General features: G+C 38.2%; 1 protein-coding gene, 1 long non-coding RNA gene and 1 pseudogene across 8 annotated transcripts; 2 read left to right on the plus strand and 1 right to left on the minus strand.

Moving 5' to 3' along the window:
* Positions 1 to 52,776: 52,776 nt before the first annotated feature.
* AGTPBP1 (ATP/GTP binding carboxypeptidase 1) lies at positions 52,777 to 228,710 on the minus strand. 6 transcript variants are annotated; one of them, XM_039475079.2, is made up of 27 exons: positions 228,508 to 228,598; positions 205,699 to 205,763; positions 183,759 to 183,883; positions 171,954 to 172,021; positions 169,695 to 169,758; positions 168,809 to 168,955; positions 164,728 to 164,859; positions 162,916 to 163,009; positions 153,872 to 153,909; positions 150,082 to 150,290; positions 148,393 to 148,570; positions 140,046 to 140,143; positions 136,557 to 136,673; positions 127,975 to 128,212; positions 127,500 to 127,875; positions 122,619 to 122,702; positions 120,564 to 120,650; positions 120,331 to 120,479; positions 98,496 to 98,583; positions 94,236 to 94,380; positions 91,378 to 91,531; positions 90,149 to 90,329; positions 88,757 to 88,886; positions 87,238 to 87,369; positions 80,382 to 80,558; positions 76,216 to 76,376; positions 52,777 to 58,054 (listed from the first exon to the last, which is right to left on the minus strand). In XM_039475079.2, exons 2-27 carry the CDS (start codon positions 205,728 to 205,730, stop codon positions 57,877 to 57,879), a joined length of 3,582 nt encoding a protein of 1,193 aa, XP_039331013.1. In that variant the 5' UTR covers positions 205,731 to 205,763; positions 228,508 to 228,598; the 3' UTR covers positions 52,777 to 57,876. The 6 variants fall into 6 exon arrangements, with proteins under 6 accessions (XP_039331013.1, XP_039331012.1, XP_074251589.1 ...); XM_039475078.2 differs by having other exon boundaries at positions 127,500 to 128,212; XM_074395488.1 differs by lacking the exon at positions 228,508 to 228,598 and adding an exon at positions 222,263 to 227,960 and having other exon boundaries at positions 127,500 to 128,212.
* On the plus strand, positions 227,957 to 235,418 carry LOC141583793 (uncharacterized). 2 transcript variants are annotated; one of them, XR_012516688.1, is made up of 3 exons: positions 227,957 to 228,379; positions 231,148 to 231,209; positions 235,345 to 235,418. It is a non-coding gene; the product is annotated as an uncharacterized LOC141583793 (long non-coding RNA). The 2 variants fall into 2 exon arrangements; XR_012516689.1 differs by lacking the exon at positions 227,957 to 228,379 and adding an exon at positions 228,925 to 229,022.
* A 38,107-nt stretch (positions 235,419 to 273,525) lies between these two features.
* On the plus strand, positions 273,526 to 274,343 carry LOC101054352 (prohibitin 1 pseudogene; annotated as a pseudogene).
* The last annotated feature ends 14,015 nt before the right edge of the window (positions 274,344 to 288,358 follow it).

Consider the following 288,358-nt stretch of genomic DNA (forward strand, 5'->3'; position numbering starts at 1 on the left):
CTGCATTACGTGGACGTGTTATTGATAGGCACTGTACAGCCTGTGAATATTGAGTGTTTGGGGAAGAATTTTAAACTATTGTGTAAAAGCAAAAGAAAATTTTCAAAAATACATCTATTTCAAAAATAGATGTACAAGACAGGGGACATAATATCAGTACACTAGTTGGCTCAGCAGTGAACAACAGTTCAGCAATCACTTAGAGGCAAACAGGGAATACTAGCTCAACCTAAAACTGAGTTACGATTTTAGGATAGGGAAAGGATACAGGAAAGAGCAAGGACTCCCCATGGCAGAGACAATGGTATGTGTTCACCAAACTCTGTTTCCTTCCTCAGGGGACACACAGCTAAATGTCCAGATCCTCAGCAAATAGCTTGGCATCTTGTGGTTGAGCGCTGAACGATGGAAAGTGGACAGAAGAGATGAGGCACCACTCCTCAGCCATAACATCTCTCACATTTAATCTTCAGTTCACTCTTCCTGTTCCAGAGAAAACCTGGAGGTCACTTGTTGAAGATGGTGGCATCAAAGGATGGCAAGAGCCTGAGTCCCTGAATGTGTGGAGAACAATTTTGAACCCCCTCCCTCAATGACCTTCCATGAGAAAGAAAGAAAACTTTATCATACTAAGCTACCACTATGGGAAGCTTATTATAGCAGCTAGCATGACTTATCCTGAATAATATGCTCAACCACTTATAATAGGGAGGCAATGAAAAATCTGAAATTGACAAATCAAGAAATAGATGTTGTGCAAATCATTTAGAAATATGTATGTATGTTTGTATATATGTATGTACAGACACCCACACATACACACATGAAACAAAAATATGTATGTATGTATGTTTGTTTATATGTATGTATGACACACACAGACACACATATGAAAAGAGTTCAAAGCAGTGCATTTGAGAAGTGGAACTGCGAGAATAGAGTGGGATGAGGTGGTTGACTGTTTTTCCTTATAAGCCTAATGGCAACACTTAACTTTCAATTATATATTGCATAATTTAAATAAAAATATAAATTATTGATTTAAAAGAGACTTATAGGCTTCTAGGAAATGCAAATATAAACATAGATAATTATAGGACACATAATATAAACACCTAAAGTGAAGCATGATGTTGTATGATGAGTGAACCACAGATGAAGTTCTTCAATCAGATCAAACACATTGGAGTACAATAAAAGTTGTATTCAATTTGCTTCCATTGTTCCATGGTAGATTTTGGGTATGATGGCTGATAGAATAGAAATCATGGGAACGTATTCTTTCCTTCCTTTCTTTGACATTTTTTTTTTCATTTCTTTTCTGTTTTGTTTTGTTTTTTTTTTGTTTTTTTTTGTGTTTTTTTTGCTGTTGTTGTTGTTTGGTTTTTTTTGTGGGAGGGGATATAAGAGGAAGATGTTTTAAATAGTAAATGGAAAAAGGCCAAAAATCAGAGCTCGCTAGCACATACCCTTCCTTTGTGTGAATTTTTTTAAAGCACCGTCCCTCGAGATACTTTAATCCATTGGAATATGTCTTTAATATACTTATCTTGTTAGAATAAGACCCTTTGCTGACATCTGGTGGATATTCAAGTGCAAATATTCATACCTGCAAGGTGACTCACCCTCTTGATGTGCTACTTGTTTCATCCACAACTCACATTTTAGGCATCAACATTCCTAAAATGTCTGCTGACAGCACTGACCCTTGTAGATTTTAGCCCTCAATTTACTCTGTGTTGCCAGCTCTTCTCTTGCACCGTCTCCTTCATCTCCTTTCCTTTCTCTTTAGCCTTCCTAAGAGTGCCTCTCCTCTCGAAAAAATTCTCCCCTTCTTGTGACAAGCAAAAGCCTGTTTCAGTAGACACCTAAATCCTAAGAGCTTCGCCTTCTACCCAGAGTTCTATCCAAAACTCAGACTTAATTGCAGAGCCTGTCATTAATTTTAAAAAACTACTTTCCACCTCAATCTAAATGCAGGACACAATTCGGCATGCCTTTTAGTGTAAGGTCTACACTACACAACAGGTGAGTGGTACCCTGAGAGGTGCTCAAAAGAGAACCTTGCCCTGAGACTGTGGCTCCACCGCGAGGACCCCACCTGGAATGAACTCTGCTTGCTTGGAGCTGATACTTGCCATACCCATGAAGATGATGTTCAAGCCCTTGACTCAATCAGGTGCCAGCAAATCACGGAGCGTCCTTTCATCATCCTTTCTCTAGGGAATCTGGGCTTCTTTCGCTGACGGTTGTTCAGAGCCCCTGATTCAGCTGAGTTGATTAAAAGGGAAGCCTTACCTTTTTTCCTCTGCCCTTTCCTGCTCTGATTTACTTAAAGGATTGCCTGATATACGTCTGAAAAAGGGGGGAAAAAACATAAGTCAATACTTTATTCTCTCTACACCTAACTCTTTCCTCCCTTGCTCTTTGTGGGAAATTGAATGAAGCAGCCTATGATTTCAGAATTTGATCCCCTTTGCCTTACATGCGTGATTTGACACCACCAGTTCTCTGGATTACTTTCTAAAACCCATAATCCTGGGCTGGATTAAAAGATTTATCTTCAATGAATCCCTGTCTTTCCATCCACCTCTCCTAACACTACTAAAGGGAAATGAGGTGCTTTCAAGGAGGCAACCCACTGTCAATGACCAGCCTCTGAATCATTTTGACTCTTACACATGCTAGACCATAAGACAAGATAACTCTAGGAAACTTTTTTTTAAAAACCACGTGCTGTATAAATTCAAATGTCTTTAGCCAGTTTCATCATATTCTATTGGGTTTGAGTCCCGGGAAAATTTTAAGAAATTGGGATAATTTAATCCAGGAAGAAGCTCAGGAAGGTAGGAATGTGTTAAAATACAAGAGGACTATTACAAGGGTCATGCCATAATTTATATCCAATAAAATTAGTTTAACCTACAGTTATATAACATTTAGTGAAAGATTTTAAATGTATAGATGAATAAACTTTGGAAGGTCATCCTCACTCACACTAAGGAATGTTTTTACTTTGTTGCAAGAATGCTAGAGGCAAGAGAATGAAGACATAGCCTGCTGATCTCCCTAGAGCCGAAAGATTCCACACTACTAATTCAACAAGCACTAATTGGGCTTCCCTACTTGTCAGACACCTCTGAGATATTAAGAGAACTAATATCAACTAGAATCCTTGCCCCTAAGGAGCTCACCATCTGCCAGGGGAATCCAGGTTGTGCAATGCATTGCTGCCATAGTTGAGTTTCTCCGACAGGTAAGAGAAAGTCAGTCCCTTAAGCTAAATTCCTGCTTATCTGAGATTCTCTCAGACTCACCTGCCAATATGAGTGGCAGGTGAATTTAGCTCAAATCAGTGAACACCAGAAATCTGTCCTTCCCGAGAAGACCCATTGGCTCTCTGTTAACCAGCCAGAGTGGGAGGAAGGAGGATTTTTTTTAAGTGCCCTAGAAATACCTTCAATTACGTTGTACACTAGGGATGATTTAGGAATAACGTAGAAAAGAAATTCCAACCTCACACCGGAAAATGCAGTGCTGATCTCTCTTCTGCAGCTCCAGTGGAGAGTATGTGTGACTGTTCAGCAACACAAGATTTGTAAGAAATCAGAGACTACTGATTCTGAAAATCCGGACTGCACACATTAAAACGTGGAAATCCATCATATATTATCTGTCCTCCTTTGTTCTCTTAGAATTAGAAGTATGTTGTTAGTATCACAATTAATTAATGATAATTTTTTAGAATCTGTCTGTACCAGTCAGGGTTTCAGCAGGAAAGAGACAACACACTCAGGATAATTCAAGAAATATAAGTAAAAGAACCATCTAAAATTGCATGGGGAGACCACAAGAAATTGCGTGGTCCCTGGGGCTAGTGTCATTGACACTAGACACTGGGACTCAGAGGACAGGAAGGAGTGCTCATGACGGTCACATTCAACTTTTTAGCTTCCTAAAAAGGAAGGTCCTGGTAGCAGGAACATGGTTTCTGTTAGGTTATTTCTATTTCTTGCATGTTTCCTTCAGTTTTGCTTCAGCTTCCTTTTCTAATGATTTCAAATAATATTAAATTCCATAATATAATCCTCTTCTTCTGAAATTATTTCTGTAGGTATGTGTGTGCTGAAATGTGTCTGTTTTAATGTTCAGAAAATATTAACACAGGTGTTTTTCAGTGTAATTAGATTTAGTACAGTTTGTTCCCTTCTTTTTGTGCTTTAAAAAAATCATGTCTGCTGGGCGTGGTGGCTCACGCCTGTAATCCCAACACTGTGGGAGGCCAAGGTGGACGGATCACTTGAGTTCAGGCACTGGAGACCAGCCTGTCCAAAGTGGCGAAACCCCTCCTCTACTAAAAATACAAAAATTAGCTGGATGTGGTGGTGCGTGCCTATAATCCTAGCTACTTGGGAGGCTGAGGCAGGAGAATTGCTTGAACCCTGGAGGCGGAGGTTGCAGTGAGCCGATATCGCGCCATTGCACTCCAGCCTGGGCAACAGAGCAAGACTCTGTCTCAAACAAAACAAAACAAAAATACACACGTTAATTTTTTTAAATGAGCATGTATCACCTGTAGAAAATAATAGATATTAAATCTATGGAACTGAAATCCTGGAGACCTGGACCACTTTCCCTAGAAGGGAAGGATTATATGTTTTTGCATGTGTGTATGTATGTGTGTGTGTGTTTGTGTAAAGGAAGGATTGCACGTATATTTACAGCTATGTATCTTTGTATATATTCCCACACATCTTTATTTGTGTGTCTCTGATTTGCTAACTCAGCCCTTATTCAAATTTTTCATAATACATATCCCATCAGCAATTGTTGCCTCTTTCTAACAATTGCTCCTTCATCCCACAATGGATTATAATCTCCATGAAGGCAGGAAGCTGGGCCACACCGGAATGGAAGCAAACACATGCCAGAGAGCTCCGGAGACGAACAGCCATGTCCCAGGGAAGAAGATACTGGGCCTTGAGTCACTGAAAATGAGGGAGGGAGCTGTGAGACCCTGAAAGAAAGCCAGGACACCCAAAGTGGCTACATACCTTTCAATAAGAAAGGGTGGATGGGTATGAAATCAGCCAGAATCAAAAAGGACCCACAAGGAAACCTGCCTCTCCCTGAGACTCTGTAATTTTAGGCCCATTCACACAAGCAGCTGAGAAACAAATCCACACCAGCTTTGGTGGCTTTGCAGTACGTCCACTCGGCTTGGCTGAACCACACATCCCAGGATTCCCTTCCTTCTGTATTTCCTGTTAGACTGGGCAACAAGTGACACACTTGTGGAACTTTGAAGGGCAAAAAGCAGCAGCAGCCATGTTGCAGCTCCCATGCCTTTTATTTACCAGCTTGGTAACGTCTATCACCTGCTACTGCTCCATCCGCCTCTGGACCCTCCTTCAGCTTCTCTGAATCCTGGGCGAGGGGTGTGTGTTTAGCTTCAAGAAGAACGGCCCATGCCGCTAAGATCAAAGGCAAAGATAACACACACAGGCTCCCGTCTGTCCTCGTGGTCTCCCATTTCTGCTGGGGTCGGGAGGGGTGGTTCCAGCTTGTCCTTGGTCTGCCGCGCTACATAGTCATCTTTCCTTCCCAACCACCTGCTGGATTCGAAGCCCCGCATCAGATGCAAAGACAGCAACCATACAGAGCCTGACTGAACAGCAGCCGCCACTGCATAAGGTCAGAACCAGGAACAAATATGTGCATGTACATGTCCTAGTGATCCTGCTTCTCTAGTTGAACCTCTTTTCCAGTTGCATTTGTCTCAGACTTAAGCAAATGACTGATAGTGGCTTGGTTAGAAGATTCACAACCTGCCCCAAGTGTCACTAAAGCTTATGAAAATGGGATTTATGTTCTTATAAAACAAGAGTGTTTGTTTTGAGACAGAGTCTTGCTGTGTTGCTAGGCTGGAGGGCAGTGGCATGATCTCGGGTCACTGCAGCCTCTGCCTCCCGGGTCCAAGCAATTCTCCTGCCTCAGCCTCCTAAGTAGCTAGGATTACAGGTGTGCACCACCACACCCGACTAATTTTTGTGGCTTTAGTAGAGATGGGGTTTTGCCATGTTGGCCAGGCTGGTCTCAAACTCCTGACCTCAGGTGATCCGCCTGCCTCGGCCTCCCAAAGTGCTGGGATTACAGGTGTGAGCCACCGCGTCCAACCAAAACAAGAGTTTCTGATAAACTGCAGTACATCCAGACAATGGATTATTACTCAGTGCTAAAAACAAATGAGCTATCAAGTCATTGAAAGGTATAAAGAAAACTTAAATGGGTATTACTAAATGAGAGAAGCCAATGTGAGAAAGCTACAGGTTCTATGATCGCACCCACATGAACACTATGTAAACAGCAAAGTTACGCACTCAGTAAAAATGTTCTGTAGTTCCCAGGGGTGGGGGAAAAGGCAGGGACGAATACAGGCCTTTCAGGGCAGGGAACGCACTCTGTGATACTACTGATACGGGAGGGGGCCGGGAAATGCTGCGTAGAGAAGGGCTGGTTTCTGGCTGGGGCTCCATGCTTGGGCCTGTGCCCACGGACCTAGGTGAGGACAGGCATTTCTGGTTTTGCACCAGAATGTTACGTTTTCTAAGACCACCCTGGCCCACTACACCCTCATCCTGTGCCTGTAAAAACCCCGAGACCCTAGCGGGCACGCACGCAAGCAGCTGGACAGGGAGAGGAACACACCAGCGGAAGGACACCCCACAGGCACCGGCAGACACCAGCAAGGCAGCGACTGGAGGAATGACGTGGGCACCAAGGGGACTCTGGCGGGGAGGTCGGAGGTGAGTCCAGCCGCTCAGCGGCCTGACGCCAGAGGAAAGCCACCTCCCGCTCCATCTTTCTGGCCCCCATCCATCTGCTGAGAGCTACTTCCACCATTCAATAAAACCTTCCACTCATTTTCCACGCCCACCTGGGATATGATTTTTTTGGCTACACGAAAGCAAGAACCCTGGGATACAGAAAGCCCTGTGTCGTTGCGATAAGGCAGAGGGCCAAGTTGAGCTGACGAACACAAGCCGTCTGCAGACGGCACCACTGAAAGAGCGCACAGCAACACGTGCGCACTGGGGCTTCGGCGGTAAACATTCACCCCCAGACACTGCCATGGGTGGCAGCCCTGCAGCCTGCCCCTCTGCACGCTCACCCTAGGGGTCTGAGCTGCAGGGCACAGAGGAAGCGAGCCACATCCCCATCGCGTGCCCTGCGAGGGGCACAAGGGAACTTGTACCGTGTCACTGAAACGGCGGCTGCACATCATTACACATTCATTCAAACCTATAGAAGGCGCCACGCCAGGAGTGAAGTCTAATGTTATCTGTGGACTCCGGGTGATCATGGTGAATCCATGCAGGTTCATCAGCTGTAACGATTGTATACTTTGGTGGTGGGGGTGTAAAAGGGGGAGGCTGTGCATATGTGGGGTCAGGAAGGATTTGGGAAATCCAAGCCTTAAAAAAAGACAAGTCTTTCTTCCATTTCAGGAGAGGAAAGGTCTGAAACATCATGCATTGCTGCCTCAGAAGTTATTTCACCAGAGGGAGAAAAAAAGAAAGAAAGAAAGAAAGAAAGAAAGAAAGAAAGAAAGAAAGAAAGAAAACAGTTACTAGCAGAGATGCTGTCTCTGGGAAATATTTGTTAAATATCAAAGATTCTAGTCTTGACACAAGCTGACATCCCATCCCTAACTTCACGCACATCCTATGGGACTTTGTCAGCTAATGTCCTATCCTCTCACCAATCAAAGGAAGCACTTCTTCCTCACAGAAGTGCCCCCAGAAACCTCAAATGCACAGAAAAACATCTCAACAATGGTTTTAGAGGAAATTTACAGAGGAAAAGTTTAAGAAAAAATCCACTTTCGTTAAGGATCTTTGTGTTTTTTTTAAAATAGATAAAACTCAAACTTCAAACATATGCTATATTATGGGAAAATATACTCTCAAGATACAGAGAAATCTCATTGGAATTATAGTTGTGTTTGTCAGATACTTCTAAATTCTAAGCTATTTAAGGTTAAGACAATTTGAAAATATTATATTTACTTTTCATTGGTATTACTTTTTTTTTAGTCATAAAAAATAAAAATACAGCATTTCAAAAATTGAGAACAGGCTTGGTATGGTGGCTCAAACCTATAATCCCAGTACTTTGGGAGACCAAGATGAGCAGATCACTTGAGGTCAGGAGTTCAAGACCGGCCTGGCCAGCATGGTGAAACCCCATCTCTACCAAAAATACAAAAATTAGCCAGGCCTGGTGGTGGGTGCTTGTGATCCCAGCTACTCAGGAGGCTGAGGCAGGAGACTTGCTTGACCCTGGGAGGCAGACCGTTGCAGTGAGCCAAGATTGCACCACTGCACTCCAGCCTGGGCAACAGAGTGAGTCATTCTCAAAAAAATAAATAAATAAACTCCATCTCTACTAAAAATACGAAAATTATCCAAGCCTGGTGGTGGGTGCCTGTGATCGCAGCTACTTGGGAAGCTAAGGCAGGAGAATAATTAAACTCAGGAGGCAGAGGCTGCGGTGAGCCAAGATCACGCCACTGCACTCCAGCTTGTGTGACAGAGTGAGATCCTGTCTCAAAAATAGAAAAAGAGAGAGAGAACAATGCATGCTATATTTCAAAATAGTATTTTTTTATATTCCTCCAAACATAAAAACAAAAAAAGTATTTGTATTTACTTATAAAAAAAAAATAAGACAAGCAATGGAGCTGCTCTTCAGAAATCTGTACCTTTGGAAGAACACTGGGACAAAGGATCATTCAAATGCTCCCCAAGGCTGCAGAGAAGGAAACAGAAACCAGTGGGCAAATAAAGATAAGGCCGGAAGCTCCGCTATGAAGTTACTTGGACAGGAGTTGGACTTGCTAAAAAAAATGGAAAATGTGAACACATCACACATCTGGAGCAAGTGTTTGAGACCCCTAAGTGAATGTACCTTGTGATGGGGCTTTGTGAACAGGGAGAATTCGAAGAAATTCTGAATAGGAGAGGGCACATCCAGAGAATGAGTCAAGATAGGTCATCCTGAGCCTCACATCTGCTGTAGCGTGTCTTCACAATAAAGTACATAGAAATCTGAAACTGGAGAGCATAATGGTTCAAAGCAGCTTTATTGATGCTAACAACAAACTGAACTTCAACATAAAGGTAATGCTGGCTTAGCAGGGAGGAAGCCATGCTGGGCACCACATGTGGGGCTCCCGTCTACACGACCCCTGAAGTTATCAATGCCCATAGCTATAGCCAGTAATGTGACATTGGGGCCATCAGGTTACAAGGACATATCATTATGTGGGAACCCCCTTCATGGCAAGTTCAGAAGAGACATTTTTGAATTAACAAAAAGAGAGAACTACATTTTGAAGGTCCACTTTGGGATTCTGTAAGTGATTGCACTAAAAGCATTTTGAAACAACTTATCAAAGTGGATCCTGCTCCCAAAATCACAGCTAAGGAACTGCTTGATGCCCAACGGCTAGCAGGCCATACACTTCCCTTGGCAAGATCAACCAATGTGGTAGAAATGATTTAAGAATGGAAAGACAACCCAGAAACTGATGAGGAAAGCACAGCAGGTCAAAAGAAGAGCAATGGCTTCATTCAAAGATAGTTGAGAAGTTACCAACCGGGGGAAATGCCACCGATGTCCTCACACTTCCATTGAAGAAGACGAAAACCAGCCCTCTTGTGAAAAGATATCTTCTCTGGCCAGTAAAAAGGCAGATATGGACAGTTTGGACACGTCTCAAGGTCCACATGCAGCAACCACTTTCTGCTGGGCTCAACGGAGACATAGAGAAACCCTCTGTGACTTCAAGACAGAGAATAACAATCAAATGCGTTACTAAATCAAATGCAATGCCCTGCGTAGAACCAAATAAGGAAAAGTCAAAGTTTCCTCCAAGGCTGAACAGTATAAGGACAAGCTATTCTTCCTTGTGCTAAAATGAGAGGATAGGAGGCAAAAAAGGAGAGGAATATGCTGAGACTGTCAGCTCCACTGAGCCTCATAGCTGCTTGCATCAATTTAAAATGGAAGCTATTTATTTCCAACCAGCGTGAACTGCATGAGTTGTTGTAACACAGCCACCAACGGGCTTGATAGCAGGCTGCAGCCACCACCAAAGCAGGACCTTTCACAGGCCAGCGTTATCTGATGGACAGATGCCTTCAAAGCACTAGGACCAGTTGAGAAGGCTTTGAGTTATACTTGCTCAGTTTTCCTGATTGTGATGGTTAAGTTTAGGCATCAACTTGGATGGTCATTGACCATGGAGTGTTCAGATGAAACACTATTTCTGAGTGTGCCTGTGAGAGTACTAAATTCCTTATATGTATCCAATTAAAAACAGATAAATACCCTGTCCTTCATTCCCTGACTCCCCCTGCCCCCGCCCCCACCCCCCACACACAAAATGAATCCTACAAAAGTGTGAGATTCACTACTCATGGTAATGCAAATCAGAACAAATTTTCTTAAAAGTAATGCAGTACATAGCAAAAGCCTTTAAGATGCAGTCATCCTTAGCCTCAGTCTTCTCATCTCTAAAATGAGGACAATGACGCCTCCCTCCTCAGATTGCTGTGACAACTGAAATTCTGTATTCAGGCCAGCTGAAAGCTGTCTAATAAATGCCACTTTCATTTCTCTCTTTCCTCTGGTAAAACCCCATCTCGTTCACTATCCAAACAACAACATGGTTAATACCATGGTTACCTACATTATTATTTAGAGCTCTTATCTTGCAAAATGCACTTCCGGATGACTTTTAAACAAGGATGATAAGCAGGGTAACTCAGACCAAGAAGCAATTGCAATCGCTTTCTCAGACATTAAATTCATGGTTTTTACACGGTTTGATTTGTGTTCTGACCAAAGAAGCTAAGCAGGAGACAGAAAATGTACCATGGCCATTTGTTGTAGACCCAGGACTGTCACATGTGTGACTTTCCTTAATCTATACCACAATTGGCTAAAATAAAGCATGATTAACTCCACTGGGTAGATGAAGAAACTGCAGCTCAAAGAAAATAAGTGGCTCGTGCAAGGGATCAGAGGTAGAGCCAGCATTTAAACCAAGACCTTCTGGCTCTAAGGTCTTCTTCCAACATGCTACCCCAGGGGATGGCTCCATCTCTGACCCAAGTACTCTCTGGCCAAAATTAAGTAAAGCCTACAGATGTCTTCTGTGTGGCTTCACAGAAAGGGCAGTATCTTCTTTTCATTCATTTTTCAACAGGTATTCATTGAGCATCTTCGATGTTCAGGCCCCATGATAGGGTCTAGGAATGCAGAGATCAACAAGCACAACCCCTGCTCATGACACTGACTTATGTTTTAGTCAAGAAGCCCACTTGAGGTGGATAAGTGAGCACAGGGATTGGAAGGCCAGAAGATCCAAGGACATCATATTTGAAATAAGACTTAGTAGTGCCAACCCTGCAAAGAACTCAGGGTTGGGAGTGAGAGGGTCTAGGCAGAAAAGCAGACAGATAAAAGAGCAGCGAATGACATCACGATAGTGAAGTAGGAAGCTCGGGAGCCTCCTTCCTCTACTAACACACTGACTAAACAAAATTCACAAACAAGTTCCCTTCATGAGAAACCCAGAAACTAACTGAAAGACAAAAGAACTACAAGACAGAAAACAAATCACAAAATGGCAATAGTAAATTCATCCTTATCAATAATTACTTTAAATCTAAATGGATTGAACTCTTCAATCAAATGATATAGTGGCTGAATGAATTTTTTTAAAGACCAAACTACTTGTTGTCTACAAGAAATTCACTTTGGATATAAGGACACACAGGCTGAATGTGAAGGGATAAAAAAGATATTCTATGCTGTAGATAAACAAAACAGAGCATGAGTAGCTATATTTATGTCGAACACAACAGACTTAAGTCAAAAATTGTCACAACAGATAATGACGAACATTATACAATGATAAAAGAATTAATCCACCAGGAAGATATAACAGTTATAAATACATATGCATCCAACATCAGAAGACATAATATATAAAGCAAACACAGACAGAACCGAAGGGAGAAATAGATACAATAATAGTAGGAGATTTAAATATCCTACTTTCAATGATATTTTTGGTAGAACATCAAGTCAGAAAATCAATAAGAAAACAGCAGACCTGAACACTATAGACAAAATGGACCCAATAAACATCCAGAATATTCCACCCAAAAAACAGCAGAATATACATTCTTCCAGCTCATGCAGAAGTTTCTCCAGGATAGATCACATGGTAAGTAGGTCACAAAACAAATATTCACAAATTTAAGAAGATTGAGGCCAGGCATGGTGGTTCATACCTGTAATCTCAGCAATCCCAGCACTTTGGGAGGCCAAGGCAGGAAAATCACTTGAGGCCAGGAGTTTGAGACCAGCATGGACAACATAGTGAGACCCCCATCTCAATGAAAGAAAGAAGAAAGAAAGAAAGAGAAGAGAAGGAGGAGGAAGAGGAAGGAGGAGGAGGAAGAAAGAAGAGGAAGAGAGAGGGGGAAGAGGAGTTGGGGAGGAGGAGAGGGAGAAGGAAGGGGAGGAGGAGGGGTAAGATAGGGAGGAGGAGAAAAAGAAGAAGATGCAGGAAGAGGAGAAGGGGAGAGGGAGGAGGAGAAGGGGAGAGGGAGGAAAGGGAGAAGAACAAGAGGAAGAACAAGAAGGAGGGGAAGAGGGAGGAGAGGAAGAAGGAGAAGACTGAAATTATACCACCTATCTTTACTGAGCATAATGGAGAAAACCAGAAATCAACAGCAGAAAGAAAACTGAAAAATCTATAAATACATAGAAATCAAACAAACCACTAATAACCATTGGGTCAATGAAGAAATCGAAAAGGAAATTAGAAAATATCTTGAGAAAAATGAAGACAAAAACGCAAAATACCTAGGAAACAGCAAAAGCAGTACTAAGTGGCAAGTTTATTGGAATAAATGACTGCATTAAAAGAGAATATCTCAAATAAGTATCCTAATTTTATCTCTTAAAGAACTACAAAAAAGACTGGAATAAACAAAATAGAAAACAAACAATAAATAAAAAGATGAATACAACTGAGTTGGTTTTTTGAAAAAATAAAACTGACCAACCCTTAGCTAAACTAATTCAGGAAAATAGAAATAAATAAAATTAGAAATGAAAGAGGAGACATTACAACAAATACAACAGAAATAAAAAGAATAATAAAATACTTCTGTGAACAAATATACACCAACAAACTGGATAACCTAGAAGAAATGAATAAATTTTTAAAAACATACTACCCACCAAGACTAAACCATGAAGAAATAGTGAACAGAAAGTGTGAAGAGAACTATGTCTAATATGAAGATTGAATCAATAATAAAAAATCTCTCAACAAAGAAAAACCCCAACCAGATACCTTCACTAGTTAATGCTATCAAACATTTAAAGAAGAATTGATGCCAATTTTTCTCAAACCCTTTCAAATAATTGAAGAGGAAGGAACACTCCCAACCTCATTTTATGAAGTCAGCTTTACCCTAAAATCAAAGCCAGGAAAGATACCAAAAGAAAAGAAAACTACAAACCAATATCTCTGAAGAACATACATGCAAAAATGCTCAACAAAATACTAACAAACCAAATCCAGCAACACATTAAAAAGTTCACGCATCAAGCAGAAATTTCCCCTGAGATGAAAGGGTGGTTTAACATATGAAAATCACTTACATGATACACCACACTAACAGAATAATGACAAAAATTTGCATTATCATCTCAATAGATGCAGAAAAAGTATTTGATGTTATTCAACACTTTTTCATAATAAATTCTCTCAACAAATTAAGAATAGAAGGAAGGTATATCAACATAATAAAAACCGTATTTGAAAATTCCATAACTAATATCATATTCAATGATGAAAAACTGGAAGTTTTTATTTAAGATAAGGAAAAAAGCAAAAATGCTTAGTCTCCACTACTTCTATTTAACATAATACTGGAAGTTCTAGACAGAGCAATTAGGTAAGAAAAAGAAATAAAAAGCTTCCAAATCAGAAAGGAAGAAGTAAAATTATTCCCATTTGCAGATGACAGGATTTTATGTATAGAAAACCCTCAAGACTTCATTAAAAAACTGTTAGAACTCATATATAAATTAAGTAAAGTTGCAGGTATAAAATCAACATACACAAATCAGTTCTATTTCTATACACTAACAAACTACCTGAAAAGGAAATTCGGAAAACAATACAATTTAAAATACCAACAAAAAGAATAAAATATTTTATTTTTATTAAAATAAAATATTTTAATGAAATAAACTTCATTAAAAAGATGAAAGACTTACACTAGAAACTATAAAACATTGATGAAAAAGATTAAAGAAGACACAAACAAATGGAAATACATCTTGTGTTTAAAGATTGGAAGGCTTACTATTGTCAAAATGTCCATACTACCCAAAGCAACTTACAGATTCAATGCAATCCCTATCATAATCTCAATGGCATTGTTTTACAAAAATGGAGAAAACAATTTACAATTTATATGGAGAAAGGAAAGATCACAAATAGCCAAATCAATCTTGAGAAAGAAGAACAAAACTGGAGGCATCACACTTCCTGATTCCAAACTATATTACAAAGCTATAGTAATCAAAACAGCATGATACTACTATAAGACAGACATAAACCAGTATAACAGAATAAACAGTCCAGAAATAACTCCATGCATATATAGTCAACTAACCTTTAGATAAATACCCTTTAGCAAGGGTACCAATATTAGAAAATGGGAAAAGAATAGTCTCTTCAACAAAACTGGATGTCCAATGCAAAAAAAAAATGAAATTGTACCATACACAAAGACCTTACAAAGATCAGGCCAGTCATGATTGCTCATGCCTATAATCCCAGAGCTTTTGGGAAGCTGAAGCAGGAGGATCATTTGAGCCCAGGAATTTCAAGTCCACCCTAGACAACATAGCAAGACCCCATCTCTACAAAATATTTAAAATTTATCCTGGCATGATGATGCACACCTATAGTCCTAGCTACTTGGGAGGCTGAGTTGGGAGGATTGCTCAAGCCCAGAAGTTGAGACTACAGTAAGCTATGATCATGCCGCTGCATGTCAGGCTGGGTAACAGAGCTTGTTTATTCAAGGAAAAAAAGAGATCAATTCAAAATGGATTAAAGACATAAACATAAGAAGTGAAACTGTAGAATTCCTATGAAAAAACTTAGTGGGGAAGCTTTATGACATTGGTCTTGGCAATGATTTTATGAATATGAAACCAGAAGCACAGGCAACGAAAACAAATGGGACCACATCAAACTGCTATGCAACATTGCACCTGTAGGCAATAAGGTATTGTACACTTAAGACTGTGTTAAGAGGACAGATATCACACTGAATATTCTTACCATAATAATGTTTTAATTTATAAAGGAAAGAGGTTTATTTGACTTATGATTCTGCAGGCTGTACAATGGCACCAGCATCTGCTCAGCTTCTAGGGAGAAGGAAGTCTTTACTCATGGATGATGGTGGAGGGGAGGCAGGCATCTCACAGGGTAAGAAGGAGGAAGAGAGCAGTAAAATTAAGAGCAAAGGGCGTTAGGGTTGGCCAGGAGTGAACAAGGGGATACGGAGCAGAAGAACAATTGCTGGGGTGACATAAGGGGCGCAGGAGGTAAGCAGTGCATCCTCATCCATCAGGGTCGCGCGGGCCCAGGTGGGATTGTATTCTAAAAGATGGTGGGGAAAGTCATAGGGAAAGTGACATCACCTGATTTATATGTTTTAAAGTCTCCCATGACTTTGGAGAATGGATTGAAAGCAGTAAGTCCAACTCGAGGACTCCAGCTGTACTCCCACAGCAAGAGAATGGTAGCCCAGTGATGGGCAGAAGTGACAAGCATTCAGAAAAGCGGGGTTCTGAGTCACCTTGCTGATGAATTGGGCATGTGACTATGAGCATGAGGGTAGGATTAAAGGAAAGAAATAAATCATGAGTGTGCTCTGGGATGTTTACTTGAACAAGTGCCATTAACCGATGTGAGGAGGCCAAAGGAGAAACAGACGGAAGGACGTGATGTTGGCTGAGGTCAGTTTGAGCTGCTGCTGGTGAGATATGCAAATGAATATAAGAAGTAGGTGGTTGAACTTGAAGCCTTTGGTTCCTTGCAGTGTTTGGGATTGGACTAGACTAACAAGGAAGTGAGGTCTAGAGAAGAGAAGGGGCCTAGAGACAGTCTGGCTCCTCATTTAGAAAGTTAGAGCAATGATTCCCACCTAGTCTACCTTGTAGGATCTCCACTAGGATTCGATGAGGAGAGGGCAGAGCTGTTTCCCAATTTCAAAAATTCTAAGTTTCAAACACCACCAGCTATTCCTTCTTCTCAGAGGTAAAGAGGCTGATGAGGAATTTCCAATGTGGGAAAGCTCTCCAATGAGACCAGAAAGGATGCTGGAGCCTCCACCCCCACCTCTAGGACAGGCGGGTTCTCGCAAACCTTAGCCTCATTTCAATGACCCTGGGATAACTAAAAATAACCTGATCTTCTTCCCCATCCTGCCCATTGTTATTATGAAGCCCATCATCATTTCATCCAAATACATAGCACAGAAGAGCCCATTCTGTGGTTGAGATGCTCGTGAAGCCCTTGGGCAGTTGGCCTGAGAAGTTTGAGAAACACCAGTGCTTCCTTTTCTCAAAGTGTCCAGGCACATTTTTCTTCATGCAGAATTTCACATATGGAAGATTTCACTTTATAGTTCCCAGATGTTCTTCTGTTATCTGAGTAAGATAAATTCTTTTTTCTTTTCTGCATGTTAAACACACACACACACAATCATCCTCCCATCTAGCTGCAAAACAGAAAACATGCTTTCATTGAATTGTATATTCCCCTCCTTTTGAATGCAGAACAAACATGGAAAATTTTCAAGGGAATAATCCCTCCCAAGGCTGTGATGCAAATAAGGAGGGGGTGATGATGCTGTCCCCTGGACGCAATGCTGACCGCTCCTCTCTACCACCCACGGGGCAGATGCCACCAGCGCAAGGCCAGCCACCTGCACTTCATCCACACCTCCACAACTTGTCCAGCCTTTCAGCTGCCTTGGCCTTCACCTCCCATCTTCCCAGAGAAGAAGATGAAAGCATTCATTCCCTCCCTAAGGATGCTGTGGAAAGAGTATGTAAGAATCCACTGTATGGGGCTGTGTGGTCTGAGTCACTCTAAAATGGAAAATGTAAGAATGGAAGTATAGAAAATATGAAATCCTTGCTTTAGGAAAGAGGCTCCTTTGATCTCACTTGATGATTAAATAAATCAGTATCATTGACACATAATAAGTGTTTTCTACTCCCTCAAAAATATTATCTTAAATATATTGCATGAGCCTATGTACATCGATTTACATAGACACACACACATACTTCTATACAATTACACATAAGAAGGCTGTAGGTTGCACGTATAGTAAACATGTTTAAATCTTCTCAGAACTCCTCCTCTGTACCGACATGTATGCTAAGTGCTATGGATGTGAAAAATGAATAAGGCTCAAAATACCTTTCTTTGTGGAGCTTACTGGCCAGTAGTGGACACAGACTTCTAGACAATCTCAGCCTGCCTATCAGGTACAACAACAGGCATTTCCTCAGATTTAGAGAATGTTCAGAGAAGTGGCAGAGCATCACTTTCTGGCAGAAAGTATAGGAGGCTGGACACTGGTCCTCAAAGATGTCCATGTCACAATCCCAAAGCTTGTGGCTATGTCATCTTGCGTGGCAAAGAGACTGTGAAGATGGGATTAAATTAAGGTCCTTGACAAAGGAAGGTTATCCTGGATGATCTAGGTGATCCCAAGGCAATCACAGGGATCCTAGAAGGAAAAGGCAAAGGACACAAGCCAGAAAAAGGAAACGTGATGATGGAAGCAGAGGTTTGAGTGATGTGTTTTGAGGATGGAGGAAGGGGCCACAAGCCAAGAATGCAGGAGGACCGCAGGAGCTGGAAAAGGCCAGGAGATGATTCTCCCCTAGAGCCTAGAAAAAGGTCCTGCCAACACCCTCAGGTTACGCCTGATCTCCAGAGCTGGAAGAGAACACAATTGCGTTGTTTAAGCCACTAAACTTGTGGGAAGCTGCTACAGCAACAAGAGGAAATTCACCCAGGTTAAGAAAAGATGACTGGGAGACCTCAGACATAGGCTTTGAAAACTAAGTAGAAAGTTTCCGGAGGCCAACACAGGGGTGACGGGCAGGAGCACCCCGGCGTGGAGGCCATGCAAGCAGCGGACAGAGAGTAGATATGCCGCAGCGTCGCGGAGGCTCTGCTTGTCTCTGTCTTTTGTTCAGACGGTAGAGGGTAACGGAGAGGAGGAGGACATGATACTGAGTGGACTGTGGAAGGCCTTGAATGGGAAATACCAGTTACAGCCACAATAATGCTGTGCAACAAACCGTCCCCAAACCTGTGGCTTTCAACATCAACCCCTGTCACTTCTCACAAACCGATGGTCGGTTGGGTGGTTCTGCTGATCTGAGCAGACCCACCAGTGTGGCTGTGCACACACATCTGCGGTCAGGAGAGTGTGGACTGGTTGGTCTGGGACGGCCTCAACTGGGAGGCCCGTGGCTCTCTTCCCGTCTCTCGCATATCCTTTTAATGGGCCGCCCTGGGTTTGATCTCTTGGTGGTAGCAGGGATGGAAAGAGAAGAGGCAGAAATTCACAAGCATTTTTTTTCAATCTTCTTGCATAAAGTTTGCCGCACTCTCACTGGCGAAAGCAAGTAACATAATGTATCGGTTTGCTAGAGCTGTCAGAACAAAGTGCCACAGACGGTGGCTAAAACAACAGACATTTATTTTCTCACCCTCTGGAGGCTGAAAGTCTGAGATCAAGGTGTCAACAGAACTGGTTTCTTCTGAGGCCTCTCTTCTTGGCTTGTAGATGGCTGTCATCTTTCTGTGTCTTCAAATGGCCTTTTTCTCCATCTGTCTGTGTCCTCACTTCTCTGTCTGAGGACACTGGTCATATGAGATTAGGACCCACCCTAAAGACTTCATTTTAACTTAGCTACCTCTTTAAAAACCCTGTCACCAAATTCAGTCACACTATGGGGTACCTGGGGTTACAACTTCAACATGAATTTGGGGGAGGAAGGACACAGTTCAGCCCTCAGCCCATGGCCAAGTTCAGAGTCATTAAGGGAGAGGAGCGCCAAGGGGCATGGAGCCTGAGAGAAATGAAAAGTTGGCACCAGTAAGGCATCAATGTGCTACATGAAGAATTAAGAATTTTGATTTAGGTTCATTAAACAATGGGAAGCCTGCAGATGTTTAGCTGAGGAATATAACAATGAAAATTGCATTTAAGGAAATCACAGTTCCAGAGCAGTGTCTTGTGACGCAGAACATGGATTTAAAGAAGATTAACAGGAGTGGATTCTAAATATCATGACTGTGACCCAGCATACTGATTTCAGTTATCCATTGCAAAGTGCCTCAAAACTTAGTGGCTTAAACAACCGTTTTATTAGATCTCACAATGTCGGGGTCTGGAATTTGGGCTGGACTAAGCTAGGCACTAGGGACTTCTCTAAGAGCAAGAATGTGGAAACTTGCAGTCTTCTTCTTCTTCTTTTTTTTAAGCGACACAGGATCTCTGCATGTTGCCCAGACCAAAGTTCAGTGGCTATTCACAGGTACAAGCATGGCGCATTGCAACGTCAAACTCCTGGGCTCAAGCCATCCTTCTGCCTCAGCTTCCTGAGTAGCTGGCGCTAAACGCATGCACCACCACACCTGGATCAACTTGCGGTCTCTTAAGGACTGGACCCAGAAACAGAGTTAATTCAACTGGATTGTGTTGGTCAAAATACTAACAAGCCAGCTATTCACATCTAAAAGCCATGCTTCCTTAGGAAGGCAGGGAGTGAGTAGCTGAATTTACGTGTTATTTTTTCTTCACATATTTACAAAGGGCTTTGAAAGAACAGGAGCAGCATTTCAAAGCTGGGTGATAACTTTCCACCAACAGCATCTGATGTGGAAGCAGGTTTGGTCGCCCATGCTGTCTTGCTGTAGACTCACATTCTACAGCCAAAATGCCCATGGCTGCACCCGGCCAAGGGTCTCCCAGCATGCATTTCTGTGCTTTTGGGTGATAGTGAGGAAGGAGACCCTTAATCACCTTAATCCTCTTAAGCGTCTAAGCCCACTTCCCCCTAGCCTTCTGCATTGCATTCCAATAGGAGAGGGAAAAGCTGGCAGACCACAGACCACCCTTAATCGCACCCCTATAGATAGCAGGCATGGAATGGAGGAATCTTTCCAGAAGGCATTGTTTGTGCTTAACATGATCAAACCCCCACCTAGTCATGTACCCGACACCTACTTCATGGATCAAGACCCTTTCACTGTAATTTCTAGAATTGTAAGCCCAGGACCCTTTCACATGTAATTTCTAGAATTGTAAGCCTTTAAAAGGGCAAGGATTTTTTTTTTTTTTTTTTTTTTTTTTTTTTTTTTTTTTTTTGTCGAGGAGTTTGGTTATTAGGGCATTCAGGCCCTCTGCAGCTCCTGGCGGAATAAATCTCCCAGCCCGCGGCTGAATAAACCACCACTTCCTTCCCAGTTCGGTGTTGGAGAGGTTTGTTTGCGGCCCTTCCTGCTGCACTACCAGCACCAGTCGATTCTAGACCCTCCCAGGAGTGGAAAGAATGAAAGGGGACTGACTTCGGGCCCTTTTCTCTTGTGCTGTCATTCTCCTGGTCCCCTCCCACAAAGAAGTGAGGGAAACAGAAGTGCACTGTGCCAGCCCCTCCAGGCAGTGAATGAGAAAGAATTGCGACCTGTTCCAAGCGAGTCTGTGTATGAAACACCAGTAGTGGAATGGTGAAGTGAGACCGGGAAGGAAAGGATGCCAAGAGGTTGTGCTAGTGAGCAGATTGCCTCTGTGAGCACTGAGGCTCACTCTGGCTGGGGGTCTCTTTTGGGGCACTGTAGAGCACAGCGCCAACTTGGCCCATCCATAGAGCGGAAGTGGGGATCTTTGCCTCGCAGCCCGGTTCCATCGTGGCTGAGGGTTCTTCCCAGGGCATGGACTGCCTTGCACATTGGACCTGCTCCATGCATGGTTCTAGCAGCCAGAGAAAGCGCAGGCAGAGAATTGCAGATGCTCGTAGTAGAAGGGCAGGAATAGCAGGTATTCAGGGGATAAAGACGGGCCCCAATCGTGTCTGCCAGAAACTCATATCAGGGCACCCACCTTGGATCTCACTTCATAGCTGTTTTTACCAATTACACCGTTGAGAAATTTTTATCAAATAATCAAAACATCCGATCTTGAATGTAGCATGGATGCTCAGCAAAATAAAACAGAATGAAATAAATTCGAACAATACAGAAATGTGTGCAGTCAGGGCACAGTGGTTCATGCCTATAATCCCGGCACTTTGAGAGGCCCAGGTAGAAGGATCACTTGAGCCCAGAAGTCTAAGAACAGCCTGAGCAACAAAGTGAGACTCCATCTGTACAAAAAAAAAAAAAAAAAAAAAAACAAAAAACAACCACATACATGCACAAAAATTAGCCAGGCATGGTGGCACACATCTACAATCCCAGCTAGTCAAGAGGCTGAGGTGAGATCACTTGAGCCTAGGAGGTGGAGGTCTCAATGAGCCGAACACTCCAGCCTGGGCAACAGAGCAAGACTCTGTCTCAATAAATAAATAAATAAAAAGTATCTTCATGTCTTCCTCCCTCTACTCATTCCACAGAGGTGTCCACCCTTGTAACTGTTTCTGTTTTAAACTGTTAGTTACAGTCATCCTTCTAAATAATATACTTCAGAGAGTAGGTCCTCATTATCCAAGAACAATTGGCAATGAAAAAAAAAAGCCACTTAAAGTGAATCCATTTAAAACAGAGATAAAAATTTCACAGTTAATGATGATTAGGAGATTATCTTGAAAACTGAAACTAAAATCATAAAAATAAATGTATTTTTATTCAATAAAACTTACATTATAATGGCAACTGTGCATTAATTCTTAGAAGGAGTAAAGAATAAATCAAGCATTTAAAGAGTGTGGGAAGTAATTTTTATGCAAAATTGTACAATGGCAGGATGCATCAAGAGGGAAGGAGGAGAAGAGAGGGAATTGACATTCCACACACACCTTTCTCACACACTCACTGATTGCTGCACCAAGCTCTACATATATTATCCCCTATCATCCTTACAGCACCATCAAGCGTGAGTATTCCCATTTTACAAATACTAATACTGAAGTCCAAAGAGATAAACCAGATTATCCAGGTCTTAGCTTACAAATGGTAAAACCAAGATTTGAATGCATGCAACGTGAGTCAACAAGACCATTTCTGGGCACAAGCTTGGAGAAGAGAGTGTTATGAGTTAAACTGTGTCCTCTTCCAAAAATGTGTGTATTATCACCCCCACCACCACCCCATGTGCCTAGAATCTAACTGTGTTTATAGAAAGGATCTTTAAAGAGGTAATTTAAGTGAAATGAGATCATGTGGGTGGGCCGTAACACAATTTGAGTGGAATCCTCCCAGGAAGAAGAAATTTGGACACAGAGACCCCAGAGCTGTACAGGCATGTGAGCACAGAGCGAGAAGGCGGCCGTGTGCAAGGCGGGGAAGACAGCCCTCATCAGCAGTCAAATATGCGGCTCCCTGATTGTGGCCTTCCAGCCTCCAGAAGCACGATGGAAGTCATTTGTGTCGTTCAAGCCACCCAGCCTGCACTGCTCTGTTACGGCAGCCATCAGAAACTAACACACAGGGGAAGGGAAAAAGAAAGGAGGCCGGGGAGGGAAAGAAAATAAGAGGAGAAGGAAGAGGTGAGAAGTATTCAACCTCGATTTACCTTGGGATGTGGGGAGGAGCTCGCCTATAGGAATCAGTGAAAAAGATGCAACGGTGAGCAAAACGTTGAGGAAAAACGTCTCAGAGCCGTTGTCAGGAATGCCTCTCGAATGAGCTGCGCATAGACACACACCCACCATCACCCCTCCAGGGCAGCCGCTGACTCCCAACAGGAACAACCTTTGTGTTACCAGCGCCCCCATTCTTACTGTGACATGTTACCCCCTTAAGGGAAGTGTCCAAAGGAAGTCCTATTAGACTCCTACTAAATGGTTGGATTCCATTTTTAAAAAGGGTTTCCAGATGAATAGTGAGGGGCTGGTTCTGATCTGCATGTTTTTCCAGACCTTGGAGCTTTTCCACCCTCGCTGCTTCCAGTTCTGCCTTCAAAAGGCCAGGGAGGTGAACTGAAGGGAAAATAAGCTCCTTTGTCTCCATCAGAAGCAGATGCCACAAAGCAGGGAGCAGCACTCCCCACAGGGCCTGTCAATTGCTCAGTGTTTTACCGTTTTCCTCGCAGTTAAAGGCATGTCAACTGGGGAGGGGTCCACACTAGGGGGCAGAGGCACCTGCCAAGGTGTGTTTATAGCAGATGCTTAGATCTTGTTTTAATGTCATCTGATCTTCAGAGGGAGCAGAGCTTGAAAGCATTTCTGTCCAAGGATGCAAAGAACTGAGAACCTCACACTAGTGGCTAAGAAAGCAATGTTTTGAAAGATCGGATAAACTGGTGACCACAGAGGAATGTTGTTAGAGCTGGGGAGGGGCAGATATTTTTAGCCTTTCATTAGTGATTCTGAAATAACAGATGGAACAGGGCCATCTACTGCATTCTTAGTTTGTTTTGTTTTCGTTGTATTTTTCACCCTCTAAGAACCATGAAAACAGCAAAGCTTTTTCTTGGACTTTGACTTCAGAGAAAGGCTGACATCAGGGACTACCTGTATGCCATTTGTTCTTGGCTACCTGAAACATGGCATCCTTGAAGAGGTGTCTCTGAGTTTGGGAACCTCCAAAACAGCTTCCTGGACAAGGATGTCAGTGCATAGTGTTTATTTGGGGGGTGAAGTCAGGAGGCACCGTGGCAAGTAGGGAAGTGAAGGAAGATGAGGAAAGGTCTGACTAGAGGGAGACGGCAGGTTGTCAGTGTGAGCAACTGGGGCTCAAGTCTGTTGGGACCCACTGGAGACAGTGTAAACAATGCCACTGAGTGATCGCAATCAAGAAGCAAAGGATCTGGGGTATTTATCCACCAAATCCTATGTAGCATTTGTTGAGACTGCTCCTGGCAGGACATCAACTACCCCGTCCTTCGGGCTGGCTGCGGGCAGGCCAGAGGAAGGCAGAGAGCCCACGTGGCCTTGCAGGCGGACATGGGCTTCCAGTGGGCTTTGAGTCAATGGGCTTGGGAAGGATGAGGTTTGAAAAGACGTAGGCGGGGCACCATAGTCTCTGCCACAGCACTTATGCTAAGAGAAGGGAGGGGGAAATGCCTTCTAGGACCATGAGAAAAAGGAAGAGAATTCTAAAAATGAAAGGGTGATGAAGAGCTCACACGTTTTGCAACTAGGATTGTTGAGACCTAAAACTCATGACTTCTGTGAACTCTGTGGAGGTGACAAGACTGGATTGGCCACCTAGTGTTTGCTTCCACACTTGGGGCTGACGAATTACTCCTGGAGCTGGAGTCTAGCCTCCTTACCTGCACTTCACAACTGCAAATCAGAACAAATGCCCAGCCAATTATAGTAGACATTCAACCTATCAGAATAGATGCCCGACAAGTTACAACTGATCCTCAGCCAATCAGAACCAACACTGGCCATTAGCAATGGGTTCTGCTGGTGTAGTAGCCAAACAGCTCTAGCTGGGGGTAAACTCAGACCTAAGCACAGACTTGCAGTCAGTGAGCTTGGACTTCAGCTCACAGCCTCCACATCTGCATCCTTTTCTCTTCTGCCTGTTATATTTATTTCAGCAACCCAAAGCCTTCATGTGGCCCAGGCCTCTTGGCTTCAGAATTCTCACAAAGGAAAGGCTCATGTATCAGTCATTTGCATCATAAATTCAAAACCCTAAAGCATCTAAAGAGTAAACTTCATATCTGACTGTGGGGGGAAAAAGGCAGAAGCCCCATGAGAAGACACATCCACAACAGGGATGCGTCTTTGCCCTTGAAATAACTCCACAGTAGCAGCCCACATGGGTAGGTATAAAGCTGCCCATCTCACTTCAGTGCTTTAGGTAGACTGCTGCCTTCCTCTCCTCCCAGATCCATCACAGCAGTTGGTCCTGGGGTCCTTCGCATATCAAAGTCTGATGACTACCTGTGTTACTCACTCAGCTGCTCCTGAGGCTCCATCCACTCACACACACATAACCTAATTGTCTGTGAGGAACGACAGTCCTAAATGAAGCAGAAAGGCCTGGTTTTTGCAGACCGTGCCAGCCAGGTTCCAAAGAACATCACGTGGTTTGGGTTACGTGGGATTTGGGCAGGGGGAGTTGCAGAGGTGAGGAGGAAACCCTGCCGTTTTTGTACAGCAGCATCTCTTGCATTGGCCCTTCCTTTCCCCGCCTGTGGCCACAGCTCACCTGAGATCGCTTCTCAGGAAAGCAGCCCCAAACGTTCTTCATCAGTCTCCTGGTCCCTCCCTCCCGCTGCTCTGTCCTGGATTTTGCTGCTGATTCCTCTTCTGAAAGCAAAGCCCAAAGCAAGCCATTTCCTCGGGCAGACCTTCTAATGGGTCTCCGCTGCTGGAGTCTCCTGGGCTGGGAGGGTGACTAGGCCTAGGACTGCCCTCCAAAGCCCCACATGTAGCTGCTCCTCAGTGTGGCTTCCCCAGGGCCCGGCTGGCGCAGGTGGTGGGATTCTCACGTGGGGACTCAGGGCTCTGTGTGCCAGAATTCCCACTCTCAGAGCGGAAACGACAACTCCTTTACTCCCCCAGCCTTGCAAGTCCTGCCACAGCGTCACTTCCGCGGAACTCCAGTGGCAGCATGCAAGTCACCAGCTCACAATTCAGAGGGAGGGGAATTCAGCGCTACCTCTTGATGGGGAGAAGAGTGTGTGGCATGGCAGATGTTGTTGGAATCATATAGGAAAATAGGATCTGCCCATAGCGCAAAGCCAAACAAAACACTAGCTCTAGCCAAGCTAGAGCTCTCCCAGGGCATGTTCATTACCCCCTGGTGTCCTTCACAATTGTGGTGAGCCCTGCGACCTCTCCTTCAGGGCTCACCACAATTGCCACCTCCTCCAGGAGGCCAGCATCCCAGCCAAAAACACGCTCTTCCTCCACCGCTCACTCACCAGCTGTTCTTCCCAGTACCTATTCTCTTCCCTCTTGCATCCTAGGGTATCTGGCCTGCCCTGACTCCTGCCAGTCATGAGAACACACGCCTCAAACCTCCCTGTGGCCTCTTCGTGTCTTCAAACTTCCCTGCCCCGTAACATACTCAAACCCCACACGTTTTCCCACAGCACACCATGAGAGGCCAGCAGAATCGCGACAGCATGTGCTGGGGATGTTTCTGTCCGTGAAATGTGTCTCTGAAAAGTTTATCGGCCTTTGAACATGGCCCTGGCCCTGGCCCTGGCACAGCCCTAACTGGCAAGCTTGGAGGATGAGCTGGATGAGCTGGCATTGTACTAATACCGTCCAAGCCCATATTTCTACCACGGCTTCTTAAATATGATGCCCTGAAACAAGGTTCTCCAGCCTTCCAGTCCAGACAGACATTGCCTGCGGGGCTGTGTGGGGCTGACGGACAGGCTGGCACACACAGTTCTTGGCTGTACAAATTCTGCCTTGGGGTCCTGTGGAGTCCAGGTCTGTGTAAGACAACTTTTCCCTGTGGGCAATGGCATTCACGTGCCAAATGTGGCTGTTCCACCTTCTTGACCCAGGTCAACAAATGACAGCTCAGGGAACGCAATCCAGCCCCTGCCTGTCTTGATAAAGTTTGATTGGAACACAACGTTGCCCATTCATTACGTCTTGTCTATGGCTGCTTTCACTCTGTCACACTACTGAACTCTGTGACAGAGAAATTGTACCGCCTGCAAAGCCTAAAGCGTTTGCCATCTGGCCCCTCCCATAAAAGATTGCCCACCCCTGTCCTTCACACTTGTAAATGACCTCACTGTTCCCTGGTCCAGAGATGGGTGTTCGGGAAGAAAGACATTCCCCAGGACATTCCCAGCTGGCATGTCCCACCTCGTGCCCGTTCAGCCTGAGGTAGCCCAGGAAGACAAGCAAGGGAGGAAAGAGCTCCAGAAGGACTGGAGGAAAGAGGTCCATGTCACAATGGGTCAAAGGCACATCCAGAAGGAAGCAAGACCGCTCCTGGGCCCAGCAGGCCACCCCAGCCTCTGCTTCTCTAGTCTCCTCCTGGGCAAGGTCCTTTCTCCTGCATCCACTAAGAGCTGGGATTGGTATCGTATTCAAGGAAGGCCCGGAGAAACAAAAGAGAGAGGACATCAAGAAGCTCAGGAATGGCCTTGTTTCCACACCAAGAGCCACGCCGCTGCTGCTGTAAGGAAAGTCCAGCCCCGGTTAGCCCACTAGAACTGCCCCGGGCTCACAGCCTGCAGCCTCCGTTTAGCTAGGCTGGGGCACAGTCACTGGCTGGCCCAAAAGCTGGGTCCCAGCATGAGATTCAGGGCCACCATACAAAGTTTAGCTCTCTGGGGTCCTTTCTCACCCCAGATCACTGCTGACATCCTTGACAGGGGTGGGAACCTGTCAACTCATTCCCCACAGTGAACCACCTGCTAGGTGTCTCTACAAAGGGATAACTCTATTCTTACTCATCTTCAGGAGAGAAATGTGAACCCTACTCCAAGCATAGAAAAGCACAGATGCTTTTCCTTCTCAAGCGACCCATGTATAACCCTGTCCTTAAGGGAAGAAGTTCGCAGAATTCTAATCCATAAGACTTTCAACATGATGAGTTCCAAGAATGAATCTGTCACTTGCCAGCTTTGTAATCTCGAGCAAATTAAGAAATCCTCTAAGCCTTAGTTTTCTTTTTTTATTTTTGTTTTTGTTTATTTGTTTATTTTTTGAGACAGGCTGTCCCTCTGTTGCCCAGACTGGAGTACAGTGGCATGATCATGGCTCACTTCAGCCTCGACCTCCTGGGCTCAAGCAGTCCTGCTGCCTCAGCCTCTCAAGTAGCTGGGAGGCACTCACCACCATGCCCAGCTAATTTTTGTATTTTTTGTAGAGATGGGGTTTTGCCATGTTGCCCAGGTTGGGCTCAAGGGATACTGCCTCAGCCTTTCAAAGTGCTGGGATTGCAGGTGTGAGACACCGCATCTGGCCCAGTTTTCCAGTTTTCTTTTTTTTAAATGGGATAATAACACCAACCTCACATTGTTAAAAGATATATAGATATGAGGCCCTACTGGTGACTGAAGCATAGGGCTAATGAGGGCTTTAAACAAATGAACAATGATCACACATGCAGCAAGGGAAGTCTCATTCTCTCATGGAATCCCTTGAGAATAGACCTATTTTTCTCCCTTTTATCCAATCTCACTCAATTTACCCTTATTTATCTTCATATAAATTTCTTCCCCCTTTCTATTCCATTCTCAAGGCAATAAAGAATAAGCAGGCATACTTGTAAACTGAGCTTGCATTTACTTATTTTGAAATACAAAGTTTGGCAGGACAATCCCATATCCCTTTCTGTCTCTCTTACCTCAGACCAAAATCAGCGTCCATCTACAGATCCAATTTTATATATGCCCCATAAGTGTATCTGTGTGCACCTGGTTTTCATAAGGAGGTAACAAAATCAAAATGTTTAAATGCTGGGACTCAGTAGCTAACAACCAGGTTCAAGTCTTTGCTTTGCCACAAATACTTTGTGTAAGCCCCAGAGGCATGTGACCTCTGTGGGTCTCAGTTTTCCCATCTGCAACAATAAGGGATTTGGACTCGGTTTTATTATGTCTGGCCATATTATGGGATATATGATATGAGAAAAGGGTTGAAGCAGAAGGATCTAAAGGATCTTTTTAGTTGGAGTCAATTAGTCATTGGTGACTCAAAGCTGGCAGGCTCCCAGACATCAGAAACCAATTTTTAATCTGATTTATTTGTATGTCAGTTCTCCTCCTTACTGCTCTACCCACTAACCATGTGTAATTCCCTACAAATTCACTCTCAGCCATCCTTCCAACAAAGAGAAAGTTTTAAATAATCTGAAAAGAAAATCACTGATTATCTGAATTCGTTCATCCGTGGGCATCAGGTTTCTTTGCAACATGCTCCAAGGATTGGGTCTCTCAGGGATGGTCTCCTGTCTGCCATAGAGCCAATTTTTTCTGTGGCTAATTAATATGTGTCAGTGCATTTGGTTTGCATAAGGAAGCATCCAAATAAATAGGTATTATTCCCATGGCATCCTAAAAGTCATTTATGGAAATTTCCAGAAATCACTGGAGTAGGCAGGGTTAGGCCCCAGTCACCAATCAGTGGGTCCAGGCCAAGAGCCTGAAGGTCCATCCAAGAGCACCACTGACTCTTCAGAGCAGTATCAGGCCACAGACTACAGGCCTGCCCAGTCACCCCTCCAGCAGGTCACAGGAGCAGGAGAGCCCTGCCAGGGCGGTGAGCAGCCTCGTGGCCTTCCAGGGCTTCTGCTGCCCTCCTACTGCATGGCTCCTGCTGTATGGGACAGGCCAGACTGGAACCTGAATGCTAAGCTTGGGACTCAAGGCCCCACCCTTTCTAGTCACTGTTTTCAAGACTGCAGCTGGCTCCCTGCCAAGAGGCCAAGGCTAAACCTCCATGACCCTCTCCTCTCAGGCCTCCCTGCAGCCCTTCCCTGCTCCCATCTGCCTCCCACACTGCTCAGTGGTGAATGCCGTTGTGCAGTAGACTGAATTTCAAGTGACCAGCAGGGATTTTTAAATAGGGTGACCAGATAATTTATGCAATTCAAAGACTCAGCCCGAACTTCCCAGCATCACTTCTATGGCACAGATGCTTTCCCTGCCACACATACACACACACACACACACACACACACACAAACACACATACTCATATACATACAACACACACAAACACAGTTACATACACTCATACCTACACATGTAACACACAAACACAAAACCCACACATTAACTACAAAGTCACAAACTCATACACACCCACTCATAAATACACATAACACAAATATTCAGTCACAAACTCATACACAAACACACACCCACTCATACACACACACAACACAAACACAGCCACAAACTCATACGCAAACACACACCCACTCATACACAACACAAACACACAGCCACAAACTCATACACAAACACACACCCACTCATACATACACACAACACAAACACAGCCACAAACTCATACACAAACACATATACTCTTACACATACACACAAAACATGCAAATACAACACACACATAAACACAGATGTGAAATAGACATTTAGCAAATGAACTTGAACCCAAGAAGAGGGGCTTCCAGCCATCTCAGCAGCACATAGAGCCTTTGAATGAAGACACAAGTTGGGAAGAAACCAAGAACTAATAATGTCTCTTGAGCCTCTGGATCAAGCCACACCTGAAGTTAGCTTTACCCCATGGACATTTCATTATGTCAGCCAATAAATTCCCTTTTTTATTGTGGTTCTTTCATTGAGGTTTAGCCAAATTGGGTTTTCATCACTTGCCAACTAAAAATCCAGAGTGATCAGATACCCAGGAATCAAGCACCTGACATTCGGAAACAACCTCATTGAAACAGTCATACTCTGCCTCAAGGGCTCCGTTGAGTTTCTTTAAAAACTAAGGCCTGGGCCAGCCACAGTGGCTTACGTCTGTAATCCTAGCACTTTGGGAGGCTGAGGTGGATGGATCACAAGATCAGGAGTTTATGTCCAGCCTGACCAAAATGGTAAAACCCCATCTCTACTAAAAATACATAAATTAGCAGGGCATGGTGGCACATGGCTGTAATTCCAGCTACTCAGGAGGCTGAGGCAGGAGAATCACTTGAACCCAGGAGGTGGCTGCAGTGAGCGAGAATGCGCCATTGCACTCCAGCCTGAGTGACAGAGTGAGACTTTGTCTCAAAAAATAAATAAATAGGCTTAGCCTTCTTTCATTTGCATTCATCTGATGGCACCCACCACTGTGCTTTGCACATAAAAACCTGGCCTGCAAATAAAACTTCTTGCTGCTGATGTAGCATTCTGAATAACGAAGAATCAGGGCAGAGTCTTTTATCTCATATTTTAATTCTTTCTCCCACACAAAGACTTACACAAGTATGGCCATAGCTACACTAGTCTTAATAACGCACAACTGAAAGCAACGCAAATCTCCATCAGCTGGTGAGTAGGTGGTATATTTGTGCAATGGCATAGTAGTCCACGGTGAAAGGAAACAGACTGCAGATATGTAAAACCATGTATCTACAAAACTTCATGTGTAAAACTACCATGAGACATGGATGAACCACAAAGACATTTACTAAATAAGAGAAGCAGATACAAGAGACTGCATATTGTATGATTCCATTTACATAAAATATCCAGTGGAGGTAAATCTATGAAGACAAAGTAGATTAGTGGTTGTCTGGGTGCAGAGAGGGAGAACTAGGGATTAAGAGTAAATGTGCATGAGAGATGTTATCAGGCGATAGAAATGTTTGAAAGCTGATTTATGGTTATGGTTGCACAATTTGATAGATTTACTTTAAAAATCATTGAATTATACACTTGAAATTGGTGAATTATATGATATGTAGTATATATCTGAATAAAGTATTTTTCAGTTCTACAAATTCAGAAGCCTGTATTTTAAGACCATTTTGTTTTGGCATGACTGTCTCCTGCCAGTCAGGTGAACCACAAGCATCTTCATCCAATGATTGCCTAGGGTTTTATACTAGAGATGCAGAAGCTTCAAATGCAGAGCTGAAACTGTAAATCCCAGGAGACCTACCCAGAAAGCTTATTTTAACAATTGGCAGTCTCCAGTTTTGACCAACCTACAGGATGTTCATATTTCTGTATATTCGGTTCTGATTTGATCAGAATTTTATCCGACTCTCTTTCATCTTCTTCCAGAATCTCCTGGGGGCTGGGAGTGGAGCAGGGTGGAAAGAGAATGAGAATCAGGCATTCAAGGCAACCCCAGACAGACAGCCTATCAGTTTCAGCCCTCCCCATCACCAAGCGCATAGTAGGAGCTCAATATGTGCAGGGCTGAACGGAAGCCAGGGCATTTGTATTTCATCTGGGAAACATGCATGGCCCACTGCCGAGCACCTCCAAGTGGAGCAGCTGGCTAAACACAGCACCAGTGAGTCAAATTTTTGTTTGCAGGGGGAAACAAACAATTAAAGCAGATCAAAGGCTTGATGTGGTAATTAGAAACATGCTCATTGCTGCTCAGATGCTGCCGAGGCTCTCCACGCTCCAAGATGGAGAAAAAGCAGCAGGCACCATTTTAAATCCATCCTCACCCTCTACCAGCAACTCTTGGATTTACTTTAGTTTTTCTGCTGAGAGGGGTTGACATTTCTGCTTGCCATATTTGCAACCAAAGGATCAGTCCCCTTCTATTCTCAGTCTGTTAGCCTCCCTACATCCGTTAAGACAACTCAAAGTCCATGTCCCGTGGAAAACTCCCGGCCCCCCACCGCGATGCTCACAGTTAGTTGTTAGAGCACATTCTCCATTCTGCTTTGTTCTCATTGCTGGGGGTGAGGCTGCCTGCCTCCCTGCCAGACTGTCAGCTCCATGAGGGCAAAATGCAACTCGGCACACGCTCAATAAGATGAAACACACGCCTTTGCCTGCGTGCTGTGTGCCCCTCTTCACAGGGCCCTCAACATGCCCTGCACTGCTGTCTTACACCTTCAGCCTCCACTAGCCCCTTGATTCACAGAGGAAAGAGAAACATTCAGTTCCAATATTCCCTCCACCTCTAAATTGTTCACCTGTGGCAGCTCTCGCCTCCTCTTTTCAGTGCGAGAACCCAATAAGCGGGTGGATGGAGGTGTGGATTCTAGATCGGCCGGCTTGTTTTCAAAGCACACTCCCCAGAGGAGGCCACAAGGGAGGCAGGAGGCCCAGGCAAGGTGACTCAGGAGTATTAGTGGGTTATCCAGAACGAGGTGTGCACTGCGTAGGAATGCAAGGCAGATGGGACAGCATCAAGTTTACAGAAGCAGGAGGCACGGTTAATACAGTAGATACTGGCCAGGCGCGGTGGCTCACTTCTATAAGCCCAGCACTTTGGGAGGCCAAGGTAGGCAGACAACCAGAAGTCAGGAGTTCAAGACCAGCCTAGCCAACATGATGAAACCTTGTCTTTGCTAAAAATACAAAAAATTAGCTGGGCGTGGTGGCACATGCCTGTAGTCTCAGCTACTTGGGAGGCTGAGGCAGGAGAATTGCTTGAGCCCAAAAGACAGAGGTTGCGGTGAACTGAGATTATGCCACTGCACTCCAGCCTAGGGGACAGAGTGAGATTCTGTCTCAAAAAAAAAAAAGAAAAGAAAAGAAAAATACAGTAGATGCTTACAATAGCATGTGAGCTGTCTGTCCATCCAACCATTGATCTGTCCATCCATTTATTCAAATGAAGTTGAAAGAATGACTAAACGGATGGATGGATGGATGGATGGATGGACCGACAGCTCATATGCTAGTAGTTTCAGATCATCTATAGAGATGCTGAAGCACTTCAATTTTCCATGCCTTAGTTTTTCACATATTCCAAATATGGGAGAATTGGGATTTGTCCATAAGACAACTATCAGGCAAACCTGAAAAATAACAAGTTTTTTCCCATAGCCTGGCTATGGTAGATATATTTTACAGGTTCCATTTATTCATAGTGTTTCCTTCTAATTAGGGTTAAACACAAAACTCAGATTATAGTTCTAAGTGGGGATTATGGAATTTGCATTGACCATCCCAGCAAATCCAATAAAAAAAGGCAATATTCTGATTTTGAAGAGCTCATTTGTGCTGATGGAGTCCCAGGTCTGGAGCAAGATGTTCAAGGTTAGAAAAAAGTAGAGGATTTGAAGGAGCCGAGCCTCAGAGTGGGTGGCTTCAGAAATAGCTAAACTGAGACTGATACCCCAAGATCCTGACACCTGACACCTACCTCACCTCTCTCTCTCTTTCTCCCTCTCTCTTCTCTCTGCTACAAATACCAAATTTTACCAACTGATTAACAAATGACTGATGACTTCAAACCAAAGGCAAAGGCATTTCAAAAGGAAGCCACACTTTGGAAACTAAGCAAAAATCAAACACATCCCCCATCTCTCTGTGAGTTCTCTCCTACCTTTCTCCAAGTTATATGTGATAACCAGGGGGATTTTAACTCTTTTAGGTGTGGCGTCACCAATCTCATTAAAAACACCCTGCCAGCTTATATAATCTAAATTAATATACATCCAAAAAGATATCAAAAAATAAGATTGCATTCTACAATGGAAGACAGCAAACCACCGCCACAATGGAAATCTCATTTTCAATAATTTTCTCTCTACGATTGAACAGAGGTGGAAGACATTTGCAGAGCTCAGAAGGTGAATGAGCAGCCAAGTTCCACCATTCCCAAAAAGAAAGCCATGGGGGGCTCATGTAGCTTGGTCTTTAGCTGGAAGCTAATAAACAGTGGGAAAATAAAACACATGACTGAAGTCAGCACAAGAGAGACAATACTCAGTTAGCAGGCCAGGAAGTTTATTGCCTATTTTGCAGGCCCCAGTTCATTAAGCGTCCTATTGAAAACCGTGGTGGTTCCAGTTTCTAAATGAAGTGAACTCTCCTGGCAATGCATGATTCAGGTAACTTCAGACTAAACTGCCATTGTTTTTCCCTGAGGGCATCAGAAACAAGACTGAGCCTTGGAAACATCAGCTTCAGGGCACAGGGAATAGATGAGCATGCACAGGCCCTGATTACAGGAAACGTGTGACAATCCTGTGCTCATGAGAAGGCTTTGTTCAGAGCCTGTGGGACTTGGGCACCACCGCTGCCCTCTCTCCAGTCCCCAATACCCAAATTGCATCTCCTGGAATGCCGTTAGCCCACTACTCACTTTCCTTGTGCTGGACAAATTGCGGCAACAGCGCCATGCTGGAAGTCACCAACCTGCCTTATTTCTGCCCTGCCACTGCTCGTGTACCAGGGACCCCTTAGTAGTCTGTCACTCCATAAGTTTGCTAACTTGCAGGGAAATTTCCCATTTAAAAATGCTACGCCCTCCCTGACTCCCCCACCTCCCTGCTTTCTGTAGGATCCTACACACAGTAAAGGCTGGGCTGAGCCAGCACGTCAACCTTCTCAGTCCTGGGAGGGGCATCAAAATCTCACCCTCCCCCCATGCCTCTCCTCTCCTCTGACCCTAGGAAACAGTGGGCATCAGAGAGAGGGCTAGGGTCTTCACTCTCCCTCTCTTCTGGGATGCATGGCTTATCCCTGGGTCTCATGACACAAATGCTTGTGACAAAAGTCTCTCCTCAGTCATCTTTCCCCACATGGTCAGTCCCTGAAGCAATATGGCCTCTGCTTTGGCCCAGTTTTGCCATTAAGCTGATCCTATAGTCCCCAAATCCTAATTTCCACCTCCAGGAAGACCTGGGATCTATGACCTCCCCATCAGAAGAACTTTTTCTTTATTGGTTTCCTTGAAGAATTTTGATTTCAATCTCCAGCACTGGTTAAAAATATAGTCCCAGATGGTTCTGTTGCATAAACCAAGATTGAGACCCCTGAATAGAATCTCCACATCTTCTGTAGTAGCTGTTCCATGGAAATACTATTTTACATATACTGGGTCAGTTTGACTATGCACTAGACATTAGATGACATTATACAATTGTTGATAAATTTTGTTAGGTGTGATCAAAGTGTTGTGAGAGTTCCGAAAATTTAAATACATAGAATAGCTAAATCATATATAGCAAAATGTAAATAATTGATCTAGATGGAGGGTATAGGGATGTTTATTGTACTATTATTTCAACTTTCTTCAAAGTTTAAACACTGTCATAATGAAAAGCTGAAATAAGAAAGCAAGCCAGGCATGGTGGCTCACGCCTGTAATCCTGGCACTTTGGGAGGTCAAGGCAGGTGGATCACCTAAGGTCAGAAGTTAGAGATCTGCCTGGCCAACATGGTGAAACCCTGTCTCTACTAAAAACACAAAAATTAGCCGGGTATGGTGGCACATGTGTGTAATCCCAGCTATTCAGGAGGCTGAGGCAGAAGAATTGCTTGAGCCCAAGAGACAGAGGTTGCAGTGAACCGAGATCATAGCGTTGCACTCCAGCCTGGGCAACAGGGTGAGAGTCTGTCTCAATAAGTAAATAAATAAATAAATAATAAAAGAAAAAAATAAAAGAAAGCAGACAACGAGTAAAATATTTCTTATAACTACAATTTATGTTAATAAGAAACAAAACCTTTATTATATGAAGTTTTTCCATGTCAAAATATGCTAATCTTTCAGAAATCTAAGAGAAAATCACTCCAGAAAGTGACAATGATTTGTGCCCTGAGGCGATCATGAGGGTGTGAAGCTGGGGACAGCCTCATAAGCGGTGGGGGTGGTGTCATTCACACAGACTTTGGGGAGGGTAGTTCAAGAATGTTAATCAAATGCATTTCTCCAGCAATTCCACTGCTAGAAGTTTATCCAAAACAAACAGGAAAACAAAGCGAATAAGACATACACATAAGAATGTTCAGCATAGTATAGTTTTTAAAAGGAAGAAACAACTGGTAACCAACCATCTCTCAATAGGGGGCTGACATAACTACCTGGTGGAATAACATTTAGACATAAAATTAAGGTATTGATCTCTATGTGTCCTTGGAGAGAAGCCCATAGTTGCAAAAGGCAGGTCAGTGACAGGCAGGCAGACAGATTAAAAAAACAAGAAGAAATTATAGTCCTCTTGGAGCTCTTTTTTGTTTGCTGTGTTGTTTAGTCTTTAGTCTTTTTATTCTTAGAAATAATTTAAATGACCATTTATTATTTTTGTAATTAGAAAAAAATCCTAGCCACTTCCACTTGGGAATTCAAAGGACACAACCCCTTCCACCCCGAGTGAATCAATGTGGCACAGCACATGCCATGAGGCCCCGCCTGTCCCCAGGGAGAGGAAAGACAGCTTTGACAGAGTTCCCCTCCTGGTTAGCCATGGCTGATGGAGCACATCCACCACGAGGCCTTCCAGGGGCTGATGAGTTAACCACGTGTGCAGTCCTCGGCTTCTCAGAAAGAAGAGTACACACTGTTATGATCTTTCTCTCCAGGCATGCCAGCCTGCATTTCATAGTTTGATTGAAATTGTGCCATCCAGTCTGTCTCTTCACAAACAAATGGAATATTCTGAGCTGCCAGCATTTGGAGGCGCACAGCTTGCATCTTTTTATGAAGAAAAATAAACACTGTGTATCGTAACAACCAAGTCATGATGGATAAAACATGCCTGCGATGGAGAACCACTTGCACGGCCCACGCCACAGACTCGAGGCAGGTGGGGAACGGCTGGACAGTGATGGAGAACAGGCTGCGGGCGGCTGGCCGAGAGAGATGAGTGGGAGCCGCTTGTGGACGGTGCCATCAAGGAGAACTCTCTTTTCTGGTTGCAGCCCTGCCATTCTTGAAGAACACAGGCACGTGTTCTTGACTCCACTGGTGACAATCAGTGGTGGCGTCCAGTTCCCTTTGTGCTCAAGTCATTATTCTAATGCTTCAGACTTGTCCCATCTCCTGGACATCCTTAGGTTGTTTTGCGGACTGGAAAGAATCTCATACCACTCACATGTGATTTGCCAACTCATTCCTTTGGACAACTGCTTTTCACAGCCCCAAAGTCCTGGAGCGGTGGCTCTCAAGATGTGGTTCCTGAAGCATCAGCATCAGTCAGGGAACTTAAGGAAAAAACAAAAAGGCTTAGGCCCAGCCCCAGGGCTGCTGAAGGGGGTTGGGCAATGGGCAAAGAGCTCACGTCAAGTGAATTTATACCTGTTTACACACCTTCTAGAAGTTTCATTCAGTGAGCTCTACTTACGTCTCTTTGGCCAGAACGGTGTCATATGGCCACTACTCACTGCGACAAAGACTAGGGAATGGGGCTTTTGAGTTGGGCCTGTTAGCATCCCACCAGCCCTCTGGGGACACACACACACACACACACACACACACACACACACACACGGGCTTTTGAGTTTGGCCTGTTAGCATCCCACCAGCCCTCTGGGGACACACACACACACACACGCACACACAATATCAGCGAGGGTCCGGTCAGCAAGCAAGAAAGGCAGGCAGGCTGCTGAGTAGGGACTGGCAGGGCCGGCCGCGGGTCCCTTCCGCCCCCACTTCATCCTTCCTCTCTCTCCCCCTTACAGCAAAGGACTAAGGAGAGCGCGTTCAGCGCCTGCGCGGCCAGGCCCCGGGTGCGGGGCGGCGGCTTCCTGCGGGTAAACCCTGTGGGTCCCCGATCCACTTCCGCCGAAGGCCCGGAGAAGGCCGTTCCGCCTCTCGCGTCCTGCCGCTTCCGGCATCTGTGGATAACTCTCCCGGCATCTGTGGATAACTCTCCCCGCATCGGCCTCCCTCGGCTGACGTTAGGAGGACGTCCCTAACCCGAGGCGAGCTTCCTTTGCCCCCGAGAACACTCACTTTCTGTGTACAGGAAACGCCCCCGACTCCGCGCGATCGACCGCCGCCCTGTGCGCGCAGGGATGACGGGCGCCCCGGGTCGCCCTCTCCAGCCTTTGGCAGAGCCGAGGCCCCTGACCCGACCTGAGGGACGGGCGGGATGTACTTACAGAGAAGTGATGCTTAGTAAGCTCCGAAGCCCCAGAAAGGAGCTGTATACAAACCTTCGTGACCCAGTCAGTTGTCGCTGCCTAACAAACCACCCCAGAACCGGTGAGTTGAAACAATCACGTATTCTCTCCTATATGGTTCAGGGTTTTTCTGGCCTTCGCTGGAGGTTCTCACGGGGTCTCCCACGAGGTTGCGGTGGTCAGGTGGGTTGCATCCCCTGAAGGTTCAGATGCCTCGGGTGCCAGATGGCTCCCTCCTAGGGCAGGTATGGGTGCTGGCTGGTGGCTAAAAGCTCCAGGGCTGGAGGCTGAGTGTCCGTCTGCACATGGCTGCTTCATATGGCTTGGGGTTTCTTAGCATGGTGGTTGGGTCGTGAGAGCCAACCATATTCCAGGAGGCCCACACGGAAGCTGGAAGGCTGCTTAGGAGCTTGCCTCTGAAGTCCAGCCACTCTATGTGGGTTAAGCAAGTTACTTAAGCTAGCCCAGTTTCAGGAGGAGTAGAGTTAGATGCCCCCCACCCCGTCAATGGGAATTTGTGGCCAGAATTTGTGGCCATCCTCGATCTACCACACTTTTGTTTCGTAAATAAGGAGACTGATGCCCAGGAAGGTCTTATCCACAGTCATTCACGCTGTTAGCGGCAGGACCGATACCTATGCCCACCCACCCCTACCCCAGCCCTGCAATCTTCACCATTGTTGATAAAAGTGTACGGTAGTTTTTTGCTGATAAGCACAAATATTATCATAATTAGAAGGGGGAAACCCTCCATTAGGTCGAAATTCCAGGCTTTGTTTTAGGGACTACTCATCAAATATAGAATTTTTCACAACATTTCATAAGATCCCTCCCTATTTCAAATATGATAGGGATATGTGGCTTTCTATATAGATACAAAATTCATTCATCACAAATTAAAGCAGCAATAACCTCCCGCGGCCACTCAACTCAAAACTACATCCTGGGGAAATTCTCAAATTATCTGTAACAAGTATTTGCCGAGCCTCTGTATTTTGAATATTTTACAAAATACACCATAAAGAAGGTCTCCCCCTGTGGAATTTTGTACTTTAAGGCCAGAAACAGACTAGAATGGGTAGTGATGTCTTAGAAAGCCAACTACCCCCAAAAGATGCCCTCACCACACCCTTCCCAGATACTCCACTATCAACCCAAAGCAATAGAATTTCTGCCAGAGTGTCTTCCTCATCATCTGTGTGACAGAGACTTTAAGATATCCAAACATCTATCCTCCGGTTTTTCCCTCAAGTTTTATCTGACCATATGGCTGTTTGCATAAGAACTCTAATTCCCAGCTGCTCATGCACCACATTCGGACCAATGGGAGATGTACTGAGGTAATGTGTGCAGTGACTGGACTAGGAACTTAAAGGGAAGGAATATGCCCTCCACCTCTCTTCTGCTTTTATGCTGGCTGGAACACAGATATCCCATTCGGAGCTAGAACAGTCCTGTCAGACCCACAAGATGGAAGCCTGCTGTAAATGACAGAGTGTGACAGTCACTGGTGCTGCTTGCCATGTTCAGTTCTCATTGCTCTGTGAGAACACCTGTGGAAGATTTCTGGCCACCAAATTGCATGTGTCACTTCCAGGCTGAACATTCCATTGCTGATGTGAGGTGTTTGCTGTGGCTCCAGAAATGTTACACATAGTGGCAGTTCCTTCAGTGTGAGTCTCAGATAAGGACAACACTCCTTTCATGATCTGCAATGAACAGGCAGCACAAGGGAGAAATCAAACCTTGCTGTTTTCAGCTGCTTAGATGTTTAGAACTGTTGGCCAGGTGTGGTGGCTCACACCTGTAATCCCAGTGCTTTGAGAGCCCAAGAGATGGAGACCATCCTGGCCAACATGGTGAAACCCTGTCTCTACTAAAACTACAAAAATTAGCTGGGCATGGTGGTGTACGCCTGTAGTCCCAGCTACTCAAGAGGCTGAGGCAGGAGAATCTCTTGAACCCAGGAGGCAGAGGTTGCAGTGAGCCCAGATCGAGCCACTGTACTCCAGCCTAGCAACAGAGCGAGACTCTGTCTCGGGGTGGGGGGGGGTGGGGAAGATGTTTAGTATTGTTTGTTTCTGAGGCATAGCCTAGGCTTTCCTCACTAATATACGAGGCAAAAAGATAGAAGAGTCTTGGGTCCCTAAAATTATAGCACCACGATCACTTCTGCACTGATGGTTCTTTAGCAACCAATCCCTTTGCTAATATAATCATCTTTAAGGGATCCAATTTGGAAGGTGTTCTGGCTCCTGGTGATTAAAAGGGCACCAGAAAGCTGCACTTTGAGTGCTGAGCATATCTGAATGTTCAAGTTTGAACAAATGGAGTTTAATCTCACAAGGGAAACTCTGAAGCCACTGACAAACCCACACTCCAGTTATCCCACCCAGCATGGTAAGGTAGCTGGGGTCTTTATTCATCAACTTCTGAGAGTCATTGGTTGAGTGTGGCTTCTAATTTTTTAACATTTCCAGCCTGATGTGTTGGCAACAGAAAGTCAGTTTGGAAGATAGAGTGTTCAGGTGAAGCAATGTACGTGCTGGCAGTGTTGAAAATTGGCCTGTGTGCACCAGGAGGTACTATGTTCTCCTAGTTTCTCACCCCTATCCTGAGCAGGAGCCTCTGTGTGTATGTGCCAACAGGAAAAGCATCTACAATCCAGCAAGCACAGCCACATCTGAGTAAAAGCCCAGCACAGCCCAGATCCTCTCCCCTCTCTAGCCTTCTTGCTTATCCTTTACATATTCTGCACTAACCAGACTCAACATCTGTAGCTCATCCAGTATTTGTGCCTGTCACTCTCTAGCCTTTTGCATATCCTGTTCCAACTACTCAGAAGTCTCTTCTCTGGCTTCAGAGGCTGAAATTGACACAACTTCCCCCAGAAAGACGTCCCTAGCCACTCAAATCCAGGTGAGATGCCCAACCTCTAAGCTCCCTTTGCCCAGGTCTCCCAGGGTCCACCTGGCCTCCTTGTCCCCTTGTCCCCTAAACCAATGACCCGAGACAAAAACTTGACTAGCAGATGAAGAAAGCAGGTCTGAATACCAACACTGCAGTAGGCAAGAGTCTCATTCCTGCCAGAGGTGGACACTCCTCCCATGCTCACACAGCACCTTCTGTGAAATAACTGTCCCCAAGCACCTTGACCCTTGATTACTGGAGTGGCCATTTTTGAGACTCTTTCAAAAAAAAAGTCCCAGGGTGATAGTTGCTACATGAACAATGAGCGGAAAAGGACAGCAAGCTGGTCAATCTACAGGTTTTGTACAATGATAAAGAAATTACCATCCACCCTTTTACACCTACCCCAACCCAAAGCTGACCCAATGCTCCCTCTGAATGGAAGCGAAAGCTGTGGCTTCCTGTGCCATGTTCTAGAGCAGCATCTTGTCTCTCCCACTCAGTGCCTCTTGTCTTCCTTCTGTCTCAGGAACTTCCTGGGAAAGCATCATTTTCCCCCTAAAATGATAATCAACTGTGTCTAGCCTCCCTATCATAAACAAATAAAAAAGAAACACAGATAAAGGAGCAAACATGAAATAAAATGTTAAAGAATACAATTCTCACCCAGAGCCCTGTGGACTCCCTAGAGCTTCCTAGGTTGCAGTGGGTTGAATGATGGCATCCACTCCAAAATTCCTGTTGAAACTTAATATCCAGCTTAGTGGTATATTAAGTTATGAGAGCTCTGCCCTCATGAATGGAATTAATACCCTTATAAAAGAGCTTGAGGGAGTGCTCTCTTGCCCTTCTGACCCTTCTGCTGTGAGAGGACACAGCGTTCATTCCCTCTGGAGGATGCAGCAACGGGATGCCATCTTAGAAGCAGAGCATAGCCCTAACCAGAAATCCAACATGCCCGCAGCTTGATTTTGGACTTCCCAGCCTCCAGAACCATGAGAAATAAATTTCTATTATTTATAAATTACCCATTCTGTGGTATTTTGTTATAGCAGCACAGACAAAGATACCTTTTGTCTGGAAATCTAAATTCTAAAAGTAGGCCTGGGTTATTCTGGGAGTATTGGCCAAAGAAGGTTGGACCTGCTTCTATTAGACTATTTACAATCCCAAATGAAAAACCCAATCCCCTGAGTTCCCCTCCAGTGAATGGAATACATCAGTGTCTGACTCATCTGCAAATAGAACCATCATTTTCTGAAGAGAAAGAACTCCCATTTTCAAAGGGAACAGAAAAAAAAAAAAAATCACAACCATACTCTTTCTGCTGGTTTTTGTTGTTGTTGTTGTTGTTGTTGTTGTTGTTGTTGTTTGAAACAGAGTTTCACTCTTATTGCCCAGGTTGGAATGCAATGGCATGATCTCAGCTCACCGCAACCTCTGTCTCCCAGGTTCAAGCGATTCTTCTGCCTCAGCCTCCCAAGTAGCTGGGATTACAGGCATGTGCCACCACACCAGGCTAATTTTTGTATTTTTAGTCGAGACAGGGTTCTCCATGTTGGTCAGGCTGGTCTCAAACTCCTGACCTCAGGTGATCCGCCCACCTCAGCCTCCCAAAGTACTGGGATTATACACGTGAGCCACTGTGCTTTCTGCTTCTTGACCACACATTCCTGTGACTTACTTTCTTCTTTGTGCTTTTCCTTACTTGAAAGAAGTAGGGCAGAATTCGTTTGGGGGAATCCTTGTAACGTTTCTTCTCTAGTAAAAAATAGGGAAAAATAAAATCTGGTCACATAAAAAAACAAAGTCAAAGGAAAGGAGAGAAGGGAATTAATACTTGTTTAACACCTAACATGTGGCACTGTAATAGCTGTTTTTAGCCGTTATTTTATCAATACTCACAATCTTCTGAGGTAGGTATGACCCCACTTTACAGATGAAAGAATGAAAATCAGACAGGTTCAGAGTCCAAGATCCACAGCAGAGGTAGAAATCTAGTATGATCACTCTTCTTTTTTGTCACTTTAACATGCTAGCCATCTGGCTCTCTGCAATGCCAAATCCATCTGCTCTCAGGAGGCCTCACCTCCCCTACCACAAGCTCAGCCAGGTTGATCCAGGCACCTAGTTTGCAGAAGTTTTCATGTCTGTTTGACAAAATGCGGGAAAGAAAGGCACTCTAGGCACAGTTTGAGCTGCAGAGCTTTCTGGAACAAAGGGTTTTAAACTCATCTTTTTCTGAATGATCTCAATTCTGAGAGAAACAAATAAAAACAAGAATCTTTTAGCTCTGGTCTGTTAGAATAGCTGGACACTTTTCCCGGCATGTGACATCATTTTCCTTCCAGACTTCCATGATAAAAATAGCCCGGCAGACCCTTTGAACCATTGTCTTCCTGAAACACAATGTGGATTGTGTGTGTGTTTACCGCTTTGAAGAAACTCTCTGTGACATGAGCCATGCTGACAAGCTGTTCCAGGGGCCTGACTGACGCACAGCAGGATCTGTACACTTGTTAGGCTTACGCTGAGCAGACATACACACACGTGCACTGCTCTTATGTTGTCCCGCCATTCCACACGCAGCGTGAGGCCCCCATTCTCAATCTCCTGTGCAGGTAGATCAGGAAGATGCCTGATCAGAAGTGTGAGAAGCTGCCGTCTGAAATTTTTATCTGCTTTCTTGTCTGGGTGGACTCGGCACATTCCGTCTGTGGACTCTGTCACTTAGGTGACCTCTCTGGGCTCTGGAAAGGTGAGGTGAGTAGGCCTCCTGTGTCCTGGGGCCTTGACAAGAGCATCCCTTCTCATAGTACTTTAGATGGAGAGCTGGTTGCTGGAGAGGAAGTAAGGACACTTGCTATGCAGCATATTTTGGAAGCGCAGGGAAAGGAAACTGACCTGTGTCGGTGAGATTCACAGTATTAGAGCCTCTCAGTTAGACTGAAACATTCTGGCCAAGCCCAGCTATTCCACCATCCCTCAAAATTTTCAAATCAGTAGTTACTAGGGCATGAAGCCGCTTGACTAAGTCTCACAGTCACTGGCCCCCACACCCAAGGGCTCCACACCCAAGCCCTTCCCACATCTGGATGTCCATGGCTACCCACAGGAGAGATGGCAAGACCAAAAGGGAGGAGTCATGACTGGCCCTCCCACCACAGCAGAAGCAGAGTGGCCTAAAGGTCTCCAATAAAAGTGAATCCAGATGTTCAAGACATGTACCCTGTGGGAGGCAGTCACTCCTGCGCTCCCCATCAGAGCGCTTGGTCAGACCCAATGTGCCAGCTAGTTCAACTTTCTCTAAGCATCATCAGGCCCATGACCAGCAAGAAGTGGTGACCAGCAGATGAGCCTGCCTTTAGTCTGGTGCAAGGGCAAGTGGACACCCCAGCCAGGGGAGTTCAGCCCCACCACGACCTCTACCTTCATGCGCAGGCAGGCCCCAGGGCCATCAATCAAAAGGTAGCATGGCTGCAGACCACCACCAGCCTGCTGTATCCTCCTAGGCCACCTCCATACCCCATGTCTCCCAAGGGTCCCAGGAGAGAAAAAGGAGCCGCAGGTTTGAAGTGACTTTAAGGAGTATCTGTCTGCTGCAACCTCAGCAATCTCTGCCTGCAACCTTGCATAGATGGGGAACTCACTCTTCTCGGTCAGCTTATTCCACCTCCAGCCATTTCCTTACTTCAACCTCATGCTTTCAGCCAGAATCTCCAGGGCCCTCTGGAGCCACTGCAATCCTTCAAACAACTACAAATCGAGCTGCTCTCAACTTGATATGGGTATGAGCATGAAACAGTTTTCTCTTTCTCCAATGATTATTTTCAGTCCTACCTTGTCAGATCTCCCATTTCCTTCCCTTGATGATATATTGCAGATTTAAGCTCAAATTCTTCTTAAGCTTCATCTTCTTTCCTCTAATACTTGCTTCAGAGAGATCTTGAATGTGTACAGGGAGAGAGTCATGGTCTATCTCTGAGTCCTTCTTTTTCAGGGCAGCACTCTTCAGTTAATGTCAGGGTGAGAGGCTGACAGACGAAAACACACCAGTGTTTCTTTAGTTCCTTGGGTCCCAACACAATCCTCTCCCTGTTGGTTGCCTCTGCTTCCGAGGCTAAGAGCTGGGGACTAGATTTGGCCCAGCTGCAAACCTCCCTGTTGGCTGGCACAGCTGTTGGCACCCTCTGGGACAGGTGTTTCAGGAGCTGTGTGTCTGAGTCTTAGAGCCCTTCAGATGGCACAATTCCTTGCAGTCTCTCTGGTGCCCTCAGCTGGAGTCACCTGCACGTATCCCATGGCCTTGCAGGAGTGTTTACCTATCCATTGGGCAGTAACTCAAGTGGGACAGTGGAGAAAACCAACTCAATGCCAGCTGCCTTCCACAAGATGCCCTCCCTGGACCCAGGGAAACTCATGCATTCCTGCCTGCCTCACCTTTGCTTTAGGGCCCATCAGTTCGGGGCATTTTGTTAATCAGTAATCCCATATGCACTAAAGATGCAGGTGAGAACACAATGGGTAAAAACAGCCTGAAATCCAGGCCTACGGGGCATGCGCACATTCTTCCGAATCCCCTACTGGTGAAGAAGCTCTCACATCTCAGCAGAAACCAGATGTGCTCCCGCTGGTACCGATGAGCCAGGAGGAGGCCCAGCAGGTGCTGACCCAAGCAGAGGGGGCCAGAGGCCAAGTCCCTCATCTGTCCTCTTGGTGGGACAGAAAGGAGGCCTGGCTTACAGATGTCCCAGAGGTGAGCAGGATGTGGACTCTGGTCTGAAAAGATAATGGTAGATTGGTAAATACAAACAATGAGAGCCCCTCGAACCTGACTATCCTTCCCTCTCTCCTTTTCCTCTCTCTCTCTTTCCCTTCTCAAACACTGACTGTAAGGCCTCACTGATCCCTTCTAACCAATCCATGTATATTGATCCAACATTTCTTTTCCCATCCCACTAGGAGGCTTCTAGAACTTTGGTTTGGTTATGAGGGAGAGTGAGCGAAGTTCAATGTGAGATTGATCATAGTAACAGTTACTGTAGTAATAAGCCGAAGTCCTGCTTAACACACTTTACATACTTCATACTTCAGTGAATCCTCACTTCCACATAAGGAGGTGGGTACTCCAGTTTTCTGCCAGGGCAGGAATCTGTCAGCTGCCGCCTGGACAAAGCTGTGTAACAAACTGCGCCAAAACTCCTTGGCTCTCAGCGAGTGCTTGTGCTCATGTTGACAGGTCTGCAGGTCGACTCTGGTCCAACGTATCTAGCCTGAGCTCAGCTAGAGCTGAATATCTCTGCCAGACTGACTCTGCTTGGGGAGGAACGACTCAGCAAATTCATTAACTGGGAATTTGTTTGCAGTTCTGTTGAGAAAGAAAATTAATTGTCAATGTATAGAAGATCTGCTAACTACCCTCCAAAAACGGTGATTCTGTGACAATACTGATCCAGCCTTGATTCCTTAGTTGACATGTCAAGATTTATCATTTGCATATGCTTGTTAAATTCAAGCATGTGATGTCTTAAAAGCAGTGGTAACCTTAGTTTGCCAAATAATTATAGCTGTCTGCCTTCCTCTGGGCTTCAGGAACCGGTTGCGACAGGCTCCGGCCCCACAAGAGGCTGCTCCTGTTTCTGCCAGCTCCTGGTGGGTGTGTGGCCCAGGGGCAGCTATCAGCCAGAGGGAGATGGGGGATAGATACAAACTTGTCCCCAAGGAGGGGAGCTGAGAGGCAAACCTAAGAAACCCAACTGGTTGTTGAATCAGAAGTAAAATTAGAGGTTTCTACCACTCCAATCCATTTCCTGTTTCTCTACAACATAAATGTAATCCCATGACTTAACTTAGCTTTAGACTCACCTGCAGCCCCCCACTGACCTATGGACACAACACCATAGTATGGCTTCCAAGTCCCTTCATAAAGGGGCCCCATTTACCTCTCCTCGCCTACCAGCCTCCACCCTCTGCTCAGCATGTTCCCTTGGCCTGGAATCCCTGCCCCTCTTCTATTCTCTCTCTGCCCACAACTGCCCACCTGCCACCCCTTCCCTATGTGTTATAATTGCCATGTTCTTTAAGATCCAGCCTAGCCTCCCAGCATCATGACACCTTTCCCACAGGCCCATTTTGGGACTAGTCATTCCTTTGTACCTGCCTTGGCACTTTGTCCCTCCTGACACATCATGTTCTGTCTTGCAGCATTGTTTATGGAAACCAGGCCTCTCTCCCCCACAGGGCTCTGAATTCCTCGAGGATAAGTACTACATCTTCCTCACTTTTGCATTCCTTTCCCCCTCTTGGTGGCTTGCACGTCAGTACACATAAAGGTTTTAAAAATGAATAAGTCAATGAATGCCCTGAATTAAGAGCTGCCAAGCTAACAGGCAGGTCTTCTCAATGGCCCAGTCTAAGGGTAGCTGGTGTTTCTACTCCAAGAACTAAACAAACAAATTATTTAGGCAACAGGAAAAAAAATTACAATTTTTTAAATAGGCCTACAAATAATAGAAAGTGCAACTTCTAAACAAAGGACAGGAACATTGAACAGAAAATTTTGGGAGCAGAACATCAATCCTGAGGTACTATGCTACAATTCTGCAAAATCAAAATCAACGAATATTTGGGCAATGGCCTGACATTTTCTGTCTTTCAAAATACAAAATGTACCGAGATAACCACAGATCAGCTATCAGACAACTCGTGTCACTGCAAAGTCCATTACTAAATCCCATTTGCTCCAATTTCTCATTTCACATGAGCTATCATCTTGCTGCTCTCCTGTGCCACCACTTAAGAGCCTCATTATTAGTCATGGGGAGTACACATTTGGATGGGTAGAGTGTTTGCAATTATATTTTAAGGTGCTTCCCAAAGCTATAAAGTCAGAGCTCTAAATGGCATGATGGACAATGTAATTGTCAACAGACTATGAAACACGTCAGAAATTAGAGTCAGCACTGCTCAGCCTAGAAGGATGGGCTAGTAGAGCAGACACATCAAAAAGGTCTGATGCAGGGTTTGAGGAGCAGGGTCAGAAAGCTGAGTGGCCTCTAGCAAGTCACTTAAGCTCCTTGGACTGAATTTCTTTATCTAACACAGACAGTGGGACTTGACCTCTGAGGGTCCTTTCAGCACTGAAAGTTTCCAGGGAGGGACAGAAAAGTTCTGAGTTTTTTTGAGTTGGAGTCTGGCTCTGTCACCCAGGCTGGAGTGCAGTGGTGCAATCTCAGCTCACTCCAGACTTCACCTCCCAGGTTCAAGTGATTCTCTTGTGTGAGCCTCCCAAGTAGCTATAGCTACTGGGAGGTTCCACATAAACATCATCAGGATTACAGGCCTGGCTAATTTTTGTATTTCTTTTAGTAGAGACGGGGTTGCCCCATGTTGGCCATGCTGGTCTTAAACTCCTGGCCTCAGGTGATCCACCCACCTCAGCCTCTCAGAGTGCTGGGATTATAGGTGTCAGCCACAGCACCCAGCCAAAAATATTAAATAGAATAAATGAGACAGCCAAATGGGCTACCAGCCACAGAGATACACTATCTATTGAGCTGTTATTTTGTGCTGGGCTTTGTGCCTGACATCCTACAATTGCAATTAAATCCACACACAATCCAAAACAGCACCATTATTGCCATTTTACAGGTGTGGAAATTCAGGCTCAGGGAGATGCAGTGTCTTGCTGGAGATCACCCAGCTGGCTAAGTAACAGGGGAGTGGGAGATGAACTTAGGTCAGATCAATCCAACCCCCAGGCTCTTTCAACTAAGCGCCATGCCCTTTTGTCTTGTGTTGTTTTGTAAGGCACCGGTATTCACTATGTAAAAGTCTCACATATTCCACTCATGTGACAACATCGTTGCAGCTTTTCAACGCTGCTCCCATAGTCTCCACTTACACAACAGTGTGACTTTCCTGGCCCCACAGGGCCAGGCCCTGTGCCCCTCTTGGTGATTTCCCTGATGAAGGGAAACACTCATTTTCTCAAGCATATGAGGACCCAGTTTCACCAGTGAAGATCACCAAGTAAGGACAAGGGACTGATAAAGACCCAAAGGCTGAATGAGTCAGGTCCAGGGGGTCTCGAGAGGTTGTCCTTCTGGTAGCTTATTGACTAAAATATCTACACTTTCAATGAAGTTTTAGGGATATTATTGATTGAAAATGAAGGAGAAATTCCTAGGTAATATTAATGAAGATGCTGTAGAACATCTCTTGCTCTCCTTCCTCTCCTTGTTATAAGCGCACATTGTGGGAATACAACAGACTAAACTCCTGCGTTTACCATTTTCCTGCAGCCAATAGGTTGCTGCTGTTCACTGGGGTCTCAATAACCTTACAAGCTGCGACTGTAATATTTGGTGATTTAATTAAATGGACTTTGAATGCTTTACCCAATGCAAAATAATCCCACACTAGAAAGTGGGCCTATGAAAAAGCATGCTCCGTCTGTTTGAACAGTTAGATAATTTGAAAGAATCAACATTTAATAAGATTCCAGGATTCCTCCTGCTGGGACAACAAAATAAACCTACTGTGGAAGCTGGAGAACACATGGGTGGTGCTGACAAGGGGGGAGGTTAGAGACTAAAACAATCATTTGAAAGACCTGTGATGAATATCCACCTTTGGGTGTCAACATCTGTCCCTTACATATTCCCAGGCAGGTAGTTTTGATGTGAAATGAGGGATAAATATTAAAGAACCAAAGGTAAAATCTTGGTCTATTACGTCTGCCTTCTACCCATTTGTCTTCCTATGCAGACCTCTAAAATGACATAATTTTAGACAAAATATACTTTAGGTAAGTATGTTAGACAATATTATTTTCCCTCACCAGCACAGAAAGAGAAACCAGGAAGACAGATGAAGAAAGGCTTGTTAAACCATTACCTATTTTGTTAAACATAAAATAAAAAAGACCCAAGGGTCTCTTTTCTTCGAAAAAAATAAAACAAAATGGTTAGAAACACAAACTGGATGTACTGCGTTCTTCCCAACCACCCATAAAATAGTGATTTGGAAAATATGCGAATCTTCCCATGAGCTAAAAAAAAAAATGTTTCCATTGAGATTGTTTTCATAAGACACCCAGGAGAGTGCTTAACCCACACTAGATATTTTGCCAGTTTTAGCTCTCTCCACTCTCCTTTGGAACACTATGGCTTGTAGTGCTGAAATAGTTGCCATATTTTTCCAATATAATCAAACTATTGATACAAGGTTGACAAGGCTGGCCCAGGCCACCAGCTAGCTGACTGTGGGAAGAAGCACTCGGTCATCGGCAGCCCTGGCGAGGCTCAGGTCTGAGTTCCCACCCTGCTCTACAAGTCCAGGTAAGTCACATGCCTCTCCCACCCCCAGTTTCCTCACACATAAAGTGGAAGCGCTAATGCTATCTCTTCAATAGCATTTTCGTGAGACTGAAATGAGGTACCTTTTAGGAAAGCACTTCCTAAACTTTAAAGTGATGTTCAAATGCTTTTTACGGATCCTGTATAATGAAAAGGCAAAGGGTTGCAGTTCCACTCAGTGAGTGGATGGAAATAGCTTTGAAATTAATAATGCTAAGACTTTGTCCCATTATTTGTTCATGCCAGAAATTTCCAGCTTTGACTCTCAGTCACTGCATACTTGGTCTAATTGATGTGATCCAGCAAAGGGATCTCTGATCTTTCTCAGCTTGCCCTCCAGGTCCGTCTTGTTATCACGATGCACCATTAAAGAGGTACTCAATTTCAATATGAATATTCAACAATATTGGTGTCCTTCATTACTACTAAAGAGAACTTTGAAGATGCTGAAAAGCCAGCTCCTAGGGCAATATTATATCTGAAGAAAACAATGCCAAGTCTCACCACTGGAGGAAATAATCCCTGAGTTTAGAGCAGCAATGACAAAAAAGTAGCTCATTTCTGGCCCAGTATTTTGTTCTGGTAGACACAACATAAAAATTAGCCAGTTGGGTATGTTTGAGTGGACGTCTGCTGTTTTTGCCTGCCCAGGGTCCCGTAGAACTCATCTCTTCATTTTAACTTCTCTGAGGACATTAGCTTTGGGTGGAGCCATGCCTCTGGAATGGACACTAGAAGGTGGCTGCAGTAGGACTGCCATCAGCTCAGTCCCTGTGGCCAGCAGTGGAATGTGCCAGACGGCTCGGTTCAGTTCATGTTTTCCACTCCTGAAGATGCAGGGTAAACTAGTGAGAGATCTAAAACACTGGTGAAGCAAAGGGGAGAATGGATATTTGGTAGGTAACCACACAAGGGTCAACTCCATCAGATAAAATACTTTTATTTATTTTTTTGAGACGCAGTCTCACTCTGTCACCCAGGCTGGCGTGCAGTTGCGCAATCTCGGCTCATTGCAACCTCCACCTCCTGGATTCAAGCCGTTCTCCTGCCTCAGCCTCCCGAGTAGCTGGGATTACAGATGCGTGCCACCACACCCGGCTAACTTTTTGCATTTTTAGTAGAGACAGGTTCACCATATTGGCCAGGCTGGTCTCGAACTCCTGATGATTCATCTGGCTGGGCCTCCCAAAGTGCTGGAATTAGGGCATGAGCCACCCCGCCCGGCCAAAAGATTTTAATTTTAACATTTAATAGTGAGGATGGTTTAGTTTTTCCTATTTTTTCATTTTTTATGGCTCTTCAGAAGTCTACAATGGACATTCCCATCTGCATTAAACAAAAATTAGATTCCTTTAAAGGGGATGTTCTCAGATTTTGGAATTTATCTTCTTATATGAAGTTATACAATTCATCCACTCTAGTTCAAGTACCCCACATTCTGACAGAAAAAAAAGTAGATGAAATGTCAAACATTTCTAGAAAGATGAGGAAAATAGAAGAAAGAACAATCATACAGATGATGTAAGATAAAAATGGGATAGTATAAATAATTTAAGTCACGACACTGTAAATGTGTATGTGATTTGACTTTAGTAAATATTTACCGCTGAACATGAAAACAAATTTCTAGTCATAAAACCCTCTACTTGATTACACTTTCAGCTAGAGAAAAATCTACAGAGAAGCCAAGCTCCTTTCAAAGGTACAGACATTATTTTATTAAACACTAGTCTTTTCTATTGTAATTTTCAATAACAAACACTTTTGCCTTTTACAATGTCTTCACATTTGCCATTTATCAAAGATCTTTATGTGGTTTAAAAGCACATCACGAACATTTGGGAGATCATGCATCTTCATGACTCTGACCAGATGTTTGCTATTGCCTGCCTCACTCTTCTCAATTATGTCTTTGAGGGAGACAGTCCTACATTGGGTATTATAAAGGTAGATCTTTCTAAATAATCAGAGCAAAATCTCTTTAGCCATTTAAGGTTATCTGGGTTTGCAAACAGAAGAATACCACAAATCCATTTTCACTTCACAGGGTCTGAGTATGCATGCAAATGCGCACACATGAAGACTGCTGTAGGACTCGAGTGTCAGCCACATCTTAGACTCCAAACATTGCATGACTGGCCTGTGTGGGGCTTATATTCCACTGGAAAAGGGCCATTCACATGAATTTTGGCACTGCAAAGTTAGCAAACTCAAACAGAAAATGTATAATTATTCGAGGCCCCCAATAACTAGCCAAGCTGGAAGAAATCGTAGGATTTGATAGAGGGCACCGAATTCCGTAAACAAGGCTTGTGAGGCAGGGTGGGAAGGAATGGCCATAGGCCAAGTCATTGTTCACATCCTAGAAAGAGGAGTATAAATAAGAGACTTCCATCTGCCCAGTGTCAGCCCAATATAGGTAAGTAAAAATGCTTTGTAAATATTATTAATAGTGGGAAACAACTGATGTGATGCTCAAGGATTAAACCTTCAAAATACTCATTTTCACAAAGGAAACTCTCTTCTAGGTTTCCTTTTATGTCACAGGAATTTGAATATAGTTTAATCAGATAAATACTTAATACTAACATCCTATTGTAAAAGTAGAATAGCATTCTAATTAAAACACTGCTTCAATGAGATTTTCCTAATAGAACTAGAGTTTACATACAGCTAAACTTTCACCAACATAAAAGAAAAATTCACCAATTTTCAATAAACATTTTGTAAAGTATGTATAGGAAAACAAGGATTTATAAGGATACACTTATAGTTCCATTACTATCATGTATTTCTGTATCATGCACAAAAACAATTCCATTAATACATTGATTGTTTTATCCATTTCAGTACTTATACGGTCATTTTAATTTGGACATTTAAAATGTATAAATAGATTCATTGCTGTTAGTGCACTATCTGAAGCAGAACTCTAGGTTACTTATTTGTAATTAGGATTCAGACAAATGCCCATGTTTCTAAACACCACACAAAAAAACTAGCAAAAGTGGCAGAGACTGATTATTCTTCCTGTCTCCAAAAGACAATGATCACACAAAAGTCAATGTGAACCATAGGTTTTTGCTTTTTATCTTGCCTGAACAAATTTCATAAATTCAAGAAAGATCCTCGAGCTTTTAACAGTCTCACTCTTTGAAGAAAGGCAAAGGATAGCAGCTCCTTTGTTGTCAGGAGACCCGGGCTAAACCCTGCCTCTGCCCAAGTGCCCCTGTGACCTTACTTGACCTCCTTGATTCTACAAATTAGTTTGATCTAAATTCTCCCCAATGCTAATTTGCAGTTCACAAGTCCTGTGATTCTCAGGAAGCTGTGATGCTGGAAGAGCATACTGGATGATACTAGTAATTCTCGAAGTGTGGTTCTGCAGCATCACCACCTGGGAATTTGCAAAAAATGCAGATTCTTGGACCCCTAACCCAGATCTACATAATCAGAAAACTGTCTTCAGAAGACCTGCAGAAGACTCTGATGCACATTACAACATGAGAACCAGTGTACAAGACCAAAACTGTATTTAAGAGATTCAAAGTTCCAGATGCAAAGTAAATAAATCTAAGCTCCATCATCAGACTCAGTTTCTCAGACCCCATCACTGCTGCACAACGTAGAACACTGATTGTCAGAACTATGCCATTGAAGACATCTTAATCATAATTTAAACACTGAATAATCTGAGGGAAAAAAAATGAGGCCACAGTAGTAAAAATCAGGGCAACTTTAACTACTAATACCCAATAAAACTTAATTATATTTCTAACTAGGAAAGTTAGGAATTCGATTATTATTATTTTTTGAGACAGTCAAGCTCTGTCACCCCAGCTGGAGTGCAGTGGCTCCATCTTGGCTCACTGCTGCAACCTCCGCCTCCCAGGTTCAAGGGATTCTCATGCCTCAGACACCTGAGTAGCTAGGATTACAGATGCATGCCACCACGCCTGGCTAGTGTTTGCATTTTTCATGGAGATGGAGTTTTGCCATGCTGGCCACACTGATCTGGAACTCCTGACCTCACCTGCCTTGGCCTCTCAAAGTGCTGGGATTACAGGTGTGAGCCACCGCACCTAGCCCTAAATTTTTAAAAATATTTTCAAAGCTATTTATATGAAAAAATCATTTCCTAACTATAAAGAATTTATCTTTGATTTTGTGAATATTTAATAAAAAGCTTTATTCAGGCTCATAGTATATGCTAAAGTACTTCGTTAATGTAAAATATCATAACAGTATGTGGTTAATTTTTATACTGCTAACATAATAAACTGAAATTTTTGAGTCATTCTGCACATTCTAGTAACTGTAGTTTCTTTTTGCACATGATTATCTTGGCTTTTAATTTCCAATTTTGTAAAAGCCAAAAATTCATACACAGCTAGCCCTCTATATCTATAGGTTCAATATTCACAGATTAAGCCAATCTCAGACAGAAGACATTCAATAAACAATGACACGATTTTTTAAAATGCAAATTCACAAAACTGCCAGACACAGTGGTGAGTACCTGCAGCCCTAGCTACTTGGGACGCTGAGGTGGGAGGACTGTGTAAGTCCAGGAGTCGGAGACCAGCCTGGTCAAAACATCCCATTATGAGTCCTCATCTCTTAAGAAACACACACAAACACATTATACAGTATAACAACTATTTACATACCATTTATATTGTGTTAGGTATTGTAAGTAATTTAGAGATGATTGAAAGTATACGGGAGGATGTCTATAGGTTAAATGCAAATACTACTCCATTTTATATCAGAGACTTCAGCAACTGTGGATTTGGATATCTGTGGGGTCCTGGAACCAATCCGAGAATACTAAGGGACAACCGTATGGACATGGCGGCTCCAAAATTTACTCTCTGAAAAAGTATAATTATAATAAAATATGCAATTGCTTTATATATAAAATATACAAATCATAAAATTATTTATAATTATAAATATTAAAGTGATTAAATACTTTCCTTGCAAAATTATCCTTTCTTTCCTAAATTTGGTTACCCACACTAAGAGGACCAGTTCAGCTTCAAGGTCTATTTGACGTTTGTCTTCTGAGATTACTAAGAATTAGGCTAGTGAAAAAGACCCGTTTCAATTGCTCCATACTACGTTTTTAAATGTGGCTCCCGAAACACCAAAAAGAACCTACACTGTTAATGAAATACATTAAATATTACAAAGAAAAATCACTGATTTAGAAAATGCAAAAATCTGAACTACATCTTTTTTTTTTTTTTTTCGATAACAGGTTAAAAACACTGTAATCTAGGAAAAAGTAAGGAAAACATGCCAAAACTGAAGCACCTGAATCCTGGCAACAATCTGCAATGAGGTATCTTTTGGAGGTTGTTTTATTGTATCAGAAACATAGTTCTTAAAACACTTTTCCAAAATCAATGGATTTGCTTTGTTTAAAAATAAAGTCATTCCTGCAGCAAGAGGGCTAAAACCCAGGTAGGTATCACTACAAGAAAGGGTTTAGATGTACTGCAGTCATCTAGGATTCTGATACCAGTGTCAGCATGCCCTAAGTCAATTGACTTCACTAACTCTAATAACACAGCACAGCTCAGGAGACGCTGAATAAGCTCAGTAGACAAATGCACATTTAACATCAGATCATCTTCTCACTGCATTTTTTAAGCTTCTTGACAAATTGTTCAACTGCAGTAATTAGGTGTATCCACGAGGCACAATATTAAAAGAGCTGTTTAGATATATCTTTTATGATAGGTATGGGCAGATGTCTATCATAACAAAACTTAAGACTAGAATATTCTACTTCCTTTTTTTTTTTTTTTTTTTTATTATTGAGACAAAGTCTTATTCTGTCGCCCAGGCTGGAGTGCAGTGGCGCAATCTAGGCTCTCTGCAACCTCCACTTACTGGGTTCAGGCCATTCTCTTGTCTCAGCCTCCCTAGTAGCTGGAATTACAGGTGTGTGCCACCACGTCCAGCTAATTTTTGTATTTTTAGTAGAGACAGTGTTTCACCATGTTGACCAGGCTGGTATCGAACCCCTGACCTCAAGTGACCCACCCACCTCAGCCTCCCAAAGTGCTGGGAATACAGGCATGAGCCACCATGCCCAGCCAACTTTCTAAAAACAACTTTTTATAATTTTTTTATGGGTTTTTATCATATTCTCACAAAGTTCTATACGTCAAATAATTTGGTTAAAGAAGATGACGAAATGAATGCAACATTTAATACAGTTTTTATTTGTTTAATTTGGTAAATCTAGAATGTAATGGTCTCAAGGCAAACCCTGGAGTACTTCAGTCACAGCCCAACAGTTAACATGATTCTGAAGAACAGTCTTATATTCAATATCTACCCACCTCTAAACAAACACATCTATAGAAATCCATGTACATATATATTAGTTTTCAACAACTCAGGATTTTCAACAACTCTAAAATTTCAATTTTATATTCTGAACACACTTCAAAATTACCCATTTGATGCAGCATATAACCATAAGGAGATAAAAATTCATGCAATGATACTCGGGGTTTTTGTTTTTTTTTTTTTTTTAAGTAAATCCAGTATTTGATCATTCAGTGCTACATAAAGTGCACTGAATATCTAAAATAAAACAAGTGCCAATTTTATCATTAATTAATAACATGTTTATTGTCTTGAAACCAAACTGGCCCAAGTTACTTTTTGTCTTTTTGAGTCAGCTCTGTATAAACTCATTTCTCTCACATTTCCTGTGTAATAAAAACCAAGATATTTCATTTCTTCTTTGTGGTTAACAAGAGACGGCAGTTGGCTCAGGGTAGGTATGTTCTTGATAATTCAGAGTCAGAAAGTACTTCTTCTTGAGCAGAAGGTTCATAATCTCCCACATTTTCAGCCAACTCAATATCTAACTCATCATTACTTTCTGCACTGTAATCAACTTCTTCAAGGAATCGAGGTTCATCTTCATCCAAAACGTAAGTGGTAGGGCTGTAGCCAAAACACATGGAACATACAAGACTTTGTTAGGTTTTAAGGTCCTAATACAAGATTATTTCACCATACTGAATTTTGATTCCAATATAATATAAGCTGCATTCACTTTAAAAATCTTATCCAAATGAACAAGTTAAGATTTATAATAGGTGAAAGTTCCTTGTATTGACAATAAGCAGTGAAATGTGAATTATTAATTACAAGAGTATCAATACATTTCCTAAAATTAGATAGCTTTAAAAAATGAACTCTCTCCTCAGGTTATTTCTTTGAAAGATTTCATCAATTTACAGGCTAAGATTTATTTTTAAATTCTACCTTGTCACTGTAAAGCAGGCAACCTATGATTTGAATAGTCCTTACAAGAAACTGCGAGCATTTAATTGGCTTCTTGAGTAAGACACTAAAACTACTCACTCTAATTCTATAAAGTGATCAGCTGCCATAAAAAAACAGCCCATATACCCACCCTCCCAGTTTCCGTAGGTCGAGAATAAAAATGAAAAACAAGTGAACGCTTCATACCCAGATTAATTACTTTCCCTAAGGACACAGAATAAGACATTTGCTTAAAAGCACTAAGTGCTTCTAAATATTTCATGAAGCAGGTTGTTTGGGACTGAGACAATGTTTCTACTAGGTTCTGTAACATATTCTTTCCTAGAAAAATATCACATTAACGAAAAGAACAAAAAAAGAACAACAAAAAAAGAAAAATATCACATTATTCTGATTTCTCCCCATTTGTGAGATTTCTATACAACACACAACATCAAAGAAACACTACAGAAACATTTCAAAATCTCTAAGGTAGTGACCAAATCTACCTTAATTTCATATAGCTGTATGTTTATTTCCCACCTGTTTCCAAAAAGGATTTCCTATCACTGATGCAATTAAAACCTATTAAAGTCAGACAATAAAAAGGGTACAAGAATCTGTTAAAATTAAGAGAAGCAGATGTCACTAGGCACCTAAAATGAGAGCATTCCTGCAACTGAGTATTAAATTCAGTTCAGGTATCTGGAAGTTAAAGTGGGATGGGAAAGTTAATAGGTTATATGGTTGTAATTTTCTGAGAAGAGAATGCAAGACTCATCTGGCAAGAATACCTTTTTCCTATAATTGCTTTAATCTTGTTCATTAAAGAGAAAAATGCATTGCAAAACCACCTTGCTCTAATGTAGCAAACTTCCTCTTAGAAGTTCAGAGCTTGCAATATGATAGAGTAGTCCAAATAAATCAAGCTGAGTGGCTTGGAGGATTATGTGAGACTTCACAACATACTTAACACTCACAAGAACAATTTCACAGTTTTTAATTTGCAACTAAAATATTTAGTATGAATCTGTTAGGTCTTTAGAGAAACAAGTTAGATTAAAGCAAATGATTATTTGGCTTTTTTTTTTTTTTTTTTTTTTTTTTTTGAGACAGAGTCTTTCTGTTGCCCAGGCTGGAGTACAGTGGCATGATCTCGACTCACCGCAACCTCTGCCTCCAGGTTCAAGCGATTCTCCCACCTCAGTCCCCTGAGTAGCTGGGACTACAGGACCCTGCCACCATGCCTGGCTAATTTTTGTATTTTTAATAGAGATGAGGTTTCACCATGTTGGCCAGGCTGGTCTCGAACTCCTGATCTAAAATGATCCGCCTGCTTCAGCCTCCCAAAGTGCTGGGATTACAGGCATGAGCCAACGTGCTCAACCTTATTTGACCTTTTAAAATGACTTATCATGTTTCCTTTGAAATGTAGTAATTCATTCTTCCTTCCTGAGTTTGTATTTCAAATTCTCAGAGGTGTCCCAGGTGATTCTGAGAATAAATGGAAAACTAACTGAAGCAAAGAAGGGGGAAAGAGGGAAGTAAGAAAAGGCAAATCTTCTCCTGCCACATACTTTCTTCCTGGAGACAATCATAACAAGAAGAAATGACGATGGAAATGTGAGGCAGAGACAGGTACTAAAAAGTTATGCACTGTGCCAGCACAGGGGCTGGGAAAACCACCCAGAACTACAGAGGCTGCTTCCAGACAGACAAGAAGTGGCCAGTGTCTCCCAACAGGTAGGAAGAACACAAAATCCATATGTTGGGTAGGTGGTCAGGGAAGTACGCATTGTTCAAGAGATCCATGGACAGCAGAATTCTAGCCCACCTTTCCCCCAGTCTGAAAACAGACTTGGCAGAAGTGAATCTGGTTGCTGGGAGCTCAGCCACTGCACTGGGACCAGAGTAAGGATCTAGTTCTACATGGGAAACTGAATATTAGAGAGTTAATCAATTTAAACAAAAGGAAAGAGTTTACAGAAAAAACCTAGTCCTATAAGCTGAAGTCAGTGAGGAAACAGAATGAGAGAAGTATGATTTAGGAGCAAGAAGGATGCCCAGGATGGAGCTAAATAAGCTCCTTGACAGTAAGAAATCTTAGAGCAATGTTGGTGTCAGGTGTTGAGGTGCACTTTTAAGACAAAAGGCAAGTAACTGGAAAATTAAAGGAAGCATCTTCACAAGGAATGCTCAGGAATATGTCAGTTCTTGATCTTGGTTCATTGATCATGTTGACTATGAAAAGAACTCCATTTGCATCCTGAAATCACCCATTCTGATAAAAGTGTGGAATAAGAGTATGAAACTGGTCCACTCCTCTGATGCCACTCCTGTAACCCACACTGGCCCTAACATTTGACTCTTGCTTCTCCAGGTCCTAATAAAATCATGTTCCTAGGCACAGCTTCTTTAAGGTCTACATTAGAGTTGAAGTATACGGAGCACATCAAGCCCTTGTGAGGAGCACACCAGTGCCAGCTCAGGCACTGAGCTGAGTGTGCAAAGAGGTGGAAGTTATCGAGGGAAATAAGTATGCACAAGTGTGTGCGTGTGTGTGTGTGTGAACATATACACACACACACACAGAGAGAAAGAATTATATATATATATATAGAGAGAGAGAGAGAAGACAGAAAAGAGAGAAGTTATCAGGGGATCTGGACGGAGCTAGGGGAATAAATACTGAGATGGGGAAAGAGAAAAACAAAAAATTACAATCCCCAACATTCCACTAAAACCAGACTCCTATTCCAATCACCATTTTCCAGTCCATTTTTACGAGCTCTCCCCACCGCACTTCACGGTGGTGAAGATTCTGACACCCTTCTCTTCTAGTTTGCCTGATTCCTTTCTGTCCCTTCTCAATGGTGACCATGTGCTCCTCATCCTCTATGTAATCCTCAGACCTAGGCACTGTATTTATAAAAATGCTTTCCTAGCCAACAGCTCTTATAAGCATGCCCTCTTTGAACAAGTTCATCTGTTTTAATCTGTATTCTGATTATTTCCAAATCCAAATTTCTGGTCCCAATTTCTCTACTGAACTTATGTACATGCATGGACTTGCCAGATACAGTCCCATGACTGTCTCACATGCACCTCAAATGTAGCATCTGGAGAGCTCACTGTTACCCCACCAAGCCCAATCCTCTTCCAGTATGCTAGGTATCACTCACCAAAGTTCTCTACAAGCAAGTCCTGCCGCTCAACATCCTGACCACTCCACGCCTCACATTTCATATTGCAAGGCTTCGCCAGCACTGTTTCCTTTGCATAAGGTACTGGTATGGTTTGGATGTGTGTCCCCTCCAAATCTCATGTTGAAATGTAATACCCAATGTCAGAAGTGGGGCCAGGGGGTGGGGTGTTTGGGTGATGAATGGCTTCGTGCCTCTCCTTATGGTAATGAGTGCATTCTCACTGTGTTCATGCAAGATCTGGTTATTTAAAAGAGTATAGCACTTCTCCCCTCGCCATGTGGCATGTCTGCTCCTGCTCTGCCTTCTACCATGAGTAAAAGCACCCTGAGGCTTCCCAAAAGCCAAGCAGACAGTGGCACCATGCTTCCTGTACAGCCTGCAGAACCATCAGCCAATTAAACCTCTTTTCTTTATAAATAACCCAGTCTCAATTTATAAGTATCCAGTCGCTATAAAGGAATACCTCTATAAAGGACAAATGCAGGTATACTTCACATCTTTCTTCCCCTAAATACTCTTTTTGCAAAACACACCTCAGTCTCATCTTCAGATGTTTGTCCTTAAAGCCCATCTTAGGATATATGTCCTTTCTCTATATTCCCTTTGTACCTGTACATTCTATTAGATCACTTTTTGTATGCAATTGAAACCACTCATTTGTGTGCGTATCTTCTCAGTACTAAATCACAAGCACCTTTAAGATCAAGAACTGTGACTTCCCCATCTGAGTACCTCCTGTCAGCTTCCAGAAGGCCATGACACATTGCAGACACCTCAATAAATGTTTGCTAAACTACGAAAAGCCTTGAGGTTGATGAAATCCTCAAGTTTTCTATCACCCCATCCCACTGATTTTACTTTAGTGAACAAACTTTGAGGCACAAGACCAATCACAGCAATTCATCTTTGCTTTTATTAATAATTGCAACAAATGTTTTAAGCACTTTACAACTTAGGAAATGCTTTCACAGACATTATTTCCTATGATTTCACAAAACCTTCACTTAAAAAAAAGACTTCAAGGACACTTGCCCTATAGTTATAAAATAATCGCTTTACATAAGCAGTTAAGAGTCCAAAAATTCTTACACTCATAAGAAAAAGAAAGTCTAACCAGTACTTAATGATTTCCCGTTATGATTACTTTGTTTTAATGCCGCCATTTCCTTGCTTCCCCCATTTCTTTCGCATAAGTTTACTCCTCCTGCCTGGTTCTGCTTCCTCCTCTGACAGCTGCCCTACGTACACCTGCCTTAACGTTTCTCCTTCTACTCTGAATAGACTAAGCCAAAAGCAATTCAGAAATATTTCATTCTAAAGAAAACAGTATTTTAGCCCAAAACCAAATCCTGTTCATGCTGCTTAAAGAAAAACATCAAAACTGTCACCCAAAGAGCCTTTCTCACAGGATGAATGCATTGAAATTCTCTGCTGTATGGTGTCATTATGATGCAGAAAAGGTTTATAATTCCAAATGATCTCTAAAAAGAACAGAAAAAATTTTTTGCTTTATGCAGATTCAGAAAGTTTTCTGGCTACCCTCATGTTAAGCTATTACGCATAAAATAAAACTAAACCTAAAAAATTCACCCTCTCCCTCAAATACAGGCTCTCTCTTTCCATAAGAGCTGATTTGCCATCCAAGACACCAGAATGTAGATCTTCAGCTCCATGACCTATGACAGGCACAATGAAAGCAAACCACAGCCCATGGAGTTGGAATATCATGGGGGAAAACTTTTTGAAAATTATGCACAGAAAAATACGCCATTGTCTAAATTATCAGCAATTTGTGAATTGCTAATTGTATCTTATTTTCTTGTATTGAAATGTCAGATTTAGGGTGAAAGAAAATCTTTCTATTTGTACAAATACCAGAGGTATTTCATTTATATAATGTATAAAATTTGATTCCTATCTTGTGAGAGATAAATATAACATCTCCTAAATATCACAAAGTAAACAAAGTTATCCATAGAAAATGCAAGTAACGATTTTTGTCAGGCTTAAATGGCTACAGCACATAGACATACATGCATACACACAAAGAACCAGCATATAGAATATCCAACGAGAATATTTTTCTATTTGAAAAAAATGCTAATTTATTTATACTTTTGTTTTAAAAAATATATATGGACAGTCCCTGACTTGTAATAGTTCCACTTACAATTTTTTAACTTGACAGTGCTACAAAACCATTCTGTTTTTTTACTTTCAGTATAATACTCAATAAATTACTGGAGATATCCAACAGTTTATTTATAAAACAGGCTTTGCCTTAGATGATTTTGCCCAACTACAGGCTACTGTTTAAGTGTTCTGAGTATGTTTAATGTAGGCCAGACTAAGCTATGATGTTTGGTAATTAGGTGTAGGAAATAGGTTTTTAACTTATAGTATTTTCAACTTATGGTGGGTTTATTGGGACATAATCCCACTGTAAGTCAAGGAGCAGTTGTATGACTAAGCTGGCTTTGGGAAGCAGCAATTAACTATGTCACTAAGCACCAACTTATCTTGTCATTGATCTAAAACATTACTTACACATAATGAAAGTGTTAAATGATTAAATTATCCAAATTATACAAGCGCATTTCAAAAATTGAAACCATTATCTTTTAGTAATTTTGGTTATATACTTGGGGGATACAAGATACAATAAAGGAATGGGAATTTTAGAGTTAGACCTCAATCCAATTCCTGATTCTGACAGGAATTTCTAGATGGATGGCCTCAAGTAAATTTCTCCCTCTGAGCCTCAGCTGCACACATCCATAAAAGGATCACAGTACCATCTGTCTCTGATCATTCTCAGTAGAACATGAGAATCTCTGGGATAACCAACCTTAACAGAAATTCAGAATGAACTTGCTTATTGTGGTCCCAAGACCACTGTAGGGAGTGACTTGCTGGGAAGACTCACAGGACTCAGCACACAGTCAAATTCAGTTACAACTTATTACAGTGAAAGGATACAAAGCAAAATCAGCAAGGAAAGAAAGGTACGTGGAGCAAAGTCCAGTGGAACCCAGGCCAAGCAAGGGCAGCTGCTAGAGGCAGAGAAGTCATCAGAGCTGTCAGCAATTTCAAAGGATTGGAGGCAAAAACTGAAGTTCAGAGCTGCCAAGGTTCCTGAAAGAAGGGAGTTGCAAAGATGTGACCTCAACACTTGACAGTTTTCCCTTAAAGACATTTGACAATGTTTTAAATTACATAGTACAAGAAGCTAAAAAGCAAAGCATAAAGCAGCAAAATAACCAAAACAAAAAATAAACAAGTGAGCAGCAGGAATTTCTGGTAGTCCTGTGGTGCTGAGGAGAGGAGGAGCCTAGGCCTTCAGTTGTGACCTCTGGAGGGCTACAGCTTAGAAAGCGAGGAGGGGTGAACCAAGAGTTAAAAGAGATTTCACACATTTTCCAACCCTACCTTAAGGCAACTCAGTGGCTCTCTGGACTGGGGCAATCTGCCCTACCCTAAAAGCCTATCAGAGGATAAAATGAATCTTCCATGAAGGAAGATAACCTAGAGCTTCTGCAAGTTTTTATACACAATACCCGGCATTTGAACAAATATTACCAGACATATCAAGAAATAGAAACAGGGACAGACCCAAAGTAGTTCAGTATGGGAGTTACCAGGCATGAACTTTAAAATAACTGTAATTAATATGTCCAAACAGATGATGAAATGAGTAATTTCACTGTCTGTGATCTATTTAAAGATAATCAAATGGAAAAGCCTAGAAGTGAAATATAAATGAATGAAATTAAAACCTCAAAAACAGGTTTAAAACTGTCTTTTGGACAGAGATGGAAAGAGAATTAGTGAAGCAGAGATAGTTAAGTAGAAAATGTCGAAACTGAAGGGACAAAAGCAAAAAAGGACAGACAACTTAAATCTCCACGTAAATTAAACCTGCTGAGGAGAAACGAAGAACGTGGCAGATGCAACATTTGAAGAGCTAAGGACTGGAAATTTTCCAAAAGCAATGAAAGACTCAAATCACAAATTTAAGAGGGGCTACAAATGCCAAGTAGGATAAATACAAAGAAAACCAGCTCTCAGCACTCAGAGCAAAATTGCTAAAAACCAGAAACAGAAAAACATAAGGGCACCCAGACAAGGCACATTACCTTCAAAGGAGTAAAAAATAAGACAGTAGGCTGGGCGAGGTGGCTCACACCTGTAATCCCAGCACTTTGGGAGGCTGAGGTGGGCGGATCACAAGGTCAGGAGTTTGAGACCAGCCTGACCAACATGGTGAAACTCCATTTCTACTAAAAATACAAAAAAATTTAGCCAGGCATGGTGGTACGTGCCTATAGTCCCAGTTACTCAGGAGGCTGAGGCAGGAGAATGGCTTGAACCCAGGATGCAGAGGTTGCAGTGAGCCAAGATCCCGCCATTGCACTCCAGCCTGGGCAACAGAGTGAGACTGTGTCTCAGAGAAAGAAAAAAAAAAAAGGAGTTCATTTCAACAAATCCTAGGGTCTACTTTAGTGTGGAAGGTGGGAGGAGAAAAAGGATCAGAAAGAGATAACTATTGGAAACTAGTCTTAGAAGCCAGGTGAGGCTCTGTACAACAACCCCCCGTGACCTGAGTTTACCTATGTAACAAACCTGCATATGTACTGATGAACCTAAAAGTTTAAGAAATACTACTAATAAAAAGAAATATATGGAGTTTAATTAAAATATATGACAATAACACAAAATGTCAAACGGTGAGTAAAATACAAACATTAGGATGTATTTTAAATACAATCCTAGCATTGTCTGTGAAAAGGCAAAAAAAGTAATTTTTATTATACTCTAATAAACCAAATATCCATGTGATCACCTCTAGAGTACCAGTAAAAGAGTAGTAAAAGAGAATGGAACAAGCTTTTAGAGAAACAAAAATAGAATAACAAAAAATTTTTTAATTAATCTCAAAGGTGAGAGAAAAACATAAAACAAGTGAAATCAATAGAAAACAAATATAGTAACTTACAAACTCAATTGTATTCGTAATTCCTTAAATGAAAATGGAGCAAATACTCCAATTAAAAGACAAAGATGACTAACTGGATTATAAAATACAATTACATGGTACATACAAGATTCTTATCTTAAATACAAAGAGAAAAACCGGGACTATAAAAGGATGGAAAAGGTGTATTATGCAAAAACTAACCAACAAAAGCTAAGGCAGCTACACTAACGTAAAACAAAGCAGACTTTAAAGCAAGAAGCATTACCAAAGAAAGAGACATTTCATGATAAAGGGATCAATCCACCAGAAGGACGTAACCACTCAAAAGTTCTACATACTTACTATAATAATGCATAAAGCAAAAATTGACAGAACTAACAGGAGAAGTGGACACATTCACAATGATGGGGGAAACTTGAAAACACCTCTCTTAGTACCTAATAGAACAAACAGACCCCAAAACCATTACAATGTGAAAAATATGAACAATAGATTTTAAAACCTGATCTTATCAGGACTATATGGAATGCTACAATCAGCAATTAAATGCTACAATCAGCAATTAAAGAATATACATTCTTTTATAAGATGAATGTAACACTAAATATGTATTCTTCCTTATGCTGATATTATATTCTTATTTTGAAGTCTCAGACACTTACTGTGAGAGAAATAACTTCTCCCAAGAGGCTACCAAAAATATAAATATCCATAAATATATACAATCATCAAAATCCCTATATAGCTAAGTCTTACAGACTAATAATTACTAATTAGATACCTATCTGCATCGCAGTTATAAGGATCATCTACTTAGGTAAGCCTTAAAGCTTCTGTTATAATCAACTCTGGTCTGGGATCCTGAGGTGTTCACATCAGTCTCAAACTTATTTTTCTGGATGATTTCAATCTCTGTATTTGTGGGCACAACAGCATTTCATCTACTAAGCACAAATATAAATAGTGGACTTTTAGTTATAAGTAACTATGATTTCCAAGGGATGAGAAGGTATGATATGATCTCCAATTACATGACTTGATCTGCCTAGAAAATATCCCAATAGTACTTACAGCTCCGAGACTTTTCTATGTAGTAGCAATAAATGATTTCCAGAAATGCAAACCAGACTCAAGTTATGTGTACCACAGCTATTAGAAAGGAAATCTATTTTTTTAATTAGCTTAATAAAATGGTAAATGATACATTAAATATAAGGCACATTAATACCAGTAAACTTTACCACATAGCTAAGTATTAGACACTACTGCTAACATTAAGCCAAGAATTACCTGTATTATTTTAATTTTCTCAAAAGACAAAGTTCCTATATATGTATAAACAAACAAATACTAGCTTCACATAACGAAAATACAGATAACAGAGGTTAACATTTCATTCTACTGTTAACAGTCTATGGCAACTAATATCTTTGTACTGTTTTACCAATAGCTTCCACTCAGTCTCTCCCACAACACTGGGGACATGTCTAGAGACTTTAACTGAGAAACACTGTGATGGTAACTGGTCCACAGACTCACAGTATTCCCTATACCTTATTAAGAAATGTATCAAAACATACAAAATTAGGTTTTTTAAAAGTATTAAAACAAAATATAACTAATGCTAAGTACTTTAAAGGCTTTCTCTGGCTTGTTGTATTTATCAGTTGCATTAGAAATAATTTCTCATCAAATTTTCTAATGTCCATGCTGTATACATAAAAAGGAATTAAGTAGTGACACATGCTACAATATGGATGAACCTTAAAAACATGCTAAGTGAATAAAGTCTGACACAAAAAGGTCACATATTGTACGATTCCATTTCTATGAAATATCCAGAACAGGTAAATCTACAGGACAGAAAGCAGATCGGTGGTTGCTGTGGTCTAGGAGTAACTGCTTAATTGGTTTGAGAGTCTCCTTTGAAAGTGATAAAAAGGTTTTGGAACAAGGTGGGGTGACTGATGGCTGCACACCATTGTCAACATACTAAATGCCACTGAATTGTTCACTTTAAAATGGTTAATTTTATGCTCTGTGAATTTCACCTCCATTAAAAACTAGATCCAAATAGTATTTTGATTATATGGCAGTAATTAGGCTTCTATTAACATGGGTATATTTTTTATTATGATTAAACACTGTGTAAATATTGGTATCTTTCAATTTCACTTTCAGTCTCTGGGGCTAACTAGAAGTTAGCCAGGCAAAGTATGAGTGAAAGACTTCCCTTAAAAGTTGGTATAGAAGCCAGGCACAGTAACTGTTGCCTGTAGTCCCAGCACTTGGGGAGGCTGGGGTGGGAAGACTGCTTGAGCCCAGGAGTTCAAAAGCAGCCTGGGCAACATAGGGAGGCTCCCTCTCTACTTAACAACAACAAAAAAAAAATTAGCTGGATGTGGGGGCATGTGCCTGTAGTCCCAGCTACTCAGGAGGCTGAGATGGGAGGATTGCTTGAGCCCAGAAGGTTAAGGCTGCAGTGAACTATGATCATGCCACTGCATTCCAGCTTGAGCAACAGAGCAGGACTCTGTCTCGAAAAAAAAAAAAAGGACACACTTTCAGGTTCCTATTATCCCTGCCCCAAAGACAGAGCAACAATTAGATCAAATACAAAACAGAAAGACAAAAAAGATACATATGCATATAGAAATAAGATATATATCTCCTTGGACCAGAAAAAGAACAAAATCATGAGGTCAGTTCATGGGTATGCTGCCAGGTCCAAAAGCAGGCAGCAAGTGGTTCCTTCAAGGCAACGGAGAGACTGACAAAGTGCCTTAGAGGCAGGGATCTAAATTCAGACTTGTGAATGGAGCAGCTGGAGTAAGCCTTCCCACTTTAGAAAGGAGGCTGAGACTTCTGCCTAAAGCTAAAGATGTTACAGCATTGCAATTATGAAGTCAGAAAGAAAGATACAAGGAATCACAGCCAGAACTTTCATGAACTCAGTGACTTGTCCTGCAAAATCCCCGATCACTGAAGGATGGGAAGTCTGAAATGCTAATATCATGCTACCATAAGCTTGGGCTGAAGCTCTGAGAGAGCCAGGTAGAAGTAATCACAAAATCATTAAGAGGTGAAGGGGAGAGACTTGAAAGGGCTGGGAGTGGGGGGACTCTTACTCAAAATGAGCCTGCAAACTATATGATCAGGAGAAACAGTGGATGAATTTACCAACACAATAAAAATCAATAGCGCAATCTACAAATGGCTTTAAAAGTGTTTAGGGTCTCCAAAGAAGGAAAGAATAATAGCCATAAGATAAACAAGAAAATGGAGGGCTGGGTGTGGTGGCTCATGCCTGTAATCCCAGCACACTGAGAGGCCAAAGTGGGTGAATCATTTGAGGTCAGGATTTCAAGACAGCTGGCCAACACAGTGAAGCCCCATCTCTACTAAAAATACAAAAATTATCCAGGCGGTAGTGGCCCATGTCTGTAATCCCAGCTACTCAGGAGTTTGAGGCAGAAGAATCGCTTGAGCCTAGAAGAGAGAGGTTGCAGTGAGCCGAGATCACACCACTGAATTCCAGACTGGATGACAGAGTGAGACCGTCTCGTCATTAAAACAAAAATCTCCCAGGAGACAAATTCTGGGAATAGTTGGTGAATTACAAAATGCTACTGAAGAATTTACCTAGGCTGTAGCAGGAAACATGAAAAAGCGGTTAAGAGACATGCATGGAGAACAGACTGAGAAATTCCAATACAGGAATTCTAGAAGAACAAAATAAAGGGAATGATAAAAGAAGCAATTTTCAAAGAGAAAGTGGTTGTGAACTTCAAAACTGAAGACAAGAGTCTTCAAATTAAAAGTACCTATTAAGTGTCAAGCAAGGTATACTAAAAATAAGTCTACTCCTAAACACAATGTCCTGAAACTGAACCACGTTGAGGATAATAATAAAATCTTAAAGAAGTGGAAGCATAGACATTTTGGTAGAGGGAAGCAAAAATGCAAAGACCCTGGGATGACAAAGAGATTGATCTGTTCTAAAATAAGGCTACTCAAGGTGTGGTCCATTGACCGGTGTGGTTCACAAACTCTTTGTTATTGGCCCATCATGACAAAAGTACAGAGACTGAAGTGAAGGGTTCAGAAACCTTTACAACAATTTGACACAGAAATTAAAGGTCTTGTGAATCTAGTAATAAGAAATTAGAGCTTATATTTTTATTCTTTGGGATCTTTTCTTCCATTTTCATAGTATGTCATTCTTATCATATTTTTATTCAAGTATCAGTCCAGAAAAAGTTGGAAAATAGAAACTGGTCCTTTTCCACAGCTGGTTTAGAAGCACTGTTCTAAAAACTCAAAGATAGTCAGTGCAGTTAGAATGATAAGTATACAGAGTGAGAGTAGGACAAGCTGAAAGAGGAAAGGAAAGTATAGGTGGCTTATGCTGACCTCAGAGACTCTAGTAATGGATATATTCCATTACGTGCCTGGGACATAGCTAACGGTTTCTAGCAAGAGAATGACCAGAGCATGCAAAGAAGCTGGAGGATACCAGCAGTATACAAAGCAAGACCAGTCAGAAGGTTGCTGGAGCCATCCATGCAAGGGGTGATGGCAGCCTGGACTGGTGTAACAGTAAAGATGATGGGGAGAAATGAAAGCTCTGGGAAATGTTTTAGAAGAGAAATCAAAAAGTTCTCTTTTTGATGGATTGGGTTAAGGGTAAGAGAGAGAGGAAAATGCCAATAAGAAGAATGAGTATGTAGGTGGACAGGGTGGCTAAGAATAAGCAGGTTTGCTATGAGAGAGGTAGGGGAACAGCAGTCACAAGCTGAGTTCTAGACCAGTTAATTTTGTGTCTAGGCATACATAAGCAAGTTGGAAGATGGATCCACAGATCTGGGAGATTACAGGTATTTTGGAGTTGTCAACATACAGACAGAATGTGAAGTCACAGGAACAAGTATCACCCACAGAAAGCAGGTAAGTTGAGAAGTGGGAGAGGAGAAAAAGCAAAAGAAGATGAAGAAAAAAAATCCTCAAAGGAAAGTTTATGATCACACCACCCTTTTTCCCCATCAACAAATAAACCCAAGTGACCTGTGTTAATTAACTATGGCTCTTATTAGCAAAGTGACTTTTATTAGTGATTACCAATGCAGAGCACAACTAAAGGATGAATATCAACAGCTAAGAAAAGGAGGCAAAGATAAAAAATATGTACAACATCCCCCATGCCACATTACCAATAATGCAAATAATGACAAGAATTTGCACTTATTCCTGAAAGGTTTCCAAGAGCAAGAAAAAGAATAGCTAAATGAATAAGCAATTACTATAAAATGAGATATTAAAATAATAAAAAGCAGTAACAAAGGAAAAAAGCTTTGGCAATCTGTATTAGGTGAGGGAAGTAGGCTTAAAAGCAACAAGTATATACCAATGACCTGATCAGAAACTGTAAAGCTGTCTAGTTTTATCTTCAGTCCACAATCAGAACCTCCCTCATCCCCCTTATTTACTCAATCCGTATTATATGAAAAACAAAACAATAACCACAAATTTACATTTAAGAAGCAGCATCCTGAGTAACTGTAGTGTGTCATATTACACTGGAAGTATCCACCTCAAAAAACGACTCCAGGTCGCTCTGCAGCCACCACTCTCCTCAGAGCACCACATTAGCTGTTGCTTACGTGATAGCAGTACCAGGCTACTACAAGCTTCTAAATGTTTTCAATTAATATGTTTTTCATATAGGATGGATCATTTATCATTCCATACTTAAAGACATATACAATTACTATTTCCTCTTCTACAAAATCTACACTCACTAGCAAATAACTGCTCCCTTGATGTTTTCTCCAGCCTTAAGTTTTCTAAGCTCCAGATGAGCCTTTCCAGTTTACAGTAGTCCCCTATTACCTGCAGAAGATTAGACCAAGACTCCTCTGTTCATGCCTGAAACTATGGACGGTAACAAACTACACATATCTGGGTTTTTTCCACCTGATAACTGAGACAGCTATTAAGTGACTAAGGAGTGCAGAGGGTGGGCAGAGAGTGTCTATAGTGTGGCTATGCTGGACAAAAACAATGACTCATGTCACTGGTGGAATGGAGTGGGATGGCAGGAGACATCACCACAACACTGAGAATACCACGCAATTTAAAACTTATGAATTCTTTATTTCTAGAATTTTCCATTTAATATTTTTGGACCACAGTTGACCACAGGTAACTGAAACCATGTAAAGTGAAACCAAGGATAAGGGGGCTACTGTGTTTTCCATTACTAACTTTGTTTTCTTCACATCCAGCTGCTATTTCTTTACCAAACCTCATCTATTATTATCTTTCAAGCTCTACCCTAAAACTTAATGACTTGGGAAAACTCTCCCAGATAAACCCAGCCTTCACTCAGTTACTCTTTTTCTCCAAATGTCTATGTAATTTTTAACTGTTATTTCTGCACTGTTTTATAACACCATTATACCACTTCACAAACATAAACTATGCTTTCTCCATGATCCTATCGGCTCCCCTCAGGACATGAGCTCTCATTTCCCATTTCGCCTACTCTTGCTGGGATTCTAGCACAACACTCTACCCATAATAGATCTGCAACAAATACCTAAACATAATGACTCATTAATAGAACATATCTGGTCAGTGAATAGCTACTGCATGCCAGGCACTGAGATTACAAAACTTTATTTTTAAAAAGCTCCCTCTCTTTGGATTGTTGGAGCCTAAGCAGAGTGAGGAAGGCATCCAAGAGAGGGCAGTGAGATAGAAGACTAGTTACACACAGGCAGGCTGATCAAATAAGAAAAAATATTCAAGATAATGACAGCTGTGTTTCTCACTGTTAAGGGAATTAGACATTTAAAATTTGAAAACTAGACTTAACCCTTAGGTGTACAATCAGAATTGAACATATCACTGCTGTGAACTCCAAATTTTCAAGTTATATCTGTGTTCATTTGAGCATGCATGTATACACATGTATGTACATATATATAAATTCATGTATATAAATAGTTAAATATATTCTATATCTGTCCACTGAGAGAACTTGGGAGCAGTAACATCACAAAAGCAATAAGTAACAACTAGCACCTAGGCTTACACATAAATACCGTTTTCCACCAAAAGGAATCAGGAAGCATTGAAGAAATGACTGATTCCAACCCCGAGATAAAGAACATGCAATGACGACCTGGGAAATCCTGTTCTGCCAAAAAGCAAGGAAGTCCTCAAAGAATGATGGGGACATGCAAAAACATAAAGAAGTTTGAAGGGGCCAAATTAGGAAAATCTGAGCATCAAAATAAACAATGACAGTAATAGATTAAAACTCATTGAAGTAAAATTAAGTCATAAGCCTAATACATAAAAATTAAAGGATGAATAAATTAAAAGTTGGATGATAGAATACTGATAGTTTCCAAGTATGCCCATAAAAATATGATTACAAAAGAGGAAAAAATCTAACTTAATAATGGAGAAGTTTGGCAGATATCATCTTAATTAAATCATCAAAGGGAATGTCTTGAGTAATGAGACAAATTAAAACTGTGCTCTACAATAAGATACAATGAGAAGCAAATAGTATCTGTGATAGTCTTGCCAAAGATGCATAATCTGAATATAATCATGCAACACAGACAGACTCAGATTGAGGATCTTTAATCCTCAAAAGTGTCAGGATACAGAAGTCAAGGAAATGTCAGAACTATGTAGAAAATTCAGTTAAGATAGACAAAGAAGAATGACTGCATGGAAGAAGAAGTGACTGGTTTGCTTACATCAACAAACAGGAGAAAGAACTACAGTAAAATTTCAAAAGAAAATGAATTTGTAATTGGCTATTATTACTTTTTTTTTAAGGCACAGTTTCCCTCTGTTCCCCAGGCTGGAGTACAGTGGCATGATCTTGGCTCACTGCAACCTCCACCTCCTGAGTTCAAGCCATTCACCTGCCTCAGCCTCCTGAGTAGCTGGGACTACAAGCAAACACCACCTTGTCCGGCTAATTTTTGTATTTTTCGTAGAGACAGCGTTTCACCATGTTGGCCAGGCTGGTCTGGAACTCTTGACCTGACCTCAAATGATCCGCCCACTTCCCAAAGTGCTGAGATTATAGGCGTGAGCACTGCAGGTGGCTTGGTTTGTATTTTTACATTTATGCAATGATAAGGATGAGGAGTTCTTAACCTTTTCTGTGCCACAGTCCCCTTAAAGAGTCTGATGAGGCCTATGAACTCCTCATAATACTTTTAAATATATAAAACAAAATAAATGTGACTACAAAGAAAATCAATTATATGGAAATAAATTATTAAAATGTTAAAAACATTTGTGATATAGCAGTATATGCGATTTCTTTAAAATATGTGCTTTTCAGTATATATATATATATATGGAGATATATCTCCATATATATATATATACTTCTTTTAAAAGAGTGAGATCAGTGAAGGGTCTAATCATAACCACCAGTAAGTATAAACGATATTTCAGTATATCTAAAGCAAGAGTAATGTGTCTGTTGATGACATGCTAAGAATACATGAATTAAAACTGAAAAGGAGGCCTAAATATCAGTGAGATTTCACAATCTTTCTATTCATTTCCATTCTTGATTGCTTTGAAGGGTAGAAATGCAGGTGATTATTACCACGTTTATGAAGAATGGAGTTCCAAGTAATGTTTGCCACACCTAAAACCGCTATACTGATATATACAACAGTATATAGCAATAAACTAAAAAATTTGGTGACACATTAATGCCTAACAACAAAAATCATGAAGGTTCTATAAAATGAGACTATTCTTACCCATATACAAAAAACTATAAAATGCTAATCTCTGGCATTATAATTAAGAATTCTGATTCTAAATTATTCTCTGATCCTCTAAGTTATCAAATTTGTATATAATAAATTTTAGGAGAAAAAGACCACCTATTTAGAAGTATATTTGGCAAATGAAGTTACATTTTCAGAGGAATGCTAAATTAGCTGTTTCTAATCTATATAACAAGAACACTGAACAACCATCAGTTGTGTAGACATCAACAAAATCTTTTGGAATATTCCTGACTCTGAGCCCTTTTTTTTTGGTTGTTGTTGAGATAGAGTCTCCCTCTGTTGCCCAGGCTGAAGTGCAATGGCAAAATCTCGGCTCACTGCAACCTCCACCTCCCAGGTTCAAGCGTTTCTTCTGCCTCAGTCTCCCGAGTAGCTAGGATTATAAGTGCCCTGTACAATGCCCAGCTAATTCTTGCATTTTTAGGAGGATGGGCTTTCACTATGTTGGCCAGGCTGTTCTCGAACTCCTGAACTAAGGTGATCCACCCCACTCAGCTGTCTAAGCCCTCTTAACTTAGATAATAGCTAAGTACGATATTTCTCACACTGTTCATTTTGGAGCTAAAAGTAAACCATTACAACCACTAAAAATATTTGAAATACATTTTTACTAAAATCTCATGCAAATATTAACATTAAAAGAATCAGCAATACAATAATTTGGAACAAATATTAAATGTATTAACGTAATTATAATAATTCTAAACATGGTCTTGCCTATCAAAATTTCCGTGTTCTTTCTATGATAAGCTATTTTAATGAAGTCTAATACTACACTACAATGTAATAAAAGAATAAACAAGTTTGTCCTACCTAGTTACTTTGCAGCTTGATTCAATTAAATCATTTTCAAAGTCAAGCAGGCTGGAAGGCAGATTGTACTCTAGTGGAGATGTCAGTCTTTTCAAACGTAAAAGACCAACACAAAATTTCGCTCCCATCTCTTCCAATTCTCGGGTACCAATCTGTAAACCCTTGAAATAAAGAAATATTATGCATACAATTACAAAGTTTGCTATCTTCTGGCTACATCTCAATGAAATTACATAAAAGAATGTATAACTATATTAATAAAATTAAAAGGCTGGTACTTTGGAACTAGGACTCAACAAGCTTAACATCTCAACAATACAAGTATTCTAAGTCACAAAGGAAACTAAACTAAAACACAATTCCTAAAATGTCTATTCCCTTTCACTATAATGCAAACAATTTTCAGCATCACACTAGAGGGAAAAAAATACATTAACACTTTGTGGTTAATGTTACTTCTAGAATTCATGTAAATTTAAACTATTTAAACCAAAAAATTGAAAAACAAAAAAATTTTAAAAAAAGAATGTAGAATTCATATGAATTCTACAAGTAACATTACTTGTAGAATGTTAAAATACAGTCTTACTGCATTTTAACAAGAGCTTATTAGTACTTCTTGTAATCCACTGCTTTATATGCTAATGTTGAAATATTACAGTATTAAAATCAAGGCTCCAATATGAATACTTGAACATTACTTTATAGATACTTCTTCTGTATAAGAGACTCTAATCAATAAAAAACAAATAAAAGGTAACTGTCAAAAAAAAAAAGAATCAAATCTAAGCCAATGAAGTAGTAAAATAAATTCCTATGAACCACATCAATTCAAAATGCCCATTTTGAATTTTGTCTACTAAAGAAAAAAGAGTATTTTACCTCAATTTCCCTATCTTTAAAAAAAAAAATGGTTTCTCAATAAGCAATGTAAGGTTTACCAAAAGTTAAATGTTATCACATAAAACCATAAAAATGGTCTGCCAATTAATACACTCCTTATCATTTATTTTTCAGATACAAATAAATCCCTAAAAAAAGCAATATTCTTGTACCTATAAAAGTTGTAGGTGTAGATGACAGTTGATATCAATTCAAGAGAAAGCATTTTAAAAAAACTTTTTAGTGACCAGACTAAGTGAGTTCCTATGGCACACGGTAACTGAAGAAAATGAAATGTAACAACTGTTACTTAACTCTACATGAATCACATAACTTTACAGTAATTTTTTTATTTTTCAACTTTTTGGTTTAAATAGTTTGGCCATCTCCCAAATATTCTAGGAAGCAGTACCTAGCTGACTTCATTAGAACATTAATTTGACCTTTTAATTTGTAAGTTTTAGAAAGGTAATACTTGTTTCTGAATTAGTTCACAGACAATGAAAATAAAGAATACTTACAGCCTAAAACTCAGTAGGATAAAAATATTGTTGGTGAAAAAGACTGTTACCTAAAATATTACCACACTCACACACTTATCAGTTACCAAGTTTAAGAGATGTTAAGTGTGTGTGAGGAGGATGGGAATATATGGGGGAGTCTGTATACTTTCCACTCAATTTTGCTGTGAACCCAAAACTAAAAAATAAAGTCTATTAGGTTTTTTAAAAGCATATGTTAAGATCAAAACCTTGCATTTTAGATATTAAAGGAAATCTCTAGCTTAGTAAGACACTTCCTTCAGTAAGAGTTTTAAATCAATGTATACATTATTAACTAAACAGTATCAAAGAAAAATGAGTATTTATTAGGTATCTTTTTATTTGGTAGAAGTTTTTATATTTATATATTTAAAAAATAACTTTAAAAATGAGTATTTGTTAGGTATCCATTTTATTTGTAAAGTTTATATATTTATATATCAAAAAAACTTTAAAAATGAGTATTTATTAGGTATCCATTTTATTTGTAAAAGTTTATATGTTTACATATTTTTTAAAACTCCAAAAATGGTGGCCAGGTGCGGTGGCTCAAGCCTGTAATCCCAGCACTTCGGGAGGCCGAGGCGGTTGGATCACAAGGTCGAGAGATCGAGACCGTCCTGGTCAACATGGTGAAACCCCATCTCTACTAAAAATACAAAAAATTAGCTGGGCATGGTGGCACGTGCCTATAATCCCAGCTACTCAGGAGACTGAGGCAGGAGAATTGCCTGAACCCAGGAGGCGGAGGTTGCAGTGAGCCGAGATCGCGCCATTGCACTCCAGCCTGGATAACAAGAGCGAAACTCCGTTTCAAAAAAAAAAAAAAAAAACTCCAGAAATGGTTTAACAGTTTATGTTTCAAAATATATCTTAGCTTTTTAAAAATCTTTTTTTAAATGACCAAATTTATCAAAATAGAAATAAAAAAAAATTTAATTCAATGAAAGTCTATCAGTGGAATCCAAATATAGTGACAAGGCACTACTATTGTATACTATGGATGATTTCAGGGGTATCCAAGTCATCAGTGTCCCGAAAGCTTCTTTCCCCACTGCCCAGTAGCTAGTTTTAGAGACAGTGATGCTCTGAGTCACCTTCTGCAGCCTAACACATAAATCATCTCTTTAAGAAGTCATAGTGTGTTTCCATAAATCACAAAGCCCAAGGTTTTTTCCTAGAAATCACCTATATTCTTATAAAAAAAGTGATTCTCAAGTTTTTTTCACATCCCACACACTTACTCAATGAGACGCTTAACAACAGTTGTCCACTGAAGCAATGATCAGGGGACAGGGTTTGGAAGATGGAGTGGTGCTAATGCCACATTTTATCTCTCAGCACCACCATTCCCATCATAAACTAAATGGACTGACTAGAAGTCACTGTTTTTACAATATTCAGGGAGATCTCATATTACACTTTGGAAGAAGAAGAATAGTATATTGTGATCAACCTAAAATTGAGGGAAGAGTCAGATCTCATATTCCACTTTGGAAGAAAAATAATAGCATATTGTAATCAACCTAAAATTGAGGGAAGAGTCGCTGAACAGAAAGTACTGGAATTTCATAAGTTCTACTTTACTACTACTATACTTATTTCAGTAAGTTCTACTTTACTTTATTATCACTTACAAAATCAATGTAATTTTCTTCCAGTTTGTTACAAACTGAAAAAGTCATTATTGAAGCTCTCCTAAAATATTTCATGTCAACTATGTTTACTTTTTAAATGCTAACAAGTTAGATGCTTCTTTTCAAACAGAAAGTTATAACCATGTTTATGTGAGGTATATAAAAATCATTCTCAGATTCAGTATCCTCTTTCCCCATAACAAAACAAACAAAATGGAAGGGGTGAAATAATTAGCATGACACCTGAAAATCTACCTGTGCCAAAGCAAGAAATAGAAATACTCAGTTTTGCTCATTGCTTATCTAAAGTCCAATTTATTGCACATTATGTCTTCAATCTCTAAAATTAATAAATCCAAAATCACCTAACATTTTACAATATTTAATTTCAAAAGTAAAGTTTAAATTCTAATTATGTCCATTAAAAGTCTACAATACCACAAATGAGTAGTCTTAGTGAACAAAAAAGTTTACTAAAGGGATATACATTTAAAAGTCACACATAAGGCTGGGTGTGGTGGCTCATGCCTATAATCACCGCACTTTGAGAGGCCAAGGCAGGAGGACTGCCTGAGGCCAGGAGTTGGAGACCAGTCTGCGCAATACTGTGAGACCCTGTCTCTATTTTTATTTTTCAAGATATAAACAAACACATAAATAAAAGCGACACATACAAAAGTCTAAATATAACAGATCAGCTGCTTTATAAATATGTGTTTATTTTAAATGCATAAAAATATACTTATACCCAATAAATTAAAATAGAAAGTTTTTGTTAATAATGTACCAGTTGTACAGGCTATTAAAAATTACTAATGAGTGTGTACTCTAATGTGCTTTCTTAAAAATTATGACTATAAACACACTCAAATAATCAAGAATTTCTTAAGGATCCAAGCAAGCTATTTAGTTCAGAGAAGTAAAGCAACCAAAAAAACAAAAAAATAAAAACCTATTCTTAAGATTATATATGATTCCATTATTACAAATTACATGTAACTCAATAAAACAAATATCATTTAATATATACTTTAAAACCACAAGATACAAATGAAAGGGAAGTCTTCAAATATCTTTCATAGTTAGAAAACCTGAGATGTTTTACCTTGTATTTTCCCTGATCACAGCCACATAAAGTACTCTCCATGGTATAACTTCTTTGTACTCCTATTTCCCTCCAAACTACAACACGTGCTGTGGATTCTTTAGATTTTTCCACTACAAAGCTACAGCTGCTCATGCAAAATGCTGGGGCAATATGGCTCAGTATCTTAGGCAATGTCTGTTAAAAACAAGAATGATGATGATAAAATAAACCAAGAGGTAGTTTTTAATTTTAAATGTTTTTCGTCTTTAAAAGTTTTGATGAAAACACAGTAATTAGAGCAAAGCCATGTGGATGTTCTATTATATATCCTTTGCCATTGAAACAGCAAAACATGCCTCTTAACTAATTTTGAATTTTCTGCTTTTCTAAACAAACATAGTATCCAGTTAGAAAACACAATGGAGGAATCATATTCACAGTATAAAAAATAAGCAAAATAAAATCATTTGAGAAAACCATGTCTAACAATATGAAAAAAATGTTTAAAATGTGAAATTTAGTCATAAAAGACTTGAGATATTTAACACTGTAAATGCCAGTCATTCCTACATTAATTAATAAAGCTAGACAATCACAATCAAAACTACCCCCAAGTTTTCTGCAACTGAAATTATTCTCAATTTCACCTGAAAGCATAAATATAGAAGTACACCCTGAGAAATTGGAGTGTGGGGGGGAGGCTATAACTGGAGAAATAATCCAACATATCAAACTAGCTTATAGATGTAAACTAAGTTAAATTGTGATACTGATAAAGGAACAGATAAATCTCTAGAAAGAAAGCGCTCAGAATTAGAACCAAATGCATTAAACTTATTATCATCATTATTATTAGTGGAGAAAAGATTGACCATTCATTAAATATTGACACAACTGGATAGCCATTAAGAAAAAAAGCTGTTCTTTATCAAACCATCTAAGCAATAAATGCTATATTTTAAAAGCAGCAAAAAAAAAAAAGAAAAGAAAAACAATCTAAATTCATTCTTCATTAAATTCTAGCTGGATTGAGAATATAAACTTAAAATTAATAAATATTTTAAAATGAAACTAGAAATAGTAAAACACGGAACTGTACTTTTTAAACTGTAGAATGGAAAAAATCTTTCTAAAGCCTCAAAACCCCAAAAAACAATTTATGAAATTAACAAATATGATAAAACTTTAAATTACTACACATCATAAAAAATTACAAAACATATTTGTAATATATAGAGAGAGTTCTTTTTTGGGAGACGAAGTTTCGCTCTTGTTGTCCAGGCTGGAGTGCAATGGCACAATCTCGGCTCACCACAATCTCTGCCTCTCAGGTTCAAGCAATTCTCCTGCCTCAGCCTCCCGAATAGCTGGGACTACAGAAATGCACCACCACACCCGGCTAATTTTGTATTTTTAGTAGAGACAGGGTTTCTCCATGTTGGTCAGGCTGGTCTCAAACTCCCAACCTCAGGTGATCCACCCACCTTGACCTCCCAAAGTGTTGTGATTACAGGTGTGAGCCACCGCACCTGGCCTACAGAGTTCTTATTTACAAAACACTAACAATTATATGACCTGCACAAAAGTAAGTAGAAAATATGAGAAAAGGCCATTTTAAAAGACAGAGATCATAACTGGCCAAAACATAGGAAAACTCAACCTTATTTATAATTATAGGTATGATGGTTAACAATCAGATATTATTTTCACCTGGCAAAGATGACAGTATAATGTAATAAGGGTGTGGAAAAACAGTACTAGTATTCATGGTATTTGGTAGTATCAATTTGTACAATCTTTATGAAAGATAATTTGGTAATACTTATTAAATGACTACCAACACGGACTAAGTAAGTAAATTTTGGTACAGTCTACAAAAATAGCAAAAATACACAATGGAAATCTTTGCCTGACTGTTTAAAAGACTAAGACAGATTCAGACAGGATGATCTGAAAAGATGATCAATAAATATTATTACAGGAAAAAGCAAGTTGCTGTGTAGTGTTTAAAAAATAAAAAGACAAAAACTGCATATACTACATGCATATCTATATGGATGTGCTCAGAGGCAAGTCTTACAATATACATGGTAAAACTGTCTACTGTTAAGATAATGACTAGGAAAAGATGACTTTCACTTACTACTTTATATCTGGAATGTTTCCATTTTCTGTATAATTCGAATCATTTTATTTATTTGGGAAAAGGGAAGGAAAAAGCAGGCACCCAAAAAGAAAATGTGCTTTGAAGCTCTGCTAAAAGCAGCAGTAGGTTACCAAAAACGTCTTTTGGAAAATAACCTACGGCGCTTGTTTAGGCATAACTGTAGGAATAGAGAGAGGCACTGTGACAGAATGGAAAGCACCAAGGACTTAAAGCAACACAGCTCATTTCAGTCCTAGGCACATCATATTTTGGCCAAGGCCTCAAGCATGTCAACTGACTCAGATGTCTTAGTGGACTTATTTGTACAGTAGCAATGATAATCCCTATCTACATCACAGAGCATTGTGAAGCTCAAACAGAAAATTCCTATGAAACTATACTAAAAGTTATAATCACAATATTAATAAAGTAACATAATTGTTAGATGTTTGTCTATATTTATAATTAATTCATCCATCCATTCAACAAATATTTACTTAATGCCCAAGAAGAATCAGGGATACTTAGTCAAAGAAATAAACAAAAGTCCTAATTTACATTATTGTTAGCCATCTCATTCAGGAATGATGATCTACTATCCATAATATTTAGCAATATTAAAAGGTACTGAAAAAGCTAATGGTTTTATTGAAGCTAAATCACACATTTCTGTAGCATCACATGATATGATGTTCACCTTACTGGAAGGATGCTATGATGTTTCCTTTACTGGAAGCAAATATATGATTTAACTTCCATTTTTGGTGGCTCAAGCCTGTAATCCCAAGCACTTTGGGAGGCCAGGGCGGGTGGATCACGAGGTCAAGAGATCGGGACCATCCTGGTCAACATGGTGAAACCCCTTCTCTACTAAAAATACAAAAAATTAGCTGGGCATGGTGGCACGTGCCTGCAATCCCAGCTACTCAGGAGGCTGAGGCAGGAGAATTGCCTGAACCCAGGAGGCGGAGGTTGCGGTGAGCCGAGATCGTGCCATTGCACTTCAGCCTGGGTAACGAGAGTGAAACTCCGTCTCAAAAAAAAAAAAAAAAAAAATCCATTATGTTTCAAAATCAAAACTTTCTGAATGTCAACATGATGCTTAAAGGAAATGCTAAGTGGAGCATCTTGGATTTCCGATTTTGGAATTAGGAATGCTCAAACCAGCAAGTATGATACAAATATTCCAAGAAAAAAACAAAAAATCTGAAATCTGAAACACTTCTAGTCCCAAGCATTTTAGATAAGGGACACTCAACCTGCAATAATCAAGATTTTTGTTAACCTTTTATTTTAAGCTAATTTTAAACTTAGAGAGAAGTTGCAAAAACAGTACAAAGAATTTTCCTTTTTCTATCAACCTGAATGTTAATATCTTAACCACAGTTCAGTATCAGAACAAAAAATTAGAATTGATGCAATACTATTGATAGACCTCGTTCAAATAGGTCTATCAATAGTCATCAGTTTTTCTAATGCCATGTGTTTCAGGATCCCATCCAGAATCTCACATTGTACCTAGTTATTGTTTCTCTTTAGTCTCCTGCAGTCTGTAACAGTTCCTTTGTTCTTCCATAACTTTAAGAATCTTCATACTTTTGAAGAATATTGATTAGTTATGTTTTCAAATGACACTCAATTTAGGCCAGGCGCCATGGTTCATGCCTGTAATCCCAGAACTTTGGGAGGCCAAGGCAGGCGGATCATTTGACGTCAGGAGTTCAAGACAAGCCTGGCCAAAATGGTAAAACCCCATCTCTACTAAAAATACAAAAAAAATTAGCTGGGGGTGGTGGCAGGTGCCAGTAATCCCAGCTACTCGGGAGGCTAAAGCAGGACAATCACTTGAACCCAGGAGATGAAGGCTGCAGTGAGCCAAGATCAATTGTGCCACTGCACTCCAGCCTGGGTGATGGAGTGAGACTCTGTCTCAAAAAAAAAAAAAAAAAGACACTCCATTTATATGCCGTAATTTTTTTGTATTTTCCCCTAAGACACAAACATTTGCACTAAGTAGTACTATGACTTATCAGCAGAAACATAGCATTTATGTGTATTAGTCCATCCCTTCCCAACCTATCTGCAAAAAAAGGGTTCTATGGTATGGCAGTCACCATCAAAAATGTCTCAATCCCCAGAATCTAGGAATATGTTATTTTATATGGCAAAAGGGGCTGTCTAGATGTGATTCAGTTAAGATTCTGAGATAGTAAGATTATCCTGGATTACCTTAGTGGCCCTTGCCATCACAGGGGCTCTCCTAAGGGGAAGAGGAAGGCAGCAGCAGGAGAGAAGGAGATGTGACAATGGACAGAGGTCAGATTTGACTCCTGGGTGAACGGGACCATGATGCAAGGAACACAGACATACTAGGGGTATGGAGAAGAACAAAGAAACAATTCTACCAGAGCCTCAAAAAATAGTGTAGTCCTGATGACATTCTGACTTAAACTCAGTGAACCCTGCATTGGACTTCTGATGGGCAAAACTGTAGTTTTGCTATGTTTCTGGTAGTTTGCTATATAACAGCAATAGAAACTAATACGATTATAAAATTAAGGGAAATACTCCACTTTCACACACACGCACACCGCACACCACACACACACACACACACATACACACACCCCTGGAAATGTAAGATGCTTATTAGCATGTGAAGATTTTGAGGTGTCCTAAAGAAAAGAAACAAAGTTAGCTGTATCTAATGCAATTACCAAATGTAAGTGATTATACAACTATTGGTGAGGGGAGGTGTATGTGAAACAGCTGTTAACATCTTGAGAAATAATATTTCGGGAAAACTGGATTATTTATTCTAATTACAGCATCACCTTATGTTTCCTTTCACAACAAAAATAAAAAAAAATTCATCAAAGAAACCTGGGACAAGATAATTTTAATTAAAAAAACAGACCAAACAGAGTTAATTTTCTCTCTTACAATGGGACAAATATCTTGCATTTACCTTCCCACACGTCTGTCTGCCATTCATCCATCAACCCACCTAACAACAAATACCTATTGAGTACTTATTATGAATAAGGTATTGTGCTATATAGTGGCAATATTGACAAAACGAGCAAATCAGACATATTTGCTAGGCATATGGAGCTTACTACCTAGTACAAAGAGAACCCCATTAATCAAATAACATAGAAAATCTTACAGCTGTAATTCTTAAGTGGTACAAAGGAGAGATAATCCTATAGATGTACGATCTGATTTCATTTTGGGGCCTAAGTGAGAATTCTTTGAGAAGTGAAGTATGATACAAGCAGAAACGACCAGGTGAGGCAATGGTGGCAATGACGGCCCTGTTCCAGAGAGCAGTCTATGGGAAGGCTCTGTGCATGTGCTCTTCGTCTAGCTTTCTCCCATTCTCTGGGCCTCTCACTAGCCTCATTTTCTTACATTTATTTATCTGGGTCTCAACTAAATAGTCCCCTTTACTATATCACTGAGCTCTGCTAATCTACTTGGTTTCCTTTATTCAGTGCAGTTTAACCTAATAAAACTCTATTTCTGAAGGTTGCATGGCAGGAACACTTGTTGACTGTTGACATGTTGAGTATTTTACATACATTATTGGGGTCTTCCCCCATCTTTATCCTGGGCTTTGTCTCTCTTTTGAACTTAATTTCTGTATGCCTTCCTCTTTCATATATTCCTTTATTTTGGTAAGAATGTCTTCCAGCAGCTTCCAAAGAAAGGCTATTTGTGAGGTAAATTTTTGAGACTTTAAATGTCTGAGAACATCCTTTTTTATTTTCACACTTACTGACAGAATGAAGTATGAAATTTATAGGTTGGAAATCTAGTTGAGAATTGTGAAGGTTTTGCACCACAAAGTTTTGCTTCCAGTGTTGCCACTGTGAAATGTGATGCCATTCTTATATGTAATACTCCGTAGAAGAATTCGAAAAATGTGTAGAAATCTTTTCTAAAAAAAAAAAAAAAATCAATAGCTCTCCTATGTACCAACAATGATCAATTGGGGGCAGGCAGATATGTGGGGAAAAATACCATTCCCAACTGCAATAAAATTCATACAGTATTTGGGAATAAATCTAACAAACATTTCACACCTATGTGAAGAAATCTTATACTTTATTAAATATAAGATGACTAGACACAGATGACAATGTTACATATCATTATAATAATTCTCTCCAACTTTAGATTCAAGGCAGCTCTAATGCAAATTCCAAAAAAGTTTATCCACAAACGGATCCTAAAATTCACAAGTACAGAGAAAAAAAAGAGTCAAAGCAATTTTTAAAAGAATAAGAAAGGAAAATTTGCCCTACAATATATCAACATTAATTATAAATCTACAGTAATTTTAAAAATGTTGTTTGCAAAGAGACAGAAACAAGAATGGCTAAAATAATAGCCTCGCCATACACCCATGTATGTGAAATAAGGTATGTAACAGATGGCATCATCAAATTGACAGAGGAAGAGATACTATCCAGTTAATGGTGCAAGCCAACTGGTATTCATAGAGAAAACAGAATTAGATCCCTACATCTCACACAAAGATGAATTCCAAATAGATGAAAAATATGAACATGAAAAACTTTTAAAATGAAAAATCTGAAACAAAAATGGCAGAATGTCAACATTTACTAAATCTGAGTAGTTCATATATGTTAATATATGTATTTTCTATACTTTTATGCATGTTTGAAATTCAAAAACTCATGAACGATCTATAATAATTACCCTGTATCCCGTATCTTCCACAACATCACATGAAGTTGCATTATCATTGGTATGCCACACTGTCTCCTTGATGCTGCAACCATACATAAATACATTCTTCTTTCGGGAATGGCCATGATAATCACAATAAACCTTGAAAATACATATTTTAAAAATTAAAAGACTTCATCATATTACTAAGTAAAGGTAGTTAATATCAAGCCAATAAACATGTAGGTCTGTGTTCCTTGGTCTTTTTATTGTAAATAAACATGTCTTTTATTTTTTATTTTTTTAAAAATGATGCTCTTAAAAATTAAATTAAAACCATACCCTTCTTTATGGTGTTTTTTAATAAATAAGAGCATTTTCTTGTTTTTTTTTGTTGTTGTTGTTGTTGTTTTTGTTGTTTCTTGTAAAAGAGCCACCATTTAACAGCTATGACCAATAAAAGTGATAATACCTAGTTTGGGAAAGAATCTATAATTAATTCTAGAATTGCCAAATCCTTTAAAGGTCCTCTATCACCTCTGTATTTACTATTCACCATTTTAAAAATATTTCATTACAGTTCAAATCTACAGCTGTGGTGACTGCTGCCCAAATGGTTATAAAAACATTTACCTATTATTTGGCCTGGAGCAGTCCCTCATGCTTGTAATCCCAGCACTTTGGGAGGCCAACGTGGGTGGATCACCAGAGGTTAGGAGTTCAATGCCAGCCTGACAAACATGGCAAAACCCCATTTATACCAAAAATACAAAAATTAGCCAGGAGTGGTTGTGGATGCCTGTAATTCCAGCTACTTGGGAGGTGGAGGCAAGAGAATAGCTTGAACCTGGGAGGTGGAGGTTGCAGTGAGCGGAGATCATACCATTGTACTCCAGTCTGGGCAACAAGAGCAAAAATTTGTCTCAAAAAAATTTTTTTTAATTTAAAAACAAACAGCAACAACCAATAAGAAAATGCTCTTATTTATTAAAAAACACCATAAATAAGGGTATGGTTTTAATTCAATTTTAAGAGCATCATTTTTAAAAAAATAAAAAATAAAAGACATGTCAATTTTACTCCTCTGCAAAGTCTTTCTTTCTTAAAAAAAGGTTAAATAATATACATACTAATATAATGAAAACATTCCAATCAAAAGCTGGTGAGAACAGAAGAAGCATAGGTATATAGTTCAGTCCAGTCATGCCTGTACTATATTTCCCGTGTGTGTAGTAGAGATTTAACAGCTTAAGAGCTGACTAGAAAACTCAGAATAAACTTCTAGTTTGAGAATTTAGAAGATACATATTGTTACCTTAGTGTTATTCAAACAGTGAAGTTAAGTATCTAAAGCCAAGAGTTATCAATATTCATAACCAAAAAAGAAAAATAAAAGGTTTATGAGAATTATAAACATTCAACCTTGTAAAATTAAGAATATGAACATAACGGATGAATCTGACCCCACGATTATTACACAAGTAGTTGATAACAAAAAATGACATTTTCTCTTTAACTATACCAAGTAAAAACAAGTATTGCTACTTACCAAAGGTAAACGCTTCACTGCAGCCAAGTATTGCAACAGCCCCTTAGCATGGTAAATTGTAGGATGTAAATCCGGATTTGGACTTTGCCACTGCCTATTTAAATCCTCTCCACTTAAAGAACAGCGATGACTACATGTACATAAACACAAAGACAGAAAAACACTGGTACCAATAAGCCCTTACGTACATTTCTGATTTAACTTTATTATTTTATTCCACTAAGCATTTCAAATAGGTATAGATGGTAAGCTCGACCAAATGCATACTATATTCATTAAGTAAACATTTATTGAGTATTTGCTATGTGCAAGATTTTGTGTCACATTAATTTAACTGTGGTAAGTTTTCAGATTCATAATCAAAATTTTCAAAATACAGAAAAAAATCTTAATTCTGACTACATAGTAATCATTTGTTGTGTTAGCATGCTGTATCTCGACTTCATCAGTTAAGTTACCTAGGTGCTCCTTCTGAGAAAGACAAGTATATGAAAAGTATACATTGTTGTAAAATAGCAAACACTTTTTTGTTTATTTATGGGTACTAAGTAGGAAAACCATCATGTAAATAAATTATTTAGGCAAATAATCATAAAGTGATGACAAATATAAACAGAATTCTAACTGGTCAATATATTCTCAATTAAAAATAGACATCATTTTAGTCATTTTAGTTCCATAATAACACATTAAGAAGAAATTCTGTTTTTAAAAAAAAATCAATAATTTTCTAATACGAGAAACAGTCATGCTACTTCTACTGAATTAAGACATGTTATCCTCATCTTTGGAGATATTCACGACAACTAGACTAAATCCCATCTTTCAGAGCAGCACTACAGAGACCTTGTCAGATTACCAGAATAAATTTACTTTACTAACTATAATACAGCCTCCTCTTACAAAGTAATTATCTTCCACTGTTTCCCCTCTAAAGAACTGTCAGAAACTAGACCTCCTCATATTAGGAAGAGGTTAGCAGATGGGGCTAACATTCCAGGAGATCCCAGAAGAGTCTTAATCGTAGAACAATCTAGGTTCATGCCACTAACAAAAAAGAAAGGAATATGAGAGGTATGAGTTAATCTTTCTTATAATCTGACACTGATTTTTCTAAAACAATTCAGGCATTTTATGAAAGCATATTCTCTTGGATACAGAATTTCTCATAATTTCATACCATTACTAGTATCCAAAATATATATTCATTTAAAAGATATTTAAAATATATATTCATTTAAAAGATATTTGGTAGATGAATTTTCCACCAAAAATTTCTTTATTCTAAAAAAAATCACTAAATTTGTTAACCTGGACACTGTTATTTCAATAAGTTTATACAGGACAACCGCAATGGTCTATAATATATTCCATAACTATTATTTAACTTACTTTCCATTGATGACACCATCTGGATTTAGCATAGGGACAATTTTAAAAATATACGATTCTCGTAAGCTCTGAGCAGTAGGGTTATTGCTCATGAGATATTCCAACGTTCCTTTCATAACCCAACTTGCATTAGTTTCTCCAGGATGTACCCGAGCAGATAAGAAAACATAAGGGCGATTTCCTAGAGTACACAAAAAATCTCAAATTAAAATGAACAGCTACTAAAAGTTTGTATATTTTACTTTGGGGCTTTAGAAATGTCTCTAACTCAATTGTGAAATCTGATATAAATTAATAGAACTCAATGGTGCATCATACAAGCACTGCACTAGGTCCTATAAAAGAAACAAATATAAAATCAATAAAACCATATCCCAAAGGAGCTCATAATAGGACATAAAACAGTAAGTAGTATTTGATCCACTTATTTATTTCCCAATGACCAATTTAACATGTAAAATTAGTTACTTAATGTCATGTTGATTTTATAAAGAACAAGTACTTGGGGGAAGTTTAAAATATAAAACTATTTTTCATAAAATCATGGGGAAAAGAAAGAAAATATAATTTTAGCTCTGTCTTATAGTTGCTCTGAAAAGCATAGAGAAAAAAAGTATATTTGCTCAGCAATTTACCCCCCAAAATTTCACTATACATTTAGATATACAAGTCTACAAAATAATCATTCAGCTCATCACTCATATTTTCATACATAATATGCTCTTTGTTTCCTGAAAATACTTTGCCTTCTTATCAAAATTGGAACAGTTTTATTTTTATTACTACAGCTGTACATTCGAGGCAATTTAAAAAATATAAATGGCAAGGGAAAATGAGTAGCTATTCAGCGCTATCTATCAAAACAACCGATAGGTTTCTGGTTGTTTTATTTACAAGTAAAATCAGTCCATTTCTAAACTGATAGTATTACTACATGGCCTCTTAAAATAATTTGTTGTATTCTACTTTGAATACAATTTCTAAGGATAAGAACTAAATGACAGTAGTAGGAAAAGAGATCTCAGAGAACATCTTATGTAGCCCCTTATTTTTAGGATAAGAAAATTGAGGCCCAGAGGTAGGCCCATGGCTGGACAATAACAGGGCCAAGACTAGAGCCCAAGTCTTCTGATGTCTGTTCCTATTATTGTTTCCATTATAAAATAGGGAGAAAGCAAATCAAAGCAGGTGAGAATGACTGCTATTGTGAGTAAGGAAGACAGACTTACTGAACTGACAGATATGTTCATAATAATTAGACTCTGGCATTGCTGTTATAGTCACCAAGGGGCAAGTGTTTCCAGACAGGGTTTCACATAACACATCTTTCCGAAAATAGATTTGCTGAGGATTGTGTGCTGATTCCAATTTTTGAAGATGCATCTTGATAAAAATTTTAAAACAAAGTATACAATCACTTAAAAAGTCCCTATGATATACAGAAATAATGCATCCAGATCTCCACATAACTAGAATTGAATCAGATTCTTGACCCCTTATCCAAAACCCTCAGGGCCAGATGTAATCTAAACATCATTTGGGAAACCTGAGAAAGGCGGTACATTGTTTAAGTCATTAATTATGCAGCACCACCAACAAGGCCAGGGTGGCAATCTGTAATACAAATATTATTTGTGCAGCAAAACACATGAAGAATCACTCTAAGTGGAATCAATATTCTAAATAAACTCAGGTCAAGCTTTGCCTCCAAATAAGTTCCAAAAAACCTTCTGGCTTTCAAAGCCTTCTGAATTTTGAAATTGTAAGTGATTGTAGACCTGTAACAGCAACAATCTAAAATTTGAAGAATAAAAATTATGCAGCACAAATTTTAACAATTTTCCTGATTTCAAGATTAATATGGGTTTATTGTAAAATGTCTGAAAGAAAAACTATGAAGAAAAAAAATTTAATGTTTTAAAGATTTAAAACTTCCATAACTGTACCGCCTGTATTACTACTAACACAATGTATATAAGCAAAACCATAATTACATAAAGACTTTGATAATATGATTTTTTCACTTAAAAATTTATACATACACACAAACACATATATATTTGTAATCATGAATACTATACCACATCATTAAACATGTTAAAATGTGTATTTTTTGAAAATATAAGTTTTAATGGTCATATTAGATGGCTATACCAAAAATAAATAGTTCAATCCCTTATTTTTAGATATTTACTTGGTTTTCAAACTTTTACCTATGTTCATTCACATCATCACTATTGACTGAGTGGTCACTATTTTCCAGAAACTGTGCAGGGCACTGGGAATATAACAATGAATAAATGAACCCCACCCTAGGGAAAATAGAGAGTGCTGTGAGAGCCTATAATAAGAGGAGAGGAGCCTAGCCGAGTCTGGGCAGTGAGGAAATATCTTCTAGAGAAAACTACGTTTAAACTAAAATCCAAAGGGTGAGTGAAGACACAGAGATGAGTGCTACAGGCAGAAGGAAAAATATTAAGAAGACCACAAGACAGAACAGGGCATTCCAAAGAATTCTGTAAGATTCGTTATAGCTACAAAGGTGAGAAATGAAAAATCTGTCACAGAATGAAGGGCCTGGTAGACAGGTCTTCCCCAAAGCATAGTATACATACAACTGGTAATTGAGATAACTAAGTGATGTGTAGATAACCATTTTAAAAGTTTAATAGGTATATGTTTTACATGAATTAGAAAAAAGTCTAGTACATTAAACTTTTCATGGATTTCACAGATACTGAGAATGAGGATCCAATTTAAATGATTTCATAGATATTAATTGAGAATGAGGATATACTTTAAAGGATAATCTATTTTAAAGTCTATTTAAAGATAAATAAATAATAGTTCAAATAATATGTGGATATGGCAAAAGAAAAAAAAGTGGAGGGGCATTAGTAGAGAAAGGACAGGGTGAACCATCAAAGGATTTTAGACTTCATCTAAAGGGCGAAAGAAATCACTAAAGAGTTTTGAGCAGAGTTTATTATAAGATAAGCTATAAAAGAGCCCTTCGGCTATAGTCTGGGTGTGGGGGCGGGGAGGAACTAATGAAGAGCAAAGGAGGCAAAACTGAAGCATAGAACACCAGTTACAAAGAGGTTGGCAGAAGGCCAGATGAGAAACAATGGTCATGCCTGAAAAACATCATGCTATGAGGATTCAAAGAAAGCAGAATTTAAAATCTATTAAAAGGCACAGTCAGTAAAGAACAATAACATAAAACCAGGCAAATATAAACAGTAAAAATATATTTGTATGTGCATTCTTATTTGTTTTCTTAGGAAAATTTACCCAAAAGTAGAACTACTAAGTTGGCACAGAAAGATACACAAACACCGTATCTTTATGGTAAGTTATAACCTTCATTAAAGTACAGTAAGACTCATTTAATGTTGTCAGCCTCATTTAGTATTCTTAAGGGTTTGATCTCTCTTCTGCTCTATGGACTATGTTTTCTTTCATGTTCTTCTCTCTAATAATTTGGGAGCTTGTTTCTAATTACAGTGTTCCAATTTCTTTATTGGTAAATTGATCACACCCTCATGATCCTTGACCATTAGAATAGACATTCTGTTCTGAGAATAAATGTATCACAGTTGATATTTAATTACTGAATTTTGTTCTGTTTTACAATGCAAATATTCAAAATCTCAAAAGGTCTCACACAAATTAACTCTTATGCCCCAGATTTTTAGAAATCTGGATCTAGGTCTCCATAATGAAACCATTTCTTTCAGAAAAAGATCTCAATTTTTCCTTCAGAAAAACTCAAATTGCATCCACATTTTTCTAATATTCTATTTTCTACAAGATTCTGGTTAAACATGCAAAAATCTCACCTGGTTAAAATTTGTAAATCATGGAATCTTAGCTTAGAGAACTGTGGATGTCAACAAAAGATGGGAAATAAAAATCATATCAAAGTTCCTTAATATTTCTATTAAAAAAAATATATTCCCATTTTACTCCTCAAGAAATTTCCAAAATCTTCAACACTAAACCCTTTTCTTACGATATTTAACTAAATTTTCCTTATCTATATTTTTTCCAATATATCCAATACACTTTAATTTCGAGTTCTTACCTGTAAAGTTGAATATGTATATGGATAGTGATAAGCAAAGTAGCAAACATCATCTTTATGTGGAAAAGTGACAGTAAATGTAATTGTATAGTAAGATTTTCCCTTTTGCCCACCTGCAGCAACTGAACTTCTTGAGAAATGATTTCTACAATAAAAAAGCACAAAACATTTTCATTTAATCCACACAAAAACTGGTTTTCCTTGCTACTTTTATTAAATAGAACTTTAGGGAAAAAAAAAGAAAAACCCAAGTCTGTAAAAAGCTTACCTTAAATATCCTATTTAAAAAAAAAACAAAAAGAACTTAGTACTAATAAAGCAGTTGACTGTTATTAGTCAATCACATTACATTACTTTTCACTTCCAAATTTACTAATTAAATGATCTAATACTCTGTATATCAAAAAAAATTTTTAGAACCCCATTCTTTGACATCCATACACATTACTGGATCTAGAAGATGATCATCAATGGCTGCTACAATCAGGAGATGGAAGGCTGGTGGACACCTTTACATGGATCAGGCTACAAGACCTGGGTTCACTAATCAATCTTAAGATTACAAAAAGAGAAACAATCAGAAATGATGTTTCATTGCACCACCAATTAAGTATTCTTGCCAAAAATCAAACCTGAAGTTGATCAAGCTTCTAAATCTAATTACCAGTTTATAGGAAATTGGTGAGACAGAAATACTTGTTAACACCACAGGGGTGCAATCCAATAAAATCCAACTGTGAAAATCCCTACATGACAATCCAGCTTTAGCAAATGAGTGACAAATTTTAAAAAAGAGAGAAAAGAAAAGGGAAGCCTATAAATTAACAGAGACTTAAGAGAGATGTCAACAAAAATCAAATGCAAAAATGTGTGATCCCTGGCTGGATTTTGATTAAACGAAACCAGAAAACAACATTTAGAGGCAATTGAAGAAGTTTGAACATTGGATATTTCATCACAGTAAGACATTTTCTTAATTTTTCTGTGTTACAATAATGGCATTGTGGTTAGATTGTCTCAAAAGGCCTTTGTCTTTTAGAAATACATGTTAAGTATGCATGACTAAAATACAATATCTGAAAATGGCCTTAAAAATTCAGTGTGGAAGTAGGAGTGAAAGTATAGCTAAAACAAAACTCACCATGTGTTGATAATTGTTGAAACTGGGTGATGAATATATGGGGACTCATTATCTTATTCTATGTTTTTGTAAATGTTTGAAGATTTCCATAATAAAGTTTTAAAAACTACACATTACTCTCCAGAATCTAAATACTGCTGACATATGCTGACTTAAAGATGCTCTATCAACTTAATTTCTAAAATTCTGAGTCATCCTGTATTATTTAAGCCATGAAATGAAGAAAACCCAGGGCCTATAGGTTATTTTTTCATGCACATAAATGTTCAAAGTATTTTCAAATTGATATAGTCTTCATTAATTTATTCACAGTATCTTGAATAGATACCCAATGACAGAGTGCTAGGGATTAACAAAAATGCAGAACAAGTTCAAAAACTAGTCGTTGCCAACTCTTTTCCCTCAAAAGTTTAACATTTAATTGGAGAGGTATTTATATAACATTATAGCTATCTGGCAGTTTCTAGGTTATAAACCAGTAAAACATACATTATCTCATATAATGGTGAAAAGCAGTTTTATTCCGTTTTATAGATAAGGTAAGTATCACAGGACTTAGCTGACATGAAAAGTTAGGCACAATGGAAAAGCAGACTAATCTTTATCATCTAAATTTCAGGGCGGGCACTTTTGTTCATGCCTGTAATCCAGGCACTTTGGGAGGCTGAGGCAAGTAGATCGCAACATGGTGAAAATCCAGTCTCTACAAAAAAGACAAAATTAGCAGGTTCTCAACTGTAGTCCCAGTTACTCAGGAAGCTGAGGTGGGAGAATCACTTCAGCCTGAAAATGATGACATGCTCTTGAGGCTGCAGTGAGCCAGGATTGCACCATTGCTCTCCAGCCTGGGCAACAGAGCAAGACTGTGTTTCAAAAAAAAAAAAAAAAAAAAAAATTAAAATAAATAAATCTATCTCAGGCTTCAGGAAAACAACTAGAATAGAGTCTTACATAGAAAGTGGCTAATAAGGCTGGGCGCAGTGGCTCATGCTTGTAATCCCAGCAGTTTGAGAGGCCAACATGGGCGCAAGACTGTGTTTCAAAAAAAATATATATATATGTAAATTAAAATAAATAAATCTATCTCAAGCTTCAGGAAAACAACTAGAATAGAGTCTTACATAGAAAGTGGCTAATAAGGCTGAGCGCAGTGGCTCATGCTTGTAATCCCAGCAGTTTGAGAGGCCAACGTGGGCAAATCACAAGGTCAAGAGATCAAGATCATCCTGGCCAACATAGTGAAACCCTGTCTCTACTAAAAATACAAAAAATAACTGGGCATGATGGCGTGTGCCTGTAGTCCCAGCTACTCAGGAGGCAGAGGCAGGAGAATCACTTGAACCCAGGAGGCGGAGGTTGTACGTAGTGGGCCGAGATCACACCACTGCACTCCACCCTGGCAACAGAGCAAGACTCCATCTCAAGAAACAAAAAAAAAAGAAAGAGAAAGTGGTTAATAAATGTTTGTTGAGTTGAACTCCACTTCCAGATCAGGAAGTAATAGCCAAAGGAAACTAAACTAAAAAAATTAAATCCTTGCCATCACCCCTTACATAGACTAGAACAACTTGTCCTGCTACGATCATTCATTTTGCAAAGTGAAAAAGCATTCACTGATTGACAATTTCTATTGTGAAAAAATAAAAGAATACTTTTTGAAAAACATTATTTCATTCTTTAATAGTCTAAATAATTCTGCTAAAATCTAGGAAGCACTGCCCAAAAATTACAGCTTCAACCAACTTTATGAGAAAGGGACAAGTGATCAAAGAGTATTTTTATATTAGTCCACCATTAAAAGAAATACAAGATGTATCATGGTACAGATGAATTACATATTACCTTTACTTCCGTTTCTCATTTATTTGCTATTTATTTCACTAATAAGAGTAAGGAGGAAATCTTACTGAGATGGATCCCAAAGAACATTTTCTTTCCCAGAAAGTAAGACTACTTAAGACCAAGTTTTTTCCAAAGCCATGCCAAAAGTTTAATTTTAGAAGCCTTCTTCAAATTGGTAAAGCTAAAAAAGAGGGGCATTAGTGCCAGTTAAGCACAATCTAAAAAGCCGAAATTCACTATACAGAAATGTCAGAATTGAAATCAATAACAGAGAAGATACAGGGGTGCCAAGTGGAAATCAACAGTGAACATTACCTGAAAACATTTGCAGACACAGTGTAAAAAGGAAAAGTAAGATACGTGAGAATCCTCAAGTACTTAGAGGTGGAGCTGAAGAATAACCAAACTATTCCACAGAAGTAAATTATTTCTAGCACTTAGTATTATTTATTTATTTATTTTTGAGATGGAGTCTTGCTCTATCACCCAGGCTGGAGTGCATGGCACAATCTTGGCTCACTGCAACCTCCACCTCCTCAGTTCAAGCAATTCTCTTGCCTCAGCCTCTCGAGTAGCTGTGATTACAGGCGTGCACCACAATGCCTGGCTAATTTTTATATTTTTAGCAGAGACAGGGTTTCACCATGCTGGCCACATTGGTTTCAAACTCCTGACCTCAGGTGATCCGCCCACCTCAGCCTCCCAAAGTGCTGAGATTACAGGCGTGAGCCACCATGCCCGGCCTCTAGCACTTATTTCAAACTCGCTAAGTAGATCACATATTTACAGTCAAAGATGAACCATGTAAGCTGATGTACTGTATTTGGAACACATCTCCAGTTAACATTTTGGAAATTAAAATGAGGCAAACATTTCTGTATTAATATAAAAAGGGAAAAGATAAAGAGTTATATTTGATATCATAGGAACAATAAAAAGCCACTGCAAATTATTACTCGTAATTTCTAATTTCAGTTTTATTCAATAAAGTTTCCAGAGTTTTAAAGCTGGAAAAGCTGAGGACACATAACTCTCTAAGTGGTGGAGACACAGCCTGGACCTAAGTTTGTCTGCCTATACAACACATTTTACTTCTACTGTGTACACTCCATAAGTGGATCTCAAGTTCTAAAGCACTCTTTAGAATTACTAAAGCACAGTACCACAATTCAAAGTATGCAGTAATAACTCTATTTCCTTTTACACTGAAACAGAATGTACTTAATATCACCTTCTGTAAGCTGGTGTTCTATTAATATTATTCTTAAAATACTTACTTATAGTAACAAATGTCAGTTCCCATACGAATCCACCATGGTCTGCCATTTAATGCTTCCTGAACTGAATACATGAGTGGTTGCATACCTTTTAAAAAAAAAGAAACAGAGAAAAAAAGAGAAAATTATTTTCAGAATTTTTGAATTAAAAATTAATCTTCCCTTTGTAGAAAGCACCAAGCATTCAAGAAAGCTGAAATAAATTACATTCCAGTTATTTAGTTATGTATTTTAAAAACCTGATGCATTTCTTAAACATCCCAAGTCAATCAATGGCATGCTTTTATTTTTTAGTTTAATAATACAGGATTCCAACTTTAGAGTGAAAAGTCATTAAAACTCTTTTCTATTAAATTTCTACATGAAATCAATTAAAGATAACATATTCCTTATAAAAAGTGAAACAAAAAATATGTAAAGACATAATGTACAATCACCCCTCTAAGTCTCCAAGGATTTCCATCGATACTGAAGTTAACGGGAAAACACCACCAAAATGATGTTTGCTTTCTTCCCCACTTTTCCCCATACATGTTTGTGTTTGTAGGACAGAAGATGAAGAGGGACTATTAACCAAAATACAGAGTATATTTTCTTGGGTATTCTTAGAAATATATTTTCCACATGAACTTTAAAATCATCTTACCTAACTTCTAAATGATATGCTAGGTTTCTAAATGGAACTGAATTAAATTTATGTGAAGTATAGAAAGGTTGACAATTTTTATTGAGATCTGGTTTGACTTTCCTTAAATTCTAACTTAAGGATAGAATCATTTCTTTTCCTGGTACAGAATAATTTTATTAAACTTATCTGTGAGTATTTTTATAAGATTCTTTTTTTCCTTTCCATTTCTGACTGGTTATTCCAACAATGAAGCACTATTCATTTTTTTTTTTTTTGTAATTCTCTTAATATTCATGTTATTGAATAAACTCACTAATTATAACAGGTTTTTAGTAGTCTTGTGGATTTTCTAGGAATATAATTAAAATATTTCATCTCCTTTTCTAATATTTATATCACTTATTTCATTTTCTACTCCATTTAGATAAATGAAACCTCAAAAAAAATTATGCTGAATATAGTGGTAAGAACAAACAATTCTTTTTCATGACTTTAATCAAGATGTTGTGTCATTCCATGTAATATTTGCCACTTTTCTGCAAATCAACTTTGCCAGGTTTAAATAATAAAAAAAAATAGCTAACAATGAATAATTTCTGTATATGAAACACTATTCTGTTTTTACATGTATTAAGTAATTAAATCCTCACAACCATCTTTAGGTGGTAAATGCTTTTATTATCATTACTTCAGTAGTTTCATCATAATTTTTGTTATGCTTCAGAGTTTTAATTAACTTATCAAATGCCTTTTCAACATCTAATAACAGAATCAGATGGCTTTTCTCCTTTAAACTGCTGATGTAATAAATCATGTTGGTAGGTTTCCTATTGTTGATCTTTGCATTCCAAGAAAATGCTACTTTATTAACACTATGAGACCAAGTTTGCTAATATTTAGAATTTTTGCATTTAAATTCTTGAGATGATCTTTCTTACTTCAATCTACTTTTACCATGTATTGGTAAAGATTATACTAGCTTCAGAAAAGTAAATTTTAAAACTTCCATCATTTATTAGAATAAATAATAAAAAGCACCATCTATCTTTTAAAGGATAAATATAATTCATGTGGAATACCATGTAAATATGGTGACTTATTAATAAACATTTTTTTTTTAAATTTCCTTCCTTCCTTCCTTCACTCTTCTTTTATTTCTTTTTAAAATGGAGATGGGTCTCATTATGTTGCCCTAGCTGGTCTTGAACTCCTGGCCTCAAGTGATACTCGCACTTCAGCCTCCTAAAGTGCTACGATTACACAGGCTGGCATGAGCCACACTGCACCTAGCCCACTTTTGGCATTTCTATGACTTATATCTAGATATAAAAATGCTTTATATATATTTTAGCATTTATATGTAATAATATTTTAATCATTCTCTGTCTTCTGGTTTATTTTCTTCTCTTTTCCTTTTTTTTTTTTTTTTTTTAAAGACACAGTCTTGCTCTGTCATCCAGGCTAGCGTGCAATGGCGCAACCTCAGCTCACTGCAACCTTGGCCTCCTGGGTTCAAGTTATTCTCCTGCCTCAGCCTCCCAAGTAGCTGGGATTACAGATGCTGCCACCACACCCAGCTAATTTTTGTATTTTTAGTAGAGATGGGGTTTCACCATGTTGGCCAGGCTGGTCTTGAACTCCTGACCTCAAGTGATCCGCCCACCTTGGCCTCCCAAAGTGCTGGGATTACAGGCATGAGCCACCACGCCCGGCCTATTTTCTTATTTTTTCTAATTTCTTAAGTTGGGTGCTTATTTTCAGTCTTTTTCATTTTAAATAATGTAAGTTATTAAAAGTCTTCAGTTTCCCTCTGAATACCAGTTTAGCTCTAACCAACCTAAGTCTGAAATGCTCTCCCTTGCACTTTCTAGCTGTCCCACTGAACCTTCTGCGAGCATGGAAATGTTCTAAATCTGCACTGCCCAATGTGGCAGCCACTAGCCACAAGTGGCTATTAAGTACCAGAAATGAGCCCAGCTCCAATGAAGAATTTAATTTCTTATATTAAATTATAATTAATGTAAATTTAGTCATATGTAGCTGGTACAGGACAGCACAACTCTAGATAATTTGTAGCATTTGTTTTAAATTATACCTACTGATTTGTTAAAGAAGTTATTATGTAATTTCCAAGTACACATTTTTAATTCAATTTTTTTATTTTTACTAATATTTTGAATCAAATATCTGCGGAATTTAAAAAATCATCAGTAAGTTTTCTTTGTAGCAAAATGTATAATAAAGTTGTAAATGTTTCATGAACATCAAGATAACTTATACTTCTATAAAGAAACTGAAAAACTGAATAACAATTGTATGTAATTACATTATGATTCTGTACATATAGTTCACTGCAAAGCCAAGGTGTTGGCTTTTCAAAAGAAAATGTTTCCAGGGTCCAGTTCAAATAAATTATTTCATATACTTCATCAAATATTCCAACTTATATGACATTTTAATTTGTTTCACACTTGTAGTATGACTTTTTTGCAGTTTTTCCATTGTTTTAACCTTTTATGGGAGAACTCATGAGCCTTTTTCCCAATGTCCCTAAGTTTTCAGTTTCTTTATCATGTTATATCATTTCTTAGAATCCAGATCACTTTTTTTTAAGTATATTTCCAAGATACCACTAACTTATAATTCTAATTTGGATGAGTTGCTTTCTAAGAAATCTCAGATTTCTTCCTGTTATTTTTTCATCCTGTTATTTCTTTTCACTGGACTCCCAGATGAGTACCACTTTTTCTTGTATCTCACATCTCCCTCTCAGATTTCCAGTGGGATCCTAGTGAATCAAAAAATCAAGCTTGTTGATTATATTATTCAAAATCTCTACAGCCTTACTTATTTTTGTTTTCTTGGTATATCAGATTCTGAAAGGAGTATTTAAATTCTCATGTTTTCTAATCAAGTTCATTTCTTGCAGCTGTTTGCCCTGCTTATGTAGGTGCTATGTGGCTAGGGTCGTTATGCTGTGTAAAGGTTTACAGCATCTTCAAGGACTGCAACTTGTAAATACAAAATATCTGTCTTTATGCAAGTCAGTGTTTTTGACCTTGACATTTTTGACTAACACTATTTATCTTTTTTTTTTCTAGATGAAGTCTCACTCTGTTGCCCAGGCTGGAGTGCAATGGCGCAATCTTGGCTCACTGCAACCTCCACCTCCTGGGTCCAAGCGATTCTCCTGCCTCAGCCACTCAAGTAGCTGGGGACTACAGGGACATGCCACCACGCCCAGCCAATTTTTCTATTTTTTGGTGGAGATGGGGTTTAACCATGTTGCCATGGCTGGTCTTGAACTCCTGACCTCAGGTGATCTGTCCACCTCAGCCTCCCAGAGTGCTGGGGGGATTACAGGTGTGAGCCACCATGTCTGGCTGACTGACACTAATATTAACTACTTTTGCTTTATTTTCATTTTATTTGCCTAGTTTATCTTCGCCCAATCATCCATTTTCAACTTTTTTTGTCACAGCACACACACACACACACACACACACACACACACACACACACACACTGGGTGAGGGCAGAGAGACAGACACCCCACTTAACTGTGTAACTTTCCATATATGACCTTTTGAGGGTACTTCACAGTCTATTCATAGTTGGTGATGATGGATATACATTTCACTTTATTCCATCTTAATTTCTACTTCTGGTATCAACAAATTTTTTTTTTCCTTACCATTTTATTTTTATTGGTTTGGTTGCATTGCTCCACATTTTCTTTTATTCCTTAATTTGGAAGCTTTCTATCATGCTTGTCAATTCTACTTTTCTACCCTGATAGTCAGAATTAATTGATATTCTTCTAACACTATACTAAATTAAATAACTAAGGCATCCCATTGAGATCAGTTAACTTTCACTTTTCCTATATTACCTCCTTCAGAATATTTTTGGTTAATATGTTTTATAGGTTCCAATACTTCTATCTTGAGACCTTTTACTCATTGATTTTATTCAGAGAGAGATCAGATAGCATATTTTTTGAATTATTGTTTTTGAGACAGACCTTCACTCTGTATATTTTCTGAATTCTTATAAACACTGACATGCAGTTTGTTAGCAGTGACAAACAATTTACAGATTCTTCAAAAGACATTTGGATGTCTACCAGCTTCCAGTGCTACAGATGAGCAGTCCAATACTAGTTTAATGTTTTAAATATACAGAAAAATATGATGATTAAGAGCATGCAATCTGCAACCAAACTTCCTGGGTTTAAATTCCAACTTCACCAGATGCATGATCCTGGGCAGACTATTAACCACTCTATGCCCCTGTTTTCTCTTCTGTAAATGAGGGTGACAACTTTACAGGGCTGGTTGTTGTGTGGACGAAAACTATCACGTGTTATCACTTAGAACACAGCCTGGTATGTGATAAATATTCAATGACTGTTAGCTGCTGGTCTTATTTTATCATTATTTTCTTTTAAGTAACCTATTCTTCTAAAGTAGAAGGATGTTAAAATTTTCTCTTTATACTTGAAACTCAGAAATTTCACTGGTATATATAAAATAAGTCTGCCTTTCTGATTCCTTCCTGGGACTCAGTGAGCAACTTCAGTCTGAAGTTTTGACTCCCTTCACTCACATAAAACTCACCATAACACAAAACTCATTATAATAGTTTTAATAGTGACCACAGGAGACAGAGGAGGCACTTCAAGATGGCTGACTAGAGACATCTGCACTTACTTCCTCCACAAAGCAGCAGCAAAAATAGTGAGTAGATAATCACACTTAAAATTGATCATCTAAGAGATAACATTGAAATTCAACAGAGAAGTAACAAGAATACCTAAGACAAGAGAAGAAGAGGGAAGGCAGGCAGGCTACTTGGCCAGGAGTCCAGGTAGGTTTCCCAGTACAGGAAAAGGGTAAGTGAGACTCTCAGTAGTCCATGTGGGCACTACAGACTCCTGCAATCCTAGCCCCAGGGGAAAGCCCCTCCATCCTCACACGTCCTGAGACTAACACAGGGAGCCACTCTGAGACTGCATGAAGGCATTGTTCGAGAGAGTGAGCTCAGGTAGAGTGTGACCTAAGCAGCAAGGGTACTGGCATGGTTTTGAGAACCCAGCCCCCACTCAACTGCATCCTGCCCTGAGGCCCAACAGCCCCTGCCTCCCCAACCCACAGCCACCAATGCCATAGGCTGCTGCCACTGAGACCTAAGTAAGAGACACTGGCAGAGACCCCACCTCCCTGCAGCAAGCTGTCATGCATTTGCACATGCCCAGAGGACAGGCTCCCCTACCCGCAGCTACCACCACTGCTGACCGCTGCCACTGGGGCCAAAGCACAAGCCCCTGGCAGCAACTCTATCACCCTTAGCAGTGTGGTCACCCTACATTAACACATACCCTGAAAACAGGCTCCCAGGTCCCCAGCTATGGCTTGGGGCCAAGGCGCCCACTCCCGAGCCACCTGCCTACAGTTGCTGCCACTGATAGCAGCTCAGCAATCCCTAGCAGCAAGGCTGGGGTGCATTTGCAAGTGCCCTGAGGGCACCAGCACTGCTGCTGCCCCACTCAAACACTCTCGGGGGAGCCTGTGGATCACCCCAGCCCTCCTCGTTACAGCCAGAGCCCCTATGAATCACTTGGAAGGGGCCTGAAGACAGGCCTGCCTGGCGTGGCTCTACCCCATCCCCAACACCAAAGCATACCACCTGGGAGTCTGGGGATCTCTCAGCCATGTCAACCACTGCTGGCACCTGAGCACTCCTCCCAGGAGTCTGAGGATGGGCCACCTAGCTTGCCACTACCACCACAGCTGGCACATACACCCACACACACCACCTGCGGGTCTAGGGACTGGACCACCCAGCCTGTCACAGCCACCACCAACACTAGCACAGACTGCTTAGGAGGCAAAGGGTTGTCCCACCACTGACTGATCCTGCCATCACTAATGCTATGCCTGCTGCTGAGGAGCCAAAGGACCCACCCACCTCTCTGGCCCAAAGCTGAACTGCTAGTATCTGAGCAAGCTGCGTGGAGGCCCAAGAGCTGGCCCTCTCAGACCCACTAACACCAGTGCTAGCACACATCATGCTGGGTCCTAAGGACAGGAATCTTTGGCCTGCTGTTGCCGCCACTAGTACCCAAGGACTGGCCCACCTGGCATACCCATTCCCAGCAAAACTTCACCACAACTACACCCTAAGCCACTGAAGAAATTACAGAAACCACTGACACTGTTTGCAGCCACAGACATCACATAGGGACTACATTACTGCATGCACCCAGAATCAAAGCTGCAGTGCCCTACCCAGCTAATACTGTAAACACACCTTCAGAAAAAGGTCCTCCCCTACGAAAGTAAATCAAAAAAACCGAAAGATGTGACTGCTACACCAGATGTGCCAATAATAACACAAGGACACAGGAAACACGAAAAAATAAGAAAGTTTGACACCTCCAAAGCAACCAATAATTCTCCAGCAACAGATTCCAATGAGAAAAAAATACATGAAATGCTGGAAAAACAATTCAAAATAATGATATCAAAGACGTTCAGTGAGATATAAGAGAACACAGAAAAACAATACAAAGAAATCGGAAAAACAATTCAGAAAATAAGGGAAAAACTTACCAACAAAATAGATACCATTTTTTAAAAAGCCAAATACTGGAACTGAAGAATATTCATCGAATAATAGAAAATATATATTAGAGAGCTTTGACAATAGACTAAAGCAGAGGACAGAATTTCAGAACTTAAAGATAGATCTTTTCAAATAACCCAGACAAAAATAAAGAGAAAAAGAATAAAAAAGAATGAACAAAGCCTACATGACATATGGCGCACCACAAAGCAAACACATATTCCATTTTTTTGGTGTTACAGGAAGCAAAGAGAAGATGTAAAGGAAAGTAAACCTATTTAACAAAATAAATAGCTGAGGGGCAGAACAACATGGCCAAATAGATGCCTCCAGTGATCACCACCCCCTACTCAAAACCCCGCAATAGTAACACCAAATTGAACAACTATCGACCCAAGAAAGCACCTTTGTAAGAATCAAAAATCAGGTGAGCAATCATATCAAGGAAATGCACTCAAGAGTGTAGGAAAGACAGTCTTGAATTGCTCCCACCACACGTCTTCAGTACACCAGCAATGACCACATGAAGGTAAAGAACGTGATGGGAGTAAAAGTTTATTCAAAGGGATAATATCAGAGAACTTTCAAATCTAGAGAAAGGTATCAACATTCAAACAAGAAAGCTATAGAACACCAAGCAGATTTAAGCCAAAGACTACCTCCAGCCATTGAATAATCAAACTCCTAGAGGCCAACGATACAGAAAGGATCCTAAAAGCAGGAGAAAAGAAACATGCAAAGGGAATCCAATATATCTGGTAGCAGACTTTTCAGTAGAAACCTTACAAATCACAAGAAAGCGGCATGACATATTTAAAGCACTGAAGGAAAAAAGCTTTGATCCTAGAATAGTAAGTACATCCACTGAAAATATCCTTCAAACATGAAGAAGAAATAAAGACTTCCCCAGACAAATAAAAGCTGAGGGATTTCATCAACACCAGACCTGTCCTACAAGAGATGCTAAAGGGTGTTCTTCATTCCGAAAACACAGGACATTAATGAGCAATAAGAAATCACCTAAAAGTATAAAATTCAATGGTAAACTAATAACTACATAGAAATACACAGAATATTATAATACTATAATTGTGGTGAGTAAACTACTCATATGTTGAGTAGAAACACTAAAAGATGAACCTATCAAAAATAATAATACAACTTTTCCAGGCAAAGAATAATAAGATATAAATAAAAGCAACAGAAAGTCAAAAAGTGAGAGGTGATGAAGTTAAGGTATACAGTTTTTCGTAGTTTTCTTTTTGCATGTTTGTTAACTTGTTTTTTGCAATCCATGTTAAGGTGTCATCAGTTTAAAATAATGGGTTACAAAATGTTATTTGCAAGCCTCGCAGTGATCTCAAAAAACCTACAACAGATACACAGAAAATTTAAAAAATAAGAAATTAAAAACTTATCACCTGAGAAAATCACCTTCACAAAAGGGAAGATAGGAAAGAAAGAAGGAAGGAAGAGAAGACCACAAAACAATTAGAAAACAACAAAATAGCAGAAGTAAGTCCTTACCTATCAATAACAATGAATGTAAATTGACCAAACTCTCTAATAAAAGGAAGCAATCAACAGGGTGAAGAAACAACCTGTTGAATGGGAGAAAGTATTACAAACTATCTGACAAGGGATCAGTATCAAAAATATACAAGGAACTCAAACAACTCAACAGTAAAAACTAATCATAATAATCTTATTAAAAAGTAGGCAAAGGACATAGACATTTCTCAAAAGAAGATACACAAACTGCCAACAGGCATATGAAAAAATGTTCAACATTACTACTCATCAGGAAAATGCAAATCAAAACTACGATGAGATACCATCTTACCCCAGTTAGAATGGCTATTATTAAAAGGAGGGAAAAAAGTAACAGATGCTAGTGAGGATGTCGAGAAAAAAGAACTCTTACACACTGTTGGTGGAAACGTATATTAGTGTAGCCACTATGTAAACAGTACAAAAATTTCTCAAAAAACTAAAAATAGAACAACATAAGATCCAGCAATCCCACCGCTGGATATTTATTCAAAGTAAAGGCAATCAGTATATTGAAGGGACACCAACACCTACCCCATGTTTACTGTAGCATTATTCACAACAGTAAAGATACGAATCGACTTCAGCATCTATTAATGGATGAATATAGAAAATATGATATATATGCACAAAAAATACATTTTTTATAGCTCATAGAAAATGTGGTCATAAAAAAATGAAATCATGTCCTTTGCAGCAACTGGATGGAACTGGAAGTCATTATGTCAAGTGAAATAAACCATGCAAAGAAAGACAAATATTGCATGTCCTCATTTATATATGGAAGCTAAAAAAAGTTGATCTCATGAAAGTAGAAAGTAAAATAATAGACACAAAGGCTGAGGCAGGTGTGTGGGAGGGATGAGGGGATGAAGAGAGAGGTTGGTTAATGAGTGTAAATATATAAAGAAAAGAAGTTTTAAGGTTCAACAGCAGAGTCAGGTGACTATCGGTAACAATATATTGTATATTTCAAAATGGCTAGATGAGAGGACTTAAAATATTTCTTTTTTTTTTTTTTTGAGACGGAGTCTCGCTCTTGTTACCCAGGCTGGAATGCAATGGCACAATCTCGGCTCACCACAACCTCCGCCTCCTGGGTTCAGGCAATTCTCCTGCCTCAGCCTCCTGAGTAGCTGGGATTACAGGCACGTGCCACCATGCCCAGCTAATTTTTTGTATTTTTAGTAGAGACGGGGTTTCACTATGTTGGCCAGGATGGTCTCGATCTCTTGACCTCGTGATCCACCCGCCTCGGCCTCCCAAAGTGCTGGGATTACAGGCTTGAGCCACCGCGCCCGGCCGACTTAAAATATTTCTAACATATAGGAATAATAAATCATCAAGGTGATGGATATCCTAAATACCCTGACTTGATCATTATACGTTCTATACATGTAACAAAATATCACATATACCTCATAAATACGTACAAATATTATGTATCAATTTTTTAAATCAACCATATAAAGCAGTGAAAGGTTCCAGCTGAGGTCAAAGGGCACTTCAGATTTGTCTTATGTGTTCTCATGTTATAAAAAACAATTATTCCTACATTACATTTAAAACAGTGTGTTCTTATATCACATTTAAAATGATCATATTAAATTTGGGCCACTGTAAAGTTAGCTATATAGGGATATTCTGACAGTAACAAAAACCATTTGGTCAAAGTAAGTTGCCCCAGCAAGCATCAAATCAAATGAGGTAAACTCAGACTCAATAAACAAGTCTACGCAACCTGATATAGTAACAGAGAGCCGATATCTGAGTAACTAATTTATTCATTAGCCAAAGGATAAACCTCCAGGTACATAAAACAAGTATGTTTAAAACTGTCAATTTTTTGCCTCAAATATAGATAATCAAAATATTAAATCACCAGAGTAATATCCAATGGTACTGGTCCCAAATAACATCCAAGTAAAGGCCAAAGTTTTATTGAGGAAATGGTCAGTATTATGTACAAATACAAAGAAAGATGAGGTTTTTTAGGTCCTAATCATTAACGTACTATAAATCATAGAATTGTAAAATGTTGGAGTTGATGTTAACACCCTTACTTAACAGATGAAGAGAACAAGAAAAGTTTAAAGTGGAGCTCTAAAAAACCTGCAGGCACCTATCATAAGCTGCATGTTATTTGTATTCAGTGACTCTATGTAGAAAAAAATACATGCTTCTAACATGTCTATTATTACAGCTGCGATTTCAGATTTAGATTCAAGTGGATGCCATTATCCTCCAGTCTCAGAATTTGATTTTTCATCCCGACCAAAGAAGAAATAAATAAATTCAATAAATAGCATAAATAAAACTACACATAACCCAGGCCCTTCAGCATTACTAGAAGACAGAATATAACATACTTTAAAATTGTTTATAAGTAGTAAAGTAAATAAAGATATAGAGGGCAAATGGAACATTAAAATCATTGTTGAAGTCCTTAAAGTAGATTTTAGAACAAAAAATGTTTACTGAGAGAAAGGAAGAACTTTTAATGACAAAGTCACAATTCATAATGAAAATATAATAATACTTAATATCAATGCATCCAATAAGATCAATCCTCTACATAAAACAGAAATTACAGAAGATATAAGCAGAAATCGACAGTGACATACTATTGATACAGCCTTTAAAACACTACTCAGAATTAGATGAATCAATTGAACAAAAAAACAAAGTATAGAGAACCAAATAACATAATCAATATGGCAAATTTTACATCTAAATATCAAATATCTCATCCTGATACAGGTAAAAAATATATCTTAAGTGAAGAAGATATATTCTTTATATCTTCTTCTACATAACACATGATACATTCATAAAAATAAAGATATGTTCTTTATATCTTCTCAATAATACATGACATTCATAAAAATTGATAATATATATGACAATATATTACTAGCAAATTTTAAGCAAACATATCCTTCTTTGTTTGGAATTTGATGATAATATATCAAGATATAATATAAGAAGATATAAAGAATGTATATAGCACAATACATTCATAAAAACTGGTAATATATTACATCGCAAGGAAAACAACAATAAGGAAAACAACAGTAAATTTCACGAAATAGAAATATTACAAACTCTCTGATCACAGTGTCCTAAAACTAGAAATTACCAACAAAATCAAAAAACAACAGGGAGGGTACCTATGCAGGAGAATGGAAGGAAGACTGATTTGGGATATCAGAGGGTGGAGGAAGGCATCTGTTCAAATAGACACCAGGGAGATTGTTACATAAACTGGAATTGATCAAATAAGTTAATAGGGCCCAAAATTATCTATGTTGGAGAAGAAAGTTGTAAATATGGAAAGAAAACAAGAACAAAGCCTGTGTTATTCACTTGAAAGTTAAAGTATAACCTCATGGAGAGTGTGTGTGTGTGTGTGTGTGTGTGTGTGTGTGTGTGATTATACACACACACACACAAACATGTACATACAAATATGGAAAACACTACAAATGTAAATTTCTGTGTAAATACTATGTATTAAATATACTCCCTAACTGTCCATTGAGATAGTCTGTAAACAGTAAAAACCCAATAGCAATGTGTATACCAAGCATACAGATTTGTTTTTTAAACACCATTCTCCACTAAAGCAAAAAGGCACTCTTTGAAGAAATGGCAGATTTCATTCTGGGGCAGGGAAAGGCAAGATGGGCCTTAAGCATCTTGCTGTGCCAAAAAGCAAGGGCACCCATAAGGAATGATGGGGATATCTCAAAAGGGCACACACACCAGCATGTATAGTATCCCATTGGCCAGATTCTGGGCAATCTGAATATCAAAATAAATAATGATAGCAACAAATTATAACTCACAGAGTCAAATAGGAAACCAAGTCTATATTGATATTAATAAATTAAAAGCTTGAGAAGGAACAAGGTATTTTGATAATCTCAAAGTACCTCAATGTAAAATACTAATTACAAAGAGAAAAAAGGAAATGTAGGAAAGCCACACACCTAAATAATACAAAACTGTTAAGGAGCACCCCAAAAGGTAAAAATGTATGAGGAACATTTGTTAGGGGGACTAATCCATTCTAGAGAGGCAGAAAAGATATGAAATAACTAATGTGGGCAAAGGAGTACATTTGCTACACACCAGACTCCAAAATTCTACTTTATTGCCTGGTTCCAAACGTGTTCAATCTATGTAAGAAGGTAGTTGAAAATCCTCACATATCTGAGCGACACAAAGATGGACAGAGGGTGAGAGAAGCTTGGTGCTGAAGCTCCAAGTCATTAAAATACAAGACTGCCATCTAGTGGTGATTTCAGCAAATCCTTTCTAAGTATGGGGGGCAAGAGGGTGTGATTGATTGAAACAGACAGAGCACTGCTATTCAGCAACATACATTCTCAAATTCAGTATTCCAAAGGCAGTATTCTCCTTACAACTAAAAACATGGTAGGAAACATAAACATTTTAAAACTGCTTAATTTTAAGATCATTCACTTGTGGACATTAAGTATTCAACAGAATCGCTTTTAAAAAGCTCAAAGAAAAGGGCAACTTAAAAGAGAAGCAACTTAAAAGCTCAAAGGAAAGAGAAACTTAAAAGAGAAGCAAAAGCCTGTTCCTTTTTGGGGATATTGCCAAAGAACAAGACCTCTATTGGGCACATTTTCTGGAATCTAACTCTTAAATAGTCCCCGAACCAGCAAGCCCCAATCAAAAAAAAAAAAAAGAAAGAAAAGAAAAAATTACAGACAATAAATACTCTCCTTCCTAACTAATACTACTTCCTCATTTCAATCATGTATGACAAATATATACTTACAGATGAAGAAGTTCCCACTGCAAATATTTTCTTTGGTCATCAGGCCCCATCTTTAAAATGAATTACTGCTAGTTATAATTGATTACAATGTTAAATTCTAGTTTACCAAAATATTGGTCCCTTTCTTTTAATTAGGTTGATGTTAAGACAAACCAAGATTTGCTTTATGTTGTACTGATCTAACAAATCTAAAGATAAGTTTAATAAAATATTACATCTACGTAAACAGCTCCCATAGCTTCTACTAACAACCTAGTTAAATACTTACGAATACATGGAAATAAAAAGAAAACTCACAACATACAACTTGTCATCAGAATCTAGAAGGAATCCCCTATTAAACTTAAGGCAGATGGAGCAACACTGAAAAATCCAATGCAGAATATGCCTCATGATCTGTACCTTGTGGTTTGGGGGCTTTTTTTTTTTTTTCTGCATTTTACATTTCGGATTCCACAGCTAAAATAAGTGTCACACTAAATAAATAAAGAAAACAATAAAGAAGCACAAAAAATAGGAAGAAAAAGAAAAAAACCAAAAACATCAATTGTAAGAATTTTAAATAGGTTAAAATCGTCCATTAAAAGACAAATGGTCAAACAACAAAATTCAACCTCTTATTTATGAAAAAAAGCAAGGATACATCAAGCAAAGAAAGATGCTGAATGAGATAAATGTGATAATTTTATACTATTAAAGGGTATATCCAAAAAAGGAACACGGAAAACTTACAAAATTCTATGTGCCAAGTAACACCAAATTAAAATAGAAAAAAAATATTTTTCTAAATGAAGGCTTAACAGAAACACTACATAACTAAAAAACTGTTAAGTATTTTTAAGTCTTAAGCAGCTAGAGAAGGCAAAAAATAAACAAGGATATAGAAAGTTGAATAGATGTGTAATATTAAATATAAAATAATGTTTGTTTTTGAAGGAGACAGAGTTTCCCTATGTCACCCAAGCTGGAGTGCAATGACACAATTTCAGCTCACTGCAACCTCCACCTCCTGAGTTCAAGTGATTCTCCTGCCTCAGCCTCCTGAATAGCTAGGATTACAGGTGCACGCCATCACACCCAGCTAAGTTTTTGTATTTTTAGTAGAGACAGGGTTTTCACCATGTTGGTCAGGCTGGTCTGGATCTCTTGATCTTGTGATCCACCCACCTCAGCCTCCCAAAGTGCCGGGATTATAGGCGTGAGCCACTGTGCCTGGCCAAATATGAAATAATAAGAAATCTCTCTATACATATACATATTAGTCTCTACCCCTCTAGTTCCTGGCACAGAGCTCCTAAAACCATTGTTTTCCTAAGCACTGGAGGTGCCAGGAATATCTTTCGTTCTACTATTTGGTCTTTGACCCCACTTCCTGACAAAGAGCATGTAAATCCCTTAGAATTTCCCTGGTGATAGAAACAACTTCCATTCTAATGAGGCAGCTCTTGGTGTACTCCTTGATGGGAACTGGTCACCAAAAAGACCAAGGCATGATAAGAAGCTTGGAACTTTCAGTCCCAAACTCCAGCCTGAAGGGAAAGGAAAGGAGCTAGAAACTGAGTTAATAATCAATCATATCTAAGTGATGAAACCTCCATAAAAATCTCCAAAGCACAGGATTCAGAGAGCTTCTGAGTGGTGAAGGAATCCACATGCCAGAAGGGTGGTGCACTCCAACTCCATGGGAAAAAAAGCTCTGGTACATGGGACCCTTCTGGACCTACTTGTTCATCTGGCTATTCATCTGAATCCTTAAATCATATCCTTTGTAATAAACCGGGAATTTTAATTCAGTGTTTCCCTGAGTCCTGTGAGCTGGCAAAATAGCAAATTATCAAAGTGAGGAGGGTTATGGGAACCCCTGTTTGTAATCAAATCAGAGAGAAGTATAATAACCTGGGGACCCACTACTTTTGACTGGCATCTGAAGTGAGGAGCAGTCTTGGGAGACTGAGTCCTTAATCCTTGAGGTCTGCACTAACTCCAGGCAGTTTGTATCCTAACTAAACTGTAGGAATGACACCTAGTTGGTGTCTGGAGAATAGAAGAACTGGAATGTGTAGAGAAAATCCCCACACATTTGGCCACAGAAGTGCTGGAAGTGCTGTACGTAGTAGGAAGAAAGAGTTGTTTTTTACTCTTCACTAAACAATGTATGTTAAATTATGTTGCCTATGAAGGATGACTATTATTTTCCAAGTGCCCATGAACACAAAAACTGACCAGACACATATTGTCACAGAAAATTACTGCACATCATAAATTCCACATCTGTGAACAAAATGGATTAAAATTTGAAAGTAATGAGAAAAGTCTTCACAAAAGTAATTCAACCAACTAAAATATAAATTCTTGCCTAAATAATTCTAATCTAAAGGATACCAACATTACATAAAATTACAAGTAATACAAAAAATAACAAGGAGATCTTAACACTAAAATTTGAGTGGGGAATACAGAACTAAGTTGTAATAAAGAGAAAATTTGAAACTTAAATACTCTGATCAACAGACAAAAATAAATTTAACAAATTAGAAGTTAGAAAAGGAAAAAAAAAATCAACCCACAGACAGGTAAACAAAGAAGTTCATAAGCAAAAAAACTTCCAAAATTAATAATGAATAAAACCAGCTTTGTAAAATTATAAAACAACAAAACAAAATTAAGTTTTAAGCATCAAAATACGGGGAAAAAACTAACCAAGAGAATAAGCAAATCTACACATTGCACATAGCATACACAAATTTCTGCTACTAAATTTTTAAAATCTAAATGTCACTTACATAAAAACATATGATACAAATTATCAAGACTCCCTCAACAAAAAATAGAAAACTAGTCTAGACTGAGTTATAGAAAACTCTTCTCACCTAATTAAAGGGTACAAAATCAGACAATTTTAGAGAAATTGTTTTTTTGCAAATTTCATTAAAACATTATGTTATTTAAACTGCTCCAGAACATAGGGCAGAGAAATAAAAGCCTTTACATTTAAGTGTTCAGGGTAAGATCAGGCTCCTTCCAAAACTAAAGGAAAGATAGTTCTCCAAAAAGGAAACTGATTTGTCTAACTTATGATGAAAACTTTTAACAAAATTGTGACAAATCAAAAATAGCTGAATCATAAAAGATCAATCCACATGACCAAACTGACTTATTTCTAAAATCCAAGGGTGGCTTAATAACAGGAACATTATTAATATAATACAACACATGCAGAGGTTATAGAATAATATGGTCACATTACATTCATTGATAAATGCAAAAAAATTTAAAAATCTGATTTTTTAAAAAATAGAGATTATTTCTATTTTTAGAAACAGAAAAAATATGAATATCAAAACAAGAATATGCTTAATGTAAATACCAGCAGCATTCCCACTAAAGTTAAAATAAAATACAAGGATGTCCAATGTATCCTTTTCATTTTAAACATTCTCAAAATTCTATTCCAAAACAATGAAAGATATACGTATAATATAGCTGTGAATCACAGAAATTCTAGGTATCTATCAAGAAAATCCAAAGTACCAACTCAGAAACTATAAGAATTAATAAAAAGTTCAGTAAGAAGGTTAATTTTCAAGTAAATATATAAAAATCAATACCTTTCCTAAAAGTAATATTTAAAAATAGAAGTACTCTTTCACAACAGAAACAAAGGTAAACAGAAATACAAAATTTACAAAAAGAAAACTAAAAAGGTGAAGGCATAACAAAATTTGAATCAACAAAACAAAGCATCGTGTTCCTTAGTAGTAAGACTGGATATAAAAAATTCTGTCTCTCCCAAACTATTCTACAAATGTAATCCAATGGAAATTTGTTGGTATTTGATACAATTACTGTGAATCATATTCTGAATAAACTATTCAGAAAAAATAGGTAGAAAAAGTCTTTAAGTTGCTTTTGAAAACCACAGGATATTAGATTATGTTTTAAAGTCAAGATAATTTAGAAACACGTTGGTACTAGAGCAACAAAAAAACCCCAAACATATACTAGTGTGTATGCAGGACCATAGATTATGAGAGCTGTGGTGTTTCAAACCAAAGGAGACACATGACCAAGAGGTCAAAATAATTGAATTCAAATTCAAAAACTAAAGAAGTATAAGCAAGTCATGGTTACACTTTATCAATCAGGTTCTAATCTGTTTTTACTAACCTGACCATTATCTGCAACAGCCAAACCAGAGCAACAATGTTTAGTGGCTTCTGAATGATATTTCGTACCTTTCCTTCATTAGTGGATCAGGTACACAGTTGTAAACATGAAATGTCTAACAATTCAGTAAATTCATCAACAACATTTTAAAACTTCTTAGAGAATGAATTTAGTTGTAGCTACTTAACCACTCAGAATAGGATTAAGCTAAATCCCAATTCACAGAAAATACTAAAATAAATCCGGATGGGTGCTGTTAAATATAAACACTGAAAACATACGATCAAATGCACTTCAAAAAGGCTGAACTAATTTAATACTTCCACCAGCACTGTAGTACCCATTTTCCCTAGTCTTCAGCAACATATGTTCATCCTCTTTAAGAAATCCAACTTCTAGGAATTCATGGCAATAATCAGAAACATATATGAAAACAAATAATTAAGGGTATCTACTGCAAGACAGCTTATAATTTTGAAATTTGGAGAAAGACTAATCTTCAATCTGTTATCATTCAAGTCATTTATTGTACCTTACTCAATAGACTATTACACAGACATTACTAACGATGCTGCTGAGTAACATTTAACGGACATGGGGAAATTTTTTTTTTACAAACTATTGTATAGTTTAAAAAAAGTAGTGTTACATATAAGCTTTCATACTGTAATCCCAGATCTGTAAAAGAGTAAAATTTAATTTAAAAATTATGTGAATGTGAATAAGTTTAAGAACAGATAACACAATGTTAAAGAATTTTTTTTTGGATGCTCTCATTCTAAAGTCTGTTCTTTAAACTGTTTTTAATTTACTTACTTTCCTGTATTAAATATGTACTGTTTTATCATCAGAAAAACATGCATTTTACCTGCCATACTGGTACTTCTATGAATTATAAATATAAATATCTGTGTATAATAATATTTATCTCAGCAATATTTTAAAAAGAAAATAATTAGAAACAACTTAACTGTCTTACAAACAAAGGTTTGGATAAATAAATTACAGTACTTCTATTGGATGTCTCCTAAAACTGTCTCACAGGAATATTTAATAACCAGAAAAAAAATGTTGATAACATAAAATTTGATTAAAATACAGAATATGAAATTGCATGGGTTATGAGTCTTATTTTTAAAAAATAAATGCATAACTATATGTATGCAGAAATCATACATTGCATTATAAAAAAGGCTGGTAAGAAGCAACAAATGTTAAAGTGATTATCTCTGGATGATGCATTGTCAATGGTTTTATTTTCTTCTTAACACCATTCTGTTTTCCAAATTCACTACATAGTGAGTTTGGAAAGTGTGATATACATACAAGAATATCCAAAGAAGAAGGGGGAAGAAGGAGAGGAAATTTAAAAATAAAGCAGCCATCTGTCCCACTGCTTTGAATTAGTTTTAATTAAAGAATTTTATTCATTTTAAAATTTCAAATGACACCAGAGAAATTTATTTTATCTATCACATAAAGGTATAGGTTTTTTTAATAAACAGAGAAGCACTGCACCAAAGTGCATACATTTAATTTAAAACTTTGTATTTTTTAATAAAGATTAAAGTGTTAAGGGTTCTATTTTTAAGTGAATAAATACAGTTAGTAAAAATGCAATATACTTGTAGCACTTCTGAAAATTATATTGACTATCATATCAGGAATAAATATGCCTTTGTATTTTACTCATAAGGAGCACCCAACATACAAATAAAATTATATTTAATTAACTGTTCTTTTATGTTCTAAAAATATTATATAGCATCATTACCAGTTAAATAGGGAAATCACTAGGTTTCTTTACTTATTTTGATAATAATTAGAATGAGTTTCAATTAAGATAACTTTTAAAGTTAATTAAAAGCTTAAGGCTAACAAATATTTCTGAGAAATATCACATTCCATAATTAGTTTAAAATCACACACACACAAAAGTGTGGAAGACTATATCAAGAATATTACTATCACAATTCACATAAATCAATATACTTGCTGAAACTTTTAGTCAAAATATACACATTTAAAAAGATAAAACATTTAAAAATTAATTACTTAAACCATTTGAAAATCTTAGAAAAGTGTTTATAACTAAACCGGGTATTATACGACCTAGTCTTCCTACAATTATTGCATCAAATAAATGAATCTGACAAAAGCTTTTTTTCATACATGTGAAGTAATTCTAGAGTACACAATATCCTATTTTCCATAAATAACGACCATTGGGAATGACTCCTTCAGTGGTTGAAATCATTAATTTTCAAAAATGTCCCCTTAAAGACCATTATCATATTCATGCTTTTAACAACTTAGAGGATTTAAATGAAATGGATGATATAGCTCTCATGTCTCAGTTGTTAAAAGCTTTTCAATCTTTTCAACAAATGATTGGGACCTTGGAGATTTTGTAACTTGTCATACATACAGTTCTTCTCAAGTCCCAATGTAAGTTTTCTTGTATGCCAGAAAAAAAAATTCTTTTCTTTTACACAAAAAGATTGCCATTATAACATTAATACTTGAAACTTGATGTTTCAATTTTAAAATGGTGATATTAAGTTTATACAAGTATATTAATTTTCACATCCATAATGTTTGACTACCAGGTGTTTTACAAATAATTCTTAGTTTTGTATATATTAAAGTACTAAACACAAAAATCTTGAATGAGGCTATATTTTTTAAAGTTTTATGGGTACACTCAGTTTGTTTTTAATGGTCTCTTGAGACAAACAGTAGAGAAAACGAATGAAACAAAACACTAGTTCTATAAAAAAGTCAATAAAGCTGATAAACCTCTAAAGTTAGACTGACAAAGAAAAGAAGGGAAGAAATTATCATTAGCAGGAATTAATTAGGGGCTATCACTACAGACCCTGCAGAAATCAAAAAGATAGTAAGAGAATACTATCCACAACCCTGCACATACATTTAACAACTTAGAAGAAATGGACCAATTCCTAAAAAGCACAAACTATTACAACTCACTCAAGACAGAAGACATAATTTGTATAGCCCTAAAACTATTAAAGAAATTTCATTTCTAATGGTGCACTGGCTCACACCTGTAATTCTAGCACTTTGGTAGGCCAAAGCAGGCGGATCACTTGAGGTCAGGAGTCTGAGACCAGACTGGCCAACGTGGCAAAACCCCATCTCTACTAAAAATACAAAAATTAGCTGGGCATGGTGGCATGCACCTGTAGTCCCAGCCATTCAGGGGAGCTGAGGCAGGATAATCACTTGAATCTGAGAGGCAGAGGTTGCAGTGAGCCGAGATCACACCACTGCACACCAGCTTCAGCGACAGAGTGAGACTCCATCTCGAAAAGAAAAAAGAAATTATATTTCTAGTGTAAAAGATTATCAAGAAAGGAAACTCCAGATTCAGATGGTTTCACTGCAGAATTCTACCAAAGTTTACAAATTAACACCAATGCTACACAAGTGCTTCCAGCAAATAAGAGGCGGGAACACTTCCCAACTAATTTCATGAGGTCAGTAATACCATGATACCAAAAGCAGACACAGTACCAAAACAAAAAAAAAAAAAGAAAACTATAGACCAATATCCCTCATTAGTAGAAATAAAAAAATTCTTAACAAAATATTAGCAATCGGTACACAATAACCAAGTGGGGTTTATTCCAAAAAAAAAAAAAAAAAAGGTCTCATTCAACGTTCAAAAATAAATCAACATAATATACCGCAGTAACAGGCTAAAGAAGAAAAATTACACAATCAGATGTCACCATCAAGAAAAATTACACAATCAGATGTCATCATCGGAGAATACTAGTAAACCTTTAGTTGCGTTCAATTTGGATGAAATCAAACATTACACTTTAAAGGACTTGCAACAAACATTTGAAATAGAATTACTCTGGTAACTCTATTTCAAATGTTGCATAACACCTGAATTTTAAGAACTAGAGAAAACAAGACACTGAAACATTTTTTTAAAGTTGATAATTTTTTTAAAAAACTTCTTCTCTACAGTTAAGATGCCTGCATGCCATCTCAATTGGGAAAGAAAATTGTCTTACCATAATTAAACTGACTGTTGGACTTTTCACAGTTAATGATGTTAAACCTGTAAGCAACACCTGGCCGAATTCCACTCACTTCAAAGTAAAACCACTGATGGTAATGATTGCTGTTTATATCTGAATTCAGAATAAGATCATATTCATTTCTGAAAATGGAAGACAAAGAAATCTAATGAAAATTAGGAAAATATCTGTGCACATACAAAATGAGAAAATCTTAAGTGACTTACTTTCTAATTTGAATTACTTTACGCAGATTCCCAGATTCAAATTTGGAGTTAAATTTCAAAATATCTCCTTCTTCTGGAATGGTATAACTAAATAAAAATTTTAAAGTAAGTATATTAAAATACATTGCATTTAAACAGATGAGCGAAAAGTAAATAAAATTATAATTAAAAATACATCATTATTGCCATATCACCTTCCTCATTATTTTTAAGCTAAAGAACAAAACAAGCACAATCACTGAGAGGCGATTAAATGTGGATAACATTTATGGACAAAAACTTATAATTAGATGTTATCCATTAAATGTGGATAACATTTATGGACAAAAACGTATAATTAGAGACTTGCTCTTATGTTTATACTGATATAATAAGAACTCTTGCCTCACTAAATGCATGTCATTTCTAAAATACTTATTTTTATACAGAAAATAACATTTTTAAAACTGCTATGACCTGTACTGAGCAGCAATCATTCTCATAAACCATGCAGTTCTCCATTGAAAATATTATTTTCAATTTGAAGAGCTAAATTACCTATTATCTTATTTAATTTAGCATCAGAAAGGCACACATGTTATCCTCATTTTACATACTGATTATTAAATAAGCATTTGCCATGTACCTACTAGGTGCCAGATACTGTTTGAGACACTTGTCTGTTTGGTTCCCTGACTGAATGCAAACTTTGCTCTTCTGGAGCCTACTCTCTAATAAGCGAAGACGAGGACTCAAGATGCTCAATGATTCTGTCCAATAGCACTGGTATGCCATACTCAGGGTTCCTGAGTTTCTGTTTCTACCACTTCTGCCTGTCTTATCTGGCACAGAATTACAAATGTTGAAATAATTAAATAAATAAGGAATATGTTTCTTCTATTTTATAACAACATTATTTCAAATGTAATCATTAGCTTTGCTACAGCTTATACTCTTATCTAACAAAAACCCTTGAATGAAAGTGTTCTAGCCAGGCGCAGCAACTCACGCTTGTAATTCCAGTACTTTGGGAAGCCAAGGTAGGCAGAACACCTGAGGTCAGGAGTTCGAGACCAGCCTGGCCAACATGGTGAAACCCCTGCCTCTACTAAAAATACAAAAAATTAGCCAGGTGTGGTGGCGCATGTCTGTAAGTCCCAGCTACTCAGGAGGCTTAAGAGGGGAATCGCTTAAGCCCAAGAGGCAGAGCTGAGATTGTACCACAGCACTCTAGCCTGGGCAACAAACAGAGTGAGTGAGACTCTGTCTCAAAAAAAAAAAAAAAGTTTTTTTCCCTCCACTTACGATTGGTAAGATGTGAAATTTTCCAAAAATATTAGTAATGTTGAGGGAGAGAAGAAAGCCACTGTGGGCTAATTAAATTTCTCACATGAGAAGGCAGGTAACTAAATAATAGTCAAACTTAGTATTTGTAATTTTCATTTACTTCTATTTAACTCCTAAAATGTGGTATCAGTGAATAATCTTAAATAGTAAATGACTAGCACATAAAATGCATTCCAAAGATTGAGCAGGCAACCTAAATGACTGAAGCCAATTATAAGCAGTGAGAGACAAGAGGGTATGGTGGGGACTGTGGAGAAGGATCAAGCAGATGCTCCTTTTAAAAAGATGGCAATTTGTTATCCTAATGAAATAAAGGCTCAGTATTGCAGGACAAGCCAGCATTTTACGTGAAATATCCATTCTCCTAAGTGAAAGTAATTTCAATTTTTTAAAAAGAAAACATCACTGTGTAACCTTTACCTTAAGCCCATTAAAAATCTACCTAAAAACAAACAAAAGCTCATGATAGAGTTAAGCGAGTAAACATGATTTACCATTACCATTATAGCCCAAAGGATGACAACCCAATAAGGAGAAACTAGTTAGAAATTAACTATATTTATTTATTATTTTTAAAACTACCAACATTTTTCACAGAATATAATTTTTATCTTTTAGAAATAACACTAAAATTTTATAGAAAAACTTAAAACTAATAAAAGTTTATTAAAATCAAGACTTACTATTCAGGTTTTTGTGGAAAAAAAAGAAAAAAAAATCAACACTTACTTTGGGTTATCTAAGTCATATACCACACGATCTATGATATCACTCTGATGTATTAGCCTTTCAATATCTTGAGCAATTTTTGTCCTGAAATCATAAAGGTTTAACCGAAATGTATTATTATACACTAATGTACAACTTTCTCCAAAATAAATTTTGAATTAAAAAAGTGTATAAAAATATCTTAAAATTAAAATGATCATTCTTCAACATATTTTGCATACCAAAAAGTTAGCAGTACGTAACAAGACAAAAATCAGTATCAGAATTTGAGTTTTAGAAAATAACCACACAGAATACACCCAGAAGTCCAATCATTTAAAACAACAACAACAAAAAAAAACTCTGAATATTTATCATGCCTTTCTACATAGAAATGGCATAGTTTCACTATCTAACCCTTGGGCAAATAATTTTGTATACATAATAGTAGCATTACTAGAAGGTATAAAGATCTGAAAAGCCAGAGATTACATAAGAAGAAGTTTTTTTTTTAAACCACCTGGCTGGAATTTAGCTAAAATGCAGTTGGCCATCAGCCTGCATGTTCTATAGAATCTCTCTTTTGCAGTAGGAAAAGAAAGGTAGAGGGAAGGGAAACACCTGTTTGAGGGAGCGGAGGATGATTCCCTGAGTATGTAAAATTCTCTAGACTTGATCTCTCCCTGAATCGGTCCAACAAAATAAACACTAACTAACTAGAAAATTCCTACAACCCTATCACTGTCCTAGAAGACTAAGTCACCCTTATAGAACCCACAATGTACTCCATCAATATTTAAGTGAAGGAAGACAACAATCGCCAAACTGTGTCAAAATCGATGACACCAGCTGGGCTTGGTGGTTCACACCTCTAATTCCAGCACTTTGGGAGGCCAAGGCCAGCGGAGCACAAGGCCAGGAGTTCAAGACCAGCCTGACCAACATGGTGAAGCCCTATCTCAAAAAAAAAAAAAAACAAAAAACAGGTGACACCAAAATGTGGATTTGGTTCCTAAAGCCAGATTGCCTGGAACTTCAGATAGACTGGCCACAAAGCCCTACTAGTGTTAATACCATAGCTACTTTTCATGTAAAACTTATTCTTAAAGAGGAAGGTGATTATATGCACTGATTTAAATTTCAAGTTTGTTCATTTCAGCTAAAGATAAGTAATGCAGATTAGAACTGTGGCTTATAGATTTATTGAGAGCAGGGTGAGAAAGTATACCAAAATAGTTTATAAAAAAAATCTCAAGAATGCATTAAACACTGACAGTCTTAAACTCCAGGCAAATCTGAAACTAGTCTCCTGCACAAAGACACTTTTCCATGATTAAAGGATATTAACTCTCATACAGTTTAGAAATATATCTAACAATAACAATTAGGGTAGATTCTTGGCTTAAATTCAAAATAAGCCAAGAACCTACCCTAATTGAAAACTTAAAAATTACCAGGAAATTTTCAGAAGGTATGATAGTTAAACATACAAACAAAGGATACTAAAACAGCAAGTATAATGCTAAAACTCTTATCTACTAATTAAGCAGTTAAGCACAATTTACTTTTAATTTTATCCTACAAAAAATAACTCATTACTGACACAGTAGTCTATCAGAAAGAAAAGATCTAGTATCAAAAAATTAAGCTACACATTCTTAAGTTTAATATCATAACTTTAAAATGCCAATTCTAAAGAAGCAAGCTTTTTTAAAAGCTATCAGTTATAGTAATACATAAATAAATTCAGAATTCACATCAACCAGACTGCCAATAGTGAAGAATATGGCACTTTTATATACTCAAAAATACCACACATAAAATTTAGTGTTCAAGTATGGGTAAATGACTAAATATATCTCTTTATCATAATAATTTATTTAATTAATAAGGTTGACTTAAAAGTTAATATTCACAAAAGCTTGGTTTTTGTTTTTTTAGCAAAATGGTATGAGAAGGCTGGTTTTAACAGCTCAGTTCCACAGCAGTGTTCCATAATGCAAAACAGTGTCAAGGAACATGGGCCCAACAGGGGCCAGCAGGTACGAGAACTGAGTGAGGCTGACAGGCAGAACTGTGGAAACTGAGGACTATAGCTTTTGTCTAAAAACAAGCTGACTGCTACTAAGTAGGAAACAGATGTGAAAGTTATTGACAACCTTCAAGAAACACCAGAAACTTGGACTTCTTTGGGGATGTGGAATCTCCCATATTTTAAATGCTGGCAATTGGTTTAAAAAAAAAAAAAAAAAAAAAGCCACTCTGGAAATTAAGCCAAATCATGTGCAAGTTGAAAACAACCTATATGCCTCTGTTTGTAAACCTGTAACAGTGTATTTTGGGGGACATAATTGCCCATTTATATTAGACTACAACTAAGATACTTGCGGGAAATCTATTCCCTGCCCTAAGCCCCTAGAAGGGAGGCCAGGCACAGTGGCTCACGCCTGTAATCCCTGCACTTTGGGAGACAGAAGCGGGTGAGGTTAGGAGTTTGAGACCAGCCTGGTCAACATGGTGAAACCCAGTCTCTACTAAAAATATAAAAATTAGCTGGGTGTGGTGGCACACGCCTGTACTCCCAGCTACGCAGGAGGCTGAGGCATGAGAATCTATTTCTTTATTTATTGATTCATTTTTATTTTTTTATTTTTTGAGACAGAGTCTTGCTCTGTCACCCAGGCTGGAATGCAGTGGCACGATCACGGCTCACTGCAGCCTCTGCCTCCTGGGTTCAAGCAATGCTCCTCCCTCAGCCTCCTAAGTAGTTAGGACTATAGGCATGTGCCACCACATCCAGCTAATTTTTATATTTTTAATAGAAACAGGGTTTCATCATATTGGCCAGTCTGGTTTCAAACTCCTGACCTCAAGTGATCCACCCACCTTGGCCTCCCAAAATGCTGGGATTGAGGGGTGAGCCACCACACCCAGGCCCCAAGACCTATTTAAATCCCCCCTTACCTTCAGATATCACCTCTGTACGTCTTGACAGCTTATGTGATTAAGCAATCTAAACTCTCATTCCTGAGTGGTTCAGCCCCTGGGAATCATTCTCATTCCAGGGTAGCTGTGATATGGCCATTTACAGTTAAAATTGGGCAAGGGAGTAGGCAAGAGGCCAATTACTGGATTGCCTGTGTTCCAAACACAGTCAACTCATTGCCATTGTGTAAAAATAACCCTACCTCTATTAGCTGATCTGGGTCAATCACTTGTGTCAAGATGGTAAGCCTTTCCCCTCACGTGCTGGTCCTAGATACAAGCAGTCCAGAGTACCCCATTGGCAACCACAGCTTGTTGTTATATTGTACCCTTGCTGTGTCCCCTGTGGTAAGACTGCACCCACTTAGGGAATGAGGACTTCTAACCCTGCAGAGCCCAGAGGTGGAGGGACAGAAAACAGAAAGTCCCTGGGTGGATACTGGATGCTACACTAAATAGGGCCACTTCTGTTCCCACCTCCTAGTTCCCAGGCCTATGTACTCTTTCTACCAAACTCTGTAAACATTTCTAGTTTAGTGTATGTACTGCATGCTGCAAGATGGCAACCCAACCATGCAGAGGATTTCCTGAATTACAGCTTCACCTGGGCCTTTTGAAGACCCCATTCCACGAGGCCAGTTGCCTCTGGATGGTGCCATCTGTAACATGGTAGATGCCCTGGCACAGGCCCACTCCCACACACCTTTCCCAGGGAAGTAAGTCCCCCATTCTGATGCTATGATGTGTGGGATGACACACCTGTGGATCAAGGGGCCAACCAGTGGCATTATTTTTACACTAAGTAAAAATAATGAATTATATAAGGCGCTACAGCTAAAAAAACAAATAAATAAGATACAGTTATCTTCTCAAAGGAACTTATAGTCTAAGGAGAATCAAATACTCAGCAAGTTCTTCCTTGTTCATTACATACTATACTTGTAACAAGGGATACAACTTTTTTTCAGATACTGATATAAGCCATTATCATAAAACCTTCACCAAAACCAGTCCAGATGCACCAAAAAAGGTATTTTTATATGACAAATATTAACTACTTGGCAATATTTAATATTATTTGTAATATCTAATCTTACTGGGCAATATTTAATAACCTAGTTACTGCTTTTATGAATCCCGTATTTTCCTCTTATTTCTAACTAAAATATTTTCCAATTAAAATTTCAAATTTTACAACAAGATCTGTCCATATTGCTTTATAATGTATTTTTATTTTTTTAGTTTTTCATTTTTTGTTACTACATAGTAGGGGTGTGTGTGTGGGGGTGGGGGTGTGTGGGGGTGGGGGTGTGTGGGTGTGTGTGTGTATATGTATGTGTGTATATATATATTTATGGAGTATATGAGATATTTTGATACAGGTGTACAATGCATAATAATCACAACAGGGTAAAAGGGGTATCCCTCACTTCAAGCATTTATCCTTTCTTTGTGTTGCAAACAATCCAATTTATACTCTTTTAGTTATTTCTTAAAAGCACAATAAATTATTGTTGACTATAGTTGCCCTGTTGTGATTTATAGCCTATTTTTAAATCATATACTTAAATCAAGTTCAAACAACAAATTACTAATATTGCTAATGTAATATTTATTCAAAGATTATTAAATAATCTGCTTTTATATTTTGAGATTCAGTATTAATAGAAAATTTCTAAACTACCCAGTGGTCAGGTTTATCATTCTCCCTTCCTCTGAATAAGGAATGTTCAAGAAATAAAGTAAACCAACAAGGACAATTTCAAAAATCCAAAATTTCCAAAGCAGAATTTAAAAATACAGTAACTTATAACTCAGAGTAATTATCTTCCTAAATACCCAAAGTTATGCTTTTTAAGTCTGCCTCGTATCTTGACAATAGTCTTATTTAGAAGAGGGAAGAAATACGTAACTCACCTTTGTACACCATACGGTCTTTCTAAAATAGGCTCTTTGAATGGAGGTGGAATGTGACCAAAATAATCAGGATAAGCCACCTCTGAATATTCTGGGACAGACTTTGTATTTTTCACAATCTCAATATAGAGGTCTGGGTCATGGAGTGTTGGTCCATCAGGTACTTCAACGGATGCTTGTTCTACTGATGAATTTGACTCAGTATCTTCATCATCTTCAGTTTCAACTCCAGTGCAGCAAAGCTTCCCTAGCTGAACTGTTCTTCCCTCAAACAGGACATTTCCACAAGCAGCCATATGTGGACATGCTTTAGCACATGTAAGGACAGTGAGAGGAAGACTGCAGTCCTTCTTCGTTTCTGCAGTAAAACCCGGGGCTGTTTGAGAAGGAATATTCTGCAATGTAATTCGGTCCAAGGCCTTCACAATATCATTGTTTAAACCATGAACTGATGAAATAGTTCTATTTTGATCACCTGGCTGCTGTTGCAATGTTCTATCATCTTTAACATCTTCTTTTGCTAGATCCATAAGGGTGGACTTCTTTTCACCTTCATCTCCTCTAGAAGGTATGTTCTCCTTCATTACAACAACTTTTCTTAAACTGCCAGAATTCCCAGATGTTTCCTCGCCTGCTGTAGGAACAACAATAGGACCACGTACTTTTCCCTCAAATACAAAAGGCTTTGGTTCTTTGGAGATTAAATCATAGTCCTTTGAAAATTTAAAAAAAAAAAAGTGTTTAATCTTTTAACTGTAAATATTAAAACATATTAACAAAACTAATACATTCATTTTATATACTGCTTCAGAAACCTTTGAAAATTTTAAAGATGGATAAAACAGGATATGTTTTCATTTCACTAACAAAAGACAAAATTTTTAACCACAACAAAATTCATAACATCTACTTTACTTTTTCTATTATAAAAATAATGTCTATGACAGTATCACAGAAATGTGGGAAATCTTAGAAAAGTAGAAACACTTAAAGAATTCAAAATTCTATTAGGGACAACTAAACTGTTATTCATTAATGCAATAATGAATAACAGTGTCTACTTTGTGCCAAGCCTTGTTTCAGTTACTTAAGACACGTAAAAAACGAACTCTTACCTTTTGTAGCTTACATTTTTATAGGAGAAGACTGTCAATACAACAAGTAATAAATACAATATATATTTTATATATAGAACATTAGAAGGGTAACATTACAAGAGGACAAGGCCAGGCACAGTGGCTCACATCTGTAATCCCAGGGAGACTGAGACAGGTAGATCACCTAAGGTCAGGAGTTCAAGACCAGCCTGGCCAACATGGTGAAACCCTGTCTCTACTGAAAATACAAAAATTAGCCAGACATGGTGGGATGCCTGTAATCCCAGATACTCAGAAGGCTGAGGCATGAGAATCACTTGAATCCGGGAGGTGGAGGTTGCAGTGAGCCCAGATCATGCCACTGCACTCCAGCCTGGATGACAAAGTGAGACTGTATCTCCCCACCCAAAAAAAAAAAAAAAAAAAAAAAAAAAAAGGAGGGCAGGACAGGCAGGACATAATGTGGATTGGGAGAATCAAGAGAGCAGAGGGAGGTGGCAACTCTAAATGTCATTGATTAGGGAGCCTCAATAAGCAGGTGAAATAGAAGCAAAGACTTTAAGAAGGTGAGGGCACCACACAAGAGGTACATTCCAGGCAGAGAGGACTGCAGGATATAGCTTCCAGAGTGGAGGAACACTGGAGGTGTTCAAAGAACAGCAAAGATGGGATGGCTGGGAAAGAATGAGTAAGATGAATGCCAAACGCTGGAGAGCCATACAGACTATAAAAATTTGGGCTTTTACTTTGAATGAGATTGGAAGCCAAGACAGGGAGGAATGCCATGACATGAGTTATTTTTGAAAGATAAGATCCTAGTCCAGGGTTTCTGAATGACAGCAGCAAACATTTTGGACCAGATCATTCTTTTTTGGATAAGGTGTATATTTAAGTCATTTCCAAAATTTTGTTATTATACAAAACGGCAATTAAAATCTTTTTTGCAAAAAATTTTTCCTTTGTTTACAATGATTTCCTAAGCACTGAAATGTACTTACAAAATCAGATATTATCATCAATTTTAATGCTTACTGCAAACTGACCAGAACAGCAAACTTTCCAAAAACATTTGTATCAATGTGTATTTCCAGTAACTATCCATGAGAGTATCTATATCAACGGCTCTATTCTTTGCCAACATTCGATACTATGGTGTTTTTTAAAAAAATTTTGGATGTGGTAGATAAGAAATATTATCTTACTGCTATTTTAATTTGCATTTCTTTGACTACTAGGAAGCACTTTTCTATATATCTGTTAAGCAGTTGCAGTTCTTCATAGGCAACTTTTTTGTTCCTAGATACAAGGTTCCCTTATTTTGTGGTATAAATTTTCATGTTAAAAAATTTGTATACATACACATACACTAATCCTCCAGCTGACCCATTGTTTGAAAATATTTTTCTGGATTTGCAATTGATCTTTTAATTTCTGTTAATTTATTTATATACATTATGGAATCAAAATTAAGAATCTTCCATTGTGATTCATTCATGCTCACTGTATACAAAGCAAGGATTCAAAGATGATTCACAGGACTCTCTGTACTATAGCTAAGCCAAAAAGACAGTGGAAACACTAAGGAAGATATAGGTAGTTCCACATTAAAAGGGCTAAAGGGGTAATAAATTTGCATGAAAAAACACGTTTTGGGAGGGGAGGATCCAAGATGGCCGAATAGACATACATGAGGCCAACAAACACATGAAAAAATGCTCATCATCACTGGTCATTAGAGAAATGCAAATCAAAACCACATTGAGATACGATCTCATGCCGGTTAGAATGGCGATCATTAAAAAATCTGGAGACAACAGATGCTGGAGAGGATGTGGAGAAATAGGAACACTTTTACACTGTTGGTGGGAGTATAAGTTAGTTCAACCATTGTGGAAGACAGTGTGGCAATTCCTCAAGGACCTAGAAATAGAAATTCCCTTTGACCCAGCAATCCCATTACTGGGTATATACCTAAAGGATTATAAATCATTCTATTATAAAGACACATGCACATGTACGTCCACTGCAGCACTGTTTACAATAGTAAGGACCTGGAACCAACCCAAACGCCCATCAATGACTGACTGGACAAGGAAAATGCGGCACATATACACCATGGAATACTATGCAGCCATAAAAAACAAGTTCATGTCCTTTGTAGAGACATGGATGAATCTAGAAACTGTCATTCTCAGCAAACTGACTCAAGAACAGAAAACCAAACACTGCATTTTCTCACTCATAGGTGGGTGTGGAACAATGAGAACACATGGACACAGGGAGGGGAGCATCACACACTGGGGTCTGCTGGGGGTGGCAAGGGGAGGAACAGTTGGGGGTGGGGAGGTTGGGGATGGATAACATGGGGAGGAACAGATGGGGGGATGGAGGCAGCAAACCACATTGCCATGTATGTACCTGTGCAACAATCCTGCATGATCTGCACATGTACCCCAGAACCTAAAGTACAATAAAAAGGAGACTGACTTAAATATTAAAAAAAAAAAAAAAGTTTTGGGCCAGGTGCAGTGGCCCTTGCCTGTAATCCCAGCACTCTGGGAGGCTGAGGCCAGTGGATCACGAGGTAGAAGATCAATACCAGCCTGGCCAACATGGTGAAACCCCATCTCTACTAAAAATACAAAAAAATTAGCCAGGCATGGTGGCTGGTGCCTGTAATCCCAACTACTTGGGAGGCTGAGGCAGAAAAATCTCTTGAACCTGGGAGGAGGAGGTTGCAGTGAGCCAAGATCATACTACTGCACTCCAGCCTGGGTGACAGAGCCAGACTCTGTCTTAAAGAAAAAAAAAACACTTTGTAGGAAACATGGTAGGCTAAGTATCCACCCCACAGAACCATTTACAATTGTTACATATATTAAAATATTTCAGGTATGTCATTAAGTGGATAGGAAAGCAAGAATAAAGGCAAAGTATCAAACGAAGAAGGGATCCCTATGTGATAAGCTAAAGAATGTCGGTAGCTATCACTTTGAACACATTTGCTAAACCAGGTGACCTTGGGTACAGATTTTTCCATCTCAAAGACTATGAAAGCCAGGAGAAAAAGCCTGAACTGGCATAAGGTGATTTTGCTCTCAAAAAGATGAAACTCCAGAACTACATCTTCAACATGTATGTCCTAGAAATACTCCCACCACAAAAATCAAAAGAAAAAAAAGCCATAAAAAGAAAAGTCAACTGTCTTAAACTTTAAACCTTAGCTCTAAGATGGTGAAAAGTATCACTGCTCACAAGTTGGTACTAAAAGCCAGCGATCAAATCACAAGGATTTGCAGCCTGAATTCACATCATCTTGGTGGGCCAAAAGCCCTTAAGGAGGAATTCAATCCATAATGGTGACTCTTAAAGGCAACAACTTCTGGAGTTTCCACACATAAAATTATAAAGAAGAAATGAAACCTAGCCGGGCACGGTGGCTCAAGCCTGTAATCCCAGCACTTTGGGAGGCCGAGGCGGGTGGATCACGAGGTCGAGAGATCGAGACCATCCTGGTCAACATGGTGAAACCCCGTCTCTACTCAAAATACAAAACATTAGCTGGGCATGGTGGCACGTGCCTGTAATCCCAGCTCCTCAGGAGGCTGAGGCAGGAGAATTGCCTGAACCCAGGGGACGGAGGTTGCGGTGAGCCGAGATCGCGCCATTGCACTCCAGCCTGGGTAACAAGAGCAAAACTCCGTCTCAAAAAAAAAAAAAAAGAAAAAAAACAAAAAGAAATGAAACCTAAACATAAAATTCAACAAGGTAGAAGGAAAAAGAACCAAAGGAAACACTAGATATTGAAAAATGCCTACAAGAATGTCAGACCAAGAAATGGTCATATTTAATATGTTCAAAGAAATAAAATATAGAAAACAAAAAATTAAAGGCTGATTACACATTTTGTAAGCTTTCTAAAAATCCAAAATAAAACAAAATTAAATACCCAGTAGATTTTTTTTTTTTTTTTTTTTTTGAGACAGGGTCTTGCTCTGTCACCAGGCTGGAGTGCAGTGGCGTGATCTCGGCTCACTGCAACCTCCAGCTCTCTCATTCAAGTGATTCTCCTGCCTCAGCCTCCTGAGTAGCTGGTATTACAGGTCCTTGCCACCATGCCCAGCTAATTTTTTTGTATTTTTAGTAGACACGGGATTTCACCATGTTGTCCAGACTGGACTTGAACTCCTGACTCAGGTGTTCCATCTGCGTCGGCTTCCTAAAGTGCTGGGATTACAGGTGTGAGCCATAATACCCATCTTCCCCAAAAAGTTTTGTGCACAAAATGTTATCAACTTTACTCATATTAAAGTCCAGCGAAGTCTAAAACCTCAGACATTCCAACACTCATCCACAAATAAACTGTGGTATATTCACACAATAAACTACTACCGACCAATAAGGAAAGAACCACTGTTAGACCGAGCACAGGTTAGTTAAAGTACCTGAAGTTTCCATTTATCACTGAGGGAAAGAGGAAAGAAACGTCCTGATTTACTTTAGACTTTGAGAAATATGTTAGAAAATCCAGAGTAACTAGAATTTTTGCATATTTGTCAATACTCTAATACTTTAAATGAATACAGTTTATATAAATTACACCTCAAAAAGTTGATAAAAAATAAAGACTGTATATACAGTTTTCAGTAATATGGAAAAAGTGGCATAAAAGAAAGATAATCCAAATGAAGGCAAGAAAAAGAGATAATTTTTAAAATTATCTTTTTTAAAAAACCAATGAATCCAAGAAAAAAATGTAGGTTTAAGAGCAAAAATAATGAAAATATTAAACATCAAAATTACTGCTTATAAGATGTAGCAAAAACAGTAATTATAGGGAAATTTATATCCTATATATGCACGCATACACACACATACACACACACACAAAGAAAAAGGCTGAAAACCACTGGATGTCTACCTAAAGATGACAATGCAAAAAAAGAAAAAAGAAGAAAAGAAGCAAAAATAAAGACACAACACTTCAAACATATTATTTAGAAATATCAGGATTAACTTCAAAAACATAAAAAAAGTAATTCCAGGATTTAGCTTGTGGGAAGGGACTATCTATATAAAACTATTTGACTCTTTAAACTTTTTCTACGAATAACTTGGACCAAAATTTAAAATCAAATTTAACAAGAGGGGAACAAGAAAGAAAAGCAAAATATAAAAAAAAGTCCACATTGTAAATGTCACCATGCTATCACAGACCTATGAATAAAAGAACTATGAAAATAGAAAATTTTGACACTTCCAATATTTGGCCATCAAGAAACAAGAGAAAATAAAACTGTAATTGTCACTACAAATAAATAAACATAGCTTTAAAAGCACGGTAAGGTCACTTCGCAAAGGATGTTCTTAATTACTTTAATAATACCACATGTTGCCTTCAAAAGGCATTCATTTTCCTTCCATCTGGCTACTGAATAGTGGCCTTAACATATCTGGCCACTAAGTGGGTGGTGTTTAAGATTGAAACAAACACATAAACTAATCTTAAGCATTAATGGTTGACGCTAAAAATAATATACAAATGAAAGTGGGAAAAGTCATAATTGAAATTAACTTCATTTATGTTTATTATCCTATGATCTACAAGAAATTGGTACAAAGATGGGCTGAAGAAAATTCTTTATAACACATCCTATCTGGAACAAACCAATCTTCTTAATCCTTGAAAGCATGTCACTTACATACTGCTGCCTATAATTCAAATACACACTTCAAAAAACTGAGCCTAAAGTATCAAATAATGCATTCCTCTGAAACTTAAAAATGACAAAGATAATCAAGTAACAAAACAACCACCTGAGAAATAATTTTTTGATTATATAAATAAGACAATATGTTATTTCCCATTACATAGGCTATAGAAACAGAGCTTCTCTAAATAAAGCTTTACAGCAGAATAGACAATACATTAATAAATGTGTGCTACTTGAAATATCTGAAGTAGCATCTTTCACTTCAAGAAAATAAAAAGGAGTAACTTAGTGAGAAGCGCTTACACTCAGACCTGTCTTTACAATCTGACCCTGGCCCCACCTAGTCAGACCAAAAGCAGGAAACTACTCTAGGAGCAGCCAAACTAATGGACAAGTTAGCCAGCTGTTCATAAAGTGTCATATAGGAAATCATCAAGGTTAGCCTATTCTGGGTGACCAACTATGATTAGAAAACAGAAAATCTAAACATACGATGCAAGAACAACTCATCACAATCTAAAAGAAAAAAACTCGCTTGTGAAAGAATGAGAATCAAAGTCCTGGACTTGACACCCATATTAGGTTACATTTTTCTATTCCCAAATCAAAACTACAATTTGTAATCACATGACAGTAGTGCCCCCTTAACCAAGGTTTTGATTTCCATGGTTTCAGTTACTAGAGGTTAATCACAGTCTAAAGTGTTCAATGGAAAAGCACAGAAATAAACAATTCATCAGTTTTAAAGAGTGCTCCATTCCGAGTAGCATGATATAATATCACACCATCATGGTCCATCCCACCCAGGACATGAATTACCCTTTGTCCAATGTATCCATACTATCTAAGATACCAATCTGTTATTGACTCAGCAGCAATCCATTATCAGTTCAAAAAAACATGGTATATAAAGAGTTTGGTTTCAGGTATCCACTGGGGATCTTGGAACCTATCTCCCATGGATAAGGGGGACCTACTGTATATATTTCTCATACATACATAAAAAGTAGATTGTACAGAAGAAATAGGTGATTTCTTCACACAATAATTGATTTCCTCCTCAAACCCCTTCCACAGTATTCTTCTGCGTTAATTTAGCAGTATTTGCTACTGCCGGTAGTTTCAAGTCATTCTTGTCTAGGCACAAATGTGTTAAAAGAGCTCACAGATAGCTGTTAAAAGTTGAATGGAAGATTATCAACCAGTACCCTTTCCCAAATGTCTCTTCCCACCTTCTTTTTTTTTTTTTCTTCTGACAAATACCTTCTCCTTCATTCCTGCCTTCCATTACCCCTGATATCAAAGTACCTTCCAATGTACCTCAAATCTAGGGGGAATACCAAGACATCAGAGCAGGGGGAGTTGGGGAGGGCTGCATAAGGTGGATGGTTGCTGCATCTTTACAGCATCTAAGGCTCCTAAGTTCCCAAGCTGAAACCTGAATGATTAGGATTATGAAATGTAAACTCTAGGTGATAAACATTTCTTTTTTTTCTTTTTAGATGGAGTCTCACTCTATCACCCAGGCTTCCAGGTTCAAGCAATTCTCCTGCCTCAGCCTCTGAGTAACTGTAACTACAGATGTGTCATCAGGCCCAGCTAATTTTCTTATTTTTAGTAGAAATAGGGTTTCACCAAGTTGGTCAGGTTGGTCTCAAACTCCTGACCTCAACTAAGCTACCCATCTTGGCCTCCCAAAGTGCTGGGATTACAGGCATGAGCCATCGCACCTGGTGACAAATATTTCTTATGTCTCACCTATAACCTCACAACAAAGTATTTTTCCTTAAGCAGCTAGAAATTAAGTATACCGAATTTAGGAAACAAAGGAAGGGCTAAACAAATCTTTGAGATTATCTAGTTAAAACTCTTTGTTTGGCACTTTAAGATCCTGAGCGATTTCATAGACTTATCCAAGGAACCATCACAAAGGCCAGCTAATGGCCCACAATTTGATCAATTTGACTTGTTACGTGATCCAGGCTCAATAAAAAACTATGTCCATTAAAGTGATGGAAAAAACTGAAAGGACAAAAAATTTAAAGCTGGTCCATCTCCCTTCATTTTACAATTGCTTAACTGCAGCTCATGATGATGACATAATTATTCAACGTCACTCAGAAAAGCAATGCCAGTTTCACGTTTTAGAAAGGTAAAGAGAATAAAAACAGTAATTATCAGCCTAAGGGAGAAAAAATAACTTTTTATTAAAATCAGTTAAGATGCTAAATTTTCTGTATTTATACCTGAAAATCATCAACAAGTTCAGGGAAAAGGTGTTCATACATTTTTAGATCTTCTATTGTTCGTCCTGGTTCTTGCTGGGGTTTTAGTTTGTTAATATCTGTTTCAATATCATCATTCTGAAATGATAAAAAGAGCATGTTACCAGTTAAAACAAACTTTTAAAATATTACAGAATACATTTTAGTATTTAATTAATAACTTGTTCCAAGTTATTAATTAAATGTAACTGATGAATAATTACCGAATAAATGCTGTATTAACTTTACCTGATATTCAAATTTGCTTGTTGTTTGGGGGTTGATGTATTATTGTTGGGTACTTTTGTTTTTGTCATGGTTACTCTAATATAACAGAGTATCTGGACTACTCAAAACAGAAAAACTTGTGTAAAGATCAAGACTCCAGTATGTTCTCCGCATTCTCCCTAATTTCCATCATTTTGTTCATATTCAAGGGCAGTAAAACTTAAGAAGACTAAATTGAAAACCATACGTATATAGGACGATGGTGATAATAAAACAGCTAACATTTATTAAGCACTGAAAATAAATGAAGCACTATGCTAAGCATTTTACATACATTAATTTATTCTGCATAAGAACACTATGAAATTACCCCCATTTAACTGAAAAAGAAAATGAGGTACAGAGAGGTTAAGTCATTTGCTGAAAATTACACATCTTGCAAAGACAGGAGCCAGGATAAAAATCAGTTAGAGTGATTCTGAAGCACCACACTGTTAGCCGGCATGACGTACTGCCCCAATACAGATTAACAACGATCAAACACTCTTAGAGTGCAGGGGAAATAAAGTTCCTGTAGAAAAACTCAGTGTTACCATTCACTCTGTTTTCAGTGGTGGGTGGGGGGTAAGGGGAAGTTAGGAGTGGAACAAAAGTCAGAAATGACTTCCATGTCTCTCCAGGAAAAAAGAGGGTGGATTTAAAGGAAAATATATCCTCAGAGAAACAAGATAGGTATCCAGGATCAATGTGTTCTATATGCTCTTTAGAGAAAAGCTACTGAATCCCATGATATGAGGGCAAATGTCAGCTTATCTGCTATTTAAGCTATTTTCTAGGATCCTCAATGACTCTGGTCTCACACAAACTCATTATTACCTTCTTTATGGCCAAAGAGAGATAATAATACCATTTATTAATTTTCAATTGGTACTCATTTTTAATTTTGTATTTACTTTGAGTAAGCCACTTATTTTTCAGCCTAATCTACAAATTTGTTTTACTATGCTTCCATCCTTAAAAAACTTTACATACATGTATCTTACCACACATATTAACTACTAGTTTAAAAGGAAAAATATACTATGTATTTCTTATTATTTCATATTCAGGAGTGTAGCTATTATTTACATGGCCAATGAAAAAGATTTTCCTCATTGCCATGAGTAACAAAGATTGATTTTATTTAAATATTATCATATTAATTACCATATCATTATTGTATTACATGAATATGTAATTTAATCTCTTTATACATTTATGAACCAATAATGTAGTAACTTTCTTGTTTAACATCTAATAGAATGTTTCTAAAATAAAAAATAATTTACAAAGATATTTTCTCTAAACATACTAGTTCAATATTTGACATTATTTTGTGAAAATACGGCCTTACACAGTGGCTATTTAGAACAAAGAAAAAAAGACTTTAGCTGTAAAAAAGGCATAATTAGGAAAGAAAACTACAGCGCTTTGAAAGCTTGACAGTAGAGAATGCTGTGTTTTGGTTTGAGAAAAAACAGTAGTGAAGAACTACTTACAGACTCATTTGGAAAAAAAAAAAAAAAAAAAAAAAAAAACAAACACCTGATATCCTCCTTAAAAGTACTGCTAAAGTTAAGGACAGAAAAAAGAATACACTGAAACTATGGTCAAGTTGTGGCTCTCGGGAGATGCATCTTCTAGAAGCTACCAGTTTCTATAAATGCTCCAAACTGAAAAATCTGGGGCAAAGAAAATGGGATCACAGGAAAAAAAGTTATAACCATCAGAGAACACAAATAAATAATATCCCCACTACAATGTAGCAGTTCACCTGAAGGATGAAGAAATAGGATTCAGATAAAAAGAGGAAAACTTCAGTAACATCTAAATGTAAAGTCGATGAGAGTAAGAGGCAGGCAGTAGTAGGAAAGAAAAACATAATAAAGCTCAGCAGTCTCAAAAAGCCAACAATTCTACAGTTTTTGAAGAAAAAAATATATTTCAGTACAGTATAGTAGTAAAGAGAGTGGACATTCCACTAGACTGCTTTCTGAATCCTGGCTTCACCTCTTATAAACTAGACTGAGAATCTCCCCCTTCCTCTGTTTTCTATGTACTTATACAACTTAACCTCATAGGGTTATTACGAGGATCTAACGATTACTATATATACGTAAAGAGTTTCAACTAGCACAGTTAAGTGTTCAATAATATAACATTTTTTTTCTTATTGCTATAAATGCTGTGTTAAGATAAAACAGAGAAAATGTGAGCAATCACTGATATCCTAGTGAATAATGCAAGCTAACAACTACATTTTCCAAAGATGTCAATGTTATAAGACAAAGAAATCTGTAAAGGAGACTAAAGAAATGAGATAATTAAGTGCAATACCTGATGCCAGGACACAGATGTAGTTCAGATTAGCTAACTTGACAGTTTCACCAAAGTTTGGTGATCACGTTTGCTGTTTATAAAATTGGTTCTGTATCTATTAAGACAGAAATCTTACAATATCTTAAATTCTATCTCTGAAGTGAGTCAAATATTCAGTGTACCCCAATTTTGATAGTTTTGCAAGATAAAAATGGTCCAAACAGGCAAGAGTCAAATTAATCTCTCCTTCCCCACAAAAAAACCAGCAATAAGCTAAACAGCTAACAAAAGACACCATTTTTCTACAGATGCTAAAGTGGTCCTCTCTATCAATAAATAAGCAAAATATAGACTTTCTAGGCTTCCAGAGGTACAATGAAACTCTGAAAACTTACCTGCCTCCTTTACCTAACAACTTATGTAATATGACAGTAATTTCATATTTTCTCAATAACACTGTTTTTACTTCCTTGTCCAATTAACTGAAACCTAAGAATCATTATGCAAACACTAATTCTCACAAAAACGAATCCATTATATTTCTGTATCCCCAAAAGATTGCTGCCAAAGGATAATAATGCATTTCGAAATAAGTTGCCACAACAGAGTTTCAGATCCATTTCGTAGATTTCAAAATCTAAGTCAGAAAGGTTAGATAAAATCTTTCTGGTCAGAGAGAGTGAAAATAAGTTACTTTAAGGTCCTTTTTAGATCAGTGGATTTAAACCAACATCATCTACTCCTTTAATTGCATAATCATCCACGGTAAAAAGACGAGGACAAAGTAAAACCTACAATTACATATATATTTATTTACCCAATTTTTGTTTTACAACTGTAGTATATCATTTATAAAGCTAACTAGTTACAGAAATTTATACTAACCTTAAAATTTTGATCTAGGTCATCTTCATTCTCAGTTTCATTTTCAGCTTCTACATCAATATCATCGTTGTCATCACTTTCATCTACTACGTCATCCACTATGACACAAAATGTGCTATAAGTAGGTCAAAGGTAAGCATTCTACAACATGCATAGCCAACGGTAGAATGTGACTTACATAAAGTATATCAATCACCAGAGAAAAAGTAAATGAGATTTCTTATTTAAAATGTCCCTAAGGCTGTCCCAGCTGTTGGCAAACCCATGAGATAATATGAGAAAGTGCTTTAAAATTTGGAAAGCACTGTAGAGATGAATTTTTTTTACTGTTATCAGTTTTTAAAAATTAATAATGTCTTACGTTGCGACAGACTTAATGAAACATCCTGTTTTCTAGTTATTATAAATTTTGATGACTCACTTCATCCCTTTATAATTGACTCCCTATACCTATTTGTTTCATTGACGGTCATATGTCACATACTGTGCTATGTGCTGGGAATTTTTTCAAAAAAATGTATAAATCAGGGTTGTCAATCTTTTGGTTTCCCTGGGCCACACTGGAAGAGAAAAAATTGTCTTGGGCCACACATAAAATACACTAATACCAACAATGGTTGGTGAGCTTCAAACACACACACACACAAACACACACACACACACTCTCTCTCTCTCTCTCTCTCTCTCTCTCTCTCTCTCTCATATTGTTCTAGAAAGTTTATGAATCTGTGTTGGGCCACATTCAAAGCCACCGTGGGTCATATGCAACCCATGAGCAGCGTGTTGGACAAGCTTGGTGTGAATACAGTCTCTTCTTTCAGGTAGCTCATGAGGTTTAAGAGCAGAAAGGAGTAAATATGTAATTAAAATACCAAAGATAAACACTAATAAAGGCATAAACTCCAAAATGCTATGGGAAAATGAGGAATGCAGTAACTAATTGCAAACTTCTTGGAGCCAAGGGATTGACGCTGACCACTTAACAGAACAGGTGATATTTAAACAGTATCTTGTAGAAAGTAAAACAGATTTCTACGTGAATGTAATCATGGGTGAGTGTGGCTTTTAAGAAGAGGAAATAATACTAAAGTGAGGAAGCGAAATGGTATCTTTAGAAAATAACAAAAAGTATGACTAGGATGAAGAGGATGCTTATAAAAGTACTGAAAGGAGAACAAAGAATTAAAAAACGAAGTATGTAATATAGTAGGCGAAGTAGTTTTGACTTTCAACATGAAGAAGACAAGCAGTAAGGATTTTCAAGAGGAGAATGGCCTAATTCAATGTTAAGAGGTGAGAGAGACAGCACATGGATGGAAATCGACCAACCAATAGGAGGAAAAAAAAACCAACAATGTCTAGACCATTATAGCAGAAATAAGAATGAAAAAAGAGTATCTCAGGGAGTAGAATGTAAAAAGACATGGGACCATGGATATAGGAGAGACAAGGGATGAAGAGTCAGAGAGTACTTGGAGAATTCTCACATAAATAATGCTTTTAAACAAAGCAGAAAATATTTTTAAAAGCTATTTTTCCAAACTCTTTTTTACTTCCACTTCCAATGTGACTTATAGCAGTGATTACTAACTGTCCCCCTTAATATTTGTTCTCCTCCCTTTCCTTTTAGTAATTGAGACCCTGAATTTTAGCTATGGAGATTCCAGACTCCCTTGCAGTAGTCATAACCATATATATGACCAATTTTGGGCCAATGGTATATGAGGCAAAGTGATGAATTCTAGGTCACATTCTTTAAAAAGAAAATTATCCTCTCCATTTTTTTCCATTCTCATCTTCCACATGAGGAAACCATAGGAGATGGTTAAAAACACAATAAAAGCAACCTATTTCCTTTGATGATCCCAGTAGAGGTCTACTGCCTAAGACCAACTGTCTATCTTCTGAATGGCTATGTGAGAGGAAAAAATTCTATCTTGTAGCAGGATAGCATAGGGTTCTAGAGACAGAATACCTGAATTCAAATCCTAGCTCCCTAACTTACTAGCTGTTTGACTTTGAACAAGTTACATAAATTCTTTGTATCTTCATTTCTTTGTCTATAAAATGGAGATACCTACTCACAGTGTTTTTGTGAGAATTAGAGGAGTTAATATAAGCAAAGTGTCAGGCAAAGAGTATGTGTTATACAAATGGTTATTACTGCTGTTGCTTGAGGGCCTGTGCTACTGGGTCTCTTTGTAACAGCAGCTTAGTCGACCCTAACTAAAACAAATACAAATTTAAAAACAAATCACCTCAAATTCTTAGAAACAGACAGCAAAAAATAAAGTACTCATATTTCACATGGTAAGTTGGGCCTATTTATACTTATGCTTTAACAGCAGTTGGTCATGGTTAAACAAGCAAAGAACTGACATTTGGAAGAAGAGAAGGAAAAAAATAACTCCTAGGAAAAAAGAAAGGGATTGAATTTAAGAAAAGCCTATTGCAAATAGGAAAAATGACTGCTTGGATAGCGAGAGGAGAAAATGCAGTTCATCATCAGAGAGAAAACATGTTTTTAATTTTTAGTCAAACCCTTCAAATATTTTCCTTAAGAAGATGTTTTCCTTTGGATTTATACTCCAGATGTGAAATGGAAGATAGCTTAGCATGTCTCAGACCTTCTCTGCTATTTCAAAGATCCATTCATTATACCAGTACCAATAATTAACAATATTAATTATTATAGCCAATCAAATTAAAACCAGGGAATATATATCAAAATTCTGACTTTCAAAATGTCCTTGGCTGGCTTATTTATAGTAAAAACAGAAATACAGGAAACAACTTAAATGTCTATCAGTAGGAAAACAGTTAGATAAATTGTACTACAATTATGTGATGTAGTCATTAGAAGGAATGAGTCTGTACATTGTGCCTATAAATGTGATCGTGATCTGCTTTCGAACTGATTTTTGTTGATACATACACACACACACACAGAGGAAGCCTATTTAATTTTATTAATTTTTCTTGTAAATCGTACTTTACTGAACTTTTCTTTTGCGTAAGCCATGTTTTTTACAATTGATTTGCTTGGATTTTCTAAACAGACAGTAATATCCTCCACAGATACTGATAAATTTATTTCACTCTTTTAATGGGTAAGACCTTTCTTTTCCCTATCTTACTGATTTAGCTAGAGTTTTCAAAACTATGGTAAATAATAATGGTTCAGAGAGGCATCCTCTACCATTTCATTACTATTTATGACACTTGCTATTATCATTACTATTTAAGAGGTAGCTTATTTAGGAAATATTCCTGGTTTCCTTAAGAAATTTTTCTAGACTGATTGATAGGATTTTTATGAAATCTTTTCAGGGCATTAACTGCGATAATCATTGGGTTTTGTTCTTCTCATCTACTGGTAATACATTTTACTAATTAAAGTCTTAATATGGCAATAAACTTACTTTGTTAAAAATCATCTTTACTTGGTCAAGGTGTCCTACATATAAATAATACTACTTAACTCAATTTCCTAATACTTTAGGATTTTTATATTTATTTTCATGAGTGAGAGGAATCTGTAGGTTTTTTCAAATTAATCTTACCAGGTTATGTTTTCAGCATCATGCTAGCTTCTAAACTTTCCTTTTTTATTTTTTTCTATGCTCTGGAAAATAAAGGATAGGAAAACTTCCTGAAAGTTTGGGAAAACTAATCTCTGAAGCCATCAGCATTTGGTGTCTTCACTAAATAAACTTGATTTTTTCAATTTTAAGTTTTTTACTATTTAAGTCATCATTAGTTATCATATTTTCCTAAAATATTGTCCATTTCAATCACACAGTGACCCTTGAACAATGTAAGTTTGAACTGTGCAGGTCCATTAATACAGAGATTTTCTTCTGCCTCTGTCACTCCTCAGACAGCGAAACCAACCCCTTCTCTTCCTCATCCTCGTCAATCTCATCGATGTGTAGACAAGAATGTAAACCTTTATGAAAACCACTTTCACTTAATGCATAGTAATGTTTTTCCTTCCTTATGACTTTTTAAATAACATATTCTTTTGTCTAGCTTACTTTGTTGTACAGAATATAATACATGTAACTACAAAATATGCACTGTTTATGTTAGCAGTACGGTTTCGGGTCAACAGTTACTAGTAGTTAAGTTTTGGAGGAGTCAAAAGCTCTAGGCAAATTTTCAACTGCACAAAGTCGATACTGCTAATCCCCAAGTTGTTTTAGGGTCAATTGTGTATTCAAATGTATTCGCAGGAGTTACCTTTAACAGCTATTTAGATTGATTTAACCACCTCTATTTACTTTGCCAAGAATGTAAAGGCATATTAAAATCAACCACCAACAATGTTTCTACCAATGTCTCTCTGTTATTCAAATGATTATAGTTGTATTTACTTTTAGTATTTGGCACATGTAGCTTGCATAAAATAATCTTCACTGCCTTGTTTTAACACTTTTTTATTCTGTACTTGTATTTTATGCAACGGTAATACTTTCCTTCTCACCTCTTTAGGGCTAGGGAATGACACATATTTGCCAATCTGTTTACTTTCAAGCTTTCTACTCTGCTGTCTTAAGAGACTTCATATATACCAGATAGTTGGATTTTGTTTTTTAGCCCAATCTGGGAGTCTCTTTCCTTTAATGGGAGTATTTCATCCATTTAGACTTATTAATGAAACTGATTTGCTTGTCCTTGCTTAGCATGTCGTGCTCTAAGGATGCATCTTTTAAATTTCCTCACTTTTACACAGCATAATGGATCCCTGTAAATTTACATCAGTTTTCAAAGTATCCATCGTCTCCAAAGGCTATCCATGTATTTCTATGACTCAATGGACTCCTGTTTAAAGAGCTCTGTTCCAGATGTTACTTTTACATTTGATGAATATATATTTGGACTATCTGTATAATTTTCATTTTAGAAATGCAAGAACAGTATAATATTAGGAAATCCAGTGATATAAATTTTAGCTTATTTTTGTAAATATCCACTTTATAATAACTGTATTATGTACCTTTTGCCAATAATTACTTGATATGTTTAATAATAATACTATAATGACTATTTATTATTACATAGTTAACAGATTATAATGTTTGATACAAAAACTCTTAGGTAACGTCTACATTCTTGACATCATCATATAATATTTTACATAATTACTTCATGAAGGGCATACCTGGATAATATTCTTCTCTACCCAAACATACCTAAGAATATGTCACCCTAGTGACAACTAATAAAGGTTCAGAAATCTTGAGTCAAAACCCTTTTCTTCAAATCTCCATAGATAATACCATTTAACATTCATGACAGTAAGTATCAAGGCCAGCTACACTCATTCATTCAACAAATATTAAATGCACTTATTATGTCCCATGCAATCTAATGGATGCTGAAGATAGAATGAAAAAAACAACAGCCCTTTTGTAATATATGTTTGATCTTTGTCCCAGGTTCCTGGCACACAGCTGCTAAATCCCTTGGAATTTCTAAAGTAGAGAAATGTCTTTTGTTTTAATGATATGACTTTTGGTGGTCCCCTTGATAGCTTCAGGATAGAGGCTGGTGGTCACTAGAAAGATCAAGGCATGATTAGACAGTTGGAACCTCAGTCACACTCCTCAACTCTGGAGACAGAGGGGCTGGAGACTGATTTTATCAAAAATAGCCTTATATTTCAGCAAGCATGCTTATGTAATGGAACTCCCATAAAAACCCTAAACAATGGTGTAAAAGCTCAGAGTTTCTGGGTTGGTGAACACATCATGGTGCTGGAAGGGTGGCATGCCTGGAGAGGGCATGGAAGCCCCACACCCCTTCTCTTATACCTGGCTCTATGCATCATTTCCATCTGGCTGCTCTTGAGTTGCATCCTTTATAATAAACTCATAACCAAAAGTAAAGTGTTCCTGAGTTCTGTGAGCCATTCTAGCAAATTATTAAACTTGAGGAACAGGTCACGGAAACTCCCAACCCCATCAACTTTATTACCAGTAGGTCAGAAATACAGGTAGTCCAAACTTGTAATTGTTATCTGAAGTCAGGGCAGTCCTGTGGGACTAAACCCTTAACCAGTGGGGTCTGTATTAACTCCAAGTGTTCAGTGTCAGAATTGAACTGAATTATAGAACACCCAGCTGATGTCCGGAGATAGGGAGAATTGGTTGGTGTGGGCCAAAGTCACAAATTTGGGGTCAGAAATGGTGTGAGTAAAAGAGTTCAGACCGATCCTTAGCCTTAGACTTTTATCCTTGTGAACTTACATTCCAGCTGAGGAAGGTAAATAATAATAAAGACTGTGAAACATGTAATGAAGCCTGATATGTGAGAAAATAATGGAAAACAAAGCAGTGGCAAGGGCCTGTAGTCCCGGTTACTTGGGAGGCTGAGGTTAGAGGATCTCTTGAGCTCAGGAGTTCAAGACCAGCCTGGGCAATACAGTGGGTATGGAGGAAGGAAGAAAGAGAAGAAGGAAGGAATAATGGAAAACAGAATGAGGGTATTTTCCTAGTGCCTATACAGTTGCTATTAGAATCCTCCTCTCTCATCTGAATCATGGAGGCTTGTCAGTCAATGTAAATATGCATTTCTAGTCCAGCGATGCACTGGTCTGAGAAGCAGTGATAAAAGGAACCAAAAGAAAAATACAGCTTCTCATTTGTCCCATGTTTGGTGAATTTACTGTACTTTCTCTATCCATCAATCCAGACACTGAATAAAGAACTCATTGGGGCATATCCTACCTCCTTCCTGGTGTTACTACTGGCCGCAACATAGGGAAGTCTCACCAGTTTTCCACCAATTAAAACCACCACTTAACCCCCATAATCTTACACTGAGATATAAGAGAGAAAGGGATTCCAACTGCTCCCTGAATGTCCCTCCAAATTAGCTGCTAATGGCACCTCAACTTTAGCTGAAGATAACACATTTCTAGAAGAGGGAATGGAAGCTTAATGCTGTTCCTGCATTTACTCACAGCTCTACCACATTTCTTGCATGTTCTGTGTTTGTTCTATGCTCCTCGTATCTAGTTTACAGATTTAGTACAGATTTTCTCCTATAAAAGTCTGTTGGTAATTTCAAACAGAATGGGGAAAAGGGTATTGGACCATTGTTTTTAATTAGCTTTCTTACTCATTAGTCCTAGACTTAGCCTTAGACTTTTAAATATTTTAAAGGAGGTTTCTGAATAATCCATTTTGATATTTTGCATCGACTTGTGTTTTAATAATTTCATATCTTAAAAATAAAATCATGAGTGTACCCTATGACATATACCATTAATAAATTTATATCAAGAATAATGAATCTAATACAATTACTGGAAAATTGTTTTAAAACACTTGTTTCAAATAAGAATTTTTACATATAAAGAAACTTTAAGTTTTTTTTTCAAAAAAAGGATCAACTGATAAGAAAACACTATGAAAATTGTATTAAAAGCCGGGACTACTTTCTCTCTTTCACTTTGGTAGATGTTATCAAAGAAATTCTTCTTTCCCATATAAATAAACTTAAACTCTTACTTCCTCTACTACATACCTACAGTATTATATGGAAAATGACAAACAGCCTACCTCAGATAATTTCATATTTTCATCCAAATAAGTCATGTGCAAGTTTTTGTTAAGCATAAAACCATAGTAATTTTAGTGATTAGATTTTTTTTAACTTAAGAAAAAAATTTCACAGAAAAGCTACAGATATAAACCCAAACATAATTACCTAAACATTTATTTAATGTTTGTATTTTTCTACTTTAAAGACGTACATAAGTTGGGTGGGGTGTGTGGCTCACGGCTATAATCCCAGCACTTCGGAAGACCGAGGCAGGCACATCACGTGAGGTCAGAAGTTTGAGAGCAGCCTAGCTAACATGGTGAAAACCCATCTCTACCAAAAATGCAAAAATTACCCAGGAGTGGTGGCATACACCTGTGATCCTGGCTACTCAGGAGACTGAGGCAGGAAAACTGCTTGAACCCAGGAGGCAGAAGTTGCAGTAAGCTGAGATCGCGCCACTGCACTCCAGCCTGGGTAACAGAGCAAGACTCTGTCTCAAAAAAAAAAGACAAAAAAAAAGTACATAAGCTATCAAATAATGTTCCCATATGAAGCTTAATTATTTCACAATTCACCTTTACATATATACAACACATCCCACACTACTTCACTTAATTACTAGCCTCCAATTTCTTATATTTAAAGAAATACTTAAGTAAAATAAAATGTGAATGTGTATCATGTTCATTAAGGCCTTCCTTTGCTGAAGAGTTAGACATTAGTTAAAAGAAAAATGACAGCGTCACATAGTTCTAAGAACCCACAAAAATCGGCCGTGACCCTGTGATCCTACCTTCCGGGGGTAAGCTGTAGAGCTGAGCCACAGGACCAGTCACAGGAATAACAGGCAACTGGAAATGAAAAGAACTTTTAATCGTTGGGAGTGGCAGTCGATTTTTTGGGAAACACTTCCTCATTATCAGACTGGAGGTATTGACAAGAGGATCAAGAGTCCTGACTGCCAGACATTCCTGTTTTTTAAAAAAAAGAAGAAAAAGTAATTTTTTTGATGAATAACTAAACCAATTTGACTTTATTTCAGAAAGTAAGACATTAATAATTTTCTAGAAATACGTATCTCAAAAACCAATATTTTAACACAGAATAGTTACAAAATAGCTTTATAATTCAGAATTATCTATCTGTAAATAAGAACCTCATGTGGCTAATTGAGAAGAACTTTTCCTTAAATATTGTAAGCAGAAATCTGTATCATCTTTGGAGTAATGTGGGGGACACTTAGCAAGCCTAGGACATACAATTTAAGGGAAAAATGGAAAAAGGAATTAAGCAAGAAAACTTAAAAGGTGTAAGATATTTAAAAAAAAAATGCATTTGACCAAACCTTTCTCAGAGAGGTGCAATAACACCTCTCATAAGTTGGCTATTCACTTTATAAAAGGATAGCCTGAATATCACAATATAGTTTTAAGAGTCTGACTTGCTGTCCTGGTATCTAGTCTTGAGAAGGGTTAAGGGACACAGGATATGAAACTGTCATATAACAACAGTATTATTAGTGACAATTGACATTTAGATGGTACTTTGACACACTGTAAAAGTTTCCATATATGTTTTCACATCTGACCTGTCAAAACAAATGAGAAATTAAGGCTTAGAAATGTTAAGTGGCATAAACCAGTCACCTAACTCTTTCTCATAGATAAACTATCCATCGCTGTCTACACTAGGAAAAGTAAAAACAAGTGCATATGATTGATCTAGAAAACAAAAGAACTAAGGTAAACATAAAATATGTGTTCAGATATCTTAACTCTTGTCATATAAAAAATAGACTGTGTTGATCATGTGTAAGACCAGGAATGCACAACCAAGATAACTGGCTGATATTTTCAAAAAGACAGATTTCTTTCTAATAATATAGTTTTCTTTTAAAAAGGGGGGAGCAGGGGTTGCATTGCAACATCCCCATCCCCCATGGCTGACAGTCAACACAGATGCTAGAAAGGATCTCACTAAATATATTGTCAAAAATGTTCATGCTTATAACAGCTGGCAGATCTGGCATTCCCAGTTTCAGGTGTCATTTTTGTACATTCTCTATACAAAAAAGCCTCTATCCAGCAGGAAAACATGCGGAACACTCACAGACAACAGAACTGCTCTACAGACTATAAAAGTTCCACAGATACCTCATGAAAGGGGAATACAACACTGAGTACAGCCAACTACACATCCTAGAAAGCATGGCTTCATGGAATCTCCTCTTGCTAAGTGGGTGAATTTCTACTTCTTCCTTTTGCCTTTGGAGGGAAATCTCACATCGCAGAACTGTGCTCTGACCATTTCCTCCAGCTAAGCCTGAGGTCACATGTGAGAAATAATTGTGTCTTTTGGTTTTAAGATTTTCAAAAAATGTATTTATCATGTGTATGTGTTTCTACTTGTACATTAATTCAGTTTTCTTAACAACCAAATCATATCATTAGTACATAATCAAGATAATAAGAAAATAACTCACTTGTGAAGTGTTATACAGAATTTTCATCCCATTGGCATCAATAAATGCTTTTCTTCCCAACTTGATGTTTGTAACACTTTTTAAACTCTGTAAAATTCCTTTTCGAATGAGCATGTTTCTATGCCGATTATCATGGCGGTGCCAATCTACATAAATTGTTAAAAGCACTTGGACATATCCTCTGTCTACAGCTCTCCTGGCATTTGTTTCTTTAACAAAAGAAAATTGAGAAAGAATACTTTTTAAATGACAAGAGAGGGTGTGGTACAGTAAATCAAATTTAAAATATTACCTCAATATTGTGATAGATGCTTATGATTTTTTTTCTAAAACAAATGACAACCACATATTTAAATGTTTTCTAACAAAATAAATATGAAGTTTCAGAGAGCAAACTGCAATCTCTTCCAAAACCTGCCTGTGTACTGTTTCACAATTTATAAATATCAAAATGTCTTTAATAAAATTAAAGTTATAACTTTTTAAATGCTTTTGTTTACTAACAAAAGCTTCATGTATTTAAAAATTTATGAATGCAATGATTTTCATTACACCAAATGAAATGTATACGCTTTCTACTTACTAGATGTGAATGTGATTTTTAGAAGATCCACTATTATTTTTATAATTTCTATTATAAACTTTATGTTCCCACTGAAATAAACCCTATTGAATTGTAGCTTCTATTGCAAATTTTGTTTCCACTAAAATTAATTGCTCCAATTACTCCACAATTATATAAATATTCATACTATAACAGTGCTAATTTTAAAATACTTATATAACTTTTTTAGTAAATGAAATGTAAGGAGCATTACATGATTAGAAAATAGTGCTTTCTGGCTTTCTAGTCATTCAATTTTTATTGTAATAGCAACTACACTAAAGCTTTTTGTAAATACTCAAGTTTATGGAGTAGAATTAACAAATAAATCCACATTTGCCTTAATTTTATTATTTTATTTGTATTTAAAATTATTAACCACAGGATGCATTTCACTAAGATAGTGGCAAGGCAATAATTTCAGAGCAATATACCAAGTCACCCAATGCTACTCTGCTGGGTTAATTATATAAGGAGCACAAGATAATGTTCAACATCCATCTGAGGTTGCTTAATTAAAGAAAATATTAGTGTCTTCTTAATCTCAAATTTACCTACAAAATAACCACTAGGTTCAAAGTATGGACACTAAGATAATGCAATAGTAAGGCTCCACTGATTTTAGTTGCCTGAATTACTACAGTTTCGAAATATACTAATACAAACCTAAAACATAAACTTATTAATTTATGAGATAAACTTATTAATTCCCTTTCAGAACTATGTTCTGACATTAGACAGGCAGAAGACACTAGAGCTAGGGAAAAGACTTCTTAGGTGAAGGCTTTAAACCCTCTATTATGTCTAGAATAGCTAGTATGCTAAGGCTGTGGCTATTTACAAAATCACTTTCATTGTTTTGACCAAGTAAAGCTTCATACATTTTAAATGAATACACACTTTGTTTACACCAGTTGGAAGTCAGCCTTTAGTTTACTAGCTGTGAATGTGATTTTGTTAAAAGCCATTAGGATCACTGTAATTCCTATTACAAACCTTGTGTGTTTCCACCACAACTCCCAATAGCCTAAACGGTATTTATGGGAAATATTAAAATTCTTTATGAAAGATCAAGTGCGAAACTTGCCCATAATTCAAACACAGGTGCTGAGTGTCCCTTAAAGGAAGTCAATGAAGCTACATGCAACCGGCACTGAGCACAAATAAAATATTAGAAAAGGGAACGTTATTCATGTATTCAGGATACCAAACTTCCAATTAGCCTATGTCTCTTCTTCCCTCTAAAGTCTAATTTATCCTTTTAAAGAAAATGATTGCTCCTCCCCCTGAAGCCAAAAACATTTTGAAAAATAAATGAGAATGCTCCAAAATGCCATGATTTGTTTAAAAATATGCAGTGTGCCACTAAATATTATTTTGCATTATTCAATTTTCATCCTATTTAGTGCCGTGTCATCTGAAAATATATTAAATATAAACTGAAGTCATTCTCCTTTCAGTTACTATTTTTTTATTCTGATGGAATAAACAGATACGTTTGCCTCACCACACTTTTTGAAAAAGAAGAGAGGGAATAAAAAGGAGACTACTACTAAAAACTGAAAATGCTAAATTACAGTCACCATGTATTAATTGATTTCTATAAAATACTTGAAACTTATGAGTTTTAGCTTTTACTAGCTTAGAATTAATGACTTTGCCATCAGTGATCCTGAAAATTAGTAAGCTTTAATAAAAGTTTAGTTTTAATAGCTATTCTAATCTACTCCAAATCAAAAGTATGTGCCCATATTAAGAATTAATCGTTTTACAGTTTGAACCACAAAGTCAGGACCCATCAAAGCAAGGCCAAAAATATCTTCTGAAATTAATCCACATATTGTGATCTTGGTCTAAAGCTTACCACATCATAAATGAAAATAAAGCTACACAACTAATCTGAGTGTCATATACTTTGTTTGAAAAATAAAATTGTCAAATGAGAATTCTATTATTTGGTACTAATACCTAAGGTGATTTTTTTTAATTTTATAAATCATTACCAAATATTAGATTTTCAATCAATTCATTATTTGCTATAATTTTTAAAAAATAAGAATTCTAGTAATTCAAATATAAGGGTAAGTTTGTCTTACCCCTAACAGACAGTTATTGATGAGCTGTCTGTTACTTATGTCTCCCTTGTGGAGGGTGGGGTTGGGTGGGGACATATAAAAGCCACCAGCCAACACAGATTGTTAAGACCAAATGTTATTGTGATTAAACAAAATGTTAATTTGATCAACTGATCAACCCCTGAAGTGCCATTCAAAAAATATTTAAGGCCGGGAGTGGTGGCTCACGCCTGTGATCCCAGCACTTTGGGAGGCCAAGGCGGGTGGATCACAAGGTCAAGAGATCGAGATCATCCTGGTCAACATGGTGAAACCCCGTCTCTACTCAAAATACAAAAGATTAGCTGGGCATGGTGGCACGTGCCTGTAATCCCAGCTACTCGGGAGGCTGAGGCAGGAGAATTGCCTGAACCCAGGAGGCGGAGGTTGCGGTGAGCCGAGATCGCGCCATTGCACTCCAGCCTGGGTAATAAGAGTGAAACTCTGTCTCAAAAAAAAAAAAAATTTAAAATGAAGATACTAAGTATATTGGAGAGAAAATATATATATAAGTACAGACGATTACTCTCCAAAAGCATAAGACATATCTACTTCAATGCTTCAAGTCTGATAAGGAAAACAATGCTTTATTTTATAAATGAATTAGACTGTAAATTTATATTAAGTCACATTTTCTGAAAGTTATATAAACTCACATTTAAGGTAGAAACAAAATTTGTAGGGTTCTAAGTTATTCATAAAATCAGAGATAGTTGTTAAAGATATTTCTTATAGTAAAAGTTCAGTACATTTAGCTTCACTTTCAAAAAATGATACATATTTTCCTCTACTAATGGATCTTTATGTTTATCTAAATTACTTAGAAATAGGCAATCAGTGTGCTTGACTAAATCATATAAATGTACTAAATATATTATAGCTCAATAAACATAATATGGCATTAGTTATGATGCACATCAACAATACTATAAGGAAAAGTCCCTTTTGACATTAGAATATTATAAACCAGCTTTATAACTATAGTCTAAATCTACATTTCTAGATTCTTTAACATAGTAAATAGAATTCTCAGAAAAATAGTATCTAGTATTTCTAGTATTTAAAAACTTACTTGATTTTAGCAATGCAGCAAGAGTGTCTAAAGCAACCCTGTCAACACAACAAGAAAACACAAACAACAACAAAACTAGTAAAATTAATCTACAATAGTAAATTCATACAATCTTTTTCAATAAGTCATTATTCTATTATCTATTCCAAAGTTTATTCTTAATTACACTTGGTATTTATCTGTCTGCATCTCTCTCTTCAGCTTAAAATTGGATATGAAAAAGACTGAAATATCAATAGATGTGAACAAAAAAATATTTTGAGAGAGAAAAAGAAGGAAATTAACAATGTCTAATAAGTTTTTGTCAAAAGTTAGATAAATGGACCCATTCCATCAGCCTCTGTATCTGACCTGAGAGTTAACAAAGGAAACCACACTATTAAGAATCATATGCCCTGAATTGCAAAGGAATTAAAAACAAATTTTAACACAAATTCATAACTACAAAATTCTATAGATATTGTCACTTTCTGACTTCAAAGTATATCCATTCTATCAAGCTATATCTCCTCCTATTTAAGACCATAACAAAGGTAAAATATTTTAGAACTTGAAGGTTGGGGAGAAGTATGACCCCTTAACGTTTTTCAGCTATGATGCACCAAGATGAATAAGAAGCCTAACTAATATCTCAAAAACTGTTAGTGTCCCTTAGAAGACAAAGAAATCACCCCCAAAATTGAAAGCATTTAAATTGTATTTGAACATAAATAGTCACACACAGTGAAATCGACTGCCATTAATCAGCTATAAAAATACACATAATATCACCATGGAAAACCTATAATTCAAATAGTTTATTTTTAATCAGTTACTGAGAAAATGGCACCTAATTTCAATAATTTTTAAAATGTAAGACACATATTATGGTACCTCTTGGTAATACATCAACAATTACAATTAATTTGCATGAAAACTGTGTATATTATGAAGCAATCATTTCACTCACCATTAAGCATTTGTTGAATGCCTACTTGATAACCACAGTAGCAAGTTCTTCACGGGTACAAAATTAGAAAACAAACTTATCTCTTCCACAGATAATTTTACAATCTACATAATGTAATAAAAGAGTATACCTAAGAAAAAACTGCTCAAGAAATTAAAAACAAAAATGAGGCAATAAAGTAAGTTGCATACAGCAGCAGTAAAAGAGAAGCAGCATGACTAGCTGTAGGTAAAGAAGAGCATAATAGATTACAAGACTTAAGATGGGTAAGTAAAGTTCATAGCAAAATCTGAAACAAAAATCCAGGACGAGGCACAGGGTAAGTGCTCTACAAATGCCCACTAAGAGGAAGTTCTTAATAGCTACATTTTGGTTTTTGACAAAAATAAAGCAACCATGTAAATCTTCATAACATTTGTAAAATAATAATTATGAAGTATTTTTTATATTATAAATTCATACCTGTAACCTCCTCAAAACAATATGAAGTGTTGGTATGGTGAGATAAAATTAAACAAACATAAAATTTTGTATTAAATTTTCATTGCATTGAATTATCAGTAAGAAACTTTCCATACTTTTACACTTAAGCAATAAAATGTACAGGAGAATATAAAACTATCAAAATAATGATGGCTTCTCAATTGGTCAAAATTAAACACAAAACTAAATGAAATTCCATATGAGACTACAATTTATAAAAACTAAAACGGAAAAGAAAACTGCTTCAGCAAGACCTAACAAATGCCAGACACTGTTACAGGTGCTTTTTATATAAATAAATAAATATATATATATATATATATATATATATATATATATATATATATATTTTCAATTTTGTTCCACAGAACTGAAATATAACATGCCTAGGGCCACATAAAATCTCAACGCAACAGAATGAATAATATAATTCTCCTGTTGAGAAAGGAAATTATGAAATTAGAAATGTCAGTCTCCCTTTGAGAAGGCTATCTGAACCTTCACTTCCAGACAAGATGGGAGTAACAGAAACTGGATATACCCTCTCATTTGATATAATTTTTTTAATGGACAAATGGGACTGTTTAAGATACTGAATATCAATCAATGAAAGACAGCGATCCACAGAAATGGCAAAAATGAGATGGGCCCTATAATTGCTCCAGCATACTACACTTTGAGAAAGCAACCAAGCCACAGCAGAGGGAAATCAAACATAGTAGAGTCTGGCAGATCCCCAAGCTGAGCACACAAAGTCCCTGACTGAGGACATGGAGAGTCCAGGGAGACCAAGTCAGTTAGAGTTCACAACACAGAATACCAGAAAATGAAAGCTGTACAGAAAGAGTGGCTCAGGGATTTTCAGAGAGTTGTGTTTGAATATTCAGCAAAGTAGTGATCAGCACATGTGTGTGAAGTAACTACCAAGGCCGGGGAAAAGCCATCCAAAAGGACTGAAGAACCACATCTAGTATTCACACAGGGCTGAGAAGAGTGCCTGCTCCCACCAATCACACCAGAAATCCGTAATTAATGGGGTAGAGTGCGCAGAAGGCTTCTGCCTCCCAGTAGCAGGGAATAATCAGTCCTAAACAGTGCTCTGATCCCATCAAACAAATCTGAAAAGACAGATCAGACTAATTCCGACAAACTTAACCATATCCCAGAACAAATCTCAAGAATATTTACAGAAATATAAAAATATCCAGCACTCAACAAGGTGAAACTCACAATGACTGGCACTCAATCAAAAATATCAGTCATGCAAAAAGCAGGGAAAAAAGACCCATAATGATGAAAAAAAAAAAAAAACAATTAAAACAGATGTAGACCTCACATAAACATTAGAAAACATTAAAATACTTATAATAGTACTCCGTGTGTTCAAGTAGAGAAAAGATCTAACATATTATAGAAAGACAGTGTTTTTGAAAAGCTACCAATTGATCTAGCCATTTCACTCCTAGATATCTACTCAGCAGAAATAAAAAATATATGACCATAAAAAGTCTGTGAATGTTTATATATCCAAATAAACATTCACAGCAGCTTTATTTGTAACAGCCAAAAACGAAAAACAATCCAAATGTCCGCTAATAGGTGAATGGATAAACAAATTACAATACAGCCATATAACTGTGACTGTTACTCAGCAATTCAAAGAATTAAATTTTTGATACATTAAACATAAGCGAATTTATAATCACAATACATGGAAGAAGCTAGATCCAACCCCCCACAAAAAAAGATTACACACACTATGATTCCATTTATATAAAATTCCTGATCATGTAACCAAACCTACAGAAATAGGAGGCATAGCCATAACAGGGCCAAATGGGAGAGGCAAGAAAAGAATTACCAAGGACACAGTAAAGCCTCTGGGGGTGATAGAGATGTTAGCTTGATGCAGTGATAGTTTCATAGATTTAGCCATATATCATGGATCACATTATGATTTTCTTTTTTTTTTTTTTTTTTTTCTTTTGAGACGGAGTTTCGCTCTTGTTACCCAGGCTGGAGTGCAATGGCGCGATCTCCGCTCACCGCGATCTCGGCTCACCGCAACCTCCGCCTCCTGGGTTCAGGCAATTCTCCTGCCTCAGCCTCCTGAGTAGCTGGGATTACAGGCACGCGCCACCATGCCCAGCTAATGTTTTGTATTTTGAGTAGAGATGGGGTTTCACCATGTTGACCAGGATGGTCTCAATCTCTTGACCTTGTGATCCACCCACCTCGGCCTCCCAAAGTGCTGGGATTACAGGCTTGAGCCAGTACGCCCCACCCACATTATGATTTTCATGGGCTCTAGACACTTCTTCGCCTTCAATGGGCCCCTCCCTCCAAAAAGTATTTAAAATTCATATAGCATTTTACAACTGTGTTGGTATAAAGATGAATGCACTAAATATCATAGATTAAAACATTTTCTTCAGCCTAAAAGTTCATTTTTATATGATTTTTAAAGAAATTAAAACATTTTTATGGGACCCTAGAAGTACTGTGAGTCCTTGGCACTGTGCCTACCAAGCCTAAAGGCTTTTAGCCCAGCCTATGTCCATTTTCATCAAATGGTACACTTTGGATATATATAACTTACCGTGTAAAATATATCTCAGAAATGTATTTCAAAAAACAGAAGTCAATCTAATATAAGAGAAACTAAGTAAACCCTACTTCCTGTGGTTACTCTGTTTAATTTCCACAGGTTATAAATCCCTTCTATTTAAAAAGTGATTTAAAAGCTGAGACAAAATACTTACTTCCCAAGGCACTAAACAATCTGCTAATTTAATCATGTTAGGAAGATCTCAAGACTCACTGCATTACATGTATTATCTACCATAAGTAGCAGATTCCACTTGCCATTCAATGTAATGTGTTTCTTACCATTACTAAAGAGGCTTCTTTGTCAACTTTTATTAGAGACTACCATGAGCCATCAAAACATTAACTTCTATGTATGTAGATAGAAGTCAATTTTTGTGAGACTATGCAAACTATGCAAAGTGAAGAAACAGCTAACAGAACACAATGAATGAAAGATCACAAACTGTGCTTACTGCTAAGTACATGCAGTTAATCACTGTTATGGGTTGAACTGTGTCCAAAAAGATATGTTGAAGTCCCGACCCCCACGACCTCCAAATATGACCTTATTGGAAAACATGGTCATTGCAGATGTAACTAGTTAAGGCAAGGTCATACTGGAGTAGGTGGGCCCTTAATACAACAGACTGGTGTCATCATAAGAAGAGAGAAGACTATGTGAAGACAGACACAAAAGGAGAGAGTGCCATATGATGAGGGAGGCAAAAACTGAAATGCTACAGCTGCAATCCTAGGAACACCAAAGACTGCCAACAAACCCCCAGAAGCTAGGAAGAGCAAGGAAGGATGCGCCCTTACAGGTTTCAGAGGGAGCACAGCCCTGCTGACAAGTTGATTTTGGACTTCTAGCATCTGGAACTATAAAACAATAAATTTCTATTGTTTTGAGTCACCCAGTAACTTGTGGTACTTTGTTATGACAGCCCTAGAAAACTAATACAATAATTTAAATGCAATCATTTACAATGAACTCATAAGATTTTCCTTTCTACAGATGATTCTTTATTCAAAATTGTAAAAATCTTAGAGTACTTTCAGAAACTCTTCCTCCCTACTGGCAGTTGTTTACAACTGTTTAAATAAAAATGCTCCTGACAGTTTCTAATCCTAAAATAGAACATTTTTTTTTTCTGTTGATGTTTATTTTTCAACAGTGTCAAGCTGGAATATGAACCCAGTTCTTTTGGATGCCAACGCCCATTGTCTTTGTTTCATATTTCCAGTAGATTAACAGATTACTCGTAAAGTTTGGTGTAAAGTCATCTGTACATAACTCTTAAATGACATTTAGTAAAAATGTACAGACTACTTTACACTAAACTTGGTAACTTGGTTATAATAGAGTATAAAGTACATCTTAAGTAGGAGATCATGGTCATTACATACAAAATAAATTATAAAAAAATACATTATATAAAAAATAAATTATTTTTAGAATTTTACCACAAAGAAATTTCTGAAGTTCTACAACACTTATAAACCAGAGTGAATTTATGTTACAAAAGAATTTTAAAATATTAGATGTATTGAAATGCATAGTTTGTATTATGTTAATTAAAATTTCTCAGTATAAATAATTTGTATTTCCAGCATTCATATTTCCACACAGAATACTGCAACCAACAATAATTCCAAAAGTAGTCTGTGGCTTAATTTAGGAGATGGGAAGGAAGAAAAGCTTAAGTCCCCAGACACTAATGAAGTTACATCTACTTTAAATTATAAGTCAATCCTTGTAATGACTTCCACACCTATGGGGAAACTCAAAAAGATACAGTTAAAATAACCTCCTGAGCTGCTTCCTTCTAGATAAACAGTTTTAAATCCAAAACCTAAAATTAAAAAGGAGAGGAAGCATAACCCTTCAAATAAAAACCTTCCTCAATCTTCTTCCCAGTTAATGTGGAACATTGTTTGAAGGGAGGAAGAAATACAACAGAAAGCTCTAGATGTCCGGGGTTTTAGTTAATTAGAGGGAGACCCTCAGATTACTAAAAATGGTAAGTGATAAAGATAAACAAAGTTTGATCAATGAATGGCTGGTTCTTTTTAGAGTAAAATGAAGTAAAAGATCAACTTTTCTTCTTAAAGTAGAAATAGAAAAATAATGGATAATTTATCTTTTCTCTGATGTTTTAGATCCATTGATTTCTATAAGGTTCTGGATATACCCCATGTGGTATATCATAAAGATCCTTTTGAAATGCTTCATTTCATTTCCCCTGGGAACATTTTACATTGGTAACTTGATTATACTAGAGTCTAAAGTACATCTTAAATAGGAGATCATGGCCATTACATAATAAATAAATTATAAAATACCATACCCATTAAGGGGAGAAACCATTTATAAATGAAAGCATAAAGAATGTACTTTTGGTATTAGCTAGGAATCATTCACACCCACATTACTACCTTGCTTATTTAAACTGTATTACATTAATACAGGCATTGTGCTAATTATAGGAATCATTTCAATACAGACAGGAAACTAGAGCATAATAGATTAAGTAACTTACTTGTATCCTAGGGCCAGTAAATGACAGAGCTAATGTGCAAATCCAGGTCTGTCTGACTGCAGGGCCCACTCTAAATCACCATAAGACACCGATTCTGTGTTACTGATTGTGATACAAGTATTTTGTTTGCTTTGTTACATTTCATCAGATACTCTAGGATTATGTATAATTCTTACACAGGTAACTATGTTGTCATCCTACCAAATAATATTTAATAAGTAATTATATGTGCAAGTAAGCTCCCAAAATATTTTAAAATATTTGGCCCTTATTAAGAAAGGGTGAAGACACTAGAAATGTCCTGAACCCTATTTGTTTAAGAGTAAAATTTAATCAAATAGTTTATGTGACAAGTTCTTCATTACAAAAGATTCACAGCTAATAAACACAGGAAAAAAAAATAAGAAAATTAGATGTTATTATTTTCCAATCCCTAATGAAATAACAGATATAGGCAATGTCATGAATGACTGCTAAATCACTAAGTGAAAAGTGGATGGGGACATTTATAATGGATGGATCACCTCAACTCAATGAGCTTAAGTGACACAAAACGAAGTCCCCAGCTCCGCCTATGAAATATTTTTGACCAAACAAACAAACAAACAAACAAACAAAATGGCAAAATCTAATCAAACCACAGTTTTATCAGTCTACAGAAAATGTAAGGAATATACTCATATGTTAAATAACTCCAGGCTACAGTCATTGTAATCTAGAGTGCAGAACATTTTAAAAAAGACCTATCAAAAACAAAACAAAACCAAAGAACAGGGAGACTTTTGATTTTAAAAGATTATGAGACATATCAATCAAATACAATGTATAAAATTAATTTAAACCCTGAAAAACCAAGCCAACTGTTAAAAAAAAAAAAGGTATTTCTTAGATATTCAGAAAATATCAGATATTAAGGAATTACCATTAATATTGTGGGGCACACAAAAGACAACTGTGGTAACACCAAAGGAAAAAATGATCTGTAATTGATAGGGATCATATTAAAGAATTTACAGATCAAATATAATCGCTGATATTTGCTTTAAAATATTCTAGGAAAAAATAAAAACAGAAAAACAAGAAGAAAATGACAGATTTTTTTTATAGTAAAACTGAGTAACAGGTACATCAAGAGTTCATTATACTATTCTCTCTACCTTTGTCTAGGTATGGAAATGTCCTAAACACAATGAGGAATAATGTATGTATTTTGTTTGGATTCTTATTTAAACAAACCAACTAAAAACAGGCTATTTTGAGACAACTGGAGAAAACCAAACACAGACTAGATTTTAGATTATATTAAGAACATATCAAGAGGATGCGGTGGGAGGATCACTTGAGCCTAAGAATTTGAGGCTGTAGTGAGCCGTGATCATGCCACTGTATGACAGCCTGGGCAACAGAGTGAGACTCCATCTCAAAAAAAAAAAAAGAAATTAATAATTTTGTTGGCTATGATGGTAGAATTCTGGTTATTTTTTAAGTCCTTATTTAGTAGAATTATATACTGAGGTATTTAGAAAATAAATTATAATATTGGAAGAAAATAATCCTAGAGAAAATATCTAGAATCTGCTTACAGAAATACATACACATTTATATATTTTTAAATATATTTTATATTTTATATATTATTAAATATTTTATATATGTGTATATATATAATATATATTATATATATATATATACACATATATACACAAAACACAGCTGAGATTTCTTGAAAGTATCTCAGGAAAAACAAAAGTATGGAGTGGAAATAAATGAAACCAAAATGGTGGAATGTTCAGAATTGTTAAACACAGTAAGTTATTAATATTATTCTATATAATTAGTTCAATATAAACTCTATTTTATGTATGTTTTAAAAATTTCACACCAAAAAGTTTTTAAAGAATGACCTCTAAAATGACTTAATACCAAATAACAAGACATGGCTTTCATTTTCTGAGGTTGAAAGGCCTAAGAATGAATAAAAATACACACACACACACACACACACACACACACACACACACACACATATATATATACACACACACATCTAAGGATGAGGGAAAAAGAATGATGTGATTTTTGACAAAATAGAAGTATATCAATTTAAGATTGTTCAGGTATTCCTAAGAAGGAAGGAGCCATTACAAGATTGTAAAATTGAGTGGGGAATATAGTAGGCACTCAATAAATGTTTCTGAATAAATATAGATAATCTTTTTTCTTTTTACAGTATCTAGAAATGCTCATTCTAAGTTACTATAAACATTACATTCAATGAATTTAAAACTGTCTAATTTTGATATATTTGTGAAGATTAAATTTTAAACTAAAGAAAATCTTTATCATGATAAAATCATTATTTAAGAAGAAATGAAATAACCCTGAATATAATTTAATTCAACCTGCTCTTTGTACATTTCAAGATAATGAGGCCCAGAGTAACAAAAGCTATACCTATGTTTATATTCAAAACATTTACTCACTTTATCAGACTGGAATTCTTCTTACTAAATGGTCCAATGATTTTAAACATCAGTTCCACAACTCCATTTTTCCCTAAGGATACTGAATTCACAGCTGAGAAGGGGCGAAAAAGATGCTAAATTATTTTTAATTCTCAACAAATATTACTAAATATATTATAGAAACAGGCACAGAAGCATGTGCCTGTAGTCCCAGCTGCTTGAGAGGCTGAAGTGGGAGAATTACTTGAGGCCAGGAGTTCAAGGCCAGCCTGGGATGTACAGCAAGACCCTGTCTCTAAAAGAAAGTTGTTTAATAAAAAATTTTAAAATTATAGATAAGCATTTGCTAGACTTCTATTGGTTAATCCAATAAAATGCCACCAAAAATGTAGTTCCTAATGTTTTGTAGGATGATCTTAATTTTCTCTGTATCTGTTTATTACTCCATTATCCCTTCTAATTTCATGTCTATACTGTATTCCTTTTACCTTGATTGGCGTACTTGGTTGTTTAGCTTTTTTATTTTTACATTTGGGAGTTTTTGCTGCTTTGTTGTTTTTGAAACAGGGTCTTGCTGTGCTGTCCAAGCTGGAGTGCAGTGGTGCAGTCATGACTCACTGGAGCCTCGACCTCCTGGGCTCAAGAGATCCTCCAGTCTTAGCCTCCTGAGTAGCTGAAACTGCAGGCACACATCACCACAAACACCCAATTTTTTCCATTTTTTATAGAAATGGCATCTCACTATGCTGCCCAGAGTAGTTGCAAACTCCTGGCCTCAAGCAGTCCTTCAGCCTAGCCTCCAAAGTGCTGGGATTACAAGCATGTGCTATTGTACCAGCCTATTTATAACCCAATACAGATTTATCTTTTAAATTACCTGCTTTTCTATTTTCTAATGCATATTTTTCATTTTCCCTTTACTATTTCATTTCCTGACTTTCCTGGTGTGTACTTCTCTATTCTTAACCTCTTTGGTTAGATATCTAATTCATTCATTTCCTTATTTTTTTTAAATTACATGTTATTTAAGTGTTCTAAGCTGTTTTCCTCAGAGCACACCTTGAGCCATATTTTCAAGGTATTGATATGTAACACAGAGACATATACATAAGCTTACATATGTTTACATATTACATATATGTATATATACAATATACATACATATCTAGTACTCTATAATTATTTTGCAATGATATTCTGCAATAACATATATTCTGCAATTCAATCTTAGGTTCTTCCATTAACCACTTCAATTCCACAATCAGAGAATAGAAAGAAAATCCATACCTCACGGTGTGGATTCTCATATAGTGAGAGTGTGTGTTTTTGGAGACATTTTATCCGAGTCTCTTTCTCTGTGATCCCTCTTCTCTCTAGCTTTCTCAAAGGCTCCCATACTACTTATTTTCAGTTCTGCTACTTCCCTATTGATTGCTGAAGGGAATTAGCTCCACGTGACTACACTACTGCATCCCTTCCTTCTCAGCTTTCCTCTCACCTGTGAAAGTCTAAAGAGGCACAGGAGTTTTTCCAGCTGCCAATATCCTGATATTCCTCCACATCTTTTCCACAGGCTGCCTACCCATCCTCCTCACTCCTATCCTTTATAAATTGAGGAAATTAGTAAAAATGTTCAAGGTTTCATCAACTTACCTTCTTACCCCATATCACTTTTGTTGTGGTTGAAGTCAAGAGTTAAAATGAGCCATATTAAATCTTCTCTTTCCTTTTTCACAAATTTCAGAGGTTTACAGAATTAGAATACTTTAAAATTCTCATTTTGGGTAACTTTACAACATTGGGTTAACTAAAAGCCACACAAATACTCACAGTTGGCAGAATATACTCGTAGAAGCTGAAGGCAAGGTAGAACCAAGCGATGATTCTGTAAATTCTGCTTGACCAAATTCAGGGTTATATTCAGAGCCCCATTAATTCTAGCTTTTACGCCAAATTTTTTATCTGTTTAAAAAAAAAAAGACAATTTATTCACATGTAACTTTTTTTTTTCCTTTTTTTTTTTTTTTTTTTTGAGACAGAGTCTTGCTCTGTCATACAGGCTGCAGTGCAGTGGCACCATCTCAGTTGACTGCAAACTCCACCTCCCATGTGCATTTTAAATAAATAGGTCAAGTGATTCTCCTGCCTCTGCCTCCCATGCACATTTTAAATAAATAGCTGGGATTACAGGCATCCGCCATCATGCCTGGCTAATTTTTGGATTTTTATTAGAGACAGGCTTTCACCATGTTGGCCAAGCTGCTCTCAAACTCCTGACCTCAAGTGATCCACCCACCTCAGCCTCCCAAAGTGCTGAGATTACAAGTGTGAGCCACCATGCCTGGCCCACATGATGTAAGTTCTGAATGAAACAATCATATTATAAATCGGTAATATAAATTTTAAATTTATATTATGAATTAATATTAGGAAGTATAAAGTTGGTCTGAAAAGAGTAAAATTATAATCCTTTTTTGTATGGTTTTTAAAATAAAATATCCTTTTATTTTAAAACATTACTTGAAAGAACATACTAAGAAACAGACAGGGGGATAGGGCAGGAGGATGGAGGCCAGAGTAGCCCAACACTAAGACTGTCGTTTAAAAAAAAAAACTAAACTGCTCCACTACACGTTCAACGCACTTCCCAGGAACACCATCACAGAGTTAAGAGGAATAAAATCTAAATGTCCATTACAATAGTACTTACTTAATATGAACCATATTCTTTCCTGACTTGTAAAAAAATTAATTTTAAAAATGAACAGCTTAGGTAGAAAATAATCTGGCAAATATTACCAATAAATTTCTAAAGGGGAATAATTTTTAACATAGAAAGGGAAGAAAAGATGTTCTTGATTTTCATCCTCATAAAGAGATTTAAAAAGTAAAAAAAAAAATTTAAATAAGAACTTAAGAATGTTAAGATTAATATTAGACACTGGAGATACAAAAGGTAGCAGGGTGGGTTAGGGGTGAAGGCTGAAAAATTACCCGTTAGGTACAATGTTCAATACTCAGTTTATGGGTACATTAAATGCCCAGACTTCACCACTATACAATACATGCCTGTAAGAAATCTGTACTTGTACTCCTTTGCTACATAAAAATTAAAACGAATTTTTAAAAAGACTTAAAGTAAACAGGACAGGCAAACAGAGAAAAGAATTCAATATTCCTGAAGGAAAATTATTTTACCTCACTAGAAAAATTAAAAGGATAGAAAACCACTGAAGAAATTACCATGTAATGTCCTTGAATGACATAAAAATGGGAAACTAGGACAAACGGTAAAGGAAATAGCCCAAATTTAAAAGAATATACAAAGCAAAATAAAGATGACCTAAAACTTAACAGGTGTATTAAAGATTGAGAAATATTTTAAAAATCAATATCTTAATTTCATGAAAAGTAGAAAACTTAAAATTATTTAAATTTTTCAACGTTTACCCCCTACCCACCCTGCCACCTTCTATATCTCCAATGTCTACTACAAACCTTAACTAATTAGAAAAGGAAGTATAACAATATTCATCAATAAATAAGGGGGGGGGGGTAAAAAACGAATTTTCTGCCAAATTATGATTTTCTCGTTTTTTCATTTTCCACAAAAATCTCAAAAGAAAGCTTAAAATCTTAAATACAAGATATAAAGAAATTAAGAGACAGTTAACATATTCCTTAAATAAATCAAATACATGCTTAAGTCTTAAGGCTCCTAATACACCTGGTAAATTAAAGTCACCTCAGAGTTCCTTTCTTTAAAACACAACCTATAAAAACTACTAGTTAATTACTTATTCAAAACATAAAGCTATGCGAGAAATACCTACATTAATAAATACACAAACTATGTACACATACATCCTCATTTTTTCCAATCTGCATTTTAGCCAAACGCTCTAGTTTAAAAGTCATATGTATGCCACAGGCAAAGGCAAAACTCCTAAAACACAACTCTAACGACTTAGGGAACTACTTTAATCTTTGTGCAAGCAGACAACTGTAAACTGAACTTGAGTTCTAGTCAAAGGATGCCTTCTTTAGTTAACCTAACCTCAATCAGCTTCTTCCTTTATTTTAGATCCCATTTTCCTCAATTTGCATTTTTAAATATTTTATGTCTTACTGTTATAATAACTAGTCTCATAATTTTTCTATTTTTGTCTTAACTAAGATTGTAAGTTTCCTGAGCATTCACACTATGCAACACAAATATCACTATTAACGAAAGCAATGACATATTTTACCTACATGTTCTTTAAAATATTCCCATCCATACTTCTTTCTTCTAGCCGGAACAATATCCATATTGTATGTATGCTTTACAAACACACTTGAGCGACATACACATACCCCAAGATACACTTGTGACCCAAAATTTTTCTTTTTTCTACCAAATGCAGTAGAATTCCTCGTAAATTTTGGATCCTCAGTTCTTGCAAGTCACTAGTTGACTATAATAAAAAAGCATTTCATTTCTAAGTCTAAGAAAAAGTTATAGCATTTTAGATTTTAAAAATTAAGCACTCTCCAGAAGAAAACATTAGAGAAATGCTTCCAGACATTGGTCTGCGCAAAAATTTACTTAGTAAGACCTTGAAAGCATAGGTAACCAAAGCAAAAACTGACAAATGTGATTACATCAAGCTAAAAAGCTTTAGAACAGCAAAGGAAACGATCAACAAAGTGAAGAGATAACCTACAGAATGGGAGAAAATGCAGACTATTCATCTGACAAGAGATTAATAACCAGAATATACAAGGAATTCAAATTAATCAACAGCTAAAAAAGAAAAGAATTAAATGGGCAAAAGATCCGAATAAATATTCTCAAAAGAAAACATATAAATGGGTAATGAGCATAGATAAAAATGCTCAACATTACTACCATTAGGGAAATGCAAATCAAAACCATAATGAGATATCATCTCATCCTAGTTAAAACAGCTGTTATCAAGAAGACAGAAAATAACAAATGCTGGTGAGGATGAGAGGCAAGGGGAACACTCATACACTGTTTGCAGTAATCTAAATTAGTACAGCCACTTTGCAAAACAGTATGGGAGTTCCCCAAAAAACTAAAAATAGAATTACCAGATGATCTAGTAATCCTACTGCTGGGTATATATCCAAACAAAAGGAAATCAGTATACTGAAGAATATCTGCATTCCCATGTTTCCTGCAGCGCTATTCACAACGGCCAAGATACGGAATCAACCTAGATGTCCTTCAATGAATGAATGCATAAAGAAAATGTGGTTTATCTACATAATGGAATATTATTCAACCATAAAAAAATAATGAAATCCTGTCATTTGCAGTAACATGGATGGAACTGGAGGACATTACGTTAACTGAATTAAGACAGGCAGAGAAAGATAAATATCAATGTTCTCTTTCATATGTGGAAGCTAAAACAATTGATCTCACAAAGGCAGTGAACAGAATAGTGATTTTCAGAGGCTGGCAAAGGTAATGGGGAGCAGGAGATGAAGAGGAGTTTGTTAATGGATACAAAATACATTTCAATAGAAGGAATAACATTTAGTGTTTGGTAATATAAGAGGGCAATAATAGCTTATAATAATTTATTATATATTTCAAATTGTATTATAATATTTCAAAATATGATATATTTCAAAAAACAGAAGACTTGGAATGATCCCAACACAAAGAAGTAATGAGTGTTTGAGGTGATGGATACCCTATGTACCCAGATTTGATCATTATACATTATACATTTGTATCAAAATATCACAAGTACCCCCATAAACATGTACAATTATTATGTATCCATAGAAATTTAAAATAAATAACATTTTTAAAAACTGAGTAGTTACAAGGTGAGAGAACCAATGTTACAAAATTAGTTCTAGATTGTATACTCATACAAATGAAATCCCTTACCTTTTGGTCCAATCTTTGCAAGAATAGAATGAATCTGTACCATTAACTCTTCATGTGGGGGAGATTCTTTACTGGCATTCATAAGTAACTGCAACAATATTTGTGAACCACCTTTGGTGACTAAAAAACTCACTCTTCGACCTCCACCTATAAATAAATAAAAAAATTTAAACAACCAATCCTCCCATATTAGGTATCACAACTTGTTAGCATTCAAGAAAGGCTTAAAAGTGATGACTTCCAAAATCTAACAAATATGGCTGGGTGCAGTGGCTCAGGCCTGTAATAACAGCACTTAGGGAGGCTGAGGCAGGCAGATCCACCTGAGGTCAGGAGTTCAAGACCAGCCTGGCCAACATGGTGAAACCCTGTCTCTACTAAAAATACAAAAGTTAGCCAGATGTGGTGGTGCACCTGTAATCCCAGCTACTTGGGAGTTTCAAGCAGGAGAATCTCTTGAATCCAGGAGGCAGAATTGGCAGTGAGCAGAGATCACACCACTGCACTCCAGCCTGGGCTACAAGAGCAAAACTCTGTCTCAATCAATCAATCAATCAATCAATCAATCAAATCAAACAAATACCATCAACATATTTTGTTTAATCTCACTTATTTAATTAGAAAATGGCACACAAAAGGTAAACACAAATAATGCTGAAATTCTAGGTTCAAGGCTGTGAAATACATGGCTATGGGGTTGTCTGAAAATACTTGAAAAGATAACAAAAACAAAGCAACAACAACAAAGTATGACATTTCAGTTTCTAAATTCCAATACTCTGCATAGCCTCTATAAGAGTATCAGAAAATTCCAAATAAAGTGAATATGATACATTGTTGATCACTGTTTAGAAAGAGAAATTAGACTGAAGAAACAAAAACTTACCAGCTGATACCAGCTCAACAAGAATGCTTAAGATATTAAGTGTAGTTTGAAGATCTTTAGTGTTCTGAAATAAATAGTTTATTTTATTAAAACATTGTAAACTTTTGATTCTCAAACTTTTGTATCCACTGGGAACTAGCCATATTTTATAAATGACCTTTCCAATTTCTCTAGGAACAAATGTATTCAGGTTTTCACTATTCTTTTATCATGTCAGTTTCTGTTTCCTTCTGCCTTTAAGAATTTTTATAAATTATTTTGAGTTATTACTTAATATCAACATTATTACAAGAATTAATTTGTCATTTGAATTCCTCATTTTTCTACCAAATAGATAATAAATGAATCAAAATGTAAACAGTACTACAATATATGTCTGGTGACTACTCAATCACCTAGCTGCCCTCTCAGAAGGCAATCACATTATCAATTTCTTGTGCATCCTGCCAAAGATAATATGCACACATAAAAGAAATTCATGTAAACATACATGTGCATACAGATTTATTTCTCCAAATGATATTGCCCTAAAGGCACTATTTTGCATGTTGATATTTTACATATCAGTAGATAAAGAGCTTCTTTATTCTTTTTGAAGGCTATAGGATATATTCCATTATATGGCTATATCATCGTTTATGTAACCAGTCACCTACCCATGAGATATTTAGGTTGCTTTTAATATCTTGCTTTTAAAAGTTTCCAATTTAACTAAGTATATATATTTACATGTAGTAAAGTACATCTGTATAAGTAAGGTAAATTCCTATAATTTCGAGGTCAAACAACATGGGTCTTTATTTTAATAGATATTATCAAATTACTCTCTATGAAATAATTTACACTTCCATCCGCAAATGCAGAAGAGTAACTATTTCTCCAAGTCTGGACAACCGATCTAATAAGTGAAAATGCTTAAACAATGTATTTCGGTTTTATTTATCTTATTAAGAGTAATGCTCAATCTCAAGTGACATCTGTGTTTCTTTTTCTGAGAACTGCCCATAGCCTTTACATGGTTTTTGAGGTTATTTTTTTTCCTTCCTAACTGAAGAAGTTCTTCACATGTCAAATAAATTATGTAAGCCAAAATACTTTTCCTCAGTTTTCCAAGTATCCATGGTGTTTTTCTCCACATCCTTTTGTTAATATAGTTGACTCTATCAATCTTTTATAGTTTCTATTTTCTTGTACTTAACAAGCCTTCTTTGTTATAAGATTATTTTAAAATTTCTCTCTCTTTCTCTAGTAATACAATTTCATTTTCCATGCTTAAATCTTTGCTTCGTATGAAATTTATTTGGGTATGGGATGCAGGAAGTCAGGATTCAATGTTATACTTTTCCAGATAGCATCCACTCTATTTCTCATTGATCTGAAATGCTACCTTTATTAAATAGTACTAAATTCCCATATGCATTTTATTTTTGGATTTTCTATTTTGTTATACTATAGTAGTAGTCTATCTTCTACTCCTGCATAATTTCCAACTATTTTCATTACTGAAGACTTCTAATGTTCTTTGATATTTAGTGGGGATGGTCCCTTCTCATGTATCTTCTTTCTCAGAAATGTGCTTTATATTTTGCTGATTCTATCTCCCCATTTGGACTTTAAAAACAAAACTGTTGGTAACTTTCATTGAGACTCTAAAGTAACAGATCAATCTAGGGAGAAATGACATCTTTATGATGCTAAGACTTCCTATGGAAGAACATGAACTAATCTCTTGTTCTTAACATTGCAACTGAACAAAATACAGAATCCTGACTCTGAATACATCCTGTTAGTGCACCCAAAACTTTTACACTGGCATAAAAATTCAGCTATCATCAATATAATATAGTTAACCAATATGTGTAGTAAAATCACAAATGTATATCAGCTGAAACAATAAATGATCATCTTCAACCATTTATTTTAAGCTGAAGATTTATTTCCAGCTAATGCTTTATTTTCTATTACCAACTAGAATGGCATGTTAGGATTATAATTTACAGTTATCACTATAATCACATAAGGGAAATATACTTCAAGTCACCTAATACATATTAGAATATTTATACTACCATTCCAAATAATATTTCAAAAAACATAAAACGAATTTCCATTCACTGGCTTTATCTCTAAAATAAAAATTGTTACATATATACATGTACGTGTATGTGTGTCTGTGGGTATTTATACACACACATAGGCTTTTTCTTCTTTGGTATTGCTTGGTATTAGTTACATAATAAAAGCATGTCACTGACTTACCTCTAATGTTGACAGCAGAATTTCCATTCCCGTAGAACCTTTGGCTGTCATTTCTCTCCTCGTTTTTTCTGAAAAGTAGAAAATAATTTTTTTCTAAAGTATAAATGTTAAAAGTATGCATAGTTTTGATGCATATAGCTAATATGGATTCAACTAGTCTCCACTGGTCCAGTAAACACTCTAACTTGGTTCGTAGATGTTCTTCCCTCTGATGTTGCTAATTCTACCCTATGAGATCTCAGTTAACATGACCTTCTTCACATTTCATCACATCAGTCATGAACTAGGTGATTCCCTATTCATCCATTTAAAGTCTTAAAATCAATAACACAGTACAGGTGCCAGAACTGGGGATAAGGTAGGAGTCTTACCTCATCTTCATGAGTAGAACTAGAAAACTATTCATCAAAATGAGTGAAAACAAAACCTACTACCATGTTCCTATGTCTTCATTACATTAATACTATTTCAAAATTCTGTATCACACACAAAAAAATAATCAAAACAAAGGAAAATCTACTTCTGAAACAATCTGGAGACCAGATCACCCAAATGATCATTTTCCTCTCCTTAGGATCAGTCTTTAAAAAATAGCATAAACTATTTCTATTAGGTGAAGGTTTCTAGAGCTTCTTCACAATTCTTCTCCTTTGATTAACAGGAGAATAAAAGTACATCCTAGGCCAACATTTAGAAAAACAACTAATATTTACGATTCCATGTGATTTACCTGTTATCTCATTTATAACTCACTTTAACCCTCTGGGGGAAAAAAACTAATCTTTTCCAGATCTAAAAATTTAAGTTCAGAAAGGAGAACAAGTCGCTGAGCATGTAAGTGAAAAGACCAGATGATCCACGTGTTTCTGAAGTCAAAACTTACAGTCTTCCAGCATTTAATGTACTTCTACAAGAGTCACAGGAATCATTCTTTTAGCAGGTCAAACCTGAATACTAATGCCAGAAATTCTTTTAATGACAGTGCCATTTATTTAACATTTTGAGATTTTAAAAATAGAATACAAGCCACTCTCAATACAGTACATATTCGACAATGAAATTCAAAGGACGGATACCCAGGTCTACGTTCCATGTGGAGATAGTGAAGGAAATTTGAGAGCAGAACAATAAGCAGTGAGGCCTGATTAAAGGAAAATATCAACACAGATGGGAGAAAAACAAACTCAGGCTAAGCCTTTAGAACATCATACTTTTGCTCTGAGCAAATCCTGTTCAACTTCATGAGTCTGACATCACTTGAAATTTAAGTTACTCTAAATCAGGAGTAAATAAAGAGAGGGAAAAATGTAGTACAGAAAGGATATAGTATAATGTTATTTATAACTACCTACAGAAAGGATATAGTATAATGTTATTTATAACAACTACCTATGACTAGCTACAAAATAAATATGTTGGAGAGTACATGTCATATTTATCTTAAAACAACAATCTCATGCTATCATGCATCATCTCAGGTTCAGTTAATGGACTTCATTAAACTCACAGAAATCTTGCATCTTTCAAAACAGAAACTCCTATAACTGATATGAAGACCTAAAACAATGTTCACCAATTCCTTGCTGCCACATTGCTAATGCTTAAAAGGATATAAAATTTACCTAGCAAAAAAAGTCATTAATGATAGTAAAATTAAATTTCTCCTTTTTAAAAAGTATGTCATTCCTTTGACAATGCAACCTATCCACTTTTTCTCCAGCCCTGCTGCTTCCACCAAAAAATATTGAGTTGTAAGATAAAATAAAACATGGTTTCAAATCTCCAATGTACCCTTGATGTAATATTTTAAAGGCCCCTGATTTAATATTAGAGCCAAATTATTTTTCAATATTAATATCTCCACTAACAAATCATTACATTTCCACCTCCATGAAAGGGAAAAAACTCTCTTCCTTTGAAGACAGTACAGTGCAGCCTCCCTTTGTTAATGTTCACCACTGTTTTGTTTATACCTTACACTAAATGAAAAATAGGTGTTTAGACTAACAGTTTTCTACTCTATTCCAAATTCTGCCATGACCTTGGGAGACTTCAATGTCAGTGTGGAAAATTCATTCAAATACCTAGTTCCATAGTTTCTTGACCTCATAACAAAATCCCCCGTTCTATGCTCCAATTCATCAACCCTCTGAATGTCCATTCTCAGGACTCAAACTTCTCTGCCTCTGGTATCTTAACCTCTAATCTTCCACTTACAGACCATAACCTCCTAACATTTCTATTCCTCTTTCCTTTATAAAGACTATATAAACCTCACTGTCACCTTTGTTGAAACTTCTTATCCAGTGCAAGGTAGCACTGTTTTCACAGTGTCAGTCCCCCCCATACTTGGCTTGGATTCCAAGTACACCCGCACCCACAAACTTTCTCACCACAAACCCTAATACAGAAGTGAATCCCAAAAAGCTGAGTTCCCTACTCCCACATCAGGGTAAAAATAACACAAGAATTTCTTCTCCCAATTTAAGACAGTTAGTACCATAAAATTAACGAATTCCAACCTCACTTGGGAACACAAAACTACTCCTTTCACTTACCTTAGTTCACATCCGTCACCATCCGCCCGTCATAGCCCATAGCTACTCTAACATTTATACTAACCCTCAATCTTTCCTCTCATTCTATGGACTTCTCAGAACCTACATTTTTCCTCATTAAAATGAAGCAAAGTAATCAGTTAACAAAGATAACATTTTACTAATAACAGCCAAACTCTACATGGTCCTGTACTGAAATCCTTGACAATCTTGCATTCCTTCTCCCAGTAAATGGCAGAAAGAAGCAAATAAGTGGAGGTTGAGAAGAAATTTCATTTCTTCTATGTTCTAAATTCCATCCTTTCTACTTTTTTTTTTTTTTTTTTTTTTTGAGATGGAGTCTCACTCTGTTGCCCAGGCTGGAGTGCAATGGCATGATCTCAGCTCACTGCAACCTCCATCTCCTGGTTTAAGCGATTCTTCTGTTTCAGCCTCCTGAGTAGCTGAGACTACAGGCATGTGCCACCACACCCAGCTAATTTTTTGTAGTTTTAGTAGAGACGGGTTTTCACCATTTTAGCAAGGATGGTCTTAATCCTCTGATCTCAACTTTCTACCTTCTTATGAATCTTTAAATTCAGCATCTACCAATATTGGCTGTTCCCCCCAACCAATAAATACAGTTTTTATTATTTCACATACTTACCAGATCTTATTTTACCTGGCCTCCCCTTCTATTTCCCTTTTCTTTCTTTCTCAGTAAGCACCTCAAACAAGTACTCTATATTCCCTATAATTATTTCATTTGCCATTCACATTATAAGATACTACGATCTTCTGTCTAATTCTACCACTTGAAAGTGCTTTTGTTGTGATCAATAATTTGTTAATAATCCAATCAAAAAGATATTTAATTAACCTTCCTAACACTTAACACTGTTGACTACTGCATCTTCCTTTGGCTTCTTTAAATATAATCCTTCACAGTTCTTATAATGCTATATTCTTTCTTCAACTGCTTCAATTATCTGAATGTTAGATTTATAGATAAGAACTTTAAAGCAGCTATTATAATAAAATGACATTAAGGTAAAGAAATTCACAATGAATGAAAAGATGGGAAAGTACAGCAGAGAAATAAAAACCACAAACACAAAAGAACCAAGTGGACATTTGAGAATTAAAAAAAAAAAAATCTGGAATAAATTACTGCAGTTTCTGCCTCTTTCCTGTGCATTCTTCTAGGCTATCTGGTAATTTACAACAATAGAATAATAGAACAACAGAAATTATCCTATCCAAATAACAGAGAATTAAGCTTAAAAGATAAACTTAATTCAACAATTGCTGAAAAAACATCAAAAATCTAATATATGTATAATTATACTTCCCCAAGACAAATAGAGAAAATAAGGTAGAACAAAATTTGAACAACCAAAAATGTCCCAAATTTGACTAAAGATATAAATTTACAGATTCAAGAATCTCAGTGAATTCCAAGCAAGATAACTATGAAGAAAATTATAGCCAGTCAAACTTAAAAAGCAAAACAACCACCAAAAAAAATCCTGAAATCAGCTAGAAAAAAATCACACACAACATTCAGGAAAACAAAGATTCAAATGACAACAGAGTTCTCATTTGAAATTACGGAGGCCATAAAATGGTGGAAACACAAATTTAAGCACACTCTAAAGTGCTAAAAGATGACGACGATAATGAAACTGTCGACCCAGAATTCTGTATCGAGTAAAAATATCCTTCAAAAATGGTGAACCAAGTTCACTGTCAGATTTAAAAAAAACCTTCCACAGTCAATCTGAACTACTGGAAATGGCAAAATTCTCTAGGCTAAAGAGAAATGGCACTAGATCAAACTCACATCATTATAAAAAAATAAAGAGCTTCAGAAACAAAAAATATTTCTGCAAATGTATAAACCATCTTTTTTCGTCTTAATATATTTACAACATGCATGACTGGACAAAGCAAAAATAGTCTTATAATGTATATAATGTATATAGATGTGGATACATTATGTATATAGATGTGGATACATTATGACAATTTCAGCTGAAGAAAGAAAAAGTTCAAGGTTCTACATTTATATGAAGTAACAATAATTCTAAGCAAACCATGAAACTTTAATGACATTTAGTACAATCTTCAAAGAAATGACTTCTTCTTTTTTTTTTTTTGAGACGGAATTTCTCTCTTGTTACCCAGGCTGGAGTGCAATGGCGCGATCTCGGCTCACCGCAACCTCCGCCTCCTGGGTTCAGGCAATTCTCCTGCCTCAGCCTCCTGAGTAGCTGGGATTACAGGCACGTGCCACCATGCCCAGCTAATTTTTTTGTATTTTTAGTAGAGACGGGGTTTCACCATATTGACCAGGATGGTCTCGATCTCTTGACCTCGTGATCCACCCGCCTCGGCCTCCCAAAGTGCTGGGATTACAGGCTTGAGCCACCGCGCCCGGCCAGAAATGACTTCTTAAAAATGAAAAGAGGTATAACTAAAAAGCCAATAGGTAAATTAAAATGGAATTCTAAAAAAATGTTCAAATAATCCAAAATAGGGTAGGACAGGAAGAAAAGGAATAAAAAACATAAAGGACAAGCAGATAGTAAGACCTAAAACCAACAACTACATTAAATGTTAACAGACCAAATGCTCAAATTAAATGCTCAGACTGTCAAACTAGGTAAGTGTTTAAAAATATCCATCTATATGCTGTCTACAGAAATCGCAATTTGGATTCAACAACGCAAAAAGGTTGGGAGCATAAGAATGAAAAAAACTATATCATGTAAACAACAACCATAAGAAAGCTTGAAGTGTTATACTAATATATGTATATATTAGTATAATATATATACATATATACATATATTATATACTAATATATGTACATATATTAGTATAATATATATACATATATTATACTAATATATGTACATATGTTAGTATAATATCAGACAAAATAAACTTCAGACAAATAAAATTGCCAGACATAAAGAGAAACTTTTCATAATGATAATGGGATAAATCATCAGGAAGACATAAAAATCATAAATGTGGATGCACTTGATTATCTTCACAAGACCCTCTTATAGCCCCATCTAAATGTGCACAGTCCCCAGGACACAAACCTCAGCTTTCTCGCTCTACAACTCCTAAGAAAATTTAATTCCACCCCTGTTACCTTAACTACCAATCTGTTGGTTCTTAATCCTGCTCTTCATTCAGAATTTTTTTTATAAAGCATAAGACTGTATAAGCAGGCTAGGTGTGGTGGCTCACACCTGTAATCCTAGCACTTTGGGAGGCCAAGGCAGGTGGCACACGTGAGGTCTGGAGTTTGAAACCAGCCTGGCCAACACGACAAAACCCTATCTCTACTAAAAAACACAAAAATTAACTGGGTGCTATGGCAGGCACCTGTAATTCCAGCTACTCAGGAGGCTGAGGCAGGATAATTGCTTGAAATCGGGAGGCGAAGGTTTCCATGAGCTGAGATTGCACCACTGCACTCCAGTCTGGGAGACAGAGCAAGACTCCATATCAAAAAAAAAAAAAGACTGTATAAGCAGTAATTATAACATTGTATTGTATTCTAATATGTATAAACATAACATGTAAATCAATAACAGCATAAGGAGTGAGAAGAAAATGAAGCTATATGGGAAGTTTCGATATTGACTGGAATTAAGTACACTGCAGTACACTGTAATAAGATGCACATTTTAATCTCTACAGGAACTACTAAGAACTAAAATTTCTTAAAGTTAAAAAAATCAATAGATAACACAAAAGCTGTGAAAGAATGAGAAGGAGAATGTAAAAGACATGAAACAAAGAAAACGAATAGCAAAATGGCAGATGTAAATCCAATCATCTTAATAAACACATTAAATTGGAAGCACTAAAAAACTCAGACTAGGTAAGAAGCAAGATCGAACAATATGTTATCTTCAAGAAACACACTTAGATTCAAAGGTACAAACACGTTCAAAGTAAAAGAAATGAAAAAAGGTACGATATGCAATGAGTAATCTTTAGGCAGCTAGAATGGTGATACTGTCAACAGACAAAATGAACTTTAAGTCTAGAACTATTATGAGACAAAAAGCGATATTTCATAATGATGGAAGAGTCAATCTATCAGGAAAATGAAACAACTATAAATGTACGCACAGCTAACAACAGGACCTCAAAATACATGAACCAACACCTGCCAAAATTAAAAAGATAAATTTTAATGATAATAAAGATTTTAATATCTAACTCTTAATAACTAACAGAGACTTTGCATAGAAAATCAACAGTATATAGGAGATTTGAACAACACTATCAATTAACCTGACATAATTGATATGTACAGAACATTTCAACCAACAACAGCCAAATACATTCTTTTCATGTATGCATGGAACATTTTTCAGGAGAAACTGTAAACTAAGTGATATAACAAGTCTCAAGAGATTTCAAGGATTGAAATCATTCAACATATTTTCTCCAGCCACAACAGAAATTAGAAATCAACAGAAGGAAATTTAGGAAATCCTGAAATATTGAGAAATTAAACAACACACTTCTAAAAAACCCATGGGTCAAAGAAAAAAAAATCACAAAGAAAATTAGAACATACTGTCAACTGAATTAAAACAAAAATACAACATATCAAAATGTGTAGAATGTAGCTAAAGCAATGTTTACAAGGAAATCTATGGCTTTGAATGCCTCCAGTAGAAATAGTCTCAAATAATCTAGCCTCCCACTGTAAGAAAATGGCGGCCAGGCATGGTGACTCATGCCTGTAATCCCAATATTTTAGGAGGCCGAGATGGGCAAATTATCTGAGGTCAGGAATTCAAGACCAGCTTGGCCAACGTGGTGAAACCCTGTCTCTACTAAAACTACAAAAAAATTAGCTGGGTGTCACGGCAAGCAGCCTTAATCCCAGCTACTCGGAGGCTGAAGCAGGAGAATGGGTTGAACCCGGGAGGCGGAGATTGCAGTGAGCAGAGATCTCGCCATTGAACTCCAGCCTGGACAACAAGAGTCAAATTCCATCTCCAAATAAAATTAAACTCAAAACAAGCAAATTAAACTCGTAACAGGCAGAAGGAAAAAAGCAACAAATAAAAGATCAATGACACAAAACAGAGAAAATCAATTAAACTAGAAATTGGTTCTTTAAAAAGAACAAGAAAATTATTTTATTTATTTTTTTTAAGATGGGGTTTCACCGTATTGGTCAGGCTGGTCTCAACTCCTGACCTCAGGTAATCTGCCCACCTCAGCCTCCCAAAGTGCTGGGATTACAGGTGAGAGCCACCACACCTGGCTTAAGAACAACAAAATTAAACTTTTTGCTAGGCTAGGGTTTCTTAACCTCAGCACTGTTGACATTTTGGGACAGATAATTCTTTCTTGTTGGGGGCTGATCTATATATTATACAATGTTCAGCAACATATCCAGCTTCTATCTAACAGATTCCAGTAAGGCCCACCTAAAAAAAAAAAAATTACAACTAAAAATGTCACCAAACATTGCCAGTGTCCCTTGGGGAAAAAGTAGGGCAAACACAATCACTCCTGGTTGAGAACTAATGAGCTGACAGACCATGAAAAAAGAGAGGACACAATCAAAACCAGGAATGAAAGACAGAACATCACTCACTACTCTATAGAAACTAAAAGCATTATAAAGAAAGATTAGCAACAACCACGGGCCAACAAATTAGACATTTGCATGAAAACAGATAATATAAATGTATCTAAGAAAAAAACTAAGGGGAAATTGCAAGAAATAACCATGTTCACTGTACATACATAGATAATGAGAGGCAAATTATGGAAATTTGTAAGTTAATTGTGTGAACACGGTGCGCTGCAGGGGTTGGTTTTTTTTTATCATTTAAATGTATAAGTAGTATATGCTTGTTACAACAATTTAAAAGTATCTAAAATAAAATTAGGAGCTTACCTTATTCTTCTCCATTCCTATCTCAACAATATAGCTACTACTAACAATCAGGTATATATCCTTCCTTTTATTTTATTGTTTGGCCTGGTTCATAGAAATATAATGATTTATTTTGCACAAAAATGACACTATACATATTTTATGCAAAAATGAGACTATACACATTTACAGTCATATGAACTGAAGAAACTTGCTGTATATATATACTAAATTTAAGCCTCTAAGACAGTTCATATATTTACACATATGAACTGTATGTTTCAACTATAGTTTTTTTTTCAGTGTCTACAATAAACTTTATTGGAACTTAGCCATGACTGCTTCTTTATGTATCATCTATGGCTGTTGTTGTGCTACACGGCAGAGACCGTATGGCCCACAAAGCCTAAAATACGTCTATATGGCCCTTCCCAGAAAATGCTAGCCATTCCCTACTCTAGAGCAGTAGCTCTCAATTTCGGAACCATCTGGCAAGTTTTAACAGTAAGATTTAATTGGTTTGGGGTGAGCCTGGGTGTTGGGATTACAAGAGTCCCCATCATAAATAATGTATTATTCATAATAGCTGCATAATATGGCTAGAAATTTCTAGTTTGGCTATATCAAAAATTAATCACACATTCTCTCAATGATAGATATTTAGGTTGTTTCTTGATCTTTAATATTACAAATGATGCCCTATACTCTCTCTTACCAGCATTTTTATTTCAGTTAAAATATATTTCTGGGCCAGGCACAGTGGCTCACACCTGTAATCCCAGCACTTTGGGAGGCCAAGGCAGGTGGATCACCTAAGGTCAAGATTTCGAGACCAGCCTGACCAGCATGGTGAAACTCTGTCTCTACTAAAAATATAAAAAATTAGCTGGGTGTTGTAGTGCACGCCTGCAATCCCAGCTACTCGGTGGGCTGAGACAGAAGAATCACTTGAACCTGGCAGATGGAGGTTAGAGTGAGCCAAGATCATGCCACTGCACTCTAGCCCAGGCAACAGAGTGAGACTCTGTCTCCAACAATATATCTATACATATGTATATTAAAGTAAAAATGCTGAGTCAAATACCAGGTGCAATTTGTTTTACTACACATTGCCAGATTATTTTCTCCAAGTTTGTAATAATTACTGCACCGCCAACAGTGTATGAGAGAATCCTCTCCCCATGCCTTCAACAGTACCAGACACTGTCATTCTAATTTCTGTCAATCTGACTAGTGAAGATATCTTTGTTTTCATTAACAGTTCCTGAACTGTAAGGCAGTAAAGAAAATTAGTGTACATTTCTTGGTTGGTTGCATTTCTTCTTTCAACTGTAAATTCCAAACTTTCTCTCCTAAATGCATAGCTAACTAGATTATCCTATAAAGGATGGGACAATCTTTCACTAACAACTTATACTGTGTTGGTTAGCTAATCCCAGGCACTATAAAAATAGTTAGTATATTACACACGCCATGGGACAGTATTCAGGAGTTAGACGCCAGTGGTGGCTGAAAGTGGGGAAAAGGTCAGTCTCTGACAGTGGTATAGTTAGGAGTATTTTCAGTGGTAATGTTGGAGTAGGGGCTTCCAGGTTGTGACACAAAGAAGAGTCTACAGTGGTAGGAACAATGGACAAAAGTGTTTATCTACAGGTTTGAAGGATTCATTTTCTTTTGTTTTTATTGGGTGTTTGTTTATTTGAGGAGCAAGTATTTCATGTGACAATGCAGTGAATCTACCTGGCATATTTAATTTTACACTGATACAATGAACATCATTTTTCCTTAGTTGATAAGTACAATATTTCCAGAGCCTGGAATCCAATATAGTGGGGCTTTCTTAATTAAAAGGTACAGGTATTTTAAATTATGCAAGAAACAATGGAGTGGTGTCAACTACCCTCCAAATGCATGGGCAAATGGGAGAAAGTTATCAAAATAAATATAAGGGTCTATGATCAAGAAGAAGGGTTAAAAGATACCGAGCTCTTGAAACAGAAAATGCCTGCCAAACATCTTATTTGAATAACCTAAGCCTCCAGAATAATGAAATTTTTAAAAATTAAATAAGGATTTTAATTATTGAACCTTAATTCTAACAAATATCTTTTATGTGCAGTTAGATATTAAAGTAGCTGCTGGTTTTCTCTTATTCAAAAAGAGAGAGAGATATATATATATAGAGAGAGAGACAGAGTGTGTGTGTTTTAAATCAGGCAGTTTTTAGTCTTATCAAAGTTCTTTTTACTATCTATTAAGATAATTACATGGATTTTATTCGACCTATTCAGATAATGCTATATTGATACATATCCTGATATTAAACCATTTTCCATTCCTGAAATGTATTCTTTAACAATGATATTCATATTTCCATGTATAGACTTAATTCACTGTTTTATTTGAGCCTTGTCACATTATGTTCCTAAGTACAAAGTCAATACTATTTGTGTACTCCGTCAGGGTTTTGATATCAGTTTAGTACTACCACCTTCATAAAATATAAAAATAATGTCTAACTACAGATGACATTTATAGAACATTTTAAACATTCTTTTTACATGCTTCTTCTGTAAATCTACTTCTCACGTAAATCTACTTCCAAGATGGTACAGCTATTATATATTATACATCCTAGAAATTCAATAACTTCCCTAAGGTACCCAACCACTGAATGGTAGAGCTTGAATTTCAAAGTGGGGACCACATAATAACCAATATTCTATGCCACTCGATTCCTTTTTGCCAAAAATCTACATCAAGTAGCACTGGAATTAGGTGCTATTTAGGGGGTGGGGAGGGGCAATCATACATAAGTAAAATTGTAATCATTATTAGAAACAATGCTTTAAAGATCAAGTTCCTCCAGAGTTATTCAGTTTTCTACTCTTGAATCAATTTGAGAAAGTTTGTTTGTTTGTTTGTTTGTTTGTTTGTTTGTGACAGACTATCGCTCTGTTGTGCAGGTTGGAGTGTAGCAGCGCGATCTCGGCTCACTGCAACCTCCACCTCCCGGTTCCAGCGATTCTCCTGCCTCAGCCTCCTGAGTAGCTGGGACTACCGGCGCGCACCACCATGCACAGCTAATTTTTATATTTTTTAGCAGAGACAGAGTTTCACCATATTGGCCAGGCTGGTCACAAACTCCTGACCTTGTGATCTGCCTGCCTCGGTCTTCCAAAGTGCTGGGATTACAGGCATAAGCCAACGCGCCCAGCCTGAAAGTTCAATTTTTAAGGAAAATCACCCATTCATTAGAAGTTTGGACATTTTTAGCATCCACTTTTAAAGAATTAAAAAAGCATTTCAAAAACAAGAGAAGAGATCAACGCTTACCCTGACTCTGAGCCAGATGAAGAATTTTTGATGTAACATATCGAGCAGCATCTGATTCTGAAGATTCAGCATTGATCTTCTCCAGCTGAGCCAGGAGTCCCACAATCCTAGAATTATTGGTAAGGCTAAAAAGAATATAGGATGTTAGGGCTCACTCTTAATCAATTGTGAATATTCAGTATTATAAAGATCACTGTTTAAAAGCAATTCTACTCTTTTAAAAACAGTAAGCATTTACACACCACACTTCCTTACTCTGTTCTACAGCTTAATATTATTAAAATTCTACTGACTTAAGTGAGAAACACATTCTATTTCAGAAAACTGCAAATCACAAATATCCCTATTCAGTAATCTTATATCACACACACAAAGTTCACCTTTTCACTCTCAAAGACTTTTTACACTTACTCTGCTCTCCTCAAAACTCTGATAATCCTTCCTCCCATCCCACTGCATTCTCAGTTAGTGGCCTGCTTCATAACTGGTATAAATCTAGCAAGAATACATGCATCTTCCTGTCATCAGATCCTTAAGGCTACCTATCCTCCACCTTTCTTTCCTGTTCCTACTTATCATACAAATATTTGTACATATGGTACTATTCTAGGTGTTGCCAATATAGTATAAACAAAACAAGCAAAAATTCCTGCCCCGCATAGAGTGTACATTCTTATGGTAAGAAACACGTCAATAATATGTACATTTTATATGTCAGGTGATAGAAGTACTATGGAGAAAAAGCACACTGGGGGAATAAAAAGTGTGGGGGAGAATGGTCGGAGAAGACCTCACTGAGAAAGTACCATTTAAGAACAGGCCTGAGTCAGGCACAGTGGCTCACGCCTGTAATCCCAGCACTTTGGGAGGCCAGGCGGGTGGATCACAAGGTCAGGAGATCAAGACCATCTTAGCCAACTTTTGGTGAAACCCTGTCTCTACTAAAAATACAAAAAATTAGCTGGACATGGTGGCACACACCCGTAATCCCAGGTACTTGGGAGGCTGAGGCAAGAGAACTGCTTGAACCTGGGTGTCAGAGGTTGCACTGAGCCGAGATCACGCCTCTGTACTCCAGCCTGGCAACAGAGTGAGACTGTCTCAAAAAAAGAAAAAAAAAGAAAAAAAAACAGGCCTGAAAGAAGTAAGATACAGCAAAAAAAGCTGTCCAGAAAACGGGAGGCACAAACTCCAAGATCCCTGGGCAGGAGCAAACCTGCCATATTCTATGAACAATGAGGTAGCCAGTGTGGCTGGAGAAGATCGTAGTGAGGAAAGAAGTCAGAGTTGGGGTGGGCATGGGAGAGAACAGAGAAAAATAGCAGATTAGTTAAGAGTTTTGTAGGCAATTTTACGGACTTTGGCTTTTACAATGGGTGAGATGGGAAATTTTTTAGCAGAAGAGTTACATGTTCTCACTTTTAATGGGCTCTCTGGCTGGTACGTAGAGATTCAAAGAACAATCCACTGGTACACTTGCTCCCAGTCCCTTTCATTCTCACAGTACTTGCTTTCTCTTTCAATCATACTTTCTCTGATCCCTCATCTGTCTCTTCCCTTCAACTAAGCAGACTTGTAGGCACACAAGTATGATCTAGGAGCTCCTACCAGCTGTTGCTCTGATACTCCTCCAAAGAGAAGTATGTACTGCTCTCACCATTTCCCCACATAGTGTTCACTTTTCAAACCACCAGATTGCCATCTGAACTCTGAGATCTCCTAAAAGCCTCCTGAGGTCACTTCTATCCCCAACATATTCACATCTTTGCACCATACGAACCAGTCATCTCCTCTTTTCTTCGAACACTTTCTTGTGATTCAATGACTCTATACACGCCTGATTTTCCTCCTCTTGCCCCTTGAGATCCCCTCTGACACACCTCTAGATACTGATATCTGCCCAGCAGCTCTGTCCTAGCCCGCTTCTCTTCACTCACTACACTTTTTCCCTGAGTGACCTCACCAGCCTGGGTAACACAGACTGTCTCGAAGAACTTGCCCCAACCCTCCCCACCACAACCCCAGAACCCTGCGGATCCTGTCTCTCCCCGCCCAAAAAAAAAAAAAACTGTCTCCACAAAAAAATTAAAAAATTAGGCAGTGAAAAAAAAAATTACACAGCTGTAATTATAATCTGCATGCTGCTTGGCTCTACATTCAACAGCAGCCTCAACCTCTGATAGCTTCACCAACCTCACGAGCCCAATATAAAACTTCTGTTCCTCCTCTCAACCTATTCCTCTTGCAACCTTAACCTTCTCCAATTCACATGAATTCAGTTGCTCAAGATAAAAATCTAGACTCCCCTTTCCACACTGCAACCCAATACAAGCTCTATCTCTAAAATACTTCAAATCCATTCACATCTCTCCATATCTACTATCACTATCCACATCCAAGCAATCATCATCTCTCACAGCCTCATGACTAGACTGCTTCCTTTCTTGATGCCCAATAATCCATTTCCACACAGTAATTTTTTTAACTTTTTATTTTAAAATAATTAGCGATTCATAGGAAGTTGCAAAAATAGTAGACTGGTCCTTTATAACCTTCACTCAGTTTCTCCAAGTGTTACATTTCATATAACTATAGGACAATATCAAAACCAGGAAAACTGACATTGGTAGGTGTATAGTTCTGTGCCATTTTATCACATGTGTAGATCTGTAATCACAAATGTAATCAAGTTGCTAACAAATTATAAACCAATGGCTTCCCATTAGACTTCAGGCAAAATCTTAGTTTCATATCGCAGCCCAGTATAACAGGCCCTGTGTCAGCAAGCCCATGTACCTCTCAGTCTATTCCTTATAACATTCCCTACATTCACAAGGATTCAGCCACAGTAGACTTTTTCAGTTCCTTGAATACAGCAAGTTCTCTCTCTGACCTCCTAGTCTTAATATTTGCCATCCTCTCCATATGGAGGACTATTCTTCAAGCTTTTCACTAGGCTGGCTCCTTCTCATTTCAACTTGCAACCAAAATACAGTGCCCACTTCCACTAGCCCTTCCACTTCCAATAGCAAAATGTATTTATACAATTTATCAATATCTGAAATTACGTAAGTTTCACAAAGGTAAAGACTTTGCATATCTTATTCTATATACCTAGTACTTAGAACAGTAGCTAACATAGAATAGGTAATACATAACTATGCTTCAAAATGAACAAGAAAACGGAAAACATTATATTTACTATACTTTTGGATTAACAATTGAATCCAATGCTTTAAATTTGTAGGTATTTTACCATAAAAGGTGACTAAAGGCTGAAAATATATATATATTGAACCTATTATTTGAAAACATAACTAATATATAGATATAATTTGAATGTTTGTCCCTTCCAAATCTCATGTTGAAATATAATCCCCAATGTTGAAGGTGGGGACTAGTGGGAGGTGTTCGGATCACGGACACAGATTGCTCATCAATGGCTTAGTACCTCCCTATGGTAATGAGTCAGTTCTCACTCTAAGTTCACATGAGGTCTGGTTGTTTAAAAGAGTGTGACACCTCCTCTCTCTCTCTCTCTCTCTCTCTCTCTCTCTCTGTCTCTCTCTCTCTGTCTCTATCTCTCTCATTCCTACTATCACCATGTGGCACACCAGCACCCCCTTAACCTTCCACCGTGATTGTAAGCTCTCTGAGGCTTTACCAGTGCCATGCTTCTTGTACAGCCTGCAGAACCATGAGCCAATTAAACTTCTTTTCTTTATAAACTGGTCAGCCTCAGGTATTTCTTTATAACAACACAAAAAAGGACTGGCACACATACCATTTAAAAATAAGTGTATACAATATTTATCAATTTTTCAGCTAGCCAACATAGTACAGAAATTAAAATAATCCATGTTGTATTTTTAATTTTTTATTTATTGGGTGATCATCAGTAAAAATAGGTGTTCATTATATTATAACTCATTTTAGTTTTTGTAAGTATTTCATAATTTTAAAATTAAAAACTTCTACAGACATTAAACATAAGTTTATATGTTTAAATTTTTACAGATTTTCTTCCAGTGTTGCAGAGGAGGGGATGGTTCCTTAAAATTGTCCCTCATAAATATGAATGAACAAAAACTTTTTAACATTATTGAAAATTCCAAACAGGAACAAAGGAAAAAATAATAGTATAATGAACCATCATATACCTATTACCCAGCTTCAATAATTACCAATTCAAAAACAATCATATTTCATACATACTCACCTACAATTTTGAAGCAGATTTCAGGGAGATAACTTCCTGTGAAAAAACCTTTGGCACTATTTTCTAAAATGTAAGAACTCTTTCAAAACATGTAACTACAACATAACTACTATACCCAAAATAATAACATAATCCTTGAATATCAAAATCCAATCTGCATTCAAATTTCCCAAATTCTCTCTCATTTTCTTTAAGGTGTTTACAGAAGTCAAAAACCAAAGAAGGTCTATAATATATTGCATTTGTCTTTTAATCCATAGGTTTATTACTACTTTTTTTGCTTGAAATTATTGGTTGAAAACCATGTATGTACTATAGTTTCCCACATTCTGGATTTTGCCATTACACACCCACCATATCATCAATGTGTTTCTCTACCCTCTATACATATTTTCTGCAAACTGATAGTTGGATCTAAGGGCCTAATCTGATTAAGATTTGATTTGCTGACAAGAATTCTGTATAAATGACACTATACTCTTCCATAGGGAGGCAAGTAGTATCTGGTTATCTTTTATAATATAAGAAGACATTGAACACCATTGCCTAGATTATCACTTTATTAAGGGTTATTAAACAGTGATACTCTGTCATTCCATTTCTTCTTCATAAAGAGAATTATGGACAATTTCATAAACATTCCACATTTGGTATATAGAAGTATAATTCATGAAATAAAAGCAAAAAACTGCTGGATTTTTAATTTACTTGTATTTACCAGTTTTCAGAAGAATGAGTTCATGTCTTAGCCTTCACAGGTGACCAATGAAGTATTTTGATTTCGTGTATCAGTATGAACTCACATATTTAAAGATATTTGACATATTTTATCCACTGCAGTTATTAATGCTCAAATTGTCCCATTTTTATCAATAGCAGCCTCTTCAAGTTGGCTTCTAAGCCCTTTTGATACAATCCTAATATCTGAGAGATGGCATATTGGCTTTTGAATCTGACAAGGCTCTTATTACTGACCAGTAGTTCTCAACGTGTGGTCTAAAAAATGCCAAGGGTAAGGACATGCAGGAATAGGATACAGTAGCAAGCCAATGCGCCGACAGCAGGGATAGCCAGGGTGGTCACGGCTACACCCGGGCGTGGGAACAGTGGCAGCTCCAGCTGGTGGAGCTCCCTGTGTCACGAGGGAACTGCATGCGCCAAGTCCCGGCAGAGACACTGCATTGGGGGACCAGAAATGCGGCCACACATATTCACCCTTAGCTTGCCTTTCCCGGCCCCCTTGGAGGCAGAAATCACCCATGGGTCCCTGGCTCTGGATGCCGAGCCCCACCAAAGGATGGCTGGGAAGGATCTCACAGCGGCAGGATCCTGGCCATTCCCTGGAAATCTTAAGACAGTCGCCTGCTCCAAATCTCTGTCATCAACTTTCTCGACCAGCTCTCCTTGGTTGTGCAGACCATGCAGCACTTTGGGCCCCCGTTTTCTGCTAAGCCTGGCCTGGGAAAATGGGGTAAGGTCTAACCTTGCACCTCCTCCTAGGTAATGCATTCATCCCTCCCTAGGGCAAGAATTCCCACAGTTGCTACTTACCTGTGAGGGCCTCATGATCCACCTGTGCTGGCCCTTGGGTGCTCAGGGGACCCTTGTTTTATCTGGTTCTTAAATGTTTGTTACCATAGAAAATAAAACTGAGCTAGTAAAAAAAAAAAATTTTTAATAAAATGCTAAGAGTACCTGAGATCCTTTCAGAAAATGTGCAAGGTCAAAGACAATTTTTATAAAAATACTAAGACATTATTTATCTTTGACACTGTGTTGACATTTGTACTGATGGTCCAAAGGCAATGATAGGTAAAAAGTTGGTATTGCAGCAAAATCAAAGTAGTGACACAAACTGTTCTAGCAGTGCATTTTTCACCACCACACACTTGTAGTTTAAAGAGAATGCCAGCCTTATCCATGAGTATACATTATCTTAATAGTCTGTGTGCATAAAAATATTTCTGCTGCACACTGAAATATGACAGTTATTGTGGGAGAAAAATACATCCGTCTGAATGACAAGCTAAACTAGCCACTTTTTCCACAGAACATCATTTTTACTTAAAAAAAATGACGGACAAACAATGATTACTCAGACTGGGATATTTTGCCAGACATTTTCTTTTCTTTCTTTTTTTTTGGTTTTTTGTCTTGTTTTGTTTTGTTTGTTTTGTTTTGTTTGAGATGGAGTCTCGCTCTGTCACCCAGGCTGGAGTGCAGTGGCACAATCTCGGCTCACTGCAACCTCTGCCTCCCAGGTTCAAGCAATTCTCCTGACTCAGCCTCCCCAGTAGCTGGGATTACAGGCATGAGCCATTATGCCCAGCTAATTTTTGTACTTTTAATAGAGATGGGGTTTCACCATGTTGGCCCAGCTGCTCTCAAACTTGTGACCTCAAGTGATCCACCCAACTTGGCCTTCCAAAGTGCTGGGATTACAGACTTCAGCCACCACGCCCGGCCTTTGCCAGACATTTTCATGGAGATAAGCAAAGTGAGCCTGTCACTTCAAATAAAACAATAGATTTGTTGCTGACAAAATTTGAGCTTTCAAGCAAAAACTAGTATTTTGGAAAACACTGACCTACTATAATGACCTTGACAGTGTCTCAATACTTAAAGAATTTTCTCATAAACTCAATGGTGAAATTAACAAATATAATTTTTTAATATTGTATAAAAAAGCATCAATCCGGCCAGGTTCAGTGGCTCATGCCAGTAATTCCAACACTTTGGGAGGCCAAGGTGGGCAGATCACTTGAGGTCAAGAGTTTGAGACCAGCCTGGTCAACATGGTAAAACCCCATCTCTACTAACAATACCAAATTAGCCAGGCGTGGTGGCACACCTCTGTAATCCCAGCTACTAAGGAGGCCAAAGCAGAAGAATTGCTTGAACTCAGGAGGCAGGGGCTGTAGTGAGCCAAGATTGTGCCACTGGACCCCAGCATGGGTGACAGAGCAAGATTCCATATCAAAAAAAAAAAAGTATCAATCAATATTTATAAGATTTACATAACTAAATCAGTACTTTCCCAATGATCAATGCATGGTGTTACAAAATCAGACCTGGATAAAAGAACTATTTTAAGTGCAAGACAGACCAATGGATTTTAATATAACAGAGTATAAAAGTTCACTAATATGGTTTTGGATTTCACATTGAAACTAACCTTTGAGACACTACCACTTATCAAGTTTTAGTGTAATATCAAGGAATATACATTTCAATTTGAATTTCAAATATGGTTTTATTTCCAAAGCAGATTTTCATTTAAAACTGTTCTTTTGCTTTGATCACACTTCTACTGTTTTTCTCCAAATATTACTTTTGCTTTGATCACACTTTTGTTTTTCTACAAATAGTGAACACACAATTTTATTTTCCTCTGCCATAAATCAAAGGACAATAATCTAAAAAGGCTACTAAAGAATCCCTTCCTTTACTATATATTTCTATATAAACCCAGATATGTCTTCTTCAACAATACAACACACACACACAGAAATGTATACATGTACATATGTTTACATATAACATGTAAACTCAGAAGCAGAGAATCTAGCTGTTTTCTATTAAGCCAGATGGTAATAAGATCTGCAAAACTGTAATAAAATATTCCACTCTTCTTACCAAATATATTTTGTTTAGGAAAATATAGTTATTTTTAATACAAAAACATATGTTATGCAATGGGTTTATTTTCTTAAATGAATTCATAAATATTTGTAATATGATAAATTATGGGTTTTAATTTGTTATATGATAAATATCAACAGATAAAATAATCCACATGAACAAAAGCTTTTTCGAGTATCATTGATTTATAACAGAAAAATATTCTAAAGCCAAAAAGTTTGAGACTGGCTGTTTTAGGCTCATCTTGTATATTCAGTAAGCTTGATCTGGTTCTTTTTGGTGAGAAATAGCATAGAAGTCACCACAATCTACATACTAGAGAGCAAACACATCTTTTTAAAAATTTCTGTAACCCAGATTTGAGAGAAATTTGCATTCACAGAAACCAACATTCTAAAATTTAATAACTGACCGGTTTTCATTATTTTTCTTTTAAAAGGTCATCTTTTTCTTTTTCAGCAGCTAATGAAACATCTATTCAAGAAATTGAACATACAACAATCCACAAACAAACAAGACACACTGAATAGAACACAGGTTCCAAAATTAAGGGTTTGCTTTGTCAGTAACCCTGACTAATTAAAATTAATTACACCAATTAAGTTAAATTTACAAAGAAAAACAACTTGCATCTCAGTGATTCCTTTGTGAGAATCATACTTTTTCCAAATGATAGATGAATAGACAAATTTTTTGAAGGGAATTAAATGGAAATAAACAGTTGAATCAATTTATTTTTATCTACAGAAGGAAAATTGAACAAAATTATATTCTAAGCCACTCCCCAACTCAGCTCTAAAATTTGTAAGACTGTTGGCTGACACCAATGTTGACAGACAGAGGGTGAACACCAGAGGGCAGCTCTACCGTTTGACTACCTTTTAGCTTTGGAAAACCTGAGTGGTGGGACTCAAATGAAAGGGAAAAAGCTATACAGGCAGTGCACGACTTAGGACCACGGTCAGAACCGCGGAACGGCCGTAACCCGATTTTGGTCGTAAGTTGAGTAGGCTATATGTACAGTTGAAATGGTGCACGCGGAGATGGTACTGCTGCCAGAAGCTGGTCCGCACTGTCATACACCCAGCTGGGCAACGTTTGCCCTGCCAGACGCGGAGCAGTCGTGGCTAGCGATTGTGGTCGTAAAGTCGAATGGTCGTAAGTTGCATAGTATGTGAGCAATTTGAGATTCTACACTGCAAAGCAGAAGAATGCTAAATAAAGGCACTTAGAGGAGGAAATGTATGTTCCCCACCTAATCCTATTTATAGATGCATCAAAATAAGGCTGAGACCAACTTTGGGCGGTTCTGTATGTAATTGTTAATGTCATGTATGTAACAGTGAGAAAATTAAGGAATTGAAAAAATGATCAATATGAAACACATCAAATCAAGTTAACTTCAAATACTTTTTTTTTTAACAATTTCATTTATTTGTTTAGTTTTAAGAGACAGGGTCTAACTATATGTTGCCCAGGATGATCAAACTTCTGGGCTCAAGCGATCCTCCCACATCAGTCTCCCAAACAGTTGAAACCATAGACACACGCCACTATGCCCAGCCCAAATAAACATTTTAAAAGCATTATCACCCAAATATTTGTTTCATTGTATTGGTCTCATGCTGCTTTTGGTTCTTTGAGTTTATATTCAATCTTGGAGCTATTTTCCTAAAAATGTAAATTTTCTTGAATATTGCAAAAGTCCCAATGATACGCAGATATTGCCTTTGAAACAATTCCCTAAGGAAGGGCAAGGGATATAAAACCTATCTTTACATTATAAATAAATTACATTAACTTTTTCACCTTAAAATGTAAATCAAATGCAGGAATTAGACTTCCTCATAAATAAGGTAAAAAAAAATCCATAAAAATATACAAAAGTTTTAGAATTAAACAGGATGCATGGTAGTAAAACAATTTCAAACAATATGGCCTTATTTTCCAACTGCACCTTATCTTTCAGAAATATCTTCTCAATTATAACCATGATTCTGGCTTTAATTACGTTGTTACTGTTTCTCTCCAACTTTTAAACACATAACTTTGTTTTCCTCTATTTTATGTAGAATGGATTTTTTTTTACCATAATACAAATTAAAACTGAACAAATTTTAAAGTATTCATTCATCATTAAATCACTTAAAATAGACCAACACAGTGGCTCACGCTTGTAATCCCAGCACTTTGGGAGGACAAGGCAGGTGGACCACGAGGTCAGAAGTTCAAGACCAGCCTGTCCAATACAGTGAAACCCCATATCTACTAAAAAATACAAAAATTAGCCAGGCATGGTGGCGCACACCTGTAGTCCCAGCTATTCAGGAGGCTGAAGCAAGAGAATCACTTAAACGCAGGAGGCTGAGGTTGCAGTGAGCAGAGATCATGCCACTGCACTCCAGCCTGGGCGAAAAAGTGAGACTCCGTCTCAAAAAAATCACTTAAAAAAATAAATTCATTACATAGAATTTTCATGAATGCTATCTGTATTTTACCAAAAAAAAAAAAAAAATAGAAGGGCAGGAGTGTTTTACATTATCATAAATCTAATGTTTGGTTCAGTAGAAAACAGAGTCTCAACACCTGTTTCTGCATTCAATCTGTTACAGTATCACACATCATGAGGCCTCTGGAAAACAGCACTTTATACTCATGAGCAAATGAGTGTGAATAAAGCAAATCATCTCTCAGTGCTACTATGAAAACGGCTGTGAGCTCATACCTCTAAAGCCCACAGCTAACACCTCGAGAACTTCTGGGCTAGGTTATACTGCCAAAATGAACAACTCCACAATCCCCTTGGCTTATTCAACACAATGAAAGTGTAATTCCTGATCACATTACATGTACAGTACAAGTCAGCAGGAGATTCTACTAATTCAATGACCTAGCCTGTCAGAGACGATTTCATGTTCCCAACAGCAAGAGGAAAAAGAGAGAGATGTGGCAAATGGTGTATAGCTCTTAAAGCTCTCACCTGGAAATGACAAATATCACTTCAGCTCATTTCACTGGCTAAAGCAAGTCACCCAGCCACAGATTAACCTCAAAGAAAATATAACACAACCCTGCCAGGCGCCCAAAAGGAGAACTAAACTGTGACCAGTCCTTATGACTACCACACTAGGTATAGCCATGTATCCAAGTCCTGGTCAGTGAGATGCAGGCAGATGAGATGTAAGCCACCTTACAAGTTTTGCTTTTAAGAATAAGATGTGCATCCTTTCCACATTCCCACTGGCTATGGTATGGTGAGGATGAGAAAAAATTCTTTGCACCCAGAGATAGAAGTCACAAACTCAGCCATTCTGCCACCCTTGAACAACCACCATTAGGTTAATAAAATAGAAATAAATTTCAATATTTAGCCATTGTATTCTGAGGTATCTATTACATCAGCTTAGCCTATATCTAAACTAATGCATTGCTACACACATTAAGTACACTATACCTTTTTTTTTTTTTCTTTTTTGAGAAATGGTCTTGTTCTGTCGCCCAGGCTGGAGTACAGTGGTGCGATCTTGGCTCACTGCAACCTCCACCTCCCAGGTTCAAGGGATTCTTATGCCTCAGCCTCCAGAGTAGCTGGGGTTACAGGCATGTGCCACCACGCCCAGCTAAGTTTTGTATTAGAGACAGTGTTTCACCATGTTGGCTAGGCTGGTCTCAAATTCCTGGCCTCAAATGATCTACATACCTCGGCCTCCCAAAGTGCTGGGATTACAAGCATGAGCCACCATACCTGGCCTTTTTTTCCTTTTTTTTTTTTTTTTTTTTTTTGAGACGGAGTCTTGTTCTGCCACCCAGGCTGGAGAACAGTGGTGTGATCTCAGCTCACTGCAACCTCCGCCTCCCAGGTTCAAGCAATTCTCCTGCTTAGCCTCCTGAGTAGCTGGGATGACAGGTGCCCACCATCATGCTCAGCTAATTTTTGTATTTTTAGTAGAGAGAGGGTTCACCATGTTGGCCAGGCTGGTCTTGAACTCCTGACATCAGGTAATCTGCCCACCTCGGCCTCTAAAAGTGTTGGGATTACAGGGGTGAGCTAACTAGCCCAGCCAACTTTTTATCTGAACCAAAGTATATGTTTCTACAGAATTAAATCAATTACTATATTGTAAGAGTGATCAAACAGTCCACATCAGGAACACCATGAACAAAAGACAATGTAAAAACACTGTAACAGAGGACAGAAACAGACTGACAAATTGCTTTATAAACAGGGAGAACAACAACCCTCTCCAAGCCCCCATTAACCACTATTCCACTGTCTACTTCTATGAGATCAACTTAGATGTGGGTCATGCCCATAATCCCAGTACTCTGGGAGGCCAAGGCGGGCATATCACAAAGTCAGAAGTTGGAGACCAGCCTGACCAACATGGTGAAACCCCGTCTCTACTAAAAATACAAAAATTAGCTGGGCGTGGTAGTGGGCGCCTGTAATCCCAGCTAGTCGGGAAGCAGAGGCAGGAGAATCGCTTGAAACTGGAAGGCAGAGGTTGCGGTGAGCTGAGATCATATCATTGCACTCCAGCCTAGGTGAAAGAGCGAAACTCAATTTTTTTTCTTTTAAAGACGGGGTTTCACCATGTTGGTCAGGCTGGTGTGGAACTCCTGACCTCAGTTGATCCGCCCATCTTGGCCTCCAAAGTGCCTGGATTACAGGCATGAGCCACCACGCCCGGCCACAAAACTCAATTTAAAAAAGTAGTAGCCTGATTATTTTTGCCCCATATAAATAATTTTATCTTTTTACCTAGCTACCCAAAAGACTATCTTTTAAGGTCCAAAACTTTTGTTTTAGAATATGTCCATAGATTAGCATATGTCCTAATCTGCTCAATTTTCCCTGACACAGCCTGTGTGCTTTAAGTCATCATTCTTCCTTCTCCCTCCCAGCACTCAACCAAAAGTTTTTTTGATATGTTTCTAAAAACATGTCTTCTTAAATAACACGTTCTATTCCACTACTTCCATTTCCTTCCTTGGAAATTACAGTTACAAGTACATACAATGGACTTCTTTGGCCAGTCTTCCACATCTAACCTTTTATCTCTAATCTCTGTTAATAATTTGTTTATATCCATTAAATTGTGTTCACTTTCTCCATTACTATTCTTCGTGTGTTTTACTGTGCTTTTATAGTACCTACCACTTTTGTACTCCTTCTAATTTAATTGTCCTTTCTGTGATATATTCTCTTCTGTTTTAAGTCTTGCCAGTTCACATTTCACCTCTTCCTGGTGACTCATATTATCATCTCTCAGTTTATCTGTTTCTGCTGTACGATCTTCAAAGAGGTAACTGCATCATCAATTTTGTTTTGTTTTTTTTTTTAATTTGTAGTGAAATATTTCATGAGAATTTTCACCTGCTTCCTAAAAATGTTATTTTTGGTAACAACTCTTTGTTAATCCTCTCTTTTTCTTTTTTCTTTTTTTTTTTTTTTTTTTTTACAGTACCTTTTAATTACTAATTGAGTGAGCTGAATTTTCCTCAATTGGTAACTTGCATAAGCTCCTATAAAAAGATGGCAGATGAAAGAAGGCCAGAGTAGCATTCCAAATTAATTAGTCTCATAATTGAATGTCTCTGTCCTTTGCTGCCACAGAGACAGACTGCTTTGGATACATGCTATTGGTTTACAGAATTACTGAATAGCCTGCCTGATCTGCTTCTCTGAACCAGTCCCATCCACGAAATATTTTTCTCCCATCTCCGCATAACCCAGTTACAGTGGGTTATAGAACTGTTGCGAAACAATTCTGGGTCCACCCTAAACCTTCAACAAGTATATTTTTGCTGGAGCTTTCTGAGATCTGCTATTCTGAGCCCTCTGGTCCCTATCTCTATCTTCACTTCCTCCCAAGCAACTTCTGCCCAATGACCCAGCTGCATTTGGCAGCCTTTGTATGTATTGCTGAGTTTGCAGATAATGTTTCCTAATCTTGCCAATAACTGAACTTTCAAAGAATGAGACTGTTTAGTCCTCCTAGTTTTCTGAGTATTTTAAATAATTTCCAGAAGAGATGGTGAAGACAAAATTATTCAATGATGTTCAAACTGGAAGTTCAGATATACAATTTTTAAAGGCCTCTCGGCTCTTGTGAAGGGAACAGATTACATAAAGGAATCAAGAGCAGAGGCAGAGAAGTAAGGAATATAACAGTGGTCTTAGAAAGAGATGATAAAATCCTGGTCAAGGTAGCAACAGTGGGCATGGAGAAGTACACAGACAAGTGATTTACTTTTAGTGACAGACACAAAACGCAGTATTCACTGGTAGCCTGGACGTAGGGTGCCAAACAGAAAGACTGTCAAGTATGACTCCCAGATTTATGGCCTGCACTTGTGCATGGTTAGAATGTCATTTAACCTAGACAGAGTAACACTAGAGGATGAAAAGATTTGGAAAGGCTCAGTTTGGGGGAATACATTATGTTGGAGATGACTATGAAACTTCCAGCTGACAATACTTAACAGGCATGGAGAAGCAGAGGAATTGGTCTCCACTACAGCTGACATCTAAATCAACAGTACTCAAATGAGATTGTTTTAAGGACAGTGTATAGGTTAAAAGAGAAAAAGTTTAGGATTGAGTCCTGAGGTCTATTTACAGGTCCTACAGAGGAAAAAGTCCCATAAGTAGGTTTAGAAGCAGTGGCCAATGAAGTGGGAAGAAAAACAAGAGACAGTGGTACCACAGAAACCAACTGAAATATGTTTCAAATAGGAGGAAAAAAATCTAAAAGAAATGTCAATTGCTGCTTAGACGGTATATAACACGGAAGCAAAAAACAAAACAAAACAAAAACAATGACTTACCACCTGAAAACTAAAGGTGACTTTGGGCTTTGGGCTTCTATATCCTACCAATATGGAAAGATCCATATTCTACCACAATGGAAAGACAGGAAATAAATGAGGTGAACCCAGTACTTGCCCCAGCTTACAGCCTCGACAGTTTCAGGCAATGTAAGAAGGCAGAACCCAGACAGAGCCCAACAGACTTTAGTTGAGGAGGTAAAGCTAAGAGTCCAGGAAGACCATCATGGCTAGAATTCAAAAGTGTGACGACCAGAGGACAGAAAGCTGCACAGAGGAAACTTCAGAGATCTGCAGAAGCCTCCCTCAAGTACACAGCTGAATATATATCAGTGCAGGAATGTGAGGAAACTACCCAAGGCTAAGAAAAAATAATCATTAGAAAGGATTCAAAGTAATACTGCTAGGTGCTCAGAGGACAGGGAATTGCGTCTGTTCCCACCCATCAAAATTTTTAAGTCTCATGACTAGCAGAGCACTGGATAAGAGTACACACATGGGTCTCACCTCAGTAGTGAGGAATAATTTAGTCAGATAGACTGAGAATAGCTCCAGTCCTATCCAGCAATAGTTAAAAGAAAGACTCAAAAGATTCACACTCTTTTGAAGTAACTTAACTGCATTCCACAACAAGGTTCAAGAATATTTAAGGAATACAAAACATCCAGGACAGCAGAAGGTAAAATTCAACAATCAAAAGTTACCAGGCATGCACAGAAACAGACTGGTACAATCTATAATGGGAACAATCAAAGTGAACAAAGAACTGACATAAACATTTGAATTAATAAACAAGGATATTAAAATAAGTGTTGTAACTATATTACATGTGTGCAAAACTAGTCACTTAAAAAATATAAAAAAGACCCGAATCAGACTACAATGTCTAGATGAAATATACTTTTCATGAGATAAACAGCAGATTTTACATGTCAGAAGAAAAGATGAGTGAACTTGAGGATACAGCAATAAAAAGTATCCAAAATGAAAGAGAGAAAAAAATTTTGACAGAGCAGTGATCTGTGGATCAACCTCAAGGAAAGACATATATATTTAATTAAAATTCCTGAAGGACAAGAGAGAGGAAAAGACAGAAATATGTTAAAAAATAAAAAAAAAGTGGCCACAATGTTTGCAATTTTTGCAAATAAACTACATACCCAAGAAGCTCAATAAACTAAAGGTACAAGAAATGTAAAAAAAGGAGACTACATCAAGGGACATCATAATCGAATCTTCCAAAATCAGTGACTTTTAAAAAAAAAATGTGAAAAGGCAGTCAAATAACAAAAGACAGGTTACACACAGAAGAACAAAGATAAGTATGACAACAGAATCATCTTCGGAAAAAAAGCAGGTAGCCAGGAAGCCAGGAGCAGTGGCTCACACCTGTAATCCCAGCACTTTGGGAGGTTGAGGCAGGAGGGCAGCTTGAAACTAGCAGTTCCAGACCAGTCTGGGCAACATAGCGAGACCCTATCTCTGTTCAGAAGACGAAGAAGAAAGAAGGAAGAAGGAGAAAAAGAAAATGAGTGCTAAGACAATGATACTATATATTATTTTTAAATTTCTCTAAAAGATAACTATTTAAACTAAAACAAAGTAGTGTGTGTTGGGTCTATAACATATGTAACAGTAAGTGTATGACAAACAGCACAAAGGTTAGGGAGAGGAGAAATGGAAGGTTTTTATACAATGTAGGAAGTGATAAATCACTAAAAGACTATGTATGATAAGTATACTAGATGTATATTATAAACCTTATAAAAACCGCTAAAACAAAATGGAGTTCTAGCTAATAAGGAGCTAAGCCAACAAGAAGATGAAATGGAAAATTTTTAAATGTCCATTAATCTAAGAGAAGGAAGCAAAGGAGGGAGAACAGAATAAAAAAATGAGACAAATAGAAAATAAATAGTAAGATGATATTTTTAAACACAGTAAATATAGAAGATCTAAAACCCTCAATTAAATGGCAGAGAAGGGTAGACTGTATATTTAAAAAAAAAAAAAAAAAAAGCAGCTGGGTACAATGGCTCACGCCTATAATCCCAGCACTTTGGAAGACTGAGGCAGGCAGCAGGGTCAGGAGTTCAAGACCAGCCTGACCAATACGGTGAAACCCTGTCTCTACTAAAAATACAAAAATTAGCCAGATATGATAGTGGGCGCCTGTAGTCCCAGCTACTCAGGAGGCTAAGGCAGGAGAATTGCTTGGACCTGGAGTGCAGATCATGCCACTGCACTCCAGCCTGGGCAAGAGAGTAAGACTTCGTCTGAAAAAAAAAAAAAAAGCAGACACAATACATGCTGCCTACCAGAAATGCACTTTAAATATAAAGATAGAAATAGGCTAAAAGTAAAAGAATAGAAAAAATATATTATGCTAATACTAATCAAGTCAATTACGAACCTAAACTTAAATCAGTAAAAACCTTTAGAAACCCCTCAAATATTTGGAAACTAAATAACAAACTTCTAAATAACCCATGGATCAAGGAAAAATCAAAAGAGAAATCAGAAGGTATTTCAAACTGAATGAAAATACAATATATCAGAATTAGCAGGATATCACTCAAACAGTATTTAGGGGGAAATTTATAGCAATAAATGTCCACAGTAGAACAGAAATGTCTCAAATCAATGACCTTAGCTTTCAATGTAAAAGATAAGAAAAAAAGAGCACATGAAACTCAAAAGTAAGCATAAGTCAGGAAATAAAAAACAAAATAGAAATCAAAGAAACATGCAAAACCACAGGAAAATCAATGAAACCAAAAGCTGTACTTTGAGAATCAGTAGAATTGATAAATTTCCCAGTAGGCTGATAGGAATGGAAAAGCAGCATTACTATAGAGATGCTAAACAGTAAAAAGATAAAAGAATACTTCAACAACTTTATGCCTATAAATTAGACAACATAGAAGAAATGAACAAATTCCTTGAAAGACATTAGCTTCCTAATACTTTCACAGGAAAGTATTCATTTCCTACTGCTGCTGTAACCAATTACCACTAAACTCACTGCTTAAAAACAACATGAACTTATGATCATATTACAGGCTGGAGATCCAAAACCAGTTTCATTGGACTAAAATCAAGGCGTAAGAAGAAATGGTTTTTCTGGAGGCTCTGGGGAAGAATTCATTTCCTTGCCTTTTCTAGTTTCTAGAATTCCTTGACTCATGGCCCCTTTTTTACATAACCCTAACCTTTTGCTTCCATCATCACATCTCCTACAAATGACATTGATCCTCCTGCCTTCCCCTTAATAAAGACCCTTATGATTACACTGGGCCCACACAGATAATGTAGGATCATCTCTCCATATCAAGATGCTCAATTTACTCATATCTACAAAGTCCCTTTTACCAAGTAATACAACATATTCACTAGTTCCTGGGATTAAGACACGGATATCTCCTAGGGGATCATTATTCAGCTTACCATAGACACAAATTACCAAAACTCACTCAGTAAGAAATAGAAAACCTAAACAGTACTATCTGTATCTATTAAAGAAAGTGAATTTATACTTTAAAAACGTGCCACAAAGAAAATTCCAAGTTAAGGTGCCTTAACTGATGAATATTATCAAGCATATTAAAAATATATCTATTTGATACAAACTCTTCCAAAAAAACTGAAAAGGAGAAAATCCTTCCTGATTTCAAAATTCTATGTGACTAGTACTTAATATCAAAACCAGATAAAAAACATTACAAGAAATGGAAAAAGCAGCCTAATATGCTTCATAAACATAGATGCAGAAGTTCTAAACAACCCTTTAGCAAATCAAATCCAACAACATATGAAAAAGATAATAATAATATATCATGACCAAGTAAGGTCAATCACAGGAATGCAAGGTTGGTTTAATATTCAAACATCATTCAATATAATTCAACTATCAATAAACTAAGAGAGACAAACCTTGCAGCCATCTCAACAGAAAGAAAAAGCATTTCATAAACTCAAACATTCATACTGAACAAAAAATTCTCAGCACACTAGAATATAAGAGAATTTTTTCAACCTGATAAAAAGCATGTACAGAAACCCATAGCTAACAAAGTGCTTAAAGGTAAAAGAATAAATGCTTTTCTCCTATGATCAGAAAACAAGACAAAAAAAAAAGACAAGGACATCCACTGTCACCATTTTTTTAGTGATATCTACTAAATGAATTTATCCTCCAATGTCATTCAGTTGCTCAATAAAGGTTATCCAGAGAAAGAGTTTTGTACCTTGGGTGTGATGGAAAAATTTAAAGCAAGATAAAGACATCTCAAGTATCTGCAAGAATGTGTAATCATGGACAACAGATTCTATACTAATAAAAGAGGAGGAGGAAGAGATGAATGAGAGAAAATAAAAGTCAACAGATTAGCGCTCTGGGTGAGGTAGAACTCTTAGAGATCAGATACTTGAGCAAGTAAGCTAGAAAGGTAAAAGATTATAGTTGGAGAATTAAAAGTGTAAATTCGTATTTTGAAATTACAGTTTTTCTAGTGATAAGATTTAGGGCATGACCATAATGGTAGAGAGTGAGCTGTACACAAAATTTCTGCTTCTTATATTTTACCAGATGTGCTTCTTTGATTTAAATTACCACCTATTACCATGGTCTTTAAATCTGCCAATCTAATCTATCTAATTAGAATCTTTGTTTAAATTCAGTAACTCTGAATAGTCCACCAACCCTCAAGCCACCCTTGCCTCTTCAAGTTCCTATCACACAATAAAGCCCTGCTTATGCGTACCTTATTTTCTAATTGTGTACACCTCAAAATTTAACACTTCACTATTTACTGGTTAAGTCTTTCATACTCCATTTGTTCAGATATTCTTTATCAGCTTACAGGTTTTGTGTAAAAAGAGAATAGGGCTCTTTTTTCAAAACATGAATTCAGTACTCATTTTCTTCAATACACTGTATTAAGTGTTATACTCATGTTTCTTTTCTAGTTTCACAGATTAGTACCAGGCTAGGTACATAAAAGTATTTCATAGTTGAGAAATAAATCAAAAAGAGGCAAAGAAAAAAAGAAAGAAATCAGATAGAGTATCTACAGAAGCCTCTAGAGACATGGAAAGTATACAAAAGATTTTCTCTAAAAATTGGTGAGCTCTCATCAAATTTGAGGAAAGAAAAAAATCCAAAACAAAACCTCGAAGTATTATTTCTCCCCCCTTTTCAAACCCTTGGAAGGCATTCTTGTAAGTTCTCTGGCACAGTCTCAATATGCCATACTATGGGAAGGGAACTTTGACCCTTTTCTATTTCAATTTGCCTTATTGCATTCAGTTTTCTTCACAGAGCAGTATGACAAGTTTTGCTAGAAATTATAATTTCCTTTAGATGAGGACCATTTGCAGTGATCCCAATTTAGTTACCCTACAACAACAACAAAAAAGAAATATCCAATAAAATATAATTCAGAAGAAAAAATTTAAAATGACCTTAGTAGTCAGAGGCTTTCAAACTGAAAGTAATTTCACATTTTTATGAACAATGATCCAGTAATTAGCTAGACAGTTTAGCTAATCAATAAAAATGCATTATTTGTTTGACCTGATGCAAAAAGTAAGGCTTTCGGTTCATTTTGAAAATACAAATAATGCCTAATTCCTTTCCTAAAGAAATTACACAAGTACATGATTAAAATGAAATTTGGTATAATGTATTACAGAGTTAGTAACTGCAAAACCTAGGAATAAATCTCACCTAAATAAACTGTGTGTACACTATTCATTATAAAACAGATTTAAAGCATACCTATAAATGTAAAGTTGTTTACATGTAAACATAAGAACATTGCTACAAAGCAGAAATTTTCATTATTACCAATAGTAATACACTGTCAATTACTGAGCCAAATACTATCTAATCTTCTCAGTCTTATAATAACAGCATTATCATTAAAATAATTGTATCATTAAAATAATTGTATCATTAAAATCATTGTAATAATTTTTCAGATGAGAAAACTGAGGCTTCACAAAATTATACAATCTGTTCATGGCTGTATAGCCAAGACTATTTCAATACACAATCAATCAGATTTGTCTTTCAACTGAAATAAACAAATCCAACATTAAGACAATTTCTTGGTATTTAAGAACTTTAACAGAGATGATATAATGTGCTTTAACTCAGGAATCAGTTAAACACTTTTTTTTTTTTGAGACAGAATCTCACTGTGTAGCCCATGCTGGAGTGCAGTGGCGCAATCTCGGCTCACTGCAACCTCCCACTCCCAGGTTCAAGCAATTCTCCTGCCTCAGCCTCCCAAGTAGCTGGGACTACAGGTGCCCATCACCACGCCCAGCTATTTTTGTATTTTTAGTAGGGACAGGGTTTCCCTATGTTGGCCAGGCTGGTCCTGAACTTCTCACCTCATGATCCACCTGGTTCAGCCTCCCAAAGAGCTGGGATTACAGGCATGAGCCACAATGCCCGGCCTAAACTTTATCTGTAAAGGGCCAAATAGTATAAATTTTAGACACTGTGGGCTATGCAGTCCCTGTCATAACTACTCAACTTTGCCATTTTGGTGAAAAAGTGGTCACAGACAATATGTAAATGAATTGGCATGGCTATGTTCCCAAAAAAAACTTTATTTATAGATGCTGAAATGCAAATTACATATAATGCATCACAAAATACTATTTTTTTAACCCTTTAAAAAATGCAGAAACCAGCTAGGCATGGTAGCTCAAGTCTGTAATCCCAACACTTTGGGAGGCTGAAGCAGGTGGACCACCTGAGGTCAGGAGTTCCAGACCAGCCTGGAAAACATGGTAAAACCCCATCTCTACTAAAAATACAAAAAATTAACAGAGTGTGGTGGTAGGTGCCTATAATCCCAGCTACTCGGGAAGCTAAGGCAGGAGAATCGCTTGAACCCAGGAGGCAGAGGTTACAGTGAGTCAAGACTGTGTCATTGCACTCTAGCCTGGGCAAAAAGAGTGAAATGCTGTCTCAAAAAAAAAAAAAAAAAATATATATATATATATATATATATATGAACCGTTCTGAGCTCACAGGCCATACAAAAACAGGAGGTGGTCATAGTTTGCTAACTCCTATTTTAACTGAAAAATTAAACATTAATAAACATTTTTAATTATATAAATATACTATACTTAAACACAAATAATACTTTGTCAAGTATTGATTTTCAAATAATTGCATCATATATTATTTCTGTAACTTATGCATATTGATACTTAGAATTACAGTACCTTTTCTCTGGTATCACTTTTAACTTGCTCATCTTGAGTTACTTCATTTCATAATTGCAGATAATCTAAAAGAAAAATGTTAATGAATTTAAAACTTGTAACTCTTTTCTCTATACATTAGATATCACAGAAGCCATACAATGGAAAGTTTTCATTATAAGCAACACAAAATAACATCAGAAACAAAAAGAGAATATTTGAGTTCTATGTGCTTCTGCTGGGTCACTTTATGCAATGTATGACTACTAAAATACCTATAACAGCCAGGAAACTGTTATCAAAATCCCGGAACTACAAAATCGCAGAAACCTAACATAACGCCATCTGCAATCTAACGTCAAAATCTTTTGAGACAGTTCAAATTATCCTTCCTGTTCTAATACTTCCCCTTAAAATACAGAAACCAATCACAGCATCCTGTGATTAGTGCACTTTTGTCCACCATTCATACAGCAAATACTAGTAAATACGTGATTATTTCTATATAAGAACATTTTTAAATTAGTAAAAGCTTCTATATACCTCTTCCTTCAAACAATAGTTTTCATTTTTAGACATTATAAAAGTTTAAACAACCTTAAACCTCAATTCACACAATTTTTATAAATCTTCAAATTTGTTTTGTAATTATTGACCCTAAAATACTCTAAGTATCTTTTAAATACCAATGCTTACTGAAGCAGAATTTTTTGACATCACTAAAAAGTAGAATAACTACTACGAATTCAAAAAGTTAATCATATACTTGTGAAATATTTAGTAATGTCATATTTAAACAGATAACAAACACACAAAAAAAGCAATCTTCAAATTATTTAACTTAATATACTTAGAAGACACAGATATTCTGGATGTTTTTCTTCAACAACACAACTTTTCAACAAGACATACGAGATTTTTTTTCATTTTCCTTATTAAGTAAAAAAATGACACATTTAGAATTATGTACAAAAATTATAAAAATTGTTTTTAAAGTCAATGAGAAATTTTAAATTGTAATTTTTTTTACTATTTCTTAAGACACAACTACAAAATCAAAGTTACTTTTTTCTATTTCTAAATTAAGTAAAAATCACTATATATCCACAGGGAGAAAAAAAATCTTATATGATTTCAAAAGCACTGTTGCTGCCACAAACGGAAGAAACTATGAATACACTAACAGCACATTTCATGAAAAGTTCCCTGTGGATTGTATTAGAGTTGATAGGAGATGAAAAGAATAATGGTGGGCACTGATATAGCCAAGTAATTTCAACAGATAAGAAACGATTCAACTTGCAGTTCAGAGTAAAATAGTGTGACTATTTTACTATTTTACTAAATCTCCTCCTCCTCTTGGGACTAGATTACAATAAAAGTAAAGAAATAAAATTGGTTCCTCTCGGGTCCTTCTGGCGAGCTAAAGAGGGTCCATAAGTCAGAAGTGAAGTCTGTGCCTCAGTTGTCAGTCAGTTGTGTTTTGTGCCTTATTCTTTGATCACACAAAAAATGAGAATACTGCACTGAATGAAGTACAATTTAGCACTGCTTTTTCTACTGTAGTTGGTGTTTGAATAAGGAAGAGATGAAGAATGAAGTTTATTTCCATGTTTTCTATACCCCGCCATGCAGTCATGTATCCTGTATTTAATGAGCTAGAAGGAGTAAATCTGCCTGCAGCTCTAGAATGAGTATATCTGTCTGCAACTAGACACTGAGACCGTTTTCACTATGATTGAAAAAGACAATCTAGGTCTCACACAAGACATCACTATGAAAATTTTAGAAAAAGGCCGGGCGTGGTGGCTCATGCCTGTAATCCAATCACTTTGGAGGCCAAGGCGGGCGGATCACCTGAGGTCGGAAGTTGAGGAACAGCCTGACCAACATGGTGAAACCCCGTCTTAAAAAAAAAAAAAAAAAAATTGAGGAACAGCCTGACCAACATGGTGAAACCCCGTCTTAAAAAAAAAAAAAAAAAAAAATTGAGGAACAGCCTGACCAACATGGTGAAACCCCGTCTTAAAAAAAAAAAAAAAAAAAAAAAAGAGTCTAAGACTGAATGACGAGAGCCAGAATTCTGAGACCTAAATGAAGGAGCACAAGCACGTAAACAAATTCTCAGTAAGATCCCAGATGAGATCAATGACAGAGTAAGGTTTCTGCAGAAAATCAAAGACACAGCTAGTGCAATAAGGTAACTTCTTGGTAACAGCCAATAATGTCTTTAAAAAATAGCAATACCAGGGAGAGATCCAAGATGGCTGATTATTAGCAGCTCAGGATTGTAGCTCCCAGTAAAATCGCAGAGAATGAGAAGACGCCACACTTTCAGACGAATTTTTGTTGCTCACGGACCAGGAGATTCCCAGAGGAGGAGCCCCACGGGTCACCAGTGCGACTCTTGTGGCGGCGGTTTTGCCTGCATGGCAGTTTTGCCGGCACACCGGCACAGCGGTTCTTGGTGCAGAGTAAACGAGACTGGGTACCCTTTTGGTCAAGGTTTGGAGCTCCGGGAAGGCAGAGTCACCTATTTAAGCTGATTGGAAAAGGGACTCAAGAAGGAAGCCAGACTGGAGATTCCCAGGCAGAAAAGCACCACGAATCTTAACTCGGCTGCTTTGGCCGGTGCAGTGGGTTGCTCAGATTCCAGCGCTGGGAATCAGCAAGTTGGACGTCCAGAGACCTAATTTGAAAGTCGGTAATTACAAAGATGACAGGTGGATAAATTTGCAATGATGGGAAGAAACCAGCATAAAAAGGCTAAGAATAACCAAAATCAGAATGCCTCTCCCTCTACAGGGGATCACAGTTCCTCATCAACAAGGGAACAAGGCCTGATGGAGAACGACTGTGTTCCATTAACAGATTTAGGCTTCAGAAGGTGGATAATAAGAAATGTCTGTGAGTTAAAAGAGCATTTTCTAGCCCAATGTAAAGAAACTGAGAACCTGGAAAAAAGGTTTGACGAAATCCTAACGAGAACAGACAATCTAGAGAGGAATATAAGTGAATTAATGGAACTGAAGAATACAATATGAAAACTCTGCAAAGTATGCACAGGTTTTAACAGTCGAATTGATCAAGCAGAATAAAGGATATCAGAGGTCAAAGACCAACTTAATGAAATGAAACGAGAAGACAAGATTAGAGAAGAGCAAAAAGGAATCAGCAAAGTCTCCAAGAAATATGGGACTATGTGAAAAGACCTAATTTGCGTTTGATAGGTGTACCTGAATGTCATGAAGAGAATGAATCCAAGCTGGAAAATATTCTTCAGGACATTATTCAGGAAAACTTTCCTAACCTAGTAAGGCAGGAAAATACTCAACTTCAGGTAATACAGAGAACACCACAAAGATATTTCTCAAGTAGAGCAACCCAAAGACACATAATCATTAGATTCACCAGGGTTGAAATAAAAGAGAAAATTCTAAGGGCAGCTAGAGAGAAAGGTAAGGTTACCCATAAAGGGAAGCCTATCAGACTCACAGCAGATCTCTCAGCTGAAACCCTGCAAACTAGAAGAGAGTGGGGGTCAATATTCAATATCCTCAAAGAAAAGAATTTTCAACCCAGAATCTCATATCCAGCCAAATTAAGCTTCATAAATGAAGGAAAAATAAAATTTTTCACGAACAAGCAAGCACTCAGAAATTTCATCACCACCACGCCTGCTTTACAAGAGCTTCTGAAGGAAGCACTATACATAGAAAGGAACAACCAGTATCAGTCATCCCAAAAACTTACCAAAAGGTAAAGAGTATCTCCATGATGAAGAATCTATATCAACTAATGGGCAAAATAGCCAGCTAGCATTAAATGACAATATTAAACTCACAAATATCAATATTAATCCTAAATTTAAATGGATTAAATGCCCCAATCAGAGACACAGACAGGCAAATTGAAAAGTCAAAACCCATCGGTTCGCTGTATCCAGATCCATCTCACAAGCAAGGACGCACACAGACTCAAAACAAAGCGTTGGTGGAAGACTTGCCAATCAAATGGAGAGCAAAAAAAAAAAAAAAAAAAGAAAACAGGAGTTGTAACTTTCGTCTCTGACAAAACAGACTTTAATAGTAACAAAGAAGGACGTTACATAATGGTAAAAGGATCAATGCAACAACAGGAGTCAATGATCATAAATATATATGCATCCAATATAGGAATACCCAGATACATAAGACAAGTTCTTAATGACTTATAAAGAGACTTGGACTCCTGCACAATAATAGCGGGAGATTTTGACACAACGTTGTTAATATTCGACCGATCAACGGATAGAAAATTAATGAGGACATCTATGATTTGAACTCAGACCTGGAACAAGTAAACTCAGTGAATATTTATAGAATTATTCACCCCAGGTCCACAGAACATACATTTTTCTCAGTATCATATTATACATATTTTGAAAGTGACCACATAATTGGAAGTAAATCACTCTTCAGCATTTGCATAGCATTTCACAGACTTAAATTAAATATTAGTTGGCTGTTTGTTATTTTCTTCCCTTATTCCTTCCTGTCTCCGCTGTTAAGCACAATTATCGGCATAAAAGAGGTTTTTAATACCTATTTTTAGATTGCATTCCAGCCTGAGCAATAGAGCAAGACTCCTGTTCTCTCTCCCCCTTTCTCTTTTTCTTTCAAAAAAAAAAAAAAAAAAAATAGCAATACCAGAACCACAGGGCACTTGAACACCAAAACAAAGAATTTGTAAAGTACATCAAAAGTTCTAGTGATACTCTGAAAATGTATTTTAAAGATGGCAAAACAATAAATGTGTTCATAAGTGCCAACTGACTAATTTATCAAACCAACTTACTACTTTAGATCTTCAAAACTGTGGCCTGAAAGTTGTATATGTTATAAGAGAGATATTTCTCAGTAGCAGTATTTAACTGTCTTTATCCGTAAACTTTAAAGTTCAGCTGTATAAGTTATCAGCCCCTCCTGAAGGAATCTAGTCTAGGATGTTGAATGGGATTATTGCCATTTTACGCTATATTTTTGTAAAATGTAGCTTCATCATAATCTCACACTGAAAGTTTTGCATCATTTTTGCTATTATTATTCTTTTAAGAATTATAAGTCAAAAGAATGTACACCTTAATGTGTCATTATATAACATTCCTTAAAATAACTGTAGATATTGGTGTCGTTTCTGGCATTTTAACTTTAAAGTGATACGCTACAAGATAACGTATTTAAGAATATCTGACTGCAAATATTCAATATATAGTATATATCTGTTAAACATCTCCTGAAAAAAAAATGCATATATATGTGTATGTATATATGATCAGAATATCAAGACAATGTGGTGTAATGTCTAAAAAACTTCTAACAGGAGCTTATTATAGCAGTTTATAAAAAATAAAGGGCTCGGCACCATGGCTTATGCCTGTAATCCCAGCACTTTGGGAGGTCAAGGTGGGAGGACCACCTAAGGTCGGGAGTTCAAGACTATCCTGATGAACATAGAGAAACCCTACCTCTACAAAAAATTTAAAAATTAGCCTGGCCTCGTGGTGCATGCCTATAATTCTAGCTACTCGGGAGGCTGAGGCAGGAGAATCGCTTGAACCAGGAGGCAGAGGTTGGGTTGCAGTATGTTGAGATCACACCACTGCATTGCAGCCTGAGCAACAGAGTGAGACTCTGTCTCAAAAAAAAATAAAATAAAATGAAATAAAGCAACGAGAATTCTGAAGAAGGGAGGGAGGGAGGAAGGAAGGTTGGTTATGTTTAAGCCTACAGTGACAGAAAAGAAAATTAAGGGAGAAGAAGGAACAGGTATTCTGCTAAAGAAAAACCCAGGAAACTAGAAATCTAGCACTCAGAAATAACAAGGATGACAGAGGAAGACTATGAAACAGGGCTAACTAAAACTTTGGAATTGCAAAGAATAACTTTTTACCTCCTCTGTATTTCCATGGCCCACAACTGTGGAACACGCTCAGCAGTATCAAGCATCTAACCCATGGCAAATAATTTTCACTAAAGAAATAGACAACCTCAAAGAATTCTGCTTTCTAGGCTTAAGAGTCCCTGGGAAAAAGGTTAGCTCTCAACCCTATTATCCAGAGGCTAGGCCAGTGTATCCCTTACAGTTCACTTTTTATTACTGAAGCCTGAAGCCAGAACACTTCAGAATAAATGAAAAAGCTTGCAAAAGTTTGTGTTCATGACAAAAATTATGCAATAGAAAGTGCAGGCACCTAGAAGCGGAAGCAATGCATTTCATCACCAAGTTTGTGGCTTTGCCAAGCAAGTGTGATAAAGCAAAAGAGGGGCAGAAGAACTGAGAATGCATGCAAAAAGTGACTATAAAAACTGAACTCAGAATTTAGGTATAATCTACTCTTTCCTCTTTATCGGATCATTTTCATCACCATAAAATCATGATATTTCTGTGTCTTAGGAAAAAAACTTTCTTTCATCTCCCCAATTCAGCTACTATCCCATTTCTCTCCTTCTGAAAGCAAAGACGTGTTTATTCACGCAAGCCCTCTCTTCCAATCCTCTGTTAAACACATTTCCATACTTTTCACCAACACCATTCTTATCAATAAACAATGATCTCCATGTTACTAAATCCAATTATCAATTCTCAGTTCTCATCTTATTTGTCCTATCAGCAGCATTTGATACAGCTGACCATATCCTCTTCTTAGAAGTACGTTCTTCATTTGACTACACTTTGTTTTCTGCCAACCTCACTGACCACTTCTAAGTTTCCTTTAAAGGAATGCCCAGGGCTTAGTCCTTTCTCGTCCTCTACTCACTACAGTCTCTTCCTTGGTGATCTCTTCTAGTCTTGTAATTACTCAACATTTCCATTTGGATCTCTAATAATATTGCTAACTCAACATATGCGAAACTGATCTGACCTTCCCTTCCAAGTGTGCTCTACCCTAGCTTTCCCATCTAAGTTAAAGACAATTCTACGTCTCTAGTTGCTCAATCTGAAACCTTAGCTTCATCCTCGTCTCCTGTCCTACATCCAATACATCAGGAAGTCTTGATAATTCTACTTTCAAAATATATCCAGAATCTGATCACTTTACCACATCTACCATGGTCAAGCCAACAATGTCACTAGTCTCCCTTCTGCCTCTCATGCCCCCTACAGTCTATTCCCAACACATCTGTAGTGATCCTTTTCATACATTGAAGGATAGAAGGATAAAACATCTTAGGTAGATTTTTGCCACCACTCTGCTCAAAGCTCTGTGCTGCTGCCCATTTCAATGGCATAAATGGCCCTAGGGGAATACCCCCCGCCCTTAATTCCCTGACCGCATCTCCTGTCTACAACTCTTCCCACTTGCCCTGCTCTGGATGCACTGGCTGGGCCTCCTTGCTTTCCTCTAACACAACAGGCTCTCACCTTAATGCCTTTGCATAAGCTGTTTCTTTTGCCTGAAATGTGCTTCTGCCAGATATTGCAATAACTAACTCCATCGCTTCCTTTGCTCAAGTATCACTTTTTCAATACTACCCATCCCAACTATCCTATTTAATATTGCAAACTACCTCCAGATCCTAGCATACTCATTGCCCCTTCCTGAATCTACTTTGTCTTCTTCCAAAGAACTTACTGTCTTCTAAAATGGATGATTCAAAAATAACTGAGGCTGGGTGCAGTGATTCACATCTGCAATCCCAGCACTTTAGGAGGCTAAGGTGGGAGGACTGCTTGAGCCCAGAAGTTCAAGAACAGCCTGGGCAACATAGCAAGATCCCATCTTTACAAAAATTTTTAAAAATTAACCAGGAATGGTGGTATACACCTGCAGTCCCAGCTACTCAGAAAACTCAAATGCAAGGACCACTGGAGCATGGAAGGTTAAGGCTGCAGTGAGCTGTGTTCATACCACTGAGCTTTAGCCTGGGTGACAGAGCAAGACCCTGTCTCAAAAAAATAAATGAAATAAAAATACCTAAACATTTTTGCTCTGGTCTGAATGTTTATGTGCCTCCCAAAACCCCTATGTTAAAATACTAACCCCAAGTGACAATATGAGAAATTGGAGCCTTTGGGAGATAATTAGGTTATAAGGGTGGGACCTTTATGAATGGGTTTAGAGTTCTTATAAAAAAAATTTTTTTTAAACCCTAAAAATTAAGCTCTTTTCCTTGCACCATGTGAGCATACAGTGAAGAGGCACCATCTATGAACCATGAAACAGATCCTCACCTGATGTGAACCTGCCAGTGCCTTGATCTTAAACTTCCCAGCCTCCAGAACTGTTAGAAATAAACATCTGGCCGGGCACAGTGGCTCCCGCCTATAATCCCAGCACTTTGGGAGGCGGAGACAGGTGGATCACCTGAGGTCAACCGTTTAAGACCAGCCTGGCCAAGATGGAGAAACCCCATCTCTACTAAAAACAGAAAAAGTAGCCAGGTGTGGTGGCAGGTGCTTGTCATCTCAGGAGGCTGAGGCAGAAGAATCACTTGAACTTGGGAGACAGAGGTTGCAGTGAGCCAAGATCACACCATTGCACTCCAAAGTGCTCCAAAATTTGGCCAGGCACGGTGGCTCACATCTGTAATCCTAGCACTCTGGGAGGATGAGGTGGGCAGATCATCAGAAGTCAGGAGTTTGAGATCAGCCTGGGCAACATGGTGAAACCCCGTCTCTACAAAAAATTAAAAATTAGCCAGTCATGGTGGCAGGCACCTGTAATCCCTGCTATTCAGGAAATTGAGGTAGGACAATCACTTGAATCCAGGAGGTGGAGGTTACAATGAGCCAAGATTGCACCACTGCACTGCAGCCTGAGCAAGAGGGAGGCTTCCTCTCAAAAAAATATAAGCAAACCTGACTTCACAATACAGTGTTTGTCTTCACAGAGAGATGCTGGTGTCAAAAGCCCTAGGGGATGAAATTTTTAAAGCTCTAATTGAAGCTCCCAAAAAGTATTAAGTGCTATACGAAAACCTGTTCATTCAAAAATGTTTAAAGAGCTGTGTAAAAACATGGATGAAGAGCACATAAATCTACCACATACAGAAATACAGTGGCTTAGCAGAAGAATTCTCAACAGGTGTCTAAGCTGAAAGATGAATTCCAAGAGTGCTTTCACAAACACAGTGGGCCAGATTTTGCCAAATATTTTTAGAATGAAGAATGGCCCAATCGGCAAACATCTGTTATCACATGAAGTAACTGAACAACTCTCTGAAAGGTGTTAGAGAAAATATTTTTAAGGCCAGCTGTGGTGGTTCACACTTGTAATCCCAAGTGCTTTGGGGAGACTGAGGCAAGAGGCTCACTTGAGGCCAGGAGTTCTGGACAAACCTGGGTAACATGGCGATACCTCCATCTCTAGAAAAAAATTAAAAATTAGCTTGGCATGTGGCATATGGCTGTAATCCCAGCTACAAGGGAGGATGAAGCAAGAGGAATCCCTGAGCCCAGGAGTTCGAAGTTGCAGTGAGCTATGACTGCATCTATACTCCAGCAAGACCATGTCTCAAAAAATATACATATATTTACTTCAAGTGACAAGATTCTTGGGGAAAAAGAAATCCTATGATCAAAATAAAGGAAATCTTAAAACGTTTCCATTGTTTCTTGCACTTGAGAGTGAAAATGTTTACCTGCAAATCTCAAATCTTGTTGACATAGAAGAAAAATATTAAAAAGGAAAAGTAAATAGTATTTCCCTTTTCTTTTCTTTTCAAATAAGTGTAAGACTAAGAAAGGAACCCCGTCTCTGAATCTTATGCTCAGGCTGAGAACCTGACTTTGAGGAGGAAGAATTTTGTGTGCCACATTGTATGTTCTTGATTACACACTCAAGATGAGATTTACTGATCTACCCCTAAAAAAGTTATAGATTTCTCTGAACCAGTAATGTCCTGCCAATCATAGGAAAGTAATGAACATTTAGCTGCAGGTTTTCAACTTCTTAAGTTTTTTCTTATTTAACAAGCACCTAGAGCAAGAAGGAACTGTCTCATGTCAGATGAAAACAAAAACTGTGAATGCTTATCTCAAATTAAGCAAAATAAAAATAGGTTTTATGTGAACAAGATAAACTTCATTCTTTTAGTTTTAAAAGGTAATTTTATTGTATACATTAGAGCCTATAAAACATGAAAAAAATCAAAACACAAACAAATATTTTGTTAACCTGTGGACCTATATTTGAGCCTCACCATGTCAGTCAGTTAAAAAAAAAAAAAAAAAAAAAAAGAGTGGGCTTATTTCAAAATCTTACATAAATTACGTCTTGGACTATATTTTTATTAGTATTGCTTTTGCTTATGGTTTTTAATAGCTTTGCTATTTGATACTGTCAATAATTTTCATGGTATATTAGGTGCAAAAGTAATCACAGTTATTGTCCTTACTTTTAATGTTAATTGTACTTTTAATTAAAAGTAATGGCAAAAACTGTGATTACTTTCGCACCAACCTAAAGAAATAACATCAGTTAAAATTAGCTTGTAGTAGCAGTAGCATAAAGATAGACATAGAAACCAAAAGAATGAAAGTCCAGAAATAAATTCATTTATCTGTGGTCAATCGGTTTTTGACATGGGTGTCAAGTCCACTCAATTGGAAAAAATAGTCTCTTCAACAAATGGTGCTGGAACAACTTGATATCCACATGCCAATGAAGCTGGACTCCTATTTCATATCACATACAAAAATTAACTCAAAAGGGATCAGCAACCTAAATATACATTAATAATTAAATATTAATAATTAATAATTAAAATGCTTAGAAGAACACATGGGGGTAAATCTGCATGCCTTGGATTTGGCAATGAATTCTTAGTATGACACCAAAGGCATGAACAACAACAAAAAATAAATAAATTGGACTTCATCAAAACTAAACATTTTTGTATCTCACAGGACATTATCATAAAAATGGAAAAAAGTAAAAAGTGTTAGGATGTAGAAAAATTGGAACCTAGGTATGTTGCTGGTGGGTGTGTAAAAAATACAACCACTATGAAAAAGTTTGATGGTTCCTCAAATAGCTAAACATAGAATTACCATATGACCCAGCAATTCTCTTAGGTATATACCCCAAAAAACTAAACACAAGGACTCAAACAGATACTTTATGCCGATGTTCACAGCAGCATTATTCACAACAGTCAGAAGATGAAAACCACCCAAGTGCCCACCAACAGATGAATGAACAATATGTGGTATACACATACAAAAAAATACTATTCAGCCATAAAAAGCAATGAAGTTTAATATCCACTACAAAATAAACGAACCTTGAAAACATTATGCTAAGTGAATTAAAGATCCGAACCATAAAACTCGTAGAGGAAAACATAGTGAACAAGTTCCTCAGCACTGGTCTTGGCAATTTTTTGCATAGGATCTAAAGCATAGGCAAAAACAAAAATAAACAAATGGGACTATGTCAAAATAAAAAGTTCTGCACACCAAAGGAAATAACAAAATGAAAGAGAGCCCATAGGTTGGGAGTAAATATGTGCCAGCCATACATCGAGATATATGGCTTATATCAAGATATAAGGGGTTAATATCTTAAATATATAAGAAATACACACAATAGCAAAAAAAAAAAAAAGAATAACCCAATTAAAAAATCAGCAAAAGACCTGAATAGATACTCTTCCAAAGAAGACATTAAAATGGCCAACAGATATATAGAACGGTCCTCCACATCACCTATCAGAGAAATGGAATTCACGACCACAATGAAATATCATCACCTCACACCTGTTAGGATGGCTATTACCAAAAAGACAAGAGACCTAAAAGTTATTTCATAGTTCCTCCAGGGTATAAAGATTGAGAAAAGTTGGGGCAGTCACTAGCAGGCAGCTGGTACACATTAGAACAGGCCCAACATGGTTCTACAGCTAGTAAGGATAGCCTGAGGTTCCTGATCCATAGTCTCCTGACCTCAACAGTTTCCAGATTCTGAAACAGCAGTGTGGATCCAGAAATGAAGCTCTAGAAACAATTTCACAATTAGGCTGGAGGTTTCCTAATCATAAAAGAGATAACTCCCTTGGTTTCCCAGTTCTGTGCTAAGGTTTGAGAGTTTTTCCTCAATGCTCAATCTACTGTCTCTTTCTTCATCTCTCTTAACTTAATTCTTCCAAAGTAAGTAAGCCACTTAATGCCTGTGCCAGATATTGATTTGTTGACCCTCATCTCCCAATTCACCCTTTTTCCCCTGCTCTGTGAAAATGGATTTGTGCCCTTTAAATATTTTTTTTATCCACCAACTGACATGATATTAAGCTTTGTAAGCAGAGGGCACTGGAAAGACATTGCAAGGAAAATGTATTGTGCTTCCTGGTTCCAGGGCATTCACTTGGCTCCAGCAGACAAGGCTTTTCCAGGACCCTACTCCAACAAGGATGGTTTTTCCATCACCAGGCTCCTCAGTATGTACTGCTTTTCCAACAAGTGCCTAGGCAGTTTTGTAGCAGAGTATCTCTGATGAGATACCTCTACATAACCAGCATTCCTTGGTATCCTAAGGGGTAAATTTCCAGCAAATTTCACTGGTGCTGTACCATAGCTTGAACTTGCCCTTTGACATAGCCTTGACCTTGTCCTTTCCAGTAGGATCAAGGCTTACCTAGAAGATGGAAAAGCACTCTTAGTCCTGGGATAGTCACTGCTCCTTGTATCTGCCATTCCTATATTTGTTGGCATTATCTTTACTTCTCACTGGTAAATCTCTTATTACTCCAATCCCCTGTTATAGTCAATGATTCCTTATATTATTCTTTCCCTGTTAAATTACTGTATGGTTTCTATCTCCTGATTGAATCCATACTGATACATTCCAACAATTCTTTAAACTATTTAGCTGCCTATGGTAAACTCTCTCTTTGCTTAAGGGAAAAGTGGTTCTTTCTCTACAAGTGTGTCTTTACTGTTTTATTTTTAAATGAAGGACGTGGGTTCTGAAATGGAAAGGGAATATACAATACCCTCAGAGATGAAAGGAAGTTGTGACATCAACTTTTTTTAATTTAGGAAGTGATATTAATCATCCATAGCCAGGGTCAAAAACCATTCCTAGATCAACCTATTCAATACTTTAATTGGAACATTAACTTCATCTTAGAGTACTATCATTCATGTTATGCCTAACTGCTATTTTGAAACTTAGCCTACAATGAGATACCACTTCACAACCAAAAGAATGGCTATAACTTTAAAAAGACACATAATAACAAGTATTAGCAAGGATGTGGGAATCTAGAACCCTCACACATTGCTGACAGGAAGGTAAAATGGTGCAATTACTTTGGAAGTGGTTTAGCAGTTTTTTGTTTTGGTTTGGTTTGGTTTGAGACAGGGTCTTGCTCTGTCACCCAGGCTGGAGTACAGTGGTACAAACATGGCTTGCTGCAGCCTCAACCTCCTGGGCTCAAGCAATCCTTCTGCCTCAGCTGGGACCACAGGTACACACCACCACCCAACTAATTGTTTTTTTCATTCTTTATAGAGACGGTGGTCCTGTCATGTTGTCCAGGCTGGTCTCAAATTCTTGGGCTCAAGCAATTCTCCCACCTCAGCCTCCCAAAGTACTTGAGATTACAGGCATGAGGCTCCAAGCCCAGCCCAATGATTTTGTTATGTTTTAGCCCAATCTTTCACCTATTTTATTGTCATTAATTTTATCAAAAAGTGTGGGTAAGAGTAAACCTGCAAAAAGTTTACATACCTTTCCTGATCAAGCATTTGGACTAAAACCAAACAAATCTGTAAGGTTCATACACTCCTCTACAGAAGATGCAGATGTTCAGATACTTATAAAAGGTCTAATTTGCTTTTCTTTGTGACATTTCCTTTTTTTTTTTTTTTTTTTAAGATGGGGTTTCACCATGATGGCCAGGCTGGTCTTGAACTCCTGACCTCAGGTAATCCACCCAACTCGGCCACCCAAAGTGCTAGGATTACCGCCACACCTGGCCCGACATTTCCATTTTATTATCAATAAATTAGGTATGTTTGAAGAGCAGAATCTCATTACACTTTAATTATTAAATGATTTGTTTAAAATAACTCTTCCTCCAACTCAGATTTCAACCATTTTCAGACTTAAACAAAGCCAAAATTTCTGAATGAATATTGGTGATGAAATTTAAAATCATACCTTGAAACACATATTTTCTCTGCCTCTAACTTATGACTATGACCCATTTTTATAAAGAAAGCACTATAATCCCAAGTCAGAGTCAGCTCCAGCTAACATCCCAATATAAATTAAAATATATAAAATATGAGGAATAAAAACAGCTATATGGCATACAAAAAAACAAAGAACAAAAACAAACCCCTATGTAAAGGGATTAAATTTGCCAATCAAACACAAAGATTGGCAGAATAGATTTTTTTAATGATCCAACTGTATGTTGTCTGCAAGAGACTTACTTTAGATCCCTAGGCACAAATACACTGAAAGAGAAAGAATGGAAAAAGATATTCCATGCAAATAGTAACCAAAAGAGAGCAGGAAGGACTATGCTAGTATGAGAAAAAACAGACCCTGAATCAAAAAAGTTTACAAGCGATGAGGTATATTATATATTAATAAAAGGTTCAATAGAGCAAGAAGATTAAACAATTACAAACATTTACACACTACCAAAATATATGAAGTAGTTACAGATCATCAAAATACGAGGCAAAAACTAATATAATTAAAGAGAGAAATACTTCTACAATAAACGAGGCAAAAACTAATATAATTAAAGAGAGAAATACTTCTACAATAAAAGGTGGAGACTTAATACACCACTTTCAATAAGGAAAAAAGCGACCAGAAAGACGTGGAGAGGTGATTTGAAGAACATAATGAACCAACCAGATCTAACATATATTTAGAACAAAGTACTCAACAACAGAATATACTTTCTTCTCAAGTGCACATAGAACATTCTCCAAAACAGGTCATATATAATTAGGATGTATTAGGATATATATTAGGATATATATATCAAGTCTCAATTGATTTTAAAAGATATTTATCATACAAAGTGTGCTCTCCAACCTCACAAGAAGAAGTTAGAAATCAACCTGAGAAAGAAAACTGGGAAATTCACAAATTTGTGGAAATTAAACAATACATTCTTAACCAAAATGAATCAAAGAAGAAATCACCGGGTTAATTAGAAAACAGAGACAAATAAAAGGAAAGACATGACACACCAAAACTTACAGGATACAGCAAAAGCAGTGCTAAGGAGAAAATTTATAGATATAAACACATTCAGGCCAGGCGCGGTGTCTCACGCCTATAATCCCAGCACTTGGGGAGGCCGAGGCAGGTAGATCACGAGGTCAAGAGATCAAGACCATCCTGGTCAACACGGTGAAACCCTGTCTCTACTAAAAATATAAAAATTAGCTGGGCATGGTGGCGCATGCCTGTAGTCCCAGCTACTCGGGAGGCTGAGGCAGGAGAATTGCTTGAACCCAGGAGGTGGAGGTTGCAGTGAGCCGAGATCGTGCCATTGCACTCCAGCCTGGGTAACAAGAGTGAAACTCCATCTCAGAAAAAAAAAAAAAAAATTTAATAAAAAATAAAAACATATTCAAAAGGAAGAAAGCTTTGAAAACAACCTACCTTTATAACTAAGGAACTAGAAAAAGAAGAACTAAACCCAAAATGAGCAGAAGGAAGAAAATTAAAAAGACCAGAGCAGAAATAATTTAAAAAGAGACTAGAAAAGCAATACAGAAAATCAGCAAAGCCAAAAGTTGGTGCTTTGAAAAGATTAACAAAACTGACAAACCTTTAGCAAGGTTTAAAACAGAGAGAGAAAAAACTCAAATTACTAAAATCAGAAATGAAAGGGGAGACGTTATAACCAATTCTACAAAACCAAAAAGATTTTAAGAGTACTGTGAACAACAGTACACCAACAAATTGGATAACATAGAGGAGACAAATTCCTAGAAACACAAAACCTACCAAGCCTGAACCACAGAGGATAGAATAGACCCATAACTATTAAGGAGATATAATCAGTAATTAAAAACCTCCTTACAAAGCAAAGCCTAAACCTCATGGCCTCACTGGTAAATTCCACCAACATTAAAAAAAAGAAAAAAGAGAGAGGAGAGAGAGGAAGAAGAGGGGAGAGAGAGAGAGAGAGAGAGAGAGTGACAGAGAGAGAGAGAAGGAATACTTCCTACCGAGAGAGAGAGAGAGAGAGAGAGAGAGAGAGAGAGAGAGAGAGAGAGAAACACTTTCTACCTCATTCTATAAGGCCAGCACTGCACTGATACCAAAGTCAGACAGATGCTACAAGAAAATGACCGACTAATATTCCTTAGGACCACTAATGCAAAAATCTTCAACAAAATACTAGCAAACCAAATACAGCAACATGAAGGCAAATCAAAACTAGTAGATATTACTTCATACCCATTAGGATGGCTGCTACCAAAACCAAAACAAAAACAGAAAATAGTAAGTGCTGACGTGGATAAATTAGAATTTTTGTGCACTAAGATAGGAAGGTAAAATGGGGCAGCCACTATGGAAAACGGTATGAAGTTTCCAAAAACAAATTAAAAATAGAATTACCATATAATCCAGCAATTCCACTCCCAGGTATATACTCAAAAGAATTGAAAGCAAGGTCTTCTTTGGGAAGCCAAGGCAGGTGGATCACAAGGTGAGGAGATTGAGACCATCCTGGTTAACATGGTGAAATCCATCTCTACTAAAAATACCAAATATTAGTCGGGCGTGGGGCACATGCCTGTAGCCCCAGCTACTCTGGAGTCGGAGGCAGGAAAACTGCTTGTACCCAGGAGGCAGAGATGGCAGTGAGCTGAGATTGCACCACTGCACTCCAGCCTAGGCCACAGAGCGAGACTCTGTTTGAAAAAAAAAAAAAAAGAAAAAGAAGGAAGGAAGAGAGGGAGGGAAGGAAGGAAGGTCAGTCAGTCTTGAAGAGATGTTTGCATACCTAGGTTCACAGCAGCATTATTCACAAAAGCCATAATGTAGAAGCAACTCAAGTGTCCATCAACAGATGAAAGGATAAACAAAATCTAGTATATATGTACAACAGATTATTCAGACTTAAAATGAAAGTCCTGACACATGGTACAAGAAGAACAAACCTCGAAGACATTGTGCTAAATGAAATAAGCCAGTCACAAAAAGATAAACACTGTATGATTGATTCCACTCACGTGACCCACTCAGTTGTCAAATTCATAGCAACAGAAAACAGAACAGTGCCTGCCAGGGAATGGAATATGGGGGAGAGGGAGAGTAACTGTTTAATATGTACAGAGTTTCAATTGGAGAAGATGAAAGAAGTTCTGTAGCTGTCTGGTGGTGACAGCTGCACAACAATGGGTACACTTGATGCCACTGAACTACACACTTAAAAATGGTTTAAATGTTAAATTTTATGTTATATATGTTTTACCACCATTTTTTAAATAAATTTTTTGTAAAGACCAAAATACGAACCTCGCATTAAAAAATGGGAAAAAGTCAAGTTTCAAATGTAAATAAGTTAAAATTAATCAGATTAAATTAAAAGGTGTCAGATTAGTTTTCACCAGGCACCAAAAAGAAGTCTAGAAAGTGTGCCAACCATAAATAAACCTGAAGAATTCTTGTCAAAATAATATTCTTTTTAATTCATTAAACTCTATTATATGTAGGCAGTGTTCAGATTTTTATTAACATTATCCTACCATAAATCCCCCTGGCTGACTTTATTATTGTTTTTAATCCCAATGTAAAGAATATTCTTATAATCTTCATAATTTTAAATCATTTTCCCCATAAGGAAAAAATGTGAGGCAAAGACAGCAAGTACCTGGCATTTCTCCTTAGGATAGCTCATTCTCAGCATGAATTAAGTGAGAAATAAGCAGAGATTAAGAAGGGAAAACAGGTCACTTTTTTTTAAGTTTACTATTTAGATAATAGTGGAGCCTTTTGCATTGTGCCTTCACTGTTTAATACTTGCATTCCCAAAATGTTAAATTTGAACATTTATATAGAAATGTACTACCAAGTCTGATTTTTGTTTTTAGATGGTATTCAGATTACTAATACTATAAATCTCACTGTATCAGCACCTGACTATAACCATTAAGAAACTTTCTTTGAATAACCTTTACTGTACTTAATTTTATACGTTAAAATACATGATTATTATATGTTTAGTTGACACATAATAATCATATGTATTTATGAGGTACACAGTGATGTTTTGATACATGTAATGCATAGCAATCAGATCAGGGTAATGAGCAAATCCATCATCTCAAACATTTATCATTTCTTTGTATTCAGAGCATTCAACATCCTCCTGGCTATCTGAAACTATATATTATCAATTAGAGTGATCCTATAGTGCTAGAGAACACTGTAGAATTTACTCCTACTATCTAACTACAATAAAAATTTTTAATAAGGCCTTTACCAGGTCCCAAAGTCTAAAACAGAAAAAACCAGAGATTGTCACTACCACTTCACTTCTTAATCAAAGATTTGTGAGAAATCCTCTTTAAGATTTAAATCCAGAAGTTCTAAAAGCATGGTACATGGGCCCCTGGCGTTCTGACACTCTTTTAGGGGACCCACAAGATCAAAACTATTTGTAAAACACTAAAATTTAAAATCTTAAAATTACTGGCATCTTAGAATGAATTAAAGTCACCATCAAGCACCAGCAACTATAAAACAAGAAAAAGTCAATGTCACTTAACAATGTCCTTGAAACAGTAAAAATTATTCATTTTTACACACCTTTTTATGTGACAAAATGAGAAGTCTGCATGAACCATTTCTGCTACATACCAAATTACAATAGTTGATGGCTGTCTGAAAGTAAAGTACTTCTTTACTGAATTGAGAGCTTCAACTAGCCTGTTTTTAAATGGAAGTGACTGAAAGAATGACTGACAGACTATGATTATTCAAACTGGAATATTTTGGCAGAGGTTTTCTCAGAAAAGAGTAAAGTGAACTTGCTTGTCACCTTAAGTAAACGATTGGTAGTCACATCTGTTGCCAATGATAGAATTTGAGCTTTCAAGCAAAAATCGGAATTCTGGAAAAATCATATCCACCACCATCATGTCAAGATCTAAACAGCGTCCCAATAATTTGTCTCTAACAGAATGGGTGGTGATATTAACAAACGTAACTTTCTTTGCTATTGCATGATGAAAGATGTCAACATTTGGAAGGTCTGCATAACACTGAACTAATATTTACAAATGACCAAGGAAAGATGTTACAATTTCAGGAATGGGTATAAGATCCATTCAGAGTTCAAACCAATGGGTTTTAATGTAACAGAGCAGGCAAAAATCCACTTACATGATTTCAGATTCCTCACTGCAACTAACCTTTAAGAAACTGGCACTTACTGAGTTTTTATATGATGCCAAACAAGAATATCCACAATTACCTGAAAAAGTTATTAAAATGTTCTCTCCCCTGGCCTCCCCACCATATTAAGCCATTAACTGTGTGAGACTAGATTTTCTCCACATATGCTTCAATCCAAACAACATATTGCAATATACTGGATGCTGAAGTAAATATGATAATCCAGCTGTTTCCATTAAACCAGACAGATTTACAAAAAAGTAAAACGATGCCACTTTTCTCACTACCTTATTTTTTGTTTTAAAAAAAGTTCTTTTCATTAAAACTATGGCATTTATATTAACATGTAAAGAGTTTATAGCTGTCATTTTAAGTGAATTGACAAAACAATTTATATTTCTCTTTTCATTTACAATACAGTAAATATTCACAAAAGTTTTCTGGGGATCCTCAATAACTTTTAACAGAATGAAAGCATTCTGAGACCAAAAGTTTGAAAGCATTTAGAGTTTTAATATCAGATCCCTGCAAACCAAGAACAAGTATGCAAAATCATTACTGGAAGGGAAAAAAAGTCCCTAGGAAAATTATATGAAATCTGAAAATGAACACAATGTCAAATCAAAACTGACCTCACTCTACATAATATCAATAAAGAAGAAAATAAAGAATGCTTAGATAAAACTGGTTTTGTGTACCCTGGAAACATCATACAATATCCTGATCAAATAAACACGTACATACCTACCAATATTTTGACAGATCCTATTTTTGATAGCTGCACATTATAGTCAAAGAAACACCCAATCACAAACTCAAAAACAGATGATTAAAAGATTAAAATAGCAGCCATCACCAACAGGAGGGAGACAATCCAAGCTTCTGTCAGAAGGGACAGACAGGGATATTTCAGCAGCTCTCCAGTATCATGCCAGGGCATCCAGCTCAGGGTCTAGCTGTTCTATTTAAAACTGACTTACATGTTTCCAAGGCAGGACAGTGAGACTAAGCTCTCATTTAACCCCAAAGGAGCAAATGGGTCATAGTGGAATTAATCTGCACTAATACTGCTCCATCAGCCAAAAGTCCTTTTTCCGCTTACTAGATCCCTTAGAAGACTGAGGAAGAGCAACGGTAATAATAACACCATTTACTGGGCATTTACTAAATGCCAGGCACTGTGGACTATGCACTTTACATGCATTAATCACTCAATATTTGAGAATATCTTAAGAGTATACACTATTATTATGTCATTTTGGAGCTGAGAAAATTAAAGTACGAAGAGGAAAAATAACTTGCCTTAAAAAAATAAATAAAAATAACTTGCCTAAAGCAAAGCCTGGTCACAAAACCTAGTCATCTGGCTCAGAGGCCCAACCCCTTAGCCACTACACTATAGTACACAGGCACAGTAATCAATAATAACATATGAAGTTGAAAATTCAGCACCTACCCTACACAATCTGTTGTTTACATTGAAACCCACTGCCTAAGGAAAGCTCCCACCTTGCAGATGGCCCTCTGACAGGTGCATCCACTACTATTCATGCACTGTTCAACTTCCAGATAGCAGGGGACTTCAAGCAAAGAAAGTAGATTTGGGAAGATGAATACTTTGGATGAGGTTTTAAAATATTCAGGCCAGGCACAGTGGCTCACACCTGTAATCCCAGCACTTTGGAAAGCCGAGACAGGCAGATCACCTGGGGTCAGTAGTTCGAGACCAGCCTGGCCAACATGGTGAAACCCTTTCTACTAAAAATACAAAAATTAGCTGGGCGTAGTGGCGGGCACCTGCAATCCCAGCTACTCGGGAGGGTGAGGCAGGAGAATTGCTTGAATCCAATATAGCGAGGTTGCAGTGAGCAGAGATGGAACCACCGCACTCCAGCCTGGGCAACAGAGTGAGACTCCATCTCAAAAAATAAATAAATAAATAAAGTAGAATACAAATTACAAAATTTCCTAACTCTTGGACCTCTTTTCCTTCTGCTAATGGAAGTAAAACCATTAGCTAGACTTTTTTAAAGAGTGCAATGCTTCAGTTCAAGTCAATTGGAAAAGCTTTATAAAAATAGCTTCTACAAGTGTACATTAATAGATTTAAATGCTTTGCAATACTGGCCAAATATGAGGGTAGTTTTAAGCCTATCCACTTCATTTCCGAGTTCAGAGTGAGTCTGCAGTTGCAATTATGTGATGAATCAATTCAAGGGAGAGTTTTGTGATCATTAAAAATGAACATGTAACTTCACCATACAGTCTAACTCCAGAAAAGTGGAATGGGAAAATGAACAAGTCATATTAGAATTCTGCCTGCAGGATGAGAAACAGTGGGTAAGGCACAACTAATTATCTCGCAGTAATTCTACGTAGGAAATACAGCTCTTTTAGAGTTTTGTTTGGTTTTGACATTTGGCACATGTTTTAAAATAAGCACCATTTAAAGTGCCTTAAATAAATCACTTTTTTGGCATACTTAACTAAAAATATTCCACAATACAATTACAAAAATAACTTTCTGCCAAAGAAAATTTCCGCTACCTTCAGGCACTTGAGCAAGCTCTGTTAAAACGGGGAAATGGTCTTTAAATTATCCATATTCACATCGATTACACCATGATGCATGAAAACTCCATCCTACAATGAGTAAACGCCCAGGAAAGGAACCCAAAAAAACTCCAATTCCCCTGGTGCTCAAAAGAGGTTTACTCGGCAGCACAAGGTGGGGAACGACAGTAGAGTGGAGCCAGCCTCTGGGTGACAGGAGTCCTTGAACACTGACAATTGAGAACCCGCAATTCAGGAAGGAAGACACTAGGGAAACTCTGCACTGTCACGGAGGATGACCCGATTCAGGTTCAAACCAAAAGCTCAAGGCGACAAGTTGTAAACAGAAGGCACACACTTCAGCTCAAACCACCTAGCGAGAGGAAGCAAACCTGCCCATAGCCGATGTCACAGCGAATGCCACCTTGCTGGCGCTCAGCCGGGAGCCCTTAAGCACAGGGGCCCGCGACTCCGCAGCCCGCTACCGTGGGGTGGGGGGCCGCGGGGCTGGGCGCGCCCGCCCCCGGCCCTGCAGCCCCTCGGCTGGACTCCCCGCTGCGCCGCGAGCTCCGGCTTGAGAGAAAGGGCAGAGCAGAAGGGGCGGCCTCCGCCCAGAGACCGCGCCCGACACCCTCCTCGAGGACTGGGTCGGGGGTCCGCCTAGGGTCCGGGGACCGGAGAAGGCGTTTTCCAGATCCAGCCAAAGCCCCAGCCCGTCCCGGCTTTCCCTCAAGACCGAGTCCGTTCCCCTCACGCCCCGTGAAAGACACAACGCGTCAGGTAAGGGGCGCGGGGATCCAGCGTCGCCCCTCCTGCCCCCGGGCGCCGCCGCCGCCCGCCAACCCCGCGGCCCGGGGAGAGCAGCCGGGCGGCCGACTGGGACGCGCGGACCGCAGCGGGGCGCTCACCGGCTCAAGATGGGGCGCTGGCGAGGACCGCGCAGAGCCGCAGCACCCGGCTCGGCACCCGGATCGCGGCGGATCCCTCGCCGCCCGCCGCCCGGTGTTTTCATACAAACCCGGGTGGCAGGCAAGGCGGAGGCGGCGGCGGCGGCAGCTGCGGCGGCGGCTCTGGAGGCGGCGGAACCTGCCCGCATCTCGGGCAACGTCAGCGCGGCGCTCCGCCCACCGCACGCCTCGCCAGCCGGCTCCCTGCACGCGCCGGGAGGGAGGAGGCGGGGCGTGCGCGGCCGCGAAAGAGGCGGGGCGGAGCGCACGCCCCCTTCCCACCGCGCCCCCTGTCACCCCCTCGCGCGCTCCGCCCCGCCCCTCTGCGCGCCCGGCGGGAGGGAGCGCGCCCGTGGGGGCGGGAATTCGGGGCGGGCGTTCCGCGCGCTGCGGGCCGCTTGTCCTCAGCAGCCCCGGCCACCGCCCCACCGTGCCGAACTGCGAGCGACTCCCCACGTTCTTCAAGTCACCTTTCTGTAAGCTTCCAACTCGGGCCCCAGCCTTTTCCCGGAGCTAAGCCCGCGCCTACCCCCTTCCCCGCCATCAATCAGTCACTCTCTTAGAAAGGGATCTTAACGCTCCCCACGCGATACCAGGGTCGCATCAAACGCTGGGAACTGCGGTAAAGCTTAGCCCTTTCCTGACCTGAAGGATGGTCCATAAGAAGAGGCTGGAAGGGACATGCCGTTACTACAATCGGGCTCCCAGAAAACAACAGGATTTTACCCTGTGGCCAAACCTCTGTAAATTAGATGCCTAGTGCTGCAGCGAACAAAATAGTATGATGAATTGAAAAGATTGCCTGCATATGAACAAAACGGTAATGCTAAGTTGGCCACTGAAGGCAAAGGCGGAATGTTTTATCTGAGCCAAAGTAATGTGTCAGAGAAATTACTAATACACCCCCTTCTGTTTTGACTGTACTTAAGTGTACTGTAATGCATTACAAATAAATACTGACATCATTTACTTTTTCAAGATGCAAAAGATCATGTTTGCTGCTGTTTATGGTAAGGAATGTAATGCTACAGCTAGATAAGGGAGTGCATTGAGAACTGTGAGATTTTTGTTTTGTATTATGATCTTGTTCAAATAAAATTAAGCAGGTGTGAAAGCAATTCAAAAAGTAACGCAAGGTACACCACAGTGTTTCTTACAGTTTGCCATTGGCAGATGTCCTTATTCAGATGAACAAGAAACTACCATTTAATAAACATCGTAGTTTCCCTCATCGTGAGCACTAAAAGGTTACAGTATTTAAAATAATTTTAAAACAACCACAACCCCAAACCACCCAATTGGAAAGGTATTACCTGAAAATACCCAACAATAAGGCAATGATTTTACAATGATGCTAAATATGTATGTAATATAGACGAAACTTTTCTTAAAGACCATTTTTCTAAATGAGTCAACCTGCCATATAAGAAGATATTATGTGGTTGTGTGTGTTTGTAGAATTTGAATCCCACTTTTCACAAGCACTGTTAGCATAGTTTGATGATCAGGACACAAACCCAGGAGATTAACCCACACGGGATAAATAGCAGCGTTACGTAGCTTTGAAATGATTCCAAACACATAGTTTGCTACAAGAGTGAGTGATTCGTGTTTAGCCACAACTTAGAACATACTCCCCCACCCACTGGGAATGTGAATTCACCCTTCACCAGATCCCACATGTATGAACTTGAAATAAACGTCACCTCCCCTAGCTAATAAGCTAATTATACCTCATCAAACACCATATGTAAGTTACTGACCTCAACTACAGGATTTCAAAATACATATAAACTCAAGAATTTGCAAGATGCTTTGAGAGCTCAGCGGGTGGCAGATCATTCACTCTGTCAGCCACTTCCCTGATCACTACCAGCTCAGGCTGCAACAGGGCCACACCCTGTTAGCCTTTAAGTTTTGAAGCCTATCCACCAACACTGGCACCACCCTCTAGCATCATGGGTCCTTGCATATTCTCACAGATCTTCTGTATGTTGGACACCATCTTTCCCAAGAACCTCAGCCTTCAAAAGATACACCTCAATTGTTTTTCTTTTCTTTTCTTTTTTTTTTTTTTTTGAGACAGTCTCACTCTGTTGTCAAGGTTGTAATATAGCAGTGCAATTGTGGCTCACTGCAGACTTGATCTCCCAGGCTCAATGAATCTTCCTACCTTAGCCTCCCACTGAGTAGCTGGGACTACAAGCACAGGTCACCATGCCTGGCTAATTTTTTTTAATGGTTTTTGTAAAGTTGGGGTCTCACTAAGTCACCCAGGCTGATCTCAAACTCCTAGGCTCAGCAGTCCTCCTGCCTCAGCCTCCCAAAATGCTGGGATCACAGCCATTAACCACCATACCCACCTCAATCTTTAGTTAGACTTTATTTTCCACAGAGCTCTGCTTCAATCTTAATTGAGCAGCTAGGCTTTAGTAGTTTTGGAACTCACTCACTATGTAGTTAATATACATCATCTATGGAGTGTATTCCCTGTGAAATTATTTTCTTAATTCTCCGCCTCTGTACTTTGTGAACCTAAGAAAACAAATTATCTTCACATGGCAATGAACCATGTTGATGCAGGATTTTTTTTCTCCTTAGCTCAGCGAGACCCGGTTCTTGTCTCAAGACCAGGAAGAATTAAGTTGGTGAACACCTGAAGAGTGAGTAGAGTAGAATTTATTAAGTAAAAGGAAAGCTCTCAGCAAAGAGAGGGGTCCTGAAAGCAGGTTCCCAGTTGCCTGCTTCAAGCTGAATACAAGGGCTTTTACATACAAGTTAAGGGGTTGGGTTCCCTATTTGCATAAAGTACAAATTCCTGGTGGCTCCACCCCATTCCCCCAGTATGCATTTGGGCCCTTAGTACACTGTGGGCATGTTTAGGCAAGATTCCGTGTAAGTTTCCTTATCTATACGAAACACGGATGGGAGGTTCTCTAGAGACTCTTCCCTTACTGCCTGCCTAAAGCAAGCTGGCTAACTCCGTTCAATGTAATTCACGAAATCATGCTTTTATCTTTTTTATTTTGAACCATACAAAACACAGAGCCAGTTTCTACTGGTCACTCTTTCCACAGCTTCTTCAATAAACCTTATTATGATATGTAAAACTAAATGTGAACAGCTGATACAGATCAGAATCGGGCTATATAATGGAATTCATTTAACTTGGATTCCTCAAATCAGTCTAGCCTTGTAGGTACTCAGAAATTTTTGCCTGTTTTATTTTTGGACTAGTCATGGAGAAAGAAAGATGAATATTGGAGCCCAGCTATCTCTTTCTCTTTTGCTGATTTCCTTATCTCTGTGCTTTTTAATAAGGTAACATACAAAATGCAACACACTGTTTTACAAAACTCTATAATCATAAGGCTTAGAACAACTATGGACCTCTCAAAAAGTCTACAGCAATTTGCATCTAGCACATAAGTGTTAGGAGAGCAGGATTGATGAGGTTTCTGAAACATACATAGCTGGTTCTCTGGAGTTAGAGGATTGTTTTAACTATTCAACAATCACCCATTTATTGAGCACCTCTTATGTATCAGACAGTCCTCTTAAGATCTTCTGAGGAATTAAGCAAATAATAATGCTCAGCAAAATACCTAACCACTGCCTCATGTCAAACTAAAAGGTTTACCACAAATAGACCACAGAACAGAATGTGGCACAAACAACCAGAGCTGAATCTAAATTAATGCAGCAAAACTGGGAAATGGAGGGAAGCAATCTGGGATTTCACACAAAGAATAGTTCTGATGCAAAATCTTTTACAGTGGCAAATGGTTTCCATGGTAAACTGTGAATGATACATAATTCGGGGTTGAACTTAAAGGCCAGGTGTGGTGGCTCATGCCTGTAATCCCAGCATTTTGGGAAGCCAAAGCAAGAGGATCAATTCATGATATAGGAGTTAAGTTGAAATCACTTAAGCAGATAGTAAGGGTATGGGAGCCCTTGGTATGGCTTTTTTCTTTAATGAAAAGCAGCCTCAAATCATTTACTAACAAAGAGCAGCCTGTAAAGTCGAGCTGTAGACATAGACAAGCAAGCTGGGAGCTTGCACTGGTGAATGCCAGCAGGAACTAGGGACTAGACATGTTCAGGATGGCAGCTCCATCTTTCCTTCTCTTTGTCAGCCACGTATACAGTAAGAAGCAATCAATGGGAAAGCACATTTGCATAATAAGATTAGGGTGGGGTGACCAGCATTCCTTCCCCCTCCCTCACCCTCCACATGCTATGTGGATGTCATACCTGGTGGAACCAATCTGTGAGCCCTATGTAAATTAGACACCGCCTTCTCCAACCTGCCTATAAAATCTGCTGGGTCCACTGCCTCACCCCCTCTTTGGACATCTCTCTCTTTCCTGTGGAGTTGCTCTCCTCTCTCCTTTCTTCTGTCTATTAAATAACTTTCCACTCCTTAATCCACCCACATGTGTCCGAGTCCCGAATTCTTTCTTGGCACACAACAACAAACCCCATAGTATATACCCCAGACAGTGTAGGCATATCATTAGATCCGGGGAGTTCAAGATCAGCCTGGACAACTTAATAAGACCCTCAACTCTACAAAAAAAGAAAAAAAAATTAAAATTACTTGGGCTTGGTGGTGCATGCCTGTAGTCCTTGCTACTTGGGATAATGAGGCAGAAGAATAGCTTGAGCCCAGGAGTTCAAGGCTACAGTAAACTGTAATCATACCACTCACTGCACACCAGCCTGGGCAACAGAGCAAGATTCTGCTTCTAACCAAAAGAGAGAAAAAAGAAAGAGATAGAGAGAGAGAGAGAGAGAGAGAGAGAGAGAGAGAGAGAGAGAAAGCATCATTGAGTCTAAAGATCCATATGTATAAAACACCACACCCTCACATTCTTCTTTTTTTTTTTTTGAGTTGAGTTTCCCTCCTGTTGCCCAGGCTGGAGTACAACAGTGCGATCTCTCTCTGCTCATGCAACCTCTGCCTCCCAGGTTCAAGCGATTATCCTATCTCAGCATCCCAAGTAGCATGAGCCACTACGTACAGCTATTTTTGTATTTTTAGCATAGATTGGGTTTCACCATGTTGGCCAGGCTGGTCTTGAACTCAAGTGAGCGACCTGCCTCAGCCTCCCAAATGCCAGGATTACAGGGGTGAGCCGTTGCACCCGGCCACCCTCACATGCTTCATTTGTGAAATGAAACGTAAATATTCCTACGAAATCTAAAGCTTTAAAATTTGGCATCCCTTTGATTCACTTATAAGAATTTATCCAAGTGCAGTGACTTATGCCTGTAATCCCAGCATTTTGGGAGGCTAGGACAAGAGGATCACTTGAGGCCAGGAGTTCAAGACCAACCTGGACAAGACAATGAGACCCCCATTTCTACATAAAAATAAAAATTAGCTGGGCATGGTGATGCATGCCTGTAGTCCTAGCTACTCAGGAGGCTGAGGCAGGAGTTTAGCCTGAGGCCAGGAGTTCAAGGCTGTAGTAAACGACAATCATACTACTGCACTGTAGCCTGGACAACAGAGAAAGAAGGAAAGAAAGAAAGAAGAAGAAAAGGAAGGAAGAAGAAGGAAGAGAGCTAGAGGGTCATAGTAAATGATGATCATACTGCTGCACTGTAGCATGGAAAGAAAGAAGAAAGAAAATAAAGGAAAAGGAAGGAGAGAGAGAGAGAAAGAGAGAGAGTCAAAGAAGGAAAGAAAAAGAGAGAGTCAAAGAAAGAAAGAGAGTGGGGGACCAGCCTTGACAAGGAGCGTGGGGGTTGCAAGGGACAGCAGAGACAAAGAAATGAGAAAAGACAAATTAAAAAAAAAAAAAAGGAGTGCATTAAGTGGGGACGGGGGTGCCAACATGAGTATGGAGGCTGTGAAGGCCCCAAGCTCTGGAGACCCACATCATTTGTTGGTGTACAACACAAAGCAAGAATGTGGTAGAGGGGTGGAGGGAGATAGCTAGGGCGGTTTGGCATTTCCTTTGAGGCATGTAGGACAAATTCTATTCTAGATTTAATCACTAAACAAGCTAGAGGGGTTGTAGATAGGAGCTAGCTAGTATGGTCGCATTCTTGTGCTTCCAAGAGGCATTCCTCTCTTGAGCGTGGAGCATGGCATTCCATAAGCTCTTTCTGAGCCAGATAAGCAGGTCATGTCTTGACCTTCCTTCCAGCAAGGGAAGGAGTGAGAAAGGGAGGGAATAAAGGAAGGAAGGACGGAGGGAAGGAGGGAGGGAGGGAAGGAAGGAAGGAAAAGGAAAGGCAGCTTTAAAATTTGGCATACCCTTTGATTCATTTATAGGAATTTATCCTAAAGAAACATCCAGGGAGGTATGAAAAGATTTAGTTATAAGAATGTTTGTCCCTGAGTGGTTTATAATAGCATCTTAAATGTTCAAGAAGGTATCTGGTTAAATACATTATTGTACATCTATCCAGTAAGTCACTAGGAAGCCATTAAAATTAATGTAAAATAGAGGTTCTTAACTTGGGGCCCAGTGGGTTTAATTCACGAACAAATGTAAATTTACCTTAAGGCTAATGAAGTGAAGGGCTATGAGAGCCAGAGAACCCCTCACTTATACAGACCCTGTGAGTGCCTGAGTTGCTGAGAATTGAAAGAACCATGAAAAGGAGAAGGCAGATAGGACAGGCCAAAACAGGAAGAATTTCCACGTAAGCATTTCTGGTAAATTTCCTGAACAGGTCTAATTTAGAAAGGACCTGAATCTCCAAGTCTCCAGCAAAATGTTGTGATTTCTCCATCTAAATAAATATTTAGACTTATACATATATATTTTTTCCTTTTAGAAAGGCTTCTCGTGGAGAGAGAAAAAGAAATTTTCCTATTATTTTCAAGTCAGTTTCTCAACCCTCAAATCTAGGTAAGTGTTCTGTGGGTTTTCTTGCCTAATAACCCAAATAAAATTTTTAGCAAAAATGAAAAACCCACAAACTACTTCCTTTTTCTATGTAATCAAACTGTTCAGCATTTCTTTGAAAAGATTTCCTCTTGAATAAGTATCTGATTTGAAAATATTTTTTAAAAAGCTTCATATCAGCGAACCATTAATTATATTAAAACATATAAATAGTCTAAATTCATTTTCTGACATGTTATTAAGTCAGAAAAGCAAGTTAATGAAACATATGGATTGAATGACCCTATTTGTATTATTTAAAATCAATACCATTGGCCAGGCACAGTGGTTCACACCTGTAATCCCAGCACTTTGGGAGGTCGAGGCAGGCGGATCACCTGAGGTCAGGACTTCAAGACCAACCTGGACAACATGGTGAAAACCTGTCTCTATTAAAAATACAAAAATTAGCCAGGCATGGTGGTGCCCACCTGTAATCCCAACTACACAGGAGGCTGAGGCAGGAGAATCACCTGAACCTGAGAGGCGGTGGTTGCAGTGAGCCAATATCATGCCACTGCACTCTAACCTGGGTTACCGAGTAAGACTCCGTCTCAATAAAATAAAATAAAATATACTGTAGAAAATATTATGCATTTATAGTATCATAGACAGAGTTCTGTAAGGAAAAATACCATTCTATTTACTAGAATTACTTGGGGCTAGGGTGGGATAGGTAGTGCCACTTTGTATTTTTTGCATCCTTAAATGCTTTCAAAGTAAACATGCAACCTAAAAAAAAAATAAAATTAAAAGCAAAAACATAAAAGAGTATCACCAAAATCATATAAGCATCAAGTCACACAATTCTGAACCCTCCTCTGTTCATTCACTAAAAAGTTTGACTTGTGTAGATACACAGCTGCTTCTTCTAGAACTTAGGAAATGAGCTTTCATTAGCTACTGGACATATATCCTCTGAAACTTGCTGGAAATCCATCCATTAGGGTGTTGAAGAAAGTTGTTCGTAGGAAGATGTCTCATCACAGACACTCGACGATGACACTGCCGAAAGAAGTGCCAGCTACTGGCTATTAGGTGCTGGTGGTCACTGTGTGCTATAAAAGCCATGTAATAGAGAAGTCACCCAAGGGAAGTGAATGTTGATCTCTGCTGTTGGCAGGTTAGGCACTCAGCAGTAGCATAGCCAAGTCAGAACTAGGGACGCTAAGTCCATGTTGCTGAGCCAGTGCATAGCCTCCATTCCTGCCACCACAGGCACTTTGTTTATGGGTCCATTGAACAAACACTGGGGTGACTGGAAAAAAGACTGTGAGTCACAAAGAGCCTCATTTGCAGTAAATGCCCTTTAGTGGGCTTTCTTTCTTTCTTTTTTTTTTTTTAGGCAGAACCTGGCTCTATCCCCGAGTCTGGGGTCCAATGGCCTGATTTCGGCTCACTGCAACCTTCACCTCCCGGTATCAAGCAATTCTCCCTGCCTCAGCCTCCTAGGTAACTGGGATTACAGGCACCTACCACCACACCTGGCTGATTTTTGTATTTTTCAGTAGTGATGGGGTTTTACCATGTTGACCAGGCTGGTCTTGAACTCCTGACCTCAGGTGATCCTATCCACCTTGGCCTCCCAAAGTGCTGGGATTACAGGCTTGAGCCACTGCGCCCAGCCTGGTGGGCTTTCATATAGAGCACCAACGCCTTCACAGCCTGTGTCCATTCAGAGAGATTCCCCTATATACCTCTTTCCCAAACTTCCTTGTCACCAGTCTTTCAGTCCTGTTTCTTCTAAGTTCCTTACTTCCCTAGCCAAGCAATTGGCAACTTGCCATGAAGCAGCACAGATCCATACATCTGGCCATCTTTCGCTCCAGACATAGACAACCAGATATATTACTCAAAGTTTACCCGCTGAAGAGATTTCCCTTCACCATCGTCCTTCAGGGTCACCCCAGCATGGGGCTATAATGTTGCAGCTAGCCACCTTTGGATGATAGCAACATGTTGTATAGACACATCTGTAAAACACTCTTGATTTTCTTCCTCACATAACCGCTCAAATATATGATGTCCCCAATATACCCCAGTACTATCTGTAATGCTTTCAGACTTCCTCCTATTGGTGGGACTCTTCAATTTTCCAAAGGACTCTAGACCTGTAATTCTTCCCTGAGAAATTGAGGAAAGACAACAGCATGGTTGTCCATGAACTTACAGCAGGGTCTATAATCTTTTATATCAGGAAACTGGTGAAAATACTTTTACAACTTTCTACAACATTGTTTGCGATTCAGATTGACATATTTATACTTTAACTTTTTTTTTTTTTTTTTTTTCCCGAGACAGAGCCTTGCTTTGTTGCCCAGGCTGGAGTGCAGTGGCACAATCTCAGCTCACTGGAGCCTCCACTTCCAGGATGCAAGCAATTCTCCTGCCTCAGCCCCAAGTAGCTGGGATTACAGGGATGTGCCACCCCGCCCAACTAGTTTTTGTATTTTTAGTAGAGACAGAGTTTTGCCATGTTGGCCAGGCTGGTCTTGAACTCCTGACATCAGGTGGTCAGCCCATCTCGGCCTCCCAAAGTGCTGGGATTAAAGGCATAAGCCACGACACCCAGCCACCTTGACTATTTATAATGAAATGCTTTACAAAAGAGTAGGGGTGACATTGTAATAGATAAGAAATATGTATTTTGGTGTTCCTCCAGTTTCCTGCCACAGAACTCCTAAACCCTTTCAAACTTCCAAAGTGATGGGTGTCTTTTTCAATGCAAATGAGATGACTAGTGGCTGGGGGCTCCTGGGTAGTCTCAGGACGGAGGCTGGTTTCTAGAAGAACCAACCAAGTGATTAGAGGGTTGAAACTTCAAGTCCCCCACACACACAGACCTTCAGGGAGGAGAGAAGGGTGAAACGTTGAGTCAGCCACCAATGGCCAAGGGTTTAATCTCAACCATGCCTATGTATCGAAGCATCCATAAAAACCCAAAAGGACAAGGTGAGGAGAGTTTCTGGGTTGCTGAACACTTGGAGATGCTGGTATGGTAGTGTATTAGAGAGGGCATGGAAGCTCCACGTGTCTTTCCCCATACCTTGCCCGGTGCATCTCTTCCATCTAGCTATTCCTAGGTTGTAACCTTTTTTATAGTCAATGAATAAGAGTAAGCAAAGTGCCTTCCTGAGTTCTGCAAGGCACTCTAGAAAATGCTCAAACCCAAGCAGGGGACAATCTTGGGAACCTTTAATGTACACAACCTTAAATAATGATATTCAGAAAATGGGCTCATGCCTGTAATCCCAGTACTTTGGGAGGCCGAGGTGGGTGGATCACGGAGTCAAGAGTAGAGACCATCCTGGCTAACATGGTGAAATCCTGTCTCTACCAAAAATAGAAAAAAATTACCAAGTGTAGTAGCACGCACCTGTAGTCCCAGCTACTCAGGAGGCTGAGGCAGGAGAATCACTTCAACCCAGGAGGCAGAGGTTGCAGTGAGCTGAGATTGCGCCACTGCACTCCAGCCTGGGCAACAGAGTGAGACTCCAGCTCAATAAAATAAAATAAAATAGAAAGAAAATATAATTAAGTATAGAGTGTATTCTAGTGGAAAGCCTGAAGATACCCACCTGGAAAATACAGACTCCAAACAAATGGGGTCAACATTCCAAACTGAAGAAGTTAAAGTTCCACTTATATAGGAACAGACAGAAATTTTAGCAGGATTACAACATTTTCCATACATGACCAAGACATGTAAGACAGTGATTTGATCTGTTTGAGACTGTTGCATTTCAAAGATTACTTTATTACTTCATATGGAGGAGTAAAGGTCTGAAAGGGTCTTATCTCTGGTACCACTTGATTTTCCTGATTATTTACAGGAAAAAAAAGGCAGGAGTTGTCAATGCATACCACGTGACTCAGGCTGCATAGCCACAGTCCTTTCAAGGCTCAGAACAATTTAAAGCCACAACAGCTTTAGGGTTGAATTATTTAATTATATACTGATCAGTGAGAAGCACATGTAACAACATAGATTTGCAATTAGTGTTTAAAGTGAGGGTAGTCTTGTGGAACTGAGCTCTTACCCTCTGGGACTTGACTAGATCTCCAGGTAGAGAGTGTTAGAATTGAGTTAAATTAGGCCAGTTTTGGAGGCTCATGCCTGTAATCGCAGCACTTTGGGAGGCTGAGGTAGGCAGATCACTTGAGGTCAGGAATTCCAGACCGGCCTGGCCAACATGGTGAACTCTACCAAAAACACAGAAATTAGCCGGGCATGATGGAGTAATGCCAGCTAGTTGGGAGGCTGAGACAGGAGAATAGCTTGAACCCAGGAGGTGGAGGTTGCAGTGAGCCGAGAGCTTGCCATTGCACTCCAACCTGGGTGACAGAGCAAGACTCTTGTTTTTTTCTTTTTCAATTTTTTTTCAATTTTTTTTTTTTTTTTTTAAGATGGGGTTTCACCATGGTGGCCAGGCTGGTCTTGAACTCCTGACCTCACCACCCACCTCGGCCTCCCAAAGTGCTAGGATTACAGGCGTGAGCCACCGCGCCCGGCCCACAAGACTCTGTCTCAAAGCAAAAAAAAGAATCGAATTATATTATAGGACACCCAGTCGGTATCTGCCAAGATGTGGAGAATTGCTTGGTGTGGGGAAAAAAACCCAGAGTTTGGGTGACTAGAAGTGTTGTAAGAGTGTTGAAGAGAAAAAGCTGTTTTTCCTTAAACAAAGAAACAAGATTCATAAAAGGGACTCCTACCAAAGGATGAGTGAATGTTACTAAGTGAGACATAAAAAAATATCTTAAAGGTTGGGAGGCCGAGGTGGGTGGATCACGAGGTCAAGAGACCGAGACCATCCTGGTCAACATTGTGAAACCCCATCTCTACTAAAAGTACAAAAAATTAGCTGGGCATGGTGGCGTGTGCCTGTAATCCCAGCTACTCAGGAGGCTGAGGCAGGAGAATTGCCTGAACCCAGGAGGCAGAGGTTGTGGTGAGCCGAGATCGCGCCATTGCACTCCAGCCTGGGTAACAAGAGCGAAACTCTGTCTCAAAAAAAAAAAAAAAAAAAAAAAATATATATATATATATATATATATGTGTGTGTGTGTGTGTGTGTGTGTGTGTGTGTATATATATATATATATATATATATATCTTAAAGGTAAAAACAGGGCCAGGCATGGTGGCTTACGCCTATAATCCCAGCACTTTGGGAGGCTGAGGCAGGTAGATCACCTGACGTCAGGTGTTTGAGATCAGCCTGGCCAACATGGCAAAACCCCATCTCTGTTAAAACTATAAAAATTAGCCAGGTATGATGGTGTGGGCCTGTAGTCCCAGCTACTTGGGAGGCTGAAGCAGGAGAATCACTTGAACCCCAGAGGCAGAGGTTGCAGTGAGCTGAGATCATGCCGTTGCACTCCAGCCTGAGCGATAAGAGAGAAACTCTTTCTCAAAAAAAAGATAAAAACAGAGTGACCCTGACCCTAGCTGGCCTTGCTTATGAGTGATGTTCACAATATGCTAGTATATTGTTCTTGTAAAAAGTGAAACAGTGTTACTTGGCTAAGGCTAGATATCTCAGGCTTCAGTTGAGGATTTTCCTGAGAATCCCACAATATAGCATGGAAGGGATGTCTCTTTCCTTTGGGAATTCATTTCTCTTGGTTTCTGTAGTAGGCAGAATAATCCCTGCCCTCTACTACCCCACACAAAGATGTTCACATCTTAATCCCCAGAACCTGTAAGATATATTACCTTACATGTCAAAAAGACTTTGCAGATATGATTAAGTTAATGGCATTGGGACAGAGAGATTATTCTGAATTATCTGGGCTCAATCTAATTATATGAGTCCTTAAAAGCAGAGGGCCTTTCTTGGCTGTGGTCAGAAGATGTGACTAACACAAGTTGGGGCAGAAAGATGCAAAATTGCTAGCTTTGAAGTTGGAGGATATGAGCCATGAACCAAAAAATGTGGTTGGCCTCTAGAAGCTGGAAAAGGCAAGGAATAGGATTCTCCAATACAGCTCCAGATAAGATGCAGCCCTGTTAACATCTTCATTTTAGCCCAGTAAGACCCATGTTGATTTCTAATCTACAGAACTGTAATATAACACATCTGCATTATTTTAAGCCACGATGGTTGTGGTAGTTTGTTACAACAGCAATAGAAAACTAATACCAGCTTTGTGTTGGCTATGTGTAAGTAATGGGCCCACCACTGAATATAATAATAGCTACACTCACTTCTTAATCACACGTTACCTACCTCTGACTGATTAGGCTGGAATTTTTTTCTTTTTAGACAGGCAATGTAGATATGTTCTTTACTCACGAATTAGAGAAAGTTTCATCATTATGCAATTATAATTTTACCAACCCCCCTTCTCCAAGTCAGGTTAACTGTCTAAAGATGTTAATACAATAATTTGCATACAATACAAGCTTGCCACATTTTTGCCGATCAATCATTCTGACAGTAGAAATGAAGATAGATGAGAAGTTTTCTCCAGCCATAAAGCAAAATAGAGCACTTAAAAATGCTTTTTAAAAGGTATTAGTAAAGATTAAAAATATGGCTGGGCATCTATGACAAACCCACAGCCAACATTATACCGAATGGGGAAAAGTTGAAAGCATTCCCCCTGAGAACTGAAACAAGACAGTAGTACTTGAAGTCTTAGCCAGATATCAGATAAGGGAAAGAAATAAAGGGCATCCAAATTGATAAAGAGGAAGTCAAACTGTCTCTGTTCATAGATGATGTAATCATATACCTAAAAAACCCTAAAGACTCATCCGAAAAGCTCCCACATCTGATAAACGAATTCAGCAAAGTTTCAAGATACAAAATCAATGTACACAAATCAGTAACAGTGCTATACACTAACAGCTGCCAAGCTGAGAATCAAATCAAGAACTCAACCCCTTTCATAACAGATAAAAAATAAAATACTCAGAAATATACCTAACCAAGAAGGTGAAAGACCTCTATAAGGAAAACTGCAAAACACTGCTGAAGGAAATCATAGATTATACAAACAAATGGAAACAGATCCCATGCTCATGGTTGGGTAGAATTACTGTTGTGAAAATGACCATACTGTCAAAACCAGTCTACAATTTCAATTTAATTCCCATCAAAATACCATCATCATTCTTCACAGAACTAGAAAAAAATCCTAAAATTCATATGAAACCAAAAACGAACCCACATATCCAAAGCAAGACTAAGCAAAAAGAACAAATCTGGAAGCATCACATTATCTAACTTCAAACCATACTACAAGACTATAGTCACCAAAACAGTATGATATTGGTATAAAAATTGGCACATAGACCAATGGGACAGAATAGAGAACCCAGAAATAAAGCCAAATACAGCCAACTGATCTTTGACAAAGCAAGCAAAAACATAAAGTAGGGAAAGGACACCCTATTCAACAAATGGTGCTGGGATAATTGGCTAGCCACATGTAGGAAAGTGAAACTGGATCCTCATCTCTCACCTCATACAAAAATCAACTTAAGATGGATCAAAGATTTAAATCTAAGATCTGAAGCCATAAAAATTCTAGAAGATAACGTTAGAAAAATGATTCTAGACATTGACTTAGGCAAAGACTTCATGACCAAGAACCTGAAAGTAAATGCAATAAAAACAAACAAAAATAATTAGATGGGACTTAATTACACCAAAAACCTGTGCACAGAAAAGAAATAATCAGCAGAGTAAACAGACAACACAGACTGAGAGGAAATCTTCAAAATCTGTATCTCCAACAAAGCACTAATATCTAGAATCTACAAAGAAATCAAACAAATCAGCAAGAAAATAACAATCCTATCAAAAAGTGAGCTAAGGACATGAATAGACAGTTCTTAAAAGAAGATATACAAATGACCAACAAACATGTGGAAAAATGCTCAACATCACCAATTATTAGGGAAATGCAAATCAAAACCACAATGTAATATGACCTTACTCTTGCAAGAATAGCCATAATTTGAAAATAAAAAAATAACAGATGTTGGCATGGATATGGTGAAAAGGGAACACTTTTACACTGCTGTTGGCAGTGTAAGCTAACATAACCACTATGGAAAAGAGTATGGAGATTCCTTAAAGAACTACAAGTAGATAATAAAATTTGATCCAGGAATCTCACTACTGGGTGTCTACTAGAGGAAAATAAGTCATTATATGAAAAAGACACTTACACATGCGTGTTTATAGCAACATAATTCACAATTGCAAAAATATGGAACCAGTCCAAATGCCCATCAATCAATGCAGTGGAGAAAGGAAACGTGGTGTGTGTATATATATATGTATGTACAGATGCACCATGGAATACTACTCAGCCATAAAAAGGAATTAAATAATGACATTTGCAGCAACCTCGACGCAGTTGGAGACTATTATTCTATGTGAAGTAACTCAGGAGTGGAAAACCAAACATATGTTCTCACTTGGACATGGGAACAAAGCTATGAAAGTGCAAAGGCATAAGAATGATACATTGGACTCTGGGGACACAGGAGAAAGGGTGGGAGGGGGTGAAAGATAAAACACTACACACTGGGTACAGCATACACTGCTAGGGTGATGATGGGTGCACCAAAATCTAATAAATCACCACTAAAGAACTTATCCATGTAACCAAACACCACCCATTCCCCAAAAACCTACTGAAATAAGAAAAGAAAAGGAGGAGTGGAAGAAGGGAAAGATGAAGGGAGGGCTCAGTGTCTTACAGCTGTAATTATAGTATTTTGGGAGGCCAAGGCAGGATGATCCCTTGAGTCCAGGAGTCTGCGACCCACCTAGGCAACGTAGTAATACCCTGTCTCTACAAAAAAGTTCTTAAAAATATCTGGGTATGATGGCATGCACCTGTAGTCCTAGCTACTTAGGAAGCTTAGGCAGGAGTATTGATCAAGCCCAGGAGTTTGAGGCTTCAGTGAGCTATGATCACCACTGCACTCCAACCAGGCCAGTGGAATGAGACCCTGTCTCAACTAAAAAAAAAAAATGAAGAAAATATTTGAGTTCTACTTCTACATATAAATGAGAAATCTTTTCTTTAATCATTACAATTCATATGCATGCTTTGATATGCACAGACTATCACTGAAAGCTAAATAAAGAACTGGTAATAATGGTTGCCTCTGGAGAGAACTGGTAGGCTATTTGGTGGAGGTGAGAGGGAGACTTACGTTCTTATGTTTATTGAATACTATATCATGACTTTAGCTTATGTCATGTGTACATGGTACCCACTAAAATAACTACTTGATTTTTTTTTGTAAATTTGAAGCTTTTAGTTCAGTTTTTATTCAGAATTTTATATAAGGTAAAAGCTTTTCATATATAGATTAACCCACAGACATTTCATATCATTTGGCTCTGTGTCCCCACCCAAATTTCATCTCAAATTGTAACCCCCATAATCCCCACATGTCAAGTGAGGGACCTGGTAGGAGGTGCTTGGGTCATGGGGGTAGTTTACTCCATGGTGTTTTTGTGATAGTGAGTGAATTGAATTTACATTCCTGATAGAAAGAATCACTCTCCCTTCAACAGGAGAGTGATCTCCCTCCCTAGATCTGCTGGTTTTTATAAGTGGTAGTTTTTTGCTGTGTGCTCTCTCTTTCTCATGCCATCATGTAAGATGTGCCTTGCCTCCCCTTTATCTTCTGCCATGATTGTAAGTTTCCTGCGATCTTCCCAGCCATGTGGAACTGTGAATCAATTAAACCTCTTTCCTTTCTAAATTACCCAGTCTCGGGAAGTATCTTTATACCAGTGTAAGTACAGCCTAATACACATGTATACAGATGAGGAAACTTAAAAATCATTCAAGAGTGGCATTACATTGGGCATTCAACTTAAAAACAGAAATTCCTTTTGAAAAAATCATGTGTGTGTATGAATATATATATTCATACACATATATATGCTAGCATATATACCAAAAATAGTAGCAACTATCTTTGAATGGGCATAAGTGATTTTTTATTTTCTCCCTTTTGCTTTTTTTTTTTTTTAAAGATGGGGTTTCACCATGTTGGTCAGGCTGGTTTCGAACTCCTGACCTGGTGATCCACCTGCCTCGGCCTCCCAAAGTGCTGGGATTACAGGCGTTAGCCACCACACCCAGACAGTTTTTTTAATATTCTAAAATTTTGTAAGGAACATAGGTCACTTTTGTAATTAAAGGGGAAGCCTATTTAAAAGATGAAATCTTCCCATGACTTGAGCCCAGCTACCTGATTAATTTATTTTCCCATTTCCTTGTAGCAAAGAGAATGTTTCCAGCTACAAGAGAGAGCTACCAGAGAGTCTGGCCTGCTAATTACACTGGTAAAAATCCCAGATGAGCAATTCTTCTGGTCTTCAGTATGGTTAAACAGACATTTGGCTTTTTTTGAGTGGGTGCATCCAAACATTATGGGTCGATTGAAAACTAATCGATGTTAACTGAACTCACAAATGGCTGAATTATACCCAGATTAATAACGTATTAAAATAAGGAATGTGCTTTTCTGGTGAACAAACAGTCCTGCCCATCTTCAAAAGTTTTTTTAAATTGCTTTATTTATTTATCTATCTATTTATTTATTAGCAGTGGTATGCTTTCTTCAAGCAACTGGTTGTTTTTTCTGTTTTGTTTTGTTTTTTAAATAGACGGGGTTTCACCATGTTGGTCAGGCTGGTCTTGAACTCCCAACCTCAGGTGATCCACCCACCTTGGCCTCCAAAGTGCTTGGATTACAGGAGTGAACCACCACGCCTGACCTTTTTTTTTTGTTTTTGTGGACAATCAATATATAACAGAAAATGAAGCTGCTCTGATTGAAGATAGACGAAAGACCTGCCCAGCCTCAAGCTCCTCTTCCTGCCCCTTCCTGAAGATGTTCCCTAAGAGGGCTCCTTAGAATCCCCAAGACTTCAAAGAATGCAGTTTAACACCAACTCATCTGATGGTACCAAATAGATAAGCAGAAGGTTGTTTGGTGAGCATAGACCGGAAGCAAACAAAATTAGAGGAATACTACATCCAGATTCTGGGAAATGTCTGATGAGTTTTTCTAGTTCCACAATAGTATATCCCTTTCTGAGAGACAGGAATCTACATTCCTGATAGAAGCAATCACTCTCCCTTCAACAGTGCTAAACGGTAGTGGGCCAGTAAACCAGCTTGCTGAAAACAAACAAAATAACCCAAAAAGCCCTGGCTACAGCAATTTGGCATTTTCTGTGGTGTAAACACTCTCACATTCTGTCTGTCAACAGAATTCAACAACAGCTGGCAAAAATTCCTGAATGTTTGTCAGTTCTTGTGAACCTGTACTAGCTGCCTTTAGCACACACTGGCAGAAAACCCCTAACTAATTCTTGTTATATGTGTGCTCCACACAGAACCCAGCCTGTTGTTTCTTCTTTATTTCTTCAAACACTTGGATTATAACAAGCCTAATAAGCCTGATAAGTTTATTAGGGTATAGCTTTCTTTGGGGATATTCTTGCCTTGGTAATAAATCTGGATCAACTTTATAGGATTTAGGAGTTTCCTGAAACTCTAACAATCACATTTCTACAAACCATCTCTGGATGGTATCTGTAAACGGCAAATCGACTTCTCATGTGTTAATTGTTACTGGCTTTGTTTGGAGAGCAGCCAGATAACAAAAGCCCCATTATTTGCTGACAGCAGCAATTTCTGATAAACTATAGACATCCCTTCAGCCTTGTGATTATTTCATACTTAAACAACTTTTCTTCCCTTATGAATCATGCTGCTGTTTCTTCCTGGAAGCCAGATGGACAATTTTTTTTTTTTTTTTTTTTTTTTTTTTTTTTAATGCAGAGCCTCACTCTGTCACCCAGGCTAGAGTGCAGTGGCACGATCTCAGCTCACTGCAGCCTCCGCCTCCCAGGTTCCAATGATTCTCCTGCCTCCTGGGTAGCTGGGATTACAAGCACATACCACCACGCCCGGCTAATTTTTGTATTTTTAGTAGAGTCTGGGGTTTCACCATGTTGGCCAGGCTTGTCTGAAACTCCTGACCTCATGTGATCTGCCCACCAGGGCCTCCCAAAGTGGTAGGATTACAGGCATGAGCCACTGCACCCAGCCAACAATTTTTAATAAATGTTGTGTGGCTCTGAAAGAATTGGACCTGGAGAAATAATTGGATTAGTCTAGTTTTACTGTTTTTCATTCAGTGCCATAGTTTATACTGAAGACCTGGATGACACTTCTGCTTTTCATAATGAAGTAGCTCCTGGTTCAGTTTTTTGAAGAGTTATGTAAGATCAATTAATATTTTATGCAGAATCACAGACTCTGAAATATTTCTATTTATCTTCTAGGCAATGCTAGCTAGCACTAGTGGCTAATATCCAAAAAAGAAACACACACAAAAAAAACCCTTAATTGCCTCCAAAAATATCTTCACTACAGTTATATTAATGTACCTAAAATTCTTAGCCTAGCAGTCTCTTGTTTGAGGTAAATTACAATTCTCCAGCAGATTTTATAACTATGAAATATTTAACCTATGAGGGAAATACCTTTGCAGCTAGAAACACAATTATCAGATATTTATGAATTCAATGAAAAGGAAATAAGCCACAAAAGAGAGATTATCAGGAAGGACTGGTTTAGAGTTTGAAAGAATGATGTGTTCAAGCTCTGGGCTGAATGAGGCACAGCAAGGCAGTGAGCTTAGAAAGTACCAGAAGTGGTAATGGGAGGTGAGGGAGTGAAAGACAGATTTTAGTTCTGTGACTTTTTTTCCTACCACTGGCTTTGGTTCTAGCACATACATGATTCTGGAAAACAAAGCATAGTGTTCTCTTTTCTAACTAAAGTGCTTTCATTTCCATGGATATGGCAGCTGAAACTGAAAAATGGATGACACCCCTGTGAAAACCTACCAGCCCAGTACAGAGCCCTTTCTTCTATGAATTAGCAGCAATCATGAGTATTAGTTAACAGACTACTCCTGAAAGGTCACCAGCTTGTAATTGGATCAGATATCACCAACAACTACAGGAAGGTGAAAGGAGATAGTAGCAAAATGAAAAAGAAATTTGACCCAAGGCATGCAGCCTGAAGCAACTGAAAAGCCAAATTATAATATGTGTGGAATTGATCCTTCCAGTTAGCTCTCCAGAAAACTCCCTTATTGCCAGGAAGGGTTTAATTTAATTAGTGAAGGGCTACCAGAAAAGGGCAAGTGAAACCTTGAGGCTATCAGGATCTCCTTAGCTCTAAATCAAATTTATTTTGGGAGATTTATCATAATTTCCTTGCTTCAGCACCTAAGCCCATCCTGAGTATGCTTCCTGAAACTAAAAAGAATGCTATGCCCTGCACCCTGTCTTTCTACATATAACTTTGGGTTCACTTCTCTGCTGCCTGTTATAACCCTTCCTCCCCAGCTGCCCACTGCCTGTATACTTCACATCCTTATTTCACAGACACAGTCTAGTCTGTCTTTTGCATTCCTCCCTAAGGGCTCCTCTCCCTGCATTGGCTCAGCATATCACTCCCAACAACTCTCAAATTCTACGCTCTATGGTTTAATTGACCACTGAGAGAACATCCCCCACCAACCAACTCCCTGCATGACTGCTGGGTAACTTTCCTGGTGCCTGTCAGCCTTGTGGGCAAGACCCTGGAAATTTCACATTTTACATATGAAGAAACTTGACTCAGAGATGTTAAGTAACCTACTCACAGTCACAGAGCTAAAAAGAACAATAATAATAATTGCTAATATTTATTACCATTTGCTGAAACTGTGCTGAACAGTTTACATACAGTTTCTTAGAATGAGAAACCTAAGGTCAGTTCTGGCTTTCGAATGCCACCCAAAATACGCTGCTTCTGCTTCAGTATGCTAATTACTTAGAACTGAGGAATTTGAAGGAAGAATAGGAAGTTACAAAGAGGGAAGAAAGAAATGGGAGCGGGAAAATGGAATGAAGGGCTCTTTCTGTCTCTCTCTCTTAGGAATACATCTAACCAAGAGGGTGAAGGATCTTCACAAGAATAACTACAAAACACTGCTGAAATAAATCATAGATGACACAAACAAATGGAAAAACATTCCATGCTCATGGATTGAAAGAATCAATATCATTAAAATGGCCATACTGCCCAAATCAACTACAGATTCAACACTATTTCTATAAAATTACCAGTATAGCTTTTCACAGAATTAGAAAACACTATTCTAAAAGTCATATAGAACCAAAAAAGAGAACAAATATTTAAGGGAATCCTAAGGAAAAAGAACAAAGCGGAAGTATCACGTTAACTGACTCCAAACTGTAAGGCTACAGTAACCAAAACAGCATGATACTTCTACAAAAACAGATCACATAGACCAATGGAACAAAATAGAAAACCCAGGAATAAAGCCACACACTTAGAACCACCTGATCTTCAACAAAGTCAACAAAAATAAGCAATGAAGAAAGGATTCCCTATTCAATAAATGGTGCTGGGATAGACTGGTTAGTCATATGTAGAAGAATGAAATTGGATCCCTACCTTTCACCATACAGAAAAATTAACTCAAGATGGATTAAAGGTTTAAATGTAAGGCCTCAAACTATAAAAATCCCAGAAGAAAATCTAGGGAAAGAATTTATGACATCATCCTTGGGAAACAATTTATTACCAAGTCCTTAAAAGTAAACCTGCAACAAAAACAAAAATTGATAAGTGGGATCTAATTAAACTAAAGAACTGCTCAGCAAAAGAAATTATCAATAAGGTAAACAGACAGCCTACGGAATAGAAGAAAAATATATGCAAACTCTTCAACAAAGTTCTAGTATCCAGAATCTAGAAGGAATTTAAACAAATCAACAAGCAAAAAATAACCCAGTTAAAAGGTGGGTAAAGGACATGAACAGACACTTCTCAAAAGAAGGCATACAAGCAGCCAACATGCATGAAAAATGCTGAGCATCACTCATCATCAGAAAAATGCAAATCTAAAGCACAGTAAGATGACATCTCACAGCAGTCAGAATGGCTATCATTAAGTTAGAAAATAACAGATGTTGGCGATGTTTCTGTGGAGAACAAGGAATGCTTCTACACTGTTGGTGGGAGTGTAAATTAGTTCAGTCACTGTGGAAAGCAGTTTGGAGATCTGTGAAAGAACTTAGATTGGAATTACCATTAGACCCAATAATCCCATTACTGGGTATATACCCAAAGAAAAATACATCATTCTACCAAAAAGGCACATGCACTTGTATGTTCATCACAGCACCATTCACAATAGCAAAGACCTGGAATCAACCTAGGTGCCTATCAATGGTGGATTGGATAAAGAAAATGTGGATAAAGAAAAGTATTACACATCATGTATACTACACAGCCGTAAAAGAGAATGAGCTCTTCAAGACAAGCCTGGCCGACATGGTGAAACCTCTTCTCTACAACAAAATACAAAAATTAGCTGGGCATCATGGTGGGTGCCTGTAATCCCAGTTACTCAGGAGTCTGAGGCTGGAGAATCACTTGAACCTGAGAAGTGGAGGTTGCAGTGAGCCAAGATCTCATCATTCCACTCCAGCCTGGGAGACAGAGCAAGACTCCCTCTTAAAAAAAAAAAAAAAAGAAGAAGAAGAAGAACAACAAGCTCAGCCAGGCACAGTGGCTCATGCCTGTAATCCTAGCACTTTGGGAGGCTGAGGTGGGTGGATCACCTGAGGTCAGGAGTTCGAGACCAGCCTGGCCAAGATGGTGAGAATCTGTCTCTACTAAAAAAAATTAGCCGGGCATGGTGACTCACGCCTATAATCCCCTACTTGGGAGGCTGAGGCATGAGAATATCTTGAACCAGGGAGACAGAGGTTGCAGTGAGTCAAGATCATGCCACTTTCACTCCTGCCTGAGTGACAGAGCGAGACTCCATATCAAAAAAAAAAAAAAAAAAAAAGGCCGAGCACAGTGGCTCAAGCCTGTAATCCCAGCACTTTGGGAGGCCGAGGCAGGTGGATCACGAGGTCAAGAGATCGAGACCATCCTGGTCAACATGGTGAAACCCCGTCTCTACTAAAAATACTAAAAATTAGCTGGGCATGGTGGCGCGTGCCTGTAATCCCAGCTACTCAGGAGGCTGAGGCAAGAGAATTGCTTGAACCCAGGAGGCGGAGGTTGCAGTGAGCCGAGATTGCGCCATTGCACTCCAGCCTGGGTAACAAGAGCAAAACACCATCTCAAAAAAAAAAAAAAAAAAAAAAAGGTGAGCTCATATCCTTTGCAGCAACATGAATGCTGCTGGAGGCCATTATCCTAAATGAGAAAACACAAAAACTGCATATTCTCACTTATAAGTGGGAGGTAAATATGGGGTACTCATGGACATAAATATGGGAACAGTAAATACTGGGATTACTAGAAAGAGGAGGCAGAAAGGGGTGCGAGTGCTGAAAACCACTTATGCTTACTACCTGGGCAATGAAATCATTTTGTACCCAAACCTTAGCATCACACAATATACTCATGTAACAAACCTGCACATGTACTCCCCAGAATCTAAAATAAAAAATTAAAATTGTATGTAAGAAAAAAACCACACGGAGCCTGAGTAGGGAGGAAATGTTGGAATTAATACCCTGATCGCTCTCTCCTCTCTCTACACTCCCCTGTCTAAACCCTACCAGCAGTCAGTTGATTAGGTAGCATGGGTAACAACAACAATCCTTGGCTTCCAGGAAAATTGAGAAAAGCAAAGAATGGCAGAGAATGAATCTTGGGTGGTCTGATGGAAAACAACTAGCAGAGATACAAAAGAATGTTCTCTTGAGATAATAAAGAAAATAAACCACAGAAAATAAGGAAAAAGTCAAATATGACAGAAATCTTCAGAGAGTACTAATTCTGCTGCCCTTCACTCTCTTAGTTTTTCTTCTTGTAGTAGGTATATTCATTACTTTTCCCCTGGAGCCTTATTATTGTCCTCATTTCTTAATGTTGTCTTTAAGTATGAATGTTTTAACTGTCATAGATGATTCCAAGCATATATAAAAGTAGAGTGATATAATAAACTCCCGTTACACCGCCCAGTTTCAACAATTAAAAACATTTGGCCAATCTTCTCTATAATTCAACTCTTTTTCCCTACTCGGATTATTTTAAAGCAAATTCCAGACATTATGCATGCATATTTCATACATATAATAAAGATGAAGACTTTTTAAAACACGAGTATAAGATAATTATCAAATCTAAAAAAAGTGAACCATATTTAAGCAGCTGAATGTCATCAGATATGCAGTCAGCTTTTACAGGTTTCTGTTTTCCTTACAGAATTTTTTACACTTTATTTTGTGCATCAGAATCTCAATGAGAGGTGTGTGTGTGTGTGTGTGTGTGTGTGAGTGTGTACGTATATTTGTTGCCCAGGCTGGAATGCAGTGGCATGACCTCAGCTCACTGCAACCTCTGCCTCCTGGGTTCAAGCGATTCTCCTGCCTCAGCCTCCCAAGTCGCTGGGATTACAGGTGCCCGCCACTATGCCCTGCTAAGTTTTTGTATTTTTAGTAGAGACAGGGTTTCACAATGTTGGCCAGACTGCTCTCAAACTCCTCAGGTGATCTGCCTGCCTTGGCCTCCCAAAGTGCTGGGATACAGGTGTGAGCCACTGCACCCAGCCAAGGTCCATGTATTTTAACTGGTTAATATGTCTTTTAATATTTATGTCCCTCTTCTATTTATTTTCTTTTTCTTTCCTTGTTTTTTAATATGCTTTGCAACTCAATTTTTTGTCAAAAAAAAAAAAAAAAAAAGATGGTTTTCCGCAAGCTCGATTTCCGGGTTGCATCCCCAGGGTTTGTTGTTGATATTGTTGTTTTAAAATGGGTTTTTGCTCTTTCACCTTGTCTGGAGTGCAGTGGCACAATTATAGCTCACTGCAGCCTTGAACTTCTGGGCTCAAAGGATCCTCCTGCCTCAGCCTCCTGAGTACCAAGCACGTGTTACCACACCTGACTAATTTTTTAAAGTTTTTGTAGAGACAGGGTCACACTGCATTGACCAGACTAGACTCAAACTCCTGGCCTCAAGCACTCCTCCTGCCTCAGCTTGCCAAAGTGCTGGTGCTACTTCTAGCTTTTTCATTCAGGAGACGCAGTGTCTAGTTGTGTGTGTGTGTTTGTGTGTGTGTGTGTGTGTGTGTGTGTGTGTGTTAGCAGCTGATGATTACAGTTGCCTATGTTGATTAATTTATTAGGAATTGAAAAATGAAAAATGATGATGCTCCAATTTTACCATTCTTCATTTATTAGAGGGAATATATCTATAAAGAGAAACTTCTTATAGTCAACTATTGGGTTACCCTCTAGTACAAGCAATATAAGAAAGACAAAAGAAATGCTTAATTATTTTCCCTTTAATTACCAGTTTTCAGCGTAATGAGTTAGCTTCTTAGCATCCTCCAAAAATTACCAATGGTATTTTTTTTTTTTTTTGAGACAGAGTTTCGCTCTTGTTACTCAGGCTGGAGTGCAATGGTGTGATTTTGGCTCACCACAACCTCCGCCTCCTGGGTTCAGGCAGTTCTCCTGCCTCAGCCTCCTGAGTAGCTGGGATTACAGGCACGTGCCACCATGCCCGGCTAATTTTTGTATTTTAGTAGAGATGGGGTTTCACCATGTTGACCAGGATGGTCTCAATCTCTTGACCTCGTGATCCACCTGCCTCGGCCTCCCAAAGTGCTGGAATTACAGGCTTGACCACACCCGGCCTTGGTATTTTTCTTTAGCATCTTTATGAACTCATGGATTTTAAACATATTTGAATATTTTAAACAATATTGAAATATTTTAAGTATTTCAATCCCTTGCAGTTATTATTGTGATTCATGTTAACATTTCTCCTCCTTTGGCCAGTGGAAATCTATTAAAGTTGGTTTCAAGTTTCTTTAATGCACCTCTAGTACTCTTTGATAGCTTTGCTGTTGTCTGATGTTGTCCAGCCTCCTCTTTTACTTGCCTTGCCCCAAACATGGAATCCACCATTTTTTCAAGGTGTCTTGGTGTTCTGTCCCAGTCAGTAGAAAAAACCCAGAGGCAGTGACCAGCTGAATAGCAATGAACACCTAAAGTGGCCAGATTGTGGTCCCAAAATAACATTTTTTCAGTAAATCATTGCTTCTAGGTATCGTAAAATGTGTTAGGAAATGATGGTAAATTGCAGAAATGGACACACATTCCTCTCCCTCCTGTACACACCATGTCTCTTCATAATGTGGCTTTGACACTTCTACCATTGAGAGGTAGAGCCTCTTTACCTCTTTAATCTGCACTTGGCAATATGACTTGATTTGGCTAATGGAAAACAGCAAAGCTGACAAAAGCAGAGACTTGAAAAGCACACGTGCAGTGGGGCTTGCTCACCACACTGCTGGGAACAAGCTTGGTTTAGGCTCCTAGAGAATAAAACGCCACTTGGGGAGAGGCACCTGCCATCCTGATTGTCCCAGCTGCAGACCAGATGTGAATTATGCCATCCTACATAGTCCATCCCCAAACTAGCCAGCCCCCAAACTGCAAACTAGCCAGCTGACCCACGGAATCATGGGAAATAAAAATGTTTGTTGTTTTAAGCCATTAAGTCTCAAGGTGGTTTGTAAAACCCAAAAAAGCAAAAGCTGACTGATAGAAAAATATGTATTTTTTCATTCTGTCTTTTTAAAAAATTATTTTATTGTTGTTGTTGTTGTTTTTAAGTTCTGGGGTACACGTGCAGAATGTCCAGGTTTGTTACGTAGGTAAACATGTGCCATGGTGATTTGCTGCACCTATCAACCCGTCACCTATGTATTAAGCCCAGCATGCATTAACTATTTTCCCTAATGCGCTCCACACCGCCCTGCTCTCCCCCAAAAGACTATAGTGTGTGTTGTTCTCCTCTCTGTGCCCATGTGTTCTCATTTTTCAGCTCCCACTTATAAGTGAGAACATGCTGTGTTTGGTTTTCTGTGCCTGTATTAGTTTGCCGAGGATAATGGATTCCAGCTTCATCACTTATAATGTAGTAAGTGTTCTGAGCACATTTAAGGCAGATGAGGCTAAGGTACGATGCTATCGTTCTGAGACCGCTATCTTTGTAGATTGAGAGAAAACAAATGAGTTATTCTTTTTCTTTTGTTTACAATTGGAATTTTTAGAGGAGGAGAAAGAAATTTCAGTGAAAGATCAATAAAAGGCTTAAAATAAAAACCCCATAGATTTGGGTTTTAGTTTAAAGTGTTAATGTCAATATATATTTTATCTTTAAAATACATATTTTTTAGGAACGCTTTTACACTGTTGGTGGGAATGTAAATTAATCATTGTGGAAGACAGTGAGGTGATTCCTCAAATATTTGGAACAGGAAATACCATTTGACCCAGCAATCCGGAATATAAATCATTCTATTAGAAAGATGCATGTATTTGTATGTTCATTGCAGCACTATTCACAATAGCAAAGACATGGAATCAACTCAAATGCCCATCAATGATAGACTGGATAAAGAAAATGTGGTACATATATATCATTGGAATACTATGCAGTCAAAAAAAGGAACAAGATCATGTGCTTTGCAGAAACATGAATGAAGCTGGTTGTACTAATACAACCTCTGTCACAGGTTGCATTTTCTGGAACAGACACTGAGATGGAATTTGGGGTACAACATGAGAAGGAAAGGAGCAAAAAGAAGAACTGAGCAGAAGATGAATCAATATGACACTGTGTGATCAGGCCATTCAGAATTTTGGCCAATTCAGCAGGGCATTCTATAATGAGTAATAACCATCATAGATGTCTCACGTTGGACCAAACTGGTCAGACTTTGCATTCCTGTCGTACTTGGTCACCAGATGCGGGCTGCACCAGCAAGTGCATGACTTTACGCAAGGCAGCTCTGCATTTGATATAAATCCTGGAGGAGCTAATAGTCTGAGGCCATCCACTCCCAGCAGCAAGAAGCTCTTCCCTGCAGGAGGCTCTGAGCAGCACTTCTCCAGGTCTACCACAATCTCCAAAATATGGTTCCTGAAAACAGGATTATTTTTATACATCTTTTTGTCCTGAGTGTGTATTCCTTTAGGAACATGCAATCAAACTATAGAACAGATAATCCTCAACTCACTGGTTCAACATACTGGTTTTCAACTTTGCTATGGTACAAAAGCCATACACGTTCAGTAGAAACTACACCCTAAATTTTGAATTTTTATCTTTTCCCAGCTAGCAATATGCAGTGTAATATTCTCTGGAGATGGTAGGCAGTGGCTGTGAGCCATAGCTTCCAGTCAGCCTTGCGATCACAAGGCAAACAAATACTGTACTCTATATTCAATAGAGCAGTGTACTATATTCAATAAATTACATGAGCTACTAAATACTTTATTGCAAACGAGACTTTGTGTTAGATATTTTGCACAACTATATATAATGTAAGTGTTCTGAGCACATTTAAGGCAGATGAGACTAAGGTACGATGCTCGGTAGGTTAGGTGTATTAAACAAAGTTCAATTTACAATGTCTCCAATTTATGATAGGTTGATCAGGATGTAACTTTGTGTTAGGCCATTCTTGCAATTCTATAAAGGAATACCAGAGACTGGGTAATTTATAAAGAAAAGAGGTTTTATTGGCGCACAGTGCTGCAGGCTATACGAGCATGGCACCAGCATTTCCTCAGCTTCTGGGGAGGCCTCAGGGAGCTTTTTACTCACGGCAGAAGAAAAAGTGGGAGCAGCCATGTCACAGAGCAAAAGCACGTGCAAGAGAGATAGTGGGGGAGATGCCACATTTTAAACAATTTGATCTTGTAAGAATTCATTTACGACCAGACGCAGTGGCTCACATCTGTAATCCCAGAACTTTGAGAGGCCGAGGCAGGCAGATCATGAGGTCTAGAGGTCGAGACCATGCTGGCCAAAATGATGAAACCCCATCTCTACTAAAAATACAAAAATTAGCTGGACGTGGTGGGCGCCTGTAATCCCAGCTACTCAGGAGGCTGAGGCAGGAGAATCGTTTGAACTGGGGAGGTGAAGGTTGCAGTGAGCCAAGACTGCGCCACTGCACTCCAACCTGGTGACAGAGCAAGACTCTGTCTCAAAAAAAAAAAAAAAAAAAAAAAAAAACAGAAAAAAAAAAAAGAATTCGCTTACAGTAGTGATGACAGCACCAAGCCGTAGGGGACACACTCGCATGACTGAAACACCTCCCACTAGGCCCCACCTCCAACATTCAGATCACATCTCAGCATGAGAGATTTCAAGAGGACAAAATACAAACTGTATCAAACTCCATCATAAATTGAAGAGCATGTGTATTTTAAATGCATTCATATAAATTCATATAATGGCTCTCTATAGTTATGTCATCAAACTGGATCTCTTAAGTTCAAATAATTTTACATTTAATTTTATATTATTATTATTATTATTATTATTATTATTTGTTGGAGTTTTGCTCTTCTGGCCCAGGCTGGAGTGCAATTGCATGATTTCAGCTCACTGCAACCTCCGCCTCCCAGGTTCAAGCTATTCTCCTGCCTCAACTTCCCGAGTATCTGGGATTACAGGCATGTGTCATCATGCCTGGCTAATTTTGTATTTTTAGTAGAGACGAGGTTTCACCATTTTGATCAGGCTGGTCCCAAACTCCTGACCTCAGGTGATCCACCCTGCCCTCGGCCTCCCAAAGTGTTAGAATTACAGACATGAGCCACCACGCAGCCATATTATGATTGTTTTTAAAATTTTACATGCTTCTAAAATTAAATATATAACAAAATGTGTGTGAAGAAATTAGCTTCTCTCTCTGCCTCTACTGTCCTCTTCCTCCCTATAGTTAACCATTTTTAAAAACTTTAATAATTTGTCCTTCTGTTTTATTTTTTTATTTTTTTTTTAAGATGGGGTTTCACCATGTTGGTCAGGCTGGTCTTGAACTCCTGACCTCAGGTGATCCGCCTGCTTTGGCCTCCAAAGTGCTTGGATTACAGGCATGAGCCACCACGCCCAGGCTTTGTCCTTCCGTTTTGTTGTTAATTTTAAATCACTTCACTAAGCAATTTTAAATAAAATAAATCATTTTGTTGGTAATAAAAATAATTTTGTTAAGCCTTACATTTGCCTATAATTTCACAGTTTACAGAAGTCCTCTTTGATTCACAATTCCATTGTATAAAAAGCTTCCCGAAGAAAATGTCCCACTGAGTATCTGTGTAGACCTATTCTCAAGTGAGATGTGATACTAAAAGATGCACATTCTCCTCTCCTGAAAATTATGAAGACTTAGGAAGTTTGTGCTTTTTTGCCTCCAAGTCATCACTTAGGGGAATGCATGTAATGTATTGAGGTGACCCCACTGAGAAATGAACGAAGTGCCAGAGGTAGGATAATCAATGCTTCTTTCCAACTATTGTTTGGCTCCGGTCTCTCTACTCTTTCTTGGTTCCACTCCAGTAACTAAATTAAATTTATAGGAATTTTAGATTCACTTCTACAATGCAGTACATACAATTTGGAAAATGATTGCTTGGTGTCGTAGGGGATATGACCAAAGGCAAGACCCAATGCTTGACTCTAGAAGCTCAGAATCAAGCGGATTTTTAAAAAGACCTTCCAACAATCTAGGCATTTTTGTTCATTAAAAACAGCCCTACTTTGCATAGAATTTATTTTCTGGGGAGCTTCATCAAATGTAAGTCTTTGAACCAGGGTCTGAGAATAAATTAAAATGCTGCTGCTTTTTTGTCTTCAGATTAATTGGGGAAAAACTGTCTTCTGACTTTAAGATGGTACCCCTGGTTCTAGAAAGAGCTTCAGCATTTCTATGCAGGGTAAGAGCAGTAAGGTAATATGCAGGCAGTCCCTCCAACACAGAATGTTCCGCTGTGAACAGAATCTAGAGGAAAAGAAGCTAAACATACTGTCGGAAAGACTTATGTAGTATTTCCACATAGCAACAGCTGTTTTCTCTTTGAGGTTTTCAACTAGACTCTCCAGAGAACCCCCTATAAAACAAAGATGGTTGAAACAGTTTCATGAAGGATCTATTAAAAATAAACAAACTCACCAAACAATTTTTTATTTCACCCTTTACTTCTAAAATACAATAATTAGGAAAGAAACTTAAGAAAAGGCAAAAGAATTTCACTTTCTTTTCAATGTTGTTACCTCTTTAGTAAGTTAAGGGTGCAAAGATCTGTCATTGTAAAACAATGTTTATGAATAGGCAGATGTTGTTTCGGTGTTTTTAAAGGAGTTCATTGTAAATAAATATACAGTTAAAATTATGAAGCAAAATTATGTGATCTTGTAAACATTTACCTTCAAGCTGCTGGAAGCATAAATAGCCCACTGTCTGGATTTAGGATCTTAAAAAAGTAATGACCTCATTACTATTCATTCTCTTCATAGTCAGCTAATTTATTTTTTCTTTTTTTTTGGCAATTTAAAGAGCTTAACCTTCTGGCTAGCTAACTTTTTTTTTTTTTTTTTTGATATAGAGTCTGTCTGTCACCCAGGCTGGAGTGCAGTGGTGCAGTCTCAGCTCACTGCAACCGCTGCCTCCCAGGTTCAAAAGATTCTCTTGCCTCAACCTCCTGAGTAGTTGGGACTACAGGTGCACACCACCATGCCTGGCTATTTTTTAAAAAATATTTATATTTATATTTTTTGTTTTTTTAGATGGAATCTCACTCTGTTGTCAGGCTGGAGTACAGTGGCCCAATCTTGACTCACGGCAACCTCCACCTCCCCGGTTCAAGTGATTCTTCTGCCTTAGCCTCCCAAGTAGCTGAGAGTACAGGCACATGCCACCACCATCACTGTTCCTGGCTAATTTTTGTAGTTTTAGTAAACACCAGGTTTCACCATGTTGGCCTGACTGGTCTTGAACACCTGATCTTAAATCATTTGCCCACCTTGGCCTCCCAAAATGCTGGATTGCAGGTATGAGCCACCATGCCTGGCCTTTTAAAAATATTTTTAGTAGAGATGGGGTTTCAACACATTGGCCAGGCTGGTCTCAAACTCCTGATCTCAAGTAATCCACCTACCTCGACCTCCCAAAGTGCTGTTATTACAGGCTTTGAGCCACCATACCTGGTCCTAGCTAACTTTGATATGTAGGAGCACATATGCACGGGGTCTGGAGTGAGCTTCAGATCCTGCCTATGAATGATTTTACATTTTGAAATGTTTGGGTTAAAAAGTCAAAGGAAGAATAATATTTCATGGCACATGAATTTTTTTTTTCCAAGACAGAGTCTCACTCTGTTGCTCAGGCTGGAGTGCAGTGGCACAATCTTAGCTCACTGCAACCTCCACCTCCCAGGTTCAGGCAATTCTCCTGCCTCAGCTTCCTGAGTAGCTGGGATTACAGGCACGCACTACCACACACAGATAATTTTTGTATTTTTAGTAGAGACGGGGTTTCACATATTGGTCAAGCTGGTCTCGAACTCCTGACCTCGTGATCCACCTGTCTCGGCCTCCCAAAGTGCTGAGATTACAGGTGTGACCCACCATGCCTGTCTGGCACATGAAAATTATATAAGATTCAAATGTCATTGTCTGTAAAGTTTAAATGGAACTTTACCAAGTCCATTCATTTACCTATTGTCTATTGCTTTTGCACTGTAACAGCACAGTTGAATTGTTGCAGCAGAGACCATATAGCTTACAAATCCTAAGATATTTGCTACCTGGCCCTTTACGGAAAAAGTTTTCCAACCCCTGTACTAGGAAGAACAGGGGTGAAACAAACAAGATCCCTTGCTTCATGGAACTTACCACCAGAACATTATTTCACTGGCCAGGTGCAGTGGCTCATGCCTGTAATCCTAGCCCTTTGGGAGGCTGAGGCAGGTGAATCACCTGAGGTCAGGAGTTCGAGACCAGCCTGGTTAACATGGTGAAACTTCATCTCTACTAAAAATAGGGGAAAAAAAATTAGCTGGGCATGGTGGCGCGTGCCTGTAATCCTAGCTACTCAGGAGACTGAGGGAAGAGAATCACTTGAACCCAGGAGGTGGAGGTTGCAGTGAGCCAAGATCGAGCCATTGCACTTCAGCCTGGGCAACAGAGTGAAAACCACGTCTCAAAAAGAAAAAAAAGGACATTAACACACTCAAATCTCATAACAAGTCTGGAGGTGGAGATACAATTTTATTATTATACTCATGAGGCAACTAAGGTATGTTGTTGTTATACCCACAGGCACAGAGAGAGGTACAGAGAGATTAAGAATCTTGTCAAAATCCAGCCAGCTCACTGAGGGAGGCAGGATCCGCAGCTCACTCCAGACCCTGTGCATATGTGCTCCCATTGATCACCATTAGCCACCTAGGAAGTTAAGCTCTTTAAATTGCCAAAGGAAAAAACAAAACAAAACAAAACAAAAACAGATGCTGACTATGAAGAAAGTTAAATAGTAATAAAGATGTTATTATTTTTCTGACAGTTTTAGATTTACAGAAAAATTGAGCAGAGACTACAGAGCGCCAATATGTGACCCCAATCTCTGCACACAGTTGCTTCTTTCAGTTTTATTTTACGTTAATATAGTACTCTTGTTATAATTAATGAGACGATATTGTTACTTTATTATTAACCAAAGTCCATACTTTATTCGAATTTTCTTAGTTTTTCTCTAGTATCTGTTTTTGTGTATGTGTGTGTGTGTGTGTGTGTGTGTGTGTGTGTGTGTGTGTGTTTTTGAGACAGCATCTTGCTCTGGCACCCAAGTTGGAGTGTAGTGATGCAATCTCAGCTCACTGCAACTCTGCCTCCAGGTTCAAGCAATTCTCCTGCCTCAGCCTCCCAGGTAGCTGGGAATACAGGCATGCACCATCACGAAATTCCTTTTTCTAACACTACAAGATGCTCTAGGTTCATCATGTATATATCCTGCCCAGTCCTAGAATCAGCCATTTCTCCAAGTAGCCCTGGTTTCTTCTACTGGAGAATGGTATTACAATAGAAGCCAAGATCTGCACAGTCAATGTGTGCTACCTTGTTTCTTTTAGGCCCTCTCAGCCAACAGAGCAAAGAGATGTATGTGTATATACTAATCTATATGTGGTTGGCCAAGAACAGCCCCCTAAAAGATATCTACCTTCTCTCCTGGGAACCTGTGAATGTAACATTATTTGGAAAAATTGTCTTTGCAGTTTTGATTAAGTTAAGGATTCACACTCAGCAACTTTTCCATTTTCCTTCCACTCAGTATGTATTGTTGATTATGAACTCAGCAACATACAGTTAGACACAGCCTGTCTGACTTCTCTCCCAAGCATAAGAAGGCCAGCCCTTCAACTATGTTCACTAACTAGTTGAACTTCAGATGCCTGAGCTAGCAGGTTTCCACAAGGATTGAATGAACCAGAAAGTTCCTGGGAAAGTAGAGTTATTTTGAAAAATGAGCGAAATGTGAGATTAGTGAAAAGTGAGATATGGTAGATCTTTAAAGGTCTTGCAGCCAGGGAAAGAAAGAGAGAAACCTATGATAGAGCAGGAAAGTTGAGACCAGAGATTAGATGGAGACAAGCTTCCATCTCAGCTGAGTCTGGCCACCATGGAAGGCTCAACCCTCTCTGAACCAGACTGGTTGACTCTTTGTAGCAAATTCAGTGGCTGACCTTGCCAATGCACAGCTAGATGACTGCCCCTGATCCCAGCATACTTCTGAAACCCTGGAACTCAGATTCCATTCTGAAGAGGAAAGTGACAAACAGTGTATTTTAAGGCTTCTCAAATTTTAATGTGCATATAAATCACTTGGAAATCTTATAAAACTACTGATTCTGATTTAAGGGTTCCCCCCCGACCCCGAGATGGAGTCTTGCTCTGTCACCAGGCTGGTGTACAGTGGATCGATCTCTGCTCACTACAACCTCCACCTCCCAGGTTCAAGTGATTCTCCTGCCTCAGCCTTCTTAGTAGCTGGGACTACAGGCAGGCACCACTACACCCAGCTAATTTTTGTATTTTTAGTAGAGATGCGGTTTCACCATGTTGGTCAGGATGGTCCCAATCTCTGGACCTTGTAATCTGCCTACCTCAGCCTCCCAAAGTGCTGGGATTACAGGCGTGAGCCACCACTCCCGGCTGATTTAGGGATTTTTAATAAAAATCTTGATTATGAATCAGAAGTTCTGCAGTGGAGACCAAGAGTCTAGCATTTCTAAAAAGCTCCCAGATGCTGCTGATGCTGCTGGGTCCATGGACCACAACTCAAGTAGCAAGGATGTGTTTGACTGAATTTCAAAATGCACAAGAAAGCTCAATATTTAGTTGAGTTTATCTGGAAATGTCTAGATTAAGTTTTGCCATAGCAGACAGAAATGGAGACTTGAGATAGAAATTAAGTTCAGTTTTAGAAAAATTTAAATGTCAAATTTTTATGTACTGATTTTATGACTTGAGAAATCTAGGCATATAGTGATCACTATTATCCTTCAGTGTCCAGTTCAAATATACCCTCCTCTTGAAGCCTTTCCAGGTGTTTCTCTGGTTGGAATTAACTATTATTGAGAACCCATATCTTAAGTTTCTTTAAAACTCATTTTTTCCATGAATCGCAAATATTTGCTATAAATGCAGAGATGTGACTGTCTCTTCTTTTTCCCCAAGCATACTGACTCTTATAAAGCATTTAATAATTGCTTCTGGATGAAAATGTTGTTAAAACAGGCTGCCTATAGAATAAGCATAGTATCTCAAAAGTTAAGTGCATCATGAAATCAAGCAGCTAGCCCAGAAACATTTGAAAAGACCAAATGAAAACAGTGACTGCGACGGAGAGATCTAAAATGGCTGATCACTAGCAGCTCAGGATTGTAGCTCCCAGTGAAAGCACAAAGAACGAAAGGATGCCACACCTTCACATGAATTCTTGTTGCTCACGCACCAGGAGATTCCCAGCGGAGGAGCCCCACAGGTCGCCAGCGCGACTCTTGTGACCAGCGAGGCGGTTTTGCCAGCGCCTCGGAGCGTCGGTTCTTGGTGCAGAGTCAGAAAAGCACCATCAATCTTAACGCCGCTGATTTAGTCGGCGCAATGGGTTGCTCAGATTTCGGCGCTGAGAATTAATAAGTTGGACGTCCACTCAGAAACCCAATTACAAAGACGGTAATTATAAAGACCACAGATGGATAAATCTACAATGAAGGGAAGAAAACAGCCAAAAAAGGCTGAGAATACCCAAGATCAGAACGCCTCTCCCTCAGCAGGGGATCACAGTTCCTCATCCTCAACGAAACAAGGCCTGATGGAGAACGAGTGTGTTCCAATTACAGAAGCAGGCTTCAAAATGTGGATAATAAGAAACTTCTGTGAATTAAAATAACTTCTTCAAACCCAATCTAAAGAAACTAAGCACTTTGAAAAAAGGTTTGACGAAATGTTAACAAGAATACACAATTTAGAGAGGAATATAAGTGAATTGATGGAGCTGAAAAACACAATACAAGAACTACCTGAAGTATGCACGAGTTTTAACAGCCGAATTGATCAAGCAGAAGAAAGGATATCAGAGGTCGAAGACCAACTCAATGAAATAAAACAAGAAGACAAGATTAGAGAAAAAAGGATAAAAAGGAATGAGCAAAGTCTCCAAGAAATGTGGGACTATGTGAAAAGACCTAATCTACGCTTGATAGGTGTACCTGAATGTGACGAAGAGAATGAATCCAAGCAGGAAAATATGCTTCAGGATATTATTCAGGAAAAATTTCCCAACCTAGTAAGGCAGGATAATATACAACTCCAGGTAATACAGCGAACACCACAAAGATATTCCTCAAGAAGAGCAACTCCAAGGCACAGAATCATCAGATTCACCAGGGTTGAAATGAAGGAGAAAATACTAAGGGCAGCCAGAGAGAAAGGTCAGGTTACCCACAAAGGGAAGCCTATTAGACTTACAGCAGATCTCTCAGCAGAAACCCTACAAGCCAGAAGAGAGTGGGGACCAATATTCAGCATCCTTAAAGAAAAGAACTTTCAACCAAGAATTTCACAACCAGCCAAACTAAGCTTCATAAGTGAAGGAAAAATAAAGTTTTTTGTGAACAAGCAAGCACTCAGAGATTTCATCACCACCAGGCCTGCTTTACAAGAGCTTCTGAAAGAACCACTACACATAGAAAGGAACAAACAGTATCAGCCTTTCTAAAAAATACCAAAAAGAGCATCAATATAATGAAGAATTTACATCAACTAATGGGAAAAATAGCCAGCTAATATTAAATGGCAGTATTAAACTCACATATATCATTATTAATTCTAAATTTAAATTGACTAAATCCCCCAATCCAAAGACAGACAGGCAATTTGAATAAAAAACTAAAACCCATCAGTATGCTGCATCCAGACGCATCTCATATTCAAGGATACACAAAGACTCAAAACAAGGGATGGAGAAAGATTTACCAACCAAACAGAGAACTAAAATATATAAATAAAAAGCAGAAGTTACAATTTTTGCCTCTGATAAAATAGTCGTTAAAGCAACAAAGATCAAAAGAAGCAAAGAAGGACATTATATAATCATAAAAGGATCAATGCAACAACAAGAAGAGCTAAAGATCCTAAATATATATGCACCCAATACAGGAATACCCAGACATACAAGACTGGTAAAAAGACTTAGACTCCCACACAATAATAGTGGGAGACTTCAACATTAATATTAGGCAGATCAATGAGACATAAAATTAACAACGATATCCAGGACTTGAACTCAGATCTGGAACAAGTAAACGTAATTAACATTTATAGAACTCTCCACTTTAAATACACAAAATATACACTCTTATCAGTACCACATCATATCAACTCAGAAGTTTAAACGAAATGTTGGTTGGCTCCTTGTTTGTTATTCTCTTCCCTCATTTTCTTTCATGTCTCCATTATTAAGGACAATTATAGGCATACCCATATTTAGACTGCATTCTAGCCTGGGCAATAAAGCAATACCCCCATCTTCTCTCCCTCTTCCTCTTTCTCTTTCTTCCTCTTTATTCTTTTTCTTATTATAAAAAAAAAAAAAAATCTAATCTCCTTTCCTTCTGCCCCAGCTTTCCTCCCCATTCTCTCTTCTTATCTCTAAAAAAAAAAAAAAAAAAAAAGAGAGAGAGAAATACCAGGTTACACTAAAAATTGGGAGCCCCACCTTAAACTCCTGGCTTACCCCAGCACTGTCTATTTCAAGTCTCCACGCCTTTGCTCATGCTGTTCCTTCTGCCAGAATGCTTTTCCCTACACACTTCCCTGAATAACCCCCTAGAGGTGTTTTAAAACTCAAATCCTTAAATCCTTGCCACCTGCAGAAATGCTTCCCTGACCTGCCTCATTCAGGGGACATCCCCTTGCACTGTAGCTCTGTAGAAAAAAAAAAAAGAAAGAAAGAAAGAAAAGAAAACAGTGACTAATGGCCAGGAACTTCTCTAAGCGACAGAAGGAAATGTTCTCACAGTTTGGGAGACAAGGATAATTCAGCAGAAACAAGTCCCGACTCCTTTAGGTAATTAAGTATTTAACCTTTAAGATTGTTAAAAGACTTTGTCTTTACTAAATCTAAAATTATATTGTAAAGACTGTAAAGCTAATAATAATTTTCATGTACAAACTTTAAAAAATATTAGCAAAATTAGCTTACACCTTTGGGGAAGTTGCCAAGTTTCGTTTTCTTTTGGTAATGGCATTTTCAAAAATTAGGTACTGTAGAATTGTTTCATACCTGGAAGTTAGGTTCCAATATTAAAAAATAATAAACTTAGTAAAAACTACTCTTAAAATCTATTAAAACACCAATAAATATATGTATATTTTAATATATGTATAAAAATATATATTGGTAAACTGTTTTCTTTTTGTTAATGTGTATTTAAATTTTTATAATTTAAATTCATGCAGTATGCTAGGCTTCCACTTTGGAGAACCAGGAAAATTCAAATGTTAACAGTATATTTTATTAATAACTATTTATAATTTTTTCTAGTTTTGTTCAATTAGCAGATAGCCATTACTCATTTGACAAGTAAATCTACCATAGAAACAAAGAAGAAAAGCTCCTATGAGTCAGGAAAAAACACTACTGGCTGGGTGCAGTGGCTCCCACCTATAATTCCAGCACTTCGGGAGACCGAGGCAGGTGGATCACAAGGTCAGGAGCGAGACCAGCCTGGCCACCATGGTGAAATCCTGTCTCTACTAAAAATACAAAAATTAGCTGGGTCTGGTGGCACATGCCTGTAATCCCAGTTACTCTGGAGGCTGAGGTAGGAGAATTGCTTGAACCCAGGAGGCAGAGGTTATGGTGAGGAGAGATCATGCCATTGCACTCCAGCCTGGGTGACAGAGTATGACTCTATCTCAAAAAAAAAAAAAAAAAAAAAGAAAAGAAAGAAAGAAAGAAAAAGAAAAAAAAAAAACTACTCCATTCCCCCAAATTAAGATCACTTGTACTGAGGCATGAAAGTATGTATATCTCCAAGGATCTTAGTCTAAAGCAATAATATTTGCACAAATACATGCACTTGCTTAGAAGGGAGGAATAAATGAGCTCTGAAAATGATCATTGAAAAGCTGGAAACTGTTTTTTGACCATGAAAGCCTGCCATAATGACCACTTTCCTTATATAAAAATGAAATATGAATTTATGACTTAATAGACTCACCAAAGTCAAGAATGTAATTTTATTTTGCCTTCAAGATTTCATGCTGTCCACCAGCAAGCATCTAAAGTATTGCTCAGTCTGCAATCATTACAGAACAGTCCTATCAGTCCACGGTAAAGAAGCTGGAGAGAGTCTGGATGCAGTGGCACCACCTGTAATCCCAGCAATTTGGGAGTCCGAGGTGGGTAGATCATCTGAGGTCAGGAGTTCAAGACCAGCCCGCCATGGTGAAACCCTGTCTCTACTAAAAATACAAAAATTAGCCGAGCGTGGTGGCATGCACCTGCAATCCCAGCTACTCGGGAGGCTGAGGCAGGAGATTTGCTTAAACCTGGGAGGCAGAAGTTGTGGTGAGCTGAGAAGCTGAAATCATGCCTTTGCACTCTATCCAGTTTTGAGCGAGTAGTAAAGCCCATTTTAATCTGCTTTAAAGTACATGTGGGAGTATTACTGATATAATGTAGTCCAGACAGGTTCTCCATACCTCTGAAAACCTGAGACCTTTAAAATGAGGAGTGGTCATTCTTTGGCTGCCACTATGTTAGCTATGACTTTTTTGTATTATTGTCTGAGTCTTTCTAAAATTTCCCTAATTATATTCAAGACTGATGGTTTTGTCTTCTTTTTTCCCCATAGATTTTTAAAACACTGTTCATTTAAGTAAAACGAGATCTTTGAACACTGAAAACATCTATACGTTAATTTTTAAAATTTATTTCTGTCTTTCCATCGCTATAACTAAAAGTAGAAATTATTTAATCTTTGTTCGGTAGTAAAATATTTGTTACAATTATGACTTTTCCATTTCTGAGACAATTATGAGTCACCCAGAAACATATATTCATATTTGGTATTGAATATTTTCAAACTAAATAATTTTTTAAATCAAGTTTTGGAAGCTATCACTAATTATTTTGCTAATGTTTTTTATGCATGTATCTTATTTCTTCAATGTTAGAATATAGGCAAACCCAGAGGTAGGGATCTACACTAAATGAACGAACATTCTTTTCTTATTAAAAATACTCATTCTAGAATAGTCTTTGACAATATTTGGAAACCACCTTTATGAAAACGGAAAATAAAAAGGTAAGTTTTATAATCCTTTTGAAAAAAAACACTTTGCATTATATGAAAAGCATTATTTTATAGGAGAGATTAAGATAATCCAAAAGATGTCCATATTGATCACACTTGTATATGCCGAAGAAAATGCAGTAATATCAATTTTAACATTATCTCCAGAGTAATCATTTATCAAATAGAATGTTAAGGTGGGCTAAATTGCCGTAACAAAGAAATCCCAAGATGTACAGTGACTCGACCACAATAGGATGAGACTTCTCGCTCACATAACAGTCCTGGGCAATGGGGTGTGGGTGTTTGTTCTCCAGGAGGCGACTCAAGAAACCAGGCCCTTCCATCTTGTGGCTGTAGTTTAGGGTCTCTTGTCTGCAACAAGATGGCAGAAGTGGAAAAGGGGGTGCATGGCATAAACTTACTTCTGTAAAGTCACCGCCACTTGCTATCCATCAGCTAAATTCATCCACATAGTCACATCTAACTGTGAGGAAAGCTGGGAAAGGTATTCCAACAGTGCCATTAAGGAGGGGGAAATGCATTAGCTAGTAGTTTCTGCCACATCTGGTAAGACAATCACTCATAATCACAGCTACTTGGGAGACTATATTCTGGGTTTGAGAGTTGTTTGGGTTAGAATTTAGGTGATACATGTTCTTTACATTTCATTCTGGAAGAGTGAGTTTGCATCCACTGTGGGTGAACTGGGATGTACATCATGAAGAGACGCCCAGACACAAAACCAGAGCTGACAAAATCACCTTTGGTAACAGGGGCTGCTGCCACCTGGAGGATAAACGCTGCGAGAAAGACTGGTTCCTGGGAAGCCGGAACATCGATATGAATGCGTTCATTCTTTCTCGTGTTTTAAAATTCGAACTCCAGGTAAAATAGCATGTAGACACAAAACCTTTTCCTTCTTAAATTCTACTCAAGCAACGTAAAGCTGGTTCAGGATTGATCTGTTTCTTTCCTTCAGAGGAAATAGAAAAATCTTAGAAATACAAAAGTGAGCCAATCCAAGCTGTAGGGGGAAACCCTGGAATGCTGCTAACAGGTCAGGTTTTTCTGTGAGGCTTTGAAATCTTCGCATTAAGAGCTGGCTTTGGCCAGGTGTGGTGGCTCTTTCCTATAATCCCAGCATTTCGGGAGGCTGAGGTGTGAGGATCACTTGAGGCCTGGAGTTTGAGACCGACTGAGGCAACAGAGTGAGACCCTGCTGGTGCTCTGAAAATTTAATTGATCAAACTCATCTGCTTTTTAAAGTCCAGAATGAAATAGGGAAAAAATAACTTCTATTATAAACTGCTCACTTAAGAATTCCCTAGTCAGAAACGGATACCTGTTTTGGTTGGGCTCTGGCTCTGATATGCTACGGGTATGTGCTGGTTTGGCATCCATCTGGTCATTCTGGTGTCTGCTGTATTCATAGTTGAACAACTTTAAAATCACCCTACTGAGATCCCCACTAAAGTTCCCTCTCTCAAACTTAGGAATATGAACCCTTGACCTCCAAGGACCTCCTTAAAGTCAGATTGTTATAGGCTGTTTGTGCTTTGTGAATAATTTTCCCCACCTGGCTAAGGAATCTGTACAGAGTTAGTATAGATATGCCACTGATGGAAAACAAAATGTGTTTACCTCAGAAGCTACTTTTAAACAAGACAGGATGATCACTCCATAGACAGTTGGCAAGTAAGGTTATCAAGTCTCAGATTTAATGAAGCTCTTATTTTGATTGGGTTCTGGACGGTATTAAGTACTTATACCAATTTAAAATACGAAGTCTCAAAGACTTCCAGGAAAAAAAAATGAAAAAAAAAAAGCAAAGAAATGAAGTCAAAACTCTTACTGCTTTATATGAGCTCTTTAAGCAAAACTTTTCAGGGTGGTAGAAATAAAATTATAAACTTCATGAAAGAGCCAAGCAGTAAATTTTGCTCTGTAATTTGCACAAATGCTTTAGAATAAATTTAAAAATCAGTCTTTAGAGAACTAAATTTTGCAATGGTTTTACTTTGGAAAAGATTCTTTTTTTATTCCATGTGAGTTATGAGACTTTCGCTTAAAGATAAATATTATCTTTACCAAATAAAAATGTAACTTTGGTTTATTAAAGTATTGCTCAGTATTCCTACTTATCAGTTATAAGATCAAGACCAAAGAAACGCATGTTAGCATACTTGACATTAGACCAACAATTATTAGTTGTAAGAAGTCTTCAAGAACTTTCTGTATTAAGACCTTTTGCTAAGATTTACAGAGTTTTACTAATAGACCATAAAATTATTTTGAAGAATTCCATATTAGGAATTAGTTAATCCCCTTTGCTGATGTTCCTGGAGAAAAAAAAGAATTAGTTAAGTTTACTTAAGTTTATTTTATGAATTGGAGTTTAAAGATGGCTAAATGTCTTCTCTGGATTTTTACCATAGTGCAAAAATTAAATGCAGACATGAAATTGTACTCTAAGTAAAGTTTGAATTTGTTTTTTGGCAAGAAGTCTAGTAATTATAACTGCCTAAATTTGTTATATGGTCATGCATCACTTAATGAAGGGGGCAGTTTCTGAGAAATGCATTGTCAGGCAATTTCATTTTTCTGTCATCATGATAGAGTGTAATTACACAAACCACTATGGTATAGCCTACTACACAACTAAGCTATATGGTGCATTAGTTCATTCTCACACTGTGAATACAGGTATACCTGAGACTAGGTTATTTATAAAGAAAGAGAGGCCCACATCCCAAGTTTTACAAGAGGCAAGACAAAGTGTAAAATGAACGTGCAGGTTTTTTACACAGGTATACACTTGCCATGGTGGTTTGCTGCATCCATCACCCCATTGTCTACATTAGGTATTTCTCTTAATGCTACCCCTCCCCTATCTCCTATCCCCCAACCCCCTGACAGGCCCTGGTGTGTGATGTTCCCCCCGCCGTGTCCATGTGTTCCCATTGTTCAGCTCCCACTTATGAGTGAGAACATGCAGTGTTTGGTTTTCTGTTCTTGTGTTAGTTTGCTGAGAATGATGGTTTCCAGCTTCATCCATGACCCTGCAAAGGATGTGAACTCACCCTTTTTTATGGCTGTGTAGTATTCCATGGTGTATATGTGCCACATTTTCTTTATCCAGTCTGTCATTGATGGGCATTGGGGTTGCTGCAGCTAGCTCAATGTCTGCCCAAACAGCTGCCCAGTTTTGTAATGAAAACCTGGCAGTGTAGGTATCAGAGGGAATCTCCTGGTCTGCGGGCTGTGAAGACTCTGGAAAAAGTGCAGTATCTGGGACAGAGTGCAGGGTACAGTCCTTAATGGCTTCCCTTAGCTAGGAGAGGATGCTTTCTGACCCCTTGCACTTCCCAGGTGAGGTAGCACCCCACCCTGCTTTGGCTCACCCTCCTGGGCTGCCCACTGTCCAACCAGTCTCAATGAGATGCGCCAGGTACTTCACTTGGAAATGCAGAAATCACCCACCTTCTGCATCAGTCTTGCTGATGGGAGCTGCATGCGGGAGCTGTTCCTAGTCAGCCATCTTGGAAACTTTTTTTTTTCTTTTTTGAGACGGAGTTTCACTCTTACCAGGCCAGAGTGCAGTGGTGTGATCTCAGCTCACTGCAATCTCCACCTCCTAGGTTCAAGCAATTCTCCTGCCTCAGCTTCCCAAGTAGCTGGGATAACAGGTGCCCACCACCACGCCCGGCTAATTTTTGTATTTTTAATTTTTAGTAGAGATAGGGTTTCATCATGTTCATCAGGCTGGTCTTGAACTCCTGACCTCAGGTGAGGTGATCCACCTGGCTCGGCCCCACAATGTGCTGGAATTGCTGGGATTACAGGCATGAGCCACGGCACAGGGCAGAAAGACAAAAACTCTTCTTTTTCTTTTTTTCGAGACAGAGTCTCTCTCTGTCGCCCAGGCTGGGGTACAATGGCGCACTGTTGGCTCACCGCAACCTCTGCCTCCTGGATTCAAGCAATTCTCCTGCCTCAGCCTCCCGAGTAGCTGGGATTACAGGCACACACACCTGTAATTTTGTATTTTTAGTAGAGATGGGGTTTCACCATGTTGGTCAGGCTGGTCTCGAACTCCTGACCTCGTGATCTGCCCGCCTCGGTCTCCCAAAGTGCTGAGATTACAGACATGAACCACTGAGCCTGGTTCAGAAAACTCTTAAAGAGCAGCCAGGGAAAGAGAGCAGGGCAGAGGAGGAGCAGTATGTGCGGTTGGGGAATTCTAGTGGAGGTCAGAATGGAAGCAGTTGTGAAAGGGTCCAGCAGAAGAAAACATGGCTGACAAAGTGTTTGAATTCATCAGCAAGTTTGGCCTAGCCTTAGCTGTTGCAGGCAGGCAGGTGTGGTTAACTCTACCTTACATGATGTGGATGCTAGGCACAGAGCTGTCATCTTTGACCAGTTTGTGGAGGACAGGACATTGTGGTAGGGGAAGGGACTCACTTTCTTATCCCATGGGTACAGAAACCAATTATCTTTGGTGTTCTCAACCACCTAATATGCCAGTCATCACTGGTAGCAAAGATTTACAGAATGTCAACATCACACTGCGTATCCTCTTCCGGCTGGTAGCTAGCCAGCTTCCTCACATCTTCACCAGCATCTGTGAGGACTGTGATGAGCGTGTGCTGCCGTCCATCACCACCGAGATTCTCAAGTCAGTGGTGGCTCGCTTTGATGCTAGAGAACTAATCGCCCAGAGAGAGCTGGACTCCAGGCAGGTGAGCGACGACCTTACCGAGCGAGCAGCCACCTTTGGGCTCATCCCAGACCACGTGTCCTTAACACATCTGACCTTTGGGAAGGAGTTCACAGAAGTGATGGAAGCGAAATACGTGGCTCATCAGGAAGAGAGAGGGCCAGATTTGTAGTGGAAAAGGCTGAGCAAAAGAAAAAAGTGGCCATCATGTCTGCTGAGGGCGACTCCAAGGACGACAAGTTGATCGTCAGCTCACTGGCCACCGCAGGGGACGGCCTGATGGAGCTGCGCAAGCTGGAAGCTATGGAGGACATCGCGTACCAGCTCTCACGCTCTCGGAACCTCACCTGACTGCTGGCGGGGCAGTCTGTGCTCCTCTAGCTGCCCCAGTGAGGGCCCACCCTGCCTGCACCTCTGTGGGATGGTTCTTAATACCGCCTGCCTTCTGCCCCTACCCCGGAAATCATGATGAAATTTCATGATTGGCTTAAAGCGAAGGAAATACAGGTAAAATCACTTCAGATCTCTAGTTTATTTAAAAAAAAAAAAAAAAAAAAAAAAGCGGCCAGAGGAAAATAAGACAGATCATCTTAAAAGGAACAACTGAAATAATAGCTTACTTCTCAGTAGAAGCCAGAAGACAATAATGTGACATTTTCTTTTTTCTTCTTCTTTTTTTTTTTTTTTTTTTTTTTTTTGAGATGGAGTCTTGCTCTGCCACCCATGCTAGAGTTCAGAGTCACGATCTTAGCTCACTGCAACCGCCGCCTCCTGTGTTCAAGCGAGTCTCCTGACAGCCTCCTGAGTAGCTGGAATTACAGGCGCCTGCCACTGCACCCGGCTAATTTTTGTATTTTTAGTAGAGACAGGGTTTCACCATCTTGGCCAGGATGATCTCAAACTCCTGACCTCGTGATCCACCCCCCTCAGCCTCTCCTCCCAAAGTGCTGGGATTATAGGCATGAGCCACTGCGCCTGGCCTAACATGACATTTTCAACGTGCTGAAGGAGAATAGCTGCCTTAGTGGCTTAGCAAACATCTACAAATGGTGAAAATGCTCTTTAGGAATGAAGTAGAAATAAAGATTTTTTTCAAGATAGAGTGAGAATTCATCCCCAGCGAGCCTATACTACAAGTATTGAAAGGTGTTCAGGTAAAAGGAAAATGAGCCCATGCAGAAGGTCAGAAATAGAGGAAGGAATACAAAGCAATAAAGATAGTAATTATGCTAGGGTCTTCATTCATTTGTGCAGCTATAACAGAATATCTCAGACTGGGTAATTTATAAAGAACAGAAATTTATTTCCTCACACTTCTGGAAGCTGAGAAGTTCAAGATCAAGGCGCTGAGAGCCTTCTTGTTGAGCCCTCACGTGGCAGAAGGTAGAAGGGCAAGAGAGAGTGAACCTACTCCAGCAAACCCATTAATCCATTCACCTGCCCTCTTCCCCAAAAGCCCCACCTCTCAAGACTGTCGAATTGGGGATTGAGTTTTCAACACAAATTATCAAGAACATATTAGAGCATAGCAACTAGTAACTCTAAACAATAGTTAACTATATAAAACAAAAATAATGTCTTGTGCAGTTTAAAATATTTATAGATACAAGACCACAGGAGTATATAATTTGGAGGGAGGTATATGGAGTTACAGGGCTTAAAAACCTCCCACTGGAAGAGGGTAAAAATACCAGTTGACATTAGACTTTGTCAAGACAAAATTCGCATGCTGTAGTCGCTAAGGCAACCACCAAAGAAAGAGTAAAAGCTGTATAATATCCTAGCAAATAAAGATTAAAAACAGAATTATTAAAAAGATCATTATCAGCTGGGCATGGTGGTTCATGCCTGTAATCCCAGCACTATGGGAGGTCGACACAGGTGGCTCACTTGAGGCCAGGAGTTCGAGACCAGCCTGGCCAACATGGTGAAATTTTGTCTCCACTAAAAATATAAAAATTAGCTGGATGTGATGGCAGGTGCCTGTAGACCCAGCTACTTGGGAGGCTGAGGCAGGAGAATCAGTTGATCATGCCACTGGACTCCAGCCTGGCCAGCAAAGCGAGACTCTGCAAGAAAGAAAGAAAGGAAAGAGAGAGAGAGAGAGTAAGAGAGAGAGAGAGAGGGAGGGAGGGAGGGAGGGAGGGAGGGAGGAAGGAAGGAAAAAGATCAATATAAAAGAGACAAGAATGGAGAGAAAAAAGGGGCATAGAACAAGCAGAACAAGTATACATCACACAATAATTTGGTAGATTTAAAATCAATATATATCAGTAATTATAACAAATATAAAGCAACTAAATGTTGCAATTAAAACATAAAGAATGACAGACTAGTTTTAAAAAATAAACCCCATGGAAAGAAAGTTTAGATTTCATCTCCTCCAAGTTGTCTATAACACAAAATTATCTGCAGCCCCTCAGATTTGGTTCAAATTTATAAACCATAGCAATCTCACATCACTGTATCCTAATTCAGATAATTTTGTTTAGATGGGGTCTATGTTTTTGTGAGAATCCAGGCTGGACTCAGATTCTGGGCTCAATCCTCCTACCTCAGCATCCCAAGAAGCTGGAACAACAGGCACATGCCACTGCACCTGGCTTCGGATAATTCTTTTCTTTCCCTTTGTCTTCAGATGTTAAAGAATCCCTTCATTATTGAGCCAAAAAAAATCATCTTAGATCTACTTTATTGAGACAGACAACATGTGTCTCTCTAATTTCATGTGACAGTCCATCAGCTGTAGGAATATGGATACCAATTTTTCTATTTACATATCCCTAGTTTTAAAAAAGATTTTTTACATGCTCTTCACCAGGTTTTTATATAATTTATGAAAACAGCTCCTTGTATAGTTGGCCCATTGATCCAGCTCATTGAATTATTTTTGGACTCTGCTTCAGTGAGCCATCATATTGGCACTTTCTTCCATTTCCTGTCATAGGGAAATGATACAAAGAGCATATTTTCTGTAATTTCATCTTATTCATTGATAAAAACATTGAATAGAACATATCTGAAGACTGTGCTTCGAGCAGGCATTGGAGAACTTTTTCCACATTGACCTTGATCCATGAATCAACATTCTGAAGGTATGCAGTTTTAAATATTAATAAATTCGCCTGTGTAGCCAGTCACATTCCCCCAACTTGTCCATGAGAGGCCTTGAGATATCTTGAGTCAACTTAAGAGTCCTTGTTAGATGCCTTGCTTAAATTCAAATACATGGCTGGGTACAGTAACTCAAGCCTGTAATCCCAGGACTTTGGGAGTCTGAGGTGGGCGGATCACTTCAGGTCAGGAGTTCAAGACCAGCCTGGCCAACATGGTGAAACACCGTCTCTACCAAAAAAATATAAAAAATTATCCAGATATGGTGGCACGCACCTGTAATCCTAGCTACCAGGGACGCTGGGGTAGGAGAATTGCTTAAACCCGGGAGGTGGAGGCTGCAGTGAGCCAAGATTGTGCCACTGCACTCTAACCTGGGCAACAGAGTGAGACTCCATCTCAAAAATAAATAAATAAATAAATTCAAATACCTTAGGTCTGCTAATCAAACTAGATGTGACAATCTCTGTAGTGAGTGCACATCTCATTTCCATTTGTTTATGGGGACAGAGAGTCAACTATAAATAATATGTAAGTCTGCAGACTTAGGTTAGAAAAAGTATGATAATCCAGCGCCTCATCCATCTACAGGCACTAAAGCTGCTAGACAACACTTTTTTTTTTCTTTTTTTTTGAGATCAAGTCTCACTCTGTTGCCCAGGCTTGAGTGCAATGGCATGGTCTCAGCTCACTATAACCTCCGCCTCCTGGGTTCAAGTGATTCTTCTGCCTCAGCCTCCCAAAGTAGCTGGGACTACAAGCATGTGTCACTACACCTGGCTAATTTTTGTATTTTTAGTAGAGACAGGGTTTCACTATGTTGGCCAGGCTGGTCTTGAGCTCCTGACCTCATGATCCACCTGCCTTAGCCTCCTAAAGTGCTGGGATTACAGGTGTGAGCCACTGTGCCTGGCCTGGACATTACTATTTTTTTTTTTTTTTTTTGAGACGGAGTTTCACTCTTGTTACCCAGGCTGGAGTGCAATGGCGCGATCTCGGCTCACCGCAACCTCCGCCTCCCGGATTAAAGCAATTCTCCTGCCTCAGTCTCCTGAGTAGCTGGGATTACAGGCACGTGCCACCATGCCCAGCTAATTTTTTCTATTTTTAGTAGAGACGGGGTTTCACCGTGTTGACCAGGATGGTCTCGATCTCTTGACCTCGTGATCCACCTGCCTTGGCCTCCCAAAGTTCTGGGATTACAGGCTTGAGCCACCACGCCCGGCCTGAAACTGATTTTTACCATAGAATGATTTCAGTGTTCTTAGAACATGTACTTCTGTCTTAGACATATGGGTTGCTCTTTCAAAGATAAGCATTGAGTAAGATGAATGTGTAACTTTTATTGACTTCAAGGATTGAAATTGCCTCCACTGGAAGGAATTCTCATTCAAGCCACATATTTTCTGTCTAGTCTCCCTAACTTTGGATAGCATATAAATTTCTAAGAAATAGAGAGAATGATAGATGTGCATGCAAATGTTGGTATTTATTTCATATTTAGTTATCCAATGCAAAGACACTATCTCAAGAGCAGTTAAAACATATTTGAATAGTGGAATCTTGGGTTAGAAAAGACCACATATCTGATGTTTGCACTGCATTCTATAAATAACTGCAAGTTAATATTGTGCAAATTAATGTTTTAATGCAGAATATTTCAATGAAACTTTGAGACTCACTCAACCTTCTATGTATTTATTTAGCTGACTATCCCTTAGAGACTTCATAAATTATTAATTTGCTCAAAAAAATTGATATGTGCCAGGTGCACTACCTTAGGCATTGGGGATATGGCAGTGAACAAGATGGGCACAGTCTTAGTCTTTGTGGACATTACATACTTGGAAGGGGGACAGGAAATAACCAATCAAATGAATGAACAAGATAATTTTCCATAGTGATAAGGCAGTGGGACAGGGTGATATGATAGACAGTGATGTGGAAGTGCAATATGAGCTGGTCAAAGGAAGTCTTTGAGGAGGTGATATTTGAGCAGAGACTGAAATAATGCAAAGGAGGCCGCCATGTGCACAAAAATCTTTATTTATCCCAAGAGAAATAATATATACAAAAGAACTCTGCAGCACTAGCATAATGCCTTCTTCCTTATAGCTTACTGGCGCTCCAAAACTTGCTTAGTTGAAAACCTGTCAACTTTACAATAAAACGCTTAGGACTGTAGAAATTAATTTGTCATGAAAAAATATGGACAAATTTAGCTTCAGGGATGCTATAGTCTAACATCTTTATTGGGAGTCACTGAGGATTTAAAAAAGAAGGAATTGCTAACTTCTATTTCCTATTTTACTAGTCAATTTTAATTACTGTAGCTTCATCAGATGCTCTTTGTATAAATGTGAGTGTCTTTGGCTGCTTTCTTGTTTGATTTTAAGTTGGGATACAAGTTGCTTAACAATAACAAGAGTTGACAGTAGCTGATCATTTCCAGGTCCCAGACACACGTCCATTTGCAAAACATGTCCATTTGTTCCCACTGTAGCTGTGAACTTGGCGTACAGTCAAAAACAGAAGTGCATGTGCTATTGTCCGCTATATTTTCTGAATATTCACTATTTACCAGAAGTATTTTCTGGATACTTGTTATTTAACTCCTGAAGTAGCAAGGTTCTAAAAGGAAGCAAAACTGATTTAAAAAAAAGAAGAAGAAGAAAACACGAGACAGAGGAGATACCACATGATCTAGTGTATCTAGGTCAGTTAATAAATGAGGGAAAAAATATAATGAGGATGATTAAGACATGAGAGGAGCTTCAAAAAGGAGTTAACTATCAAAAGATTAAGATAGGCCTCTTGAGAAATCTGATGGCGTCTTTCGGTATTTTTGCAAAAATACTTGGCTGCAAATGTCAGTTATGAAGAATGGCATCTCCTACTATCCTGCAAAAATCAGTACTTGATTTATTCTGTGACTTGATGCTTAATTGAAATTATAACCTAATTTTATCCAAACAAGATAAAGTTTTTACATTTCTTAGTTTTATGATTCAAAATAAACTTCCAATTGAACCTTTTTTTTTTTTTTACTATTTCTATGAAAGATTTGTTACTATTCCAACTTGTCTTACTTCTATAAGTAGATGGTACATTTGCATACCTAAAGAATAATAATATCAATTCTGATTCAGGCTTATTGCTCTCTATAACATTCTGGCATTCATTAACCAAGCCAGAAAAATGTCAGGATAATGCATTGAGATGGAAATTACCATTAAACCACAGCTAGTTTTTTTTTTTTTTACCCCTTCAAGGAACTGTTTGGATGAATAGCTGCTTTTCTTTTCTTTTTTTTCTTTTTTTTTTTTTTAGAGATAGTGTCTCACTGTGATGCCCAGACTGACTTCTGGGCTCAAGGGATTCTCCCATTTCAGCCTTTCAAGTCACTGGGACTGCAGGTGCACAACACCCCACAGGCTAATGGCTGCTTTTTTATGCCCTAAAGCTCCAAATCCTAGTCTTTCTCCTTCAGTGACCCTATACTCCAAAAGAACATGAAATGGAAGACACTGGAACTGCTGGTTGTTTCAAAACAATGGTTTTTTTGTTTTTTTGTTTTTTTGTTTTTTTTGGAGACAGATGTCATTTTGATGTTTCATCTGATGCTTCTACCATTTTATACCTGAAATGATTCAGAATCCAGGCAAGAAAGAGAGATGATGTATATTGAACTCCTCAAAAGCCCAACAGCTGACATTTATTACTTACCGTGGGCCATTTGATGTCCTAAGCATTTTATGTGGTCTATCTCGTTTAGTCCTCACCAAAGCCCTAAAATCATTTCACCTTTGAGTAAAGAAATTAAGAAACTACTGGGGGTGGTAGCTCATACTTGTAATCTCAGCATTTTGGGAGGCTGAAGTGGGAGGATCACTTGAGCCCAAGAGTTTGAGACCAGCCTGGACAACATGAAGAGACCCAGTCTCTACACACACACATACACACACACACACACACACACACACACACACACACACACACACAATACCTGGCATAGTAGCATGCACCTGTAGTTCTAGATACTTGGGAGACTGATGTGGGAGGATCACTTAAGCTCAGGAAGCCGAGGCTGCAATGAGCCATGATCATGCCACTGTACTCCAACCTGGGCATGGGAGTCTCAAAAAAAAGCAAGAAAGAAATGAAGACACCAAAACACTACCAGGCCACTCAGTTCTGGAGACATAATTCGAACCAAGGCAGTATGATGTCAAAGCTGTGGTTTTTACCCCTAAGATATGCTATCTTGTGTATGGAAATAGGAAAGTCATCTGAGTATGGATCTATGTTCAGTACAGCCATCCATCTTCCCATGCAATGATTCATGACCTGTATTTACCCTTATTAATGTGGCATAAACTGCTCTCCCAGGGCCATCACAGTCAACTATAGAAGTAGCTGCAAATAATGTTAACGCCACAGTCCAAACTCCTCTGAAGATATTATACGGTTGAGCAAATTCAGAAAAAATATCAGAAAAGCAATTTATATTTTTGTATTTCTCTTATTAATAAGATTTTAAATCTCTCATCCTACAAACATTTATTGAACACTATAATTTGCCATGCAGTTGAGGGATTTCAGTGCACCTAATAAACAGCACACTTCCCCCACCCTCAAAGTTTTGAATCAATTGAGAAATTGACAGTATATGAGTTTGCTAGGGCTGCTGTAATTGAGACACACAAAGAAGGAAGAAAATGTGACAGTTGATGAAAGTAGACTCAGATGGAAAAGATGTTGGAACTAGCAGACAAGGACTTTAAAATAACAATAGTATATATGCTTAAAACATTGGGGTACAGCAAGGTGGGCAATATTTAGGTAGAGAATTTCATTCCAGGAATAGAAGCTACAGAAAAGATGCAATGGAAATGCTAGGACTGAAAAATACAATATGAGAAACGAAGATTTCATCATTTGGGCTTAATGGCCACTTAATAAGAGTGGAAGAAATGATCAAGGTAGTTGAATACAAAATGTCTAAAATAAAATGGAAAGAGAAAAATGAATGAAAAAACTGAACAAAGCTTTGAGACTTACAGGTTGTAATGAAATCATCTAATAGATGTGTCATTGGAGCCAAAGAAGAGCAGGAAAGGGAGAGTGGGGAAGGAAACATACTTGAAGAAATAATGGCCAAGAATTTTGCAAAATTGATGGGGGGTTGAGGGTGGTGGTGGCAACTCACAGACCCAGAATCCTAAACAGGAGGACAATGACAAGATTTTTGGCTGACTTCTCATCAGAAAGAATGGAGGTGAGTCAACCATGGAACAGCATCTTTAAAATGCTGAAAGAAAAAAAAAGCTGAATCTTTATACAGTAAAATTGTCCTTCAAAAAATTAAGGCCAAATAGATACATGTATAAACAAAAATACAAAGAATTTATCCCCAGACCAGTGCCAGGGGAAATTTTTAGGCTGAAGGACGATGATATCAGATGGAAGATCAAATCTGCGAGAAGGAATGAAGAATATCAGAAAAAGTAAATAAGTACATAAACATGTTTTAAACGTTTAAATTTTGTATTTAACTGTATCACAAATTTTTTCATTTCTAGAAAAGATGATTGATTTTTAAAGAAAAAATAATATGAATGTATCAATATATCATGGGGACTTGTAACATACAATGTATTGTGGGGTTTATAATACATGACAATTAAGAGGATGAGGGATGAGAGAAAAGTAAATTAAAATGTAAAAACTGGCTGGGTGTGGTGGCTCATGCCTGTAATCCCAGCACTTTGAGAGGCTGAGGTGGGCGGATCACTTGAGGTCAGGAGTTTGAGACCAACCTGGCCATCATGGTGAAACCTTGCCTCTACTAAAAATACAAAAATTAGCTGGGCATGGTGGTGTACACCTGTAGTCCCAGCTACTCAGGAGACTGAGGCAAGAGAATCGCTTGAACCCAGGAGGTAGAGATTGCAGTGAGCTGAGATCGCACCACTGCACTCCAGCCTGGGCAAGAGAGAGAGACTGTCTCAAAAAAAAAAAAAAAAGATGTTTATAAGGGAAATGGTGTAATGTGTAATATATAGTAGCAATGTGCTCTGAAAATATAGACAATGCAACTCTTCAAAATGAGCAGAAGCCAGGCGTGGTGGCTCAGGCCTGTAATCTCAGCACCCTGGAAGGCCAAGGCAGGCAAATCACTTGGCCAACATGAAGAAACCTCATCTCTACTAAAAACACTAAAATTAGCTGGGCGTGGTGGCAGGCGTAATCCCAGCTACTCAGGAGGCTGAGGCAGGAGAATTGCTTGAACCCAGGAGGCAGAGGTTGCAGTGAGCTGTGATTGCGCCACTGCAATCCAGCCTAGGCAGAAAAGCAAGAGTCCATCTCCAAAAAAAAAAAAAAAAAAAAAAAAAATGAGCAAAGAATGCAGAACATGTACAGAAAGTAAACCAAGTCATTGATTACATTATTGGTATTAGCATTTTTTAAAAGGTCATAGTTTAGGGGTTTGCTGTTTGGAGAAAACATGGGACCTTGTCGGTGTTCAGTTAGAGCTAACACGGACTCTAGGTATCCTCTAAGGCTCTTTAGATAAACTGGATTTATGTGTTGTGTGGATACTGCAGATTGCTTGATTCAACAGCTCTATCACTCTACTCTCTGAGTGCCTTCTATATAGAAGCTGGAAGCGAGGCTTTCTTTTTTTCATTCCCAACAATGGCTGGTCACCCCTAACAATGCTGCAATGAACATCCTTGTACATATCTCCTTTGGAAGCTGTGTGCATGTTCCTCTGGGTGTACTCAATATGGGTTGTTTGGTTGTAGGGGATATAGTACACATATCCAATTAAGTACTCTTAGGCTATTCTAAGAGTGTGGTTGGATGATGCTCCCTGCAAAGTATGGAGAGTACCATTTTCCTACATGCTTACCAATATTTAGCATTATCTGATATTCTAAGATTTTCTGATCTGATGGGTATAAAACTTAGAATATTCGATAATGCAAAATATTGGTGAAATATTTAGGGACACTAGAAAAACTTGATTCAAAGGATGTAATCAGAAAACATCTTTCTTCTTTCTTTCCTTCCTTCCTTCCTTGCTTCCTCCCTCCCTCCCTCTCTTTCTTCCTTCTTTCTCTTTCTTTCTCTAATTCTTTCTTGACTTCCATTCCCTTTAAATTTATTTAGTGGGAAAGTACTTTCTGTTCCAACTTGAAAATGTACGCATTTCCATGACATTTCTCTTACTTTCAGGAAATAAAAATATCTTGGTGACATTGAATAAAAACACAGTCTCATTTCAGTAACTAAAAGTACATTATGTTATTATAAAATCTTTGCATTTAAATTAAGTTAAAATCTTTCTCTTTCTCTTGATGGAACCTTCTACAGGCAGGAACCAGGGAGGGACTGTGATTTTTCTTTTCTCTATGCTCACCTTCCACTCCATCTATGTTGCTAAGTGTGGTTTCCTCTAAGAAATGGGAGGGAGAGGAGGTAAAAAAGATTAGGAACATGCTGACTGGTATTGTAAGATGGTGTTTTCTAGTCCTAATAAGTGTTTAGAGCTGATAATGTGTGGGGTGGGAGTATTCAGAGGATTCCACTGGGAATGCTCAATGGCATTTTCCATGATAGGGGAACTAGAGTTTCCCCCATCAGCCCCTAATCCTTTGACTGATTCTACTTGGAAGGCACTGGCAGACTTTTTCTGTTAGGATCCTGAGGCTCCCCCAGGCAGCCCTTCTTGGGACTTAAAAGGCACCAGATTAGCTCTTTCTCCTTAGTGGTCATTTTGCAAAGGTAGTATGAATACATGCACTATGTCAATGCTATATGGTACAAATATAAAATAGCATTTATTGGGAGAAATGGAAAAGCAAAAATGCACATAGGTGACAGCTCCTACTGTCATGAGTCCTCCAGGAATGATGCTTGGACCGATTGTGAGTGGACTGAACCCAGCATGGCCGTGGTCCCATAGGGAAGAGCTCTACTTCCACATACATTCCATGGTCATAGGAAAATAGAGACAAGGATCATCTACGTGCCTTTGTAATAATGGAAAACCTCTGGCTGGAAACAAGCTTTATTAGAAAGAAGCAACTGCTAGCCGGGGGTGGTGGCACACGCCTGTAATCCCAGCACTTTGGAAAGCTGAGGCGGGTGGATCACAAGGTCAGAAGTTCAAGACCAGCCTGGCCAACATGGTGAAACTCCATCTCTAAAAAAAATAAAAATAAAAAAGAAAGAAGCAACTTCTGAGATCAGTTGTCATATTTTAGCCTGTTTTCCCATTGAGTGAACTCAGATCTGGTAAGCCAGCTCTTTACTAGGCTACTGAAACGACATAGGGAATCAGCCGCCAGGGCCATGCAAATTTGTCTGCCCCGAGTAGTTGGCTTAGGCATCTATTGCCCTGAAATACAGGCCCATCCCAAAGCAGCTAAATTATCCTTGCTTTCCGGCATTGGAGTACTTAGTGAGTCTACCTCTGCCTTTACAATTTACCAGGGGTCAGATAACAAGTCCACTGGTCTCCCTGTCTAGTAGGATGAATATAAAACTTTTTAAGTAGTACTGCTGAAGGCTCTCTCTCTTAACTAAGGTGAAGAGGCAGGTGTTCTCTCTCTCTCCATTCTGGGGATGAGAATCAAAGAACAATGCTCACCAAAGAAACGCTCCTAACAGATTCTCTTTTGACTCTTTTGTAGCCTCAGTATGGGGCTGATTTTTGACCATCAACTTAGAACTTTTTGAATAGTGAAATAATGAATTCTTTGAAAAAAATTTTTTTTTTGCTTCATTGACACTGAGCATAGGATGTTTGTAGAGACTTTGACAGTTTGTTCTCAACTTTGGCTGGATTTGAGAATCACTGGAGAGGCCTGTCTCTTGGCTGCACCCTGACCAATTAAATCAGAGTCTCTGGAGGTGGGCTTTCTAGGTGATTCCAATCTACAATCATGGTTGAAAACCACTGCTTCTGTAGAAACAAAGGCTCTGAAAGGGAAAACAATTACATTGGGTTATTAAACATAATTTCCACCAGTTCCTTCTCTTGATTATGGATTTATTCAGTTCATGTGGTGTATGCCTTTTTAAAAATAATATCAAGTCTTGTCCCGTCACCCAGGCTGGAGTGCCAGGGTGCAATCACAGCTCACTGCAGCCTCAACCTTCTGGACTTAAGGAACACTTCCATCTCAGCTTCGCATATAGCTGGGACTACAGGCTCGTGCCACCATGCCCCAAATCATTTTTGTATTTTTTTGTAGAGACAGGGTTTTGCCAGGTTGGTCTTAAACTCCTGTGCTCAAGCAGTCTGCCTGCCTTGACTTCCCAAAGTGCTGGGATTACAAATGTGAGCCACCTTGCCTTACTTGGCACATGCCTTTTAAAAGCAGGCAACCCAGGGCCGGGAGCGGTGGCTCAAGCCTCTAATCCCAGCACTTTGGGAGGCCGAGGAGGGTGGATCACAAGGTCAAGAGATCGAGACCATCCTGGTCAACATGAGGAAACCCCGTCTCTACTAAAAATACAAAAAATTAGCTGGGCATGGTGGCGCGTGCCTGTAATCCCAGCTACTCAGGAGGCTGAGGCAGGAGAACTGCCTGAACCCAGGAGGCGGAGGTTGTGGTGAGCCGAGATCGTGCCATTGCACTCCAGCCTGGGTAGCAGGCAACCCAGTGCCATTTCAAGTCGCATTTGGTGCACAGGAATAGGTTGCATTTAGCAGTGTTTCCAGGAGTTGTCCAGAATACTTATTTTGCTTCTTCTTTGCGTATTTGTTTTCTTTTGTCTGCTAAGTTTTGTGGCTGAAATTTCAAGTTGTGCTTTCCACCTTTTTCTTTTCTTTTCTTTTCTTTTCTTTTTTCTTTTCCTTTTTTTTTTTTTTTTTTTTTTTTTGAGACGGAGTTTCGCTCTTGTTACCCAGGCTGGAGTGCAATGGCGCGATCTCGGCTCACCGCAACCTCCGCCTCCTGGGTTCAGGCAATTCTCCTGCCTCAGCCTCTTGAGTAGCTGGGATTACAGGCACGCGCCACCATGCCCAGCTAATTTTTTGTATTTTTAGTAGAGACGGGGTTTCACCATGTTGACCAGGATGGTCTCGATCTCTTGACCTCGTGATCCACCTGCCTTGGCCTCCCAAAGTGCTGGGATGACAGGCGTGGGCCACCGCGCCCAGCCTCTTTCCACCTTTTTCTTTGGGGAACCCTTTATACCCCTGTCTGACACAATGCATTTGGTCCCCTTATCCACTTGCCATTGTGGACATCAGTGACTGCACCCACGGCCTCAGGTAGGTGACTCTTTATTTATTTATTTATTTTGAGACAGGATCTCACTCTGCCACCCAGGCTAGAGTACAGTGGCATAATCTCGGCTCACTACAACCTCCACCTCCCAGGTTCAAGCATTTCTCCTGCCTCAGCCTCCTAAGTAATTGTGATTACAGGCACCTGCCACCATGCCCATCTAATTTTTGTGTTTTTAGTAGAGACGGGGTTTCGCCATGTTAGCCAGGCTGGTCTTGAACTCCTGAACTCAAGTGATCCACCCACCTCGGCCTAGCCAAAGTTCTAGGATTACAGGCGAGAGCCACCACGCCTGGCCAAGTGATTCTTTAGAATTCCACTAGCAGCTATAATCTCTTGCTTCCCCTTTCCCATACAATCAGTTCCAAGTGTTAAGATTTAGGCATCTATTATGTGTCAGACATTGTTAAAAATAAATTATTTCTATTTCAAGCTTTCTATATACAATTTTATTTAATCTTTCCAATTATGCTAAAAAGTGGGTGCCATTATTATCTTCCCCATATTATTACCTTTCCCTAAATGGAAGAAACTAAACTTCTTTCCATTTCAATCACACCTCAAAATAAGGAAAGAGATTCTGTGGTTCCTGGTTATAAATGACAGAAACTGACCCTTTGCCGATGTAATCAGGGAGCACATTTATTAAAAATGTCTTGGGTTTGGATGCAAATGTCTCCTTGGTGTCAAAATTCCATTTATCCTATTTGAGTTTTCTAATAAATTTTAAAGCTGACAAAAGACAGAAATTATTTACATTTTTGCTTCTACAAACTATGAGCCTGTTAAAAACAGATTATGTTCCTTCTTTTCTAAGTAGCTAATGTAGGGTCTTGAACATATTGTGCACTTATTAAATGTGAGACTCCTTGAGGTATAGGCAGATTCTGCCTTCTAGCAGAGGGCTGAGGTGTGGTCAAAGCAAGCCATTACTTAGGAGCTTGTTAGAAGTGTAAAGTCATGGGCCTCACCCTAGACCTACTGAAT

The sequence above is a fragment of the Saimiri boliviensis genome, chromosome 2, assembly GCF_048565385.1.
Source record: "Saimiri boliviensis isolate mSaiBol1 chromosome 2, mSaiBol1.pri, whole genome shotgun sequence".
Taxonomy (NCBI): Eukaryota; Metazoa; Chordata; class Mammalia; order Primates; family Cebidae; genus Saimiri; species Saimiri boliviensis.

Excerpts from the sequence above, each read along its gene's own strand:
- AGTPBP1 (XM_039475080.2), bottom strand. The coding sequence starts at position 228,695 with ATGCGGGCAGGTTCCGCCGCCTCCAGAGCCGCCGCCGCAGCTGCCGCC. Across the intron at positions 98,584-120,330 it reads CAACAGTCAGTTTAATTATG|GTATGCAACCACTCATGTAT; the intron begins GTAAGACAATTT and ends TTTTTTTAAAAG. Across the intron at positions 88,887-90,148 it reads GATGGTGTCATCAATGGAAA|TCATCGCTGTTCTTTAAGTG; the intron begins GTAAGTTAAATA and ends ATGTACATGTAG.